Below are 212489 nucleotides of genomic sequence, written 5' to 3'. Positions count from 1 at the left end.
ATCTACCCCCTGTTTAGCATATAATCAAGAAATAACTATAAAAATAGGCAGCCAGCAGCCCTTGGGGCTACTCTGCTTATGGAATAGCTATTCTTCATTTCTTTACTTTCTTAATAAACTTACTTTCACTTTGTGGACTCGCCTGAACTATCTTCTTGAGCGAGATGCAAGAACTGTCTCTTGGGGACTGCATCAGGACCACTTTGTGGTAACAGGAGCAGTACAAATGGCTGTTAGTAAAGGAATGGTTAAGTAACTCTAGTACGTCTATGAAGGAATACCAGGCAACAATTTTTAAAAGAATGAGGATGTTCTCCATATACTAACACACAGTTACCAAGACATGCACTTTATAGGAAATTATAAGCTCCTTGTTGCCTAAATCTTGTTGATTTTGCTTAATAAGGGAAGCCAGAAGCTATAAACTCATAAATGTAATGAAGAAGTGGAATCCAGAGGATCTAGATGCTTGTCAGTCATTCACTTTATTTTATTTATTTATTTTTTAAAGATGGGGTTTCACCATGATGGCCAGGCTTGTCTTGAACTCTTGACCTCAGGTGATCCACCCGCCTCGGCCTACCAAAGTGCTACGATTACAGGCGTGAGCCACCGCACCCGGCCTAGTCATTCACTTTATTAGCTAGATGAGGAAAAGGGGAGTAAATATTTGCATGCCATCTACCACGCCTTTTAAAGTTGATGCTTACCCTGCTAAGAACAGCAAGATTTTAATATCAGCCAGGTTTTAGTTGCCAGAAACCACACCAGTTATTTTAGCAGAGAACTTACAAAGAAGTGTCCTATATTTAAGTAGCTGAAAAGAAGAAAATGCCAAAGTGTCTTGGAGGTAGCAACTGCTAAGTAGCCTCCACCCCAGGACTGGGGGAGCGGAATAGCGTCTCCCCATGTTTGATGTTTGTCTGCTAACAGTTTTCAAGCTCTTCCCCTTAACGTGCTTGCATCTGGACAAGCTGATAAAACCTAGGCACTTCCTCTTTGCACCAGAGGGGAAGTTCAAACTATGCAAATCCTTGCTGTCACAAATGCACTGAGCTCTCCTGACCACAAGAAAACCCAGAGCCACTTGCCCCTCCTTTCATTGAAGCCCAACTGACTGGCTTGGGTGCCCGCTTCGCTTGCCCTAGAAAGCCTCATGTGAATAGTAAACTTTTTCATAACCTCTTTGTGTCTGCAGTGTCATCAGTTTCAACATCCAAACCAGTTTTGGGTGATGGTAGTTGATCCCACCTCACATGGGGCAAAGTGCAAAGCAGGAACACAGAGACGTGGCTAGAGTTGTTGAAAGGCAGGAGATTGGAAGAGAGGCCTTGGGGAGCTGAACACATACCTATGGACGAGGGGTGGGTTGCTGGACTGACGTAGTGTCTGAACTCAGGGAGGGGCCCTGTGGCCTTTGGATCCGTGCTTCTGTGGAGAGGTCCCAGCTACTGATGCTGGGGCAGGGAGTAGAAGGGAGGGTCACAATGAGACTTCGAATGTTGGTTAATCACCTTTTGCCTGAAGAACGTCTTCCAATAGTCCACTGATGTTGCTCAGGACCTATTCCCATTCCCACCACCCCTTTTTGCTTTTTTTTTTTTTTTTGAGTCGGGGTCTCACTCACCCAGGCTGGAGTGCAGTGGCATGATCTCAGCTCACTGCAACCTCTACTTTCCCAGGCTCAAGTGATTCTCCAGCCTCAGCCTCCTGAGTAGCTGGGACTACAAGCACACACCACCAAGCCCTACTTTTTATATTTTTGTAGAGACACGGTTAGGCCATGTGGCCCAAGCTGGTCTTGAACTCCTGGCCTCAAGTGACCCACCTGCCTCAGCCTCCCGAAGTGCTGGGATTACAGGTGTGAGCCACCATGCCTGGACTCCTTTTTAAAAAATATTTTTTAATTTTTTGTAGAGATGGGGTTTAAACTTTGTAGAGATGGGGCTGGTCTTAAACTTCCAACTTCAGGGGATCCTCCCACCTCAGCCTCCCAAGATGGTGGGATTACAAGTGTGAGTCATAGCTCCCAGCCCCTTCTTTGCTTTTAAACTTACAGCAAACTACAATTTGATTTATGTTCCAGTAAGGCTTCAAAGAGTGACGTGCAGGCCGGACACAGTGGCTCATGCCTGTAATCCCAGCACTTTGGGAGGCCGAGGCAGGTAGATCACAAGATCAGGACTTCAAGACTAGCCAGCCTGGCCAACATGGTGAAACCCTGTCTCTACTAAAAATAACAAAAATTAGTTGCATGTGGCAGCACATGCCCATAATCCTGGCTACTGGGGAGGCTGAGGCAGGAGAATCGCTTGAACTCAGAAGACAGAAGTTGCAGTGAGCCAAGATTGTGCAACTGCACCCCAGCCTGGGCAATAGAGCGAGACTCCCTCTCAAGAAAACAAAAAATGAAGTGCAAAGTGTGCCTGAGGAGATACAGTACTCTCCAAATTGCATAATTTTGCCAATCTTTACAGGCAGAATCCTGGGGAATCTGTAGAGGTGTATCTTAAGGGTGTCACAGGCATTGGAATGAGAGCAACTCCATGTTGAATAGAGGCTAGGTAAAAGTGTCAGAGGTGTTCAAATTGGAGTGACTCCATTTTGAGTAAAGGCTAGGAGAAGGAGGCTGAGACTTGCTGGGCTGCATTCTCAGACAGTTAAGCATTCCTAGCCTCTAGATATTTATGGTTAAGGGAACAAATTAATACTGTTTACAAAACAGACCCAGACTTGGGAGTATCCAGATATCCTGATAGCTGGAGAACAAAGGCATTCCTAATTTTGCTTTAAAAATAATAATGATTCTTGAAAAATAATTAAGTGTTGGAAACAGATGCTCAGTGCTGCAAAGAAAAAGCACTGAGACAAAGGATCTCTCAGTAAGGCAATTTTACTTTCTGCAGAAAGGGTGCTCCTGATAGCCACCTTCCACCAGAGTACAATGAACAAAGGAAAAGCAGACATTTATCCCTTTGGGAATCATTCTTATCGCTGTGTCTGATCTCCGTTGGTTGGAGCCAGACCTCACAACCTGAAACTGAACCTGACTGGGTAATAATTTAAAGCTTTCTTGAATAGGTAAAGGCAATGGAGAACAAAAGGAAAAGAAGAAGTAAGGAAGGGACCGGAAGTTGCTTGTGAAAGGACTTGGAAAAGTAATAGCATAAATATCTTGGTTAAGGTACAAGGACATAGAATGTGCTACTTGCCTGTGAGCATGTCTAGCACAAATATCTAGGTTAATGTACAAGGATACAGAATGTACTATGTGCCTGTGAGCATGTGTAACAGCTATGCAGGATAGGGCTTAACGAAGAGGTATTAGCAAAAAGCAAGAAGGCTTTGAAGAAAGTCTTTAAAACAAACTATTATTTCTAACACTTATGATTTATTCTTTAACAAGAAAGGAAACTTTGAAGAGGATCTTTTCTACTTCCCACATTAAGAAAATCCTTTGTCACAAACGCTTGTAGCAGAGTACATCTCCCCATATATACAAGCATTGTACCTAGGGTGGATGCATTCCTCCTCTTACTTTCAGGAACATCCTACTCTGTCTATGGAGTAGCTGTCCCTTCACCACCTTTCTTAATAAACTTGCTTTTGCTTTGCACTGAGGATTCACCCTGAATTCTTTATTGCATGAGATTCCAGAACCCTCTCTTAGGGTCTGGATTGAACCCCTTTCCTGTAAAATATTTCTGGTGAACACAGAAGGGACAAAAACCCTGACCCAACGGCTACCTTTGGGTAAGTGTTGAGGTCCCATAACACATTTCTGGTAAACCACGGAAAGGATGATACTGAAGAAACTCCCCCAACCCCAAGGAAATAGACTGCAGCACTGATTGGATGATTTTGGGCAAGTGATGGGGTACCCAAGTAAAGAATGGGATTGGGTTAGAGGCCCAACTTTGAGGGGTTAGAGGCCCCTCTTAATAAAAGGCAAGGACAATTGACTGACCTGAGGTTAGAGGCTACTTCCATCCTACTCTGTCTTTGGAGTAACTGTCCTTTCACCACTTTACTTTCTTAAACTTGCTTTTGCTTTGCACTGTGGACTGGCTCTGAATTCTTTCTTGCATGAAATCCAACAACCCTCTCTTGGGGTCTGGATCGGGACCCCTTTCCTGTAACAAAAGGAGGCTGAGACCTATGGAGCTGCATTCCCAGATGGTTAAGGCATTTTAAGTCACAGGATGAGACAGGAGGTCAGCACAAGATCCAAGTCATAAAGACTTTGCTTGATAAAACAGGTTGCAGTAAAGAAGCTGGCCAAACCCCACCAAAACCAAGATGGTGATGAGAATGACCTCTGGTCATCCTCACTGCTACATTCCCGCCAGTGCCATGACAGTTTACAGATGCCATGGAAACATCAGGAAGTTACCCTAAATGGTCTAAAAAGGGGAGGCATGAATAATCCACTCTCTTTTAGCATATTATCAAGAAATAACCATAAAAATGGGCAACCAGTAGCCCTTGGGGCTGCTCTGTCTATGGAGTAGCCATTCTTTTATTTATTCCTTTATTTTCTTAATAAACTTGCTTTCTCTTTATGGACTTACCCTAAATTCTTTCTTATGTGAGCTCCAAGAACCCTCTTTTGGGGTTTGGATCAGAACCCCTTTTTGGTAACAAGGGTGCAGGATCATCATGGAAGGAATATGAAATCGGATAAAACTGAATTCATTGATATGCGATAAGTAAGCAGATATTTGTGGTTCATTGTTTTTTTGTTTTTTGAGAGGGAGTCTCGCTCTGTCACCCAGGCTGGAGTGCAATAGTGAGATCTTGGCTCACTGCATACTCACTGCTAGTCTCCTGCCTCAGCCTCCTGAGTAGCTGGGATTACAAGCGCACGCCACTATGCCTGTCTCATTTTTGTATTTTTAGTAGAGATGGGGTTTCAGCATGTTGGTCAGGCTGGTCTCAAACTCCTGACCTCATGATCTGCCTGCCTTGTCCTCCCAAAGTCCTAGTATTACAGGCATGAGCCACTGCACCCACCTATGGTTCGTTGTTATGACTTGAGAAGCTGAGAATGGCTCTGTATGTTTGCTTGTGGGTTGTTGAGATATGGACCCACTGTAATCCCAGCTTGGGAGGCTGAGGTAGGAGGACTGCTTGAGGCCAGGAGTTTGAGACTGGTTGGGCAATATAGTGAGAACTCATCTGAAAAAGAAAAAAAAATTATATATGTGTGTATATATATCTCCAAACATAACCTGCACTAAATGAGTTGAATGCCAGAACTTCCTTGGTATACTGTAGGGAAAGATATGTAAACGCTTAGGGAGATAAAAATGCATGAGTGTATTTATTATGTAAATACCTGCTCACACACCCAGGGAGGGTCCAAAGGACACTCCTTTCATCAAGACTATGAGAGAGAGATTCATGTAGAGAGTGCCAGATATTCTACACAGGCCACATTACAGTGCGAAATGCGACCTGAAGTGCAGTGGGGCTGATGGAATCCTGAGCAGGGACCATATGGTAACAGTCACCAAAGACACGACTGGTGTGATGACTGCAATGGATAGTGCAGCCAAAGCAGGACCTTGAATGGTCTGACCCACGAGATCCATGATGTCGGCCTGCTGACCATAGTGAACTGAGAACTAAAATGGATGGGCTGCCTACTAAAGTTTTACTTGATCTGAATAAGTAGGAAAGCTCCAGGTCTGGTGAACAGAGAAGTCTGACCTCAATTACCAATACAGAGTTATAATCCCTCAATCAATTCCAAGTCTTGATCTAGTTCCCAGACCCAGAACTTCTCGAATAAATGATAGGCCAGGTCCCTTCGAGGCAGGACCCTGCTGCACTGAGAATAGTTTATACTTTTCATCTTCCTAGACTTACCCAAAGGCACCCAAGGCCATTTATCAGAGTGACTGTGCATTGGGAAGGGCAAATAATTAGACTTTTCTGAGATAATCAGCCTCTAGTTCTGAACTAGCAGCAATTACAGGAGACTCAAAATGCCACCATGTTTCCTCAAAGTATGAGTGTGTGGAGTCCAGGCGATCAATGGACCTTTTGGCTTAGATTCCTCTCACTGTAGGTCTAGTAGATTCCTGAACCCATCCTATCCTCATTTCCCTGGTTCTAGAATGCGTAATTAGAATAGACAGAATCAACAATGTGCAGAATCCCACATTGGTTTCCTAGCCATACGGTGAAAGTAATTCTGGTAGAAAAGGCCAAGTAGAAGCCACTAGAGCTGCCTCATTCACAAACATAGTAAAGCAAACTAATACCACATTCCTGGAGAGATTGTCGAGATTAGCGCCGCCGTCCAAAACTTGGACCCACATCCCCACTCAGCTCACCTACTCTACCTGTGCAGAAGACAGATGGATCTTGGAGAATGACAAGTGGATCCTTGTAAACTTAATTGACCAGCGACTCCAAGTGCAGGTGCCGTTTCCACATGTGGTTTCAGTGCCGCGCAAACTACACATATGACAACTGGTGTGCAGTTGTTACTGAGCCAGGTCCGGGTTCGTTCTGTTCTCACGCAGTAAATCGATCACTGTGACACGGGTTTTGCAAAAGAGAGAAGAATTATTCACAAGGCCCTCCAGTGAGAAGATGGGAGAATGGCTGTCAAATCCACCTCCCCAAAGATGAGGCTTAGAGAGAGGTATAGGTTAGGGAAATAGGGTGGTCTACAGCATGGGAACAGGTGATTGGCAGTGGGGAAAAATGCAGTCATAATTGGGGTTCACAGGACCTATGTATAGAAAATGGTGGTGTTAACATGCTCTAGGGGTGGAGTTTTGGCCTCTGGGCACGTGCACAGGCCCAGTTTAAGTGTTGGCAGTCTTAACCGTTTGAACTGGATAGGAACTGCCCCAAGTTCCTGAAAAATAACTCAGGCGATTGCTATGGTGACTTATAAATGTTATCTATAAGGCAGCACGTGAAGGTTGAGTGACCGTTCAGTAGCACAGCCTTCAGCTACTGTGGTCTTCAGCTTCATGGGGAAAAAGATAACAAAGAGCGAGCAACCGAAAGCAAGCAGGGCAGGCGAAGTGCGGCGCACCTGATCCGATGATCCCCTCTGCTGCCCAGTGACCCATCTGTGAATGTTTCTTTCTCTATATCTGTGAGTAAAGGCCGTCAAGAACAGTTTGCTTTCAGCCAGATACACCTTCCCCACCCTATCTCAAGGCTACCTCAACTCTGCAGCCAGGCCCATGATCTGGTTCCCAGTTCCTCTGAGAACGTTTACACCCTCAGGGTGACACACTGGTCCATTATATTGATTTCATCATGGTCACTGGACCTGGTGTACGGAAGCAGCAACTGCTCTAGGCATGTTGGGAGACACCTAAAATGACTGTGTGGGAAATAAACCCACGATGTGGCCAAGGGCAAGTCAAGTTTCCAAAACTTCTCTCTTTTTCTTTTTTCTTTTTTTGAAATGGAGTCTCACTCTGTAGCCCGAGCTGGAGTGCAATGACATGATCTTGGCTTACTGCAACCTCCGACTCCCAGGTACAAGTAAATCTTCTTGCTCAGCCTCCTGGGACTGAAGGCGCATGCCACCACTCCCACACAGGGCTTTTTTTTGGAGGAGGTAGGGAGTAGAGACTGTATTTTACCGTGTTAACCAGGCTGGTCTCAATCTCCTGACCTCAAGTGATCCTCCCACCTTGGCCTTCCAAACGGCTAGGATTATAGGCATGAGCCACTGAGCTCGGCCTCTTTTCTCTCTCTTTCCAATAGTTATGTTCTATATATTTAAAAGGGGCACAAGAGACAATTTCATACGTGATTTTCTGGATCACATGATTATTCTACATATAACATTTTGGGGAAATGCCAAACTGTTTTCCAAAGGGGCTGCCTGGGAGTCTCAGCTCTAGTTTCCAGCCCTCAGCAGCCACTCATCCTCTCAGTGACGCCTCAGTGCTGCCTTCCAAGGTCCGGGGCTGCCTTGAGACCTGATCAGAACTGGCTCTTTTGCCATATCTAGTGCCTGTGTGCCATAGCTGACCCAGAGTCAGAACCTAAGCAATGCCATCTTAAACCCTGCACCCTGCAACCACCAAGAAAAACCATTTCTCCAAAAATTAGTTGTAACTGCTGCTCTGTTTCCTTTGTGATAACTGCTTGCTGCCCCGTTTTCCTTGCCATAACTGCCAACCTTGGCTTCTGTGAAAAATAGCTAGCTTGCTCTGTATAACACTGATTGCAAAAAAGAACCCCGTACCCCCACCAGGATTTGGGTTTTCTGCTTAAATCCCTTGCTCCCCCTGAGCTTGGGGCCACGGGTTGGAGAGACGCTAGTGCTCCGTGGTCGCTGGCAATAAATTACCCTCTGAATCGGCTTACTTTTGTCTCAGTGGTGATTCTGTACTCGCTTGGTTACAACACCTGATGTTCAAGGTCATTAGGAATTTCAAGACCCTGACAGCAGAGCAAGAGAGCAGGCAGAGGTCCTGCTAAGTTTGGGACCCCACAGGGCTGCCCAAGCTGCCTGCCTATGAAGCCAGCCCTGCCTGATGGAGATGCTTTTGCCATGTGGTGAGAGGGAACGTGTGTTCATGGTTCTCCGCTTTCCCACTCTCTGTCTCCAGGTCCAACTTCTCCAAGGACGGGATCTAGAATTTGTTCCCTGAATCTTCTCCCATCTCCCTCCCTGGGCGTTTCACTCATAACCCCACCAGACCCCCCAGGAATGGCCTGACATGGGCTCTGGGAATAGAACATGGGTTCTCAGAATGGCTCTCTGAAACTTCATTGAGTTGTCTGTCCTATTTTCTTTCCTCAACAAAATGTCCACATGCTCAACCTTCTGTCTCAGTGGGAAAGATGAAAAGAATGATGAGGCTTAGGACAGGCTTGGTGGCTCATGAGTGTAATCCCAGTACTTTGGGAGGCCGAGGTAGGCAGATCACCTGAGGTCGGGAGTTTGAGACCAGCCTGAACATGGTGAAACCCCACCTCTAGTAAAAATAAGAAAATCAGCCAGGCATGGTAGCGGGCACCTGTAATCGCAGCTATTCAGGAGGCTGAGACAGGAGAATCACTTGAACCTGGGAGGCGGAGGTTGTGGTGAGCTGAGATCATGCCAGATCACACCAGCCTGGGCGACAGAATGGAAAAAAAAAAAAAAGAAGAATGATGAGTCTTAGCATCCCAGGAAGTTTTGGGTGGCAAGAGATGGAGAGTATCACTTTCCTTCCTTTGGTACTTCAGTTTCCAGTCTCCTTGTTAGAATGCTGCAAAGCTGGCCTGCTGAGGTCTTCTGTGATCTCCTGTGCTTCCTGCATTTCCACCTGAAAACGAGCCTGCTGCAGGGATGAATCCATGAGCAGATTTTTAATGTAAAGGAAGCAGACACAAAGGAATCCATGGTGTACGACTCCACCAACTTAAAGTGAAAAACACACACAACAAAGAACAGGCACGATGCTGCTTTGCCAGCTGGTTCCCTGTTGGCTTGGCCACCCAGGGATGTAAGAGGGAAGCTGGGATGCTGGAGGACTGGAGTGTGAGGATTAATTTTAGGTGTCAACTTGGCTGAGCCACAAGGTGCCCAGGTATTTGGTCAAATGTTATGCTGGGTGTTTCTCTCAGGTTGCTTTGGGTGAGATTAACATTTAAATTTGTGGACTTGGAGGAAAGCAGATTGCCCGCTCTCATGTGGGTGGGCTTCATCCAATCACCTGAAGGTCTGACGAGAACAAAAAGTCTGGCTGCCCTGGCAGGAGAGAATTCTTCCACAGACTCTGCCTTTGGAGTTCATGCATACCATCCGCCAGTCCTGCTCCACAGCAGGTGCCACTGGACTCTCACTGGAATGTGTATTCGGGGTCTCCAGCCTGCTGCTCCACCCTGAAGATTTGGGACTTGCCAGTCTCCATAATTCTATGAGCTAATTCCTTATCATAAATCTCTCTCCCTCCAAACACACACACACACACACACACACACACACACACACACACACACACACACAGACAAATGAGTGTAGATGTATTCCAATAAAACTTCCTTTAGGGACATTGAACTTTAAATTTCAAGGGCTGGGCATAGTGGCTCATGCCTGTAGTCTCAGCACTTTGGGAGGCTGAGGCAGCTGGATTACTTGGAGCCAAGAGTTCAAGACCAGCCTGGCCAACATGATAAAACCTCATCTTTACAAAAAACACAAAAAGAAGAAAAGAAAAAGAAAAAAATGTAGCCACATGTGGTGGCTCATGGCTGTAATCAGCTGGGAGGCTGAGGTGGGAGAATCGCTTGAAGACGGGACGCAGAGGTTGCTGTGAGCTGAGACGGCACCTGAGCAAAAGAGCAAGACCCTGTCTCAAAAAATAAAAAATAAATAAAAATAAATTTTATGTAATCTTCATGTATACTCATTCATTTACATATTGTCTGTGGTTGTTTTCACCCTTCAGGTCAGAAGTAGCCCACGACCTTTACACAGTGTTTACCACTGTCATAGACATCTTTTTGTGTGTAGGCGTGCTTTTTATTGTACTTCAGGTTCTGGGATACATGCGCAGATCATGCAGGATTGTTGCATAGGTACATACATGGCAAGGTGGTTTGCTGCCTCCATCCCCCGTCACCTATATCTAGCATTTCTCCCCACGTTATCCCTCCCCAACCTCCCTACCCTTGACATCTTTAAATATAGTTTACTTTCACATGTTTTTATATTTTGTATAAATGAAATAATAAAGTATTGTCTGTCTTGCACTTTTTTGCTCAAAATTATGTTTGTCAGTTTTATGCATGTCATTCATTGCATGTGGTGATGCTGTATTTTCATTATATTGTGGTATTCTGTGTATGATGATACCACTGTGGAGCTCCAGCTCACTCTTCTTTTTTTTTTTTTGAGATGGAGTCTCGCTCTTTCACTCAAGCTGGAGTATAGTGGTACCATCTCGGCTCACTGCAACCTCCGCCTTCCAGGTTCAGGCAATTCTCCTGTCTCAGCCTCCTGAATAGCTGGAATTACAGACATGTACCACCACACCTGGCTAATTTTTGTATTTTTAGTAGAGACAAGGTTTCACCATGTTGGCCAGGCTGGTCTTGAACTCCTGACCTCAGGTGATCCACCAGCCTGGGCCTTCCAAAGTGGTGGGATTACAGGCTGAGCCACTGTGCTCAGCCATCCAGCCCACTCTCTATGGACAGCGGGCTCTGCCTAGTTTTTGCCTGGCTCACTGGGGATAGCCTACGTCCAGCTCTATGAAAATGCCAAATTGCAGCAGGCCTTTGAGTTCCTTTTAGCAACGCTTGATTGTGTCAGATCTCTCCATGTTCCCTAATATCACAAGCTTGCTATGAAAAGCGACGCCCGGAATCTTGTCTTTGAGACACCAGGGTTGTCTCCTTCAAAGACTGTCTCTTAAGGGCCACAGCTCATAATGGCCTTGGCTGAGATGTATGGAGTGGCTGTTTTTTTCAGACTTGCAAGGTACCAAATTATTCAACTGTCTGTGTGTGGCAGGCCAGTCAGGGGTCACCTTCATTAGCAGCACTCTGGGTCCTTCCTGCTCTCCTTGTGCACTGGCCAGCTCCAGCCAAAGACTGCCTTTTCCACAGGACTTTGTTAAAAGTGGTCAAGAATGAGCCAACAAAACCACTATTCTGGATTCTCATCGTTTTCCTACTGCCCCAGATTTGGATAAATTGTGATCCACCTTCCAAGCTAAAGCAGGCTGCAACCTGGCCAAACATTTCACATGAGGTGCCAGCTTCCCGTCTCAAGGACAGGGATCCTGCTAAACACTCCACACTGCCCAGCATGTCCCAACAGCAAGGAATTATCCAGTCCCAAATGTCAGGAGTGCCAAGGTTAAGGAACACAGCTTTATTTTATTTTATTATTTTATTTTTTTGCGACAGAGTCTTGCCCTGTCGCCCTGGCTAAAGTGCAGTGGTGCTATCCTAACTCACTGCAGCCTCAAACTCCTAGCCTCAAGTCATCCTCCCACCTTAGCCTCCTGAATAGCTAGTGCTATGGGTGTGTAACACCACACCCAGCTAATTGTTTTAAAAGACTTTTTTTGTAGAGATGGGGGTCTTGCGGGGCTGGTCTTGAACTCCTGGCCTCAAGTGATCCTTCTGTCTCAGCCTCCCAAAATGCTGGAATTGCAGGCATGAGCCACAGTGCCAGCCAGAAACCGTGCTTTAGAAAGACATTCCTTTGGTCCAGGTCTGCTTGTGGTAAACTTTTTATGTTGAAAGTCTTCATAGTTCCTAATTGTTGAATAATTAGCTGAATGTACTAATCTGAGGTGTCTGATTTTTTTCAGTATGTTAAATATATTATTCCATTAAACTTTATCATTTTTAACTTCAAGTCATCATTTAGGCATTTTCTCTAGCAGTTTTCAAGGTTTGTCTTCAGTGTTTCGTGGTTTTCTGCACTGTATCTAAGTGTGGATGTTTTCAATTATCCTTTGTGGGATTCAGTGGCATCCCTAACTCTAAGAATTCCTGTCTTTCATCAATTTTGGGCAATCCTCAGCTTTATCTCTTGGATGTAGCCTCCCCTTTCCCTGCGTGATCCCCTAAAGCCTTGTCTGTGCTCTGTTGAAACTTTTCCTTAAGGAAGATTGCACTTCGGATCTTGTTCAAGTTCACTTGGCCCCTCTGCTACTTGCATCTTCTGTGTGTGTGTGTGTGTGTGTGTGTGTGTGTGTGTGTGTGTATGTGTGTGATGAAGTTTTGCTCTGTTGCCCAGACTGGAGTGGCCTGATCTCAGCTCACTGCAACCTGGAGGTTACACTGGCCTGCTACCTGCATCTTGTCTGATGTTGAATCTGTCCATTGAGTTTTTATTTCTAATGATATTGTTCATCTCCAAAATAGGAAAAGCACATGTTAGCACAAAGAATGGAACACTAGGTATTGTTTTCTAAGAAATTTATTTGAAAGAATTATATCTATGGAAAATGATAAACATTTCAAAAAAAACTGAATTTTATTTGTTGAGACATTTCAAAGGTCAAACCAGTGGGTCTGGGAGAAGGAAGGAAGGCAGTGAAGGGAAGGACCAGGAGGAGTGGGGGAAGACTGGGAGTCCCTTCTCTACCCCACAGCTCTCTGCTTCATTCTCCTGCAGCTGCCGCTGACCTTTGTGATATCGAGGTCCCAGCCAATCACAGTACTCACTCTTGCTCTCCCAACAGCCTCTAAGGCAAATCCCTGGAGACTCCACCCACTGAGCCCCGCCCCTGGGGTTCTCTACGCAGTGAATTCGTGGACAAAAGGCCCTAGTTACTGTCAGCATAACTACATACTTCACTTTCACAAGTTGGCATGCCTGGGTGAGGGCAATTATTTTAGTCATATGAGCTTCGATTTCTGGGAGATTTAAGTCAATTTAGTTTTTGAGAGTGTTCTATATTTTAAGGGTGAATTTACATGTGCTATTTCATTTTATTTTATTTATTTTTGAGACAGGGTCTCGCTGTCACTCAGGCTGGAGTGCAGTGGCACGATCTTGGCTCACTGCAGCCTCCGCCTCCCAGGTTCAAGCGATTCTTGTACCTCAGTCTCCCTAGTAGCTGAGACTACTGGCGTGCGCCACCACGCCCAGCTAAGTTTTGTATTTTTGGTGTAGAGACTGGGTTTCACTATATTAGCCAGGCTGGTCTTGAACTCCTGACTTGAAACGATCCACCTGCTTCGGCCTCCCAAAATTCTGGGATTACAGGCATGAGCCACTATGCTCTGACAAAATTTTTTATTTTAAATAAGTTATGGAAATGATGAAAACATTTCATTTATAAAATAAATGTAGCTGGGCATGGTGGCACACGTCTGTAATCCTAGGTACTCGGGAGGCTGAGGCAGGAGAATTGCTTGAGTCCAGGAAGAGGAGGTTGCAGTGAGCTGAGATTGTGCCACTGTGCTCCAGCCTGGGCGACAGAGGGAGGCTCCATCTCAAAAAAAAATTAATAATAAAAAAATGAATCTAGGACATTTAGGAAGTCTGAATTATGAGAAATCTAATTTTGGTCTTGAACAAGTCAAAATATTGTACTAACATTTTTAAAAATGATAAACTAATAATTAAAGAGTGAATCATGCTAAGGTTTTCCTTTCTTTTGAAGTTGGTGTCTTTTTTTATGTCATAGAGAGTTTAAAAAGTTATTAGGGAAATACACCTTCTAGTGTCCATAAAAAGAAACATAGTTTAACAGTCTTTTTTTTTTAAGACAATTTAAACTTTATCTGAACTAAAAATTCCTAGAATATATGGATAACAGCTGAATGCAATTTTTGTTTAATCTTTCAAGTTTTCAAAAGAGGAAAAAAAGAGAGGAAGTGCGATAGAAAAAAATGAGAGGGAGCTGGCTTTAGACAAAGAATCATTTTTTCTCTGCAAAAAGAGGGATGAAAGTTTAAACATTTATACAATACGTACACGAGAGTGTCCTATACCTGGTTTCAACATAATTTCAGTTCGTGACAATTCTATCAAGCCAGATGACTTTTTAAAAGCCAGAATGTGTTAATCTCCAATGTATGGAAAGGAATGATGCCTCCCCTGTGAAACAAAATGATCTGTCATTTAGGCAAACCAGACAAAGATTTTCCTCAGGAGGGTTCTTTTATTCTGGGTATTCAGAGTCTCCTTAAGATGTTTAGCCCAATGTTGATGTTTGTACAATACAGTGATTTGCCAGCCAACATTTTTGTTTACCTGACATAGCGACAGTTTTGGACTTGAAGCCTTCCATAAAATATGGAAATGTCAGCATCTAAAGATGAGTGCTTGGCGCAGTGGCTCACGCCTGTAATCTCAGCATTTTGTGAGGCTGAGGTGGGCAGATCACCTGAGGTCAGGAGTTTGAGACCAGCCTGGCCAACATGGTGAAACCCCGTCTCTACTAAAAATACAGAAAATATCTGGGCGTGGTTGCCCATGCCTGTAATTCCAGCTACTCAGGAGGCTGAGGCAGGAGAAAATCGTTTGAACCCAGGAGGCAGAGGTTGCAGTGAGCCGAGATCAGATCACTGCACTCTAGCCTGGGCGACAGAGTGAGACTCCATCTAAAAAAAAAAAAAACCAAGAAAACCCAAAAAACAATAAAAAACAAAAAACAGATGCTCCTGAGAAAAAAGATGCTCCGATTTCATATTCGTGATAGCTTAAGAATATTTTACAGAGGCATTTTTTGAGTTCAAATCATACCAGTTGAAGACAGTAGACCATTGGACATTCAGAATTTTGCTTTGTTTTCGTTTTGTCTAAATCAGAGTTTCCCCGAAGTAATCACTATAATTCTAAACTATCCTTAGGGAAATTGTGCCAGTTAGAAAGTCATGCACAGGCATTAGCATTAGAAAAAATGTAAAGGGAGCCAGTTTCTTTTCTTCGGCCTGAAAGAAGACTCCATGGGAACTTCAGCGTGTCCACAGGTTGGTGCTTGTGTGACATTGCGTCTTGGAGCCAACCAAAGACTAATCGGTATTCAGGGTTGTCCAAGGCTTGGAAGACAAAGCCCTCAGAACACACTGATCACAAGCTGGATGCCATGGTGCGAGCAATAAGCTCTCAAGCTTGCCAATATTCACAGCAAGGGGATTTCCAGGATCAAGTGAAGGAAGGTAATGGAATGAGTTATAACTTCCTTGGGAAACTGCCCCTGTGTGGACCCAGCTGGAGAGGCCTTGGGGAGGAGGGGAAGAAGCACAACCAGCCTCACCAAAGCGCAGTGCTGGAGCAGGCTAGATGAGCCAGGGAGGGTATCCTTCACCTTAGCAATGGCCTCATGCTCAGGTCAGGCCTGCCGCAGTCTCTGGGAAGGCCCAAGGCTACTAGTGCCAGCGTGGGAAGGCTGCTGGTGGAGCGCCCAGGGGCTGGGAAGGTATTCATTTCTCACTCAGCTCCAGAAGCACTGTGGGCTGCCCCACATTGGGTGGGCACCACCAGGCAGGTAAGGAGAGGAAGAAGCCTGCTTGGGTGACCTGGGGCCAGCCCAGGAGGACGACCGTTCCATCTTCTGCCAGCACCGTGGGCTGGTTCCATGGGACACACAGCAGCTGCTGGGTCCACAGGCTGGGGAACCTGGTGAGGATTCAAGGTGTGCCTGGGATGGGCGGTCCCAGTGAGCAGTGGTGACATGGGGGGCAGCATCTAATTCTCAGGACATCAGGGTGTGAAGAGGGTGTGAGGCCCAGCAAACCAGACCCAGGGGAGTAGGGAGCAGATCGAGAGATGTTCCCAATCCAGGAAGCCCTGGCTTCCATCATGCTGAACACAAAACTACCCTCTCAGAGGACATCACCCCTTGTTTATAAATTCATATTCTAGAAAATCCCCAATGCTGTTTTTGGAGCCATGTGATATGACTGCCAGAAATCAGGCAGGGAAGGGAATGGCAGGTACACTTCCAGGTTGGGGGTGTCAGGCACTGTAACAGAGAGAGGACGGGGCAGGAGCCAGTGGGGAGCTTTCCTGCAGAATTCTGAGATTGCCAGGCAGAAGCTAGGCTGGGATAGGGTGGGAAATGCTTTACACAATAAAGATTAGATTACTAGGAGCCCCAGCCTTCTAATGCTCTCCCTGCTCTCTGAAGCTCCCTCCACAGACTCCTCCACCCCAGAACCTTCCAACAGGTAAGCTTCAAAGCCTTCCTACCTGTCCAGTTCCTTAGCTCCTGGCCAGCCCCTCACTGTTGAGCCCCTCAAGCCCCTGTTTCCAACCACCCTCACTCTGGGGATCCCTGCAAGTTGTGCTGACTCCCCCAAGGCCTTGTGGCCACCAGCGGATGCTGGGAAATCATCTCTGCCTGAGCAAATCAGAACTTCCTGTAGGATACAGGTGTCGGGATCCGCTTCCGGTTGAGTTGGTTGATATTCTGGGTAGCACACATTGAAGTTCCTCTGGACTGACAGTCATCGTGTCCATTCTAAAGAAGGTAGAGGAATCTGATGGAGAGAAAGTAGGAAGAGTCACCCAGACTTGCAGGCTGCCTCCTGTGCTGATCCTGAGAACGTGCTCACATGGCATATGTGTTTCTTTTTGTGGCCATTTGTAAGAATAGGAAATGACCTATTCTTACAAATGCCCGCAGGCGTGCTGCTTGATACAACACCCTTTATTTATTTATTTATTTATTTTTTTAGAGATGCGTTCACCCTCTGACATCCAGGCTGGATGGAGCATAGTGCTGCAATTAATTTCAGCTCACTGCAGCCTTGACTGCCCTGGGTTTAAGTGACTCTCCCATCTCACCTTCCCGAGTAGCTAGGACCAAGGTGCATGCCACCACCTGCAGCTAATTTATTTCTATTATTATCATTATTTATAGGGATGACTTCTCCCTATGTTGCCCAAGCTGGTCTGGAATTCCTGGGCTCAAGTGATCCTCCCACCTCCCAAATTGTTGGGATTACAAATATGAACCACCAAACCCAGCCACAGCACCCATTTACTCTCATACCACTGAAGTCCCTAAGTCAGCAAGCATGGGGCTTGGTACTCTGCTTAGAGTCTCATAAGATCGACATCAAGGTTTTGTCTTCCTTCAGCTTATATCGGGAGCTCTGGGAAAATCCACTTCCAGGCTCATTTTGTTGACACAGTTTCCATTAAGCCCCTTCCATTGTCAAGCCAGCAACAGTGGGTTGAGTCCTTCTCATGCTTAGAATCTCTCTGACTTCTCCTGCTGCATCTCTGTGATGCCTGTCAGAGAAAGCTCTCTGCTTTTTAGGGCTTAAGTGTTTAGATTGGGCCACTTGGATAATCCAGCATAATATTCCTAGTTTAAGGTCCATAATTTTAATTACATCTGCAGAATACCCTTTCGCCATATAGTGAAACACAGTTATGGGTTCCAAGGATTAGGGCAGGGCCATCTCTTTGGGGGACCATTCTGCTGACCACACATGGTCATGTTTCCATAAAATTTGCAAGTGATTTTTTTGGTCTTCTTTTGTATGAGAGTCTCCATCCTTCTCTTTATTGAAGACGGTTTTTCAAGGTATGGTTCATCATTGTTGCTTTACTTACAAAATGAATTTGAATGGCAATCATCATTTTATTAACGAATATAGTAAATTTAATTACGTAAAAAAGAGTGGAAAATATCGGGGACTATCGTACGTAACTATTTACATTCCATGAAATTGTTAGTATGCACACACATCTCTGAACTAGGTCAGGACATAAGTATACTTAGTATACTTGGTTAAAATAAAATATTTTTAAAAGACCATTTAAGGAAATGATCCTAGAATTCATCTGGAGCCTCCAGTTAGGCCTGTCCCTGTCCCAGGAAGGCTTAGAGCCCCTGGGGGAGACAGAGCGAGTCCCCTGGTGAGAGGTTCAGGCTGATGGAAGCCCCGGCCCCGGCAGTTCCCTCTGACCCTCCACCCCACGTATAGAGACTGGAAGGCTCACCCGTGTTGTCTCACTTTTTTACCTTTTAGGTATGTCTAGAAGTCAGTTTGGACAGGGGCAGAAACCTCTAGACAAGTTTTTCTGGGTGAACGAGATAAGTGGAGAAATCACCTACCCCCCGCAGAAGGCAGATGCACCTGCGGTTCCTCCTGAGAGACGGCAAGAGAGGCCCCCATCTCAGCCCAGGAGTGCGCAGGGGGCTCCTTGCAGTCCCCAGGGCCCGCCTGCACAGAGGCCTGCCCCTGCACCTCCACCTAAGGCTTCTCTGAAAGACTCGGGCACGAGAAAACCCCACCCATCTGTGCCGACCTGGGGCCGGGCCAAAGCCGGAGGAGGGAGGAGCCCCCCACCGTTCTCAGCAATCCCTGTCACCATCTCATCACCAGGAGGGACTCTGCCCGTACTTGGGCCCCTGGGACCAGCCCCTCAGCCACTGGTCTCCACCTTTCCTCTCAGCACTTCTGCCCCCTGGGCCTTCACCTACAAGCTGAAAAATGTCCCTACTAAGAAATAACTGGTTTTCGTTTTGAATCTTAAGAGAATTTGGCCACAGTCTTTAAGCACCTTTCTGAGCTACCTGTGGACAGAGCGGCCCCACCTGTACACCAGGCTCTGCAGGCCCCATCTGCCTTCCCGGAAGCGCAGGCCTCACCCCGGGGTCTCACAGAAATGCTCAGTGCTTTAAAGTCCAATACAGTTCTACTTTGATTTTGACATAACGTTCTCCAGAGCTTCCTTTCCCTTCCTTTGAAATAGCGAGCTGTCCTGGCATTTCACTCTTAATTCTTTGGGCTTCTGAGGTTGATGTCAAAGCAATATGAGTAGTTTCTAGCCAGCGCCTGGGGACCTCCTTGGGTGGGGATGGAAACAAGCCAGGATGACTGGGACCTGCAGGCCCAGGGTCCCTGGGACCCAGCCTCCGGCTTCCAGGCTTGGGGACAGCTCTCAGGGCAGGGAGGGGCTGGGGTCCTGCATGGAGCTCCCTTCTGAGGCAGCCTGAGGCTGGAGGAAGCCAGCAGGGGACACCACCCTTTTTGGCAGAGCCACCTGCTTCCTCAGCTCTGTGCTTTCTCTGGGCACTGCCTCTCGGCCCTCCAGGCATGGAGTGACTCAGGCAACATGGGAAGTGGCCTCCTCACAGACCTGGCCCTCCTGGATCAGGCTGGCCGAGGGCTGCAGGAAGTCCCAGGGGTGCAGGAGTGCGTCCTGGAGGAAGGACAGGCTTGGCCTGGGCACACAAAGTGACCTGGTTTGAGGAGGAGCTGCTGGAGAAGCTACTGGTGTCCCTGAACAGGTGCCAGGAGGCTCCAAGTTGTACTAGAGCAGCTCCAGGTAAAATGTGTCATCAGGATGGACTGTGAGTACCCCAGGAACACCAGAGAGGAGTGGCGCACGCAGAGCAACGTCAGGTCAGAAGCTGAAGCGCAGCCTGGCCAGCACCTCGGCGCCTTAGTCAGACTGGCAGCGCGTTCTCGGCTTTGCCAGTGGGGCACTGTGACCAGCCACATGGAGCTTGAGGTGCTGGGTATCAAGGAAGTGAACTTCTGAGGGCAAGGAAGAGCAGAGCTACCCAAAAGAGGAGACCCTGGTGCTCCTGGCTTATGGGTGTCTAACCACGGAGTCTTGGTGGAGAAACACCTGCCCTGCCCCTCAGCAGGCTGCACCAGCCCAGCCCTGGAATCATCACACCCACGTGCCTCCCAGATCTCATCTGATTCTTGGTCAGACCCAGGCCTCCAGGGCCCTTCATCCTAGGTGGGGCAGGTCAGAGGTCAAAGGTTAGGGTGACTCTGTGTCTCTTTCTGACTAGGGCTTCCAAGTTATTCCAGGAAATGGGCCCATGGAGGACCCTGACCCTTCTGAGAGTTCTCTGAGCTGGGGGCACGGGCCTGGGGTCCAGTCTCAAGTCGTCCACTATGTCCTGTGACCATGACAGGATTCTCCCTATCTTGGCCTCATTCTCCCTCCCTGCACAGTATGGGAGTGAGCGAGCCAGTCTGTCAAGCCTGCAACCTACAGTCTGTGACAAAACACTGGGAAAAAGAGGTGGCATGAGGGTCAGACCCAGGCTGGGGTCAGCTGTCCTGAACCTGGCTGCTTCTGAGGGTGGCAGAGGCCCTGCCCATCAGGCTCCACAGGGCGGTGGGTGCTCTGCCCTTGGGCCATCAGCTCCACAGGGGGGTGGGAAGACTGGTGTGCACTCCCTGTGCCCCTTGCAGGACGGCCTTAATGAAGTCCTTGGTGTCATTGCTGGTAGGGCTTCAGTACATCCAGCTGTGCATGGCAACGCAGCCAGCAAACAATGGAGACCAGGCCAGGCTGGAGGGCAGCGGGAGGGCCGGAGCCTGCGGGGTCATCTGGACCCTGGGCCTTGGAGGGAAAGGTTGCCAGGGCAGGGACTGTGGGTCTCTTGGGCAAGTGACTGGGACCAGGGCCTCCAATCCTAGAGCCCCAGCAAGTGTCATAGAGGTGCCCAGAGAGATATAAGCCTGGCCTGCAGCAGGAATCTGAGTTCACCTTCCGGTGGGGATCAGGGCTCAGTGTACACCAGCAGAGTCCCCAGGGCAACAAATCCCCTGCACAAGCCACCTAGAGCCCTTTTGGGACAGCATGGCTTAGTGCTCTGCCCTGGGGCCTGGCAGGGCCCCTTCTGCTGACAGCGGATGTATGAAAATACCTGGGCAGCAGTTTCCACCCATTTCCAAGACAGTTATCAGTTTGATCTCTCAGGGTGTCTAATCTGGAAAGGCAACTGGCAGTGGGCGTGGCCCCCTCACGTGGGCTCGGTGCCCTGTGCTGGATGACAAGGGTCTTGCAGTTAATTTCAGTAACTTTACCCCACGCTAGGGTATGTGAGTGTGTGGTAGAGAGAGGATAGGGGAGTGGAGGTGGGATGAGTAGGGATCTGTGAGGGATCTCATTCTTCCACTTTCTGAAAGATGAGGAGACTGAGGGTCAGAGTGGAGAGACCCTTTAGTCACACACCTGTGAAGAAAGGGGCTATTTGGTCATGAAATGCACATTCTGTCCCCAGTGGTAGGAGGAGTGGGAATTGGAGGGAATCTTGGGAAGTGTCCTTGGGGATCATAGACCATAGAGACAAAAGCAGTCAGGCCTGGGCAGGGAGGGTGCCCAGGTCACACATTCAGCAGTCTTGCTTCTGGGGGTTTGTTTTGAGACCCCTCTCAGGTGATCTAAACTTGCTACATTGTGGCTCTGATAGAGTGATGTTTTGAGTAAAGCCCAAATCTCAGGTTTTCATGTCTCCCAGGCAGAATTTGTGTTAGGGGGTGGTGTCCTGTTTGGGGCAGAGATGAGGGAAGGATGAAGGGGTTCTAGGTCTATATTAGTCCATTTTCATGCTGCTGATAAAGATATATCCAAGATTAGGTAATTTATAAAGAGAAAGAGGTTTATTGGACTCAGTTCCACGTGGCTGGGGAGGCCTCACAATCATGGTGGAAGGGAAAAGGCATGCCTTACATGGTAGCAGGCAAAGAGAGAGAGAGAGCCAAGTGAAAAGGGAAACCCTTTGTAAAAACATCAGATCTTGTGAGACTTACTCACTACCACAGAGCAGTATGGGGGAAACTGCTCCCGTGATGCAATTCTCTCCCACTCAGCGCCTCCCACAACACATGGGGATTATGGGAGTGACAATTCAAGATGAGATTTGGTTGGGGACACAGCCAGACCATATCAAGGTCATCTGAGGGTTGTGCCCTAAGGAGGTGATTCCTGGGGAAGAACTGAGTGTCCTGAGGCTGCCAGGTCTGCAGGAAGAGACACAGGGTCCGGCAGGGGCTATCCTGCAGGGACCATGTGGCCAGTGGGGGCTCAGTGGGGAGCCCCAGGAGCAGATTTCAGTTCCATTTGGAAGAGGTTTTGTTTGTTCAGAGCTGCACCCCACCTTGTGAGCCTCCTGTTAAGTGAGTGAGCTCTCCATCACTGCAGACATGCAAGCAGAGTCTGGGCAAGCCCTGCTAGGGCCTCCCAGGCTGCAGATGGCCACGGGTCCTACAGATCACACACTCCTACCAGGGCTGGGGGTGGCCTGAGCTAAGCACCCTCCCATCCAAGGGCATCCAGGTGCTGTCTCCCACCCCACAGCTGCTGGGTATGTGTTTTCAGGTGTGGCTAAAGGATGGGGCTTTCAGGAAGAGACCCAGTCCTCTGCCCCGGCCACACTATCTGCTCCCTCACCATCTCTAGTGCCTTCTGACTCAAGGACTGCTCACACATCTGCTCTTTCCCAGCTCCGCGCCTCTCCCCCAGTCACTCACATGGCTTATCCTGTGTGAAATATTCCCTCTTGCTCTCCTTTGCAGGCTTGGTGCCAAGGACAAGTCCCCCTGGGTTGGAGCTCCATGCAATGCAGTTGCAGAGTTTGTGTGCTTGGCTCTGAGGCACACTGGTGGGGCACAGGAGGAGCCACTGGCTCCTGAGGCATGAGGAGGGCATCCTGGAAGGCAGGAATAGCCCAAGCAAAGCTATGGAGGCTGGAAACGGAAACAGAGCAGGTCAGAGTGCTGGCCGGCCCAGCAGGCCCAGCTGCAGATATAGGAAGGAAGAGGTGAGATGGGAGTGGGAGGGCTTTAAGAGGCCCAGTGAGGGGCTGCAACTATTTCTTTTGTCCTGGGGAGCCACAGAGGGTCTTTGAGCAGGGAGTGCAGTTCTGAAGGTGTGAAGGGTGAGCAGGGGAGCGCTCTGTGGTCTGGGGCTGAGATGGTGTAGATATTTGCAGGGACAGGCCATTGCACAGGCAGATAGAGTAGGGGAGAGAGGACGGGACGCTGGGGCAGGGCTGACATGGAGACCTGGAGTGCTGGGTCGGGAGCAGGATGAAGAGGGCTGGGAGAGTCTCCTTGGCCTCTGTCCCCACACTTTTCTTGAACAGGACTTCTAGCAGCTCTGACACTGGGGCTCTGGCGGAGGAAAATACCGGTGTGGTTAGAACCTGATCTGGTCCTGGTCCTCTAAACACCTGTAGCCTACAGTGGGCCACAGACCACAGGCCTTTGAGTGGTCTTTGCCATGGGTGGGGGCTTTGCTAGGAAGCTGGTGTTTGGGTGCCTAATGGTGGCCAGAGAGGCCCTGGGACAGCGGGCCAGGAGCCAAAGACAAGCACCCTCAGCTTGGAACTGGGTCTTGTTCCCCCTGAAAATAAACTCAGCAGGGCAGGGAAGCTCACTTCCTGATGGTCTGCCAGAAACTGAGGTGCCTGCTACCTCCCATGACCCTTTCCCAGTGTGGCTTCCAATGCCTGCTGGGCCAAGCCAAGAGAAGACATTCAGAGGGCCCTCGACAAAGGATGTTAAGGCCCTCAGAGGGAGTGACTCCCCTGTGATCCCCAGGGCCCCTGTTCCTGCTCTGTGCCAGGTCTCTGTGGGCTAGAGCTTGCTTTAGTGACGGCCTGATGCTGAGCCATGCTCCCTGGGCCTGTGTGTCCCCAGGGGTGACCTAAATGGATGGGAGCCTGGGGTGAGGGGAGGGGAACCCAGGAACCCGGGTTACTCAGATACCAACCTCATGAGCAAAGGCAAGTGGCCCACGGGAGCCTGTCACAGCTCTCAGGCACACTGAGTGTGTGCGAAACAAGGCCAGAGACATCCTGATGTGCTCAGCTGGGTGGTCACTGAGGCCCTGAGATGTACTATGGTGACTTATTCACTTCCCAAGTGCTGGAATTATCCATATTCTAACTCTGGTGAGGCCTCTGATAGCCAGAAAATTCTGTCTTATACTGCCTTGCCTGCTTTGGCTTAAGCCAGTACTGGGGCAGCTGGCCAACCATTCAGGATGAAGGACACTCTAACCTTGGGCTGTTATGGGGAAGATGGCTTCATGGACATCCAACTTCTCTGCTGTCCCATTGCGGAGCTCACCTTTCCTCAAGGAAGTGGTTCTGGTCAGAACAGAGGGTTCCAGCCAACCCAGGTGAGGGCTTGGGACAGAGGTCCCCATTGAGTCCCAGATCTGGATGCGCTGGCCCTACAGATCAGGCAGTGGGGAGGGCCCTGGGCTGGGACACACCAGATGGCCCTGGCTGGCTCCTCTTACAATGATCCCTGGCCCTGGGTTTGAGGGACGTGGGAAGTACACACAACCCTGGCTCCGTCCAGTCCCTGTCACACACGTGACATTGCCTTGCTGGTCTGGTACACAGGGCCCTCTGTGTGGTTTCCCTGAACATGTGGCCTCCATCCTGTGGTGACCTCCCTGCCTGGGCTGTGCTAGGTGTGCAGTCATTAGTGAGCACAGTGTCGAGTTCTGGAGCCAGTAGGCCTTGATTTGGGGCCTGGCTTCTTCACTTCCTGGCAAGTGAAGCTGAAGATGGGGATGGGTGGGTAGTCCCTGCTCTGTGTCCACCCTGGAGGCTACAGCAAAGACTCCATGGAATAAGGAGTACATAAGGGGAGCCCAACCCTGGCTGAGGAGGGAAACAGATTCCTAGGGCTGGGGGCTTGCTGTACGCAGCCCTGTGGTGCTGAGACCACCTGGCCAAGAGGGTCATGGGAGGGTCATGGGCACCTTCAGTTTCCAGCAGACCACCAGGAAGCGAGCTTCCCTGCCCTGCTGAGTTTATTTTCCGGGGGAACAAGACCCAGTTCCAAGCTGAGGGTGCTTGTGTTTGGCTCCTGGCCCACTGTCCCAGGGCCCCTCTCTGGCCACCATTAGGCACCCGAACACCAGCTTCCTAGCAGAGCCCCCACCCATGCTCCTCCCTCCCCGTGCTGCTGAGAGGCTCTGTGGGCTCAGCGTGGGAGGCAAGGTGTCTGGAGCCCAGCCCTCAAGTTCCTCTGCCATCTGGGCAGAGTGAGTGGGTCTTGCCCTGACCCTCATAAATGGAGGGCTACCTGCTTCTCCGACCAAGGAGACTAGTTGGTGGGGGCAGCTCCTCCCTGTGCCCAGTGCCTATGCCATCTCCTGTTCCAGGCCCACATCGGGGAGAGGCCAGGTGAAGCAGCCTCAGGATGGGACATTGGTGTTGCCCCAAGGTTGCATGAAATGGGAGATGAGGGGGTGGCCAGATAAGCTGTGCCTCAAACCATGTGGAGCCAGACATTACTCTGTGAGCTGGAGAGTGTGACTGTGCGCTGCTTCTGACTGGGAAGGGACTGAGAGACACACCCAGAGCAGAACACTCTAGGGTTACTCTAGGGACAGTGGGCCACTAGAGTGAGAACTGCAGGGCCCAGTTCCTAATGGCCACTGGCTCTATTCCACACCTATGCACATCACCTCCCTCGATTTCACAGCAGAGCTCACATGCCACAGACACCCTCCTTTCAGCAGCCAGGCCACAAGTGTTGCCCACCTGTGCCTGTAGCACTCAGAAGGCTGAGGTGGGAGGATTGCTTGAGCCCCGGAAGCAGAGGTTGCAGGGAGGTAAGATTGCACCACTGCACTCCAGCCTGGGTGACAGAAGATCTCATCTCAAAACAAAACAACAACAAAAAATCCTGCACTTCTGGGTGGGGATAAAAGTGAGGCACCAAGGCTGGAACCTACGCAGACTGTCCCTGCTCCCAATCACACTGCCCCTCCTGAGGCATGTCTGCTGTCCTGCTGACCTAGAAGTCTCTGGCTCCTGCAGACCGCCAACAGTTCTAGGCCAGTGCCCATACTAGTGACAAATGAGAAAGTAAGAAATACCAACCGCCTCCCCCTCGTGAGGATTATGAGGGTGAAAATGTGATTGCCCTTTCAGTTTGGGCAGCACCCTATGCTGAGCCATTTTCTCCCAAATGAGGACTTTTTTTTGAGACAGGGTTTCACTCTGTCACCCAGGCTGGAGTACACTGGCACAATCATAGCTCTGGAATCTAGACCTCCTGGGCTCAAGTGATCCTCCTGCCTCAGCCTCCCTAGTAGCTGGGATTACGGGCACGTGTCACCATGCCTGGCTAATTTTTCTTATTTTTAATAGAGATGGGTCTCACTAGGTTGCTCAGGCTGATGGCGGGCACTTTGGGGCAGAGGTGTGCAAATGTTGCTTTGAGAATGACACTCCTAGGCACCTTTGTGGTCCCAGTGTGCCTGTGGCCTGGCTGGAGCAGAGGGAGAATGAGGCTTCCTGAGTAGATTAGCTGGTGGGAGGTGTGAGGGGCAAGGTGTGCCGGGATTCCCAGGGGAACAGTGGGAGCAGAGCTTCGGGGTGTTGCCCTGACCCAATCTGCACAGCCATTCTGTAGGAGCAAGTTGAGCCCTCCCAGCTGCTGCTCTGTTCATTCCTATCCTGCCAGGACTGACATGCCTGGCCACCCAGGGATCATCTAAGGTCCCTGTATGTCTCTGCTGTGATCCCACCCTCCTCCCAGATGGAGCAGTGCTGCTCTGAGGGCCCACGTGGTGGTGATTCTATCCTTGGTGCTGACCTCATGGTGGGCTTGCCCAGAACGGGAGGTGCTTCTGCCTGCTCAGATCCATCCAGCCCCTGGGACACCTGGATTCTAATCTCAGCTCTCCTGCCTGCAGCAGGCAGAAGGGCCTTGGACAAATCTCTTCCCTAGTTTGGGCCTCAGTCCTCCCATATGTAGTATCTGTCAGCTTAGGGAAAAAAAAATCCCTAAAATGCTCCGTAACAGTTCCCCATGAGGAAAAGGTTTTTTGTTTTGTTTTTGAGATGGAGTCTTGCTGTGTTGCCCAGGCTGGAGTGCAATGGCATGATCTCACTGCAACATCTGCCTCCTGGGTTCAAGTGATTCTCCTCTCTTAGCCTCCCAAGTAGTTGGGATTACAGGTGTGAACCACTGCACCTGGCCTGAGGGAAGGGTTTTTAGCAGCCAAGAGAACCAGGTTGTAGTAGCTGAGACTTGGGGAAAGTAGGGCCCCACAGCACCTAGGCAGGTCTCATCTATCTGGGGCACTGGCTGCTCCATTCCTTTCTTCTTGTGCTTGCCCAACTGCTATGGAATAAGGGGTACCCAGGCTGGTGGCCAAGGACCACCCATGTGAGCAGTCTGGCTTCCTGGGACAGACTTGCTCAGGGTGGCAAGAACCTCCAAGAACATGCCTTAGTGCCTTCTTTTATAGGTGGGGAGACTGAGGCCAAGTGAGGGGTGGGACTTGCACCCGGGGCCACTCAGCATCTGCAGCCACTGGGACTCCATATCAGGGTCATGTTTTACCCATGGGATGGAACCTGTTGTAACCCTGCCATGACAGAGGGTCCACTGTTGGGGTCTTTGGCCAGGTGGCACAGGTAGGGAGGTGGTCTTGGAACAGGGTGGGCACTTCATGGTTAGGCAGTGGCTCCCGTACCCTGGCCTGTGGGTAGGAAGCTGCCAGGACCATGGTCCCCTACAGAGGAGCCTTCAGCCTTGGGGCCCATCAGTCTCCATGGGACTCATTTGATCTGCTTGGTTTACTCCAGGGAAGCCTGGGCAGAATTCTCCAGGAAAGCTGGTGGTGGGGCAGCAGGCTCCATGAAAGAGGTCAAGTTAGTAAGGGGACGCAGGGGCATCAGGTTGCTGAGATGGTGACCTGAGCTGGAGGGGTTAGCTCCAGGGACCTCTGTCTGGGATGTACACTTACTCCCTAGAGATGCCAAGGTGAGCTGGCCTTGGAGATACCCCTGGTCCCTCTTGTCCCACCTGCCCACTTCTGAAAGCCCAACACCCTCTCATTAGCTCAGGGAGGCTGCCTGGAGGTGGAGTCCTTTAAGAGAAGGAGGAAGTAGGGCCTAGGAAGAACCTGTCCTGGGGACACATATGCCTTCCTGCCAGGATAGCCTGCGCAGGAGAGGGCAGGCCTGTTTCTTCCTTGGGACAGGCTGAGCCCTGAGCTGGAGCTCGGGTCCCTTTGGAGACCACTTCTCACCTGAGGCTTTGTAGAAACAGTGAGAGGGGTCTGCTCCTGTGCCAGCTTTCAGTGGGGGACAGAATTTTTCTTTCATGTTAGAGTGGGAGAGGAAGTCTGCCTGCTCAGATCTGTATATATGCTCAAATAGGCATATACAAGTACCAATTTCTTCTAATTTCCTGTTACACTGGAATATTTCTAAAACTACTAATAGTTGGGTAACAAGAAAAAAATTATCTGGTTGATGTAGATATTATTTATTATGTAATAGTTCTGAGACAAAATCCAATTCAAAACATATTACTGAGGATTCTATATTAGTGTATTTTAGAAATGCTACAACACAAACCTGATTTTCCAATACATTTTCTTACATAACATTTAAGGAATTTTTCACTATCATTATTTGGCTCTGGAAAATCTTCACAGGAGACATTTGTTACACTAGAAAACAAAACTGAAGTGTAGTTGTTACGCACGGTTAAAAGGGATGACGTACAAACTAGAATAATTACAAATCAGTGCTTCTTTTAAATACATATTTGAATGTAAACTTTTAAAATAATCAGTGTTTTAGATAAATATAAAACATACTTCAAGAACTGATTTTAATATCTCCTTTACTTTCTAATGCTCTTTAGAAAAAATTCCTTTCTGATTCATTCAGCAGCAAGAGCCCAAAATGGTGTTCCAAACCAGGATTCACCTTGTCCTCTTCCGAAATGATCTGAAGAGCTTTTGGATTGGTTAAAGATATTGCCAAAAGGAATCTTAGAATAAATCTCAGCTAAAAACACTGAATCCAGAGATCAGGTCTCTCGGCCATGCCAGAGTCACCATCAACCACTTGGGGTTAAATTACATTGCTATGAATGGAAGGTGACTCTGAGGGGCTTTAACCGTGCCGGGGCTGATGAAAGGGCTTCAAACATCAGCAAGAACAGTAAGATCATGGCTGAGAAGGGTGACAAGAAATCCTGAATGGTGTGAACCATTTTACACTTGATTCTATTTCCTAGAGCTCTTTGGGAAACAAGCAAGAATGTTCATGGATGGTGTGAGCCATGAAACAAATGGGTCACCTCGTTAAATGATTCAAAAACATTTCCTGTTGGTTTCATACTACCAACAGTTGAAATATTTTAATGGATAGGAGAAATTATGGGTTTCAAATTAAATTCTCTGTCACTGAAGATGTTTTAATAAACTGGTTATCAGACTGCGTATGACAATGTCAGTACCATATATTCAACCGCTTTCAGTCCTTCTAGTCTTTCTCTTGGCAAATTTGTGGTTATCTATTTTTTGCTACCTATGAATCACCTGTTTTGGACATTAACTGTCAATTACTGGCTGCAAAATACATGTGTGTGTATATACATGAGGTGTAACTATACCGGTGCATGTTGAATTGTAGACATGAGTTCTATTATTTCAGAGCTATCCTCTGACTCTGAGACCTGTTTATATTTACACACGTATACCTGTCCAGCCCTAACCCAACATTCATTCATATAAAAATATATGACTATTGTAGAATCTTTCACTTACCTATCACTAAAAATATGTTATTTCATTCTAACATCTTTTTATCTAGCCTTGCCAATCAACATCATAAGACTGGAATATAAAATATTTTTATTATTTATTTAAAATTATTATTATCTTTTGAGACAGGGTCTTGCTCTGTCGCTCAGGCTGGAGGGCAGTGGCTCACTGTAGCCTTGGCATCCTGGGCTCAAGTGATCCTCCTATCTTAGCCTCCCTAAGTAATTGGGACCACAGGCATGAGCCACCAAGCCTGGCTTATAAAACCTTTTTAAAATACATTTCCTAGCAGAAATTAATTTATTTTAAAAGTCTACTTTTAAAGCAGCAGTGAGAAACTTTGTTCTTATAATATGTAAATAATACTGTTATATCAAATTGTGGATTTAAACATTTTTAATTTAAGTTCCTTTCTTATCTCTTAAAAAAATAAAACAGATTTCTGTGTTATTTAATGGCTTCTCCATTCTTCCAATTCCAAGGAATACAAAGGTCTCCATCTTGCATAACAGAGTAAAAATGTGAAACACAGAGGTGCATCCCATGTAGGTAAGGCAGTGATTGTTCTAGAAGTCTCTTACAACAATCCACCATTTGCATACTAGAAATGCTGGGCTCTTTATATAACTTCTCCAGAGAAAATTTCTTTGTTGATGCCTGTATCAATTCATTTTCAATAACCTTTAACCTATTATATAGAGAATAAAAATATTGCCATAAGCTACAACCAAATAAATTAACACACAATGTAAACATAGTCTTACATACTGGGGCTATAACTGCACTCACAACACTGAAAATGCCACCCACAAAGGCCAAATTAAACATTTGGAAGGCATGCTGAAAGTCATCATGCATTAAATCTTTTGAGTTACTGCCATGTGAATCTCTAGAAGTATTTGTTCATCTTTTTAGCAGTAAAGGGCTAAAAATAACATAAAATTTAAAAAGCTCTTATATTGCCTTACCTAGAAGCTGTTAGTGACTGACGAAAGCAGAAAACAAATATAAAACCTCTAGCGTTAGGAGCCACCTAAAGTTTTACTCTTGGGCAGTAATGCCATCTAAAGATTTCCCAGATAAACGGCAGGCTCACAGCAAACCAGGATCCTGAGGACAGGAGCTCTTCACTCTGACTCTCCTATCTTACCAGCCCCCTGTCTGTTCCCTTCCTCTGCCTGAGGTTACAACCCTTTTATTCCATCAGGTGCTTCAGTTCAGGTCTACAAAGTATACGACTCTAGGCAGAACTCAGAGTCTCAAATACTTTCTCCCACAGGTGGCAAGTGCCTAGGGATATGGTGCTTTGGTAGGTGAATTCAATGTGCTACATCTAGACCAACACGTGAGTTACTCAGCAAGTCCATTTAACAAAGTGAGTCAAGCAAAACTGCCATGGTCATGTCCATGAACCGGTCTATTTTAAATACTTCCTTGGTTTAAGATGTCCAAATAGTTTATATTTAACCACCCTTAAACTCTGCATAGAAAAGTAGGTACTATAAAATTTCCATAAACTAGACAGTAAAAAACAGAAATGGTCATAGCAGTTAGTTATCCTGGCCTATAATACGAAATCCCTTCCTCTAACAATACCCTGATCACTTCTCAAGTGCTGCTTGCTTTTTTGTAAGATTCCTTCCCTACGCAGTGCTGCTTAGAGACTTAAGAAAGACAGACGAAAGTCAGGACTGATGGTTCTGAAAATGCCCCAGCTGGGCCTGCTTCTAATCTCTGCAGGATGAGACAGGAAGAGCTCTTAAACTTCTATCAATAGCAGGGGATGAGGAACTTTTTCTGTAAAGGGATTTTTCACTTGTCAGGAAAAGCGATACTAACAACTAGGCCTAGAAATGAAAAGCCTTGCAGTGTGACCTTGTTGCTGCATAGTTCTCCAACAGCACATCTTTAAAATCTGGGCAAGACTCTCATTCTCATTGCTTTCAGGAGAAGCCTACAGCCTCATCCCCGAGTTTCCCAGACTCATGGGTCACAAGCTTTCTATCAGGAGAATCCATCAGTTCTTCTAGGGTATAATCTTAGAGAAGCATCTAGTCCTGAGAAGGCAGCCCTTGGTAAGGTTCCCCAGGGCTGTCCTCTCAACAGAAAAATAACTTGTATCAGCCTCTCCTCATCCTTGGATGCCTCTGCAGTCTGCAGGAGATTAATTTTTTTTTTTTTTCTGAGACGGAGTCTCACTCTGTTACCCAGGCTGGAGTGCAGTGGCACGATCTTGGCTCACTGCAACTTCTGTCTCCCAGGTTCAAGTGAGTCTCCTGCCTCAGCCTCCCAAGTAGCTGGCATTACATGCATGCACCACCATGCCAGCTATTTTTGTATTTTTAGTAGGAACGGGGTTTTGCCATGTTGGCCATGCTGGTCTTCAACTCCTGACCTCAGGTGATCTGCCCTCCTTGGCCCCCGCAAAGTGCTGGGATTACAGGCGTGAACCACTGTGCCCAGTTTAGGAAATATTTACAATACTTTTAAAAATTATTTTTAAATTTTCCTTATAATTTATTTGCTTTATTATATTAATACTTGAGAGAGAGAGAGAAGAGACAGGCTGAGAACACACAAGAGAAACACTGCAACGTGGGTGTCTGTGTGAGTACAGGGATTGTGGAACAGGCCTGGAGCCAGAACTGAACTTCTGTTCTGTTGGTGAGAAGTTTTCTTCCAAAGTTAAAAAATAGGCCACACATTTCCTAGGGGGAAACGAACCTCCTTTCTCTTAACAAAAGTTATATTTTAAAAATGTATTTATTACTTATTTATATTATTTTTACAGATAGGGTCTTACTCTGTTGCCCAGACTGGAGTGCAGTCATTGCAGCCTTGCCCTCCTAGGCTCAAGCGAAGCTCCCACCTCAGCCTCCTGAGTAGCTGGGACCGCAGATGCACACACACATACTTGGCTAATTTTAAACTTGTCTGTAGAGACAGGGTTCCCCTGTTGCCCTGGCTGGTCTTGACCTCCTGGCCTCAACTACCTCAGCCTCCCAGAGTACTAAGATTACAGGTGTGAGCCACTGCACCCAGCCTATTTTCTAACATACATATTTTAAAACGCTAAGTTTAACGATTCTACATTTAACATCAGAATGTGAGTTCCACAAGGGTATTTGTCCTGTTTGCCTGTATCAGCACTAGTGACTTTTTACAGTGCTTGTAGGCATGTAAGTACTCATTAAATATTAGTTGAATGAATAAATGAACATTTTTTAAACGGTTATTTTTCATTTTTCTTTTTGAGACAGAGTCTCACTCTGTTGTCCAGGCTGGAGTGCAGTGGCATAATCTCTGCTCACTGCAACCTCCGCCTCCTGGATTCAAGCAATTCTCCTACCTCAGCCTCCTGAGTAGCTGTGACTACAGGCGCCCACCACCATGCCAGGGTAATTTGTGTATTTTTAGTAAAGATGGGGTTCACCATGTTGGCCAAGCTGGTCTCAAACTCCTGACCTCAGGTGATCCACCCACCTCAGCCTCCCGAAGAGCTGGGATTACAGGTGTGAGTCACTGCACCTGGCCTTGAGGTAGGGTCTTGCTGTTGCTCAGGCTGGAGTACAGGGGCGTGACCGTGCTTCACTGGAGCCTTGACCACCCAGGCTTAAGCAAACCTCTTGCCTCAGCTTCCCAAGTAGCTGAAGCTACAGGTGCACACCACCATACCCAGCTAATTTTTACATTTTTTGTAGAGATGAGGTCTCACCATATTGCCCAGGCTGGTCTTCAGCTCCAGGGCTCAAGTAATCCTCCTGCCTCAGTCTCCCAAAGTGCTGGGATTATAGGTGTGAGCCACCATGTCTGGTCTTTAGTCACTGTTTCTACTACATGCCAGTATCAGAACTATTTAAACATTCTTTTATTACTGTATATTTGATTGTTTCCAACTTATCGAAGTGATTTTAAAATTTGAAATATATGATATAGAATAAAAGGAAACATCTGAGTGGGTTACTATAAAAACATAAAGGAGAGTCCCTGCTAGAGAGAGGTGGTTGATTCTCAGGCACAGGTTACACTGGATTATTACTACCCTACAGAAAAACTATGAACTAGCTTATCACCAGCCTCCAAAGGACTAGGGGTTCCACAGGCAGCAAACACCGTCCACATGCCAGCCAGGCAATGCTAAGAGACAGGAGCTACAAGTCATACAGTCTTGGGATGGGCATGTGGGTTGTACATACTAGCTTAGAATAGTGTGGGTATTTTTTCCTTTTTTTTTTTGAGACGGAGTTTTGCTCTTGTTTACCCAGGCTGGAGTGCAATGGCGTGACCTCGGCTCGATCTTGGCTCACCACAACCTCTGCCTCCTGGGTTCAGGCAATTCTCCTGCCTCAGCCTCCTGAGTAGCTGGGATTACAGGCACGCGCCACCATGCCCAGCTAATTTTTTGTATTTTTAGTAGAGACGGGGTTTCACCATGTTGACCAGGATGGTCTCAATCTCTTGACCTCGTGATCCACCCGCCTTGGCCTCCCAAAGTGCTGGGATTATAGGCGTGAGCCACTGCGCCGGCCATTTTTTCCTTTTTTTAACTGTTCAGCAAGCTGAGGGTGATGCAGAGCTACTGAGAGGACCCTGTGGGTATGTGTGGCCTCTAGTTCCCTTTCTCTTGAACTAGAACAGCTGAGAGCTTTAATCTTATCAGGTTGATGCAAAAGTAATTGCAGTTTTTGCCATTTTTTTAACGAACTGAAACTTAAGAATCCACCTTGTAAGTTAAAAAGTATCTGAAAACAACTCTCTAAGAACATGCTTCATCAAAGGAAAGAAGTTAGTCTTCATCACTACCCTGCAAATATAATGAAGGTGTCTTACTAGGGCAGTGACAGCAGAGTAAAGAAAGGGGAGACTCCAAAGCGGAGGAGAGGCTCCTGGGCCCAGAGTCAGGGCGCCATGGTGATGACTGAGCAGGAAGGGAGGCTGGGACCAGCAACAAGTGCTTCCTCTTCTTGGGCACTAAATATAGGGATGAGGACTCTGGGGCCCAGAGCCAGAAAGAGGCTAAGGAAGCAGGTGAAAGGTCAACGGGTATTTCTTGAAGGACCCCTGTGTGCCAGGCACCCATCCCAGCTGGGCACAAAATAGACTGAATTCTGCCCTCAGCAGGTTTACCTTCTGTTGGGGGAGAGAGAGAATACATTAAGGAGGAAAGAGCAAATTTGCCGAGGTGGATAGAGAAAGGCACGCCAGCTGAGATGGAGAGGAAAGTGCAGCAGAGGGTAGGGGCTCCATGCTGCGAGTTGTGTGGCCAGAGAAGGCGGACTGTGAGCAGGGCCTGAGGAAGCTGAGATTTCTGAGGAAGGAGTGCCCCAGGCTGGGGGAAAGCACACAGGCCCAGGAGTGGATACACACCCAGAGTGCTCGAGGAGGGTAAAAAGGCTGGAGCAGAATGAGTGAGAGGAGAGTCCCAGTAGCTAAGCTGAGAGAAGCAGAGGAGAGGGCAGGCAGAGGGCCTTGTGGGCACTAGGCAGAGGAGTGACAGCTCCAACTAGCTTCCCACTTCTGCTCAGAGAACAGTCCACTTTGGGTCGAGGAGGTGCTGAGTGTGGAAGCCTGAAGACCAGACAAGGGGCCATCAAAAAATGATGGAGGCTCAGACCAGGTACAGCAGGAAAGGAAAGCAGCGGTGAGTTTTTTTCCAGGTGTGTTCTGAAAGGTGGACCGGAGTCAGGAGTGAGATGGGAGATGAATCAAGATGACTCATGCGTTTTTATTCGCCTGAGCAACTGACAGGATGGAACATTCAGAAATTGACCTATTTGAATTTTATTTCTTTTCAGTTTTCTTTTTTTTTCGAGATGGAGTTTTGCTCTTGTTACCCAGGCTGGAGTGCAATGGCGCGATCTCGGCTCACCGCAACCTCTGCCTCCTGGGTTCAGGCAATTCTCCTGCCTGAGCCTCCTGAGTAGCTGGGATTACAGGCACGTGCCACCATGCTAATTTTTTGTATTTTTAGTAGAGACGGGGTTTCACCATGTTGACCAGGATGGTCTCGATCTCTTGACCTCGTGATCCACCCGCCTCGGCCTCCCAAAGTGCTGGGATTACAGGCGTGAGCCACCGTGCCCGGCCCTCAGTTTTCTTTCTCACAGTCTAGTAGCATTACTCTAAAGCTATAAAATGGCCATAGAGAAAAACAGGAAAAGCAGCCGATAGGGTACAGCAAACAAAATAATCAGTCCGAATGATGAACAGTTGGCTAGAATTGCCTTGAGGGTTAAAGCAGATGTAAAATTTAGAAAAGAAATAGCAGGAACAAGTACTTAATAACCAATCAAGTGGTAGGATGTGGTAGGATCTGGCCTACTGAGTTGTCATCAGGTCCATAAGGAAAAAAAAGGGATGCTGCTCCTTCATTTATTTTATACATAAAATTATCCCACTGTCTCGTGCTAAAAGGATGGCTTTGGCAGTTGCCGTCTCTTCTCTCTCCTTATTTATTTTTCAGAGATGGAGTCTCACTCTGTCGCCCAGGTTGGAGTACAGTGGCCTGATCTCAGCTCATTGCAACCTCCGCCTCCTGAGTTCAAGTGTTTCTCCTGCCTCAGCCTCCTGAGTAGCTGGAATTACAGGTGTGTGCCAGCACGCCCAGCTAAGTTTTGTATTTTTAGTGGAGACAGGGTTTTGCATGTTGGCCAGGCTGGTCTCAAACTCCTGACCTCAAGTGATCCTCCTACCTCGGCCTCCCAAAGTGTTGGGATTACAGGTGTGAGCCACCGCACCCAGCCTCTCTCTATATTTAAAATTCCTGGCTTTTTAAATGAGCACTTTGTGGAAACTGAGCCTCACATAAACGGTAAGGCAGAAGAACTGCTTTCACTAGCACCCTGCTAAAAAACCTGGTCCCATAACCCTGTCTTCTCTCCTTGAAACGTCCCTCCATGGAAATGTGCAATGGCATCCTCTCCAGCTTCCATCCGTTCCATGCCATTGCTTTTCCTTGTCCTCTGTGCTCCCAGAGTGTCAGCTTTAGCTCTTCCCACTTGACTGTGCTCCAGTGACCACTGACAAATTTACATCACTCACATCTCCTACTAAATAATTCCAGGAGGCAGATACCATGTGTGAGTCTTGCTATCAATGGCACTGATCTCAGCTTTGGGTACATAACAGTCATAGTAAATGCTGGCTAAGTAAATGATCTAATTTCTTCACAAGTGATACATAAAACATTATCAAGCACTATCTTACCACCTACAAAATAGTAAACTGTTCGCTATAATAGGACTCCTTCAAAGACACAAACAACATAAAAACAACACTGCTTAGGAACTAAAATGATACATGTATTTTTTTGAGACAGGATTTTATTATGTCACCCAGGCTCGAGTGCAGGGGTGTGATCACAGCTTACTTCACCCTTAACCACCTGGGCTCAATCAATCCTCCTCCCTAGCTGGGATACAAGCTTGTGCCATCATGCCTGGCTAATTTTTTTCCTCACCATATTGCCCAAGGTTTCACCATGTTGCCTAGCCTGGTCTTGAACTCCTGGGCTCAAGTGATCCTCTCATCTCGGCCTCCCAAAGTGCTGAGATTATAGGCTTGAGCCACTGTGCTTGGTCTAAAATGATTTTTTACTTTAAGTTTTCTTCACAACTTAACTAAAATGCAGATAAAGTTTTCTTTATATCAATAGTTAAAAGGTTTAGTTATTTATTATTTATTTTTTAAGAGACAGAGTCTAACTCTCTCGCCCAGGCTGGAGCGTAGTGGTGTGATCTTGCCTCACTACAACCTCCCCACCTCCTGGGTTCTAGCAATTCTCCTGCCTCAGTCTCCCGAGTAGCTGGGACTACAGGCACATGCTGCCAGCCTGGCTAATTTTGTTTGTATTTTAATAGAGACAGGGTTTCACCGTGCTGCCAAGACTGGTCTCAAACTCCTGAGCTCAGGCAATCCACCCACCTTGGCCTCCCAAAGTGCTAGGATTACAGGCGTAAGCCACTGAGCCTGGCCTTTTTTTTCTTTTTCTGAGACTGCGTCTAACTCTTTCGCCCAGGCTAGAGTGCAGTGGCGTAATCTCGGCTCACTGCAACCTCCGCCTCCCGGGTTCAAGCCATTCTCCTGCCTCAGCCTCCTGAGTAGCTGGGACTACAGGTGACTGCCACAACACCTGGATAATTTTTGTATTTTTAGTAGAGATGGGGTTTCACCATGTTGGCCAGGCTGATCTCAAACTCCTGACTTCAAGTGATCTGCCTACCTTGGCCTCCTAAAGTGTTGGGATTACAGGTGTGAGCCACTGCACCTGGCCTAAGATGATGTTTTACTTTAAGGTTTCTTCTCAACTTAATTAAGATACAGATAAAGTTTTTATATCAGTAGTTAAAAAAAATTTAAATAAAGATTGCTATTAATCAGTATTTTTCCTTGTTGCCAGTCTTTTCCATCTGGAAAATTCCTTGCTGATATTCTTATTTTTCATTCGGTTCCTGAATTGACTTTTATATTAAGAAGCTGTCCTTCTCAAACTGAGGTCCATGGTGGTAACATAATTTAGGTTATCATACTTATAAAACATGTAATCTCTTGCAGGTAGGGAATATGTAAATATGGAGTATCTACAAATTAGTCAATTTCCTAAGCTTCACACAGTTTCCAAGTCCCATATTTATGAGTTCCAAATACCTGTCAGTTAGACTGAATGAAGTGACTTTACAGAGGACTGGCAGTACTTACTCTTCCTTTCTTTTCATATTCTCTCTTGCCTGCTGAGCTTTGGTGAGAATAAACCACTGGAGATTTGCTGGATCGCAGAGTGCTGGAATATTAAAATGCCCGAGTTCATGCAAGCTTGGAGCATATCTGTCACTGCAATAAAATATACATTAAAGGAAAAACCGTTGACCCTCTCCTCTCCCCTACCAGGGAGAATTGTTATTAGTCTTTGGGAAAATTTAAAACAAAAATCATGGAGAAAAGCCAACTCGAAAGTACAGCAGTCACTGATTAAAGCTTTGCTGCCCCCGAAGACACATTTCTTCAGGATTGTGACATGCTTGCAAACCCTCTGATCTTTCTTATCTATCACATGCCGGGGTGACCTGCTGCACAGTGAGGTTGTGAGAGTTAAAGACAGAATGCATGTAAATACCCAGCATAGTTCTCGGCAAACAGTGTATACACCACAAATGTTGGCTACTGATTTAATATTAGTTTAATCTTATAATGTTTTCCACTAGATTGACTTTGCCCAGTAAATCTGTTCAGCAATATAGTCAAAGAATGTTCTAGACATTAAATCCTTCAGACCTCCCATGCTGGTGTTTCTAGTATGTAGAAGAGGATTGCTAACACAAGTAGTGGCATTCTTTTAATTCCTAAGAACTACACATCAAAATACAAAACAATTTAATGCATTTACACACACAACCCACCTAAGGGAAGGAATCGAATAATCCTTCTATCTTAGATATTTACCTGTTAAGGATCATTTGTAAACCACGCAAACTTCGAGGGTGAAAAGGTATTCTATTTTTCAACAGTCTGTTATAAAACACATCAAGAAGAGAGTAATATTCTTCAAGTGTCAATACTGGCTGTAATTCTTCAATATAAACAACTTGTATGCCACCTAAAAGATAGCTTATTTGGTCTTCTAAAAGCATCAGCCTCCTCTGAAGGTCAAAATAACTTGGCAATCTTTCAAAAAGCTACAGTATTAAAAAAAGGAAATAAATAATTAATTTTATGTTACCATAATAATTTGATTTTAGAATTCCAATAAATGGCATTAAGATATTTTAACAAGAAAATTGCTTTCATAGAAGGAAAGTTCAAGTAAGAGATTAAAAAAAAAAAGACAATGTAATACTGGAAATAATAATATTCAAAACAAGCCACTGTAAATCTTTTTAAAAAAAATTTATTTATTTTACTTTAGGTGAAATGTAAATCAAAACCACACTGAGATACCATCTCACGCCAGTTAGAATGGTGATCATTAAAAAATCTGGAGACAACAGATGCTGGAGAGGATGAGGAGAAATAGGAACATTCTTACACTGCTGGTGGGAGTGTAAATTAGTTCAACCATTGTGGAAGACAGTGTGGCGATTCCTCAAGGATCTAGAAATAGAAATTCCATTTGACCCAGCAATCCCATTACTGGGTATATATCCAAAGAACTATAAATCGTTCTGCTATAAAGACACATGCACATGTATGTTCACTGAAGCCACTGTAAATCTTTGGGATTTTTAGATGGGAATTTGTGAGATTCCAAAAAAATAACAATATGCTCCAAATAATGTAAGTCTTAATCATAAGCACTAATATTTAAATATTTAGATAAGAATCTTAAGTTGGTTTAGAATTATTAATGGTATAATAAAGGTTTTAGAAATAAAGTGTATGTATTTCAACTCAGTGTATTCCTTGAAAATTTACTTTAAAGCAACTATATGCAATTAAATGCAATAAATACGACTGTGCACCTACCATGTATGTAAGCACTGAGCTGGGCACTTGAAGTGTACAGAATATAAGAGTTTGTCCCAGTTTGGCTGGGACTCACAGTTGGTGTACAAGGACACAAAAATCCAAATTTAGCATACTAAATGCCACATCAGGGTGAGTGGATACAGAGGAGGTTCAGGCAAAGGTTTCTAAGGGAGTCTAATTAGATCTCTCTTAAACAGTAAGTAGGATTTAGAAATGGCACATGAATGTGGGGGATGTTTTGGGGGAAGAAAAAAGAGCACGTGCAAATATGGAACCAAGAAAGAACAGCCATGTTTGGAAACAATAAGGAGTTTGGTTTGGCTGGCATGTGACCTGCTGCAAGTGAGTGAAAAGAGAAGGGCTGAGGGAGGATGTAGAGGCTGGATCAGGGGAGGACCACTAAGGACTTAAGATTTTCTATTAAAAGCCAGGGCCTTTTAGAAGAGTTGGAAGGCATTAAAACCTCTGCTATAATAAAAGCAATAGCTATGTAAAAATTCTACAAAGTATTTATAATCTACTTTTAACATCTTGTGGAAAATAATTTTATTCCCTATTTTTATGTACATATGGTAACTACATTTTAAAAACTTTTTGAGATAATTGTAGATTCATATACCTTTCACTCAACAGTACATCTTATACAATTATTGGTATAATACCACAACCGGGAAATTGACATTGATACAATTCATTAATCTTACTCAGAGTTCATCAGTTTTACTTGCACGCATTTATGTGTGTGTGTGTATTTAATTTTCATGTGTATTCACTGTATTATACGTATATATAATATACAATTTTGACTGTGACACTGCCACAGTCAAAACACACACAAGTTCCATTACAGGTATCCCTTTTATAGCACCGACACCTCTGCTCCCCTGCTGTCTACCTCCTGGCAACCACTAATCTGTTCTTCTTTTCTATGATTTTATTATTCCAAGGATGTTATGTAAATGGAATCATACAGTTTGTAACTTTTTGAGACTTCTTCACTCAGTGCAATGCCCTTGAGATCCATCCAGTTGCTGCATGTATCAATAGCTCGTTCCTTTTTATTGCTGAGTAGGATCCTATGGAATGGATGTACCAGTTTGTTTAGCTATTCACACACTGAAGGACATTCGTTTTTTTCCTAGTTTTTGACTACCATGAACATTCATGTACAGGTGTTTGTGTGAATACAATTTTTCATTTCTCTGCTGTAAATGCCCAAGGGAAACTGCTGGGTCACATTTGGTTTTGTAAGAAACCATTATAGTCTCTTTATCAGAATGCCTGTACCACTTTATAGTCCCATCAGCAATGTATGAGTGGCCCATATTTTTCTGCATTCTCACCAGCATGCAACTGTTTTTCATTTTAGCCATCCTGATAAGTGTGTAATGATAAGGCACTACAGTTTTAAATTGCATTTCCCTAATGGCTAATGATAAATATGGTTTTTTTTTTTTTTTTTTTTTGAGATGGAGTCTTGCTCTGTTGCTAGGCTGCAGTGCAGTGGCGTGATGTTGGCTCACTGCAACCTCTGTTTCCTGGATTCAAGTGAATCCCCGCCTCAGCCTCTTTTTTTTTTTTTTGAGAAGGAGTTTTGCTCTTGTTACCCAGGCTGGAGTGCAATGGCACGATCTCAGCTCACTGCAACCTCTGCCTCCTAGGTTCAAGCAATTCTGCCTCAGCCTCTTGAGTAGCTGGGACTACAGGCGTGCACCACCACACTGGCTTTAAAAAAATTTTTTATTTTAGTAGAGATGGGTTTTCACCATGTTGGTCAGGATGGTCTTAATCTCCTGACCTCTTGATTTACCCGCCTCGGCCTCCGAAGATGCTGGGATTACAGGCATAAGCCACTGCGCCTGGCTAATAAATCTGTTTTTATGTGCTTAAATGTCATGTGTACATTCTCTTTGGTCACATGTCTTTTCATGTCACTTTTTTGGTTGGATTGGTTTTTTTTAGTTGTCCTTTTTAGTTGGATTTTTAACTGCTAAATTTTGAGAGTTTAAATTGCCCTTTTTCAGTTGGATTGGTTTTTTTCCTGCTGAAATTTGAGTTTTAAAATATATTCTATATACAATGTCTCTGTCAGATATGTGGTTTGCTAATATTTTCTACCAAATAAAGATTAGATTTGAACAGACACTTCACTAAAGAAGGTAGGTGGATGGCAAATAAGCACATGCAAAGATGTTCGCTATTATTTATTATTAGAGAAATGCAAATTAAACTTACAATGAGATTGTACAATGAGATCGTACCACAATCTCATCATAGGTTTAATTTGCATTAGATTGACTAAAATTAAAAAGATGACCATAGTAAATGTTGGCAGTTTTTAAAAAAGTTAAAATACCATATGATTCGGCCATTCAATTCTAGGTATTAACCCAAGAGAAAGGAAATATATGTCCACATATTTGTACATAAATGTTCATAGCAACTTTATTTATAATAGTCCCAAAGTGATACAACCCTATATCCATCAACAGGTGAATGAATAAACAAACTGTAGTATATTTATACAATAAAATAGTACATAGTAATAAAAAGGAATAAAACTCCCAATACATGCAACAGCATGGATGAATCTCAAAATAAGTGAGTGAAAGAAACCAGATGCAAAAGTTTGCATGCCCTATGATTCCACTTAGGTAAAACTCCAAAACTAATCCATAGTGAAAGAAAACAGACCAGTGGTTGCTTGGAGAGGGGGCTGGTGGGATGGGAGGGAGAGCTTACAAAAGGCCATATGCTTATATATATGCCCAGGTGTTGGATATGTTTGCTATCTTAACTGTAATGATATCTTCTTGGGCATACATATATGTCAAACCTTACCAAATAACACGTAAGAAATGTACAGTTTACTAAATGTCAGCTATACCTCAATACATCTGTTAAGAACAAGTAAAACAAAACAACAGAATATTGGCTTTCAGGCTGTGCTTCAGAAGAGAAGGCAACATTACCAGATAAAAACTGTCTTAAAAATTAGTCTTTCCTCTTAAGTATGTTAAGTACATGATACTTAAGCATCTAATCTGAAAACAGCTGACCCTATGATTAAAAACATTTTTTTTTTTTTAGTTCACTGCCATTATAGCATTATTGAAAATGAAAGTATATGAGTGATAAGGAGTTTTTAATTTTAAGGCCCTTTCTTACCTTTGTCCAGTGATGATGGACATCCATTGTTCCTAGCATCACATGGCCCACTGCACTCATGCCGGAACGGTCTGTAAATATGATTGTACACCCTGATGATAAAACACAAAACCTCTGGTCATGGTCAAGGAGCTTCATTCTTCAGCACTATGCAAATAATTAAATTTAGTGTATAAACTCAGGATTAAATTCAGTAGAAGCTTAAAGGCTAACTTTATGCCACTGCTTTATTCAAAGAACAGATTTAAAAGTTCAGCTGTAATAAAGTTACTTGGTTTTCCATTAAAATTTATAGATGTACATAGTAGCTAAGTGGTATTTTAAAAGAAAGTGGAAAATGTTTACCTTTTGCTTTTTTAAGTGTTTCCAAATTCTGCTGTGCTAAGCGGCCTAAACTATGCAACTGGCTACAGCGGTGGGCAATGCCCCAGCTCCTCTGCCACCTAGACCAACAGAGCACACAGGAATGTTAACAAGTGGCACCCAAAGAAGGACTGAGCACTCAGCACAAGTGCCAGAGTCCTTGGGAAGTCAATGACTTTCTTTCTGAAGCAGACACATAACACATTTTGATTGATATGTTTCTATGCTAGCTACTTTTTAAAGAAGCAACCAAATGGAAAATGGACTGTTTACCAGAGGGCAGAAATATTACTACTATGTTCAAGTGCCCAAGATTTAAAATAAGCAAATATACAATGTTTCTATTTAAAAATAAGATGACAATGCCGGGCATGGTGGCTCAAGCCTGTAATCCCAGCACTTTGGGAGGCTGAGGCGGGTGGATCACGAGGTCAAGAGATCGAGACCATTCTGGTCAACATGGTGAAACTCCGTCTCTACTAAAAATACAAAAAATTAGCTGGGCATGGTGGTGTGTGCCTGTAATCCCAGCTACTCAGGAGGGTGAGGCAGGAGAATTGCCTGAACCCAGGCGGCGGAGGTTGCGGTGAGCCGAGATCACTCCATTGCACTCCAGCCTGGGTAACAAGAGTGAAACTCCGTCTCAAAAAAAAATAAATAAATAAAATAAAAAAATTAGATGACAAAATGGGAAACCTTTGAAAAAAATATTTTTCTTTTTCACATTGTTACAATGATGATGGTTTTGTTTTGTTTTCAAGTTCCAACTAGGAATTCCAGTTAGGTTTATCAGGTTCTCTTTTTTGTTTTTGAGACAGGGTCTTGCTCTGTCACTCAGGCAGGAGTGCAGTGGTGTAATAAGGGTTCACTGCAGCCTTGACCTCCTCTACTTAAGCGATCCGCCTACCTCAGCCTCACAAGTAGCTGGGACTACAGGCATGCGCCACCATGGCTGGCTACTTTTAAAAAATTTCTTGTAGAGACAGGGTTTCACAATGTTGCTCAGGCTGGTCTTGAACTCCTGGATTGGGTCAAGCTATCTGCCCACCTTGGCCTCCCAGAGTGTTGGGATTACAGGCGTGAGCCACAGCGCCTGACCTCTGCTTCTTTTTATCTAATTCCAGAGAAAGTGATTTTGATGAAATCATGTAATCTGCTCATTTTATAAACTCATATTAAACCTCAGTGACACATGGAACCGGACAATGACATGATGACAGAGGCCCTGCTGTGTAACTGTGAAGAGTACTGGTCTCGAGTGATGTCAGAAAACCCACCTTGGAATTCTAATTCTGTGCTTTACCAGCTCTGTGACCTTGAACAAGCTGCTTTTAGCCTTCCTAAGGTTTTCATTTTCATGCATGCAAAGTGAGGATGTTTCCTGCTGCACATCAAATGAGGTCATGTGTGTGAAGGAGTCAGGCATTCAAAATGGGCTCTCAAGAAACTTAGGTTCTTCTTTTATCCTTTTTTTTTTTTTTTGAGACGGAGTTTCACTCTTGTTACCCAGGCTGGAGTGCAATGGCGCAATCTTGGCTCACCGCAACCTCCGCCCCCTGGGTTCAGGCAATTCTGCCTCAGCCTCCTGAGTAGCTGGGATTACAGGCACATGCCACCATGCCCAGCTAATTTTTTGTATTTTTAGTAGAGATGGGGTTTCACCATGTTGACCAGGATGGTCTCGATCTTTTGACCTCGTGATCCACCCGCCTTGGCCTCCCAAAGTGCTGGGATTACAGGCTTGAGCCACCGTACCCGGCCTTTCTTTTATCCTAATACTGATTTTGATGAATGTCATTTCTGATAAAACAAAACTTGCTTAAAAAATTGTTTTTTCTTTAAACTACAATTTAAAAAGTAATATAACTTCAAAGAATATTAATTTTTGATTATTTGAAATTTAAAAATGTAAGTGATAAAGGCAGTAAATGCTATTTTCATTTAAAAAGGTTTATATAGGCTGTTTAGAATGAAAAACAATGTCATTAGTTAATGTTTCTGTTTGCTGGCGTTTTGGCTAATTTTTTTTAGCAAGTAAAGAAGCCCTCATGCCCATGGTCCTCAAATGTTATGGTCTCAGGACCCTTTTACACCTTAAAAATTGAATACTCCAAAGAGCTTGTTTTTTTTTTTTTTTTGAGACGGAGTCTCACTCTGTCGCCCAGGCTGAAGTGCAGTGGCCTGATCTCAGCTCACTGCAACCTCCGCTTTTCGGGTTCAAGCGATTCTCCTGCCTCAGCCTCCTGAGTAGCTGGGATTATAGGCGTGTGCTACCATGCCTGGCTAATCTTTGTATTTTTAGTAGAGACAGGGTTCTACCGTGTTGGTCAGGCTGGTCTTGAACTCCTGACCTCATGATCCACCTGCCTCAGCCTCCCAAAGTGCTGGGATTACACGCGTTAGCCATTGCACCTAGCTGGGTTATATCTGTTGACATTTACCATCATATAAATTAAAGCTGAGAAATTTCTCCATAATACCGTAAAATAATTCTTTTTATGTTTAAGAAATCCTTTCATTTTCCTTGCCCCAGTCCACTCTGACAGATCTTTTAAAATTACCATTAGAAAAAGTTATTAGCATGCACCTTGATTTATTTACCTTAAAAACTTTAAGAAATGATCTTACAAGGCTGGGCGCGGTGGCTCACGCCTGTAATCTCAGCACTTTGGGAGGCTGAGGCGGGAAGATCATGAGGTCAAGAGATCGAGACCATCCTGGTCAACAGGGCCCTGTCTCAACTAAAAAAAAAATACAAAAAATTAGCTGGGCATGGTGGAGCGTGCCTGTAATCCCAGCTACTCAGGAGGCTGAGGCAGAATTGCCTGAACCCAGGGGGCGGAGGTTGCGGTGAGCCAAGATTGCGCCATTGCACTCCAGCCTGGGTAACAAGAGCGAAACTCCGTCTCCAAAAAAAAAAAAAAAAAAAAAGTTTATGCTAATAGACTATGGAATGGGAAGAACCCCCTATAATAAAAATTGAATCTGAAAATGATTAGGGTGATGATAAAATAACAGATATATGCATACATTCAAATATTCCACACATGGAAGCCTAAAAGAATCCTTTGAAATTCTGAATTATCTTATAAAATGATGATTTGGCTATACAAGAACAGAACATGTAAATACCATCTGTACTCTGTAAACACAGGGAAAAAAGATGTTATGGTACACAAATAGTCATTTGGTTTAATATAAGAACAAAAGTCCTAATAATGAGAACTGAAAACAACAAAACAGGCTATAGCAAAAAGTAACAAAGATGTTTAAACATGAAAACTGGATGATGATTTTTCTGAGTTCTAGAGATGGGAAGTCCATGACTGAATCACCTGATTCCTCCTATTCGCTCCTTACAGTTTTAAAAACTGTTAAATCTATTTTGCAATAAATTTCAGCATGGATCTTTATATAACAGCAATTTCCAAGTTTATGAATACGTATTGAAAAAGTTCTGCTATATAATATAGAACCAAGAATACAACATCCATTTTCTCTTTCCTCTCCTCTTTTTAAACTCAAATACCAATCTTTTAAAACACTTATTATCATTATTATTTAGAGACGGGGTCTTGCTATGTTGTCCAGGCTCGTCTCAAACTCCTGGCCTCAAGCGATCCTCCCACGTTGGCCTCCCAAAGTGCTAGAATTACAGGTATGAGTGAGTCACTGTGTCTGGCCTTAATATCTTAAAAGATGGGGGCATAATTACTTTTTATATATTACCCGTATATGGAAGAGAATATTTTTCTTACAAACTTATTATGTAAAAGTTTCTTTTTTTTTTTAATTGCATTTTAGGTTTTGGGGTACATGTGAAGAACATGCAAGATAGTTGCATAGGTACACACATGGCAGTGTGATTCACTGCCTTCCTCCCCTTCACCTATATCTGGCATTTCTCCCCATGCTATCTCTCCCCAACTCCCCACCCCCCGCTGTCCCTCCCCTATTTCCCCCAACAGACCCCAGTGTGTAGTGCTCCCCTCCCTGTGTCCATGTGTTCTCATTGTTCAACACGTGCCTATGAGTGAGAACATGTGGTATTTCATTTTCTGTTCTTGTGTCAGTTTGCTGAGAATGATGTTCTCCAGGTTCATCCATGTCCCTACAAAGGACACGAACTCATCGTTTTTGATTGCTGCATAATATTCCATGGTGTATATGTGCCACATTTTCCCTGTCCAGTCTATCATCGATGGGCATTTGGGTTGGTTCCAGTTCTTTGCTATTGTAAACAGTGCTGCAATGAACATTCGTGTGCATGTGTCCTTATAGTAGAATGATTTATAATCCTTTGGATATATACCCAGTGATGGGATTGCTGGGTCAAATGGAATTTCTATTTCTAGGTCCTTGAGGAATCGCCACACTGTCTTCCACAATGGTTGAACTAATTTACACTCCCACCAGCATTGTAAAAGTGTTCCTATTTCTCCACATCCTCTCCAGCATCTGTTGTCTCCAGATTTTTTAATGATCACCATTCTAATTGGCGTGAGATCGTATCTCAGTGTAGTTTTGATTTGCATTTCTCTAGTGATCAGTGATGATGAGCATTTTTTCATTTGTTTCTTGGCCTCACGCATGTCTTCTTTTGTAAAGTGTCTGGTTCATATCCTTTGCCCACTTTTGAATGGGCTTGTTTTTTTCTTGTAAATCTGTTTTAGTTTTTGTAAATTCTGGATATCAGCCCTTTGTCAGATAGGTAAACTGCAAAAATTTTTTCCCATTCTGTTGGCTGCCGATTCACTCTAATGACTGTTTCTTTTGCCATGCAGAAGCTGTGGAGTTTGATTAGGTCCCATTTGTCTATTTTGGCTTTTGTTGCCAATGCTTTTGGTGTTTTGGTCATGAAGTCCTTGCCTACTCCTATGTCCTAAATGATTTTGCCCAGATTTTCTTCTGGGGTTTTTATGGTGTTAGGTCTTATGTTTAAGTCTTTAATCCATCTGGAGTTATTTTAGTGTAAGGTGTCAGGAAGGGGTCCAGTTTCTGCTTTCTGTACCTAGCTAGCCAGTTTTCCCAACACCATTTATTAATCAGGGAATCCTTTCCCCATTGTTTGTTTTTGTCAGGTTTATCAGATTGTATGATTGTAGATATGCTGTATTGCCTCCGATGCCTCTGTTCTGTTCCATTGGTCTATATCTCTGTTTTGGTACCAGCACCATGCTGTTTTGATTACTGTAGCCTTGTAGTATAGTTTGAAGTCTGGTAGTGTGATGCCTCCTGCTGTGTTCTTTTTACTTAGAATTGACTTGGCTATGCGGGCTCTCTTTTGGTTCCATATGAAGTTTAAGATGGTTTTTTCCAGTTCCCTGAAGGTCATTGGTAGCTTGATGGGGATAGCGTTGAATCTGTAAATTACTTTGGGCAGTATGGCCATTTTCACGATATTGATTCTTCCTAACCATGAACATGGAATGTTTCTCCATCTGTTTGTGTCCTCTCTTATTTCGTTGAGCAGTGGTTTATAGTTCTCCATGAAGAGGTCCTTTACGTTCCTTGTTAGTTGTATTCCTAGGTATTTTATTCTCTTTGTAGCAATTGTGAATGGCAGTTCGTTCTTGATTTGGCTTTCTTTAAGTCTGTTATTAGTGTATAGGAATGCTTGTGATTTTTGCACATTGATTTTGTATCCTGACACTTTGCTGAAGTTGCTTATCAGTTTCAGGAGATTTTGGGTTTAGACGATGGGGTCTTCTAGATATACTATCATGTCGTCTGCAAATAGAGACAATTTGGCTTCCTCCTTTCCTATTTGAATACCCTTTATTTCTTTTTTCTTGCCTGATTGCTCTGGCTGTAAAAGTTTATTATACTAAAGAGTTTATTATGCTAAAAACTTAAACCTTACTTAAGTAACATACATATAATTTGAGATGAAGTCATGCTCTATCACCCAGGCTAAAGTGCAGTGATGCAATTATAGCTCACTGCATTCTCAAACTCCTGGGCTTAAGTGATCCTCTTGCCTCAGCCTCCCAAGTAGCTGAGACTACAGGTGCATGCCACAATGCCTAGCTAATTTTTTAAGTTTTTGTAGAGATGGGGCCTCCATATGTTGCCCAGGCTAGTCTTGAACTCCTGGGCTGAAGTGATCATCCCACCTCAGCCTCCCAAAGTGCTGGGATTACAGGTAAGAGCCACTGTGCTCAGCCTTACTTCAATACTTAAAACAAGAAATTAATAAGAGTTTTCTTACAAAGATGAACATTTCATTATGTTCACAGAGAGAATTGAAGAGTACTCAGTTATCAGAATAACTAAAGTTAAAGATGCAAATATTTAGCTGCTCAAAAGCTTATCAGTAGGTAATTCATATTCATTTTATTTTTTAAATTAGGTAATCTCTTCTTTATTACCTGATATCTGAGAGTTGCAATTGATGAGACAGTTCATCTTTTAAACGATCTAGTTCTTTTCTAAGTGGCAAACTGTTCTCCAGCTTTTTGACAGCACTTTTCCCATTGTTATCTAACCAGGATCTAGAAAGAAAAAGGAGATATATATATATATATATATACTTTGCAATACTAACTATAATATAAATATTTCTACTATTAAAAGACACATGCATGCACTTGAATATTCACAATATTAAAGATTTGGAATCAACCTAAATGACAATCAGTGACAGATTGGGTAAAGAAAATGTGGTACATACATGCCATGAAATACTATGCAGCCATAAAAAAGAATAAATTCATGTATTTCATGGAAACATGGATGGCGCTGGAGGCTATTATCCTTAGCAAACTAATACAGGAACAGAAAACCAAATACTGCATGTTCTTGCCTATAAGTGGGAGCTAAATGATGAGACCACATGGATGCGGGAACAAGAGACACTGGGGTTCACTTGAGGGAGGAGGGAGAGGATCAGTAAAAATAACTATTAGGTACTAGGGTTAGTACCTAGGTAATGAAATAAACAGTACAACAAACCCCCATGATGCGAGTTTATTTATATAACACACCTGCACATGTACTCCTGAACCTAAAAGTTAAAAAAAAAATTATGGCTGAGTGTGATGGCTCATGCCTGTGATCCCAGCACTTTGGGAGGCTGAGGCAGGTGGATCATGAGGTCAAGAGATCAAGACCATCTTGGCCAACACGGTGAAACCCCATCTCAAAGTTAGCTGGGTGTGGTGGCATGTGCCTGTAGTCCCAGCTACTCAGGATGCTGAGGCAGGAGAATCACTTGAACTGAGACTCCATCTCAAAAAAAAAAATTGTACTCAGAAAAAAAAGGACACATATGTTATCTTAAAGCAGACCCAGTGTTAAACTGAGTTTTCAATCAAACCTTTGTTTCTATGTATTCTTTTTCAGAATACCTACTTTTAAAATAAGTTGCTTGGAGAACTGCCAACAACTGTCAAATCATATTCTAGTTATGACAACTTCCTTCGCATATTAAAAAAAATTAAATTTTAGTTACATCAAACCAGTCACTAGATTTCTAGAGATAGAATAATTTTTTAAAAATTAAAAAGACTTCAAAGCATGTTTATTACAACCTTCAGTAGGCTATTCTAGATCTTCACTGACATCAGTCATACACATAGGGGAGCATAGAACTAATACTAATTATGAAGCAAGTGAACAAATATAATGGAGCTAAACAGGTGTAAAGTCAAACTTGACAGATATATCCGACAGTACTAGTGACAAGAGGCAATGGGTCCTGATGAAGGAACATAAAGATTACTTTGTGGATTCTTGTTGGATGGACTCTGGTTTCCCCTTTATTTTAGTCTTGGATATTACTACCCTGTGCTCCCAATGCTGATTCCCTCATCCCTGTAACCTAGTCCCTCCACGGGTCAGACTTTGCCAATCTAGTCATTTGCCACAGTCTTTTCCAGGTGGGTCTCTTCACCGCCCTGGTGCTCACTGACACCTCCATTCCTTTCTACACAACCAAACGTCTAGTTTCGGTGTCATCTCAACTGTATTAACTCTATAATAAGCTCAGCAGAAAGATATTTCTTAGAATGTTTATCTCAATTGTCTTATAAGAATAAATAAATATTAAAAATCCTTTAAGGATAGGAAGAATAGCTTTCAGAAAAGAGCCGAAAGCCTGTGTGGCCTTCTAGAGAGCAGCAGTGCCTCTGTAGAAACTGTCTCTCACTTGGTGCTATAATCATCATGACACAGGGGTGCTTGTTACTGCTCAGGGTCACTGGCTCCCCAAGGGGAGTCCAGAGAAATGAGCGACCTGGATGGAGTCCTGGGAGGCTGAAGAGCTGTTGCAGGAGTAGGGGGTGGGGGTAGAATGGCAAAGTGACTCTGGGCTGAGGGGAATATTTTAGATTCTAAAACAAAGTGGTGGGGGTGGGCCCTAGGCATTACTATGCAAGAGAAAACTCCAGGAAAACCAGAGGTTCCCTTTCTTCTTCTTCTTCTTTTTTTTTTTTTTTAAATAGAGACTGGGTCTCATTTAGTTGCTGGGATCAAACTTCTGGGCTCAAGTGATCCTCCTGCCTCAGCCTGCCAAAATGCTGGGACTACAGGCATGAGCCACTGTGCCTGGCCATTTTTTCTTTTAACAAAAATTTTTTTTGGCTGGGTGTGGTGGTTCATGCCTGTAATCTCAGCACTTTGGGAGGCTGAGGTGGGTGGATCATGAGGTCAGGAGACTGAGACTATCCTGGCTAACACGGTAAAATCCTGTCTGCTAAAAATACAAAAAAAATTAGCCAGGCATGGTGGCACATGCCTGTAGTCCCAGCCACTTGGGAGGCTGAGGCAGGAGAATTGCCTGCACCCAGGAATTAGAGCTTTCAGTGAGCTGATATCACGCCACTGCACTCCAACCTGGGTGACAGAGTGAGACTCCATCTCAAAAAACAAACAAAATTCATGGACCATGCTAATCCTCTCTGTTTTGTTCCAATTTTTCTGAGATGGAGGTCTCACTATGTTGCCCAGGCTGGTGTGATCATGGCTCACTGCAGCCTCGACCTCCTGGGCTTAAGCGATCCTCTAGCCTTAGCTAGAGGATCTCTACTAGCTGGGACTACAAGCATGTGCTACCATGACCACCAAATTTTTTTAAAGTTATTATTTGTAGAGATGAGGTCTTGCTATGTTGCCCAAACTGCTCTTGAACTCCTGGGCTCAGGTGATGCCCCCACCTTGGCCTCTCAAAGTGCTGGCATTATAGATGTGACCCGCTGTGCCTGGCCTCATTTCATTTTTAGTATATGTACTGCTGGAGTGAGCACTAGGTTTCTTAGTAGTCACTTTAAATGTTTTAGATGTTGTGATCTAAAGCATTTAAAAATTATCAAGTTTAGAATATTGAAACTGACAAATCATTATGCAAGGAAGATAAAGTCCCTGTTTTAAAGGAAGACAGATCTAACAAGGAATATAGAAATAAGCAATTAGAATAGAATATAAGAACTACCATGAGAAAAGAAGTAGTAATTATTCCTGGAAGATTCTATAGAACCAGTAATATGTGATCTGGAACCTGAGAGATATATCAGATTTTTCCAGGTAGGTGAGAGAGAATGGCATGTCAATCATATTAGTACATAAGGATCTGTGAGATGAACCCATATGCCCAGATGACAGGATGCTTAGAGGGAGAGAAGGGCATAGAAGAGACTGCAGAGGCACTGGGGGTGAAGTGTGGTCAGACCATGAAGGGTCTTGCACATTGAGAAAGGGAATTGGAAGCTTATCCTCTAGGTGAAAGTGTTCAATTTTTTAAAAATCCACTGACTTTGTGTAGCAATTGATAATCCTCCCTATACCCTCTTTAAGAATATTGGTAAAATTTTGTCACTTCTGCATGGTGTGTAATCGAGTAGGTAAAAATACCTTAATTTACATTACTACTGTTATATGGCATTACAATTTTCCAACTTTTCCTCACTCATTAATACATGTTACTCAACTTTAAATCATGTAAGAGAAAGCATGATTTACTGACATACGAATTATTAAATGACACACCATGTTTGGTTTGGGGCCCAAATGTTTTACAACATAGATTTAAATATGATCTTATAATTATACAGTCATGAATTGATTTTTGGAATTCTTACATTTAATGTATAAAAATCATTGGTCTAGCTTAACAATACTTGTGTTTTGTTTCTAAACACTGAAGTAAAAACAAAGGCTCTAAACATGGTTGTTAATATATATAGATATAAAGATAAAGATACCTGTTTCCTGGCTTTGGCCACTGAGAGGATTAGTAGCAACTGAGCATATGTAGCACTGAGATGTTGGTGTTTACACACCATTCCCTACTAGAAAGAACTAGAGCTTCCTGGCAAAACTGCTGAAGCAAACTTTGGGGCAGGAACAGTCCAGATGATCCTGGAACAACTTGGTGAACCAGAAAGTAAGGGAGTACTCAAGGGAAGATGGGGACATAGGCACCACCCTGAAGAGACGATGAAATGAGGAAATCAACATGTGGCAAGCAGCAGAGTAATATGTGATTCAAGCAAGAATCATCAATGAATATTAAAGTGAGCAAGGGAGTAAAAATCTAATGAGTAAAAGGATATTTACATGGCCCTAAGTATCTCCTTAAAAGAAAATAATTAGAGAAAAAAACCTGTAACTTTCTGCAAGAAATTAGTATCGTTGATAATGGGTTACATATACATCACACACCTCCTATATAATCCACTGAAAACAACACACCACCACTTCTGGGGTATGCCTGCAAAAAACTGAATAATCTGATTCTAATTATGAGGAAACATCAGATAAACAAATGGAAAAGCATTCTACAAACTAACTGGCTTGTATTCATCAAGGTAATGAAAGACAAGAAAACAGTGAGGAACTGTTCCTGATTAAAGAAGACTAAAGAGATTTGACAATCAAATGTGGCTCATGATTTGAGATTTTCTTCTCCTAATAAAGGGCAGTGCTTAGAAAATGAGTGACATTTGAATAACATCTAGGGGTTAGCTAATACTATTGCCAGAAGTGTTAATTTCTTGATTTTTATTATTTTCTTTTTTTCCCTAAGGGTTTAGAAAAGCAATTTTTAAAAATTATTTTCTTATATAAGAGAATGTTTTTATATTTTTTAAAAGTACAACTTAGGTATTTAAAGGGCTATTGTGGCTGCAACTTACTCAAATGGTTCAGGGAAAAATGTGTGTGTGCGCATGCATATATATGTATATATACACACACATATAGTTTCTATAGTTATAATGAACATATAAAGGCTCACTCCTGTAATCCCAGAACTTTGGGAAGCTGAGGCAGGCGGATCACAAGGTCAGATCAAGACCATCCTGGCCAACATGGTGAAACCCCGTCTCTACTAAAAATACAAAAATGAGCTGGGCATGGTGGTACGTGCCTGTAATCCCAGCTACTTGGGAGGCTGAGGCAGAACTGCTTGAGCCAGGGAGTCAGAGGTTGCAGTGAGCAAAGATCACGCCACTGCACTCCAGCCTGATGACAGAGCAAGACTCTGACTCAAAAAAAAAAAAAAAAAAAGTATATATAGAGAGAATGATAAAGCAAATGTGGTACTAAATTAAACTTTGAGGAATCTGGGTGGAGGTTACATGGGACTTCTTTATATTATTTCTGCAAATTTTCTCTATTTTAGAGACAGGGACTTGCTCTGTTGTCCCAGCTGGAATGCAACAGCACAATCATAGTGTCATGAGATCCTTGGGGTGGCACTTTTCCATTTGGAAACCTCTGTGGTCGGTGGTGTCTTTGTCCAAGTTTTGCTTGTACCCACTGGGCTCATTCTGCCTATCTGGCCTGGCAGGCTGCACCCAGCTCACACTACTGGCCCAATTTCCACGTCTGCCAAGGGCCAGCCAGGTGCAGAGTGGCAAGGGGTGTGTGAACGAGCACAAGGTCCAGCCACTGCGCAAAGCCAGGTGTGCTGGCTGCAGCAGAGTGAGCAACTCCATGTGCTGGCACACGTGCTAGCTCCATGCAAGACTGCAGCTAGACCAGGTGTACCATAAGCAGCTACTACTGTGGGAACCAAGGAACCTGGTGGTACCCAGAAGCTTGGAGGCACTGGGAACTGCAGAGCCCCAAAAAGGGTGTCACAGCCCAGATTTGGGGAGCCCCTAGGTCAGGCTCCATGAAGGGCTGCAGTTTTTCTCTTCCGTTGCCCACAATGTGGTGAGCCGGGGGTGTGTTTCAGCCCTGTTTGTATTACAACTCTTTAAGTCCTGCCATTAGGTGGTCCCAAGTTCTTATTCCACGTCGAGGAAGAACGAGGTACATGGACAACTGGAGGGCGAGCAAGTTGGAGAGGAGCTTCCTTGAGCGACAGAACAGTTCTCAGGAGACCTGAAGTGAGTAGCTCCTTTCTGCAGGCAGGTCGTTCCCACGAGTGTCCAACTCTTAGCAGAGAGGAGACCCACAGTGAGTGGCTCCTTTCTGCAGGCAGGTTGTCTCAACATAATGGAGAACTGAAGTGGGTAACTCCTTCCTGCAGCTGGTAGTCCTGATGCCTGAGTGTGGGTGAGTTCTGGGTTTTTATGGGCTCAGAAAGGACCTTTTTCCTGGTGGGCCTGGAAAAAGCATCATCTGATTGGCCGAATGGTCATCAGTGAAGTCCTCACTTTGGGCCAAGGACTTCACCTAGAACTGGCAGCCCAAACCCGAAACTTCAGGCTGTTTCTGGCTTGAAGGTGGGGTTTCATTGGGGACCTCCTGCCATCAATATGCCATCCATGGTGCCTAGGGTGTTTGTGCTGAGGGGTGCCTACAGGCCTGGACCTATGCTGCCCTTAGCCACCCTCACTATGACTCCTTCCCTTGCTCATCAGTGCGCAAAGTCCGGAGGGGACGGAGACAGCAGGGGACTGGTGTGTCAGCACCACTCTGAGTGTGCATGCACATAGCCAAGCTGCGATAGTGCCCAAGCTCTGCTGCAAGTTTGCTCTGCACCTGAGTGGGCACTGGGAGTGGGGAGAGGCCAGGGAGTAGGAGCAGACACTTCCGAGCCAGTGGAGGTGGGGGTTCCCAGGACCCCAAGAGCCCAGAGATGTCCCAGTCCAGAGCAGGTGGCTGGGCAGCTGCAGCTGTGCTGGGAAACACGGGGCTCCCACCCCAACAATTCAGTAGGGGATGGGGCTCCTGACTGTTCCCAGCCCACACCAGCTCTGTGGAGCACACAGCCCCTGCCAGGTCTCTCCTGCAGCCAGTGTCTTGGCAGTGGCCACTCCAGTTGGGCCACTGCTGCCATCAATAGCTCACTGTAACTTTGAATTCCTGGGCTCAAGCAATCCTCCCACTCTGCCTTGGGAGTGGAAAGAACTATAGGTGTTGCTAATTTTTAAGTGTGTGTGTGTGTGTGTGTGTGTGCATGTGTGTTTTGCAGGGTCTGGCTGTTACCCAGGCTGAAGTGCAGTGGTGCAAACCTTTGCCTCCTGGCTCAAGTGATTCTCCTGTCTCAACCTCCTGAGTAGCTGGGATTATAGGTGTGAGCCACTCTGCGTGGCCCTATTCCTGCAAATTTTATGTAGGTCTGAAATTATGTCAAAATTAAAATTAAAAAATAGCTTAAAAAAAGAAAGTATAAGTTGCTGGCTAGTTTGTAAGCATTTCTCCAGAGATAAAAGAATTGTAGAGAATGTCTTTATTCTTGAGTGTGTGAAAAACAAAACTGAAAATAAAATCAGAAAAAGATTTTCTTTTCAGTTTTGGTGCGTTTGTACAAGAGACACCATCATGTGCTTCTGAATTTTGATCAAATCAATGCAACTAACTGGTCAGGTGAAGGTAATCAGAGACAAATTTTCAGAATAATTTTTTATGCTCATTAACTTTTTCAGGATCAGTAGTCTCTGTATTTTCTTTAAAACAATTTAAATGCGGGCGTGGTTGCGTGTGCCTGTAGTCCCAGCTACTCGCGAGGCTGACGGGGGAGGATCGCTTGAGCCCAGGAGTTCTGGGCTGTAGTGCGCTATGCCGATCGGGTGTCCTAAGTTCGGCATCAATATGGTGACCTCCCGGGAGCGGGGGACCACCAGGTTGCTTAAGGAGGGGTGAACCGGCCCAGGTCAGAAACAGAGCAGGTCAAAACTCCTGTGCTGATCAGTAGTGGGATCACGCCTGTGAATAGCCACTGCACCAGGCTGGGCAACATAGCGAGACCCCATCTCTAAAAAACAAACAAACAAACAAAAATTTAAATAAGTATATGGATTTTTTTTTTTAAGGGTAAAAACACTTTGCACGAAAGTATTTAAAGTAAAGTGAGAGTCTCTTTTCAGCTCATACTCATCTGGACATTTTCTCAACCATGTTCTCCAATCTTCTGTAAATATGACCAGAGACTTGATATCCTTGCAGTTTATTTTCTACTTACATTAGACAGAGCTGGTTTCTTTTGTTGGAAACCAAAAACTCTTGACTAATAAAATTCCCTTGGATTTTTTTTTTTTTTTGCTTTTTCTTGAGACAGAGTCTCACACTGTTGCCCGGGCTGGAGTTCAGTGGAGTGATATCAGCTCACTGCAACCTCTGCCTCCTGGGTTCAAGTGATTTTCCTGCCTCAGCCTCCCAAGTAGCCATGCACCATCATGCCTGGCTAATTCTGTATTTTTAGTAGAGACAGGGTTTCTCCATGTTGGCCAGGCTGGTCTCAAACTCCTGACCTCAGGTCATCCGCCTGCCTTGGCCTCCCAAAGTGCTGGGATTACAGGGGTGAACCACTGTGCCCAGCCTTCCTTGGATTTTCTTACTGACAATTGTAAATAGTGCAAGTGTATCTCTGCCTTTCCAATATTTATATCTCCCATTTCTGTTTCTTATTATGCACTGGACAGACTCTCCAGGACAAATACATTATAGAGGTGATAGCAGGCATTCTGGCTGGCTTGTTTCTCCACAGTTCTGAGCTCATCTGCTTTCTATATTTCAAAAATTCCCCAAAATGTGTCTATTATTAGTATTTTCTTATTTATCAAGTTCCATGAAATTTAATAAATCCCTGAGTATTTGCAGGCTACCAACTGGGATCGCCTCTAAATAATGCATGTGCTATTAAGGGGAGTAATATGATCAAAGCCTTTGGTAAAGTTGGGAATATAGAGGGATTGTAGAATCCAGGTTGCAGGAAGAGAAACTGGTGGCAGAAAGATCCTTAGCAAGTTATTCCAATAGTCTAGGGAAAAATGAATGTGGCAATGAGGATTCCCATTAAACAACTCTGAATGATCTTTTCCCACATGAAGCAAAAACTATGAAAAATGGAAGTAGCCAAGAGCTATACTTACTTCAGACTCTTTCTGAGCTCCGGAATGCCCTGTGATTGGCTGTAATACTAGTTCAGTATTCCTTTTTGAGCCAATCACAGCCTGTTTGTATAATAATTTGTCTTCATGTCTTATGTACCCCATTATACTATTACCCCTATGAGGGAAAGATGAGTCCTTTATTATCTAATATGTACTTAATCTGAATGTCACCACAGTAAGATCGCTAGACAGTATGCAATTTGACTACCAAAATTAAATCATAAGGTAAAGAGAAGAGAGTACCTTCCTGACCAATGTGGAAACACGTGGTTACCTTGTCTAACCACACTTTAGGTCAGAGATAAAGTTCTAAATTACTCTCTAAATGAGAATACTCTACTGGATTTTAAAAGGATCATTACTGCCTGAATTTGCCACATAAATCATTTTAATTCTTAGCTTAAATTTTATAATCACAGACATTTAAAAATTCAGAGCCTGTGTTTTCAATGGTGAGAAGTCCAATTAATTACTATTGAGATAAAATAGAGAAATTATCTACTTATTCAATAGTAAAATACCAAATAAGCTAGACTGTTTAACCTCTACTAAGAACTTTTAAAAAATGCTAATTTTATTTAAAATGAAATTACCTATAAACAAGTAAATATTAGTAATCACTAATATGTTTTTCCCAATCTTTTTTTTGAAAGACAGGGTCTTACTTTGTTGCCCAGGTTACAGTGCAGTGGTGTGACCATGTCTGGCTAATTAGCTTGGCTAATTTAAAAGTTTTTTCTTTCTCTCTCTCTCTCTTTTTTTTTTTTTTTTTAGAGATAGGATCTTACTATGTTGCCCATGCTGGTCTTGACCTCCTAAGCTCAAGTGATCCTCCCACCTCGGCCTTCCAAAGCGCTGGGATTACAGGCATAAGCCACTGCACCCAGCCCCTTAGTCATTTTCAAGTGTACAGTTCAGTGGTCTTAAGTACATTCACATTGTTGTGCAACTATCGCCACCAACAGTCTTCAGAACTCTTTTCATTTTGCACAACTCAACTCTGTACCTATTAAACACTAACACCCCTTCCCCTCCCTTCAGCACCTGGCAACCACCATCCATTCTATTTTCTGTCTCTATGAATTTGAATACTCCTTGTACTTTACATAAGTAGAATCACATACTATTTGTTGTTTTGTGATTGGTTTATTTCATGTAGCATGAAGGTTCATGTGTTGCAGCCTGTGGCAGAATTTCCTCCTTTTTAAGGCTAATATTCCACTGTTAGAATATATCAAATTTTGCCGTAGTTTTAATTTGCATTTCCCTAATGATTAATGATGTCGAGTATCTTTTCACGGGCTTATTGGCCATTTATATACCTTCTTTGAAGAAATGTCTATTCAAGTCTTTTGCCCATTTTTGAATTCGGTTGTTTGCTGGTTGTTGAGTTTTAAGAGCTCTCTATCTATCTGGATATTAATTCCTTTATCAGATATATGAGTCGCAAATATTTTCTCCCATTCTGTGAACTGCCATTTTACTCTGTTGATGGTCTTTTCGTGCAGAAACTTTAAAAATGTTAATGAAGTCCAATTTGTCTGTTTTTCTTTTGTTGCCAATGCTTTACGTTTTATATCCTAGAAATCACTGGCAGATCCAATGTAATGAATCTTTTGCCCTAGGTTTTCCTCTAAGAGTTTTATAGTTTAGGTATTACATTTAGGTCAAAGATCCATTCCGAGTTATTTTTAGTATATGGTACAAAGTTGGTGTCCAACTTCATTCTTTTCTGTGTGGCCTGTTTTCCCAGTACCTTTTATTGAAAATATTTTTTCCCCATTCAGTAGTCTTGGCATCCTTGTTGAAAATCAGTTGACCATATATGCAAGGATTTATTGCTGTATTCTCTATTCTATTCCGTTAGCCTGTATGTTTGTGTATTTTTCGTTTTATAGAGTTGGGGTCTCACTATGGTGCCCAGGCTAGTCTCAAACTCCTGGACTCACGTAATTCTCCTGCTTCAGTCTCCCAGATTACTGGGATTACAGAAGTGAGCCACGCCATGCCTGCCTATATGCCAGTATCACAATGCTTTGTTTACTATAGCTTTGTAGTAAGTTTTAAAATAAGGAAATGTGAATTCTCCAGCTTTGCTCTTCTTTTTCAGGATTGTTTTGGCTATTTGAGGTCCCCTGAGATTCTAATGTTAGAATGGGTTTTCTATTTGTGCAAAAAATGTCACTGGAATTTTGATAGGGATTGTATTAAATCTGTACATTGCTTTGGGTATTGACATCTTAATAATATTATCTTCTGACCCAGGATCATAGGATGCCTTTCCATTTATTTGTATTACCTCTAATTTCTTTCAGAAATGTTTTATAGTTTTCATTGTACTACAAGTCTTTCATCTCTTCAGTCAATTCCTAAGCATTTAGTCCTTTGTGATACTATTGTATATGGAATTGTTTTTGTAATTCCCTTTTTGGATACATTGCTAGTATACAGAAGTACAACTGATTTTTGTGTATTGATTTTGTATCTTGCTAATCTGCTGAATTTGCTTATTAGTTCTAATAGATTCTTCAGTGGTATCTTCAGAATTTTCTATGTATAAGACCATTATCATCTGTGAACAGAGAATCTTACCTTGTCCTTTCCAGTTACATGACTTTAATTTCTTTTTCTTGCCTAATTGCTCTGGCAAAGACTTCCAGTAGTATGTTGAATAGAAGTGCTGAAAGTAGGCATCCTTGCCTACTTCCTTATGTTACATAAAAAACTTAAGTCTTTTACTATTGAGAATGATGTTTGCTGTGGGTTTTCATATATAGCTTTTATTATGTTGATGTAGTTTCCTTTATTTCTAGTTTGTTGAATGTCTTTAGGATGAAAGGACATTAAATTTTGTCAAATGCTTTTTTCTGCTTTATGATCATTCTGTAAGATTTAAATGATCAGGTGGGTTTTCTCCATTCTGTTAATGTGTTATCATACCGATCAATTTTGTATATTGAACCACCCTTGTAGTCTAGGAATACATCCCACTTGGTTATGGTATAGGATCCTTTTAATATGCTGCTGAATTCATTTTTCTAGGATTTTGTTGAAGCTTTTTGCATTAACATTCATAAAGGATATTGATTTGTGTTTTCTTCTCTTGCAGTCTTTGTCTGTCTTTGGTATCAGGGTAATGCTGGTCTCACAGAATGAGTTAGGGAGTGTTCCTTCTTCAGTTTCTTTTGAAAAGATTGCGAAGTATGGCTGTTAAATGTTTGGTAGAATTTGCCAGTGAAGCCATCCAGTACAGGTCTTTCCTTCATTGGGAAATTTAAAATTACTGACTCAGTCTCATTATTTCCTATTTCTTTGTGGTTTAGTCTTTATACATTTTGTGTTTCTAGAAATTTCTCCATTTTATCTAGGTTACCAAACTTGTTGGTGTACAACTGCCCATGGTACTCTTTTATAATTGTTATTTCTGTGGAATTGGTACTAATGTTCCTACTTTCACTTTTGATTTTAGTAACTTGAGTCTTCTTTCTTTCTTAGTCCATCTAGCTAAAGGTTTGTCAATTTTGTTGATCTTTTCAAATAACCAATTTTTGGTTTTGTTGATTTTATCATTTTTTTCTATTATCTATTTTGTTTATCTAATATCTATTTTGATTATCTGCTCTACTCTTTATTGTTTCCCTCCTTCTACTAGTTTTGCATTTATTCTTCTTTCGCTAATCCCATAAGGGGTAAAGTTAGATTGCTGATTTGAGATCTTTCTTGTTGTTTAAATGTGTTTATAGCTATACATTTCCCCCTTAGCACTGCTTTGCTGGATTTGCTGTGTCCCATAAGTTTTGGTACATTGTGTTTTTATTTTCATTCATCTGTATTTTCTTTTTTTCCTCAAAATTGTTAATCAAACATTTTATTTAAAAAAATTTTCAGGGTATGTTCAGTAATTTAATATTCATATGATTTGCAAAAATCGAATCAGTGTAATTGGTATATCCATCACCTGAAATATTTCTCTTTTATGCTAGAAGATTCCAATTAGTCTCGTCTAGCTATTCTGAAATACACGATTGATGACTGTAAACTATAGTCACTTTACCGATCTATAAGACAGATCTTACTTTTTTCTGAGATGAAGCCCCACTCTGTCTCCCAGGCTGGACTGTAGTGGCACAATCTTGGCTCACTGCAACCCCCGACTCCTGGTTTCAAGTGATTCTCTTGCCTCAGCCTCCTGAGCAGCTGGATTTACAGGCAACTGCCACCATGCCTGGCTACTTTTTTTGTATTTTTAGTAGAGATGGCATTTCACCATGTTGGCCATGCTGATCTCAAACTCCTGACCTCAGGTGATCAGCCCTCCTCGGCCTCCCAAGGTGCAGGGATTATAGGCGTGATCCACCGTGCCTGGCAGATCTTATTTTTTTCTATCAAACTGTATATCTGGGCCCATTAATCAACCTCTCTTCATATCCCCCTGAAGATCTTCCCCTCCTTTTTCTTCTAAGAGTCATAGTACTTTATGTTTTACATTTAAGTCTATGATCTGTTTTGAGTTAAAATTCTTAATTTTTTTAATTTTTATTTTAGGTCTGGGGCACATGGGCAGGTCAACATATGCAAACTTGTTAACACAGGCAAACTCATGTCACGGGGGTCTCATGTACAGATCATTTCATCACCCAGGTACTAAGCATAGTACCTGATGACTATTGCTCCTGATCCTCTCCCTCCTCCCTCTCTCCTCTCTCCTCCCTAGATATAATTTTGACTTTTATTTTAGATTCGGGAGTACATGTGCAGGTTTGTTACATGGGTATATTGCAACATGGTGGGGTTTGGTGTAAGATTGACAGTTACTGTTTCAACCCCTTCCCCCCTCTCTTCCTCCCCACTCTAGTTGTCCCCTGTGTCTATTGTTTTCCTTGTTGTGCCCATTGGTTCTCACTCATTTGTTCCCACTTATAAGTGAGAACATGCAGTATTTGGTTTTCTGATGCCGCATTAGTTTGGTAAGGATAATGGCCTCCAGCTCCATCCATGTTCCTGCAAAGGACACAATCTCATTCCTTTTTATGGCCACATAGTTTTCCATTATATATATGTACCACATTTTCTTTAAACAGTCCCAGTCCATTGATGTGCATTAGGTTGATTCCATGTCCTTGCTACTGTGCACAGTGCTGCAATGAAGATATGGCAGCATGTGTACTTATGGTAGAATGATTTGTATTTCTATGGGTATATACCCTGTCGTAAGATTGCTCAGTTGAATGGTAGTTGTTTTAAATTCTTTGAGAAATTGCCACACTACTTTCCACAATGGTTTAACTAATATACACTCCTACCAACACTGAATAAGCATTCCCTTTTCTCTGCAACCTGACTACAGTATCTGTTATTTATTAATTATTTTGAGGCAGAGCCTTGCTCTGTCACCCAGACTGGAGTGCAATGGCACAATCCTGGCTCGTTGCAACCTCTGCATGCCTCCGCTCTGCCATCCCAGGCTCAAGCGATCCTCTTGCCTCAGCCTCCCCAACAGCTGGGACCATGGGTGTACACCACCAAGCCTGGTTACTTTTTTGTATTTTTGGTAGAGACAGGGTATTGTCATGTTGACCAGGCTGGTCTTTCCTGAGTTCAAGCAATCTGCCCACTTTGGCCTCCCAAAGTGCTGGGATTACAGGTGTGAGCAACTGTGCCTGGCCTGACTTTTTAATACTAGCCATTCTAACTGGTGTGAGATGGTAACTTATTGTGGTTTTAATTTGCATTTTTCTTATGATTAGTGATACTGAGCACTTTTTCATATATCTGTTGGCTGCATGAACATCTTCTTTTGAAAAGTGTCTGTTCATGTCTTTGCCCACCTTTTAATGGGGCTGTTTACTGCTTGTAAAATTTTTTTTTTGGTGGGGGGACAGAGTCTCACTGTCACCCAGGTTGCAGTGCAGTGGCATGATCTTGGCTCACTGCAACCTTCACTTCCTGGGTTCAAGTGATTCTTGTGCCTCAGCCTCCCCTGAGCGGGGATTACAAGCATGTGCCACCATGCCCAGTTAATTTTTGTAATTTTAGTAGAGTTGAGGTTTCACCATGTTGGCCAGGCTGGTCTCAAACTGCGGACCGCAGGTGATGTGCCCACCTCAGCCTCTTAAAGTGCTGGGATTACAGGTGTGAGCCACCATGCCCAACAGTTTGTAAATCTTAAGTTCTTGACAGATTCTGGATATCAATTTTTGTCAGAGGTATCGTTTGCAAGTATTTTCTCCCATTCTGTAGGTTGTTTGCTCTGTTGATACATTGTTTCTTTTGCTGTGCAAAAGCTCTAGTTTAATTAGATCACATTTGTCAATTTTTTCTTTTGTTGCAATTGCTTTTGGTGTCTTCAGCATGAAATCTTTGCCAGCCCCTATGTCCAGAATGGTATTTTATATATATAAATATATAAAATATATTTATATAAAATATATTGCCTTGTGATTTCTTTTTATTTTCAGTTTTCGTAGGTACATAGTAGGTATATATATTTATGTGGTACATGACACCTTCTTTGATCTGCTGGTTAAGAGTGCTTTAATTTCCACCATTTTGTTAAATTTCCAGTTTTACTTCTGTTGTTGATTTCTAACTTCACCCCATTGTGATCAGAGAAAATGCTTTGTGTGATATTTTTCTTTTAAAATCTATTGAGACTTAGTTTGCAGCCTAAAATATGGTCCATCCTAGAAAATGTTCTGTATAGACTCAAGAACATGTATGCTGTTCTTGTTAGGTAGAGTGTCTTATATATGTCTGTTAGATCCAGCTGGTTAAATTGTGCTTTGCAAGTCCTCTGTTTCCTTACTTATTCCTGTTTGATTTTTCTAAACACTGTTGACAGTGGAGTATTAAAGTGTCCAGCCATTACTGTAGAACTTTCAATTCCTCTCTTCAATTCAGTCTACTTTTACTTCATATATTTTGAGGATCAGTAATTTGGTAGATAAATATTTATAGCTGCTATCTCTTGTTGCTGTGTGGAGGCTTCTATTAATATGTGATATCCTTCTTTATCTCTTATAATCTTTTTTGATTTAATGTCTATTTTGTCTGATTTTAGTATAACTCTCTTTTGGTTAATATTTGCATAGAATACTATCCTTTCCCATCCTTACATTTTCAGCTCTGGATCTAAAGTTAGTCTCCTGTAGAGAGCATATAGTTGAATCATGTTTTTTAAATTCACTCTGCCAATATTTGTCTTTTGGAAAGTTTGATCCATTTATATTTAAAGTAAATACTTGAAAGAAGGGACTTAATTTTGTCATGTTGCTATTTATTTTCCATGTGCTTTTTGCTTTTTTGTCCCTTGTTTCTTGCATTACTACCTTCTTTTGTGTTTAGTTGATTTTCTTCTTTGTGGTGAATAATTTAAATTCCTTTTTCGTTTCCTTTGGTGTATATCCTTTCGATATTTTCTTGTGGTTACTGTGGGGTATTACATTTAACATCCTCAAGTTATAACACCCTAATCTGAATTTATACTAGCTTAACTTCAATAACAAAACTCTGCTCTTTTAATAGTTCTCCCCATCCCTTTCAGTTGTTGATATCACAAAGTTATCTTTATACATTGTCCAAAAACATAAACTAATAATACTTTTAATAAATATATTTTTAAAAATAGATAGTTCTTTTTAAAAATAGCTTCACTGGAATATAATTCATATACCATCTCTACTAAAAAAAAATACAAAAATTAGCCAGATGTAATGGCACATGCCTGTAGTCCCAGCTATTTGGGTGACTGAGGCAGGAGAACTGTCTATGTGGTTGACTGTGATAAGCCTCTTTGACTTAGCATGTTTTCAAGGTTTATCCATGTTGTAGTATGTATAGTATTTCATTCCTTTTTTTGGTTAAATAATATTCCTTTGTATAAATATGCCACTTTTAAAAAATCCATTTATCTGTTGGTAGACAATTGGGTTATTTCTTCTGGCTATTATGAATAATGTTGCTATAAGCATATTTTTGTGTGGATGTCTGTTTTCATTTCTCTTGGGTGTATACCTAGGAGTGGAATTCTTGGGTCACATAACTCTGTTTAACATTTTACAGTATTGCCAAACTGTGTTCCATAGCAGCTGCACCATTTTGTATTCCCATTAGCAATGAAGGAGAGTTCCAATTTTCCTACCTGCTCACCAACACTTGTGATTCTCTTTTAGAACATAGCCATCCTAGGGTATGAAGTGGTAGCTGGTTGTGGTTGTTTATTTGACCTTGGCCTGTGCTATAGTTTAAATATTTGTCCCCTCCAAATCTGATGTTGAAATTTAATCCCCAGTGTTGGAGGGAGGGCCTAGTGGGGGGTTTTGGGTCATGGAGGCAGATCTCTCATGAATGGCTTCATGTCATCCTCATGGTAATGAGTGACTTCTCACTATTAGTTTCCAAAAACTCTGACTGTTGAAAATAGCCTGGTGCCTCCTTCCCTCTTGCCACATGTTGCTTGTTCTTTCCCTTCTACCATGAATGGAAGCTTTCTGAAGTCCTTATCAGAAGCAGATACTTATGCCATACTTCTTGTAAGCCTGCAGAACCATGAGCTAAACAAATCTCTTTTCTTTATAAATTGCCCAGCCTCTAGGATTTCTTTATATTATAGCAATGCAAAATGGACTAAGACAGGTTGGTTAAAAATGATTTCACTGTATCTACAGCAAAATATATATATATTATATATTATATTAAATAAAAAATATATAATATTTAATATATTATATAAATATATAAAATTATATTAAATAAAATATATATTATATATATTTTGTTGTAGATTGTCAAATCATTTTATATATATAAATCATTATATTATGATATATATCATATCAATCATATTATATTACATATCATATTATGTAATATAATGTATATGTAATCATTAATATAATTACATTTACATTATGATAATCACATCATATCATATTATGTTATAATATATATATAAATATATATTATATATATAAAATACACATATTGCACGTAGTATAAGATCCAAGTAAAAAAGAAAAACCCTGATAATAAAATGAAGCCAAAAGAACATTAAAAGGCACATAAAAATGAATACCAGAATGCCATGTACAAGGACTAATGTTGGACTGTGCAATCATTTGGTTTAGTTTCTAGTGTCATGATGCTTTTGAAATAAAATACTTTAGTAACTCAAGCAAGGCTCAGTTTTCCATGGATTTAAGAGAACAACAACAACAAAAGAGCCATGATCTAAATTACAATAAAGTTAAAATTGCATAAATTTTACACTCCTAGGCCTCAAACTGTATAAAACAAAGTAAGGATTTTAGACCAATAATACCCTTTATTTTCACTGAACTGAAGCTAACAGAGCAATAGTTTTTTGTTTTGTTTTGTTTTGTTTGAGAGACAGGGTCTCACTCTGTCACCCAGGCTCGAGTGCAGCGGTGTGATCATGGATCACTGCAGCCTTGACCTCCTGGATCAGGTTATCCTCCTGCCTTAGCCTCCTGAGTAGCTAAGAGTACGGGCACATGCTGTCACACCTGGTTAATTTTTTTATTTTTATTTTTCTAGAGACAGGGTCTTACTATATTGACCAAGCTGGTCTTAAACTCCTGGCTCAAGCAATTCTCCTGCCATGGCCTCCCAAAGTGCTGGGATTACAGTCTGGAGCCACTGTACCTGGCACCAAAAGTTTTTTCCGATGGCAACCCACAGTGAGAAATACTTCACATAGTGAACCAGCATATGCACACACACTTGTATTTATGTGTATGAAACTAAACCAAATATTTTGAGAAATAATACTTAAACTTACTAATAGAAATATGTTCACAATATATAGTTAAAATTAAAAAAAAGAAACAAAGCAAAGCAAAATAACTTTGCTGGTTCTGAGTCACTAAACTGTGCATTATAACTTGTAATTTTAAAAACAATGACTTAGCTTATAAGCATGGGGAAGAGTAAATAAATGTATGATATGAGTTAAATCATGACTATCAAATCCCAAACATTCTATGAAATAGTTCCAATGTGTTGGTGTCCAATATGGTATTTCATGAACACGAAAATTGATTCTAAGTTTAGATACTGAAAGTGAAATATAAATATATTTGAGCTAAGGTCAAATAGAGAAAATGGAACTCTGACATTCACTGATATCTTTGTAGCTATAAGAATAGTAATTTAATGGTTTTTTTTAATAGTTCAATGACATGCTTGTTCAGTGAGACAGATATTTCATATGGAATTGTTTTGTTTATATAAAATGGATCTGGTTAGCTCCTCTCAAATACAAGCTATTTTTTTTTTTTTTAATTTTTTATTGGATTATAGGTTTTGGGGTACATGAGCAGAGCATGCAAGACAGTTGCGTAGGTACACACATGGCAGTGTGCTTTGCTTTTCTTCTCCCCTTCACCCACATTTGGCATTTCTCCCCAGGCTATCCCTCCGCACCTCCCCCTCCCACTGGCCCTCCCCTTTTCCCCCCAATAGACCCCAGTGTTTAGTACTCCCCTTTCTGTGTCCATGTGTTCTCATTTTTCATCACCCACCTATGAGTGAGAATATGCGGTGTTTCATTTTCTGTTCTTGTGTCAGTTTGCTGAGGATGATGTTTTCCAGATTCATCCACGTCCCTACAAACGACACGAACTCATCATTTCTGATTGCTGCATAATATTCCATGGTGTATATGTGCCACATTTTTCCAATCCAGTCTATTATCAATGGGCATTTGGGTTGATTCCAGGTCTTTGCTATTGTAAACAGTGCTGCAATGAACATTCGTGTACATGTGTCCTTATAGTAGAACGATTTATAGTCTTTTGGATATATACCCAGTAATGGGATTGCTGGGTCAAATGGAATTTCTATTTCTAAGGCCTTGAGGAATCGCCACACTGTCTTCCACAATGGTTGAACTAATTTACACTCCCACCAACAGTGTAAAAGTGTTCCTTTTTCTCCACATCCTCTCCAGCATCTGTTGTCTCCAGATTTTTTAATGATCGCCATTCTAACTGGCGTGAGATGGTATCTCAATGTGGTTTTGATTTGCATCTCTCTGATGACCAGTGACGATGAGCATTTTTTCATATGATTGTTGGCCTCATATATGTCTTCTTTCGTAAAGTATCTGTTCATATCCTTTGCCCACTTTTGAATGGGCTTGTTTGTTTTTTTCCTGTAAATCTGCTTGAGTTCTTTGTAAATTCTGGATATCAGCCCTTTGTCAGATGGATAGACTGCGAAAATTTTTTCCCATTCTGTTGGTTGCCGATCCACTCTAGTGACTGTTTCTTTTGCCGTGCAGAAGCTGTGGAGTTTCATTAGGTCCCATTTGTCTATTTTGGCTTTTGTTGCCAATGCTTTTGGTGTTTTGTTCATGAAGTCCTTGCCTACTCCTATGTCCTGGATAGTTTTGCCTAGATTTCCTTCTAGGGTTTTTATGGTGCCAGGTCTTATGTTTAAGTCTTTAATCCATCTGGAGTTAATTTTAGTGTAAGGTGTCAGGAAGGGGTCCAGTTTCTGCTTTCTGCACATGGCTAGCCAGTTTTCCCAACACCATTTGTTAAACATGGAATCCTTGCCCCATTGCTTGTTTTTGTCAGGTTTATCAAAGATAAATACAAGCTATTTTTGTTTTAATATGTAATCTAAGAATATGCCCAAAATATAGAACTACAAAAATTAACAACACAGAACAGAGTTTCCTAATTTTTTTTAAACTGGAACATTCCTTTTATAATTGTATAATTTTCAATAACTACTTAGGTATTAACATTTTCTTTTCTTCTTTTTTAGACAGAGTCTCAGTCTGTCACCCAGGATAGAGTACAGTGGCACAATCTTGGTTTACTGCAGTCTCTGCCTCCAGGGTTCAAGCAGTTCTCCTGCCTCAGTCACCCAAATAGCTGGGACTACAGGCATTCGCCATTACGCATGACTATTTTTTTTCTTTTTTTAATAGAGATGGGGTTTCACTATGTTGGCCAGGCTAGTCTTGAACTCCTGACCTCAAGTGATCTGCCCACCACAGCTTCCCAAAGTACTGAAATTACAGGTGTGAGCCACCACACCTGGCCTAAAACTTTTATTTTATCATCTTTATATGGTATATAACAAAGGAATGTTGAAGTAAGATAAAACACAATTTCCTGAGAAATTCAAAATTATAAAGCATGACCTAAAATATACATTAAAATGTAATTAATGAGTATAAAAGAAGATTAAATAGAGTTTTTATGACCTAATAAATCTCTCATTTTGTTTTTAAAAAACTCCTCTATCCTGGGCAACCAAATAAAACCCTGTTTCAAAAAATATTAAAAAATAAAAATAAGGCTGGGCATGGCGGCTCACACCTGTAATCCCAGGACTTTAGGAGGCCGAGGTGGGCAGATCGCGAGTTCAGGAGATCGAGACCATCCTGGCTAACATGGTGAAATCCCATCTGTACTAAAAATACAAAAAATCAGCTGGGCATGGTAGCATGCACTTGTAGTCCCAGCTACTTGGGAGGCTGAGGCAGGAGAATCATTTGAACCTGAGAGGCAGAGGTTGCAGTGAGCCGAGATGGCACCACTGCACTCCAGCCTGGGCGACAGAGCGAGACTCCATCTCAAACAACAACAACAACAAACAAAACAAAAAAACTCAACTGATTTATTTTTATGATTTCTTATTTTAATTAAAAAATGCTAAGACAACAATTTTACCCTGCACTTCTTAGCAAAACCAAAAACAGATAAAATTATTTTGAAAGTTAAACGTCTATACTAAATAATACTGTAATTATATTTTCTTGTTTCACATAGTGTTCAGAAACATTAAAACCATCTTAACTTGCTTTCAAGATTTAATTTAAAAGAAAAATTTTAATCCAATGAATGCAATTTGTATATCAGGAGATCAGATTGACATAAATTTGAAGAACTGTCACTTTTATGCTCCTACTGAACTATATAATTCAGCATGTGTTCCTTATGATTTTTCTCTATAATCTATATATGTAATGAAGATGAATTAAACAATACAAGAATAAAGCTTAAACTCCACATGGCCAAAATGACCATGGTGGCTAACAGGTTTTAGTAGACTTACAGGCACCCTGAATCTCCCTACTAGGCAGTCACTTGATTCACTTGATTTGAAAGCTTTGAAATGGTTCAACAATTTTACAATTATTTGTAAAGTAATTACAGATATCTAAAAAATCAGTACAGTGGTCTCTTGCTATACATGAGGCATTAGTTCCAAGCCCAACCATGGGTACCAAAATCTGTGCATAGTCAGGTCTTGTAGTTGGCCCTGCCAAACCTGCAAGTACCAAAAGTTGGCCTTCCCTATATATATGTTTCACAGCTTGCTATTAGTATATTTTCTTTTATTATTATTTCAATAGTTTTGGGGGTGCAAATATGATATTTTCAATATTCTTTCGGTTGAAAAAAAAATCCCTGTGAGAATGGACCTGCACAGTCAAACACATCCTCTTCATGGGTCAACTGTAATTGAGATGACAAATTGATAAGAGATACCATCTGGCTTTCATGATATAATCTCCTGGAACCCTTACTAGGAAACACTACTGTATACCAAAACGTTGAACAAACTCTCAGCACAGGTTCCTTCAAACTAGGTAAGGACCATACTTGGGAAGGTCAAGGGGCTCTGGGCCTAGGTGAAGATGCTAGAACTGGGAAACCAGGTTATATTAGGGAAATAAGAGACATGAAATCTTTCAGATGAGTACATGTGTTATAATGCTACATCAGCACTGTAAGATATGCTGCTGGTAAAGGCATTTAGCCTACACTGCAATTCACTCTACTCTAAGGGCCCAATGAGCAGTATTCCTTGTCTTGTCTTTGTTCAGTATAGTGCTCTCCTACCCAGCCTGGACTTTTTGCTCTAAAATTATGCATTCTTAAGCTAAACTCTAACTCAATGAGGTGTGATGATCTGGTTCAGGTAAATCAGTAAGATGTCAATGCTTAAGAAATACAATCTGGCTGGGCATGGTGGCTCATGTCTGTAATCCCAACACTTTGGGAGGCTGAGGCAGGAGGATCACTTGAGCTCAGGAGTTTGAGATCAGCCTAGGCAACATAGTGAGACCTCATCTCTGCTAAAAATTAAAAAATTAGCCAGGTATGGTGTCACATGCCTGCAGTCCCACCTACTCCGAAGGCTGAGGTGGGAGGATCACTTGAGCCCAGGAGTTTTGAGGCTGCAGTGAGCTGTGATCACGCCACAGCATTCTAGCCTGACAGAGTGAGACCCTGTCTCAAAAAAATTAAAAAGAAATTAAAAAAGAAATACAATCTAAGGGCCTTCAATATAGGCATTAAAAACAAACAAACAAAAATACCTATTTACTATAATGCTATGTCACTATTTCACTTTATGAAGCTGAATAAGGCTCTAACTGTTTAATAATGGGGTTTACTTTAATTTCTGTAAAGATAAAACAGGTATTGACAACAGGATTGGATAATAATAATCAATGAATTTGAAAGTTAAATTTCTACTGACTTCAATTTCTAAAACAGTGGTCTATTTTAAAATATAAGTTACCCTCTTAAAAGGTTGACAAGTCAAAGTGACTTGTTTTTTGAGCTTGTCATCATAACTGTCAAAATGAGAGCTTGAATTTAAAATAAAGCTGACTTTTGAGGAATCAAGAATTCATAGCAACATAATTTATCTATGCACAGAAAATTCCTTAAGACAATGTATCTTTCACTTAGAATAGCAGATTTTTTTAGTTAACATTAATGAAATTAACAGAGGCACTTTAAGAAAAAATAGCCCTCTAAATTCACTGCCAAGTCACTATTACTACCCTATGTGTTATGTCACTCAGCATTTCCATATTAAAGCCTGAGTTCTTTATACCAAGCCTCTAGCACATCACATTCAGTTATTCAACAGTTCTTTAGTTCAGTTCAATGAAAATACTGGATGGGTTTTATGAATCTATGAAGTAAATTATTAGACGCAGAGATTACCAACACTTATTCTCTACTCTTAAGAACTCATACAGTATAATGTAATACAAGAAAGTCTAGTTTTACTAATGACTGAGGAGTTTTATTGGATGAATGACATACAAATAAAGAAATTATAAATACTGAGCTTAGACAAGGAACCCTGCTGAATACGACTTTATCTTGTTGAGTTGGCTTTCTATAGTTTCAATCTGTTCTCATTACTTTGCCGTGTATCTAAGTCCAGATCTAGGTCCTTGGGGCACTTTCATGACGGCTGTACATCCAGCTCCAGATGAAAACTGTGCTCTACGAAATACTCAACTGAACCACAGACCAACTGCTTCTCGGAAATCCTTTAATACATTATTCTTAAACCCTTTAGCTAGAGTAAAGTCCAACAACTGATATTTTTGCAGTTTTGGCTTGACTTGTTCAATCTCATTGTTTTCTATACCATTCAGGCCAGTAATCCCCAACTTTTTGTTCATCTAGACACAGTGTAAGATGAGTACAACAATATCCTCCTGTGGGTGTAAGCAGTTTTATGTGCTGTATCCCACAGAAAACTTGAATGCAAGGCTGAGAACCTCTCTCCCAGTCTGTGCTCAGAGAAATCAACTCCCACCATAGCTTCTGTGTGCAATTAACCTTAAATTATCTCTTTTTTCTATACCAAATTTTCAATTCAGCAACTTCTACTGCCACTGCAACTCTGCCATTGATTGATTGATTGATTGATTGATTGGAGACAGGGTCTTACTTTGTTATCCAGGCTGGAGTGCTGTGGCACGATCATAGTTCGCCACAGCGTCAAACTCCTGGGTTCAAGGGATCTTTCCACCTCAGCCTTCCAAGTAGCTAGAACTACACATGTATACAACCATACCCGGTTAATTTTTCTATTTTTTGTAGAGATGGGATCTCACTATGTGGCTCAGGCTGGACTTGAACTCCTGACCTCAAGCAATCCTTCCACTTTAGCCTCCCAAAATGCTGCTGGGATTATAGGCACAACCCACTGTACTGGGCTCTTCTTTTTTTATCCTACTTCTTACTGTGCCATTACTTCTGGTCCATCATTAAATTATCATTCCCAAACCCACATTTCCATCTTAGTTTTGTTTACAGAAGAGAATCTGAACAACTAAAGTAAACATACTTAGGGAAGGGATTTATCCATCAGTTATGCATATAGACAAATACCATAGACTACCATATGTAGGTACAAACATACATGTCTTCAGACACATACTTCTGTCCTTTTCTGTACTGAACTCTGCTACCTCCCTACCTTTTCAGCCTTATTTGGAATCTAGCTAGGTAACAAGGGGAAGAATCCCTTAATATAGATAATCCACAATGCAGATATTATGCCAGTGGATAATTAAGGATCATTTACTATGCCATAATGAGAGAATCCTCTTATAAGCCACTTGACTTTTTAGATACAATCAGAGGAACAGAATGTGCTGGGTCTTTATGAAATCCAAAAATGACTAAAAAAACATTAAAGGTGACTTTACAAGTATGGTATGCCAAATAACAGAAAACATTTTACATATGGTTTTTATCATTAAAAAAATTACTCTTTAAAGAAGCTATTCTAGATGACATTTAATAATGTTGTCACTATGTATTTTTCTTGTGTATAGATTATCACACTATAGTACATTACTATTGAACTGCAAAAGAGTAAAAAATATTTGTATAGTCTTAGGTATAGCCTTTCTTTATGTACTGGGGTAACTTGAATAGAATTTTAAAAACTTAGACAAAACAATCTCCTGCATGTATTTGGTATCAAAAGACCACAATTTTAAATACAGTTGAAAGTATTTTGGCAACTTTCATGGAAACATGAAATATCTTTTTCATAATGGTTACTGGATTAACGAGATTGATAGTATTATTTTTCCCGAAAAATTAGGCTTTAATTTTAAACATGAATGACACTTTTTATAAAAAAATGTTTTTGCCATCCAAATAAATCAGTGTCATAAACACCAACTACAAATAAGAGTTTAATTAAACAGAAGGTTTTACATACGTGAGAGTTGTTTCCATTCTCGAGACTTGTTCAAGGTCTTCATCGGGGTCCTTGAATCCAGTAAAGGAGTAATAAGACTTGTCCCATTTGATGGGCCTGTCAGGCATCCTTTTAGCTTCTTTGAGAGGCTGGGTATGCACATTAGTATTCAAGCTTTGGATATGTTCAACAGATAAACTGCAGGAGTTGAGAATATATAATACTGTGCTTAGCAGATCTCTGGTGTGCAAAGTAAATTTGACTGCTCGAAATCCTAGAGAATATAATTTCCCCAAACAATTAATACAGGTGATTATTTGCTTTATTTCAACATTTATACAATCAAAATCTTTTAAAACATTCAATTACTGATTTAAATTTGTCCTACTGGCAAACCACCTGTAAATGGAAAATGACTTCCCTTCTCCAAAACTATACCACACTATTTTTACCTTCATGAATTCCTTCAATCATCATCAGCTCCATTTTCTAGTTTGGCCCCAGTGACCAAACCCATCCCAGCCCAAGGAGGGGATTCAGAATATTCTCAATTCTGTCGATAAATCTGGTCTCTTAAGAGAGAGAAAGCTCTCCTATAAGCAGGTGTCCACCAAACATAGTTTCTAGTAGAGAGAGGACAGAGAATATAGGTATGCACTGTGACAGTGGGTTAGATAAGAGGAGCCATATAATCTAGTCTCAGTGGTCACAGAAACCGATCTTGAATTTTCTCTATGATTGAAGCAGATGGCCCTCATACTTGCTCACTTAACTAGGTAGTAACCCAATATTTTCAGGAGTGATTTAAAATTCTCTAATTGTTTAAAAGTTACTGATTTTGACGTTGGGTAATCATTGGGCTAAGGTAAGTAATCTAAATTGTTATCAATAGAAAACCCACTAGTTTGGTTTTTTTTTTTCTTTCTTTTCTGGGTGTTAGGCATGGTTCCAGCTGAATTTACATACCTTTTCAATCAACACTACTACCAACTATGCCATTGTCATTTCTCTTATCAAAAGTGAAGAAACATAGATTAAGAATGAAGCCAGGGCTTAAATCTGTGTTGACACTAAGCCAAATGTTTTCTCCACTACAACATGCTGACTTCTTGCTTCTTAAAACATATTTTTAATTAGTTTTGGAAATTATACATGTATAAGTACATGCTTATTATAAAATTAGAGATACATATAGTAAAAGCAAAAGTCTCATGTTAACAGGCATATAACTTTACATCTTTACTTGAGGTGATCAATATTAACAGGTACATATTCTAAGATGGTAGCCACTAGCACATGGGGCAATTTAAAATTAAATTGACTGATATGAAGTAAAAATTCAAAATCAAGTTATTTGGCCACATTGGTCACATTTCAAGTGCTCAATAAGCACATGGGGCTAGGGCCTGCCATATTAGATGATGCAGAAATGGAACATTTCCCTCATCATAGAAAGTTCTCTTGGACAAGCACTGTTCTTTGACCTTTTCCATCTATGTGCTTGTGTGTATCATGTATGATATATATGCATGTGTGTTTATATGAACACATACACAGTTTGAATTATTTCTTAATATATAAGTGGATTCTAGATATATTACCTTGAACATGTTTTTGTCACTTAAACTGGGTGGCCCTTCCATATTTGTATGTATAGATCAACCTCATTCTTTTTAGCAGCTGCATACCAGTCTTTATTTTCTTGTCTTTGCGGATGACAGACATCACAATTTAAATCATTCTCAGAAATACACATTCTGCTTGCCAAACCAACTTATGAGATTCAGAACATGCCAATGAAGAAAGATTTTTTTTTAGTTCAATAATTTGGGTAAACTGAGAACTACCAGCAAGGGAATTATTCTAGTCAGTGAAGGAGGAAAGGAAAATCCAAATTGTTGCACTGGAGGTTAAGAAAAAATAGCTCATTCTCAGAAGTGCAAAGTCAAGGAGTAAATCTATTTCTATTTCAATTTATCAGCTTCATTATTTAATCCAACATAAGAGCTGCTACACAGTGAGGACTGCCTGTACCACATTGCGAATATCCTTTACTGGTTCCTCAGGGTACATTCCATGAAGAATTTTGTGGCTTTGGGAAGAGAATTCCAAGCTGCAGAGTTTGCACTAATTTATACACCCGTCAATAATGTGGGAAAATGCATTTTTACCATCTGTGGGTATTACCAGCAAGAAAAAAAATTAATAGGCAAAAAATAGTACCTAATTATTTCAGTTTGCATTCGAATACTGAGGGTAGAGATTTATTTATATTTTATTTTTATTTTTTTAGACAGGGTCTCACTCTGTCACCCAGGCTGGAGGGCAATGGTGCCTGTCATCTTGGATCACTGCAACCTCTACGTCCTGGGCTCAGGTGATTCTCCTACTTTAGCCTACTGAGTAGCTGGGACTATAGGCACATGCCACCATGCCTGGTTAATTTTTTGTATTTTTTAGTAGACAAGGGGTTTCACTATGTTTCCCAGGCTGGTCTGGAACTCCTGGACTCAAGCAATTTGCCTGCCTTGGCCTCTCAGAGTGCTGGGATTATAGGCATGAGCCACCATGTATGGCCTAAAGATTTTAATATACTTAACTGACCATTTATATGTATTATTTCCTGAACTATGTATTCATCATCGTGGCCCATTTTTGCAATGGAGCTACTCTGGTTTCTCTTTAATTTGTAAAAACTCTTTATATATTAGCATTATCTTTTTATCATATATGCTATATCTTTTCTCCCATTTCTAGTTTAATTTTTCTACAACCTTTACATTTTTGTTTTTAAAGACAGTCTCGGCCAGGGACAGTGGCTGACACCTGTAATCCCAACACTTTGGGAGGCCCAGGTAGGTGGAACACAAGATCGAAACAATCCTGGCCAACATGGTGAAATCCCATCTCTACTAAAAATACAAAGATTAGCTGGGTGTGGTGGCACATACCTGTAGTCCCAGCTACTCGGGAGGCTGAGGCAAGAGAACTGCTTGAACCTGGCAGGTGGAGGTGGCAGTGAGCTAAGATCACGCTATTGCACTCCAGCTTGGTGACAGAGCGAGACTCCAGCTCAAAAAAAAAAAAAAAAAAAAAAAAAGACAGACAGTCGCTCTATGGTTGTCCAGGCTAGCCTCAAACTCCTGGACTTAAGTGAATCTCCCATCTTTGTCTTCTAAGTAGCTGGGAGTACAGGCTTGTGTCACCATGCCCAGCTATAAGCTATTTTTGTGTAAAAAAATCATTAAAAGTTAATCATTAACTGAAAGTAAAGGATTCTGTTTTTACTCAGCCAGAGCTGGCTACAACTATTAGTCTTAGTGTTAATTCACAGAAAGTTCTTAGTAAATCTTTAACTTGTTTTAAAATTTATTCTAATAATAACATTTATTTTCTCATGAACCAACAAAAAGATATGGAGCTGAAAAAATAATTTCAGCCTTTAAGGATTTCAATGTATTAATAATGCCAAAGATGCATTTAATTTCATATTGAAAATCATTAGTAAATATTTAACCTTATCACCATCTTAATTACTGAAAGCTGACTGATGATTTCTAGTGTTCTAGAAATAAAAATTTTCTAAAAACCTACTTGATTTTAATTTTATAATCAGGTAAAAATGTTACGGAAGTAAAAATGTTTTTAATTTTTGTCAGAGGGCCAGTCTTTGTTATAAAGGCAAAAGGAAAAATGATTAACTGCAATATTTTAAAAGAAAAATAAATAAATAATGCGGTATACAAGTAAAAACACTGGACTAGGGATAAGGAAACATTAGTTCTAGTACTGGCTCTGTCCCTAATTTGCTGTGTGAAACTGTCTAAGTTTTTCACTAAGCTTTTGATTTCAGTTTACTCTTTAACTCCACGTATATTCAATATTTAAGACAAATCCAGCTGACAGTGATAGTAGAAGTAGTAGTTGTAGCTGTAGGAATGAGCTTGACTCCTTCAACCACATACAAATAAAAACAGATTGATGATAATATTTTCATTTTAAAAACTATAAAGGATGTAATCTGCCTCTAAAAATTCCATCTGTCCTCCTGAAGAAATCAAGAAACCTAAGTAGACCACTACATATAAGTAAGGTTTTATTTAATTCCTAGCCTAACCTTGATCCTGAGTAACAGGAGCATATATCTATTTAAAATATTTATGAATATTTGGTTTTACACAAGTAACAATGTATCTCAGTTGCTTATGAGACTCTTATGGCTACAAACAGCACATTCATAATGGATTTAAACTTTCAAACAGAATTGTGTCACTCAGAATGATCAACATGCTTATTATTCATTATTTACAGCATTCTTCAATACAGCTGTTCCTTCACAAAAGGGCTATGAGCTGACTTTCTGTTTTTAAGTATTGAAGAAAAGGACTATTTTAATAAAAACCTTAAGTCAGAGGTAGATGGGGAAACTGCCAAAAAAAAAAAAAAAAAAAAAAGAAAGAATCTGTGACTCCTGATCTCCCATATTCAGTTATGAGAGAATAAAAGGTAGGAGACCGTATATTATCAAATACTAGTCCCTGCAGAGACCGGGTGAGCAATTGTCTTCAACATAAACATCCTACTTCAGCACTCTTCAGATCAAGCTCTTCCTCCTCCATTTGAGGTCCTGAGAGCCGTGGGAGAGTAAGGTGTAAGGTAGGGATCTTTCATGTGAGTGGCCTCTACACAGTTCTCCAACTCTTTCATATTAATAGATGAAGACCCAAAAGTTAAGGTCACACAGCTAGGTCACTGGCAGAGCTACAAACAGATTTTAGACTCCAAAGACCTATCAAATTCTGAGTTTTGTAATAGTTTGTTTCAAAAAAATTACAGTGTGTCCTCTAATTGTTTTACCTTAACGCATAGAAAGCACTCAGTAAATATATAAATTGTCTTAAGTTCATTCTAAAAATATAGTTATTTCCTCAAGGATCATCAAAATCATGTACAATTAGAGAAATGATAGGCCTTTAGTGATCTTTATCTCCATATTTGTCCTTAATTTTAAATACGGGAAAGTAGTGACAAAAGGTAGTGAAAAAAAGGTTGTCTGCTAAGATCAAATAGATTTTAGAAGTAGCATTAGGTTGAAGTTAAAAGACCTGAGTTCAAGACCTATATTCTTTCTCCCTGGTCTTGGGAAAGGCACTGAACAAAACTAAGTTACAATTCGGTAAATACTGCCAGCCTCAAAGTATTTGGAGGACTAAATAAGAGAATGCAAGCTATAGTTTTTAGAAATATATATTGTTATGGACATGTTTAACACTTAAAGTACACTGAACTAGGAAAGGGACAAACAGGAACACTTTCGTTTTATACACGAAAAACTTTAAACATGCAAAAAAATCATTGGTTCAAACATAATATAGCTAGGAATAGAATCTAATTCTAAGAAAACAATCAATTAAATGCTATTATTTTTCTATGACTGAAGTTTTGATCCAAAAGCATTCTGACAATGTCAAAATTAATGAATACATTTAACATGAAGCTTGCAAGGAACACAGCAGAAATAAAAAACGTACCGGAAGTACTAAAAGGTTCCTGGCCATCAGAGGAACTCTGGTCTGTTTCTCTTACATAAAATGTAAGCTGAGTTGGTTTCAAAGACTTGAAGCCTGGTTTCTGGAGGTTTTCTAAGTAGACACTTAACCTCTTAAGAGAATTTTCATTGACTTCCTGGAAAAAATCACATAAAATAGAACAAGAAAATATCATAAATTATATCTATCTGACCTTTTAAATACATTATTGGGTATTAAATAATTTAGTATTTAAAAATGTTGGGATTTCATAGCTCTTTGGTAAAAGATAAAATTGGATCTACATCTCACAACATGTAATAGAATGAACTCCATATGGATACGATGTAAAAAGATGTAATCACATAATAGAAGAAAACATGGTTGAATTCCTTTATAACGTAAATTTAGAAAACACCAATGATTACATATCCCAAAGTAATAAATGTTTGTTTAATTTATTATAATATAATGTTCTTAGCCGTATAAGTCCCGTAGGCAAGTGTGGTATATTTATTGCCAGTGTAAGACTAAATCGTCATCATTATTTTTTGATAAATATTTCTATTTTTGCTAAAAATCAAGAAGGCTAAACGTAGTGGTTCACGTCTATAACTCCAGAACTCTTTGGGAGGCTGATGTGGGCAGATCGCCTGAACTCAGGATTCTGAGAAAAGCCCGGGCAACATGGTAAAACCCCAACTCTACAGAAAATGCAAAAATTAGTTGGGCATGCATGGTGATATGTGCTTGGAGTCCCAGCTACTCAGGAGGCTGAGGTAGGAGGATCACGAGCCCAGGAGTTTGATGCTGCAGTGAGCCCCTTGATGGTGCCACTGCACTCCCCACCTGAGTGAGAGCAAGACTCTGTCTCCAAAATAAATAAATAAATAAATAATGATTATGTATAGCAAGTGAATAGGAACTGGGTAAAGGAAATAGGAATATAGGAGCAACTTCTCATTAAACTTGGTATTTAGTTTTAATTTTTTTTCTTTGAAATCTACAAATGTTTTGCAGATTTTTAAATTAAATCAAAGAGGATTTAAAAAGAAAAAAATCCTGTGCATCACTGTGAAACCCTGGACTTTTGAGTCCGATGCTATGAATAGACTTTATAGACTTTAAGCCAGTCTTCCTTAGAAAAGGGCAAGGTATTCTCTAATAGTGGGAAGAAGACTGAATTGAACATGTGGTGACAGGAAGAGTGAAAGGCCTTCATGGAGCTTGCAGTTTAGTAAGGGGAGAAAAATAAACAACAAACCCTAAAAATAGGGTACATGGAAGGGAAAAAAAAAAACCAGAAGTACTGCAGTGTACAGAGGAGAGGGAATGCTAGAGAAGGAAAGTAGAGATTGCAATTTAAAATAGGGTAGTTGCCGGGCGCGGTGGCTCATGCCTGTGATCCCAGCACTTTGGGAGGCTGAGGTGGGTGGATCACAAGGTAAAGAGATAGAGATCATTCTGGCTAACATGGTGAAACCCCGTCTTTACTAAAATACAAAAATTAGCTGGGTGTGGTGGTGCGTGTCTGTAGTTCCAGCTACTCGGGAGGCTGAGGCAGAATTGCTTGAACCAGGGAGGCGGAGGTTGCAGTGAGCGAAGATCACGCCACTGCACTCCAGCTTGGTGCCTGGCAACAGAGTAAGACTCTGTCTCAAAAAAATTAAAATAAAATAAAATAAAATAGGGTAGTTTAAACAAAACAAAACAAACACAAGTAAAGTAGGATAGTCTGGGAGAGCCTCACTGAAAGGTGACACTTCAGTGAGAAAGTAAAGGACAAGCCATATCTGGGACATCTTGGAAAAGGATGCTCCAAGTAGAGGGAGCAGCTAGAGCAAAGGCTCAACACAGAGGAGGAGTCAATAACTACAAGTTTAAAAAGAACATGAAAATGTAAACTTGTCAGAACCATTAAGCCCTAGGCACATTGTGTCAGGGGTCCCCAAAACCACTCTCAGGTTCAATGATTTACTAGAAGGATTCACAGAACGCAGACAAGCTGTTTTACTCACCGTTATGGTTTATTACAACAAAAGAATGCAGATTAAAATTAACAAAGGGAAAAGGTATAGAGAGCAGCATCAGGAGAGAGGTGCAAGCTTCTAGCTGTCACTTCATGGTGGAGTTTTATAGACAGTACTTAATCCCCCTAGCAAAGGGGTGTATTATACATGAGAAGTGTTGCCAACCAGGCAATTGCATCCAAGTCTGGATGTTCAGAATTTTACTGGGGGTCAGTAAGGTAAGCATTTAGTGCTTATGTAACTCACTTTAGCTATTCAGTCTCAACTCACCAAATCTCCCAGGTCAAAAGAATATAGTGCAGCCCAGGGCCTTAGACACAGAATACTTTAATACTTAGATTAAAGTATTCACTATAAATCATATTGTTAGCATAAACTATCTGGCATGGTCCAAGGCCTCAGGCAAGCAGAAACAGTCCTATCAGGTAGGACATTCCAAGGACTCAGAGCTCACCTCCGGGTTGTGGGGGGGCAGTCAAAGGTTAGCACTGAGGTCAGACCTTTCTTTAGAATGTGCAAGGTTTAAGCAATCCAAGCTCGCTGAGTTAACCCGTTACCGCACGTAGAAGTTTTTGTTGTTTGTTTTTTAAATTTAAGAGATGAGGTCTCACTATTGCCCATGCTCGAATTCCTGGGCTCAAGTAATCCTCTTGCCTCAGTCTCCCTAGTAGCTGGGACTGCAGTTGTGCCATCAGGTCCTGCTGCATACAGAAGTCTTAATTTTAAAAAATGCATTGGTCGAAGAACATTAAAGTATTACTAAGTTTGATTTTTCTAAACAGGTTGAATATTAACATGTCAAATTATTAATGCATCCCCAAGGTAATGAGTATTTTTCTGTTGATTCAAGTTACTGATTACTTAGAAAAGCTCTGACTTTGAGTAACCAACATACGTATCAAATATCATAATCAGAATATTTTCCTAGAAGCAAAAAAGCAAAATAGATTTTCCACTGCAAGTAGAAAAATATAACAATGTTCTAATTTTCAAGATTTTAAGTTAGTTTTCATATTAAACTAGATTTCACTGTTAATGAAAATAAAAGGAACCAATAAAGTAATTCCAAAGCACATGGCTTTGTAATATATAGTAGTCCCTTGGTATCCAGGGGGATTGGTTCCAGGACCTCCTGTGGACACCAAAATCCACAAATGCTCAAGTGTCTCATATTAAATAAGGTAGTATTTGCAAATAACGTATGTATATCCTCCCATATACTTCAAATCATTTCTAGATTACTTATAATACCTAAAATAATGTAAGTGCTATGGAAGTAGTTGTTATCCTGTGTTGCTCAGCGAATAATGACAAGAAGAAGTCTGTTCATGTGTAGTACAGACGTATTTTTTTCCCCCTAATATTTTCAGCCTGAGGTTGGTTAAATCCATGGATGCAAAACCCATGAATATGAAGGGCTGACTATATTTTCTAATGTTAAAATATATTGACTGGTTTTTTTTTTTTTTTGTGACGGAGTTTCACTCTTGTTACCTAGGCTGGAGTGCAATGGCGCAATCTCAGCTCACCACAACCTCCGCCTCCTGGGTTCAGGCAATTCTCCTGCCTCAGCCTCCTGAGCAGCTGGGATTACAGGCACGCGCCACCGGGCCCAGCTAATTTTTTGTATTTTTAGTAGAGATGGGGTTTCACCGTGTTGACCAGGATGGTCTCAATCTCTTGACCTCGTGATCCACCCACCTAGGCCTCCCTAAGTGCTGGGATTACAGGTTTGAGCCATAAGTTATTTTTCATTTCAGTTTGTATTCCTGGAGCACACATTAACTGATGTAGGGAAGTGGTCCAGCAGCATGCATCATAGGAAAAATCACTAGGGCATGGAAAACTCATCCATGTATCACCCTTTAAAAAAAAAAAGAGATTGATCATGATAACAGAGGTCTCAGGTTTTCTTTCAAACCCTCAACTGTATTTCCAAAATTGGCACCAAAAACATGATTACTAGTACTCTAAAGAGTTTAAATGACAGCTTTATTGCCTGCACAAAACAATGACGGCTTTTACAAAAAAAGCTGTATTTTCAATTTTCAGTATCTACATTTCAAATTAGTTCAAAGCATTGATCATATCACCACAACAGAATAATCCAAATTTATAAAACTCTATGTATTCTACTGTATCAAAGGTAAATAAACTAAACAGAAATGTACACTAATGTTTTAAAAATAAATAGATGTTTACCCTTTCTATGGGGTGCTGTCCAAAGAAATCTGGATGTACTGCAAAATAGAAAGGCCTCAAGGCATTGACTGCTTCAGCTCCTGATAAAGCTCTCGAATAGGGAAACCAGCGTGGAAATATCTTCTCTAGACATAACCTTTTAAAAAGATGCGGACCGGTTATTCATTGAGGCACTCATACACACACACAAATCCTCCATGTATAAAGTGAGAATAAAACTAAAAAGTACTATGCACAGCAGAAACAAGATAGATATTTTGTGGTTTTCTGAAATCTATTAGTTTTACAAGTGGTAAGTGCCACATGGTTTCTAAAACCATGGTTACAAATTTTTCTGGTGGAATATGAGAAATATTAAATCATCCCCTCAATACTCCACTTTGAAATTCAGCTAACTTCATTGCAATTAACAATTTTCTTTATAATTTTCTTATTCAGATAAAAAATCTTAATATCCAATAGTGTATTCCTTTCCTTTTCCCTTTCCTTTTTCTTTCCTCTGTTTCTTCCTTTTTTTCTCTCTCCCTCTCTCCCCTCATCCCTCTTTATCTACCTCCAACCTCTCTCCCCCTTTTTGTCTTCTGTCCTTCCCTCCCTCCATCCCTCCCTTCTCTTTCTCTCTCTCTCTCTCTCTCTCTCTCTCTCTCTCTCTCTCTCTCTCTTTCTTTCTGACAGGGTCTTGCTTGTCACCTAGGCTGGAGTGCAGCGGTGCAATTAGGGATCGCTGCAGCCTTGACCTCTGGGGCTCAAGTGATCCACCCACCTAACTAACCTTCAAGTAGCTGGGACTACAGGTGCATGCCACCACACCCAATTAGTTTTTTTGCTGATCTCAAACTGCTGGCCTCAAGGAGTCCTCCCACCTTGCCCTCCAAAAGCAATGGGATTACAGTCATAAGCCACCATGCCTGGCTCAATTTTTTTCTTTCTAGCAGCAAACATTTTGATAATTATTACACTTCAAAAGAGATACAGATGTCTATTAGTTCATTCCCTCATTATTAGCACACTACAATTATACTAGTTAAATAACTTGATATTCTTTTTTTTTTTTGAGACAGAGTCTCGCTCTGTCACCCAGGCTAGAGTGCAATGGTGTGATCTCAGCTCACTGCAACCTCTGCCTCCTGGGTTCAAGCAATTCTCCCCACCTCAGCCTACTGAGTAGCTGGCATTCCAGGCGTGCGACACCATGCCTGGCTAATTTTTTTATTTTTAGTAGAGACGGGTTTCACCATGGTCCAGTGAAACTCGAACTCCTGACCTCATGATCTGCCTGTCTTGGACTCGGAAAATGCTGGGATTCCAGGCGTGAGCCACTGTGCCAGCCTATTTGCAGTTTTTTGAAAGCACTTCCACGACACCTATTTTAAAACGTTATAATTTACCTTTTCCATCCTAAGCTTCCTTTTTTTTTTTTTTTTGACACAAAATCTCACTCTGTCGCCAGGCTGGAGTGCAGTGGCGCGATCTTGGCTAAACCTCCGCCCCCTTCATTCAAGCAATTCTCCTGCCTCACCCTTAGAAGTAGCTGGGATTACAGGCATGTGTCACCATGTCCGATTAATTGCTGTATTTTTAGTAGAGATGGGGTTTTGCCATGTTGGCACGACTGGTGTTGAACTCCTGACCTCAGAAGATCTGCCCGCCTCCCAAAGCGCGGGGATTACAGGCATGAGCCACTGCACCTGGTCCAACCAAAGCTTTTTATAATGAAATCTCTAGACACTGCACATGCTTTTGTTCTCATACATCAGGTGTGTCAAGTGTTTAGAAAAGTTTTATGTTTTTAAAATTGTAAAGATTGTGGAATCATTCCTGGTGATTTTTAAACAATCTGGAGGACCACCAACCCATTTTCAGATTATCTTTTGTTTGCCCCATACATCTGAACCTTTTATAAAGTCAGTATATGGATTTGTACATGAAGGAATAGAACAGGAGTTTAAAGTAAAGGAAACAATCAGCCAAGATTAATAAAAATGAGCTAGTCTAAGTAAACCACAGTGGCAACTCTGCTTATCCCTCTCAGCTTCTGTTCTCATTTCCCAACGTCTGACATATACTTAGCTCTCCTGCCAGCTGCTCAAATTTTACATATCTAAAAAAAAAGGGTACAGGTCATTATTATCTTTCTAAACAGCCTACTTACAGAAGGCCAGGGAGCAGTTAACAACTCAATCCAGGATTATCTTATTTTTGTTATTGTGTATAACACAATGTGTTTTCTCAGTGTGGCAAAGCACAAAACCCAGATTAGTTCACTACCCTCATTCACTTTCAGTTAGTACAGTCTTCTCACTTTACAATGTTCAATGAAATAATTCCTTCTTTCTACTTTCTCTGCTTTCAATTATTATCACTATAAAACTGGACAGGACAGTCTCATAATTAATCTGCTCTGTTGTCCCTTTCTCTGACCATATTGGGTATCACCAACAGATTAACTTTCCTAAAATCCCACCATCACTGTATTCCTTACTCAAATAGCTTTGGTGGTGCCCTAATTCCTGAAGAATAAATCCACTCCTTAGTCTGGTATTTGAAGCCCTCTTTGATTGTTTCTCCATCAATCTTTCCAATTTGATCTCCCATCACTCCTTATAGAAACCCTCAGTTCCAGCTCCCAAGAATCTTCCTCATTCTTCCCTTTTTGTCCTACATAATTTCTAAGCCCTAATGCACCCTCCCTGACCTGCATTTTTACCTATCTAAACTGTACTGTCACTGAGCAATTAACTGTACACCTCCATGTGCCAGGAGGCACTGTACCTATTTCCCAGAACCTTTCCTTTTGTATTCTCATTAGTCTCCCCCCTTTTAAACTCCAAAGAAAAGAACTGTGCGTCCGAGTGAACTGAAAAGTAAGACCAAAAAGTGAATTATGTTCAGAGGAAACCTGATCTGTTTTTAGGCTTTTCACACCTAACTATTCTGAAAGACAGTATTATTTTTACCTTCTTTTTTTTTTTTGAGGTGGAGTTTTGCTCGTTACCCAGGCTGGAGTGCAATGGCGCGATCTTGGCTCACCGCAACCTCTGCCTCCTGGGTTCAGGCAATTCTCCTGCCTCAGCCTCCTGAGTAGCTGGGATTACAGGCACACGCCACCGTGCCCAGCTAATATTTTGTATTTTTAGTAGAGATGGGGTTTCACCATGTTGACCAGGATGGTCTCCATTTCTTGACCTTGTGATCCACCTGCCTCGACCTCCCAAAGTGCTAGGATTATAGGCTTGAGCCACCGCGCCCGGCCTATTTTTACCTTCTACTCTGAATGTACTCTTGGAGGATCTGTCTGCTCACGTAAATTTTCTTTCCTTTTTTGTTCTAGCTTTTGACCATAATATAACTTCAGAATTAGAAAAATAATAACACACTGAAATTAACCAAATGCATAACGGACCTCCCCCCACCAATACTAATTACAGATTGGACCATGATGCTTACCTCCTCATAGGTCTCAGGTGGCAAAACATTTCTGAATATATATGGCCGTCAACTTCCAGGCATCCATTAATTGCTTAAAAGTTAAGCAGATACCATAAATGAACAAGTAGAATTTGAAATATAAAACACATTATGATTTATATTATTAACCCAAAATATGAAATACTTTGTTATTAATCTTATAAAACATGTACAAGATCTAGATAATGAAAACTACAAAACTCAGATGAAGGAAACAGGAAGGCTAAATAAATGCAGAGATATTCCATGTTCATGGATAGGAAGACTCAATATTGTCAAGATGTCATTCTTCCCAACTTGATCTATAGATTCAACTAAATTCCAATCAAAATCCCAGCAGGTTAATTTGTGGATATGACAAATGGATTCTAAAGTTTATAAGGAGAGGCAAAAGACCCAGAGAGTAGCCAACTTAATAAGGAGGCAGAACAAAGGTGGGAAAACTGACACTACTTTATTTCAAGACTTACTCTAAAGCTAGAATAATCAAGACAGTGTGGTGTTGGTGAAAGAATGAATAGATCCACAGAACAGAATAGAGAGCCCAGAAATAAATTCATACAAATAAAGTCAACTAATCTTTGGCAAAGGAACAAAGGTAATCCAGTGGAGCAAAGACAGTTTGTTTAACAAATGACACTGAAACAACTGGACATCCACATGCAAAAAAATTAACCTGGACACAGATCTTATATTTTTCACAAAAATGAGCTCAAAATGGGTCATAGACCTAAATATAAAATGCTATAAAACTAATAGAAGATAACAAAAGAGAAAATCTAGATGACCTTGGGGAAAGAGATGACTATTTGGATATAACACCAAAGGCACTATCCAGCTTAAGTAATAAGCTAGGCTTTGTTAAAACTGAAAAATTCTGCTCTGTGAAACACAATGTCAAGAGAATGAGAAGACAAGCAGCACACTTGAAGAAAATATTTGCAAAAGACACATCTGAAAACAAACTGTTAACCAAAGTATACGAAGAACTTCTAAAGCTTAACAATGAGAAAACAAGGAACCCAATTAAAAATGGTCAAAAACCTTAACACTTTGACATACAGATGGCAAATAAGCACATGAAATGCAGTTTAACATCATGTATCATCAGACAATTGCAAATTAAAACAACAATGAGATGTCACTGCACATCTATTAGAATGGCCAAAATCCAAAAGACTGACACCACCACCTGCTGGTAAGGATGTACAGCCACAGCAACTCTCATTCACTGCTAGTGGAAAGTGGGCAGTTTCTCATGAAAGTAAATATACTATTACAATACTCTCCAGCAATAGTAGTCCTTTGTAATTTACAAAACAAACTGAAAACAATGTCTCCACAAAAACCTGTGTACAGGTGTTTATAGAGGCTTTATTTATAACTGCTAAAACCTGGAAGCAACCAAGATGTCCTTTAGTTAAGTAAATGGATAAACTGTGGTACATCCAGACAACTGAATATTATTTAGGATTAAGAGGAAACTTAACTGCATACTACTAAGTTAAAGAAGTTGGCTGGGCACAGTGGTTCACACCTGTAATCCTAGCACTTTGGGAGGCCAAGATGGGGGGATCAACTGAGGTCAGGAGTTCGAGAACAGTCTGGCCAACATGGTAAAGCCTTGTCTCTAATAAAAATACAAAAATTAGCTGGGTTAGGTGGTGGGTGCCTGTAATCCCAGCTACTAGCGAGGCTGAGGCAGGAGAACTGCTTGAACCCAGGAGGCAGAGGTTGCAGTGAGCGGAGATCATGCCACTGCACTCCAGTTTGGGCAACATGAGCAAAAACTCCATCTCAAAAAAAAAAAAAAAAAAGAAGTTAATCTGAAAAGGCTGCATCAAGCATATGAACTAAGCAGTCTGGGAAAGGCAAAAAGTCTGAAGACAGTATAAAAAGATCTGTGGTTGCCATGAGTTAATCGGTAGGGAGGAAGGAACAGGCAGAGAGCAGAGGATTTTTAGGGCAGTAAAACTATTCTGTATGAATACTACAATGGTAGAAGCATCATTTGCTAACATTTGTCAAAATCCTTAGAATGTACATGGAGTGAATCCTAATGTAAAGCATGGATTTTGGGTGATAAGGATATAGCAATGTAGATTGACTGTAATAAATATACCATTTTGGTGTGGATGCTGATAGTGAGGGATGTTATGCGTCAGCAGGGATGGGAGTATATGAAACTCTCTTTACTTTCTGCTTAATTTTGCTGTGAACCTAAAATTCCTCTGAAAATTAAAGTCTATTTTTAAAACTTTAGAGATAAAAGTGGGGGAAAGGATTTGTATCATATGGACTTTTCCAACTTTTCTAGCAAGACATTGGAGTATACTGTGGTCTCCGTATCAACTGACCAAGTGATTTTTAAATCCTGTGAGCAGTACCTTATTAAAGTCTTGCAAGGCCGTTTTATTCACATAACCACCACTTAAAAATTATTTTTTCTCTTATGTAATTGAGCTCTGAGCTTTTTCTGTTATCCATTATTCCATTCTTGTAGAGATCTGTTGAGCAGCACATTCTATCAAACAAATCACCATATGGCTAAAGTCCTATTCTGCTATTCTGTAACATCTTAAGCACCGTTGTGTGTGTGTGTGTGTGTGTGTGTGTGTGTGTGTAGCAGCCAATATTTGTGAAACAAAGTAACCTAATGAAACATAACTGTCATTAATAGAATGAGAGAAAATTTGAAATGAAATATCAGAAATACCTTTTTAAAAAGTACATTCTCAAACAAAAACAGATACTTCATTTCTAGGTTAAATGATGTGGCAAAAGTTTCTTAGATACAGAATGTGTTTATAGATATCCATTTAAGTATTTAAAAGGTGGGCCAGGTGCAGTGGCTCACACCTGTAATCCCAGCACTTTGGAAGGCTGAGGCAGGAGGATCACCTGAGGTCAGGGGTTTGAGACCAGCCTGGCAAACACAGCAAAACCCCGTCTCTACTAAAGATATAAAAATTAGCCAGGTGTGGTGGCAGGAGCCTATAATCCAAGCTACTTGGGAGGCTGAGGCAGCAGAATCACTTGAACCCAGTGAGCCAAGATCATGCCACTGCACTCCAGCCTGGACAACAGAGCAAGACTGTCTCAAAAATAAAAATAAAATAAAATAAATATTAAAAAGGCGATTTTATTTAACCATGCACATTGATATTTTGTTTGAGACAAATACACAGATAACAAAATACTTCTACCACTTCAAAGAGTTCTGAGATCAAATGGCGATACAATAAGGAAAAAAAATAAAAAAACCATTTGGGGCCAGGCACAGTGGCTCATGCCTATAATCCCAGCACTTTGGGAGGCCGAGGTGGGCAGATCACCTGAGGTCAGGAGTTTGAGACCAGCCTGGCCAACATGGAGAAACCCTGTCTCTACTAAAAACACAAAAAGTGTGCCTGTAGTCCCAGCTCCTTGGGAGGCCGAGGCAGGAGAATGGCTTCAACCTGGGAGGCAGGTGTTGCAGTGAGCCAAGATCACACCATTGCACTCCAGCTTGGGCGACAGAGTGGGATTCTGTGTCTCAAAAAACAAAACAAAACAAAATTTGGACTATTTGAAGTTTCAGTGTTACCTGTGAGGAACTGAATTCTCACCAAACTTCATCATAAGGTAAACAAAATAATCTAGATTTAGTTAAGATAGCATAAGTGCAAGCCCTCAAGCTGGTAAAGAATAAAAAGACTAGAAAAACACGCAATCTGTAACAATGGCTATCTCTAGGTGGTAGGATATTAAATGTTTAATTTTGTTTCTTATTTCCTAGATTATTTACTACAAACATGTGAAATTTGTTCTTTAAAAAAATCAGGCTGGGCGTGGTGGCTCACACCTGTAATCCAAGCACTTTGGAGGCCAAAGCGGGTGGATCACCTGAGGTCAGGAGTTCAAGACCAACCTGACCAACATGGTGAAACCCCGTCTTAAAAAAAAAAAAATCATCTGCATATGATGCTTCTCACTTGTAATCCCTGACTGCAGCAGGTGTATTGCTTGAGGCCAGGAGTTCAAGACCAGCCTCTGGGCAACATAGTGAGACCCTGTCTCTAAAAAACAGAAAGTAGCTGGGTGGTGGTGTTTGTAGCCTCAGCTACTCAGGAAGCTGAGGTGAGGATGCCTTGACTCTGGGAAGTAGAGACTACAGTGAGCTGCAGTTGTGCCACTGTACTCCAGCCTGGGAGTGAGATCAGTGTCAAAAAAAAAAAAAAATAGAAAGAAAAGATGAAAGAAAGGAAGGAAGGAAGGAAGGAAGGAAGGAAGGAAGGAAGGAAGGAAGGAAGGAAGGAAGGAAGGAAGGAAAGAAAAGGAAGTAGGGCCTTTGGGAGGTAATAAGGTCATTAGTGCCCTTATAAAAAGTCCTGTTCTCTGATCAGAGCTATCAAAAAAAGGCAAATTACAAAAAAGGAAAACGAAAAAAGCCCCAGAGAGCTGCCTTGCCCCCCTACCATGTGAAGTTACAGCAAGACAACAAATCTGCAGACTTCTTGATGTTGGATTTCCCAGACTCCAGACTGCGAGAAATAAGTTTCTGTTGTTTTAAGCTATCTATCTGGTTTATGACAGTTTGACACAGTAGCTGAACAGACTAAGATAGTATCCTTAACAACTTTTAATCATGGAGGATAAAGTCTGTCGTGTGAGGGATGGAATTATGTATGTAGCATATCTGAGAAACATTTCTAAGGCTGGGTGTGGTGGCTCATGCCTGTAATCCTAGCACTCTGGGAGGCCAAGGTGGGCAGATCACTTGAGGCCAGGAGTTCAAGACCAGCCTGGCCAACATGGCAAAACCCCATCTGCTAAAAATACAAAATTAGCTGGGTGTGGTGACGCATGCCTGTAATCCCATCTACTTGGGAACGGCATGAAAATTGCTTGAGCCTGGGAGGTGGAAGCTGCAGTGAGCCGAGATGGCACCACTGCACTCCAGCCTAGGCAATAGAGTGAGACTGTCTTTAAAAAAAAAAAAAGCATTTCCATTAAAATGAATAAAAAAATAAAATTACATTTCTGCAAAGTACTGTCTTCAGTTATTTGGTCTTTCGGTTAACCAGAAAAATTAATTCATCTTCTATTCACTTTGTAATCATAGAGTATAAGTAAACTACTACTTAGCAATGACTAATAAAGGACATTAGTGCTTGGACATGTGACAACAGATTTTCCCAACAAAAATAAAATGTTAAATACAAATCTAAACATTAAATCATGGTTTCCAGATTTCAAAAGAGGGCATTAAAAAAAATAACAGGTTGAGAATTAGGTGTTTTTTACCTGCTTATTTTGTGAGTAAGCTATTTCCTAAAAAGTATTACATTGCAGTACAGTAATAGAATTAGAATTTAGGCCTTTTCCTGTCTAAAATGGTAGCCAGCCACTAGCCACATGTAGCTACTGAGCATTTAAAATGTGGTTAGTCTAACGTACCCACTGGATTTAAGATTTAGTACAAAGAATGGAAAGTATCTCAGCAATAATTTTTTATATTGGTTATGTGTTGAAATTATAATTTATTAATTTCAATTTTACTTTTTAAAAAGTAAAACATGCTGAGCACAGTGGCTCATGCCTGTAATCCCAGCATTTTGGAAGGCTGAGGCTGGCGGATCACTTGTGGTCAGGAGTTCGAGACCACCCTGGCCAACATGACAAAACCCTGTCTCTACTAAAAATACAAAAAAATTAGTTGAACATGCTGGTGCACGCCTGTAATCCCAGCTAGTTGGGAGGCTGAGGCAGGAGAATCTCTTGAACCTGACAGGTGGAGGTTGCAGTGATCCGAGAATATGCCATTGCACTCTAGCCTGGGTGGCTGAGCGAGACTCTGTTTCAAAAAATAAAAAAGTAAAACATCTAGTTTTAATTGTCTTTAGCAATATACTATTAGAAAATTTCAAATTATATCTGAGGCTTAAATTCTATTTTTATTGGACTGTGCTGATCTAAACACTTTAAGTTAATGTAACTCTTAAAAGTAGGTAGTTTGCACAATGGTTAAGAAAGGGAGGCTTAGGGAGCTTGAGATCTGTATTCAAATCTTGACATCTTCAGTGACTGTGTGAGCAAGGGCAAGTTACACTACCTTCTGAAGTCTGTTTCCTCATCTCTTAAATAACACAAATGGTTAAGAAGTCTGTTGTACTCCCAAAACATACATATATACATACATACATACACACATACATACATTCATTCCATTCATTCATTCATTCATTCATTCATTCATTCATTTGGAGACAGTTTTGTTCTGTCGCCCATGTTGTAGTACAGTGGCATGATCTCTGCTCATTGCAACCTCTGCCTCCCAGGTTAAAGTGGTTCTCCTGCCTCAGCTTCCTGAGTAGCTGGGATTACTGTTGCGTGCCACCATGCTCAGCTAATTTTTGCATATTTTAGCAGAGATGGGGTTTCCCCATATTTGCCAGGCTGGTCTCAAACTCCTGACCTCAGGTGATCCACCCATCTCGGCCTCCCAAAGTGGTGGGATTACAAGTGCGAGCCACTGTGTCTGGCCCCAAAACGTTTCTTTAATGTGAATTAGCTTATGTACAATTGATCAATAGGGGAAAGATATTATACATGCATTTCCCCCAACATATTACTGATTTGAAGTGATCAGAGGTGGGCTTTCATAATTTAAAAAAAAGGCTTTAGTGATATGTGTTCTTTCTTCTGGTTTAAGATGATGTTTAGTGGCTTCATGTCTGGCTACATTGTTTTTTTTTTTGGAAAAAAAAAGGAGTGAAGGAGAGGAAGAAAGAGGAAGAAAAAGGGAGAGAGAGAACGGAAATGTTGCTTTATTCTAAAAAATGGGTATTAATAATGGCTGATCAATATTTCATTTAAACCTATGAGTAGGTGTGATGTGGTATTGACAAGAATGTATATTTTCTATATTTAAAGTGGAGAGCTCTATAAATATTTATTAAGTTTACTTGTTCCGGATCTGAGTTCGGGTCCTGGATATCCTTACTAATTTTCTGTCTCATTGAGTCTAAGTCTCTTTATAGGTCTTATGTATCTGGGTGTTAGGATCGTTAGCTCTTATTGTTGCATTGATCCTTTTACCGCTGTATCTTTGTTGCTTTAAAATCTATTTTATCAGATGCAATAATGTCTGGCTACATTTTCCACTTCATCAAACTATCTGGTAATGTACTAGGATAAATAAAAAAGCTAGAGATTTCCAAGTCTTTTTTAAAAAATGCGATTGATAAATCAGGCTACTCCTAGATTAGAATGTTAATTTTGATAAAAACTGGTCTAAACTAGATTTAATTGTACTAGCATGTTTATTAGGGTTATGGTTTTTGTTAGGGCTCTTATAAAATTTTGTTAAGTTTTAAGTGATGTGTGCTTTTTCTCCATAAACTGTTATTTTGCTTATTATTTGGCAGAATATCAGGATTCCCAAAAATGCAAGCATGGCAGAAACATCTGGATATATATAAACATACTGTCCCCACTCCAAACTGCCTTTAATTCTGAATTTTAAGTTTTCATTAACTGAGAGAATACTTTGAGCTAACACAACGCTACTCTGCTAGACAGGAGTACGATTTAGTCAATGAAATTAGTGAGTATTTTATTGAATTTTGTCTTTATTTAAAAAATTACAATTCTAGTACTAGTAATAAAGAATACAAAATTACAAATGAGAAAACAATATCTGTATTGCTATTTGGTTTGTATCTGATGCTCACTAGACAGATAAAATGCTAGAAATATTCAATAAGACTTTTCTAAAAGGTGAAATCTAATTTAGAATCTAATAATGATGTTTTAGTTCTCTGGATGTGGAATCCCACATCTGACTTTGTGTACATGTTTTTGGGGGTACATTACTTATAAAAGTAGGGGCTTTCTTTTTCATAAGATTTTTGTCAAGCTTAAGTGAAATAATATGCATAAGGGATTTAGCCACATTTGATAAATAGAAAATTCATAAAAATGACAACTATTATTATTTCAGAGTATATTAAAAAAATGGCAGAATTCTTTTTCCCACCAAATGTTGGATCACATGTAAAACATTCAGTTAAGGCCGGGAGCCTTAACTGTAGGCTCAAGCCTGTAATCCCAGCATATTGGGAGGCCGAGGTGGGTGGATCACAAGGTCAAGAGATCGAGACCATCCTGGTCAACATGGTGAAACCCCGTCTCTACTAAAAATACAAATAAAAATTAGCTGGGCACGGTGGCGTGTGCCTGTAATCCCAGCTACTCAGGAGGTTGAGGCAGGAGAATTGCCTGAACGCAGGAGGTGGAGGTTGCGGTGAGCCGAGATCGCGCCATTGCACTCCAGCCTGGGTAACGAGCAAAACTCCGTCTCAAAAAAAAGACAAAAAAACAAAAAACAAACATTCAGTTATATACATTTTATCTGAAAACAAATTTTGTAAAACTTCATTGAAAAACGCAGAATTATCACAATAAGGAGTCAATGTCTGAAAGTCTTAAAAAAATACAAGGTAGTAGGCAATTTTGCCAAGGCTACATACAGTTCAAAAAGTACAAATGAATAATCTAATTTCATAAAATTTTCTCTAGAAAAATATTTTTAATTCATCAGAATTAAAAAATAGCTGATTGTTTATTTTTACTATTTGGAGAAACAACAAGAGCAACAAGAGGAGAAATGATAGGGAATGTGAATTTTCCTTTTTCCAGCAATTCTCCTCTTTCCCACAGTGGTAGGTAGTTCCTATTTCTAGAGGAAAATGCCTTTATACATAAAATATATTTAGTTAATAATTCTGTGATCCATTCAACAAAATTATGGCTCTAAGATGATCACTTCCTATACAAATCACTGGAGAAAACTAAAAATGTATTTTCTGGTTCTGTTTAAGAGTAAGAATGAACAACCAATGTTTCCCTTTGGAGTCCTATGAGCTCTTTTTAAAGAATGGGCTCTGAAAACTAAGTGACAGATCAAGATCCAGTTTTAGAAAACAGGAAAGGGATACGGTAGGAAAGAGAGAAAGAAAGAACTCTTAGAGCAGTGGTTCTCAAAGCAGCAACAGAATGAGTGAGAAATGCAAACTATCGGGACCCACCCTAGTTCTGCAGAATCAGAAACTGGGTGGGATTCAGGAATCTGTTTTAACACACTTGGGGGGATTTTGATGTGAACTCAAGTTTGAGAACCATTCTATTGGGGAATCCTGATTCTGTTGCCACACAGGATTCTGGGACATCTGTTAATGTTTACCCTTTAATTCTTTAAAAATAATTTTTTTTTTTTTTTTTTTTTTTTGAGACGGAGTTTCGCTCTTGTTACCCAGGCTGGAGTGCAATGGCGCAATCTCGGCTCACCGCAACCTCCGCCCCCTGGGTTCAGGCAATTCTCCTGCCTCAGCCTCCTGAGTGGCTGGGATTACAGGCATGCGCCACCGTGCCCAGCTAATTTTTTGTAATTTTTAGTAGAGACGGGGTTTCACCATGTTGACCAGGATGGTCTCGATCTGTTGACCTCGTGATCCACCCACCTCGGCCTCCCAAAGTGCTGGGATTACAGGCTTGAGCCACCGCGCCCGGCCCTAAAAATAATTTAATATGAACTTGGATCTTTAGATACTCAATTTATGCTAAAAATCAAAGGAGGATTTCAAATTTTTGCTTTTATTAGTTGTTTCCTGGATGGTTTATGTACTTTTCAGATTAAAAAATTAAAATTCTAAGTAAAGACCATGTTAGAGTCCAGCAGGTTGGCAGGCATGGCTGCTTACCTCTTCATAAAGCCCAGATCTTGGGTTAGTCTTCAACCCTGTAAGTCCAGAACCCAATTTTATCACTTCAAGGCAGAAATATGCGGGCCTTGGGAAAGCTAAATCAGAAGGCCTAACTGATAACTAGAAAGTCAACTTTTAAATTTACTTTGAGATTATAACTGCTAAAATGACTAGAAGATTCAGATCTAATGTTCTTCTTTCAGGGCTAGCTACACAGAAAATCAAATTACTATGGGCTGACTGAAGACACACTGCTTCAGAGTAGAGTTGGGTGCTCTCATTTGGACACTAGCTCCGAAAGCCTGGGGCATCCACATCAACTGCAGGCTCCTAGTCTTCAGGCAAATTCTTACATATGTGGTTCCTGCCCATAGGGCACTTAGCCCACTATACTTCCATTTAGAAAATGCTATAAAACAACTAAAGAGGTTGCACTGTCTTATCAGACATGGGAGGCACACTGAGTCCTTAACTCACCCATTCATTACCACTTAAGGGCCAGGTCCTGCATAAAGCATAGAGACTAGAAAAATATTAAGACAATTCTAACACTCAAAAGACCTTTAGAGGGAGGGGAGAGTGTAAAACCATATATTACTTTATAAAACAATGCAGTAAATGCATAATACAAACATACACAGAATATGAGAAACTCCCAGATGCTACACTTAGAATGGGGCGGGGGACGCTCTGGAAGGTCTTCTCTAAGGAGATGGTGCCCTTCCCGGATGGGGACAGAAGACCGCGAAAGATACAATTTATTTACCATTGTAATGATTACTTTGTAATGACCGTAAATGTAAACCATTGTAAATGATTACTTGAATGTACTTAATAGTGATAGCTTTTTTCATAAAATGAAAATTTTTAATTTTACCTAAAATTTGTGCTAAGTGAGGCATTATATCTTCTGTGCAGTTTCAGACCGAATTTGGTGGAAAGATGTGTAAATCGGTGAAAAATCCAAATTATGAGAGAATACAAAACCGTTTTGTTTTGCTTAAATTACTTTCGACTAACACAGAAAGAATAACTAAAAGTGTGTGCCAAATAGAGCTCTCAGGATTGAGCTTTGACCATTTGGCACAACTTTCATTTGAAAGTAATTTATTTGAACAAAATTAATCTCATGCCACTCTCATTTGAACAGTGACTTCCCTTAGTGACTATCTCGTAAGGTTTCTGAAAGCAGTTACATCAAGGAGGGATAAAAGCGGTAATTTTCATGGTTTTTCAGTTTAATATGTACTTCTTAGAGTGGGGAAAAGGGTAAAGAAAAAGAGCAAAAGCAGGAAATACTATTAGATAAATTAGCCTAGATTCTGTGGCTTCCTTTTCTAAATCTTGCTATGAGATTTAGTTCGTGACAATTTCCTGTAAATAAAGACCTCGGTAAAACGTTAACTCACAAACAATAAAACCTAAATCGTCTTTGCATTCTCATTTTCAAAGCGAGTGAAAAATATAGATGCGATGCGGTTACTGCGCCCCTGGCACTCTGCCTCAATTCAAAAGTTAGCACGTTGCGCTAAGGTGGCTCTTAGCTCTCCCCTCAGACCCCGCTTCCCCACGAAAGGAGCAAGAATGCACCACCGGAGCCCCTCCCCTCCTACTCCTTACAGTTCCAGCACCGGTCCGACGCGAGGGCTTTGTCCGACCTGTTCCACCTCCCACCCAGTACACCCGGAGGGAGGACAGCCGCTCCTCCCGCAGGGCTGTGCGGGCGCGCATGCGCACCAGGGCGCGAGCCGGCCAACCAGCGCACGCCGCACGGCCCGGCGCTCCCACCTGCCCTCGCACCACTGGGCTACACGCTCTGACGGGCTCCTAGCCTCTGTGCTCTCTGAGCACCCCCAACCCTGTATTCTAAGCTGGGCACGTACAGCTCCACCCGCCCCCAACACCCTCCTCGCTCCGGCGACGGCAGAACGCTCAAGGCAAGCCCAGGCAGGGGGACGGGCTGCAGCTGACGCCCTCCTTGGGCTGGAGCGTGCCAGGCCTTCCCCCTACAGCGCCTGCGCGCAGCCAGGGCGCGGATTCAACCTTCGGTGGTGCCCTGCCCCTAGCTAACGTCAGCACCATGGTGACGGCTCCATCTTCCTCGCTTGCTCTGAGGCCCCCTCTCCTCTGCGTTCCTACCGGCTGCCCTGAGGGGTCTCGGCGTGCTGGGCTGAAAGCTTTTAGGAGGCGCGAGCTAGCGCTCCAACTAGGCCAGAGGAAATCGGAAAATGGCCAGTAGGTGGTGGGTCCTGACCAAGGCCGGCAGGGAACGGAGAAAGGCAACCGAGCACGCGCTGGATCCTGGGGAAGAAAGGGAAAGCGGGTGATGGAGGGCGCGCGCACGCGCCATACGAACCCTCGCCCCGGGCGCCCTGGGGGCAAGCGAGGCTCTGCGGGACTCCTGGAGCTGGTGCCGGGGTACAACTCTCAGTGGAGAGCCTCGAATGTTAAATGTCTCATATAAGTATTCTTTTTGGTTTTCATTGTATAAATATAGCTAACTTTTAAACATTTATTTTCCGGTCTACGTTGACCTTGGCCCTTTCAACACTTATTTTTAAACGTTAAGCATTCTCCAGTCAGCATGAGCGTTTTACTGTTTTTATTTTGTTCCTGTAACTTTGATTTTACCCCCAGAAACTGCCACAGATAAAATCAAGCAGACTATCCTTAGGCAAAAACTCCTTACTTGGGGAATTTAGAAGTAACTAAACTTCCCTGTTATCTAAAGCCAGCATCTAGTACCAGGCTTCTTCTCCCAAAATTTAAAAGTAACTAGAATTCTAAACTAACTAGAATCTCCAGAATGCACGCGTGTCAAAACTCATTATGCACCTCTTGCCATCTGCTCCATGCCCCAATCATCCCCTGCCTCCACCATCCAGATACGCTTCTGTACTTGCACAGAAGTTACACATGCGCCACTAGTACAGAGTACTCAGAAAATTCCCCCACATATTTTGCCTCTCCACAAGCTGGCAAATGGAGATTTGGGAACAATTCCAGTTCATATCCCTGTTTCAATGTCTGATCTTTGTCACATTCAATCCAAGTTGGGTTTAGTCAGGATCCCTCTAAGTTCATTCAAGAATGTTTGGCTTTATTGCCTTTGATTCAACCTGGCAAAACACATTTGTAGTATTATTTGCTGTTCCCACGAAGAAAAATAACGCATATGGTCTTTAGCTCAAGCTTGGGTGGACGAAGCTCAGCTGGCAACCCTAATAATAGAGGCGGGGCAGAAGCTGTCCATGACACAGAATTCAATTGGCAATACCAGGCTGCCAATGCCCGCCCAAACAGTGATAGGCAGACAAGATTATATGATAACTGGTTTGTTAGAAGGAAAAAGACTAATAAAACCTGTTAATTTTTCTAACTTATGAGAGATCACTCAGGAGCCAAGAACCCTGCACTTTTGTCCAAGCTACACTGATGGAGACCATACATAAATATACAAATTTAGACCCTGAAAGCCCTTTCTGGCCATATATTTTATAAGTCAGGCTTCCCCGGACATCAGACAAAAACTCCAAAAATGAGAGCAAGGCCCATAAACTCCCTTTTGTGCTTTATTAAAAGCAGCCTTTAAGGTTTTCAATAATGAGGAGGAAACATCAAAAAGAAAAAAAAAGGCTCAATTAGAGGAGGAAAATGCTGTCACCAAGCTAATTACAACGAGACAGCTAATGCTCCTTCTTTTTCGTTAGCCAATAACCCCAAGGCTCATCCCCATAACACTAACAGAAAGGGGAGGCCTGTCGTTACTGCAGGAATCAAGGACATTGAAGTTGAGAATGTCCTAAACCTCCAGGTTACAAGCCATCCCTAGGACCCTGTCCTCACTGCAAACAGGACCCGTCCTCACTGCAAATTGGAAGAGTGTCCCTCCCTCCCTCGTGAAGGCGGGCCACCTCTTCCTTCTAGGCTATGACAGCAACAACCTCACCAACCTACCTGATAAGGGGATCCTGCAGAACGAGGGTGAGGGCAAGGGCAAGGGCAAGGGCAAGGCCAAGCACCTCTAACTCTATTCCTGGAATATGATCAAGTCTCTTGAAATGTCAGTCATCCTTCCTCTAGATGACTGACGGGGCCTTGAAGCCATCCAGGCCCCTGTATTTTCCATCGCTATGGATGAGCACAGGGTAAATCTGATTGTGGCTGAGTATGAGTAACAGGTAATGTTACTCATAGATACAAGGGCCAGTTATTCAGCTTTAAACATTTACTATGGCCCAATATGCCAGTCCTCCATTTTCCTCATGGGCATTGATGGAAAACCCCAATGAAGCTGTTTCACACAGCCACTTCCTGGTAAAATGAAAGGCTTTACTCCTTTTTAGCCAAGCTGCCCTGTTCCATTATTAGGTTGTGACTTACAAAATTACAGGCTAATTTACAGCTAAGACCCCACCATCTAGCTGTATTAACACTTCACCAGAAGAGCTCCTGCAGCTTTTCCCAGATAGTAATCTACTTCAGTATGTGGATGATTTACTAATCTGTAATCCTAACAAGGCTGTTCCAGACCAAAATACAGTATTAGTACTAAACAAACTTGCTAATTGTGGGTACAAAGTATCTCCTTCTAAAGCACAGATATCCACACAAAGCGTTCAATTTTGGGGTCATATTTTAATCCCCAGTGAAAAAGCCTTTGTAGTGCTTGTAAAGATCTTAAACACAACTGTGGCAACTAAACAGCTTCAGTCATTTTTGGGTAAGGCTGGGTTTTGCAGAATATGGATCCCTTCCTTTGGGTTCATAGCAAAACCTTTATATGAAGCCCTCAAGGGAACTGAGGAATAGCCTGTATTCTGGACTAATATGAGGCATGCTCTAAACACTTTAAAACAGGCTTTAATCTTGGCCCTGACTTCAGCCCTACCAGATCTGACTAAGCCTTTCTTTCTGTATGTACATGAACAAAAGGGAATAACTGGGAGTCTTTGCCCAAGATTAAGGGGCCCTCTAAGGGCCAAGTGCCCTATAGCATATTAAAAAAAAAAACTTTAGACCTAGTATCCCAGGGATGGCTTAAGAGCCTTAGCAGCAATGGCCTCTTAGTCCAAGAGGCCTTAAAAATGTATTACCTGCCCCTCCTGGATGCTTATGGTTTTGTGGCACTGCTATTCATTATTTAAACCCTTTTCAAGCTTTGGCCCTATCCCACCTTGATAATTCTCTTCATTATGATGATTGTACTCTGGGTACAATAGCTATTGCCCAAATCACTGTCTTAAACATAACTTCCAATCTAGAATCTCATTCTAGAAGAAAAAGGGCCTTAGGACTTACTGTTGGAATAGTGGGAATTATTACAACTCTTGCTCCTTGGGGAAATTGTACTTATCTTGAAATCACACTATGGGAACTTACTGCCTCCCTCAAAATAGCTTAGCAAAAACTAGTGCAAGTTTATCAGCACTAGAAAAGTCTTTAGACTCACTAGCAGGAAAGGTTTTTTTTTTGATAATAGAAGAAGAGCTCTAGATTACCTCCTAGCTGAACAAGGAGAAATCTGTCATTAACCAAATCTATTGCACCTACATTAATGTGTCTGAAGAAGTGGAAACTGATGTCCAAGAAATTTTCAAACAAACCACATGGCTACACACACTTTCTCAAAGTAACCCAAACTAGGCCAAAAATCACCTGGCTTCTCCCATTCCTTGGACCTTTATTCCTCATCATTCTTCTTCTAATATTTGGTCCCGGGCTCTTTAATGCTCTGATTAAGCTTCTATTTTCCAGAATACAATGATTCATCTGCAGATGATTATGTAATCCCAATACCAGCCTGCAACAGCAACTTCCACTTATATGGAGTCTCTTAATGGAATCCAGTGTCTCCCTGTCCCCAATAAGTTTTCCATGAGCTTCATGACAGACAGCAAGAAAGGGAAAAATGCAACTTATCCCCTCAATGCTCCCTTTCAGCAGGAAGTAGCCAGACAGACTTGATACCCCTTTTCACTGTGCTGTTTTCCCCTTTCCTGAAACCCAAATAGGCAGCAGGTACACAGGAGCATGGGGGAATAGAAAGGGTCAAAGATGTGACCAAGATATCTGTCAGAGGGAAAATAAGAGTGAAGATCACCTGGTGGCCATCAAGCAGACTATCTGCAGGCAAAATTCCTTACCTGAGGAATTTAGAAGTAATTAGACTTCCTCAGCTTTATCAAAAGCTGGCATCTGGTACCAGGCTTCTTTCCCCCAAATTTGTAAGTAACTAGAGTTTCTATACATCTCCAAATGCACACGTCAAAACTCATTGTGAAACGCTTGCTGACATCAAAGCACCAAAATATCTACAAATGTAATCATTTATCATTATCTACATGGCTAATATGGTCCAAATTACCATCAAGCTCCTGCTTTAAGGTCTACAAATACTCCTCTAAGGAAAAATCCACTGAGGCAAGCTAAGTCCTCTCTTGCTGAAGCACCCTGCTGCATCTTTCCGCAGCATTCTTTCTATCTAATGAAACCTCCTTTTCAAACCTATACTGTTGTCAGTAAATTCTTCTTACTACCCGAGAGCCTACATTTTTGTTGCTGGGGCTCTGACACCTCACCCAGCAATTAACACTCCTTTCCCTTTTCTATCATTTGGCACTGCTGATAGGCAAAAATGCCTTTATTTGTTCCAGCAGTAAGCCTCTTATCATTAGAAACCAGTCTAGTCACTTGTGATCCCTTCCATCCAATCCCGTTTTTCCTAAAAGCTTAATTTATCCCTTCTCTCCTGCATCTTCATCCTGATACATCTTTGCCACCAGCATCTCAGCAGTCACTTATTTCTCTAATTCCTTTCTTAGGGTTCAAGTTATCATTTGTAGAAATGACTAATTACGAATGGCCCACTTTTTATTCTCCCCTTGCTTTCAAAGGTGTCTCAAAATGATCTCTAAACCTAATTCATTTCCTAGGTGCTCCACTGAAGTAATGGCAGGTTATAGTCACCCAGCTCCTTTATACTAAAGAACTGGGTATCTTTCTGGACGTCTCTTGCCTCACTTCCCCATATCCCATTTGTGATAATATTCATTCCACATTTCATCCACAGTAATCAGGCATTCTAGCAAGAGCTAGGATTTAACTTTCCTAGTATTGTGATGTTGCAAACTTATTCCAATGATGCTGCTATTTACCATATTTTGAGAACTCTCTTAAGAAATACTTTTGGTCCAGCCAGGCATGGTAGTCCATGCCTATAATCCCAGCACTTTGGGAGGCCAAGGTGGGCAGATCGCTTGAGTCCAGGAGTTCAAGACCAGCCTGGGCAACATAGCAAAACCCCATCTCAAAAAACAAAAACAAAAAACAAAAAAACCGAAAACCCACAAAAAATAGCTGGGCATTGTGGTGCATACCTGTAGTCTCAGCTACATGGGAAGCTAAGATGTGAGAATCACTTGAGCCCAGGAGGTTGGGTTGGCAGTGAACCGTGATCATGCCACTGCACTCCAACCTGGGCACAGAGTAAGACACTTTCTCAAGGAAAAAAGAAAGAAAGACTTTCAGTCCACTTAGTCACAACTTGTTACCTTATTCATACTTTTTTCTCTAAACAATTTTAAATTATGGTTTAAAGTATCAAATTAGGCCAGGCGCTGTGGCTCAAGCCTGTAATCCCAACACTTTGGGAGGCCGAGGCGGGTGGATCACGAGGTCAAGAGATCGAGACCATCCTGGTCAACATGGTGAAACCCCGTCTCCACTAAAAATACAAAAAATTAGCTGGGCACGGTGGTGCGTGCCTGTAATCCCAGCTACTCAGGAGGCCGAGGCAGGAGAATTGCCTGAACCCAGGAGGCGGAGGTTGCGGTGAGCCGAGATGCGCCATTGCACTCCAGCCTGGGTAACAAGAGCGAAACTCCGTCTCAAAAAAAATAAAGTATCAAATTAAAGATGAAGACTACCACCTTGGAGAATTTGCTACAGATTCTGAATATGACTTCTAAAGAGGAGTTTTAACTTCCTAAATTGGTTTGAAAAGAATAATCTTTGTTTAACTAATTAAGTTCTGGGTATATTTGTTTAAAATAATTGCTTTTAGTCATATCTACTGTAATGTACATAAATTTTCAAAACTCATCTAGTATTCTAAGATACACTAAAGGAAAACCATTTTGAGAGTAATTTAAACTTTTTTGGTATAATTCAGAAAGCATTCTGAATTTTAGTGTTTATTTTCACTATTATCTCTATTACAGATGTAGTATAGCTTCAGAGACTGGACTGAGAACATCTAAACTTATTTTACACCTCTAAATGTTTTTCTGAAAACTTCAGTTACCTGCTTGCATATTTTCCCAGTTATGTTTCCCACTTATTAAATGCTGCACAGTATTCAGTTTTGGATTTCAGAATAAATAGGGATTTATCATGCTTAGTTTCTCTGAAAGTCAAAAAGTAACCTGAAAAGTCACTTTTCAGTGTGAATAAAATCACTGAAAATTAAATATCAATAACAATTTTTAGTGCTTTAAAACTATTAACTTGCTGTAAGTCAATAAAGTCAAAAAGCTGAATATGGTGAAACTGTCTTTATTTTTATTGCCTTTTATTTTCAACAATGATTACTTGAACGTAAAAAAGAGCAGACTTTATTAACTAATGGTTACTGAAAAGCCAAACCTTTCCAGCCCACTTCATATTCTCTTTTAACCATTTCAGGACAGAACAATGTTCCAAACTATAAACCTGTTCCTTATTAATATTGACAGTCATGTGTTTGATGAAAAGCTTTGGATCCGATATACGAGCAGCCATAATTAACCTTTCTACTGCGGCTTGATAATCATCATTCCTCTGAGACTGGTTGTTTTCACACCTATAAAATGAATAACTCATAAAGTCAGAAACTCTTTAAACAGATATGCTATATAGTTTCTTCAAAAGATAGTCATTTACATTTACTAGTACTAAGCTATGATAGTCTTTTCACTATATTCTTCTAAAAGTGGCTTTCAAACATTTTTGATCATGACCCACAGTAAGAAAGGCATTTTGCCCAGGGGTGGTGGTATAATCCTAGCACTTGGAGGCTCAGGTTGGGGGGATCGCTTGAGGTCAGGAGTACAAGACCAGCCTGAGCAACATAGTGAGACCTTCATCTCTACAAAAAATTTAAAAACTAGCTGGGTATGACGATGTGGGCCTGTAGTCCCAGCTGCTCAGGAGGTTGAGGTGGGAGGATGGCTTGAGCTCTGGAAGTTAAGGCTGCAGTTAGCTATGATTGCACCACCGCACTCCAGCCTGAGTGACAGAGCAAGACTCTTAAAAAAAAGACATATTATGACCCAGTATATACCTTCATACATAAACAATAAAAAGTTTCACAAAACAAGACTTACCCTGATGACAAAAACCCTGATTTAAAAAATAATGCTGGTTGTAACACCCTACATTGATTTCACCACACAAATAGTCTGCAACCCAGTTTGAAAAATACTGATCTAGAACACAGCTAATTACCTGTATCTTTGTATTCTGAAAGTTAATAACTGCAAAATTATTCATGAGAACGCATAAAATACTAAATGTAATCCAGTTTAGAATTAACATTCACATGTTAGTTTTACTTTGACACTGACTAATTTTAGTTATAAGCAAATACTTAATATGTAGCTAATGTTTGGTAATAAATTGTAGGGCCTTTATTACATTTCTGGTTATTTCCTTCAATCCTGATTTAAAGTGCTTTCTTAAGTGCTAAAATTAATTTTTCTAATAATTATTCTAACAGCTCTATCTGCAATCAATTGTGACTACACTGACTTGCATAAAATTCATACCTTATATAGCTTTTTCTTCTGGGGAAGGGAGTGGTAACTATTTAAAATAGAGATGTGGCTGTTACATTAAACATCACTTTTTTCTTTGTGTTCACTGCTTCCTACTCTTGGTACCTATGTGGTCCAGAGTGACAGGAGTAAGGACTTGCACTTGAAACAGGAACCAGTGGTTACAGGGAGGAAAGGCTTGTCAGGTGCCTTCCAGTACATTCTAGCTTAGAAAGAAGTACCCAGGAATCTGGTAGGTAGTACAGATGCCAACCATGTGCAGTTTTGAAAGTCTAAAGATGAATAACATTCTCATAGAGGTAAATGTAACAAGGCAGGGCTCAGCATGATTATAACAATAGAGAAAATACATTGGCTTGGACAAAGTCAAAGATTCATTAGGCATGTCACTAGTTATGCACTACAGTCACAAATACCTTCCAAATTCAAAAAATAAATAAAGAAGTTATATGTGTGTGGGGAATAGAAAGCTATGAGGAAAAACATGACCTAATTAGGATAATGAGCTTAGATGCCTTAGCCACCATAGTGCACGGTGGTAAATAAGGAAGCCCTTGGGGGGTAGGGGGAAAACATCTATAAGAAAAAAGGATAATTTTAGTTTTTTTTTGAAGGTAGAACAAAAATAATTTAACTCCTAATTCTTCTCCCCTTAAGTGTGGGTTGGACCAAAAGACTCACCTACACCAAACAAAGGAGAGCAGAAGTGACAGGATGTAACTTTGGATACTAGGTTGTTGGATGACAACTCTCCATAGGTCTTTTGAGTTTGTGAAGTTTTGCAAGAGTCACTGCCTACCCTTTGTTCTAAATTACAAGGATTACACAGTGAACAACCTTGAAAGATAAAGATAGTTTCTTCTTCTGGAGCAAAGGGCAGGTATGCTCACAGTCTTAGAAGATGGAGATAGTACGTCACTGCAAAGCAAAGGGCAGGCATGCTTATTACTCATAAAAGATTTGGGTCTCCTAAGCTGGGCACTCCTCTCCTGTTACAGAACTCATGGCATATGTAGGTATCCATGTGGACCCATCTATGGGACATAGGAGCAAGAGGAAATGATGCAAATATGTAGATAATCATGCTGTTTGCTGTACCACAAGTAATAAAATCCTCTGTTTCCAACACAGGAGTCTTATGTCTTATGCTACCATCTATGAAACTGTGGCAGGTTAGCTTGGAGCTTGCAATTAGGGTAAAATCTCAAACTCTTTACAGTTTTTGCTTGACATAGGTCACAAAAGACCTTGTGGCTTCCTCCTTGCTTTTTCTTTCTTGGATCACTCATTCTGGGAGAAATTCGCTGTCAGTAATATCATTTAACACTTAACCAACCTATGGAGAGGCCCATGTGGTGAACTGAGGCTTCCACCCAACAAGAAGGGAAGGATCCTCTAGCTCCAGCAAGCTATCACGTAGGTGACTGAAGTTTCTGACAACATCCTGACTCCAACTATGTGGAAAATCCTGAGCCAGTACCATCCAGCTAAACCTCTCTGAAATTTCTGACTGACAGATACTAAGATACTATTTGCTGTTTTAAGCCATTGGGGCCAGGGATAATTTATTCCACAGCAATAGATAACTAATGTAATTTTCAACCAGAGGATCTGGTTTGTCACACCAGTAAACTGAAGCAAAATTCTTGTCAAAAATCTCTAAAACAGGATTCCCAGGAGATCTTTATATTGCAAGTTTCCTGGATAAAGCTGACAATAAATCATATGGCATACCACCACTTAGGCACACCATCTACTGTATGCCTAAACTCTAGGACTCCAAACAAAATTATGTGAAAGGGTGTCACTCTGGTACAGTACCTAGTTTATAATATTTATGCATATATAGCATTATAAAATGTAGAAACTAGGCTGATGGCTTTATTTTCAATCGTATTCGTAACTGAACCTAATAAATGATCACGTATTTCCCTTTTAGATCCTAGTTCTTTGATCGTTTGAGTTGACCAGAGATAAAGATTTTTATAGGTACTGATCTCTAAACAGAAGAAAGGTTGGTACCTAAAAAGGATCCATCTCTTTGAACATCTTTGAATATCTGTATCTTTGAAGTTGCTAAAGTGTTTACTGAATGCTACTAAATTGTTCGGTTTTAAGCCTCAAACAGGTCTAATCCTTTCTCAATTTAAATGATAAGAGAGTTTGCAACACACACACACACACACACACACACACACAGTACATATATAAATATACACATAAATATATATGTATATATAAAAATACATAAAACATTTGCATCCTAGGGTGGGTGTGGGGAGCCATGATCTACATTCAGAATGCAGTTAAAGGTATGTCAACCAACCTTTTCAATACTATCTGTAGTATCTGTGTAGAAGTTCCAGGACTCTGAATACTACTAGCATTAGATACCATGAAGATTTCCATTGCTAAAAGCATTTCAATCTCAGATAAATAAGATGGAATTAGAAGAAGTTTTCGGTATAAATTTCCTTCCAGTTGTGGGTAGCAACCCAAGGAAAGAGCACCTGAAAAATCAAATAATAGGTCAAACTTTACTAAAACCCAATAGGAAAAAACTAGATTTCTGAAATACCCACAGGTGATAATTACTTACACAGAATAAATCTTCACATTAGAAGTAGATTAACAAATTACATGATAGTGAGAGCTTATACTCTTATATCTGACATTATTCTTTGTAAAGTGCTTTTGAAACATTAAATAAAAAGTGAGAAGGGCTGGGCGTGGTGACTCATGCCTGTAATCCCAGCACTTTGGGAGGCTGAGGTGGGCAGATCACAAGGTCAAGAGATCGAGACCATCCTGACCAACACGGTGAAACCCCATCTCTACCAAAAATACAAAAATTAGCTGGGCGTGCTGGTGTGTGCCTGTAGCCCCAGCTACTTGGGAGGCTGAGACAGGAGAACTGCTCGAACCTGGGGGATGGAGGCTGCAGTGAGCAGAGACTGCACCATTGCACTCCAGCCTGGGCAACAAGAACGAAACTCTGTTTCAGAAAAAAAAATGTTTTGTTAGGATAAGTTTCTTGAAGAAATCTTTCTAATGTGGGTAATGGCTACTGTTTGAATACCTGCCATGATGAGCCAGGTAAATTTACCCCAGTTTAACCTGACAATCTGCTACCTTTTAAATTAGGTACAATTCCTCCCATGTTATGGATGAGGGGCTTTGGTAAGCACTCAGGCTCTTCAAGCCTTCATGGGGTGCCCACTTTCTGGCTCCAGATTTTGGATTCCTAACCACTAGGTATTCCTACCTCCCTAGGTCACTGCCAGGAGCAACAAACTGTTATTGCTATTAACTATTATTTTATTGTTAACTATTATTTAAATTTTCTTACCAGAATTTAAAAATAGAAAATAACAAACTAAGGAGAAATCTACTAATATGATTTTTTTCACTCATAATGAAATGTGAAAAGAAAAATGCATTTGATTTTGGGGGTGGGAAGTAATGGAAAGACACACTAATAACATCTCTCTCCTTATTTCTCAGTTCTGAGAGAAAAGCAGTATTTTTAGGACAAGGGAGAACAAATCAGGAACACGGGGAAGGCAACTTTGCTGTCCCTGGACAATCTCCTCTTGATTAGTCTGGCATGAAAGCAAGGCAAAGCCATCAAGAAAGTAACAGACAACTCACAGGATGGACAAAATATTTGTAATTCACATATCTGAAAAGGGATTTGTATCCAGCGTGTCTATAAATGCATATGTAAACATGTATGTATGTATGAATACAGTCTTACAACCAAAAGAACCCAATCAAAAAAGGGCAAAGGATTTCATAGACACTCTTAAAAGAAAATATACAAATGACCAATAACTGTATGAAAAGGTCCTCAACATCATTAGTCATTAAGTATATGAAAACCAAAACTATAATGATATATTACTTAACACCCACTAGGAGGAAGGCTAAAATAAAAAATACAGTAGCAACTGTTGGTGAAGATATAAAGAAACAGGAAATCCCATACATGGCTGGTGGGAGTATAAATATAAAATGGTGCAGCTTCTTCGGGAAACAGTTTGGGAGTTTGGCAAAAAGCTAAATATAGATTTACTGTATTAGTCAGCAATTCTCCCAAGAAAAATGAATGCATATATACCCATAAAAAACTTATGTAAATATTCAAAGTAGCACAATTCACAATAGCCAAAAAGTGAAAACAACTCAAATGTCCATCAACCAAAGAATAAACAAATTCTATTCTATAGAATATTGTTTAGCAATAAAAAGGAATACAGTATTGATACATGCTACAACATTGAAATTTAAAAATACTAGTCTAAGAAGCCAGTCACAGTGGGTGTGGTGGCTCACCCATATAATTGCAGCACTTTGGGAGGCTGAGGTAGGAGGATCATCTGAGCTCAGGAGTTCGAGACCAGCCTGGCTAACATGGTGAAACCCTGTCTCTACTAAAAATACAAAATTAGCTAGCATAGTGGTGCATGCCTATAATCCCAGCTACTCAGGAGGCTGAAGCAGGAGAACCTTTTGAATCTGAAAGGTGGAGGTTGCAGTGAGTGGAGATTGTGCCACTGCATTCCAGCCTGGGTGACAGAGTAAGACTGTGTCTCCAAAAAAAAAAACCAGTCACTAAAACCCATGTATTGACTGATTCCATTATGTGATCTGTCTAGAATGGGCAAATTCATGGAGACAGAGAATAAATTAGTTATTGTAGGACTAGGGTGGAAGAGGAGACAACCAGGGAATGGAGAAGAAATGCTTATACGAAGTTTCTTTTCCTGGAGGTGTTAAAGATGTTTTAAACTTAAATGGTGGTGATGGCTGCATGACTCTGTGACTATACAAAAACAAATGTATTATATACTTTAAGTGAATGAATTTCATTATATGTGAAATTATCTCAATAAAGCCATAAAAAATACTAAAAGAAAAAAAGTTTTAAAAAAAGTCAAAACAAAGGCACTGGCACCAAGTCTTAACAGTGTCTTGAAGAAAGCTAGCCTTAAGTCCCAAATAAAGTACTACTAGACATTATTACATGCCATTGAAAGGCTCTTCCTGCAAGTGTTAAGCTATGTCTGAAGTAAATCCAAAAGGAGTTCCAATACTATTTTAATGTCAATGTTGTTAGTAAATGAGACATTTTGAAGACTGATCAGTGGCTATACATTACTCATTTGGCTATAATACTCATTTTTAATCATGGTTTATAATTTAGGTACATTCTTTAAAAAGCAAAAAGACTCTTTGCCCTGTAACCTCACTTGCATAAGTCTCAGACGTTATACTGCTTATGAAATAAGAAACGTGTGATTAGATAAAAGAAAAAGTTCCTTTGGGAGGCTGAGGCAGGTGGATAACGAGGTAAGGAGATCGAGACCATCCTGGCCAACATTATGAAACCCCATCTCTGGGCATTTCACAATGTTGTGAATTAGCTGGGCGTGGTGGCACATGCCTGTAATCCCAGCTACTTGGGAGGCTGAGGCAGGATAATCGTGTTGGAACCAGGGAGTTGAAGGTTGCAGTGAGCTGAGATCATGCCACTGCACTCCAGTCTGGCAAAAGAGCAAGACTCTGTCTCAAAAAAAGAAAAAAAAAGTTCCAATAACAAAGGTACTGTATTGTACATAGAAATTAATTGCTTTAACATACTGTTAAAAAAAATCTTTAAAAGTAATCCTTACTAGGACTGAATAGATTTGCACAATGAGGAATGATAGCTAATGAATATGAGGTTTCTTTCTGGTGTGAAGAAAATATTCTAAAATTGATTATGGTGATGGTTAAACAACTCTGTAAATACAGTAAAACCATTGACTTGTTTACATTAAATGAGTTATATGGCAATTGAATTATATTTCTATAAAGTTGTTAAAAAGTTTTTAAATAAATGATTGTTAGGATCCTTTAATATAAAATTTTATTTCCAACTACAAAATAGAAATATGTATAGAAATCTCATTTAAATGTCTGAGCTTATACTTGTTCCTGTGGCATATAAACACCTTCTGATAAATTATTCTCATTAACTTCAATTCTAGAAACTAAAATCACACACACACACATATATATGTGTGTGTATGGTTTCTAGAAGTCTGAAGGTAAGAGTTGAAACACAACCACAAAACTGAAATTAGGTATTATGAACAAACAGTTTTATCTTTCCTCTAAATTTCGGATCACCCCTTTTAAAAAACTCAGCTTAAAACTTCTTTTGATTATAACTTAACAAGAAACATATTTTACAGAATGACCCAGCATATATATGTGCATATATGAAACTAAAGTGAAAATTTTATCAAACAATTAACCTTACTACTCATAATGTGCCCTAATATTTTCTTTCCCATTTCATTGGGGAAAAAAAGTTACCACGTGCTAAACTGATCACAGCTGGTTGTCTGAAAAACAGGTAGCAGTGGCTAGGATGTTTGAAACATCTGGTACAGGGTGACACAGAGTAGGCACATAAATATTTGTTATATACATGAAAGTGGTAGAAATGGTAATTGAAGACAAATCACTGCATGAAGGCAAAAAAACAATTCTTTTCTAGCTTTAGAACCTACATGGAATTACTTTCTAATTAAAATACCTGCGAGGTGGCTTGGACTAGGGAAAGCACTAGTTTTCCAGGTTTATTTGTTAGAGAACAACAGCTGTAAATAGATTAACAACGTTCTATAACTAAAAGCCATGTGAAAAACATACCATGTTGCATTGTTATGGCAGCCTTTGTGCTTCTGTTGTGACCTGCTATTGAATATTCTTAGTTATAAGAATGAGGGATATAGCATAGATAAATGAAAACACAGATATTCTTTAAACTTCATTCTACCCAATTGTTTTACTCCTGTATTATTTATAAGGTATGCCAAACTGGTTCAATCCTGTCATTTGTTCCCTTTGCTCGCCCTCTAGTGGAAAAGCTAGTGTGCAAGAAATAAAGATTAAAAATTGGAAAGACTGGAAACAAGGAAAACAATTGGAAACAAGAGAAACAGTAGGTTTCAAAAGAGAGCACAGATCTATTGAGACCACTATATTTGAATATGTATTAATGCTCTTTTAATATATATAAATATCTAATCTTAAATATTATAAATTGTCAGATAATAAAATTATAAACCAATATATCAAAACATTTTAAAAGTAACTTACTTTTGTAGTGGGCTCTGGCTTTGAGCCATAAACAACTCCTTCCTAAAGAAGTAATTAATCTTCTAAGAAAGGAAAAATCAATAGGTACGCTCTTTGAAATCATGAATTCTGCCACAGAGGATGATGTACCAAGACTGTTGCTTTCTATACAGGAATCTAGAAGCTTATTAAAAAGAATGCTATATTGTGAGACTTCCACAGTTTCTGAAATGAAAAAAATGATATAATAAAATTGATTTAGTATCTCAAACTTTCATTTTATACGTCTTTTTCTTTCTCCTCTCCTTGACCTTTTCTTACCCATTATAGGAGTCATAGTCACTAAAACACAATCATCTTATATATTCTCTTTATTTTTCTTCTCCTTTTCCGAGACAGGGTCTCACTTTGTTGGCCAGGCTGGAGTGCAGTGGCATGATCTTGGCTCACTGCAATCTTTACCTCCTGGGCTCAAGTCATCATCTAGCCTTAGTCTCCTAAGTAAGTTGCGTCTACAGGTGTACACCACCAGGCCTGGCTAATTTTTATATTTTTTTGTAGAGACAGGGTTTCACCATGTTGCCCAGACTAGTTTCAGATTCCTGGGCTAAAGTGAACTGCCTGCCTTGGCCTCCCAAAGTGCTGGGATTACAGCCATGAGCCACTAGGCCCAACCTATCTTACATATTCTCTAAGTAAGAAACAAAAAAGCATTTGACAAAAGCAAAACCATTAACTTCCTTTGCAATGGAGAAGATAAAAAGCTTGACAAAGTTTCAGAGGCTGCATTAACACCTCTGTATTTGATCCCCACATGTGACTGTATCCATAATGTCTTGAATAATTTCTTGATTCTGTTTGCGTTATATACAGTTCAGACCTTAGCCTTATATATCCCTTGACTAAAAAGAAATCATCCCCTAATAAATATTTACTCTCAAATTTAAAACAATCCTTTAATGGGTTTTCTATTCCTTTAGTCACTCTTAGAGAAGTCATCTTAGAGACTTTTTTTTTTATTCCCTATATTCAGTCAGTTGGGTTTGTGAGCTAGACTGTAGTTCTTTATAGTTTTAGAATCTTTTAGTTAATCCAGGCCTTATCAGGAAATTAATCTCTCTACTTTTAGTCTTTCCCTAAACACTAACTTCCTGAAACACCAACTTCATTATCTCACTCCCTAGACCCAAAACTCTAGTGACCCCTTTTTATTATACACAAGAGAAGAAAACTCCTTTAGGTCTCCCAAACTCTGGCACAACGATCTGTCTAATCTCCCTATTACTACTTTGTTTTATTACCAACTAACTGTATATTAAGAGATTGCGAGATAGCAGCCATTAGCCAGGAATACCAAGGTAAAGAAAATATTACCACCGTGACTGAGATCACTCTGTAGAAGGAGAAACAGGTAAGAATGCTAATTATAATACAGGAGCATAGTGGAATTAAGTGGAAAAATAAAAATTTATAAATAGTATGATGAAAGTACTGAGGGGAGGCCCTGAAGTTAATATTTTCATCATCCTCTGAACCTATCACACAGTTCCTTCTTGACCCAAAGCTTTTGCTCATGGATACCCAACATTCAAGGGTACTAACTACCATTGCCTACACTGGTATTTTTTGGAGCTTGGCATCTGTTTCATTTCTTCCATTTCATTCTGGTTTACCTGTATTCCTAGTTAATGTAAACTAAGTTCTGCATTTATTCAGTGATAAGAGAAAAAGCTTGCTCGGGGCATTTAAACATATTATTTGCTGATGACTTGGCAGAAGTAGGAAAAAAGGAATGAAAAAAATGTTTCTCTTAGGAACTGCTGGCAAACAACAAAAGATAAACATCTCTGATTTTTTTTTTAACCATCAGGAAAACATATTCAATTTGCAGAGAACACATTGTACCTAAAACGACTTCATTGAAAAATATGCTGGAATAGAAAACTCAATCAAAACAGGTGGACAACTGTTTCTTATTAACAGTTAAACACCAGATGGGCAATAGATAATTAAGTTAGACTTTTAAAAAACATACCTTGAGAATTCTGAAAACCTGGTAGATTCTGCAAAACTTCAAATGCCTGTCTAAAAAGGCTCTTGGCTAAGATGTCATGTGCAATTGTACAGAGCAAATTATGTCGATTAAGCACATCCAGCCTATCACAAGGCCACAGAGGCGTATTGATTATCCATTCTGACTCTTACAAAAAGAAAAAATACAAATATTTTATACCATTAAAATGACACTTAACAGTAAAATCACAACTAATATTCCAAAATATCTTTTGGAGAAATAGGCAAAACTTAAATATGTGTACTCAGAGAAGATAACCATGGCTCAAACTTATTAGAAATAACTGATATAGTGATAATCATCATTGGAAGAAGATGCAAACTAATGGCCACTTTCTTATACTTATTTTTAATTAATTCTTCTTCTAAGTGTACTAGTCTATTACCAATTTTAAAGGTAATGTTTATTTTTTTTTTTGAGACAGAGTTTTGCTCTTGTTACCCAGATTGAAGTGCAATGGCGCGATCTCGGCTCACTGCGATGTCCGCCTCCTGGGTTCAGGCAATTCTCCTGCCTCAGCCTCCTGAGTAGCTGGGATTACAGGCACGCGCCACCATGCCCAGCGAATTTTTTGTATTTTTAGTAGAGACGGGGTTTCACCATATTGACCAGGATGGTTTCGATCTCTTGACCTCGTGATCCACCCGCCTCGGCCTTCCAAAGTGCTGGGATTACAGGCTTGAGCCACCGAGCCCGGCCAGGTAATGTTCATTTTTATACAAAAAGTTCAGATTATCATATTTGCTTTAATATAAAATATTCATGTGGACAAGTTTAACAATTTCACAATAAATACATAGTTTAGTTTTGGTGTTACTGGGGAATATACTTTTTTTTTTTTTTGAGACAGAGTTTTGCTCTGTCACCCAGGCTAGAGTGCAGTGTAGTGGTGTGATCTTGGCTCACTGCAACCTCCGCCTCCCCCAGGTTCAAGTGATTCTCCTGTCTCAGTCTCCCGAGTAGCTAGTACTACAGGCGCATGGCACCATGCCCAGCTAATTTTTTGTATTTTTAGTAGAGATGGTGCTTCACTGTGTTAGCTAGGATCGTCTCCATCTCCTGACCTCGTGATTCACCCGCTTTGGCCTCCCAAATTGGTAGGATTACCAGGCATGAGGCACCACACCTGCCCAGCCAGGGAATAGCATTTATTAACAATTTCTGTCTATTTTAAAAACAATTTCTATTATGAAATCATTGTTGTATATAGAAGAACATCTAATATATGTTATAAAAGCATAACAATAAAATTAACTCCTATGTGCCCATCACACCCATCCTAGGACTCTCAGACCAACAGATCTCAGAGCTTCTTTTAAAAAAGAGAATATTATCTATAATGCTGAAGTTCCTTAATTTCTGCCCTGATTTTCACATTGAGAAAAACAATGGGAGACTGTATTACAGAACACTGAGGTGCTAAAATGTAGAAATGTAAATATTTTATCGTTTACTTAATTTACTCAATCATTATACACATAATGAAACATTACTATACATAACATTCAAATCACATTTTGGTGCTCTTTTTCAAATGGACTAAATTCAGACGTAATCCTTTTCTTTTGTGGTCTTCCCAGCACAGTGAATATAAAAAGTATTGAAGAAAAAGTTAATAATTCAAATACATGATAACAAAAGTAAGCTTTCAGTATCCAGTATCCAGTATAAAGCTGTAAAAAGGAGCTCGTTTTTCAATTACTGGAGCTCACTTGATGGACTGATTGACTTAACGGAGTTATACTATGTGTTAGGAACGTTCTAAGTGTTTTAAGAATATTAACTCACTTAGACACTATCATTAATTTACTCCTACATTTGCTGAAATTTTAATATGTGGAGAAATGTAAATGAACTTAATATCTTCAAAGACTGTATGGTCATCTGTTAAACATAATTCCCATTAAAAGTAAAACTGTTGGCCGGGTGCGGTGGCTCAAGCCTGTAATCCCAGCACTTTGGGAGGCCGAGGTGGGTGGATCATGAGGTCAACAGATAGAGGCCATCCTGGTCAACATGGTGAAACCCGTCTCTACTAAAAATACAAAAAATTAGCTGGGCATGGTGGTACGTGCCTGTAATCCCAGCTACTCAGGAGGCTGAGGCAGGAGAATTGCCTGAACCCAGGAGGCGGAGGTTGCAGTGAGCCGAGATTGCACCACTGCACTCCAGCCTGGGTAACAAGAGCGAAATTCCGTCTCAAAAAAAAAAAAAAAAAAAAAAAGAAAAAGAAAAAGAAAAACTGTTAGTTCATTATTCCTTATAAAGTGAACTTTAAGTTCAATTATTTTTTATCTGTTAGATATATCCAACACACAAAAAGTAGACTATGTAAACCTTTTCTCATAAAAATTGCATCGTTTTTCTTTAATATTTATTTCTTATATTTAAGGTAGGGTAATGGTTACATTTTTTGGCAAGTATATACGATATTTTATGAGATTCATTTACAATTTGTTATCAAACTGTTTAGCTATATAAGAAAATCTGACCTTGCATGCTCTCTCCCCACATTGTCTCCCTGTCGGAGTTTTTGGGTTTTTCTGTATTTTCTTTGTTTTTTTAAACCTGTTCGGTGCAGCCAATCAACCGAGGATCTGTGAGTGGCAGCAACGGATCAGGCAGCAGGGTTTTCCCCACCCCTTGCCTTGGTTCCTTTGCAGGATTGAGCCATCTGGCTATGGGGGAAGGGGCCAGGCTGTATCCCAATGCGTATAGGGTAAGGGTCCCTGCTGGCACATCTAGGTTGTGGGCCAAGCTGCGCTGGGGAGAAGAGACCTGGACATGGAAAGGAACTGGTCCCCAAAAGTTTCCAGTTGCCTCTCCTCTTTCCCCTTTTGTCAACAGATCAGTTTGTGGTTTCTGTACCTGCAAAAGCTTCAGGAATTATTAACAAAAGAAAAAAATATGTATTTTTTCCCCCAAGGAATGGGGTGGGGACAGCAGAAAGGTTGCTGGGAAGTAAGTCCCCTGGGAGAGGGGACACAGCCACGATGCTAAAATATCTCAGGCTTCTGAATTGCTGGATTTTCCTAGGATCCTCAGATCCATAGGCCTCAGACCCTCAGACCTACCACGGGGTCTCGTGGGGAAACTGAGGCTCATACAAGGCAGTGGAATTCTGAGTTGTTGGGGCTAAGTCTGACCCCTCTCTATGCTAATCCCCCAGCCCCACTGTGGCTTTCAACAGGTTTTTTTTTTTTGAGATGGAGTCTTGCTCTATCGCCCAGGTTGGAGTGCAGTGGTGTGATCCCAGCTCACTGCCTCTGCCTCCCAGGTTCAAGCAATTCTCCTGCCTCAGCCTCCTGAGTAGCTGAGACTACAGGCTTGCACCACCACACCCAGCTCATTTTTGTATATTTTTAGTAAAGGCTGGGTTTCCCCATGTTGGCCAGGCTGGTCTCGAACTCCTGACATTAGGTGATCTGCCTGCCTCAGCCTCCCAAAGTGCTGGGATTACAGGTGTGAGCCACCATGCCTGGCCCCTCAGTAGGTTTTAAGGAGCCCCCAGCCCTCCTTCTCCCCTTCTGGGCCTGACCAGCTATACTGCTTCATCACCCCCAGCCACACACCCCACAAAGTACTGCACAGGGACCCCCATTTCAGGGGCCCTGTACCATGAAATAATGTGAAATACAGACTGTGGACCAAACACAATAAAACCGCTGCTTTTAAGAAGAAAAAAAACCTGAGTAAGCTGATTATTCTATGTATCAAAGTTAATTGATAACGGAGAAGTCACTTGTAAATAGCTTTAAATTTAATCCAGCTAGTTCACAATGTTACTAACATAAATACTATTATGAATATTTTATGAGAACTCTTATGAGAATTAAATTCCCAAGAATAAAAAACAGTTTACTAGTGGACTTAATACTAGTTTTACAGCAATAAAAGTTATTACTGCATTCATCTTCATGTTTTTCTCTATTTCATATTTGGGAAATATTTTCTATTTGTCTAAAGTCTCAGAATCAAAGGGAGAGCATATTTTCTATAATAGCCTGTCTTTTTATCCATTTACTTTCCAACAGATGCACATTTAATCATTATTCATGCAAGATTTTGAATACACACACTGGCAACATAAAACTATTAAATGAATTTTCAGACTAGTCAGTGAGACTATCAAACAATTATCCTTTATAATAGTGAATACTAAAATGTGGGACTATGTAAAGATACCTATTCTTCCCTTAAGGTATACATTTATTTTATTTTTTTGAGACTGAGTCTCACTCTATTGTCCAGGTTGAAGTGCAGTGGCGCAATTTCAGCTTACTGCAAACTCCTCTTCCCGGGTTTAAGTGATTCTCAATCCTCAGACTATTGAGTAGTGGGGATTACATGTGACCACCACAACGCTCTGCTAATTTTTGTATTTTTAATAGAGATGGGGTTTCACAACATTGGCCAGGCTGGTCTCAAACTCCTGACCTCAAGTGATCTGCCCGCCTCGGCCTCCTGAAGTGCTGGGATTACAGGCGTGAGCCACCAAGCCCAGCCAAGGTATACATTTAATATAATCCCAATCAAATTTCCTACAGAACAGGATTAAAACCTGATTCAGTAATTCTGAAATTCATTCAAAGAATAAACCCTTGAGAATAGCAAAGAATAATTTAGAAGAAGAGTGAAAGTGGTCTTGCCTAAATAGACAGATATCACATATTCTAGGATTATATTAAATGAAAAGAGCATTGTGCTATAAAAAATTATAAAGATCACATTAAATATGAAAATCATAGTGAATCTGTGATTTCACAAATATTTGGATGAAACACAGAGATTCTTGGGAGAAAGGTGCAGAAATAGACCCGGCAGAATCAAGATTCTAATATATGATAAAAACGGCATTTCAAGTAAGTGATTAAAAGATGAAATGTGAAAACATTTGGGGCAAATAAATAAAATTAAGTTCCTGTCTTATACCAAAACTTAAACTAGCAAGAAATGAAAAAATTGAAAGAACATATAGATGAATATGTAACTTTGAGATGATAAGGACTGCCTAAAAGCATGATACAAAACAGAAATTATTAAATATTTAAAAAGCAGTTTATATTAAGTAGAAAAAAAGTCAGTGGGCAAAAGAAAACAAACAAAAATGTGAAAAAATCATAAAGTTAAAGAAAAATGAAAAGGTAGGAAAAATATTTGTAAATACCCGAGAGATCAAGAACTAGTATCTTTAATACATAAAACTGCTGAATATAAAAGGGACATTATTGTACAGTGTGATATTTCCTAAGTGTGATATACACATCACTGATGGTACCTGAAAATTTTAGGTGTTACATTATAATTTTAATAATTTAATTGTATATTTAAAAATTATAAAGATCACATTAAATATGAAAATCATAGTGAATCTGTGATTTCACAAATATTTGGATGAGGCCAAGTTGCTTGATCTACTTAAAAAAAAAAAAGTTTTTTTTTTTTTTTTTTTTTTGAGACAGGGTCTCACTCTGTTGCCCAGGCTGGAAGTGTAGTGGCGTGATCACTGCTCACTGCAAACTTGACCTCTGGGGCTCAAGCAGCCCTCTCACATCAGCCTCCTGAGTAGCTGAGACTGTGCCACCACACCTGACTAATCAAAAAAACATTTTTTTTGGAGAAGAGTCTCACTCTGTTGCCAGGCACCAGGCTGGAGTGCAGTGGCATGATCTTGGCTCACTGAAACCTCTGCCTCCCAGGTTCAAGCAATTCTTCTGCCTCAGCCTCTCGAGTAGCTGGACTACAGGCGTGTGCCACCACACCCAACTAATTTTTGTATTTTAGTAGAGACAGGGTTTCACCATGTTGCCCAGGCTGGTCTCCTGAGCCCAAATGATCCAACTGCCTTGGCCTCCCAAAGTGCTGGGATTATAGGCATGAGCCACTGTGCCTGGCGTTAAGTATTTATTTTTAAAATATAAATATTTACTATAAAAAACTCAAGCAAAACAGAAAAGTACAAAGAACTATTATAGAAATAACTGAAAATCCCATGACTGTAAATGATTAGGATTCACATCTGGTAAAAATTATTCGAGAAAGAGGTGTTAATGATTTAAGTAGTAGGTCTTGATAAGTAGATATAAGTGGAACTGTGGTATTAAATCAGAGACTGAAGATGGCCTGGCCTAACACAGCTTTGTGCTAGGGAGATCCATCCACTGATTGAAAATGAAGACACATTTTTTCTTAAATATTAACATTGTTTATATGCTTATATTAGTACTGTAATCACAGGCACTGGTCCACATGTGTGAGCTAATCTTTATGCTAAATTTCATAGTATAAACAAAAAAAAACTGCACACACACTTTCAAAACCTCTATTTCCTCCTTGGAAGGTATAAAGATACATAAATGAAGAAAATCCGTCCATCCATCCATCCATCTACTCACCTCAACTAATATTTACTAAATATTTACTCTGTGCCCGGTACTACCACAGGTGAAATACTCTAAATGTAATTAACTTAAAAAACAATAAAAATGGTAGTGTTTATAACAGTGGTTAATAAATGCGGGGGAGTGACTTGAGTGAGTATGGTTTAAGAACATAGGTAAGAAATGAGAAAATGTCACTGTGAGAGTGCTGTAGGGCACTGGTCCTCAAAGTGAGGTCACCAGATCAGCAGCATCAACAACATTTAAAAACTTCACAGACATGCAAATTTTTAGGACCTGTACCCCAGACTTAATGGATCAGAAAATCTGGAGGTAGGCCCAGTAATAAGTGTTTTAACAAGCCCTCTAGAAAATTCTGATGGTCAAGCTTGAGAACCACTGTCTTAGATTTACCAAAACAAGCTCAGGATCACCATTTTGCTCAGGAAGCTGATTATCTTAGGTCTGGATCTATTTGTGTAGTTTGTGCTTCTGCTCCAGTTGCAATTTTATGAAGCCTATTTAGAGAAGAAACTAGGAAAATAATAGTACTGGTGTAGTAATTAAAAATATGGACTTTGCAGTCAGACAGACCTGGATTGGAATTCCTGGTCTACACTTACTTGTTGTGTGATGTTCTTTGAACCTCAGCATCCTCATCTTGGGATACCATTATCCATGTTACGGGGTTAGTATTGATTAGACAAGATGACACAAGTAACACATTTAGCACAATGCTTGGTAGACAGTGAATACTCACATTATTATGAAACCAATAATGAAGAGAAATGTTAAATTCAGAAAACAGACCAAGGACATAAACTGGCAATTCACAAAAAAATAAGGTATAGATGGGCAAAAAGTTTCTTTAATAATTAAATGCAAAGTAAAGCTGTGAATATAACTTTTGCCCTATTAAATTAGCAGAGAGATAAGAAAAATAATAATACTCATTGTTGGCAAGGGCATTTCATAAGCTGCATTTTCATATACTGTTAAGAAGACTGTAATTACTATAACCTAACTGAAGGTGTAGAGGACTTTTATATGCTATTCACAGAGAAAAAACCCGGAATGGAATGTACTAAATAGGTAGAGTAGGGTTTGCATAACCTGGAATGTACCAGTCTGCCTGTCTGATAACCAAAAACCGTATTATCAGGCACTAACATCTGGAACTGACAACTAACATGTGTACCTGTGATTCCTAAAGGACATGTTTGTATAGATACTATACCTAAAAGCAATAGTTCTCTAGTAATTTCTCATAAAAGAGACTTTCTAATAAAACTGAAATAACATCTGCAAATCTGAATAGCAAAAAGGGCACATTTGCTGACATTTACCAAAAAGCTTTAAAATGCCTTTACCCTTTAACACAGCACTTCTGTCAGAATTTATCCTTAAGGAAAGTAAGATTTAGCCCTGATGTTTAGCAGGGATTATTGTTTATAAGTAAAATCTAAAAACCAGCCAGTTCAGTAAAAGTGGATTCACGGATCAGAAGATGGATCTATCCAACTGTCTGTTTATAAGATAGAAAACCATGCAGCCCATTAAGTGATGCTGCAGAAGAAATTTTCATCGAAAGGCTACTGCCTGAAAAAAAAAGCAGTATAAAAGAGTCTGTATAACAACATTAAAGTGGATAATAGTGACCAAATGTTATGGGATTTTTATCATTAGTTTTGCTTATCTACCTTTCATATTTATTAATATAAATATGAAATTTATTTTAATTTATTTTATTAATATGAAAGGTGGATAAGCATTTATTAATATGTATTATTTACATAAAGGCAATAAGTTATTTCAAAATTCAAAGGCAGTTTCTCAATAAATGGCATATTTTTTTTTTTTTTTACAAAATTTATATTATAGAGAGCTAAGATACTTATTTCTCAGCCTCTGAACAAAGATTATAAAATGATGGTTTTAAGACTTTTTAGTTTGGTTTCGGAGAAGGCATGGTAGGAATCTGTTGCTCATTTGCAGGGTTAAAAGCACTAGTGCTGAGAAAGAGTTTGAAATGTCAAAGTGAAATGCCAAAACAATAGACTTCTTCTTGCCATAAAGTCTGCCACCCACCAAACAAAAAAACGTGTGAGATATTCTGCATTTCTCAAACTTGAGTAATGAATATAACCCCATCTTTTACAAATTCAGTAGGTAATAAAGATATATTTTTAAAAAGATAAAATATATGCAAAAAGTTAATTGGTTACCCTGTCCTCCAAGCACTCAATTTCTCCTCCCACAGGCAGAGGCAGCCACTATTACTAGTTTCTTGTGCATCCTTCTAAAAATATTTTAAGGGATATAAGCAAATATGTATTTATCCACTGTATTATTATTTTTCAAATGGTAGCAACTGCTCTGTACATTCCTTTTTTTTTTTTGCTTTGCAATAGATCTTGGAGATCATTCCAAATGAACACCTACAGAGCTGCCTCATTCTACTTATCATTTGGCTATAACACAGTTCAACTGGTATGAGGATTTGAGCTACCTGGAATCCTTTGTTACCATTGTTGACGTAACAAAAGATTCCAGATAATTTAATATGCATACCTTTGTATACAGGTATAAATGTATATGCAGCACAAATTCCTAGAAATGGAATTAGTAAATGAAAAAAATGTTTTAAACTTCTGACATTTATTTTGCCAAAAAGCTCCTACAGACAACCTCTGTGAACGTCTATTTCTCTATACCCTCATGAAAAGCATATCACCAAACTTTGAACTTTGATAGTCTAATGGGTTCAAAAATGATATTTGTAATTATAATGTACATTTCTCTTATTACAAGTATTAATCTCACTTATTATCAGTGAGATTGAGCCATTTGTATTTCCTTTCTTGGGAATGGCCTGTTAGCTACAGAACCCTTTTAAGAATTAAAAAATTCTAGGAACAATGGAGCATACTTCTGTGGGCTCTTCTTTTGTAGAAATAAAATTTTACTTATGAAAATTACTTTTAGTTGAAACTGTCACTGCAAAAAAAGAATCGATAGAAGTTTAAAGTTAGTCTAAACATGGCAACATTGAAATGTAAAACAAAATCTCCACAGATCACTCCACATCCCTCCTAAACTCCCCAGTTTCTAGTTTGAGAAAGACTGATTTTGCCACAAACTTTTAGGCAGGTGTTTCCTACTGTAAGGTGACTGAAGCTCATTTTTATTTACTATTTTCCCCTTCCCATTTCCTGCCACATTGCTTCTTTCCTCACAGAGCTTGTGAGCTCTGGCTTATATTTCACTAATTTTTATTTTTGGATTTTGGCACTCTTCCCACTTAGGAAACCTCACTCATCATGTTTAAGTTGAAGAATACCTTTACAAACAAGCTTTTAAATAAAGCCTACTCACAACCTCTGTATTAAACCCTCAGCACTGAACATATACAAGGTATTTTACACACATATATTTCCCATATATCACGTGTTCATATATGTGCCTATATGTGAATTACATGTATTCATATACATATGTGCTAGATACGTGTTAGTGTGTTTTAAAGTTCTCCATTTGCTTTATTTATTGATTCTTTCTTCCCACCTAAACTCTTGTTATCCTTGAAGTTTCTTTGTTCTTATCCCACTTTGTCAAATAAAATCTGCCTGATGGTCCAAATAGCCAGACTATCATTAGCTTCATTAGTGTCAAAACACTATTGGGTTCTTTTATTTTTCTCATACCAAACTAACCTTATTTGTTCCTGCTGGCTTAATGTCATTATAATTTCTGCTTAGAAAAATTGCCTTACCAAGGAAAGTAAGCTCTACTCATCTTGGTTTGAAGTCATGTTTGCCTATATGTGTGAAGACAGAGTTTATGCATACTACAATCAGGATTTCTGTTTTACATAGCTGCTGAAGCCGGGGCTCCGAAGCTGGATTGTCTGGGTTTGAGTTTGGCCTCCATTCCTGCTTGTTATGTCATTTTGGGCAAGTTGGTCAGTATCTTTGGCAACATTTTCTTATCAATCAAATGGGGATTTTAACAGTTCCAAACTCAGTGTTCTATGAAGATTAATTGGGATAATTCGGGGCAAGCAGTTAGTATGGGGCCCAGGCCATAGAAAGAACTAGTTTCTAAATCAACAAATGCTCAATAATTTCTTCTTTAAGGCTTAGTTAACTTTTCCCTTTCAGTTTACATAACAACCTTTCCTACCCCATATCTTCACTAGGGTTTAAACCAAACTACTAACCACAGTTTAATAGAAACTTAAACTAATTACATAGACAAAAATGCATAACAAGTTTAACAAATTATTTTATGCTTGCATATATCAGAACTTACCCCTCATTACCCAAATGGCACCATTTAGGCTTCCACTTTTTAGAAAAATTTCTGCTGCAACATTCACAATCTGACATCTTGATGCTAACATCTCAGGCCCTATAAGTCCTTTTAAGCTTGTAAAGTGTATTTTTAATTCATATAGTTTATCTAACACCTTCCTTCCCTAGAATAAAAATAAAGAATGCTAATTGGGTATCAATCAATCACAGACACACAAAGCCATTGATAATTATTCACAAGCCAATTATCCAGTTTGAATCATCATCCTAGACTGCTGAACTGCTCCAAGACTCTTGCTTTAAGCCTCTTACTGTTCACAGATGAAAGTGAAAGAGGAACAAGCAAGGTTCTCCTTTATATTAACCACCCTTCCCACAAATATCACAAGACCCCCTTTATCAGCAGCCTTCTTTTTGTTTTATATACTGTACTTCTCCTTAAGATTTCATTTGACAAAAGGATTCCATTTAACATTACAAAACTACTGATTATATGTTTTTGCTTCTCTTCTGTTGGTCAATCTGGGATCTAGGAAGATTAGAGAGACAATAAATATGAAAATAATTTGTTATCAAATTTAGACACACTCAGGAGGAGGCTGAAATAGGATGATCACTAGATCCCAGAAGTTTGAGACCAGCCTGGGCAGTGTGGTAAAACCTCTGCTCCACCTCCCAAAAAATTTAGAAAAAGAATGATAGTGAAAAATAAAATTGTTAGCTAAAATTATTAATTGAGTAGATTAATTATTTCACATATTCTACCTGAAAATTACCTTTGGTCTAGACATCAGAAATTGGACATATACAATTATTTTATACAATGGGTCGGCAGCTTTTCCTGTAAATGGCCAGATAGTAAATAGTTTAGGCTTTGCAGGCCACATTTAGTCTGTTGTATATTCTTTTTGATTGTTGTTTTTTAAATTTATAACTCTTTCAAAACATAAAAAAATTCTTAGCTTGAGGGCTGTATAAAAACAGGCTTTGGGTAAATTCTGGCCCACGGGCCTTAGTGTATACTATTTGAATCTAATGCTTATTATGATGTAAAGGTACTTTCAAGGTGACTGTATAAATGAGTGCATTTTTAAAGGGATATGTTTAGTTAAATTTCAATGATTTTACTTTTACATTAAAAAAGGAACAGCCTTCATTAAAAATTCATACTAAGGTGATAAAACACTTTTCTAAATAAATTGGTTAAAATTTTAATCAAAATAGATAAAATTCACCAATCTACTGTCTTAAGAAATAATAACCAAGTAAAATTTAAAAATACTCTAAAATTTCAGCAAAATCAGTCATTCTTTTTTTTTTTTTTTTTAAATTTGAGATGGAGTCTCACTCTGTCACCCAGGCTGGAGTGCAGTGGTGCAATCTTGGCTCACTGCAACCTCCGCCTCCCAGGTTCAAGCAATGCTCCTGCCTTAGCCTCCCAAGTAGCTGGGATTACAGGCATGCACCATCATGCCCAGCTAATTTTTGTATGTTTTAGTAGAGATGGGGTTTCATGTTGGCCAGGCTGGTCTTGAACTCCTGACCTCAAGTGATCTGCCCACTATGGCCTCCCAAAGTGCTGGGATTACAGGCATGAGCCACCACTCCTGGCCCAGTCTGAGTTTTTATAAAGGATCTTCTTTTTAGGTAGTCCTTAAATTCCCAAGCATTAAATAGTCAGGATATTAATGCTATGACCAACCTTAAGCTCGACTGTGAGAGCAGACACCAGGTACACCTTGCCCACTCCAGGCCTACCCCACAATAAAAGCAAAGCCTCCTGGAGACTTTTGAGCCTGGAGACTTTCTATTTAACCATTCTAGGTTAAAAAAAATTTTCTTTTAATTTATGAATTTTGTAGGTATACAGGTGACCATGTACTTAAATGTTATTGAACATATTCAATTGTGAAATAAATAACCTCTTTATAAAAGTAGCAAGTAACAAAAGATATACTTTAATAGTTAAATCAATAGTGACTATAATATCTACTCCACTCTCTATGTAACTCCATCCCTAAGCACTTCCTCCCTATTTTGGATTTCCCTGTCCTCTACTTGAACTCTGTTAAGTCTATAACTCCACCTGCCACCTCAGGAATATCTAAAGAACGGTAATACAATATGGTCTTGAGTCACTAAACCACCTCTATCTGTGGTAAACTAGGCTTCAAAGACATCAAGATATATTGTATATAGTGTTCCGGGGTATTCTAAGAGGTGATTTTTAAGAAGTTCTGTTAATTGTGAGTTTTCTGAGTTCATCTTAAGAAATGTGTCTTAGCTGGGTGCACTGGCTCACAACTGTAATCCCAGCACCTTGGGAGGCTGAGGCAGGTGGATCACCTGAGGTCGGGAGTTCGAGACCAGCCTGACCAACATGGAGAAACCCTGTCTCTACTAAAAATACAAAATTAGCTGGGTGAGGTGGCGCATGCCTGTAGCCCCAGCTACTTGGGAGGCTGAGGCAGGAGAATTTGCTTGAACCCGGGAGGCAGAGGTTGTGGTGAGCCAAGATCGCACCATTACATTCTAGCTTGGGCAGCAAGAGCAAAACTCCATCACAAAGGAAAAAAAAGAAATGTATCTTGAACTCTTCTAAAATTACAATATAACTGATACTCATGTGTTGGCAAAATAATATGAGTTGAAAGTTACTTCAAATAAATATGACATTTAGCACAGGTTCTTAACCAATTTATGCCTATAGTGTTAAGCTTGTGGGAGTTATTTACATCCTACTGTTCAAGGTCATCACCAAGGTCTGATTTTTTTCCACAAAAAAATTTGCAATTTCCGGCATAAATGGGTTAAGTGTTCTTTATACTGGGATTTTATTTATTTTTATAATAACAACTATTTTTAAAGACAGGAATCTGCCCATGCTGCCCAGGCTGGCCTTGAACTCAGCTTCCCGAGTAGCTAGAACTATAGGTACATGCCACTGCATCCAGTTTGAGATTTTTAAATAGTAGCCATTTGCTTAATATACCATCTAACAAAGCACTCACTAGTCTGGGTCCCATTTTATCAATTGTAATGATTATTAGCAAGCTACTAATTTGCAGGGTTAACTTATATTCTGTTCATAATTTTAAAGCTAACGCTCTTTATACCAAGCTAAGACAAAAACTCAATGAAGTACCTTGGACCACTGCAACAGCTTGTGATAGAAGAACAAAGCACTGATTCCGATTCTTCCCAGCACACTTTCATCTACTTTACTGTTTTGTGGATCTTTGCTAACTGAAACAAAAGTAGGCATACAAAAGAAAATAGTCACTTAAAATGATGGAAGAGGCAAACTAATACTGAATTATTGATACTACCACAAAGACCAGGTGATGGCAAACTGTGACCTGTTTTTGTATAGCCTATGAGCCAACCACGGTTTTCCTGTTTTCAAAGCATTGTTTAAAAAGAAAATAGAACAATGTGATAGAGATCACATGTGGTGTGTTCAAAGCCTAAGATATTTACTATATGGCTTTTTTGCCATATAGTAAAAAAGTTTTTTGCCATATAGAAAAAGTTTGCCAACCCCTGATAAAGGCTACAGTAGTAAAGAACTCAGGTCAAAAACAAAACAAATTCAAAACTATATAAATTCTGTTTACTTGTGATAGTAAGGAGAGTAACAACTTAAAGAATTCAAAATTCAGGTGCTCCAGTATAATTTGCTAGCAATAGTTTTACCAATTTGAGTGAAAAGAAAAATAAGAATATAAAACATCTGATACTAAAACACCAATTCCTCACCTTTTATCATTATAATCTAACTTAAAAATAAATAGATGGAAAACTTCAGAAACAGAAGGAAGAGTATCTGAAACCTGCATTAATTTGTTCACAACCTGGAAAATATTAAAGAGTTTTACAGTCTTGTTAAGAACACTGCCACTGGCCAAGCTGTGCCTTATGTCTATGATACTACTGCTTTGAGAGGCTGAGGTGGGAGGATCCCTTAAGCGCAAGAGTTTGAGACTAGCCTGGGCAATGAAGCAAGACCCCGACTCTACAAAAAATAAAAAAATTAGTGACATGTGCTTGTAGTCCCAGCTCCTTGGGAGGCTGAGGCAGTAGAATTTCTTGAGCCCAGGAGTTCGGCGCTGCAGTGAGCTATGACTGCATCCCTATACTCCAGCCTGGGTAAGAGAGGAAGACCCTGTCTCTAAAAATAAAAAAGAATACCACATCATCCTCATAGTACAAGATTCAGGCCAAAAGTTACATTTTACCTGTTTCAGCAAATTCACAAAAGGGAACATCTGGTCCTTCTTTTTCATAGTGTTTTGTGAGTGTTTTAGCAATGCAAGCACAAAATGTCTCAAAATCTGCAAGTTTTTCACAGCCCATTTTTACATTAAGGTATAATTTTCCCAATCTGGTCCAGTCACCTTTTTCTTTACAATGCTATCAAAATTATTAAAAACAAAAGAAAAAAGAATGAAAACTATGTCATTTATGCAAACATGGTTTTAGAGTCAAGCACATTTATGCATTAGATATACATAAATTAGTAAGACAAAATTTGAAGATCTTATAAACTTAATGACAAGCACCACATCAATAATATACTATTGTAACTTTGCTTTTCTGGCTATAGTAAAGCCTCTATAAATTCCAAATAGCAATGCACATTTGCTTTAATTATCCAGGTCTTAAAGTGTTTAACTATATTCACCCCCAAACCTGAACTTGACAGTGGAGATGGATTTTATGGAAAACAAATGATGAGCAGCATGATTTGAGCTATCTCCAGGGCAATGCTTTTTTTTTTTTTTTGAGACAGAGTTTTGCTCTTGTTACCCAGGCTGGAGTGCAATGGCGCGATCTCGGCTCACCGCAACCTTCGCCTCCTGGGTTCAGGCAATTCTCCTGCCTCAGCCTCCTGAGTAGCTGGGATTACAGGCACGCGCCACTGTGCCCAGCTAATTTTTTGTATTTTTAGTAGAGACGGGGTTTCACCATGTTGACCAGGATGGTTTCGATCTCTTGACCTCGTGATCCACCCGCCTCGGCCTTCCAAAGTGCTGGGATTACAGGCGTGAGCCACTGCGCCCGGCCTGGCAATGCATTATTTTACTACTTTTAGAAATTGCATTTTAATGTTATGTGGGCCCAAATTATAAATGGCCAAATATAATTTTGGACATTACATTCTACAAAGTGGCTACAAAGTAAATTTGAGTAAACCTATTATCTTTCTATAATTTCTGTTAAAAACTTAAAAAGTTTTTCATACCAACAAAAAAGTAGTCTAAAGGATATAAAAGTACTGATTAAAACCAGAGCAACAATTACTACATAAATACAAAAATGATATTAAATTTAAAAGTAATAATCATCCTTAAGGTCCTCAATTCTTATACTCTAAATGGTTGGAGAGTTCTGTGTGATCTGGGCTTTCTTCCACCATTTCATGTACTGTAACCATCCATGACAAGTACCTCAGCTTTCCTGTGAACTGAGTGAGTCTGCCCACCCTCAAGAATCAAAGGCTAAGTTTTGAATTATTATTTTACTTTAATGTAAGTTAATTTTGAAACTGAACAATTATTTTTAGAATTATTTGTAAAACAGTCTACAACTCTAGAAATTAAAATGTTTGCATTTCAAAATATTAACTTGTAAGAAAAATAAAACTTCCTTTTCTTGAGCATTTTCTCTGTATAACAGCCACATTTCTAAAACTTTTCATAAAATGGAGTTATTCAAAACTTTTTGGTTGCTATTGATTTTCAGAGATCCCAGCGATGTATTTAAAAATAATAAATGTCTTTTTTTTTCTTTTCTCCTAGACAGAACTATGGTTCAGAAGGATAAAATAATAAATGTCATACCTCTAATTTATTCAAGGCTGAATCTAAATCACACTTCCAGTTCTTTTTAAATAGCCTCGTCTGTAACCTTTAACAACAGAAAAGGGTTAATTATACTGTATTCACCCCTTAAAAGTCACTGCTGCTTCTAATTAATCTTTTCTGTAGTTTATACCTAAGAAACCAGAGGAAAAAAAATGAATGTATATAATATGCTATAAATATTCTTCAGAGCTTAAAAAAAAAGGCAGCGATATAGATATTTACTTTATACTATTTCCTCCCCAAAACAATAAGAAGGAAAAAGCAAATTCCACATGAAATCATACCTTCAGCCTAACTTGAAGACAGAAGATGCCAAAACTTCAAAATAACTGTGACTAGAAGGAGAAAAAAAGGACCAAATATGATCTCTATTGCTCCTACCCTACCCTTACTGCTCCACGGGATTTGTGGCAAGCAAAGACAGACCAAAACAAAAACAGAGCAAGTAAACACACAAAACCTGACGGGGAGAACTGAAGAGGAAACTACCAGAAAGATCTAACATTGATTTAAAAATACTGACACAAAGACTAAGTCCACATTAAATCTGAAAATGCTAAAAAACCAAAAGCATCTGGGTAGATCAGAACACAGATCACAAGGAATGATCTTAAAAGTCTGTGTGATTTAAAGGAAGCAGTTTTTGAAATGCACAGTTTTTGTTAAAGAAAAACAGACAAAAATGAAATAAACACCCTTTGGCAATTAGAAAGAAAAGAAAAAAAAAGGCAGAAGGAGTAAGAAGGTACCATTAAACTAGGAGTATTATGTAATACCCAACTATGAGCTCATCAATTTTGGCAATTTGTCTAGAGCATTAAGAAGGAAGAACATACTATCACATTTGGGATTAAGAAAAAAATGAAAAACAATGTTCTAACTCCTTTTACAAAGCAAGTATAACTGATATTTAAACTAGATAGACAGGCTGTGTGAGGTGGCTCACACCAGAAATCTCAGCACTCTGGAAGGCCGAGGAGGGCAGATCCCTTGAGCCTAGTAGTTTGAGACCAGCCTGGTCAATATGGTGAATCCTACCTCTGCAAAAATTAGCCGGGCATGGTGGCATGCACCTGTAGTACCGGCTACCTGGGAGACTGAGGTGGGAGGATTACCTGAGCCCAGGAGGTCTGGGCTGCAGTGAGCCATAACTGCACCACTGTACTCCAGCCTGGGAAACAGAGCAAGATCCTACCTCAATCAATAAACAGTCAAACAAAAAACAATACATAAAATGATACAGAAAACCTCATTTATAATAGCACCAAAATATTAAGTACTTATACAAGGAAAATTATAAAACACTCCTGAAAGACACATTACTACTACATGGAGTTAGGAAGTTGACACTAAATATATGGAAAAGCATACATGCAAGAAGATCCAGGAAAACACTGGAAAACTATGAAAAAGAATTATCCCTACCAAATACTAAAATATACTATTAAAACTTCCATAGTTACTACAGTGTGGTTCCAGTGCAGGAGTAGGCAAACATTCCAGTGGAATAAAATACAAAGTCGAGAAACAGACACCATCATATACGGAATTTAGAATATGGTAAAGGTGGCATCTCAACTGGAGGTAAAGATGCACACTGTAATACACGTTGTTGGGAAAGGTGGATAATCATTAGAAAAAGCTATAACTGGAGCCATATCATACAACATACCTAAGAGAAAAAAACTCCATGTAGATTAAAAACCTAACTGTATAAATGAAATCATACAATAGTAGAGGAAAACATGTGCCAGTTTGCCTAAAACATTCATGTAGAGAAATGATGACCCCAAATCCACATGCAATAAAACATAACCTTGACTCAAAACTGAGAAAAAAGATTGAAATATAAGATTGCATAAAAATAAAACCTTTTGCATGGTAAAAAACACTAGAAGGTCAAAAGACAACTGACGAACTGGAAGAAAAATTGCAATATTTACTACAAAAGCCTAATACCTGTAATATGTTAAGAACTCTAAAAGTTTAAGGAACAAAGAACAAAAACCTAATAGAAAGAGGGGAAAAAGAATGAAGAGTTCATACAAAACATGTAAAAATAGTCCTCAAGTATATGAACAGAAAATGCTCAAATTCATTCATGAGAGAAATGCAAACTAAAAGACCATTTGTCATCTAATAGTTAAGCAACCATTAAAAAGTATTATACGATGGCTCACGCCTGTAATCCCAGCACTTTGGGAGGCCGAGGCGGGTGGATCACAAGGTCAAGAGATCGAGACCATCTTGGTCAACATGGTGAAACTCCACTAAAAATACAAAAAATTAGCTGGGCATGGTGGTGCGTGCCTGTAATCCCAGCTACTCAGGAGGCTGAGGCAGGAGAATTGCCTGAACCCAGGAGGCGGAGTTTGCAGTGAGCCGAGATCGCGCCATTGCACTCCAGCCTGGGTAATGAGAGCGAAACTCCATCTCAAAAAAAAAAAAAGGATTATAACACATTATGTTAGAAAGCTGGGCTGAAATAGGTAGTCTCATATCTCTGATGGGAACACAAATAGGTACAACTGTTCTGGAGGGAAATTTGGCAATACCTAACAAAAGTTATATATACTTATCTTTAAAAGTTATAAACTTATCTTTAAAAATTATTGATTTTTAAATAAGCTCACAGGAATTTCCAAAAATAGTACATAATGTCCTAGGTACTCTTCACCCAGCTTTTTCTAATAGTGACATCTTATATACTACCAGGAAACTGACATTGGTACAATATTGTTTACTGTAGGCCTTATTCAGTTTTTGCCAATTTTTACATATATTTGTGTAACCACAACTGTTCCATTTCCACAAAAGAATTTTCTCATGCTACCCTTTTATACTCATCCCTCTCCACTGTCCCTGTCCCCTGACAACCACTAATCAGTTCTCCACTTCTTAGTTTTGTCATTTAGGGGATATCACATAAATGAAATGTATACATTGTGCAGCATGTAGCCTTTTGAGATTAGCTTTTAAAATTCAACATAATTCCCTTGAGATCAGTGCTGCACATTTCAATAGTTTCTCCCTCTTTTTCCTGAATAGTATTCCATGGTATGTACCACAGTTGAACTATAACTATTCATTCACCTATTGAAGGATATATGAGTTTCTTTCCAGTTTCTGGTTATAACAATTTAAAGCTGCTAAGAACATTTACGTATAAATTTTGATGTGATCATAAGTTTTCATTTCTCTAGGATAAATGTCCAGGAGTTCAATAGCTGTTTTTGGTATGTACATGTTTAGTTTTTAGAGAAACTGTTGAACTGCTCTTTGGAGTGGCTGTATCATTTTATATTCTCACCAACAGCATATGATCCAGTTTATCCATACCCTCCCCAGCATTTGGTGTTAACACCATTAAAAAAAAATTTTCTGTCATTCTGATAGGTGTGTGGTGATATCTCATATGGTTTTGTTTTATATTTCTCTTGTGGCTAACAATGTTGAATTTATTTTCATGTGCTTAGTGGCCATCTGCATACCCTCATTGGTGAAACATGTCTATGTCTTTAGCCCGTTTTCTTTTTTTTGGAGACCTTCTCACTCTGTCACTCAGGCTGGAATGCAGTGGCATGATCTAGGTTCACTGCAACCTCCACTTCCTGTGTTCATGTGATTCTCCTGCCTCAGCCTCTCGTGTAGCTGGGACTAGAGGTGTGCACCACCACACCTCATTTTTCTATTTTTAGTAGAGTCAGGGTTTCACCATGTTGGCCAGGCTGCTTTCAAACTCCTGACCTCAAGTGATCTGCCACCTTGGCCTCCCTAAGTGCGGGGATTACAGATGTAAGCCATTGTGGCTGGCCCCCATTTTCTAATAGTATCATTTGTTTGTTTACTATTGAATTTTGAGACTTTTAAAATATATTCTCAGCTGGGTATGACAATATATTTTAAAATATATTCACAGTGACTCATGCCTGTAATCCCAGCATTTTGGGAGGCTGAGGCAGGTGGATCATGAGGTCAGGAGTTCAAGACCAGCCTGGCCAACATGGTAAAACCCGTCTCTATTAAAAATACAAAAATTAGCTGAGTGTGGTGGTTTGCATCTGTAAGTCTAGCTACTCAGGAGACTGAGACAGAAAAATTGCTTGAACCCAGGAGGTGGAGGATGCAGTGAGCTGAGACTGTGTCACTGTACTCCAGCCTGGGTGACAGAGCAAGACTCCACTTTTGAAAAAAAAAATGTGTATATATACATATAGTATCTAGATTGTGTGTGTATATATATACACATACATATACATTCTAGATACAACATTCCTTGTGAAAATGTTGTTTACAAATATTTTTCCCTAGTCTGTGGCTTATCAACACTTTATTTCATAGGTTGCTTTTGGTGTCATCTCTTAGCCTTCTTCATTTAGCCCCAGGTCTCCAAATTTTCCCCTAAAAGTTTTATAGTTTTACATTTAAATTCATGATTCATTTTGAATTAAAATTTTTGTATAAGTGTCAGGTTTGGGTCAGTTTTTTGGTTTTTTTACTATGGAGGTTTAATTGTTTCTGCATCATTTGTTTAAAAACTAGATTTCTTCCATAGAATTGCTTTTTGTACCTTAGAAAATCAATTGAACATATAGTAGTGTTGTTTATTTCTGGATTCCCTCTTTTCCTTTCATCTATATGTCTCTCCCTTCATCCAATAACAGTGTCTTAATTACTTGATTACTGTTAGTAAGTCTTAACATTAAATAGAGTGAATCCTTTTACTTTATCCTATTTTTTTTTTTTTTTTTGAGACAGGGTCTCAATCTGTCATCCAGGCTGGAGTGCAGTGGTGCAATCACAGCTCACTGCAGCCTCTATCTCTGGGGCTCAAGTGATCCTCCCACCTCAGCTCCCAAGTGGCTGGAACTATGGGCACACACACAGGTGTGTGCCACTATGCCCGGCTAATTTTTTATATTGTTTTGTAGAGATGGGGTTTTGCCACATTGTCCAGGCTGGTCTTGAATTCCTGGGCTTAAGTAATTTGCCTGCCTCGCTCTCCCAAAGTGTTGTGATTACAGGTGTGAGCCACTGCACCCAGCCTATTCTTTTCTAAAAGTTGTCTTAGCTATTCTAGTTCTTTTATCTTTGCACATAAATTTTAGAATAAACCTTTTTACATCCACAAAAAATATTGCCAAAGGGATTCTGATAGGAATTGAGTTAAACCAATAATGAAATTTTGGGGAACTGACACCTTTACTATGTTGAGTCTCCCAATCCATGAACATAATATGTCTCTCCATTTATTTAATCTTTTGATTTCTTTCATCAGCATTTTGTAACTTCCAACATACAAGTTTAGCATGTGTTCAGTCAGATTTCTACCTAATTTTTTTTTAGACACTGTAGATGATATTGTTTTAAATTTTGTTTTCCCCAGTTCATTTTCAGTATATAAAAATATGGCTGATTTTTGTGTTGATTTTTATGCTGCAACCTTGCTGCACTCATTAGTTCTAGGAGGGTTTTCTCTTTTGGTACATTCCTTGGCCTATATGTAGAAAATGCCATCTGCAAAGATGGATAGTTTATTTCTTCATTTCCAATCTGTATGCTAGCTATTTCCATTTCTTGCCTTACACTGGCTAAGATTTATCATAGTATGTTGAATAAGAGTGGTACCAGTGAACATCCTTCCCAGGTTCCCAATCTTAGGAGGAAGCATCCAGTATTTCATCTAAATACATACTTGCTGTAGGTTTCTTACAGATACTCTTTGTGAAGTTAAAGAATTTCTTCCTTTATTCATAATTTGCTGAGTTTTAAAAATCATGCATGGATATTAAATTTTGTCAAATGCTCTTCTGTATTAACTGAATAATCATGTGGTTTTTCTTCCTATGTTGTAGATATGAAAAATTACATTAATTTTCAAATATTGAACCATTTTTGCATTCTTAGAATAAACCCTATTTGGTCATGTGTATAATTCTTCTTATGACTTCCTGGATTCAATATGGTAGTATTTTACTGAGAATTTCTGCATCAAAGCTCAGGAGAGATAATACTCATTTGTAATTTTCTTTCTTTCTTTTTTTTTTTTTGAGATAGACTTTCGCTCTTGTTGCCCAGGCTGGAGTGCAATGGTGTGATCTCGGCTCACTGCAACCTCTGCCTCCGGGGTTCAAGTGATTCTCCTGCTTTAGCCTACCAAGTAGCTGGGATTACAGGCATGTGCTACCATGCATGGCTAATTTTGTATTTTTAATAGAGATGTGGTTTCACCATGTTGGTCAGGCTGGTTTTAAACTCCTGACCTCAGGTGATTCACCCGCCTTGGCCTCCCAAAGTGCTGGGTTTACAGATGTAAGCCACCGTGGCCTGCCATAATTTTCTTTTCTTTTGTGGTACTCTGTGTGTCTGGTTTTGGTATCTGGGTAACACTGTCAACAAAATATACTGGTAAATGTTCCCTCCTTTATATTTTCTGGAAGAGACTGTGTAAATCCACACTGATTCTTTTTTAAATGACTGGTAGAATTGTCCAATTAAGCTATCCGGTCCTTGAGATGTCTTTTTGGGAAGCTTTTAAATGATGGATTAAATTTCTTCCACAGTTATAAGACTATTTAGATGATCTAGTTCATATTGCATAAATTTTGGTTTCTTGTGGTTTTTAAGGACTTGCTCCATTTCATCTATGATGCTGAGTTGATGTCATTGTTCAAGGCAATCCCTTATGATCATTTTAATGGCTGCAGTCACTATATTGATAACCCTGGTCTCATTTCTGGTATTGGTAATTCATGTCTTTTCTTTTTTGGTCTTGCTAGAAGGTTATCAATTTTATTATCTTTTCAAAGAAACAGCTTTTTGTTTCATTGATTTTTGTTTTCAGCTTCATTGATTCATATTCTTACCTTTATTGCCTTTCTGATGCTTGCTTTGAGTTTATTTTCCTCTTATTTTTCCTTATTTCGTGAGGTAGGAACTTAGGATATTTTTTAAGACTTTCGTCTCAGGAATGCTTTAACTGCATCCCCAAGTTGTGATATATTTTCATTTTTATTCAGTTCTAACAGTTCACTTAGTTTTCTTTTGAAACTTTCTCTTCACATGTGGATTGTCTAGAAGTGTGTTGTTTAATTTCCAAGTGTTTGGAGATTTTCCTATTATACCCCTATTATTGATTTCCAGTTTGATGCCATTATGTTCAAATAATGTACTCTCTATAGTTTTAATTCCTTCAAATTTTTTGAGGTTTATGATCCAGGATATGGTCTATCTTGGTGAATGTTCCATAGGTGCTTGAAAAGAATATGTATTCTTGCTGTTTTGGGGTACAGTGTTCTATAAATGTCTACTAAATCCTGTTGACTGACGGTGGTGTTTAGTTCTATATCCTTGCTGATATCGTAGTGTTTCTATCAACTATTGGAGAGGGATATAGAAGTCCCCAACTATAATTACAGATTTGTCCATTTCTCCTTTCAATTCTATAATTTTGTTTCATGTATTCCGAAGCTGTTTTTTGATGCACACATTTTCATAATTGCTATGTCTTCTTGGCATACTGATCATCTTATCATTATGTAGTGTCCCTCTTTGTCCCTGTAATTTTCTTTGCTCTGAAGTTCCATTTTATTTGTTATTAATATAATCGCTCATGCTCCTTTTAAAACTAATGTTTGAATGGTATATTGTTTCAACTACCTATATCCTTATAATCGAAGTTAATTTCTTGTAAAGGGCATATAGCCATATTTTTATATATACTCTGCCAACTGCAATCCTTTAGTTATTGTATTTGGAACATTTACACAAACAGTATATCTTGGATATCACTCTAAATAAATTCATAGAGAAATTCTTCATTTTTTTTATGGCTGCAAAGTACTTCATTGTGTGGATATACTATGCTATTCATCTACTGTATTGGTATTTAGATTGTCCCTAATATTTTGCAAGTATAAACAATGCTGCAATGAATAACCTTGGGTGTGCATATTTTTGTATTGATAGAGGTATACTTTCTGGGTACATATGTAGAATTGGGATTGTTGAGTCAAAAGGTTAGTGCACGAGAGCAACAACTAAAAAAACATACAAAGAGAGACACTCAAAAACTATAGATAATGAGAATGGAATTCTTAAAAATGTTCAAGTAATCCTCACAAGAAAATAAACAAAAAGGGAAACAGGAGATAAACAAAAAGTAAATAATAAAGTTACAGACTTAATTTCAGTACTTTCTTTTTTTTTTCTTTTTCTTTTTTCGAGACGGAGTTTCACTCTTGTTACCCAGGCTGGAGTGCAATGGCACAATCTCGGCTCACCGCAACCTCTGCCTCCTGGGATCAGGCAATTCTCCTGCCTCAGCCTCCTGAGTAGCTGGGATTACAGGCACGTGCCACCATGCCCAGCTAGTTTCTTGTATTTTTAGTAGAGGCGGGGTTTCACCATGTTGACCAGGATGGTCTCGATCTCTTGACCTCGTGATCCACCCACCTTGGCCTCCCAAAGTGCTGGGATTACAGGCATGAGCCACCGTGCCCAGCCAATACTTACTTTCAATACTTAAATGTAAATGTTTTAAAATAATCACTGAATGTTAAGAAATTTCCTAGGTTATAGGCACATATAAAATTCTCACTAATGTCCTGAATATAAAGGTTAAAATTCTTTCTAGCAGCCTTATCTTCTGTGAAAGTCTTTCAAATGAACTGTAAACTAGCTAATTAAAAATATAATCAAAATCAAAATATAAATGTGAATTAAAATTCATTTGCCTACTTTGGAATGCCAAAGCAGGCAGATCACTTGAGCCCAGGAGTTTAAGACTGTGAAACATATTGAAATCCTGCCTCTGAAAAAATACAAAAAAATTAGCTAGGGCATGGTGGCACGTGCCTGTAGTCCCAGAGTGTTGGGAGGCTAAGGTAGGAGAAATGCTTAAACACGAGAGGTTGAGGCTACAGTGAGCCATGCATGAGCCATGATTGCACCACTGTACTCCAACCTTGGTGACAGAGGGAGATCCTGTCTCAAAGAAAAAAAAAATTATTTGCCTAGTGCAGAAAAGTGTGATTATTGCAAAGAGTCAAAAACATTCAAATATAAAATGCATATACTATTTTTTTTCTTTTACTTTGAGGCTGGGTCCACATGCTCAATCACGACCTAAACTCCTTAACTATCCAGTTATTATCCCACTCTCTCAAAATACTCTCCTTCATCAAATAGGTCACCAGTGTTAGTACCTCTTAAAGAATACTATATATAGTCATGCATCATTTGATGGGGCCTTTTTTTTTTTTTGAGACAGAGTCTTGCTCTGTCACTCAGGCTGGGGTGCGGTGGCACAATCTTGGCTCATTGCAACCTTTGCCTTCTGGGTTCAAGCGATTATCCCACCTCAGCCTCCTCAGTAGCTGGGATTACAAGCTAATTTTTGTATTTTTTGTGGAGACGTGGTTTCACCATTGTTGGCCAGGCTAATTTTTGTTTTTTTTTGTAGAGATGAGGTTTCACCATGTTGGCCAGGCTGGTCTTGAACTCACAACCTCAGGGGATCCATCTGCCTCGGTCTCCCAAAGTTCTGGGATTACAGGCATGAGCCACTGCACCCAGCTGGGGATATGTTCTCAGCAATGTGTCTTTAGGTGATTTCACCTTTGTGTGAATATCATAAGGGTGTACTTACAAAAACCTAGATGGTCCAGCCCACTATTCTCCTAGGCTATATGGTACAGTCTATTGTTCCTAGGCTACCAACCTGTACAGCATGTTACTCTACTGAATACTGTAGGCAACTGTAACACAAACTGTAGACTTTACAAATACTATATACTTAGGTTACACTCAATTTAGAAAACAGTTTTTCTTTCTTCAATATTAACCTTAACTTATTGTAACTTTACAAATTGTTTTTAAACTTTTTGACTTTTGTAATAACACCCAGATTAAAACATAAACACATTGTATATCTGTACAAAAACATGTTCTCTATAACCTTACTCTATGAGCTTTTTTCTATTTTAAAAAATTTTTATTTTTATCTTTTTTACTTTTTAAACTGTTTTGCTAAAAACGAAGACACAAATACACATATTAGCCTAGGCCTACAGAGAATAATGATCATCAATATCACTGTCTTCCACCTCCACATCTTGTCTCACTGGAAGGTCTTTGGGCCAATCACATGTATAGAGGTGTCGTCTCCTATGATAATAATGCCTACTTCTGGAATACCTTCTGAAGGACCTGCCTGAGTCTGTTTCACACTTAACTTTTTAAAAATATAAGTAGAAGGAGTACACTGTAAAATAATAATAAAGTATAGTAAACACATAAACCAGTAACAGTAATTTATTATCATTATCAAATATATATATATTTGATAATGAACATAGTTGTATATGCTATACTTTTATATGATTGGCAGCACAGAAAGTTTGTTTACATGAGTAACACTACAAACATAACAGTAGTGCATTGTGCTCTGACATTACAACAGCTAAAATGTCACTAGGAGACAGGAATTTTTCAGCTCCATTAACGCAATTTCTATGGGATCACCATGGTATATGGTATATGTCCATCGTTAACCAAAACATCATTATGGGGCACATAACTATAATGGTTTTGAAGTGGGAGCACAGGAAGGGGCAAAGGGTATAAAGACACAATTTTCAAAGTTATATGCTGTAAAATAGACTAAGAATATCCGTGATTGTGTTGCCTGTGTTTGAAACCACAGTGGAGCAACTGTAGTTAACAGGAATGTACAGTATATTTCAAGCAGTCAGAAAAGATCTGGAAGGTCCCTAATACAAAGAAATGATAAACGTTTGAAATGATGAATATCCCAGTTACCCTGATTTGATCATTATACATTGTATACAAGTATCATCAAAACTCATGTACTCCGTAAATACATACAATTATTATGCATCAATAAAAAAATGTTAAAAACTGGTTTGTTCCAGAGTCTTCCTATATACTAACAAGATCTGCTGTCAATCATTGCCTGAGGGGTGAAGTTCAGTAGCTGTTCAGGGCACAAGATACTGCTATTCTCTTGAGCCTCGATGCATATGCTTTTTCTCTGTGCCAACTGCTACTGAATCTGGTGGGACATTAACATCTGCTAGTCATGTGAGCTCTCTGCCATAGCTGCCACTGCCCAAAATGGGAAAAGTTTTTTACATATCACTCTGGAGAAGAATGAACTCAATGTTTGGCAGACAACATCAATGCACCCTACTTAAAAACAAATTAGACCCCAGGACTATATGCTGGATGAATTATATTTTTCTTGTAAAATTTGTTTCCTAGGTAGTCCCAAAAATCTATTTAGTCTATACAGTGTTACAATTTTCATGGAAAACATGAATATTGTTAATTATCAATAATTAAATTTAAAAAATCATAAAACTTGGAAAACTCAAATTAATTTCAATGCTAGTGATTGAAGAGAAGTAGTACTACTTAGAGCTACAATTCTTTTAACTGCACCAAGGCCTCTAGGACACAATGGCGAACTCACCAGGACACCACAGGTTATTTTAAATTTTCAGGCTGCCATCTGTCAGACATTGAACAAATTACTACTATTAATTGTTTGGACCTAACTAATAAATGGGACTGTTAAGATCTTTCCTTTGGCCTATGGACACAGAAGCAAGAAAGTCTGGGAACCTCTGCCTTGGAGGGTAATGAGAAATGAGATAAAAATAGTGATGGAAGCTCCATATTGGAGATTTCTGGGCATTCTGAAGGATCTCAGTGGTTGATGTGCTCTTTATAAAATCTATACATTTAAAAAGTTATAAGCCATTTAAACACATAATTTATATCTTTTTTATGTATGTTATACTTTAATAATTTTTTTAAAGTCATGTATATTTTGGTACTACTTGTAGAAGTGTGAAAGTTTTCTTTTTTTTTAAAAGGTCTTTGGAGACCCATAAGCTGAATAGGGAAAGTAAATAAAGGAGGGGCACTAAAGTATTTTATTAAACTAACAAAAAGTGAGTCAAAGAGAAAAAACAATGAAGGTAATTTGTACAGATATAAGAAAATACACTAAGTGTAATTAAGTAGTGAAACAGAAGATAAAAGACACTCTTTATACTTGATGAGCAGGACATTGAGAGTAAATGATGTACTAAGAAAAATGAGGTGAGGCTGGCCAGAGGCAGCCTGACTAGAGTAGGATATAGCCAAGAATTGGGAGAAGGTTTTATGATGGGTAACTACCTAAATGTTTAAGTATGCAAACAGTTATTAGGGCTTTGCCTTCAGCTTTTATAAGTCCCCACCAAGACACATATATTTTGGCTTAAATAATAATGATGTTTCTCACCTGGATCTCATTTCCAGAACTGCAGTTATTTCTTGTTTGGAAGCTTGTACTTGGTATAAGAGCTTAACAATATAGTTAAAGTGCTCTGGATCAAGCACCATCCCAGCTTCAATAAGCTGTAGAAGAGAAAAGAGTGGTTATTCTTATAAAAATGTGACAGAATTGAGGAGCCCTGTGTGAAATGTGTGTGAAACAACCTAGACACTGATGGAAGAAGTGAAACATGGAGACAAGTGGAATAAAACTCATTTAAAAAATTTGAGGCACAGAACCACAAAAGGATATCCTACTTTAAGAATTTAAAGCAAAAAAAAAAATACTAAGTTTTTGAATTTTCTTCCTGTTGTCTAAGTTATCTCAACCACTTTATCTTTTATACCTCTTATTTGGTACTCAGTCTATCTTCTAGTCTAGGACTGCTGTTCATACCTTATCCCTGATTGTAAACTTCCTGAGAAATACTGTTCCTGTGTCTCACACAGAGCCATGACCAGAGAAGAATCAGTGATTCCTTGATAAATTAATAACTCAGGTTGACTAACTGCCCACATGTAATACAGCACTTAATTAAAAAAAATCAACTCAAAGGTTTTATCCATCATTCACATATGACTCATTTCCTGTCTTCTTCATGAGCCTCAGCTCTAATGAAGGGCCAACAGGGGAATATCTTGATACTTCTAGTGTGAGAATAGATGAATGAGAGGCAGGCCTTCTCTGACAGCTCTTTTGCATGACATTACCCTGGAAAAGTGGGAAAGTATAAGGTTGTGAGCTAGCAGTCTTATTAGTTGCTCCAGCTCAAATGATCCTCTTGACCTTGATTCAAAGGTATTATGACTAGGTCCTTCAATGCTACCCTGGACAAAGGTATAGAGAGTTAAGAATGACTCAACTGAGTGGTGTCTGAAATTCTGTGAGCAGTATTTTGGCTGAGATTCTTCTGTGGTTCTATTCTAGTTTTCAGAGAAATTCCCCCTTTAAAAAATTACTGAAATACCAAAATATTTTTTGAATGTTTGGGAGAATGTATGCTTTATGTCTCCAGTATAGATCTGAAGGGAGTATGAGGAAATAAGAATTTGGGGTAGGATAACAAAACAATACCAGGGGAAAGTGGAAAAGCTACATGTTCCAAGGTATAATGTGAAATGTTGCAAGTTGGCTGTTAAAACTTAAAATTATATATTTTGAGACAAAATTTCTTTTAGTGAAAGGTAATAGTAATAAGCGGCTGAGAGATTTTCCCCCACTTGGAACTCCAAGGAAAACTGTCGCAAATTTAGTGGTACTAGGCCCCATTTGAATGGGTCCTAGAAATGCTACCCTAAGCCATGTGATTAAACAACTTAAACTAAACATAGTTTTGGTGAAAGATTCTGTAAAAATGACTGTTTGAATCCTATTCTAAAGATTAGGCTCTAATCCTTAAGCTCTATTAGCTCCTCTTGATTCAAAGCATGCTCAATTTTATTTTAAAAGAGGAAAACAGCTCCTCTCCTAAACCTACCAATGCACTACCTTAACAAATAGTTTTCCAAACATTATGAAGTAAAGGAGTGGGCATGATGACTTTTTTACTGTTATGCTCTATAACATTTGAAAGGACCATTGGTGGTCTAACTGTATTCACTGACCTTGCAGTGATTTTTGACTAAATAGATATGGCCAACTATAAATAAACCTGCAAGAGAACAAATCAGTTATCTGGTAACTGATATGTTTTAAAAACTGTGCCCTTTAACACTGCATAAAAACCAGGGTAAATAATTGTTTTGTAATAGACTAGGTAACAATGTAAGGCAGTATAAAAATAAGATGTTAATGATCTTTTCTCAGTGATATTTATGTTAAATACATGAAGTATGGTACACTGCTAGAATAAAGAGGAGGAAAAGCATATTTCTCCATGATGATATTATGGTGTTATCAATGAATCTGAAATAGTCTTAACAGGGAAAACTGGTATTGGTTTTAAACAACTTCCAGAATGGATGGCTTCATATTAGCCATGTGAAGATGAAAATTATTGTCTTTGTTAGATATTCTCCACTAAGGGTAATTTTATTTGGACAGTCACTGGGATACATTTTGCAGAAAGCCAAGTTATTAAGTATCAAACACGTTATAGGATCCTTACTGAGATTTTCTACAACCACTATGGGTTATCAGTAACTTTTGATTCAAAAAAAATTTCTAGATAAGCAATTGTTAAGTTTTGTAACGTGAAACCTGAGGTATTTACTCAAATATCTGTTCATCTGCTAGAGTTCTTCCAATGTTGCTTCTCAAAGAAAATTGGCAGTTTTCCTATCAGGCCTATTCTGAAGTAGATGACTGAGTAGTCTCAAATATTAGAAAGTATTTAACAAAAGTTGAATTTCATATTTTTGTGAGTCTTTTTTGGTTTGTTTTTAAAAATTTCTGTTGTAAATGATCTCGATTCTTTTAGAGAAAGAAAATTTTATTTAATCATCCTTACGGAGTAGAGACAAAGACAATTCATACATCAAAAAGCAATCACCTGAGTGCTTGAAACTATTTAAGGGGAAGACTTAACAGCCACTGGAGTCTTTTTTCAAAAACCTATTTCAAGAGAAAAGAAATACTTCTGGAAATAGAATTCTTTGGCATCCAGAATGTGAATAAAAGTCAGCTCAAGGGTATACATGGAAACAAAACTATTTTCTTGGTTACTCACCATCAGAGAATAAAAGAGAGAAAATAAAATCATACCTTGCAAAATATATCAGTTAAAGCAGGTACAGCATTCCTTAATTTCATAGTTGCCACATGCTCAAATATGTTCAGTAATATTTTCAGAGAAGGCTAGATAAAACAAAAAAGTTACACTCATTTTCAGATCTTCTTTCAGTACAACTTAAATTTCTCAAATTCATTTATGTTGAAAAACACAGGTGGTCTCTAGGAAGTATACAGAAATACAACAAATACAGAAATTCAACTGCTAAATTCAAACAATGAATATGACAGATAGATTAACATAAAACATTAAATAACATATATTTTCAGGCTACTTACCTGTATTTTAACCATTATGCTGAGGTTCACTATTTGAAATACTTCTTTCAATAAACAATGTTTGAGTAAAGAATTTAGAAGGTCATTTAGCACTTGTAAATCAAAGTGTATACCTGGGGGAAACTTTCTGTAGTATTCCATAAATATGTTTACTGCAAATGAAAATATATAAAGTCATTTGCTGCTCTAGATAGCCATATTTCTTAAATTAGATACTTTTTCTATATTTAAAGATAAAATAGTATGAATTCAATATAAATTCTTGAAAGGTACAGTTCTCGTATTAGAAATATTTGATGGAAATGAAAACAAGTCAAAATGGCAACAATATGTGAAGTCAACCAAGCATGTTTAGCATGGAGTAACTCACGTGCTACCTACAAAGAGTAGGTCCAAAAACTGCCATTCCCATACATCATAATGTCAATACGAACTCCTAAGGAGTCAAGCTCCGAGGCAGTCTTGAGGCAGTGGCCTTGGTACACATGTGAAGTTGTTTAGTTTGGTATTGGATGCAGACTGTTTTGACACATACCCATTCTTGTTGCTTTAAACCCACCAACATGTTGACATCTAGTATTCTTTTTTAACCTCTCTCTGCCTTGTCATGGATGGGGATGTTTTTGATTTCAGTTTGTGGTTGTGAAAATTCTACTAAAAATTACAATGCTGATTAGTTTTCTTTGAGGAAGTACTTTCTCCTTCCTTCATGCTCATCCAAATCCTTAACCTTCTTCTTTTTTTTTGAGATGGAGTCTCGCTCTGTTGCCCAGGCTGGAATGTAGTGGCATGATCTTGGCTCACTGCCACCTCCAACTCCCTCATTCAAGAGATACTCCTGCCTTAGCCTCCTGAGTAGCTGGGATTATAGGCCGCACTACCACATCCAGCTAATTTTTGTATTTTTAGTAGAGACGGGGTTTCACCATGTTGACCAGGATGGTCTCGATCTCCTGATCTTGTGATCTGCCCACCTTAGCCTCCCACAGTGTTGGGATTACAGGCTGAGCCACCGTGCCTGGCCTAAACCCTTAATTTTCTATGTAACATGATATTTCCAATTTTTTCCCACTACTTTTACTAAAATTATTTAAATTGGGATTCTTTCATTGATCATTTTTTCCTCATTCCAAAATTTCCCAAATTAAAATCTGTATACCTTGACTGCCTTAGTAAAAATACTTTTGGTTTTATTTTGCGTTAATAATTTCTACTAGAAATACTCATTACTAGCTGGATTACCTAGTGTTGTTTGGGAAAACCAGTAGCTACTGACAAAGTTCAGTGGCACAAGTGAAAAATTAAAGCATCCAGATACATAAAGCAAGTTCTTAATGACCTACAAAGAGACTTAGACTCCCACACAATAACAGTGGGAGACTTTAACACTCCACTGTCAGTATTAGACAGATCAACGAGACAGAAAATTAACAAGGATATCCAGGACTTGAACTCAGTTCTGGACCAAGCAGACCTAATAGACATCTACAGAACTCTCCATCACAAATCCACAGAATATGCATTCTTCTCAGCATCACATCACACGCATTCTAAAATTGACCACATAATTGGAAATGTTAAAGTTTTAATAATGTTTAAAACTTTAATAATATGGTATAACAAAATTCAAATCTTTTGTAAAGTTTTTTAGATACTACAATTATTTTCCCTGGGCACATACAGATACATTCTTGCTGCTATACATTTTTTATTTTTTTTTGAGACAGAGTCTCTCTGTGTCACCAGGCTGGAGTGCAGTGGCACAATCTCGGCTCACTGTAACCTCTGTCTCCCGGGTTCAAGTAATTCTCCTGCCTCGGCCTGCTGCGATACTTTTGGCAGTATTTATACAGTTGCCTGTACAGAAGCAGATCGACTGATAAAATAGTAAACCCAGAGTATTATTATAGCTTATTAATAAAACTGAAATTATAGACATTCAAAAAAGGTGCAGTTAAATTTATGTTAGCCAGTGTATAAATAGTCTACTAATTGACATGCAACCTTCCTCCTTTTTGTCATTATTCATTTATTTGAGACAGAGTCTAGCTCTGTCACTCCGGCCGGAGTGCCGTGGCACCATCTCAGCTCACCGCAACCTCTGCCTTTCTGGTTCAAGTGGCTCTCCTGCCTCAGTCTCCCGAGTAGCTGGGATTACAGGTGTGTGCCACCACGCCTGGCTGTTTTTCTTGTATTTTGAGTAGAGACAGGGTTTCACTATGTGGGCTAAGGTGGTCTTGAACTCCTGACCTCAGGTGATCTGCCTGCCTTAGCCTCCCAAATTGCTGAAATTATAGGCGTGAGGCACCACACCTGAACTCATTATTTTAAAAATGTTAATATATTTTCTACATTGAAAATAATAATCCTCTTGTCCAGGTGTGGTGGACACGCACCTCTTGTCCAGGTGGTGGACACACCAGCCTGGCCAACAAGGTGAAACCTCATCTCTACTAAAAATACAAAAAAAATTAGCCAGACATGGTGGTGCATGCCTGTAGTCACAGCTACTTGGGGAGGTACTGAGGCAGGAGAATTGCTTGAACCCAGGAGGCAGAGGTTAGAGTGAGCCAAGATTGAGCTACTGCATTCCAGCCTGGGGGACAGAGGGAGACTCCGTCTCAAAACAAAACCAAAAACAAATAATGATCCTCTCTTGTTAAACTGTTGGGTAGAAACTGTCTGAATATTTTAATAAATTTTAACACAAACTGCTATATTGTCTCTTACTTCATTTATTTTTTTTGAGACATGGTCCTGCTTTGTCACCCAGGGCTGGAGTGGTGTTGTGATCTTGGCTCACTGCAACCTCTACTTCCCGGGCTCAAGCGACCTTCCCACCTCAGCTTCCAAGTAGTTGGGACTACAGGTGTGCACCACCATGCCTGGCTAATTTTTAAAATTTATTTTTGTAGAGATGGGGTTTTGCCATTTTGCCCAGGCTGGTCTAAACTCCCGGGCTCAAGCAATCCACCTACCTTAGCCTCCCAAAGTGCTGAGATTACAGGTGTGAGCCACTGCCCCCAGCCTACATTGCTTTTTAAAAAGGTTTGTCAATTCATAATGCTACTTTACCAATTACTCACCAGAATCAGGTACCTTTACTCCTTTCTTTGGTTAGAAATGCGTAATTCTAGGGAATCATTAACCACTGCATTTTCTTCTTGAAATGTTTCTAATTTTCACAAGAAGAAACAGTATTCATGCCTTTCTAAACAGCTGATTGAACTCATTATTCTTATATATTGAAATATTTTTATATATTACCAGTGGTAAATCTAAAATACTGAAGATAATAGCTCTTTAGCTCAAATTTATGTGATCAAATTTCTATCTTTATATTCCCTTTGATTACTTTAAACCACAGAAATTGTCATCTTTCTAAATATCTGATTAAAAATTTTTTTCTACTGAATTGCTAATATACTTCATTGATTCATTCTGATATAAGCTAAATAGCAGCTGTTTTAAAACGTCTTTGGCCATAAAACTTCTGGAAAGAAAATTTTTATGTGAAAATTCAAATATAAAACAGATAAAAAGGACCTATAGTTTTACTCTTAGGTATATACCCAAAAGAACTGAAAATGAGAGCTCAAATAGAGACATATACGTCAAGGTTCTTGGCAACATTACTCTAATACCCAAAAGGAAAAAACAACCCAAGTGTCCATCAACAGATGAATATATAAACAAAATGTGATATATACCCATAATAGGACATTATTCAGTTTTAAAAAGGAAGGAAATTCTGATACATGTTATAATATAGACAAACCTTGAGGACATTATGCTAAGTGAAATAATCCAGACACAAAAAGACAAATATTGGATGATTTTACTTATATGAAATACTTAGAAATAGACAAACTCATAGAGTCAGAAAGTAAATCAGAGATTATTAAGGGCTGAGAATGAGGGTAACGAGGGTTATTATTTAATGGGTACAGAGTTTCTGTTTGGAATGAGAAAGTTCTGGAAATGGATAATGGTGATGATTATGCAACACTGAATGTACTTAATGCCAGTGAATTTTAAACTTAAAAATGTTGAAAATGGCAAATTTTATGTAAATTTAATCACATACATGCTCCCAAAATGTCCAAGACAGACTGTAGAAATGTTCTAGATTAAAGGAAGCTACAGAGTCATGACAACTAAATGCACACCTGATCTTGGACTGGATCCCAAACTAGAGGGATAAATGCTATAAAAGGTCATTATATCCCTCTAGTCACAAGTACATTCCCAGATAGGCTCCTATTACTTCACTTTAACTACTACTTCTTTGCTATAGTTAGATTAAGTTCAGACTAGCCATTCCCTTAAGTGTTTCCTTTAATCCTTGGGGAGATGATATCATCAGCCAAACAAAACAGTAAACCTGTCAGATACCTTTTTTTGTTTTTTTTTTTAGCAGAATGAGCTCTCAAGCAGAAATATATGAAGTAAAGGTGCTCTATTACCACATCTATGTGGCTTTGGTGGTTGTGTGAGGGTCAACTGACAAAATTTGGGTCAACTGACAAAATTTGAATATAAATAATAGATTAGACAAAACTATCATACTCATGTTAAATTTACTTTTTCAGAAATATGCATTAAAGTATTTAGTGATAAAGGGCCATGATGTGTGCAACTTAACTAAGTGGTTCAGGAAAAAATTTGTGTGTATGGCCATGCACATATGTGCACATGTGTGTACACACACATGCATGGAAAGGAGGAGAGAGAACAAATCCAAATGATAAAGTAAGTATATGACTATTGTTTGTATTATTTTTATTTCCACGGATTTTTGTAAATTTAAAATTATTTCTAAATAAAAACTTAAAATTTAGAAACTTCTCCAAAGAATTTTATGTGGAAATTCAAATATAAAATAGATAAACAAGAAACTATGGTTAAACAGGGGGTGGGAGAGTCCACTGACTCGGCTCCCTTCCCTTGTACACCAAAATGGTTCCCGAGGCCTCTCTGTAGAACCTGAGCAGCTAAATCCATACCTTATACTATGGTACTCAGAGTCTCTTTAAGTTGCTATCTAGTTATCATTTTTAAAGTGATTCCTCTTGTCTCAAATCCTATGGTCTTTCTAAACACTAAACCCCTCATATATATCAGGTCTATTCTGAGCTGTCTATTCTTTCCTACTGATCTAAGCTTTTATTTTTATTTCACACCAAAAAATTTCCATAGGTCCTTGACAACTTTCTACATTTATTCTTTGCTACAGGCTCTTATTTTTGTTCCGTATTAATTGTTTTAAAGCAAAATTCAGATGTATTTCTCCTGTGGCCATATTGGATCTTTACAGTTCGAATTATATTTTGGGGAGTTTTGCATCTTTTTCATGACATCCTCTTTTCTTTCACATCTCATGTTATGGAATTATTTCTGGAATTTAAAAGTTCATCCACATCTAACCTATAAAGTTTCTCCTCCTTGGCTATCAAAATCCCTCAGGTCACAAGTACATTCCCAGATAGGCTCCTATTACTTCACTTTAACTACTACTTCTTTGCTATAGTTAGATTAAGTTCAGACTAGCCATTCCCTTAAGTGTTTCCTTTAATCCTTGGGGAGATGATATCATCAGCCAAACAAAACAGTAAACCTGTCAGATACCTTTTTTTGTTTTTTTTTTTTTTTTTTTTAGCAGAATGAGCTCTCAAGCAGAAATATATGAAGTAAAGGTGCTCTATGACCACATCTATGTGGCTTTGGTGGTTGTGTGAGGGTGACAAATACAAATTAAGCATGATCTCCATCCTCTTGCAGCTTACTAATAGTATGAAGAGAAGGTAGCAAAGAATGGGATGGGGTTGTGGAATCAGATAAGGGCCTAATAGAGGAGGTAATCCCATTTCCTATGTCTTAGCCTCAAAGTCTGAATAGTTCTTTGCCATGAGGAAAGGGGATGGAACTAGAAGCATCCCTGACAGACAGAAGTGGTAATAGTAACCTTGAAGTTTTAACACAGCCTAGCATGTACAGGGATTGCAGAGAACTCACTGGATGGTGCACTAGCCACAAGAGGGAAAGGTAAAAAAAGAAGGATGAAGAAGTAGGAAAGATTTAGTTTCTGAAAAATCCCTTTAGATAGAGTTAAAGACTAATTAACAATACCATTCTATCTTACACTTGTAAATAAAATATCTAAGTCATGAAATTATTAGTGTGCAAGGGAATGACAGTGTTAGGTAGTTTATCACTTTTATCTCATTTATTTTCAATCCTTTCTTAGGCCAACAGAGCATTCTTGGGTAAGGCATTCAGTTTTCAAAGTTACAAAATTTTGAATTTACTTTTAAACTATTTTCAAACAACAGCACATTACTTAATATTCCCACATTGATAGCTTTATACTAATCATTTAATTGTTTCATACCTGCACGCTGTAGCAAACACAGTTCATTGATATTTATATATTTCTTAAACACATCCATGCAAACCTGTAAAAGTCATGAAAAATGTAAAATAACCTTTTAAAAATATTTTATAAGAACTACACAAATTTCAATCCCATCTTTTTACTTATACTGAAATTTTTAAATGATCTCAAAGCTTGGAATAAAGATGCTGATGTTTGGTTAACTCACACATAAGTACATACATACTTAATTCATTAAAAAATCTTATGTTATTTTTTAAATAACCATTTCCTGGTGCAAGGATAAACACATTGACCAACGTATTAGAACAGAGAGCCCAGAAACAGACCCACTCATACATAGTCGGCAGATTTATAACATGGTGTCACTGTAGTGCACTGGGGAAAAGATGGTCTTTTTGATAAATGGTAACGTGTCACCTGAAGATCCACATGGGAAAAAAATTGTATCTTGATTCTCTTCTTATATCATAAACAAAAATCAATTCTAGCTGATTTGATTCTGCAAGAGGTAAAACAAACTTTTAAAGGAAAAACATAGAAGAACATCTTCATCATCGTGGCAATCTTCAACAGGACACAAAAAGTTAACACCACAAAAGAAAACTGACAAACTGGACTATAAAAATGAAGAAATTCTATTTTTCAAAGGATACTTTAAAGAGGGTAAAAAGGGGTTTCTGACTACCATAGCATTGCAGTGAGGATCAAATGCCTGAAGACTTGGCCTTGGACCAGCCATTTCAGTGGAGAAGTGATGGCATGGTGAGCCAAATGGATGAAAGCATTTCAGTGGGACTTTGCTAGAAAGTGGAAGAAAATGCATTTGCTTAGTTTGTATTACACAGAGAAAGACTCTCATCAGTATTAAAACCTACTAGTGGAGTTAGAGAGTCTCCCTAATACAGGGAAAGGGTAAATGAGAGACCTCCAGTGGTCCACACTCTGGCTGCAGACTCCTACAATCCTAGCCATGAGAGAGTCCCTCGGCCCTTGTGGGTCCTGAGACTAACATAGGAGACTGTCTGGAAAAGCACTGCTCCAGAGAGGAAGGGCTCATATTGAGTCCAACAAACCCCTAAGTCCTAAGCAGCTGCTAAAAAAGCTGCTAATTAACAATACTCTGGTACCATTTTGGGAGCCCAGCCCCCAGAGACTGTGCCCTGCCCTGAGGCCCAATGGAAAATCCCTAGAGCACCACTGACATTCCTGGCCTGCAGCTGCTGCTGCCAGGGCTAAGGTGGGAGCCAATAGCAGTGACCTAGCCCCCCCAGCAGAAAGATGGCTGCACATTTTCACATGCCAGACGGACAAATTTTACTGTTTGAACCCATCACTGCTGTAAGCTGTTAAAACAACTTTTGAAAAAGAAGAATAGGCTGGGCACAGTGGCTCACATCTGTAATTCTAGCACTTTGGAAGGCCAAGGTGGGTGGATTGCTTGAGTCTAGGAGTTCAAGACCAGCCTGGGCAACATGGTGAAACCCCATCTCTACTAAAAATATAAAAATTAGCTGGCCATGGTGGCATGCACCTGTAGTCCCAGCTACTTGGAGGCTGAAGTAGGAGGATCACCTGAGCCAGCCCAGGAGGCAGAAGTTGCAGCGATTTGAAATCATACCACTGCACTCCAGCCTGGGTGACAGATCAAGAGGGGAGAGGAGGGGAGAGGAGGAGAGGGAAGGGGAGGGGAGAGAAAGGGAGGGGAGAGGGGAAAGGAGTGGAGGGGAGGGACAAGGAAAAGGAAAGGGAAGGGGAAAGGAAAAGGAAAGGGAAGGAAAAAGGGAAGGGAAGAAAAAAGGGAAAGGAAGGAAAAAAGAAAGGAAGGAAAAAGGGTAGGGAAGGGAAGGGGAAAGGAAAAAAGAAAAGGAAAGGAAAGGAAAAAAAAAAGCATCTAGTTACTTATAAATAAATCTCCATCACACTAACAGTGGATTTCTCAGCAGAACACTTAAGAGAATAGGATGATGTATCTTAAGTGTGCTAAGAGAAAATATGGATATTAATTGATATTATACTCAGCAAAGTTATCCTTTATAAAGGACAAGAAATAACGCCTTTCCCAGAGAAGCAAAAGCTGAGGGAGTTTATTACCACTACACCAGCCCTACAAGAAGTGCTTAGGGGAATCCTATATCTAGAAGTGAAAAGAATGATATCTACCATCATGCAAACATGAATGCCACCGAGAAAGCAAAACATACAAACAAGAAAGAGAAAAGAATGAAATGTGAGCACTACAGATAAGCAATAAGAGAGAAAGAAAGGAACACAGAATATACAAAACAACCAGATATCAATTAATAAGATGACAGGAATAAGCCCTCACACATCAATAACTTTGAATGTAAAGGAGTTAAACTTTTCACTTAGAAGATAGAGACTGGCTAAATGAATTAAACAAACATGATCCAATTATATGCTACTCACCAGAAACTCATCTCACCTGTAAAGACACATACAGACTGAAAGTAAGGGGATGGAAAAAGATATTCCATGCAAACAAAAGCCAAAAGCAAGCAGGAGCAGCTATACTTATCAGATGAAACAGATTTTAAGTAAAAAAACAATGAAAAAAAGATAAAGGCCATTATTTAAAGACAAATGGATCAATTCAACAACAGGATTTAACAACTTAAAACACATGCATGTATCAATGGAGCACCCAGACACATAAACCAAACATTATCACATAAAACAAATATTATTATATCTAAAGGGAGAGAGACTCCAATACACTAATAGTTGGAGACTTCAACACCTTACTCTAAGCATTAGACAGAAAGTCTAGACAGAAAATGAACAAATAAACATTGGACTTAAACTGCACATTAAATCAAAGGACCTAACAGACATTTACAAAACATTTCATCCAACAGCTATAGAACACACATTTTTCTCATCAGCACATGTAACAATTTTTAGAACATATGTTAGAATAAAAAATGTATCAGCAATTTTTTTAAAGAAATCAAAATTGTATCAAATATCTTCTCAGACACAATAAAATTGAACTAGAAATCAGTAACAAGAGGAACTCTGGAAACTATGCAAATATATGGAAACTAAACAACATGCTCCCAAATGACCATCAGGTCAAAAAAGAAATTAAGAAAATACAAAAATTTATTGAAGCAAATGAGAAAACAAAACACCAAAATATGAGACATGGCAAAAACTGTTCTAAAAGGGAAATTTACAGTATTAAATGCCTACATTAAAAAGGTAGAAAGATATTAAATAATCAATCTAATAATGTATCTCAAGAAACCAGAAAAGCAAGAACAAACCGAATTCAAAACTAGTAGAAGGAAAGAAATAAGATCAGAGCAGGGCTAAACAAAATAGAGATTAAAAAAAAGAAGGATCAACATGATGAAAAGTTGGTCTCTCAAAATGGTAAAACAAAATTGATAAACTGCTAGCTAGACTAACCAAGGAAAAGACCCAAATAAACAAAATCTGAAATGAAAAAGCAGACTTTAGAATGGTAATATGGAAATACAAAAAGATCATCAGAGATTATTATGAACAACTAACTATGTAAAAGTAGAAGATCTAGAGGAAATGGATAAATTCCTGGACACATATAACCCACTGAGATTTAATCAGAAGAAACAGAAAACAGAACCAAAAACAAGTATGAGATTGCATCTGTAATAAAAACTCTCTGAACAAAAAAAAAAGTCCAGGACCAGAAGGCTTCATTGCTGAATTCCAAACCTTCAAAGAACTAATACCAATTCTCCTCAAACTATTCCAAAAAATAGAAGAGAAAGGAATTATTCCTAACTCATACTATAAGGCCAGCATTACCCTGATAACAAAACCAGACAAGGCTACAACAACGACAGAAAGAACTATAGGCCAATATCCCTGATAACACAGACTCAAAAATTCTCAACAAAATGTCAGCAAACCGAATCTAACAGCACATCAAAACAAAACAAAACAATACATCATGATCAAGTGATGTATTCTAGGAATATAAGTTTGGCAAAACACACACAAATAAACATACATCACATTAACAGAATGAAGGACAAAAATCATACGATCATTTCAATAAATGCAGAAAAAGCATTTAATAAAATTCAATATCCTTTCATGATAAAAACTCTCAATAAACTAGGCACAGGAGAAATACACCTCAATATAATAAAGGCCACTGTATTATTAGGTCATTCTTGCACTGCTATCAAGAAATATCTGAGACTGGGTAATTTATAAAGGAAAGAGAGTTAATTGGCCCATGGTTCTGCAGGCTTTTTAAGGAGGCATGGTGCTGGCATCTGCTCAACTTCTAGGGAGCCCTCAGGAAGTTTACAATCATGGCAGAAGGTAAAGATGGAGCAGGCACATCACATGGTGAAAGCAGGAACAAGAGAGCAAGAGAGAGTACAGCAGAAGGTGCCACACACTTTTAAATGATTAGATCTCATGAGAACTCACTTACTATAATAGTTAAGAATCCACCCCCATCACCCAAACACCTCCCACCAGTCCCCACCTCCAGAACAGGAGATTACAATTCAATGTGAGATTTGGGCAGGGACAAATATCCAAACTCTATCAGCCATGTAAGGCAAATCTGCAGCTAACATCATACTGAATGACCAAGATGAAAATACCTATTTTGATCACTCTTATTCAACATAGTACCAGAAGTCCTGGCCAGAGCAAGCAAGCAAGAAAAAGAAATAACAGGCATCCAAGTTGGGGAGGTCAAATGGTCACTCTTTGCTGATAATATAATTTTATATTTAAAAATGAATAAAGAATACACCAGAAAACTCTTAGATCTGATAAATAAATCAGTACATTTTTGCAGGACACAAAATCAAAATACAAAAATTAATAGTGTTTCTATATGCTAAGAAACTATATGCTAATAAAGAACTAGCTAAGAGAGAAATCAAGAAGGCATTTCCATTTATAAAAGTTACCAAAAAAAAAAAAACAACCTAGAAATAAATTTATCCAAGGAGATAAAAGATCTCTACAGGGAAAACCACAAGGCACTGATACTGAAGATGACACAAACAAATGGAAAGACATCCCAAGCTTATAAATTAGAAGGACTAATGTCATTAAAATGACTATAGTGGGCAGGGCTTGGTGGCTCATGCCTGTAATCCCAGCACTTTGGGAGGCTGAGATAGGTGGATCACAAGGTCAGGAGATGGGAGACCATCCTGGCCAACATGGTGAAACCCGTCTTTACTAAAAATATAAAAAAATTAGCTGGGCATGGTGGTGCACACTTGTAGTCCCAGTGACTCAGGAGGCTGAGGCAGGAGAATCGCTTGAACCTGGCAGGCGAGGGTTGTAGTGAGCCAAGATTGTGCCACTGCACTCCAGCCAGGTGACAGAGTGAGACTCTGTCTCATAATTCAAACAAACAACAAAAAAATCCAACCATTTTGCCCAAAGCAATCTACAGATTCATTGTAATCTCTATCAAAATACCAATGTCATTTTTCACAGACATAGAAAAAAAAAAAATCCTAAAATTTACATGGAACCAAAAAAGAGCCAGAACAGGCAAAGCAATTCTGAGAAATGGAAGAAAGCTAGAGGTATTACACTACCTCACTTCAACATACATTATAAGGATACAGTAAACCAAAAAGCATGGTATTAATATAAAAACAGACATTGATATAAAAACAGACCAACGGAATAGAACAGAGAATCCAGAAATAAATTTATGTATTTATAGCCAATTGATTTTTGACAAAGGTGCCAAGAAAGTACATTAAGGAAAGAATCCTCTTCAATAAATGGTGCTGGGAAAATTAAGCTATCTATATCCAGAAGAATAAAACTGGACTCCTCTCTCTCACCATACACAAAATCAACTCAAGATGGATTAAAACTTAACACCTAAAACCATAAAACCACTAGAAGAAAACATATAGGAGATACTATAGGACACTGGTCTAGGCAAAGATTCTACGGCAAAAACATACAACAAAACAAAAAATAGACAAATGGGACTATATTAAACCAGAAAGCTTCTGCACAGCAAACAACAGAGTGAGGAGAATCTGTTGACTGAAAGAAAATATTTGTAAACTATTCATGTGACAAAGGACTAATATGCAGAATGTATAAGGAACTCAAACAATTCAACAATAAAAAAGGAAATAATCTCATTAAAAAGTGGGCAAAGAACACGAACAGACATTTCTCAAACGAAGACAAACAAATGGCTAACAGGTATATGAAAGAATGCTCAACATTACTACATAAGAAGGAAATGCAAATCTAAACCACAGTAAGATATCATCTTACTGAGTGCCTATTACTAAGAAGACAGAAAATAACAAATGTTGGTGAGGATGCAGAACTGTTGGTGAGAAAAAAGAACTGTTACACACTGCTGGTGCAAATGTAAATTAGCACAGCTTCTATGGAAAACAGTATGGAGATTTCTTAAAAAACTAAAAGTACCATACGATCCAGCAATCCCACTACTGGGTATTTATCCAAAGAAAAGAAATCAGTAAATCAAAGGGATACCTGTACTCACATGTTTATTCTAGCACTATTCACAATAGCAAAGATATGGAATCAACCCAAGTGTCTGTCAACAGATCAATGAATAAAGAAAATGTGGTATATACATGCAATGGAATATTATTTGGTCATAAGAGAATTAAATCATGTAGTCTGCAGCAATATAGATGAACTGTAGGTCATTATGTTAAGTGTTAATAAGCCAGGCACAAAGACACATATACCAGATTCTCACTCTTACTGGGAGCTAAAAAAGTTGAGGTAGAGAGAAGAATGGTAGATACAGACGCTGGGAAGAATGGGTAGGTAGGAAGGGAATAAAGAGTGGTTGGTCAAATACTATAAACATACAGTTAGATAGAAGGCATAAGTTCTAATGTTTGATAGCAGTGTAGGGTGACTATAGTTAGCAACAATGTATTATGTATTTCAAAGTAGCAAGAAAGAATTTGAAATGTTCTTAACATATACAGATGCTAAACACTCAAGGCGATGGATACACCAAATATCCTTTGATTGATCATTATGATCTTGATTCATAATATTTTACATATTTATGGGGTATATGTGATATTTTGTTATATCTATGCATGTAAGCTATGTAGATGTATAATATATAAATTTTACGTATTCATGAGGTATATGTGACATTTTGCTACATGCATAGATATACAAAAGATCACATGCATAGATGTAACAAAATATCATGTATACCCCATAAATATGTAAAATATTATGAATCAAGAGCAATTAAAAAAAAACCTACCAGTGGAGGCACGAAATAAGAACTGCCATCTCTCAGTTAAAAAATTAAAGGCTTATTCCTTCTGAAACTATTCCAAACAACTGAAAAAGAGGGAATCTCCTCTAACTCATTTTATGAGGCTTACATCATCCTGATACCAAAACCTGGCAGAGACACAAATCAAAAAGAAAATTTCAGGCCAATATCCCTGATGAACACTGATGTGAAAATCCTCAATAAAATACTGGCAAACCAAATCCAATAGCACATCAAGGAGCTTATCCATTATAATCAAGTTGGCTTCATCCCTGGGATGCAAGGCTGGCTCAGCACACACGAATCAATAAATGGAATCCATCACATAAACAGAACCAAAGAACCAAAGAAAAAAATGCCTTAAATTCCATATGGAACCAAAAACCACATGATTATCTCAATAGATGCAGAGAAGGCCTTCGACAAAATTCCACAGCCCTTCATGCTAAAAACTCTCAATAAACTAGGTGCTGATGGAATGTATCTCAAAATAATAAGTGCTATTTATGACAAACCCACAGCCAATATCATACTGAATGGGCCCAAACTGGAAGCATTCCCTTTGAAAACCAGCATGAGACAAAGATGCCCTCTCTCACCACTCCTATTCAACATAGTATTCGAAGTTCTGGCCAGGGTAATCAGGCAAGAGAAAGAAATAAAGGGTATTCAAATAGGTAAAAAGGAAGTCAAATTGTCTTATTTGCAGACAACATGATTCTATATTTAGAAGACCCCAACATCTCAGCCCCAAATCTCCTTAAGCTGATAAGCAGGTTCAGCAAAGTCTCAGAATACAAAATCAATTGGAAAAATCACAAGTATTCCTATACACCAATAACAAATAGCCAAATCATGCGTGAACTCCCATTCACAAAGAGAAGAGAATTAAATACCTAGGGATACAACTAACAAGGGATGTGAAGGACCTCTTTGAGGAGAACTATAAATCACTGCTCAAGGAAATAAGAACGGACAAAAACAGATGGAAAAATATTCCATGCTCATGGTTAGGAAGAATCAATATTGTGAAAATGGCCATACTGCCCAAAATAATCTATAGATTCGATGCTATCCCCATCTAATAGCACTGATTTTCTTCACAGAATTGGAAAAAACTACCACTGATTTTCTTCACAGAATTGGAAAAAAATGCCTTAAATTCCATATGGAACCAAAAAAAGAGCATGCATAGCCAAGACAATTCTAAGCAAAAACAAAAACAAAACAAAAAAAAAAAACAAAGTTGGAGGCATCATGATGCTACCTGACTTCAAACTATACTACAAGGCTACAGTAATCAAAACAGCTTGGTATTGGTACCAAAACAGAGATGAAGACCAATGGAACACAACAGAGGCCTCAGAAATCATGCCACACATCTACAACCACCTGATCTTTGACAAACCTGACAAAAACAAGCAATGGGGAAAGAATTCCCTATTCAATAAATGGTGGGAAAACTGGCTAGCCATATGCAGAATGCTGAAACTGGATCCCTTCCCTACACCTTGTACAAAAATTAACTCAAGATGGATTAAAGATTTAAATGTAAGACCTAAAACCGTAAAAACCCTAGAAGTAAACCTAGGCAATACTATTTAGGACATAGGCATGGGCAAGGACTTCATGACTAAAACATCAAAAGCAATGATAACAAAAGCCAAAATAGGCAAATGGGATCTAATTAAACTAAAGAACTTCTGCACAGCAAAAGAAACTATCATCAGAATGAACAGGCAACCTACAGAATGGGAGAAAATGTTTGCAGTCTACCCATCTGACACAGGGCTAATATGTAGAATCTACAAAGAACTTAAACAAATTTACAGGAAAAAAACAACCCCATCAAGAAGTTGGCAAAGGATATGAACAGACACTTCTGAAAAGAAGACATTTACGCAGCCAACAAACATATGAAAAAAACCTCAACATCACTGGTCACTAGAGAAATGCAAATCAAAACTATACAGAGATACCATCTCATGCCAGTTAGAATGGCAATCATTAAAAAGTCAGGAAAAAAAATGCTGGAGAGGATGTGGAGAAATAGGAATGCTTTTACACTGTTGGTGGGAGTGTAAATTAGTTCAACCATTGTGGAAGACAGTGTGGCAATTCCTCAAGGATCTAGAACCAGAAATACCATTTGACCCAGCAATCCCATTACTGGGTATATACCCAAAAGATTATACATCATTCTATTATAAAAACACATGCACATGTATGTTTACTGCAGCACTGTTAACAATAGCAAAGACTTGGAACCAACCCAGATGTCTATCAATGATAGGCTAGATAAAGAAAATGTGGCACATATATACCATGGAATACTATGCAGCCATATAAAAGATGAGTTCATGTCCTTTGCAGGGACATGGATGAAGCTAGAAACCATCATTCTCAGCAAACTAACACAAGAACAGAAAACCAAACACTGCATGTTCTCACCCATAAGTGAGAGCTGAACAAGGAGAACACATGGTCACAGGGAGGGGAACATCACACAGTGGGGACTGTCAGTGGTTGGGGTTAGCATTAGGAGAAATACCTAATGTAGATGACGAGGTGATAGATCCAGACAACCACCATGGCACATGTATATTTCTGTTAACAAACCTGCATGTTCTGCACATGTACCCCAGAATTTAAAGTATAATAAAAAAAAAATTGAAGGCTTTACTTCCATTTTGTTCCTTTTTAGTGCTTAGCACAGTGCCTGGTATGTTGTAAATATTCAATAAATGGTAGTTATTATTATGTTTCTTTTTATTAAACTTTTTGTCTCTCATTTTCATCCTCAAAGAAAATGGTGATTAAATCATTAATATACGTAAAGGATTTGAAACAGAATCTGGCATATATGGTAAGTGTTGACTATTATTCTTTCACCCACGAATATCTTTTTCTTTTTTTCTGATCTTGTTGCCTATCTGGATTCTACTTGTATTTTATACCACATTCTTTATATTAAATAACATTGATTTGTTTGCTTGTGTGTCTCTCTGCCAAATGTCGGTTCTTGATAGCTGGGACCTATCTTACTTATCTTAGTGGTCTTAGTGCATAGTTTGCCACATATTATTGTGGCTTTGAGCTGGGTTTTAAAAGATGAAAAGGATGGTGTGACTGGAGCATGGGGGGTGGTACATCAGTGAGAACTCAAATTTGACAAATATACTGACACAAGATTGTAAGTTGCTGAATGCCAAACTAAAGAATTTGAATTTATTTTGTATACTGAAGGGAGGTATTTTTTTTTAATTATTGACCAGATTAATTCCATATTTTAGGAAGATAATTCTGAATGCAGAGTAGAGGATACAATGTAAAGAGGAAAAGAGATTGAAAACAAAAAGAAGATATAAGAAACTCTGGCTCTTGCTGTATTAGAGAGTTCTTATTTTAGCTGAGGTCTTCTAGCATATAGCCTTTTACAATCACGTAAACTTTTAAGCCTTATCACAGAAAGACTTCAGTGTGTCCCTGCTAACTTTATTTTGACTTCTGTTAAAAGAAACACTGCAGAAAATATAAATGTAAGAATTTATTTGAGCATTAAAAGATTCACGAATGGGGAAGCACCCCAAACTAGAGAGGTTCAGAGAATTCCATTTTAACAGTGTAAACAGTGGGCTTTCTTATAGACTGAATGTGGAAGCAAAGTAGAGAAATTACTTGATTGGCTATAGCTAGGTGTTTGCCTTATCTGGGCACAATCTGGTGTTAAGTCCCTCATTAGAGGATAGTTGTTGATTTGATTAAGTTTTGACAATCAAATTAAGTTTAAAATATGTGTGATCAGACCTACTGATATTATACTTCATGGTTTCTGCCTTTGGTGTCATGCTTAGGCTTTCCCAACCCTCCAAATTATATACTCCGTTATATATTTGATTGTTTTGCTATTTTATTTTCTTTTGCTACTTTTAGAATTTTTAATTTAATGATCCTAAAAGGTATTTTGGCATATGGTGAGTTGGGAGCACACTTATTTTCCATCCAGTTAACTAGCCAGTTCTTCCATTTGTTGAATCATTTCCTCATAAGTTTCAAGTGCCATATCTAATGTTTTCAAAATTTTATGTATAAATCTGTTTATGAAAATATTTGTAAGCTATATATTTGACAAAGGGTTAGTATCCAAAATATATAAGGAATTCAACTAACTTAATAGAAAGAATACAAGTAATCCAATTTGAAAGGGCCAGGGAGCTGAACAAACATTCCTCAAAAGAAGACATACAAATGGCTAATAAATGTACAAAAAAGGCTCAACATCACTAATTAGAGAAATGCAAATTATAAACCTCAGTGAGCTATCACCTGACATCTGTCAGAATGACAATTATCAAAAAGACAAATGATAACAAGTGCTGGCGAAGATGTGGAGAAAAGGAAATCTTTGTATACTGCTGGTGGTGATGTAAATTAGCATAGCCGTTATGGAAAACTGTATGGTCACTCCTCAAACTAAAAATAGAATCACCGTATGATCCAGCAATCTCACTTCTTGGTATTTACCCAAAAGACATGAAATCAGTACGTTGAAGAGATGTGTGCAATTCCATGTTCACTGCAGCACTATTCACAACAGTCAAGGTATGGAATCAACCTAAGTGTCCATCAATGGATGAATGGATTAAGAAAATGTGGTACATATACACAGTGAAATACTTATTCAGCCTCAAAAAAAGAAAGTTTTGTCGCTATAACACGGATAGACTGGAGAACATGCTAAGTGAAATAAGCCAAGTACAGAAAGACAAATGCCATACATGTTCTCATTTGCGTATGGAATATAAAACAATCAAACTCAAAGAAGCAGAGAGTAGAGCAGCAGTTACCAGAGGACAGGGGTAGGGGGTGGTTAGGGGAACGGGGAGATGATGATCAAAGGGTACAAAATCTCAATTAAACAGGAAGAAAAAGTATTTTTTTCTTTGATATCTATTATATGGTGTGGTGACTACAGCAAGTAATAATGTACACTTCATAATTGCTAAGAGTAAATTTCAAATATTCTCACCACAAAAAAGATAGTATCTTATGTGACAGATATGTTATTAGCTTAATTATTCCACACCATATTCATAAATCAAAACATCACACTGCACCCCATATCATTTTCAATTTATAATTTAAAAATGAAAATTAAAAAACAAAATAAAAAAGGTGCAAAGGCAACTTCTAATGTAGTAAATAATTTTATATAGATAGATATATATACATACACACACACAACCAAGAACCTGTATACAGATTATATGAGTTGTGGACAGAGAAAAATCCCATAGAATACAGGGAAAATATCTGTATACTTTCAAAAAGAGCATATCCCACTAATGCCCAATAAACATTTCGAAAAGTGCTCAATTTCATCAATCATCAGGCGAAGTATCGCTACCCCCACCAGAATGGCTAAATGCAAAAGGCTAATAATATTGAGAGCTGGGTATGATATGAAATAACCAGAACTCTCAGACGTTGCTGGTGAGAGTGTAATTTGGTAAAACCCCTCTGAAAACCTGTTTGGCTATTACCTACTAAGGCTGAATATATGCAGACCCTATGACACAGCAGTTCCAGTTTTAGTATAACCTATTGGAATGTATACATATGTTCACCAAAAGACATGTAGAACACTGACAGTATCACAATTGAAATATCCAAATCTGTTCTACCCGATATTCCATTTTGATATACTCACAAAATGGAATATTAACTATTATATAACAATGAGAAACATCTAAAATAGGTGTTTGCTCAAAAATATTGGGCAAAACAAGACAGACAAAAATATACATGTATGACTCCATTTATATAAAGAACAAAAGCAGGCAAAACTTCCATCTATGCTATTAGAAGTCAATGAAAGTCTAAATTAAAATGTGTGACTGAGAATGTTATTAAAACAATCTCTACTTTAAAGACTTTATGTGTTTTACCTTTTCATCCCCTTGTTCAGGCACATGAACAAACTTGCACAGTGGACGCTCACAGCCACGTAACGTATTAAAATGAAATCTGCAATATTTATAGGGTAACATCAACCCCAGGGACTTCTGGAGCACCTAGAAAAGCAGAAAGATTCCCTTTCTGTATTAACTGTAAAGCACTTACTATAGTCAAGCAAGATAGCATTTGAAGCAACACAAATAACATATATTCCAAAGAGTATTAAGATAACTTGTTTGATAATTTGGTAAGAAAAAATAAAACTTCAAAAAATTTATATTTTCAAAAATAATAAAAAAATCAATTCAGAGTGATTTGTCTGGATTTTAAAAAATTTATCTTCGTGTAAAATATTCCATCAAGGTTATTCTCTTTTGTGTCTCATCTTTAAGACTATTTTTTTAGAGCAGCTTTAGGTTCACAGAAAAAGGCACAGAGATATCCTATGGACTCCCTGCCCCCATACACTTTACATATTTCAAAAAACATACACAGTCCTCCTCCCTTTCATGCACCTGCTTCTCCTTTTACAAAAAGTTAATTCTATTATAATATGTACTATATTTCAGATACATTTATTAGAACCAAAATTCTTAGTTTTTCTGATTAATAGAAAAAGACAAATGACAGAGTCAAAGCTTCTTACAACAAACTTTCCCCATAAAACTGCTTTATATCAGCAGCTTTCTCTTTCATCACAGGAAACCATTCATCCTTTATTTTCTGTTTTGGATGTTCTCCTTCTGATGTTTTCTTTTCTTTTCTTTTCTTTTGAGAGGGAGTCTCACTCTGTTGCCCAGGCTGGAGTGCAGTGGCACAGTCTTGGCTCACTGCAACATCCGCCTCCTGGGTTCAAGCAATTATCTGCCTCGGCCTCCTGAGTAGCTGGGATTACAGGCACCTGCTGCCATGCCTGGCTAATTTTTGTATTTTCAGTAGAGACAAAGGTTTCACCATCTTGGCCAGGCTAGTCTTGAATGCCTGACCTTGTGATCCACCCACCTTGGCCTCCCAAAGTGCTGGGATTACAGGTATGAGCCACCAAGCCTGGCTCCCTCTGCTGTTTTCAACCTCTTATGCTGTTTGTGATTATCCTCTAAGTCACTACTTACCTCTTACCACGAACCTCTATTCAAAATCCATATATCTGGAAATGCTTAAAAAATGATGATACTCAAGGAAATATAATCAGAAGGTCCAAAGTATTGGTTTTATGAGATGTTTTTTTTAAGGGGAGGGTAAGGGAAGGAGTGAAGGTAGGTGAGGAAGAGGAGGGAGGAGAAGGAGGAGGAGGAGAGGGAAGAGAAAGAAACAGATGATTTTTTAAAGCAGACTTACCCCTACATTTTTTTCCCTCTTAAATATTTCACAAGTTGCAGGATTCTGCAGCTTTAGGACAGAATGTTTTCCCAAAAATCTGAAATCTAGAAATGATTTAAAGTGACATTACACACCAATGTTACAACTTAGTCTCTTCATAACAATGAAATAGATGATCACTGCTATCTGCTTTAAAGTTTCACTTTGGAATATTCATGTTCAATTCACAGACTGTGCTGCCATGTGTGTTCCTGTGAAATACAGTATGATTTACATCTTAGGTACTCTCGAGTATTTCTAGACCTGAATTTAAAATTTTAAACTCACTATAAGCTGCAGACAACTTTGTAAAAACCTCACATAACAGCATTGGGCACTGCATTCAAATGATATGTCTCTAAGTAAAACATACAAATATTATACACAATAGCTATTTTTAAGAGAAGAAAACTAGTGACAAATCCAGGTGCAACGGACTGAACTGTGTCCTCATAAAATTCACATGTTGAAGCCCTAACCCTCAATATGACTCTATTTGGAGATAGGATCTTTATAAAAGTTAATAAGGTTAAATGAGGTCATAAAGGTGGAGTGCTGAGTCAATAGAATTAATGTCCTTATAAGAATAGGTACTGGCCTGGCATGGTGGTTCATGCCTGTAATCTCAGCACTTTGGGCAGCTGGGTGGGTGGATTGCCTGAGGTCAGGAGTTTGAGACAAGCTCGGCCAACATGGTGAAACCCCGTCTCTACTAAAAATACAAAAAATTAGCTGGGCATGGTGGTATGTGCTTGTAATCCCACCTGGGAGGCTGAAGCAGGGGAATTGCTTGAACCCAGGAGGCGGAGGTTGCTGTAAGCTGAGATTGTGCCACTGCACTCCAGTGTGGGCTACAGAGCAAGACTCTGTCTCAAAAAAAAAAAAAAAGAATAGGCACCACAGAGCTTACACTCTTCCCAAGAACACACCAAAGAAAAGTTATGTGAGGGTAGCCATCTGCAAGCCAGAAACAGAGCCCACATCAGAAAATGAACTCTTCTAGAACCTTAGTCTTAAACTTCTAGCACTGTGCAAAATACATTTCTGTTGTTTGAGCCCTTTAACATGTGGCATTCATTCTGTTACGGCAGCCCAAGCAGACTAATACACCAGGCATCATATCCTTTAACGTTGGTCTTTTAAAAAGATAACTAGGGCATTTAAAAATGTTCTTTTCTAACGATAAAAATAACAAATAAATATAAAAGTATTTTTAATTTTAAATCATTTATTTTTTACTTTGGCAGCATCCAGCTACAATCTGAAACAAGCTGAAGTTTTTGCTGCACAGCTTTGCAGTAATTTGCATTATGAAAACTGTAAGACTTTTTAAGATAAAACACATGACCATCGTGGGCTTGCTGTTATGGTACACAACACAAGGCAACATGAAGCAAGTACTGGGTAGGTATAGAAAAGTTAGGTGTGTGCTATACAACATGATTTTATAGATTATAAATTCATCCTTTAATGTAGTTTATTTTGTTCAAAGTATTGTTAATTATCAAAAAACTGACACAATTTCTAAAATACATATACAAATACACTCCATCAAAATATATTTTAAATATAATCTGTAATTTATTTAGACTACCACTGTCACATAAATACAGATACTTCACACATTGTTCTATCAAAAGTACTAAGTAGGCCAGGTGCAGTGGCTCACACTGGTAATCTCAGCACTTTGGGAGGCCAAGGCGGTCAGATCACGAGGTCAGAAGTTCAAGACCAGCCTAGCCAACATAGTGAAATCCAGTCTCTACTAAAAATACAAAAAATTAACAAGGCGTGGTAGTGGGCACCTATAATCTCAGCTACTTGGGAGGGTGAGGCAGGAGAATCGCTTGAACCCAGGAGGCGGAGGTTGCAGTGAGCTAAGATTGCAACCACTGCACTCAAACCTGGGAGATAGTGTGACACTCCATCCCAAGGTGCACACATCTTCTAATTTTAACATAGTCTACATGTTTCCATTTTTCTTAATTTTTTTTTTTTTTTGGAGAAAAATCTCCTAGTTTCTGTTTTACCAAAAGCTAACAGGATTTCATTAAGGAAACCAATAGTACCATTCGTCCAGGTATTCAGTACTGTTTCTTCTTGATGACCACTTAGATTCAAAGGAGGTACTAATAAGCACAGAGGTTTCGGGACTGGTGCTGCAAACTGACATTCATCAACCATAATGTCTGCATTCCTAGAATCTTTGCTGTGTGAACAAAAATACTAACATCAGAATTTAAATGCATTTTTACACATTAAAGTAATGTGTTGCAGATATTTTTCTTATTTAAAATTTTTATTTATTTTTTATTTTACAAATTGAAGGACTGTGGCAACCCTGAGTTGAACAAGTCTAATTGGTACCATTTTTAAACAGCATATGCTCACTTACGTCTCTGTGTCACATTTTGGTAATTCTCACAATATTTCAAATTTTTTCATTATTATTTATCTGTTATGGTGATCTGTGAACCCATAACAACGTAACTACTGATATTGTTTTGGGGCATCATGAAAACTAAGCACTTATAAGAGGGTGAACTTAATCAATGAATGATGTATGTTCTGCTGCTCCACCAACTGGCTGTTCCCCCATCTTTCTCCCTCTCCTTAGGTCTCCCTATTTCCTGAGACAAAACAATATTGAAATTAGACAGTTAATGACCCTATAACGTCCTCTAATTAGTCAAGTGAAAGAAGGAGTCTCACATTGCTCACTTTAAATCAAAAGCTAGAAATGATTAAGCTTAGTGAGGAAGGCATGTTGACGGGTAAGATAGGTCAAAAGGTAGGCCTCTTGTACCAAACAGTTAACCAAGCTGTCAATGCAAAGGAAAAGTTCTTCAAGGAAATTAAAAGTGCTACTCCAGTGAACATACAAATGAAAAGAAAGTGAAACAGCCTTATGGCAGAAATGGAGAAAGTTTGAGTGATCTAGATGGAAGATCAAACCAGTCACAACATTCCCTTAAGCCAAAGCCTAATACAGAGCAAGGCCCTAACTCTTCAATTCTGTGAGGACTGAGAGAGATAAGAAAGCTACAGAAGAAAGTTTGAAGCTAGCAGAACTGCTTCACAAGGTTTAATGATACAAGCCATCTCTGTAACATAGAAGTGCAAGGTCAGACAGGAATTGCTAATAGAAAAGTTGCAGCAAGTTATCTGGAAGATCTGGTTAGGATAACTGATAAAGGAAGCTACACCAAACTGATTTTTAATGTAGACAAGACTGCCTTATACTGGAAGAAGATGCCATCTAGAACTTTCATAGCTAGAGAAAAGTTAATGCCTGGCTTCAAAGATTCAAAGAATAGACTGGTTCTCTTGTTAAAGGATAATGCAGCTGGCAATTTTAACCATTTCAAAAATCCAAAGTCCTTAAGAATTATGCTAAATCTCTTCTGTCTGTGCTCCACAAATGAAACATCAAAGCCTGCATGATAGCACATCTGTTTAAAGCATGGTTTACTGAATATTTTAAGCCTACTGTTGAGACTTATTGCTCAAAAAAAGATTCCTTTCAAAATACTACTGCTCATTGACAATGTATTTTGTCACCTAAGAACTCTGCTGGACATGTTCAAGGAGATAAATGCTGTTTTTATTCCTGCTAACACATCTATTCTGCAATCTATGAATCAAGAAGTAGTTTTGACTTTTCAGCCTTATTATTTAGGAAATACATTTCATTAGGCTCTGTCTGCCACAGACGGTGATTTCTCTGATGGATATGGGAAAAGTAAATTGAAAATATTCTAGAAAGAATCCACCATTCTAGATTCCATTAAAAACATTTGTGATTTATAGGAGGTCAACATATCAACATTAATCAACTGGAGGAAGTTGATTCCAACCCTCATAGATGACTTTCAGGGGTTAAATACTTTAGCGGTGTAAGTCACTGCAAATGCGGAAGACATAGCAAGACAACTAGAACTAGAAGTGGAGCCTAAAGTTGTAACTGAATTGCTGTAATCTCATGATAAAACTTGAACAGATGAAGAGTTGCTTCTTATGCATGAGGAAAGAAAGTGGTTTCTTTCTTTCTTTCTTTCTTTTTTTTTTTTTGAGGTGTAGTTTTGCTCTTGTTGCCCAGGCTGGAGTGCAATAGTGTGAACTCAGCTCACTGCAACCTCCACCTCCCAGTTCAAGCAATTCTCCTGCCTCAGCCTCCCAAGTAGCTGGGATTACAGGCATGCGCCACCAAGCCAGGCTATTTTTTTATTTTTAGTAGAGACAGAGTTTCTCCACGTTGGTCAGGCTGGCCAAGAAAGTGATATTTTGAGATGAAATCTACTCCTAATGAAGAAGCCATGAATATTGTTTAAGTGACAAAAGACTCAGAATATCAAACTAGTTGATAAAGCAGAGGTAGGGTTTGAGAGGATTGACTCCGATTTTGAAAGTTGTTCTACTGTCTGTAAAATGCTGTCAAATAGTATCACATGCTACAGAGAAATCTTTTGTGAAAAGAAGTGTCAATTGATGTAGCAAACTTCACTGTTGTCTTATTTTAAGAAATTGCCACAACCACCTCAACCTTCAACCTTCACCCCAATCTTCAACCACCCTATTCAGTAAGCAGCCATCAACATCCAGGTGAGATTATGACTCATTGAGGGCTCAGATGATATAATCATTTTTTGGCAATAAAATATTTTAAAATGAAGGTATGTACATTTTAAAAAGACATAATGCTATTGCAGACTTAACATAGTGTAAGCATAACATTTATACACACTGGGAAACAAAAAAATTTGTATGACTCATTTTATTACAGTATTTGCTTTACAGTGGTAGTCTGAAGTTAAACCTGCAATATCTACAAGGTATACCTGTATATATTACAATTCTTCAATATCTCCAATAGGTTGTTCCTGCCTTCTTAACTAGAAAACCAAAACTTCTTAAGTGGCTGGAGTAAAGGAAGGAATGGGGTGGAATGAGCAAAATATTTTTTCACGCCAAACAAAAGATGTAAGGAAAAGTCAGGCTAGTTTCTAATCCAGAAGAGGTCATTCAATTATTCTACTGATAATGCAATTAAATGAATTATAAGTTATTCTTCAGGAAAAGTATATACAATAAACCTATAAAGGTCTCTGAGAGCTTTCCTGGAGAAAAGGTGTTAAAAATGTTTCTGTTCCAGGGTGGCTGATTTAAATAGCTTAAATTATATTTTAATATGCAAGATCCTACATAACCAATTTTACAAAAATATAATTTGGACACTACTTATGTAGGAAAATAACTTAAGCAAGGGTAGGGAAAGAAGTATTTCAGAGAAGACTAGTAAATACAAACACATTTACTTTTTAGGAGAAAGGTTTACGCCAACATTCAGATACTATAATCTTTTGCCTTAAAAATAATTCTAGTAAGTTTTATCAGCTTGGGTTTTCAGGGCCAGAGGACAGTAAAATCAGTAAGAGGGACCCATACTTACAAAAGTTGAAATTTAGTAGCATTAATAGAATTTAAGATTTCTATACAAAATAAAGATATTCACTTCTCTCCCCAACTTGGGATGTCATTGATATGTATAATCCCTACGTCCCCCGCCAAATAAAACAAAAGCGGCAACATAAACAAAGAAATAGAAATTATGAATTTTTATAGATGGAAGAGATTATCTTTTATTTTTGATCAGATGACTGAAGCCCAAGATGTAATGACTTAACCAATCAATGTCACACTGGTGATTGCTATGATAGAGTCAAGTTGATAAAACTTTGCAGGCTGCAATTACATTATCTTAGTTTGTAAGCAAAATGCTTTCAACAGAAAAAACAATAGTTAACCTTGTTACTCTTGCTTTTTCTTTAGTATCTCCAAATGGTCATGAACCATAATGAACCTTCTGTGGCAACAATCTAATTGTTGTCTAGCCTTCCCCTTAACACAGTAGTCCTCAAACTTGAGCATGCATCAAAATCAGCTGGTGGCCTTGTTAAAAACAGATTGGCAGGCCCATCCCGAAAGTTTGATTAAGTAGGTCTGAGATGAGACCGACTAATTTCCATTTCTGACAAGTTCCTACATGATGCTGCTTCTCTAAGGATCACACTTTGAAAATTAGTGCCTTAACATTAAATAACTCAAATATATCCATCACCTGCCCTGGGTGAGCCTTGCCTCAAATGTAAAATGAGGGTGGTGGAGGATGGATCAGATGATTTCTTAGGTGGATCAGATGATCTCCAACTCTAAATGTGGTGGTTTTATATGTTCCAGCGAGTGTGCTATAACTCTCAGTATGAATCACTGCATCCATGTAAGATCCTTGCAAAGTGCAATGTGAATCTGATTTCAGCCACCTTTATCTTGATAAAAGTGAAATACACATCACTTTTTCTTTTTATCACTACTCCTTATCTTTCCTCAACAAAATATTTTAATGGCTCAAAAAACTTAGTGACAGCTTTACAGTAACTTACAACATCCCTTACACCTGAGTACACCTGACACACTAATTAAATGATACCTACATATGGCTTATGGCATATAGCCCAAGCATATACACAAAGAATAAAAAACATACTCAGAATACAAATTAGATGAGTGATTATTTTAAGTTATGTCATTAAAAATTATGTTACAGACCTTTTGCACACTTCATAAATCTTTTCTTTTTCTTCTTTGATAATCACTTTGTCTGTAAATCTATGCTGTGAAGAGATTATGGTTAAATAAGTACAAGTGAATGTCTGTGTAATACATATTAAGCTATGAGGTTTACTGGATTTATTATAATGTATTAGATATTAATTAAACAACTAGTTTATGGCCAATCCTTAAAAACAATTATATTCTACATAATTTAAAATACTGAATACTGACTTAAAAATTTCCACTGCTGCTTAAGAGAAAAATTAAATAGCCAAAATATTTGTCCAGTTTTTGATATCACTTTTAATTACACAAGTCACTATTTCAAATTATTAGGGGAAAAACTAAAGTTGAGTTTCTTCTTATTCAGAAAAAAAGCTTGAGCTTTGAGTTATTTTTAAGTGGTATTTATAAACATAAAATTTATCTTTTACAAGAAATATTTAAATGTGTTTTAAATATAACTACACTTACATTTCACAAATACGTGTTTGGAAATAGTGATTTTTCTATTCATAAGGTTATACATGTTCAAATATTAAACTTTTGAAAAAACAGGCATCTACTAAAAGAATTAAAAAAAAACAGGCATCCACTAAAAGAGTAAAATACCTAGGAATACAGCTAACCAGAGAAGTGAAAGATCTCTATCATGAGAATTACAAAACACTGCTCAAAGAAATCAGAGATCACATCAACAAATGGAAAAACATTCCATGATCATGGATAGGAAGAAGGAATATCATTAAATTGGGCATACTGCCCAAAGCAATTTATGGATTTAATGGTATTCCTATCAAGCTACCAATGATATTCTTCATGGAACTAGAAAAACTATTTAAAAATTTATATGAAACCAAAAAGAGCTCAAATAGACATGGCAATCCTAAGCAAAAAGAACAAAGCTGAAGGCATGATGTTACTGACCTAAAACTACACTACAGGACTACAGTAACCAAAATTGCATGGTACTGGTACAAAAACAGATACATAGGCCAACAGAACCTAATACATAGCCCAAGAATAAGGCTGCACACCTATAATCATCTGATCTTCAACAAAGCTGACAAAAGCAATGGGGAAAGGACTTTCTATTCAATAAATGGTGCTGGGTAACTGGCTAGCCACATGCAGAAGACTGAAACTGGACCCCTTCCTTATACCATATACAAAAATCAGCTCAAGATCGATTAAATACTTAAATGTAAAACCCAAAACTATAAAAGCCTTGGAAGTCAACCTAGAACTCTTAGGGAACTACAAAAATCAACTGAGAAACATAAAACATAACAAACTGAAGGACCTACCGTGTTCCTGGATAAGAATACTTGAGTTAAAGATGTTAATTCTCCCCAAATTAATTTATACATTAAAAAACTACAATGTAAGTTTAAAGCACTCTTTAAAAAAATACATGAGAGAGAACCACCAAAAAATATTTTAGATTTATAATACATTTTAGTATCTTTAAAAGCCAGCCTTCCTATTATTTCTTCCTTACGATTTTCCAAATTATTGACAGTATGCTATTGGTGCAAGGACTAGAAATCAATGAAACAAAAGAGAAGAAACAGATTTATACATAAAATTTTGAAAACATTATATATGGCACTTGAAACTTATGAGGAAATGATTCAACAAATGGAAGAACTGGCTAGTTAACTGGATGGAAAGTAAGTGTGCTCCCAACTCACCATATGCCAAAATACCTTTTAGGATCATTAAATTAAAAATTCTAAAAGTAGCAAAAGAAAATAAAATAGCAAAACAATCAAATATATAACGGAGTATATAATTTGGAGGGTTGGGAAAGCCTAAGCATGACACCAAAGGCAGAAACCATGAAGTATGATATCAGTAGGTCTGATCACAGATATTTTAAATATTTTCATATGTTAAGAGAATAAAACGTACAAAGGGCAATCTGCTAAAATAAAGTTACATTGTTTCTATATTCCTTCTACTAAGGTAAATTTTAGTTTGATAAAAAAATTTAAACATAATAAACTCCACCACAAGACCCTAAAAGAAAATATGGGAGAAAAATTTAAATGTTGAGATGGGGAAGGGTTTCTCCAAATGTGACTTGTAACTCCTATTATAAAAGAAAACTGACATATTTGATTAAATAAAAATAAAGGGCTTTTATAAGGTGAAAAGCTCCTAAACTAAGTCAAAACAAATGAAATCCAGAAAAAAGTATAGTCATATATGACAAGGAACAGATATATTTATTACATAAAAAGTTCCTACGAGTAAAAAAGAAAAATCTGGAAGACAATGGGCAAAGGAGCATGTATTTTCACGCTATTATAAAGAACTGCTCAAGACTGAGTAATTTATAAAGGAAAGAGGTTTAATTGACTCACAGTTCAGCACAGCTGGGGAGGCAACAGGAAACTTAAAAGTCATGGTGGAAGGTGAAAGGAAAGCTAGGCACCTTCTTCACAAGGTGGCAGGAAGGAGAGAGAATGAATGAATACCAAACACTAATAAAACTATCAGATTTCATGAGAACTCACTATCACAAAACGGCATGGGGGGAACTGCCTCCATGATTCAATTAACCTCCACCCGGTCTCTCCCTTGACATACAGGAATTAGGGGGATTATGTGGATTCACGATGAGATTTTGGGTGTGGACGGAGCCAAATCCTATCAGGACATAAATAGGAGGTTCACAGAAAACAATGTAAATGGCTTCTAAAGATGTTTAACTAGACTCATAAAAAAAATTCATAATAAAACTAAAGGTCATTTGTAAAAATAAACAGATGGACAAAAAATTAATAATGAATTAGTGTGTGGGGAGAAAATGGCACTCACACAATGTTGTTGAAAGTATAAATCAAAGCAATCTCTATGAAGGACAATTTGACAACTCCACTTCTAGGAATTAATCCAAAAATGCTTGCACATATGCAAAATGCCTTATGCTCAAGGATGCATAATGCAGAAATATTTAAATAGCAAAAAAATGGAAACAAACCAAGTGTCCATCAATAGTGGGACTTGTTAGGGTATATTCATATAGTAGATAATTATGCAACTACAAAAACAAGACATCATTACATACATTGAAAGGAAAAACATCTCAAGCAAGGTAAAGAACAGTATGCTACCACCTGGATGAAATTCAAAAGAATATCACAATGGGTATATTTTGGGAAATGTAAGAGACTCTTCTATTGGGCTAACTCTTCTGCAGATAACAACCATAAACCTTGGATAAAATATTTTTAAACTACCTGAAAACCCTGTAGAGATATAAAAAGCAGGCAGAACCTAGAGGGAAGTCTATGCTCAGAAAAACAGAATGCCACTGGATAACTGTCTTGCTTTTATGTCTGTATAATTGGAAACACTTAGGGAGGACAACAATTTGCCCTACTGACAAAGAACCTGAAAAACAGAGTTTGGGGCAAAATCAGAAATTGGAAAGTGAGGTGAGGAATCTGGGAGGAAGCATAACAAAGTCGCCAAATCTACTTATAACTTGGCCCAAATCTCTAGCTGATCTTTGAACTACATGTATGTAACATGGATTCCAAACAGCCCAGCTAACACTCCAAGAACTGAACAAACATGTCCACTGACATGAACCACAGGGGAGTAATCTGGAGGTTGAGTTCACTCAAGTTAAAACCTAACAATTAACTACTATAGAGGTCAGCAGTTACAGCCCATTTCTCCCAGAAAAATTCAAACACATAGTTACACAAAAACCTGTACATGAATGTTTACAGATAGCAGCTTTATCCTATAACAATCCCAAACTAGACACAATCTTGATATCCATCAATGAGCAAATAGCTAAACAAACTGTGGTATATTCATACCATGGAATATTACTAAACAGTAAAAATGAATGAACTACTGATATATGCAATGACTTGGTTGAATATCCACAGGATCATACCAGGTGGAAAAAAAAAGAGAAACCAATCTGAAGAGGTTACTTTATGATTCCATTTATATAATATTCTTGAAATGACAGAATTACAGAAATGCAGAACAGATTAGTGGTTGTCCAGAGTTAAGGTATGGGTGATGGAAGAAAGAGAGAAGAAAGCGGGTTGCCCTATAAAAGGGCAACATGAGGGATCAATGTGGTGATGGAAATGTTCTGTAATATCTTGACTGTATTAATGTCAATATTCTGGTTATGATATTGTACTATGATTTTGCAATATATTACAATTGGGAGAAACTAGGTAAAGGGTGCATAGTTATCTATGTATTATTTCTTATAACTGCATGTGAATCCACAATTATTTCAACAAAAAGTGGGATGCTGCTGAAACAGTATTTATGGATAAATTATAGCACTAACTGTTTCTATTAGAAAATAATAAAGGTGGCCGGGTGCGGTATCTCACGCCTGTAATCCCAGCACTTTGGGAGGCCGAGGTGGGTGGATCACGAGGTCAAGAGATCAAGACCATCCTGGTCAACATGGTGAAACCCCGTCTCTACTAAAAATACAAAAAAATTAGCTGGGCATGGTGGTGCGTGCCTGTAATCACAGCTACTCAGGAGGCTGAGGCAGGTGAATTGCCTGAACCCAGGGGGCGGAGGATATGGTGAGCCGAGATTGCGCCATTGCACTCCAGCCTTGGTAACGAGAGTGAAACTCTGTTTCATAAAAAAAAAAAAAAAAAAGAAAATAATAAAGGTTTCCAATCAATGACTTCGGCTGCCATTTTAGGAAACTGCAAAAAGAACAACAAATTAATCCAAAGTATGTATATAAAAAATAAGAAATAACCAGAGCAGACTCAGTGAAACTGAAAACAAAAAAGCAACATAGGAAAAAAAAAATCAGTAAAACTAAAGCTGTTTTTTTTTTTTTTAGAATTATCAATTCGTAGTCCTCTTATAGAAATTATTGGGGGAGGGAAAAAGGTAGGACTAAAGAGGTAGCATAAGGGAGATCTTTGTGGTGATGAACAGCTCTTTGACTGCAGCGGTGGTCACATAAATCTGCATATTTGATAAAATACACTGAACTTCACAAATATATTCTATCACTATAAAATTCCTGCTTCTTATATTTTAAGATGGAATTATAGGAGAAAACTAGGTGAAGGCAACATGGGTCCTCTCTGTACTACCTTTGTAACTTCTGTGAATCTCTATTTCAAAATAAAAAGTTTAAAAAAGTAGTCTAGTACTTTATCAGGGTCCCAAAAGTAGAATCATCAAGTAATTACTACTATGGTAAGCCTAAAAATTGACAAGTGATACACAGGAGAAAAGTAAAAATGTCTGGAAAAGAATCATTCACACACGCGTGCGTGGGCACACACACACACACACAAAACTTTTTTTTCTGAGACAGGATCTTGCTTTGTTGCCCAGGCTGCAGTGTAGTGGCCCAACATGGCTCACTGCAGACCTGACCTCCCAGGCTCAAACTATCTTCCCACCTACACCCTGCCAAGTAGCTGGGACTACAGGTGGACACCAGCACACCTGGCTAATTTTAAAAAAATTTTTTTGTAGAGACAGGGTCTCACTATGTTGCTCAGGCTGGTCTCAAATTCCTGGCCTCAAGTAATCCTCCTACCTCTGCCTCCCAAAGTGCTGGGATAACAGGCCTGAGTCACTGCACCTGGCATATTGATCTTTTACTTCCTACCATATATGTATATACTTGAATATACATACACATATAGTGGGAAGTAAAAGATCAATAAGGAAGCATTTCTAAAAATTTAGAGCCAGCCATATACAAGAGCTGAAAAGAAGTAGGCCAGGAATATGTCCCATAAGTCAATCTGTTTACCTTCTAATGCTCCTAAAATGTAAGATGAGAGAGATGAAAGAAAGTTTGTTAATTCCCAAATTTGGGGGCAAGCTATCTTAAGAGCAAATATTACTAAGTTTCATATTTTGTAATGGGTTAGTATTTTGAAGTCTACCATGGTATTAGAAGGATAAATATATAATTCCCCTTCCCTCAAACAAAACAAATAAATCATCTCATACTAGGAAGCATGGCCCTCAGGTACTATGCTATTTGAAAATTAAGAAAGATGAGAAGATTTTCGGTACTTACTGTTTTCTGAGGCAGAAAAATATGTAAAATTTTATTTAGAAAGACTTTCATAGGTTTGTGACAAACTTCAGATACTAAAAAGCTAACTACAGTATGTAATTAAACAGTACATCCCATTTTCCCAGGCAAGGAAAACCTTGTTTATACTATGCTTACACCAAGTATCAGGGATGCATCCCACGGCTAGAGTGACTTGATTCTTTCTTTTACTCAATAAAGGGAGTTATATTTGCTACCCAATAGCACTGTTAAGATGGATTTATGCATTACCACTGTTTAAGACCAAGAAATTTTTTAAAAATGCAAAAGATTCACTACTACCTTTTTATCCAAGTTTGAACCTTTTATTTGTTCACTGAAGTCTTCCAGTGTTTCATTTTCAGAGGCCTTATTAGCAACTTTTCCTAAGGAAGTGTTCACATCTTTGGAATCATGTCTTATTTCACTTGCTGAAAAGAAATAATATTCAATTACAGAAACTTTATAGACAAAATGAGTTATTCAAAGACTATTCTAAAAAATGACTTGGAATTCGGAGGCTCTCTTAAGGTCTAATGTGACAAATATGAAGCAGAGTTTTCAGCAAATTACACAATAATTCCTCTCTATCAAAATAACTCCATTATGTTGTATAAAAAATTAAACAGATATTTAAGAATTTTTCTTGATCATCTCAAGCTATTTTAAATATACTTATAAAACTTGAAGGTCAAAGTAAAATCAACTTTCATACTAAGTTACATCCTGTGAAATAAAGATTCAGATATTTAAACTTGTGACTAGCTGTTAACTATAAAATTTTAAGCAACTCGGATTTAAAATGTGATAAAGCTTAAATACATATTTCAATTTCAAAATAAGATGGCAAAAACTGCTGAGGTCAATTACCTATCTTTTATAGATAAAGCCTAACAAGGTTATTTATTAAACAAAATATCTCAATCTGATCTTCCAACCAGTCAATTAAAACAGGAGAATTGACAAACTATAAAACATATGGTTAATAGACCCTAAAATGAAAAGCTTCTTGTTCTAATGAATTCCTTTGGACTAGGCCTGAATGCAGATATAAAGAGATGCTTCAATATTGCATATTCTGAAAACGTCAAATTTTACCTGCTGAGTTGGAAGCACAGGCCTCTGACTTTATCGATCCAGTGTCCAGTACAGAAAGTTCTCTATTATAAAGCAAACAGAGCTTAAACATTATAACAGATTCTAAGAAGAACTATCCACTTCTGTAAACATTATATAATCGTCACTTTAGCTGCTGGTGAACATCAGCTCAAGTCCTCCAGGGCAGAGCATACTATAATGAGACTCAGAACCCAATGCACCTGTGCGGATCCTTCATTGGCTCTTTAATCACATATGCCTCAACTGTTAAGAAAGGTGCTGCCACTCAAACTTTGTTACTGAGAGCTTGACAAGATATACCAAGCATGTAAAATTTGAAAAAATATCTTGTATTGAAAACAATACAAGATAGTGTTTAATTTCTACTTTTTTTTTTTTGAGATGGAGTTTCACTCTTGTTGCCCAGGCTGAACTGCAGTGGTGTGATCCTGGCTCACTGTAACCTCTGCCTCCCAGGTTCAAGTGATTCTCCTGCCTCAGCCTCCTGAGTAGCTGGGATTACAGGCATGTACCATCATGCCTAGATAATTTTGTACTTTTAGTAGAGATGGGGTTTTGCCGTGTTGGTCAGGTAGATTACCTGACCTCAGGTAATCTACCAGCCTTGGCCTCCCAAAGTGCTGGGATTACAGGCGTGAGCCACTGTGCCTGGCCAACGTCTAGTCTTAAGTGTGTATGTGTACATCATATGGTCAATGTCACAGGAAGACAGACTGAAAGCAGCTTAATTTTTTTGGTAGTCTCTAAAGACAACTTAGAGTCTAAAGATTAAGAATATGTAGATCAGAGTCAGACCAATCTGGGTTCAAATACTGTTCTGCCACTTGTGTAAACTGAGGCAAAACTACTTAACATATTTAAGTTTAACCATATCTGTAAAATGAGAATACCACCTACCCACAAGGTATTGTGAGGATTAAATGAGATAAGATGTCCTTAAAGCTAATAGCATAGGCCCAGCAGATGAAAACTACATTTCTAAGAGCCACTCAGATACAAATGGCCAAACGCTATCCCATTTTTAATCACTTAGACAAAAATTTAAAACACATAAAAATACAGAGAACAAAATAAACACTCATAATCCCACCATTTGTTCATTTAACAAGTGGTAAGCATATCCTTCAGCACTGCGCCTGCTCACTGGTTCAGAATTACTTCCTAGCCAAGAAAGAGAAAAACTAAACATAACATTTTGTTTTTACCATTCTTTGAAGTTTGCAAAACAAAGTATTTTTTCCCAACATAAACCCTAGAAACAATAAGAAGTATAGAGGATGGGGAAATAATACAAACAGAAAACATACACAAATGCAAATCTTTCTCTAACTCAGACTTTCTGGATTCACAACTAGCTATCTACTAGAATATTTCCATCTCATAACTCAAAATGTCTAAGTTTGACCTCCCCAACACAGCTCTTTTTCATGGGAGATGGATGGTAATGCTCTTCTCTGAGATAAGAAAGAAACCAGGTATCAACCTTAACACCTCCCTCTGCCTCACCCCCATCTGATGAACCAATATTCACTTCTTAAATCTTCCTCAAATTTACTCCCACTTCTGTGTAAAGTCATCACGTTCTTTCAGTTTATTACAATAGCCTGCCATCTCATGCTCCACACCAGAGCTATAATGATTTTTAAAATGTAAATGTGATCAAATTACCTCTCTTATTTAAAAGTCTTTCTGTGAATTCCTATATGCTTAGCATAAAGTTCAAACTCACCATAAATTCTAGTTTGCCTAGGATGGTCTGTCTATGCGGTTGTCCTGGCATATTATTAACAGCTTCCCATTTCCTTCTCAAAAGCTTTGCAATCCAGAAGATAAATTCTATGGTCATTTTACTCTCACAGCCCTTCATGACAGCTTTTGCACATTCTGTAGCTTCATTTCTTGCCATTTGAACATCAAGCCATGGGACATTATTTTGTTGTCTCAGTTTTCCTCAACAATTAGTTAATTTCTACTTATCCTTTAGTGATCATTTGAAATGCCACTTTCACCAGGAAGTTTTTAACATCTTGCATTTCTCCTATTATTTTATTGTACATGCTTATCTGCCATCTTAAAAGTACTGTGAGGACAAGGCTTGTATATGTCTAGTTGTTTTCTACACCTGCAGCACCTAACATATTCCTGGCACACAGTGCCAGACACTAAGGAGACCTAAATGAAGATAACTCTCTCCTTTCTAGCAATTCCAGTACAAGGTGAGGCTCACATACAAGCAGACGAATAAACTGAGATATGTCCAAGAAAACTACTGGAACAAATCACAAATAACATCTCATATGTGATTTGACAGATAAGTGAATGCAAAGAAAAGGACTTTAATATAAACACATGCAAAAGGCCTAAATTACATGGTGCATCGTAAAATCAGTGAGCCGCTTGCTCTGTTTATCTTTCATTAGCCTTTCATCCCACTTTCCTCCCTCCAATACCATAGTTGTCAAAGAGGGAATGGATACAGGTCCACTAAAGAGCCGTTAAAAGCCATGCCAAGCAATTTACCATAGATGTCAAAGAGAGAATGGATACAGATCCATTAAAGAGCCTTTAAAAGCCATGCCAAGCAATTTAGACTATCCCCAGGTGGTTGAAAGCCAGTGAAACACTCTCAACAGTTACTGGCAGATTTCTATTTTAAATATCACTATGACAAAAGATATATTAAGAGAGTTTAGGAAGATTAACCAGGAGCTAATTACAATAATCTAAGAGAAAAATAAGTAAGAACATAGAATTGAGAGGAAGGAACAGCCATGAGAGATATCGAGGTAATAACATGAACAGAGTTAAGTTACTCAATAGAGAACTGAGGGATGCTTCTGTGGCCTCTAATTATCCTGAAAGTTACATTCATAAGTAGGTACAGTACATCTATTAGTTTAATTTCCAAGTATTAAGACAGTTTTTATAATACTGCTAGTATAATTCATATAGGTATGGGAAACTTTTTAACTACGAAAATAGCTAACTTACAAGGAAGGTAAAATTACATATGCAACTCTTTTAAGAAATAGTTTAGTTTTGTCTGGAATTTGAGAGACAAAAAAGTTAAATTCACCTAAGTGAAAAAAAATCATAATGTAAGCAACATTGTAATTCACACGAATATTTTATAGTTTTGCATTGGTGGAGTATAGTTCCAGTTCTGAATTGGTGGACTAGACAAGGTAAAAATGAAGGTAAGAACAACGAAAAGAGAGAAAAGAGATTTGGATGAGGCTATAGAAATACAGATAAGCAAGAAGATATGAATAAAAAGGAGAAGAGAAAGATAGGTTTAAGCCAACTCTGAGAGATTACATCAAACTTATCCTCTACTTTTCATGTGGGTAATAAAATGTATTTGGTGAGTCCCAACAAATAAATTTTTTAATGAAATTGAGTATGAAATATGAGACTATATCAGTTACGGTAAGGAAAATAATTGTTTTTGTAAATCTATAATTTCATATATTTATAAATATATACCAGATTGCAATATAAAACAGATCTTTAATGTGGGTAATTGACAAAATGGCTGGAAGATGATTGCTTTAGAATAATTACTATTTTAAAAATATTTTTTAAAAATATAAAAAGTTTGAAAACTATTGCCCGAGAAAAAAGTTTAGGGCTGAGTATACTAGCTCACACTTATAATCCCTATAATTTGGGAGGCTTATGTGGGAGGACTGCTTGAGTCCAGGAATTTAAGACCAGGTTGGGCAAGTGGTGAGACTCAGTCCCTACAAAAAGAGAAAAACATTAGCCAGGTGTGGTGGCATTCACCTGTAGCCCCAGCTACTTGGGAGGATGAGGTGTGATGATTGTTTGAGTCTGGTAGGTAGAGGCTGCAGTGAGCCATGATGACATCACTGCACTCCAGGCTGGGCAAAAGAGCAAGACCCTCTTTCTCAAAAGAAAAAAAAAAAAAAAGAAAAAAATTCAGAATGTTACTGCTTTTTTTGAGATGCTAACTAATTGTGGTCAGTATTCATTTATTTACAAATAACCATATTCTGTTTCTGGATAGGACTGCCACAAATATACTGGGGCAATTATTATGCAAATAGTAGGGGCCTTAAGCAGAGAAATATTATAGTATCCAATTCAAGGCAGAGGTTCCCTAGCCTGATGCCAAACTATAATGTGTTAGGTCTCCTGATATTACAAATGTTCAATCAGGTACAATATTGTTTATTCCAGCAAAGACAAAGAATAGTTTATGTAGCCTGAAAGAAAAAAGAAAAAAAATCAGAATAATATTTCTTCATAGTTCCTCCCCACTTGCTACTTTAAAAAGGAAGCAGAGATGAGAGGAAAGGGACCTAAAGTAAAATAATGTTTTGTGGTAGTTTGCAGAGTAACTGAATTAAATACATAGGAAGAACCAAGAGGCCACTCGTCCAGCATGCTGTTTTGCAGAGCAGGGACAGACTTTGGAGCAGGTTGCCTTGAGTTCAGCTGTCAACTCTGATACTTGCAAGCCGGGTCCTTTGGAAAGTTTATCACTTTGATTTAAATATAAAAATAGGGTGAATTTCACCTCAGCACTGTGCCACTAAATAAAATAAGTAATGTATCTAGCTCAGGGCAGACATTAAATACCAGTTCTTACAATTAAGTATAAAAGTTTGCAGTAAAGTTACAGCACATTAGGTACTCAGTGGAATGGGACAATGAAGAAAAGTAAGTTTCTTAAAAGATAAGGAATCTCAATATATAAAGGATAGAAAAAATGATCTTTATTTTTGGTGGAAATCTTTTTTTTTTGTCATGTGATGGTAAAATTGGTAATAAGACTACTCCATTCTAGAAGTCCTCTCTTGGGGAACAAACTAGGATTAAGTCAGACTCTGAGAAAGTGAGTTACTTGAGACAGGATCTAATTTGCCCAGTATAGATCCAGTCTAGGCATAGGTCTAATGAGACTCAAATGCCAGGGCAAAAGTGGTAGGCTTTTATTTTCTGCGCACTGGTATCAGATATTTATCCCTCAGAAGTTTGTGTTTACTATTTACTGGTTCTCAAATCTACAATGGCTGCCTATGCATTTGAGACCAAGTTGTGAAGGTGGTAAATAACTGATCCCTGCTGACCACCACCGTCAATTTCATCCTGAATTCAAATTTGTGAGCCCAACTTTCCCACCTCCTTAATCGAACATCACCCTACTTATAAAATCTTATTTCCCACTATTCTTCAATGTCTACTTGCTTAAGAAAGGATTCACTGTCTCCATTTACATATAATCTAATTCAAGTGTTTGAGAAGTGGTCTGCAATATTCTCAAATAGGAATTGAAACCTTAAGTCTCTTCCCTATCTCAATATATGAGGGACTGGACTTGCAAAGAAAGGTAAATAAGACAGGAACAATTCCTACTGTCAAGAAATCCAACAGTTTAGCAAGTGAGAGATTAAACTACACTATCAGGAAATCAGTGCCACAACTGAGGTAGCATAAGATGTTATGGGAATGCATAAAGGATTCTGCCTCTGCCTGGTAGAGTCAGGAAAACCTTTAATCTTCCTTACACAATCATGTTTATATGTACTTTTACCTTTCTGCCCACATATTCCTCATTATTTCTCCTTCTCTACCAAACTTCGTTCCTTCTTCTTTGTTAATCTAAACAAATCCAAACTTCAAGGAGCAATACACAGTTTTGCTTTTCCAAGATATCTTTTTATTGTTCTCTTTTCACTTAGACACTTTACAAATTCTCCCAGTCAGGTCTGAGAATACTTGCCCTAGTCATTAAATCAGCTCAGGTTTGTCTATTTGTTTTACCAATAAGGGGCAGTCCAGAGTTTCTGAAAATATATGAGTCTAGCCCTTTTATCTTCTACTTTTATTTCTGTAAAATAAAAACTTATTCTAGCAGGCTTCAGCCTCTCAGTATCTTAGAGGGGAGAAAAGGGAGCATATGAACTAGTAACTGACTGGTAAAAGGGATATAGCTGAAATTTGAAATTATATTTTAGCTGAATTTAGTTCTGGAACCATTAACAATTTTCTGTGTAACTACTGACAGATCCTCTGGTTATCAGGTCTTCATTTTTCCCTGTTAAGGTTTATCCTAGCACTGTGGATGACTACAAAACTAGTATTTCCAGTGCAGAACAAATAAAAACTATTAAAATAATACCGAGAAAATGTTCAATTTTGTTTAAAAACAGAAACTTTAGAAGTAGATAAAAGCAAAGAAGAGCCAAAAACAGCAAAACTGGCGCTTTTGAAGTGAAGAAAAATGAAGTTCAAAGTTAATAAAAAAGTGTTATCTGAAATAAACACTTGATACTGCAAACCAAAATGGCTAACCTTATCTCAAGAAAAACTGATATACAGTTACCACTCCCAAAGTGGAAAGAAAAAAGAAAAAATAAAGACAGTTAGTGGAGCTATGGGAGCATTAGTTTGGCCTCAAGGTTTTTTACTCTAACACACAATGCCAGAAAGCAGGAGAACAATGTCTACATAGCTGTGAGGCAGAAATAGGTAAACTAAGAATTTTACACACAGACAACCTGCCCTTAGACAAATCATTCTCATATACCCAAGATTTTAGGGAACACAGTAATCATGAACGCTTCTTAAAAAATTTATTTGCTGTGAAATCTAGCCAACTAAGCAATGAATCAAAATAGTCACACGTGGTGGCTCACACCTGTAATCCTGGCACTTTGGGAGGTCAAGGCAGGTGGATCACTTGAGATCAGGAGGAGAGCAGTCTCACCAACATGGTGAAACGCCATCTGCTAAAAGTACAAAAAAATTAGCCAGTAGTAATGGCACATGCCTGTAATACCTACTACTCGGGAGGCTGAGACAGAAGAGCTGCTTGAACTCAGGAGGTGTAGGTTGCAGTGAGCCAAGATCCACCACTGTACTCCAGCCAGGGTGACACAGCGAGACTCCCTCTCAAAAAAATAAAATTGTCAAGATTAGAGGAAAGTAAAAAGGACTGGTGGTAGGGACTGAATCAATTTAAATAGAGAACTAATAAGAAGGATCTTTGGAGTTCAGGTCATTCAAGAGAATGTTAATGGCACAAGGCTTAGTAATATAAAGTAAACTTTTAACAAAAATGTGGGGTAGGCAAGATTAGGAGAAAACGTGTGTACAAATATGTTCATCTTTCCTATTAGGAAAGCAAATACTGCTGTCTAAAGTTGGAAAACAATTTTTAAAAGTGAAGATGAAATTCAAACTTTCAAGTAATTTTCCTTATTAACTTGAGAGAGAACTTTGAGAAATTAATTTCTTGTGGTAAAGAAGTATAAATTGTCTCTTTTTGCAGAAGACATGATTGTATATTTAGAAGACCTCATCATCTCAGCCCAAAATCTCCTTAAGCTGAGAAGCAAATTCAGCAAAGTCTCAGTATACAAAATGAATGTGCAAAAATCACAAGTATTCCTATACACCAATATCAGACAAACATAGAGCCAAATCATGAGGGAACTCCCATTCACAATTGCTACAAAGAGAACAAAATACCTAGGAATACAACTAACAAGGGATGTGAAGGACCTCTTCAAGGAGAACTACAAACCACTGCTCAAGGAAATAAGAGGACACAAACAGATGGAAAAACATTCCATGTTCATGGTTAGGAAGAATCAATATCATGAAAATGAACATACTGTCCAAAGTAATTTATAGATTCAGTGCTATCTGAATCTATAAATACCCATCAAGCTACCATTGACTTTCCTCACAAAATTGGAAAAAACCACCTTAAATTTCATATGGAACTAAAAAAGAGCCTGCATAGTCAAGACAATCCTAAGGAAACAAAGAAAGAAAGAAAGAAAGCTGGAGGCATCATGTTACCTGACTACAAACTATACTACAAGGCTACAGCAATCAAAACAGCATGGTACTGGTACCAAAACAGTGATATAGACCAATGGAACAGAACAGAGGCCTCAGAAATCATGCCACACATCTACAACCATCTGATCTTTGACAAACCTGACAAAAGCAATGGGGAAAGGATTACCTAATTAATAAACAGTGTTGGGAAAACTGGCTAGCCATATACTGAATGCTCAGACTGGATCCCTTCCTTACACCTTATATAAAAATTAACTCCAGATGGATTAAAGATTTACACGTAACACCGAAAACCATAAAAACCCTAGAAATAAACCTAGGCAATACTATTCAGGACATAGGCATAGGAAAGGACTTCATGACTAAAACACCAAAAGCAATGGCAACAAAAGCCAAAATAGACAAATGGAATCTAATTACACTAAAAAGCTTCTGTACAGCAAAAGCAAGTATCATCAGAGTGAACTGGCAACCAACATAATGGGAAAAAATGTTTGCAATCTACCCACCTGACAAAGGGCTTATATCCAGGATCTACAAAGAACTTAAACAAATTTACAAGAAAAAAACAACCCCATCGAAAAGTGAGCCAAGGATCTGAACAGACACTTCTCAAAAGGAGACATTTATGCAGCCAAAAAACATATGAAAAAAAGCTCATCATCACTGGTCATTAGAGAAATGCAAATCAAAACCACATAGAGATACCATCTCATGTCAGTTAGAATGGTGATCATTAAAAAGTCAGGAAAAAAACATGCTGGAGAGGACATGGAGAAATAAGAATGCTTTTACACTGTTGGTGGGAGTATAAATTAGTTCAATCATTGTGGAAGACAGTGTGGCAATTCCTCAACAATCTAGAACCAGAAATATCATTTGACCCAGCAATCCTATTATTGGGTATATACCCAAAGGATTATAAGTTATTCTATTATAAAGACACATGCACACATATGTTTATTGTAGCACTATTCACAATAGTAAAGACTTGGAACCAACCCAAATGCCCATCAATGACAGACTGGATAAAGAAAATGTGGCACATATATACCATGGAATACTATGCAGCCATAAAAAAGGATGAGTTCATGTCTTTTGCAGGGACATGGATAAAGCTGGAAACCATCATTCTCAGCAAACTGGCAAAGAACAGAAAACCAAACACTGCATGTTCTTACTCATAAGTGGGTGTTGAACAATGAGAACACATGGACATAGGGAGGGAAACATCACACACTGGGGCCTGTTGGGGGTTGGGGGCCAGGAGATGACTAGCAGGCAGTGGGGGGCTAGGGGAGGGATAGCATTAGGAGAAATACCCAATGTAGATGACATTAGGGTGATGGATACAGCAAGCCACCATGGCACGTGTATACCTATGTAACAAATCTGCATGTTCTGCACATGTACTCCAGAACTTAAAGTATAATAATAACAAAAAAAAAGAAGTATATTAATTCGGCAATTCGTTTCATTCCACTTTCATTTCTCTGCCTCTTCTGGTTAAGTATAAATAAAATGATCTTTAGTGTTTTTACTAAAAATGGCATGATCCAATTTATCTAATATTATATCCACTTATATGTATAGATAAATGTCTGGAATGATGCATACAAATAGCAATTAATTTGTTACTTGGGGTGGGGAGATTCCACCACCCCAACATTGCTTTTTATTTTAATGAACATGTATCATTTTTCAAAATCAGCCATTATTCTTTAAAAAAAGAAATAAGAACAAATGTCCTACACTTTAATTTATGTCATTGATCTCTTTTTTACCTTTGGCTTAGCTCACTGTCAACCTCTTGTCAGTCAACAGAGATATTTGCTCTTGAATGCAGAATTTACTCTAATTTTCTTTTGTATTCCTCAAAGTAAGTGAGGTATAACAGTTAAAAATGTTAAAACCTTTTCTATTCATTATTTGATTTAATCCTCACAACCCTGAGGCAAGTACCTCCCCTTTTCACAGAAAGATGAAATAATTTGCCTAAAAGGTCACATAGTTATGAGGTGGTAACAGGAAGATTCAAAAACCAAGGTCAGACTACAAAGACGAAGCTCTTAACCAAAGGTTTAGAGTAAGATAGGCCTTGGTTCAAATCCAGATTCTGTTAGTAGGAGTGTGATCTTGGGCAAGTGACAATCTTATCTTCATTTTTTTCCATCTTCAAAACAGGCAGATTACCATGCCACCTCATTACATGGTTAAAAAAATCAATAAAACTCTTGGTTCTCCATTTGGCACATAGAAAGTATTCTATTTGATGATAAATTACAGGTTCTTGCAACAATAAGAGCATCACGAAGAGTTATGATGCCACAACGGTAATTAAAAATAAATGCCAGAGAAACTTAAGTCATGCACCACTGAATCCTAATGAAAAGTGTTTTCGTTGTTTTGAGTCTGTTCACAAAATATTATGATATTCAAGTAGTATAACATATTTAGCTTGAGGAATTACAAAAGTTAAGTAAAATATGACATAATATTAAATCAAATTGGGGCCAACCAGAATAGATTAAGTTCCTGAGCATGAAGTTTACTACTGGGCCCCATTTAAAGTTGCATTGGGCAAACAGTTCTATTTGGGGAAAAAAAATCATTATTTAAAACCATTGCCTTAAAAGTAAAACCATAAAAAAATTGTATGCTGTTTATCTCTGAAAATTAGTTTAACTTTTGATTCTACTTTCAAGCCCTAATTACTTCAAATAAAAATTTCCAAGGCTTCTCTGTCCCCTGAAAAATGAATTATTAATAAAACAAGGAAGCCACAGAAAATGGATTGAAATAGGTAGCACTGATCTTAATATGTAGCCTGGTTGAAATGAAAGTTTATCTGCCTATTTATAATAATTAAAGAACATTTGAAAATAAACTTAATTGACTTTTGAAAGAAGCAATCTCTATTATTCAAAAAGCCCTTTTATGAACCATAATTTTAAATTCTGAACAGCTAATCTTTTCTATCTTACAAGATATATATAATTCATTATTTTGACTCTAAGTTTTAGTATAATGACATTTCCAGGTATCAGCAGTAATAAATACATTTAATAAATAACAGAGTTTAAAAATAATGGAGCTTCAATGATCACTGAATACGTTAGTGAAACCCAAGAGTAGAGACTGCTTTTCTAACCCCAAACAATCTACACTAAAAGGTGTACTTAAACATGCATACCTCAAGTTGTCACTTGGTTCTTTTTTTACTGGAGTTTCCATGTACTTGAAGTCTGCTGATTGGTCCTCTCCAGCAACATTGGGCTCCTGGCTTATCCTGGAGACCCCTGAAGTACATGAGAGCTCTCCTTCATTGGAGACTCCAAAGAGGTCTGGGTCGTCTTGAATTACATCAATTAGGAGGACATCATCTTCATATGCTTTAAGAATATCTGGAGACCCTACTTTGATTTCTGAAAAATTCTTAGTTATTTTTCTACCACTAACTTCACTGGAAACTGGCTGGAATGTTTCTTGCTCATTACAGCTGAAGAAAGAATTTTTCTCTACATACCCGGGATCATAAGAAAAAGTATTATTTTCAACTGTGAGAGAAGCAACTTCTTTATTAGACACAATATTGCCTCGTTCAGAGATGTGATTAGATGGTTTGTTATTGTTATCTTGCTTTGTAAACCGTGTATAAATACTACAGGAATTCTTATCGTAGAATGAATCAGAACTAGCTTGCGCTGGAGTGACGCTATTTTGTATGCTCAAAGTTTGAGGTCCTGATGTTGTCATGGAGACACTTTCTTTACTCCTATTCTGTCTTACCTCTGCTCCAGATAAATTGTCCAGAAGTTCTAGAGGACTGTAAGCTTCTCTCTCTGATGACTTGGCATTTATTTCTTTTCTTTTTTCTGTTTTATTCTTAAGTAAAGGAATTTTAAAATTAGTTAGCCTTCCTGTGTTCAATATTTTAACCAAGTCTGGAGCTACAAATGTTTGTTTAGCAACGCATGATTTTCGATGAATAGTTCTGCCTGTAGAGTTATTTGCTTCCTGACCATCTTTGGAAGTCGCTATCAAATTTAGTTTTGTTAAATTTCCTCTATCTTTTTTTTTATTTCCTGTTAAGATTTGAGTCTCACTGATTAACTGAGTATCTTCAGTAGTGTTAGAAACCACCTCTGACCCACTTTTGCTCAGTTCCTCTGATTTTATCTTTTTATCATCCTCGATTATAGGTTCCTTCATAACCATTAAAGTATGTTCTATTGCAGAAACTGAAGACAAACAATTCGAATTAGAATCTAGTTTTTCTTTACTTGAAGATTCAATGTTTGTTTCTGTTAAGGAACTTTGTAATAATAATTTGGAGTCAGTTAAATGGGTCTGGTTTGTTTGGTGTTTAAGAACATCATCTTGCCTACAACTTTCCTGAGACCCAGGAAGAAAGTAACTTGATTCTGGCAAGGAAGCCTTTTTCCAACACCAGGCAGATATTCGAGCACATGAATAATAAGGCCAAGTTCTTTTACCAGTCATAGGTATTGTTCTCTGACAGCTTAACTTCAGTTCTTCAGATTCCCTTCTCAACTCTTCCTGTGAAGATCTCTTTTCAATATGGTACTCATTAGGTGATTTCCCTATGGAGCTTTTCATTGATTTAAAATCCTCTGTCTGTGCCATGCTTTCATATCCTAAGGGCTCTGAAGCATTCTCTGTTTCTTCTTTCAAAAGTGGCTCAATGGTTTTCTGACACACAGCATTTACATGATGTTCGGGACTTGTTTCTTTTCCTACCATTTCTGGGAGACTTAATAAATGATCCATCAGAGAGACTGTATTATGGCTTACTTTTCTCAGAACATTTAAAGGACTTTTAGTCTCTGCTTCTTTACCATCAGCAATCATTTTATTTTCTTGCAACATCAACTCAGACTTGTTATACTCATAAAAGTTCATCTCAGTAACTGTTTCAGACTCAGTAACTGCTTTTTCAGACTTTATTCTTTTCCTGGATTTTCGCCCAACACTGCTCTCCTCTATTGAGTATTTATTTTTTTCACGTTGAAGGCAGGAAAGCAAGTCATTGGTTTTACTTTGGCATAAATCACTCTCTTCTAGTAGTAACTTATTTACTCCCATTACACTTTCTTTGGTTTGTAAAAGCCGAGGAATACTATTTGTGTCACTCTTCTCTGCAAGACTCCTAAGGTTTTCTTTCTTTAACTTTGAGGAATTTTCTGCTACATGCATACATCCACCATCAGGCTTATATGGCAGGTTGTTTTCATCATTACAACCCTTGGAATGGGGGAAACAATTGCAAACATGTAATTTCAAAATGGAATTATTTTCTACTTCAGGTGACAAGATGTTACAAGAATATTTTGGAGTATTCTTGTACAGTTCATCTTGGAATTCAACCTTAATATTTTGTGTAGCCTCATTTTCTGTTACTTTGAGAGGTGGGTTTTCTAAGCTTTTAAGTTTTTTATTTCGAATTCTTCTTCTTTTAATGCCTTCCACGATACCTTCCTTACTCAAAGACTGCAAGCATTCCACTGTTTGGAAAGATTCCGAACTGGTTAATGATTCCTTTCTTACCAGGTCAATCTCTGGCTGAGGATCATCACTTGAGGCTTCAGTAACTTTTCTTTTTTCCTTGGCTGATCAAAACAATAAAACATACCAGAAAAGATTTTATATTGAGGAGGAAAATGCAATACCACTGAAATTAAAAACTGTGAGGCTATAATTTTTATTTCCCTTCAGCGCTCTATGTAAATACACATTTGTTTTTAAATGAAAACCTAATTTCTGTTAAGGAATTGCATATAAACCTGTATAAATTCTAAGGCAACTGAATAACCCTTACAGCATCGTCATCTCATACTAGCCAAAATGTACCACAAGAATTCCTCCTATCGTAATTCTGATCAAGGACTTCTAATGGTGAACACCCTTTTAAGAAAATCCACTTTTCCCATCTCCTGGTCAACCATGTGCATCAGAAATAACCATGCAGATTCCAGTTAAAGACTAGCGGTAAAACAAAGATGCAGCACGCTGAGGTGCAAAGGCTAAAGATAAGTGACGGTGGGTGCTTTCTTACTGTGTCTTTCCGTTTGCAAGCGGAGTTCAGCCTCCTTTGCTGCTTGTATTCCTCGCCGGTCTGACGGGCTCACCTGGCCCCTGGGCCTCTCCACTCGACGCCTTGTGGCCTTTTCAGCCCCTGATGCCGCAACCGACCTGTCTCTTTCCACCTTGTCTTTCCCAGGGCTGGCCTGGGCCACCATTCTCCTCTTTTGCCTATTTTTCCTGCGCCCTCCGACCTCTGGGCCGCAGCCTCTCGCTGTGCCTGGCCCTCGCGCCTGCCGTTTCCGCAGGTTTCTAACATTGTCTTCAGGACCCGGGGCCATCGTGGGATCCAGGGGTGGATGTCGTCGCATGTGCCCCAGGGCCGGCCCGCCAGGGCTCCTCCGCACCAGCTCGCAGGAACCCACCGCCGCGCAAAGACTGCACCCGCCTCCGCCTCCAGCACCTACTACCTTCTGACCCACCCCACACTGCTCGTCACCACAGCCTAGGGCCGGAAGCGGAAGTGGGGCGCGTAAGCGGAAGTGGGCCGAGTGGCTGGGGCCCCGGACTGGCGCTTCGGGATCCAACGGGCTGGTGAGCGGCGAGTTCCGTGCTAGCGTCTTTCTGGAGGGCCTCCCGCGCGCGCGGCGCCTCGAGGGTGGCAGTGTCCAAGACCGGTTTTATTGCGAGGGACTGTAGTGGGGCTGATCACATCACAGGCCTCCGTTGTCCCTGCCACTAGGCTGAGCCTCGCCGAACGGTTCAGAGCTCATTCTCCCAGCTGCTGCTCCTCGCGCCTTGCCTGCTCGCAAAGACCACTGACAGCCAGTGGCTTCTAACTCCACACCGAGTCTCCTTGAAGCCCCTGTCTAATTGCCTTCCTGATGTATTTACCCGGGTATTCCACAGGTGCCTCACACTCAGATGGGCAAAACAGCTCATGGCTCCTCAAGCTTGCTTCTTTCACATTGGTGGATGCGCCACCATGCACCTGCCAGAAACCTAGAAACCATCAGAGACAACCTTCTTTCTACTTCATCCCTCACATCCGCATTCACTAGATCTGCTAAACCGTGGTTTGTTTGTCAGCCACTCTCCCGCTTGCCATTACCGTGGCTCTGGCCCTCAGGCTTTCTTGACTGACCTACTGCATTATGCCTCTGAATCCATTCATGAACTGTTCCAATCAAACTTCCACCTCCTTGCCAGGCCATGCCTCTCCAATGAAAGAGGATCCTCGCACTCCTCAGTTTGACCCTTCTTGAACTTCTTTTGCTCAAACACTAAAACAGAAGTCCAAACTCTAGTGTGGTATCTGTGACTCTGTCTGATGTGGCCTCTGAAAATTTAGCTAGTTTTCTCTTACTGCCACTGTAGGGTAAAAGTTGTGCTTTGATGGAAAACTGATCAGAAGTCACCCTTCCGAATTATCTGACTTTAATTCTATGGGAGTTATTTTACAGCTCTGTAAATTACAGATAAGCGATAGCAACCAAAATAATGGTCTATAGACATCCAAATTCTGTCTAATAGAAGTTTAATTGGCTTCCCAGCTGGGCACTGTGGCTCATGCCTGTAATCTCAGCACTTTGGGAGGCTGAGGTGGGTGGATTACCTGAGATGAGGAGTTCAAGGCTAGTCTGGGTAACATGGTAAAACCCCATCTCTACAAAAATACAAAAATTAGCCAGGCATGATGGCAGGTGCTGCAACCCCAGCTAGTTGGGAGGCTGAGGTGGGAGAATCGTGTGAACCTGGGAGGTGGAGGTTGCAGTGAGTGGAAATTGCACCATTACACTCCAGCCTGGATAACTGAGTGAGACACTGTTGCCAAAAAAAAAAAGGAAGTTTAATTGACTTCTCATTTCCACTGTGGAAGAAGCCAGTTTTTGCTTCCATTTCCACATACATTTCATTCCTAGTCTAGAATGTTTGTTGTTAGAATTATCCTTTGAACCAATGGTTATAAAATCTGCCTGATGAGAGAATATAATCTTCAATACATGTTCATCTATGACTCCCATTATTTTCTCTTTTTTGAAAATTATCTCTTATCACCACACATAGCCTGCACTTAAGCCACACTGGACTACTACTGAGGTTCCCCAGATTTCATATACTTTTGTCATGTCCAGACTACCTAACAGTCCTGGAAAGTCTTCCTTTGCTTGTCTTCCTGGTGAACTATATGTTTCCCCTTCAAGATTCAGTGCAAGGATCACCCATCAAGGAATCTTTACTGCCACTGTTCTTACACTTTGAGGGGTAAAGTGTTCCTACCTGTATACAAACACACTGTTCATCTTTTTACTTGTGTTTCTCCCTTAGTAGGGTAGGAAATTCCAAATCAAGGGCAGATACCTTCCATTACTCTTTGCTTTCTGTGTGTTTAAAGAAGGACCTGGAGAATTCGAATACAATGCATTAAAGAATGGTAGGCATGAAGCATAGAGTATGAGTAATATGACAGTTTGGATGAGCAGCTCAGGTGGAGTATTCTGAGGAGCTTTTAGAAAATCAAATTTAAGTGAAAGAGGTATAAAAGATACAGAAATTTTCCTTGTTTCTTTTTCCTTGTAATTACCCTTAATAAAAGGGAAATCAGTTTAAGACTAGCAGAATTTATAAAAAGTGATCATAAGCATTTCAGTCTCATTCTATGTTCACTTTATGCCTCACTTTATATCTCAGTTTCCTCATCTGTAAAATGAAATAGTATCTCCTCAGAGTTCTCATGAAAATTAAATGTACCAATATTTGTAAAGCAGTTTGAACAATGCCTAGTCAATTACAAACATTAAACAGATTTGTTAAGTAAAAACCTCATTACACACACACACTCTGAGTCAGAGTCTCACTCTGTTACCCAGGCAGGAGTGTAGTGATGTGGACATGGCTCACTGCAGTCTTGACCTCCTGGGCTCAAGTGATGTTCCTACTGCAGCCTCAGGAGTAGCTGGGACTACAGGTGTGTGCATCACCATACCCAGCTCATTTTTTTTTTAAATAGAGATAGAGTCTCCCTATGTTGCCCAGGTAGGCCTTGAACTCCTGGCCTAAAGTGATCCTCCCACCTCAGCCTCCCAAAGTGTAGGGATTAGAGGTGTGAGCCACTGGGTCTGGCCTCAATATAAATTAAAATATATATGAAGGTAGACTCTATAGAATTCTGACATTTACTACCTTCAAAATAAACATTGCTACTAGGATGTTAGTAAAAAAAAGATAAAAGTTCAAGAGTCTGGCCTCTGGTCTGAGGCTGGAGCCCACTGGCTTTGCAAAGGCTGTTCCTGCCACCAGGTACCCACTGCCTTTGGCCCACTTTAAGGACAGATGGTGTTAAAGTTGGTTATAGGCCTAGGAATTTAGAAACTTTTATGACCCACAACTGTTAAGCAATATGTAGAACAGGAATGAGAAGAACTTAGTAGCATAGGAAATTCCAAAATCAAATGCAGTTGTCCCTCCATATCTGTGGGTTCTGCATCCACAGATTCAACCAACTGCGTATCAGAAATATTTGGAAAAAAAGCAGTGAATAAAAACTACGAAATTAAAAATGAATGTAACAATCATTTACATTGCATGAGGTATTATAAATAATCTAGAGATGATTTAAAGTATACAGAAGGATGTGCATAGGTTATATGTAAATACAATGTCATTTTATGTAGGGAACTGAATCACAGATTTTGGTATTGAGAGAAGTCCCGGAACTAATCCTCTGTGGACACTGAGGAAATACTGTATACTGAGGGTTCTCCATAAGAAAATTACAATCTTTATTACAGCTAGCTTTAAAATCCTCATGCCAAACTGCTTTCACAGAAAACTTGAGGCTAGATGTCTACACAAACAATTTCCATGGATCTTCTGTTCTCTTCTGTGAAATGATTATCATAATTCTACTTAATATTCGTGGCAGTGTCTGGAAAGGGAGGGGATTTTCATTTATCAAAAAGGACTGTCTTCCTAGTGGGAGATCTTACATACTTGGGAACCCAGGACATGGAACAGAATATTTACTCATAGCTATTGGGTTTCATCTCAGTCCACACAGAGATGAACTTCTATGGGTGCCTAGGAGTCCCTTCTCTTTTAGTCCTTTCCTTTTTCTCTTTCTACCCATGTGCTCTTGCCTCTGTATCCTGGCTGACAATATTGTTCAGCCCTTGAAGTCAGCTTCAGGGTCACCAGGTCCCCAGTGTCCTAGTTCTATCCAGGAAAGCGGACGGCAGAGCCACATTCTCTGCATTCCACAACTCTAAGTTGTAGATTATTAATCCTCTGGATGGGCTACATAATTTATGGTCTCCAGTTCAAAATAAAAACTCACACGGCCCTTTGTTCAAAAATTTAAAAGTTACCCCATTTTTTGGGTGGGGGGGGTCTTCACTTCTGAAGGCTCCTGTTCATATAAAACTTAAGGAAGTTTGTGAGCATTTGGCCAGGCATGGTGGCTCACACCTGTAATCCCAGCACTTTGGGGGGCTGAAGCAGGAGGATTGCTTGAGCCTAGACATTCAGTATAAGCCTGGGCAACACAGACCCTGCCTCAAAAAAGAAAAAAGGTTAAAAACTTTCCAGATAGTGACAGCAGAGCATGAAACCAAGTATGGAGCCCTGTGCAGCTACACAGGCCATATGCCCATAAAGCCGACCCTACAGATTCATGTTCTATTTATACAAACATCTATAAGACTCACACTCTATCGTTAGTCTTGTAACTTCTATAAGTTCTCTTCTTATAACAATCTATAACTTCTCTATTACTAATATTTGCCAACTCTAACATAATAACGTCTATCCTTTATTATGCCAGACCTTGGCCAGTTTGCAGTTAGAGCAATTCCATACTTCTGCCCTGCTATGACTCACGGGGGCCTAAATCTATATTTTCCACATTCCTGGGCCAGCTGGCTTTGGGTGAACCTCGGCCAATAGAGAACCCTTGCAGAATAAAGAAGGGAGAGTTTTCGCATATTGCTTTCTGCCTTGAACTGCCTAGCAGACCGCTGCTACATTTCCCCTGGGACTCCATTTCTTGCTTGAGGGGCTCCCCATGGGGCATCAGTCATGTGCCTTGAGGTCCTTTTCCCCCTCCAGTCTAGAAATGGTAATTGTTTTCTGCTGTTATTAATATCTGGGCATCACAAACCTTATTCACTTTCTCGGTTCTTCTATCCCATTCCCTGCAGTACACTCTTGTTTTGTTGGGAGTGATGAGGTTCAGGACATGCTACCCCCAAATATGGCACCTTGGCATTTGAGAAAACAGGAGAAGCAAGGTAACTTTTATTCCCCCCCCCCCACCCTTCTCCCCTGAAACAGGCCATAAAATCTAGCTGACTTTTTCTTGAAGGAGGCCATAACCCCTCATTCCAGGGGTGCCCTTCCTATTCCCAGAAGAATGCAGTATCTTTATTTCTGAAGACACAGGGACACAGAGAAGAACCTGAACAAACAAGTCTTGCTAAGTTCTCCCCAGTTTATTACCATTAGATCACACCCCCTTTGTCCAATAATAATTCTGCACAACTGTCCACTCTTTAAGAATAAAAATACACAAGTTTCCCTATTTCTTTGAGTCTTCATTTCAGAAGGCTCCTGTGTCATGTACAACTTAAGTTTGTGAGCTTGTCACTTGTTAATATGTGTTTATTATAGGTGCCTCAATCATGAACTTAGTGATGATTACCAAAATAAGTATCTTCTCCCCTATGGAAGAAACATTTTTTCCTCCTTCAACTTGGGTCCAGTGTTTGGAGGTCTAAAAATCAATTGACGATAGACATATTAATAGGAGAAAAAAACAAAATTTGTATATTCACTCTGGATCCTTTAGATGAAATGGCTACTCAATTAGCCAAAGATAGAAGTTTCTGTATCCACTGAATAGAAGAAAGGAGGGGGAGAAAGGGCTTCTATGGAAAAACCAGTGGAAAGTTTGGTTCAGATAAAGTCTAAGCAATTACTAATTTCAGTGACAATAGTTAGTCTTTTTTTCTGGCTGTAAGTCATTCAGAGAGGGAATTATGATGGTTGATATTTTCTGGGCAGTCCTGCTTAACTTAGCAAAGGAAGTCAAGATAAGGTTACCGCCCTGCCCTGTGGCTGCTGTTTGTTCAGATGGTTTTAGCTTAAAATAATCTTTTTTTTTTTTTTTTTGAGACGGAGTTTCACTCTTGTTGCCCAGGCTGGAGTGCGATGGCGCGATCTCGGCTCACCGCAACCTCTGCCTCCTGGGTTCAGGCAATTCTCCTGCCTCAGCCTCCTGAGTAGCTGGGATTACAGGCACGCGCCACCGTGCCCAGCTAATTTTTTGTATTTTGAGTAGAGACGGGTTTCACCATGTTGACCAGGATGGTCTCGATCTGTTGACCTCGTGATCCACCCGCCTCGGCCTCCCAAAGTGCTGGGATTACAGGCTTGAGGCTTAAAATAATCTTTATGCCACTTCATGAAGGGCATTCTAGATGCCTACAGTTTAAAATACTTAATTTCTTTTTTCCTTGTAAAAGACCCCCTTCTGTAACTAAAGGAAGCGGGATTGTTGAGTCACAGTGGCAGATGTTCTTTCACTGTCTTGAAATTAATGTTTAAATAATGCAATAATAAATTTTGTGTTCTCTCAAAACATGGTCACTTATCTTTTCTGCTAAACATACCCTATATTTTCTCCAAATTTGGCTTCTTGTTCAATTTCTGATTGTAAATCATTTGCCTAGGAATATCACCCAATCCAATATTCAGCAGGCAATAACACATCGAAATCTCCCATATGTTAAAAAAAATTAATGATCCTACTTTAACTTAGAAAAAAACGAAAGGTTTCAAAATCTGCCATTTGTCTCAAGAAATTTTACGTCTTAGTCCAGACTTGGGAATCTCAATTAACTTTTTATCCACTAGAGCGCCCCAGATCAGAGCTGCCAACGATGACTCACCCTCTTTCCTCAGGTTCCAGGAACTCCACGCTCTTTAATCTTAAGAGCCTCTGTGTCATTGAGTCAGAAGAACTCAATTACTCAATGTAGTAAGTCCAAAATGGAACACAATAGGAATCTGTGAGCAGAATAGGACCTTGAAATAATCTAGTCTAACCTCTCTGTTTTTGTTTTTTTTTTTTCTGAGACGGAGTCTTGCTCTGTCACCAGGCTGGAGTGCAGTGGCACAATCTCGGCTCACTGCAACCTCCGCCTCCTGGGTTCAAGTGATTCTTCCGCCTCAGCCTCCCAAGTAGCTGGGACCACAGGTGCGTGCCACCACGCCCGGCTAATTGTTGTATTTTTAGTAGAGACAGGGTTTTACCATGTTGGCCAGGATGGCCTCGATCTCTTAACCTCGTGATCTGCCTGCCTCGGCCCCCCAAAGTGCCAGGATTACAGGCGTGAGCCACCGCACCCGGCCTAACCTCTCCGTTTTACTCCTGAGAGGCAAGAGCAGCTAAGTAATTTAAAAGCTCGGTGAATCAATCATTTCCTAAGCGTTTCCTCTTGGTTGCTGCCTAGTCCCCTGTGCTTCCAAAGTGACCATTGTACAGCAGGCAAGAACCTCTGGTCTGAAAGAGAGATGAAAGCAAGCACACATTTATTCTGTTCCTTCTGCACCGGCCGCACACCTAAGAAGCCTAAGGTGGATGTGCTCATACTCTGGCGTCTCCAGAAAGGATCTTAAATTATTTCTCTAAAATTTTCAAGTTGGGGCCAGGCTTGGTGGCTCAGGATTGTAATCCCAGTACTTTGGGAGGTCGAGGTGGTGGACTACCTGAGGTCAAAAGTTCAAGACCAGCCTGGCCAACATGGTGAAACCCCACCTCTATTAAAAATATGAAAAATTAGGCCGGGCGTGGTGCCGGGTGCCTGTAGTTCCAGCTACTCCAGAGGCTGAGGGCGGAGAATTGCTTGAGCCTGGGAGGCGGAGGTTGCAGTGAGCAGAGATGGCTCCACTGCACTCCAGCCTGGGTGACAGCAAGACTCTGTCTAAAAAAAAAAACAAACAAAAAAAACAAACTGATTAGGGCCATCATTTCAGTGTATTATTTTGTTTGGTCGTAGAGGAGAGAAATGCCATCTCACTATCCAATATGGGATAACCTCAGACGGGCAAAGAGGGTTATGTCAGTAGCTATGATGTCAACATCAAGTTTGTCAATAGATAGAGAAGACGCTTGTCTAAATGGTTTGAAGTGAGACAGGGAAAATTCTTTCTATATGGTCTCTTTCTTAAAGAGAACATAAAGAGAACATTGTATGTATTTTTATATATGCTGATGACTGAAGTTGTATCTCCAGCCCCATGTCCTGCTTTCTGTCCTCTTGGCCATGTTTCTTGGGATAAGCACTTCCTTACTGGCTTTGACTCACTTGGCAGGGTGTGTTCACCAGGACTCTTCCTTTTCTGCCCCAGGGATTCCCCAAATGCCTAAGAGCAGACAGCTGGCTTTCTTCAGGGCCTGGGCAACTAAAAAGTGCGGTGGTGCTAGCATGCCTTCAGAAACCTTCAGCCAGCAGGGGAGGGGAGCTGGTGGATAAATGCTCCTGCTTCCTGTTCCACAGGCAGTCCTGGAAGCTTTAGGCACATTTTGTCAGTTACCTCTGAAAAGCTGAACTCATTGCACAAGGCAGCAAACTTAACAACATATCCTTTGATTAGATTTTGTTCCTTCCTAGTCTCACTCTTCCTATTCCCTCTCTTCTGGTGCCTGTACTTCCCAAATTACCTACGTACCTATAGGTCCTTGCCTTGGGCTCTATCCAAGCTAAGACAATATCTAATCAACATTTAAAACACGCTCAGATATAACTTTATTCCCCCACAGTTTCCCCAGCTCAGCAAATGGCAACTCTGTAATTCTGTTTACTTAGGTAAAAACTTTTAGACTCATTCTGAAACCCTCTTTCCCAACTCCCATCCAATCCATCAGCAAACTCTGTTTACTCTACTTTAAAAACATATCCAAGATCTCACTATTTCATATCACCTCCACCACTTTCACCTTCTAGTCAGGCCATCATCCTTCCTGGTCTGAACTATTTAAAAAAATCTCCTAATGGTTTTCCTATTTATAGCTTTACCCAACTATCCTCTACACAGTTGATATGTTAAAATTCAAGTTGTTTCTGCCCAGAAACTCTCCAGTGGCTGCTCATCCCATTTAGAATAAAATTCAAAGTCCTCTGATCATCTGCATAATAATGGCTCTGGAATCCCTCTGCCCTAATATTCTACCACTGCCCTCCTCCTTGTGAGGCTCCACCCCACTGACCTCATTCTCAGCACTGGAACTGCTAAAGAAGCTCCCCTCCTCATATCTTTTGCATATTACTGTTTCTCTGCCTGGAATGTTTCTTCCCTCCAGAATCCACATTCTTCTCTTCCTGACTTCCTTTAACTCTCTGCTCAAATGCTCCGGTATAGAGCAGCCCTCCCTAATCACTGTTAACATTTTAAAATCTGGAGTTAGCAATATATTAGTCCATTTGCACGCTGCTGATAAAGGCAGATCTGAGACTGGGTAATTTATAAAGAAAAAGAAGTTTACTGGGCTCACAGTTCCACATGGTTGAGGAGGCCTCATAATCATGGTGGAAGACAAAAGACACATCTTACATGGCAGCAGACAAGAGAGAACTTGTAAAGGGAAACTTCGTTTTATAAAACCACCAGATCTCATGAGACTTATTCATTACTATGAAAACAGTATGGGGGAAACCACCCCCATGATTCAATTATCTCTCACTGGGTCTCACCCACAACAAGTGGGAATTATGGGAGCTACAATTCAAGATGGGATTTAAGTGGGAACACAGTTAAACTATATCAAGCAAGGTAAGAACTTTATTCAAAAAGATCATAGCAAGGGTGGTGGAAAAAGACTATTGCAATAAAAGAATGCTATGACCATAAGGTCTGCAGAGGCTTCCAGAGATAGGTAAGAAGCATTTTTCTTTATAGAGAGGAGTAAATAAAGCTAGAAAGGATGAAGTACAGGGTAGTGGAGTGTTCCAAAGAGTGGTGTGTTCCAACAGGAGATCACAGAATGTTTGACCCTGAGGCCAGCCTCTTCTCAGGAGGGGCTGTATACTGAGCCAAAGTTCAGGGATCTGGAGGAAGGAGAGAAGCTGGGTGAAAGTGTGAAATATGCATTTTGTTCCAACTGGTCAGTGGAGACAAGTAGTTCAGCTGATGATTCATGAGGCAAAGAAAGGTCAGTGTCTGGCCTTGTCATAGATAATTAAGGTTAGTATCTGTGAGTCTTATCTCATTTACATGGGGAAAGGTGGTTCTTTGCAGTAAGCTGTTTTTTGGAACCCAAAGGGCAGGGAGGTACCTTAACCTTCAGTTTCCCAGGGTCACAGGGCACAAGTAAAATTCAACATTGCTACCTCTCTACAGTGGAAGTTCCCTCTCATGCACTTTCCTGGTCTGATTTTCCTCACTACACTTTCAACAGTGCCAATTGTGTATTTATTCATTGTTAGTCTTCCCCAACCCTCTGCTAGAACAGGGCCTTTTTTCATGCCTTGCTGTATCTCTATTAATGAAAATAGTGCCTGGCACACAGGTGCCAAGTAAATATTTGTTGGCTGCATGGGGCCTGTGATTTTTTTTGGAGGGGTTTTGGAATAGCAGGACTGTCAGGGTCATGGCTCAGGAAGCTGATCTGGAAGGGATGTGCAGCACTGTAGGAAGAAACCAACTTCCTTCGGGGACCCTCTCCATAGTCAGCATGGGAAGGATGAGGCCTGTGACTAAGGGAAACACTGACAAATTAGGTTACAGATTCAAGGGATCCTTAGGAAGAAAAAACTCTCTTTGAGAGCCAAGAGAGTCTTATTTTAATCTCTTAAAAATTGATAAATAATAATTGTACATACTTATGGGGTACAATGTGATGTTTTGACATATGTACACATTGCAGCATTATTAAGTTAAATCAAGCTAATGAATCTACTCATCGCTTCATTTTTTTTTTGTGGTATGAAATCTACTCTTTGCAATTTTGAAATATACGTTTTTACTAACTACAGTCATCATGCAGAGCGAAAGATCTAAAAAACATACTCCTCTCAACTAAAACTCGGTGCTTTTTGACCAACATTTTCTCCATCACCAACCCCCTAGCCTACGACTCACCATTCTAATCTTTGCTTCTATGAGTTTGACTTTTTTAGATTCCCCATATGAATGAGATCATGTGGTATTTGTCTTTCAAGAGTGTCATATTGATCTCTCTTCTCTGGGCACCTAGCATGATGCCTTGCCACTGGTCAGTCCTTAAAAATAAATGTCACAGTGTCTCCATGGATATTCAGAGAAGCATTGGGAAGAGTTTGTATATATCTATGTTGAAGAACATCAAGACTGTGAAAACAAGAGCAAATGTGAATCTTAAAAATGGTATAAAAAGAAAAGAATTCCCAGCCCTGGCATTGTCTTCAATACTTTCCTTTGAAGGACAAGTCAACACAGTTGTATTGACAGAAGAACATCACATATTTGGTGGCACCAAAGAGCGAGATTGCTTTCTTCTGTTTCCCTAAGATCTATCCTTCAATAGCCACTGCCCATGCACCTAGCCTCACCCTCACAGCCTAGTCAAAAGCACTGACACTGTCAGGCAACCTATAGTCGTAGGCCTCATTTGTCACCCCTCAGGCTATATGCCTTCAACAGTAATGGTTGTCTTAGACTTGGCACACATGGAAGTAGTGTAGACAGACTGTAGTCTCTGGTGCCAAACAGCCTGGGTTCAAATTCTGGCTCCAGCATTTACCAGCTCTGCGACCTTGTGTTAGGTATATCATTTCTATGCCCTAGTTTCCTCCACAGTAAGAGTAATTCTTACCTCATCCAATGGTCCTGAAGATTAAATGTCAATGTAACAATGTTTGGCATGAAGAAAGCACTAAATGAAGCGGTAGCTTTAGGAAATCTTCTTTTAGTATTTGTACCGTGTATTTCTGATTTACTAGTGAAGTTCTATTTATTCAGCACTCTGATCTATGAGATTCAGCAAAGGGCTGAGAGAAAACACTATCTCGTATGCATCAGTTTCTAAGATTGTGCATGATGTGCCAGCATCCATACCTTGACACACTGTAAAATGCATCCTTGTGCCCCCACAACGTTGGCCCCTGACAACATTCCCTGGTTATTTTTCTTTTCAGTCATTCTATCCTTTTTCTTCTTTCTTTTACTTTAAGTTCTGGGGTACATATGCAGATCTTGCAGGATTGTTACATAGGTATACGCATGCTATATGGTGGTTTGCTGCCTCCCATCCCCCATCACCTACATTTGGTATTTCCCTGAGGTTATCCCTCCCAACCTCACAACACCCTGCTATCGCTACCCTAGTCCCCCACCCCACAACAGACCCCAGTGTGTGATGTTCCCCTCCCTGTGTCCATGTGTTCTCATTGTTCAACACCCACTTGTGAGTGAGAACATGTGGGGTTTGGTTTTCTATTCTTATGTCAGTTTGCTGAGAATGATGGTTTCCAGATTCATCTATGCCCCTGCAAAGGACATGAACTCATCCTTTTTTATGGCTGCATAGTATTCCATGGTGTATATGTGCCACATTTTCTTTATCCAGTCTGTCATTGATGGGCATTTGGGTTGGTTCCAAGTCTTTGCTATTGTAAATAGTGCGACAATGAACATACGTGTGCATGTGTCTTTATAATAGAATGATTTATAATCCTTTGGGTATATACCCGGTAATGGGATTGCTGGGTCAAATGGTGTTTCTATTTCTAGATCCTTGAGGAATTGCCACACTGTCTTCCACAACGGTTGCATTAATTTATACTCCCACCAACAGTGTAAAGTGTTCCTATTTCTCCACATCCTTTCCAGTATCTGTTGTCTCCAGATTTTTTTGATGATTGCCATGCTAACTGGCATGAGATGAATTCACACTCTCTGGTATGTGCTTTTTGCATGAAACACAAGTCATAAGTCAATGGATGCTGACTTGGTGGGAGTGGGAGCTTACTACTTCTCAACACTTAAAACCTGAAACACCCAGTGATGACAGAAATTTGTCCTTTCAGTCAACAGATACTTATTAAGCAGCCATTATGTTCTAGCTCCTGTGCCCAACCTAACCCTTAATGCAACATAGTTCTGTAAAGAAAACAGATTAATGCAATATTGAAAGTGAATAACATAAAAAACAAAAAAGAAACAGATAACAACTTCACGAGGTTATATTCCAGATAGATAGAGTGTTGAAAAGAGGTCTTGCAGGCTTATACAGCACTTTTTCTCACATGCTGCCTGGCATCTGGAGATGTAATGTGACTTTGGTTTAGCCAGGAAGTGGCTAACCCAGCATTAGGTTCAAAAGAGTGACATGTGCATGAGACAATTCAAACTGTACAAAGGCACATAAATTAAATTAAAAAGTGAAAGTCTTTCCTCCAATAGCTTTTCCCAGAGGTAATTACTCTTAGATTGGGTGTCTATTTCTACAGATTTTTTATAGATGTACAATTAACATATATATAAATATATATATATATATATGTGAAATATGTACGACATTTTGTTTGGATATAAACTTTCCTCAAAACAAAGCAGTTTGTATTGTTGCTCTTGTCTCAATTTATTTTTCCTTTGTGATTGTTTTTTCAGATATTGATTTAAATGGTTTTCATGGAAATTGTATCCCTCTGTTCCATGACCCAAGCAAGTGCTATGTGGAATAGTGGCACCTAAATAAAGATTTTTTTGATAACCAAGGGAATGAAAGGAGTGGGGAAGATACACAGCATTTTTACTATTTTTCTCATTGCAGGGATGACTAAGTTAGAAATAAAAT

The 212489-nt window shown here is 39.3% G+C and overlaps 3 protein-coding genes across 9 annotated transcripts; 1 reads left to right on the top strand and 2 right to left on the bottom strand.

The window, feature by feature from the left end:
* The first annotated feature begins 13231 nt into the window (after positions 1–13231).
* On the top strand, positions 13232–19116 carry C15H3orf86 (chromosome 15 C3orf86 homolog). Of its 2 annotated transcripts, XM_078350060.1 has the most exons (3): positions 13232–13316; positions 15475–15606; positions 18433–19051. In XM_078350060.1, the coding sequence occupies exons 2-3, from the start codon at positions 15534–15536 to the stop codon at positions 18915–18917; spliced, it is 558 nt and encodes a 185-aa protein (XP_078206186.1). In that variant the 5' UTR covers positions 13232–13316; positions 15475–15533; the 3' UTR covers positions 18918–19051. The 2 variants fall into 2 exon arrangements, with proteins under 2 accessions (XP_078206186.1, NP_001417617.1); NM_001430688.1 differs by lacking the exons at positions 13232–13316; positions 15475–15606 and adding an exon at positions 16550–16617 and having other exon boundaries at positions 18433–19116.
* Positions 14587–101340, bottom strand: TCAIM (T cell activation inhibitor, mitochondrial). Of its 6 annotated transcripts, none has more exons than XM_008981489.5 (11): positions 100636–100726; positions 89249–89321; positions 85802–85937; positions 81573–81726; positions 76063–76315; positions 50119–50241; positions 43730–43827; positions 43385–43476; positions 39194–39426; positions 38453–38584; positions 14587–16929 (listed from the first exon to the last, which is right to left on the bottom strand). In XM_008981489.5, the coding sequence occupies exons 2-11, from the start codon at positions 89275–89277 to the stop codon at positions 16911–16913; spliced, it is 1269 nt and encodes a 422-aa protein (XP_008979737.1). In that variant the 5' UTR covers positions 89278–89321; positions 100636–100726; the 3' UTR covers positions 14587–16910. The 6 variants fall into 6 exon arrangements, with proteins under 6 accessions (XP_008979737.1, XP_017820322.1, XP_002758305.1 ...); XM_017964833.4 differs by having other exon boundaries at positions 16815–16929; positions 38453–38534; XM_002758259.7 differs by lacking the exons at positions 14587–16929; positions 100636–100726 and adding exons at positions 28449–30443; positions 101155–101340.
* Positions 101341–107555: 6215 nt separating this feature from the next.
* On the bottom strand, positions 107556–199162 carry TOPAZ1 (testis and ovary specific TOPAZ 1). The gene is made up of 20 exons (XM_035275014.3): positions 198690–199162; positions 195807–198243; positions 184754–184815; positions 183959–184086; positions 177571–177635; positions 173034–173173; positions 170944–171029; positions 169596–169721; positions 156342–156405; positions 149951–150102; positions 149645–149737; positions 146909–147024; positions 134572–134638; positions 132967–133141; positions 131874–131974; positions 128727–128892; positions 117997–118161; positions 115983–116186; positions 111157–111340; positions 107556–107857 (listed from the first exon to the last, which is right to left on the bottom strand). The coding sequence occupies exons 1-20, from the start codon at positions 199024–199026 to the stop codon at positions 107638–107640; spliced, it is 5088 nt and encodes a 1695-aa protein (XP_035130905.3). The 5' UTR covers positions 199027–199162; the 3' UTR covers positions 107556–107637.
* Positions 199163–212489: the final 13327 nt, after the last annotated feature.

The sequence above is a fragment of the Callithrix jacchus genome, chromosome 15, assembly GCF_049354715.1.
Source record: "Callithrix jacchus isolate 240 chromosome 15, calJac240_pri, whole genome shotgun sequence".
NCBI classification, from domain to species: Eukaryota; Metazoa; Chordata; class Mammalia; order Primates; family Cebidae; genus Callithrix; species Callithrix jacchus.
The sequence above is the reverse complement of the archived record's forward strand: the minus strand, read 5'-3'. Positions and strand labels throughout refer to the sequence as shown.

What these genes read in the sequence shown, in the direction of transcription:
- TOPAZ1 (XM_035275014.3), bottom strand. Translation starts at nt 199,026, where the DNA reads ATGCGACGACATCCACCCCTGGATCCCACGATGGCCCCGGGTCCTGAA. An exon ending in AGCTGTTGCAGTGGTCCAAG is followed by an intron (nt 128,893 to 131,873) that starts GTACTTCATTGA and finishes TTTTTATTCTAG; the next exon opens with GGAAGGAAGGTGTTAGATAA. An exon ending in AGCCAGAGCCCACTACAAAA is followed by an intron (nt 111,341 to 115,982) that starts GTAAGTTACTTT and finishes TTGATTTTTCAG; the next exon opens with GTGCTCTTTCCTTGGGTTGC.
- TCAIM (XM_002758259.7), bottom strand. Translation starts at nt 89,277, where the DNA reads ATGTTTTGCCACCTGAGACCTATGAGGAG. An exon ending in GGAACCTTTTAGTACTTCCG is followed by an intron (nt 76,316 to 81,572) that starts GTACGTTTTTTA and finishes TATATTCTCTAG; the next exon opens with GATTTCGAGCAGTCAAATTT. An exon ending in TCCATCATCACTGGACAAAG is followed by an intron (nt 39,427 to 43,384) that starts GTAAGAAAGGGC and finishes TTAATACTGTAG; the next exon opens with CTTTTTGAAAGATTGCCAAG.
- C15H3orf86 (XM_078350060.1), top strand. Translation starts at nt 15,534, where the DNA reads ATGGTGCGAGCAATAAGCTCTCAAGCTTGCCAATATTCACAGCAAGGG. An exon ending in CCAGGATCAAGTGAAGGAAG is followed by an intron (nt 15,607 to 18,432) that starts GTAATGGAATGA and finishes TTTACCTTTTAG; the next exon opens with GTATGTCTAGAAGTCAGTTT.